General features: G+C 42.6%; 4 protein-coding genes across 8 annotated transcripts; 1 reads left to right on the top strand and 3 right to left on the bottom strand.

The window, feature by feature from the left end:
- Positions 1 to 43,875: 43,875 nt before the first annotated feature.
- Positions 43,876 to 44,538, bottom strand: LOC137303912 (neurogenin-3-like). Its single transcript, XM_067972325.1, has one exon. It carries the CDS (start codon positions 44,536 to 44,538, stop codon positions 43,876 to 43,878), a length of 663 nt encoding a protein of 220 aa, XP_067828426.1.
- Positions 44,539 to 66,669: 22,131 nt separating this feature from the next.
- abcg2c (ATP-binding cassette, sub-family G (WHITE), member 2c) lies at positions 66,670 to 95,294 on the top strand. The gene is made up of 17 exons (XM_067972324.1): positions 66,670 to 66,731; positions 69,499 to 69,681; positions 74,815 to 74,874; positions 74,974 to 75,091; positions 80,683 to 80,838; positions 82,342 to 82,499; positions 83,470 to 83,621; positions 84,916 to 85,055; positions 85,423 to 85,522; positions 86,615 to 86,799; positions 87,853 to 88,004; positions 88,617 to 88,706; positions 89,767 to 89,891; positions 92,021 to 92,175; positions 92,264 to 92,353; positions 93,134 to 93,186; positions 95,147 to 95,294. Exons 1-17 carry the CDS (start codon positions 66,670 to 66,672, stop codon positions 95,292 to 95,294), a joined length of 2,127 nt encoding a protein of 708 aa, XP_067828425.1.
- A 5,360-nt stretch (positions 95,295 to 100,654) lies between these two features.
- Positions 100,655 to 224,851, bottom strand: usp54a (ubiquitin specific peptidase 54a). Of its 5 annotated transcripts, none has more exons than XM_067972392.1 (22): positions 224,747 to 224,851; positions 183,456 to 184,485; positions 178,643 to 178,735; positions 151,704 to 151,838; positions 149,372 to 149,485; positions 145,141 to 145,223; positions 144,322 to 144,427; positions 140,737 to 140,883; positions 136,049 to 136,198; positions 135,069 to 135,234; positions 126,475 to 126,645; positions 123,792 to 123,947; positions 122,939 to 123,623; positions 122,033 to 122,166; positions 116,917 to 117,090; positions 113,522 to 113,641; positions 112,421 to 112,586; positions 110,196 to 111,727; positions 106,678 to 106,811; positions 105,544 to 105,684; positions 105,143 to 105,338; positions 100,655 to 103,422 (listed from the first exon to the last, which is right to left on the bottom strand). In XM_067972392.1, exons 2-22 carry the CDS (start codon positions 183,597 to 183,599, stop codon positions 102,674 to 102,676), a joined length of 5,496 nt encoding a protein of 1,831 aa, XP_067828493.1. In that variant the 5' UTR covers positions 183,600 to 184,485; positions 224,747 to 224,851; the 3' UTR covers positions 100,655 to 102,673. The 5 variants fall into 5 exon arrangements, with proteins under 5 accessions (XP_067828493.1, XP_067828495.1, XP_067828494.1 ...); XM_067972394.1 differs by having other exon boundaries at positions 123,792 to 123,899; XM_067972393.1 differs by lacking the exon at positions 224,747 to 224,851 and adding an exon at positions 184,748 to 184,776.
- A 19,483-nt stretch (positions 224,852 to 244,334) lies between these two features.
- LOC137304002 (myozenin-1-like) lies at positions 244,335 to 266,606 on the bottom strand. The gene is made up of 6 exons (XM_067972391.1): positions 266,430 to 266,606; positions 265,784 to 265,887; positions 264,888 to 265,060; positions 252,011 to 252,272; positions 249,884 to 250,067; positions 244,335 to 244,744 (listed from the first exon to the last, which is right to left on the bottom strand). The coding sequence occupies exons 2-6, from the start codon at positions 265,857 to 265,859 to the stop codon at positions 244,513 to 244,515; spliced, it is 927 nt and encodes a 308-aa protein (XP_067828492.1). The 5' UTR covers positions 265,860 to 265,887; positions 266,430 to 266,606; the 3' UTR covers positions 244,335 to 244,512.
- Positions 266,607 to 270,294: the final 3,688 nt, after the last annotated feature.

Below are 270,294 nucleotides of genomic sequence, written 5' to 3'. Positions count from 1 at the left end.
GATTCAGCTACGTTCAACCGGCAGAATAATGTCCAATCTCCCGTTTCCGAAAGGAGCATCTCTGAAGAAAATTAAATCTACCCCGCATTTTAAAGGGACTGCCTCCTCTCAGGGTGGGGGGAGTGTGATGGCAGTGACAGCTTAGGAAAGGCCTAAGCAGTTGCCTTGGTGACCCAGCATCCTCGTCCTGCAATTAAACTTCACGTATTGATCAAACATTAAAGATGAAAGCGGACACAAGTTTTCTTTTGTGATTAAAGATATTTCCGAGGTCGGGGAATTCCGATCGTTTGATCTTTCCATCAATGCGTTTGTAGAGGTGGGTAATCAGTACTCCATATTCCCCGGGGGACGTTCTAGATCTGAGCTGAGTCAGATAGAGGAGGCGGTTAGCAGAGGGAGTTTACTCTGCCCCCAGGGAGGTACGTGAATCGCCCCCCCTCATCCCATTTTGTTCGGGGTATTTCCTGTTGGATGGTTCCAGAGAAGCAATTACAGAGGTCTTTGAAATAGATCAATGCCCATCCTTCCAATAGAACAATAATTTAAAAGGAGAAAAGTAAGTAGCTTTTAGCAACACAGTAAACCTTTTTGCATGAGGCCGAATATTAATAAAAAATGTAAAAGTAGATATACATTCCCTCTTTCTCTCTGGTACAGTTGACCTGGGAGTTGGCAACTCTGATTGGATGTATGCCCGGAGGTTTCATCACATGACCTCCCAAACTCCCGCCATTGGTCGCCCGACACGTCCATCCTCGCTGTGCCCCACCTTCCCATGGCCAATCAGAAAGCAAACAGTCTCTTCCTTACCCGATTGGAGGATTCTTGACTTGTCGGTCGAACAGCCTTTTTCCCCCATCTCCAATATTTTTACAACTAATAAACGAAAGTGTTCAAAGAAAATGAAAAAAACACACTTTTTTTAATGCCCCTATGATTTTTCTCCTGAGTTTGCTTACGGCAGTGTCCAGGAGATTAACTCCTGGAGATTCCAGGACAATCCTGGAGGGTTGGAAACCCTAAACTGACCCCTTTCTCTGAACACTACAGTCCTGATTTCAATGTCACCGAGTTTTGTGAGCAGAAGCTGCAAAGAAATTGATCCTTGTCAGTGAGAACTCGCTGAGGACAGAACTTCTGATAAGTTTCCAAAGCAAACTTCTGAAGGAAAGTAAGTAATTCTCGGTAACAGAAGGTTTGCCTCATTCACTGACATACTTACTTCCAAGCTCAGTTTCTCACTTATTCTCCAAACTCTGCTTTAATTGTTTGTCTGAGACAAATAGATATATAATCTCATTGCAATTAAGTTTTCCCCAACACTGCTTGAACAAATTTACAAATGAACAAATACTCATAAGAAAAGATACATTGTTTTAAATTAATGTGTTAAAATAAGGCATGAAATCATCCCTCTCCCCCCCCCCCCCCCCCAACCCCCATCTTGGGATTGATTCCTTTGTGTCACTTGCACAGTTTGTAAACCTGAAATTCTGTTGATAGTTTTAAATTAAAGAAGTTCATTCAACAACAACAACAACAACAACAACAACAATAATTTGCATTTATATAGCGCCTTTAACATAGTAAAATGTCCCAAGGCGCATCACAGGAGCGATTATCAAACAAAATTTGACACTGAGCCACGTAAGGAGATATTAGGACAGGTGATCAAAAGCTTGGTCAAAAGTAGGTTTTAAGGAGTGACTTAAAGGAGGAGAGAGAGGCGGAGAGGTTTAGGGAGGGAATTCCAGAGCTTAGGGCCTAGGCAGCTAAAGGCACGGCCACCAATGGTGGAGCGATGAAAATCGGGGATGCGCAAGAGGTAAGAATGGAGGAGCACAGAGATCTCAGAGGGTTGTAGGTCTGGAGGAGGTTACAGAGATAGGGAAGGGGATGAGGCCATGGAGGGATTTGAAAACAGGGATGAGAATTTTAAAATCAAGGCGGGAGTCCCATGTATCTTCCTCAAGCAGATGACCCCTCACCATGTCCAGAAATCCACAGCCTTCTCTCTTGAGAAGGGGATGAAAGCAGGTCTGTGGTCTGTGGCCTGTGGCCATCATTTAAAAAGGGGACATCTTCTGATGGGAGATTGCAGGCACTGACATCATCAGTGTCGAGATCTCAGTTTCCACTTCCCTTTGAAATCTTCAAAATGTCAGTCATGGTTCAGTGGGTATCACTCTCGCCCCTGAGTCAGCGGATTGTGGGTTCAAAGTCCCACTCCAGAGACTTGTTCAAATAATCTAGGCTGGCACTTCAGTGCAGTACTGAGAGAGTGCCACACTGTCAGAGGTGCTGTCTTTCGGATGAGACATTAATCTGAAGCCTTTTCTGCCCTTTCAGGTGGATGTAAAAGATCCCACGGCATTATTTGAAGAAGAGCAGGGGAGTTGTCCTGGCCAGTATTTAATCCTCAACCAACATCGCTAGTCATGTATTTCATTGCTGTTTGAGGGACCTTGCTGTGTGCAAATTGGCTGCAGCATTTCCCACATTACAACAGTGACCAAACTTCAAAAGTACTTTGTTGGTTGTGGAGCACTTTGGGATGACCTGAGGTCATGATAGAAGTGATTTAATTGCAAATTCTTTCTCTTCTAAACCCTTTCAAAAAGTGTAGATGACTGGTTGGAGGGCAAGCCTGTGGACCTACTGAAAATAAGGATGAATATTATCTTTAGTAATAGAGGTGAGCCAGCGTATCTCACCAGAAATATGTACAAGATTTCAGTTAGCAACAGAGACTGAAGCAGGTAGTAACAGATTGGGACACATTCTGAGAAAGAAGAGGTCAGTCAATTCACAAAACTAGTTCGCAACCAGAGTCAACAAACTACAACCCAAGTGTTCCGTAAGAGTCTTGTTAGATATTTTTTTGATGTGTTAAAGGAAAATGTTATGGACAAAATTAGACAAACATAAATTTTATTTTTAAAAAAAGTGAGCTTAGAATAATTTGAGAAAAATATATATCCTTTATATTTGGGTTTGCCCAAAATGGCTGTTGTCCTGACAGAACCCAAAGACACAGTTATCTTTTAGTTGATGTGTAGTCAGAATTCTAATTGTTATCTGTATCAAACCTGTTAGCCAGGTCGAGGTATTCAGTGTTGAATCTGGTCACTCACACAAGTAAATGGAGTTAACCAGACAACTGGTGCAATGAGGAACAATATCTGCCCATGGTCCCTGTCCCCACTTCTCCCCCTCCACCAACGACCACCCCCCTCTCCCCATCCCATACTGCACCAAGAGCGGAGGCATCCATTTGAAGTTACGGAATATTTCCGCAACAAAACAAAATCTTCAGTTGCGCACTTCTGACTTTGAAATGAGGATCATTGATTATTAGCATACAAACACTGATTGGATTCATAAATAATTCCCTGATCTGCTATTTTAATGGAGGTGCTCACCCATTTAAAGTGAATGGGTTAACGCCTGTTAAAATAGCAACACAAAGGAATTTCATGCAAATGTGTCAAGCGCTAATATTTGAAGGCTCTGGATTTCGAGGTATCTGCTCTGTACCTGAGCCTTAATGTTCTGATACCCATTGGTGTTGGGTAAGCTCTTCACTCCACTCAACAAAATGACTTCCATCTGAATCGGAGAATGTCCCATTGTCCAGCTGCAATTTGTCAACAATTAGTTAGGTATAAAGATGGTAATCAAGGAAGTGTTCTTTCTGAGACAACCTCCTCCACCCCCACTACCCCCCCCCCCCAACAAGTGTGGGAGGCCGACTTGAATCAGTGGCAGAATTTTCTTGCTCTATTAAGACTGTGGAAATGCAGTTGTTTCATGAAAGGAACCATATTCAAATGGCTAAAGATTGACCCTCTTCTCCTCTCTGTTATAAACAGTCAGCGGTCTCGGCAAAGACAAAACACCCTTGTGCTTGGCACCACCATGTGAGCAACTGTCTCGTTTAACTGCACCCGGTCTCTGCTGATGATTGGCAGAGCATTGCTTCCATTCTTTGACCTTTCCCTGCCCTCTGGAGAACGGATCATCCATCATACGGTGGCTTGAAAGCAAAGCCGATACATTCAGAACAGAGGCAGCTCAATTAGTTCAGTCGTCTGTCAGCTGAAAAGACAAAACAATAATTCATAATGTTTGTGATCACCCTGTCCTTGACTCCTGTGAAGTACTGATTTGCTCGCCATAGGGATAGGCAAACAAATGCAAATTTACCTGTAAAAGTTTTTTTAGGGGGTAGAGTTTGGCAGTGGATGGCTCGGTGAACAAGCTGAATAGTTCCGAAAAAGGCCTAATTAGTGTGAGAGAGGATAATAGATTCAGCTGCAGTCTCCCTCCCAACTCCTCCCCTTCCCTCCAGGGTGGTTCACTATTCCTAAAATACCCCCTGGCTTTGTCTCGGAGCCTGACTCTTGTTCAAGCTTTTGTTCACACAATTGGACAGAAAAGGAGAATGGGCTGACTATGGAAACCGTAGTTTGCTCTTCCAGTGCGGAATAACACAACTCTCTCAACCAGCTCTACCTTTTCTAGATCAAAAAGGAACATATATAAAGCAAACAGTGGTAGGTATAGTATGCACAAGGCAATTGAAACCTCGAAGCAAATTCCTTCATTACATTTGCAAAGCCTTTTTTTAAACAATTGGTGTCTCATTCCTATGCTTTTCCAAATTTTGACTTTGCTTGTCACCGAATCTGTGCTGTGACATACCTTGGCTTTATAATTTTCTATAAGATTCAGATTCTATGGGTGTTTGGGTTTTTGGTTTAGGGTGTTAGGGTTAGGGGGCTAGGGTTAGGGTGTTAGAGGTATGGTTAGAGTTTAGGGTTAGGGTTAGGGTTTAGGGGGTAGGGCTAGGGTTTAATGGTTAGGGGGTTAGGGTTAGGGGGTTAGGGGGTTAGGGTTAAGGTCCTTTACTTCAATCCAACTTTTCTCTTTGCCACTTCTTCATTGCAGAATGAATTTTAAAAATGAGATTTCATGTTCCAACATTCAAAGATTCTGATATCATAACTTAACTGTTTCACTAAATTAGCTACATGCTCCAAAACAATTGGGTATAATGTACAAACCCATCAAGTCCGGTAAGATGCTCCTTTGGTTGTCCTGTTGGAGGAGAATCCGAAGATGCATGATTCTTATCTGAGTGACACCACTTTTCCGAGAAAGAATCCCACAAACACTGTAATGTGTTGGAACATTTTGTGCCCGCAAGTTCACTCTTAAACAGTCAAAGCATTATGGTTAATGCAGTTTTAATGGAGTAACAGCACAAACACAGAGTTGAAAGGTCCCGTTGTATTTGCATGTTTAAGGAGCTGTAACAAAACCAGAGCTGTGGGAGATGGAAGCTTTCTGCACTGTGCCCGTAACTAATGCAGGCTCATTAACTAATGCAGCAGCACAATCATTTGTTTCAAATCAATGAAATTATTGATTTAAACACGAAAATCTTTGGGCTTGGCCAAGGAGTCAGAGGCCATTCGAAAGTGCTCTGTAATCTCTGGAGGCTTTACAGGTGCGAATATACAGCTGATTATTACATAGAATTTACAGCGCACAGAAACAAGCCAATTGGCTCAACTGGTCTGTGCTGGTACTTGGCACTTAATTTTATGAAAATTAACAATGATTATAGACTTTGAAGATAGATCAAGCCCTTGGAGATATAAACTACAGCCATCACAATCCTGGAACAACCGACTTGTTCCCAATGAGTCGGAAAGGGCAGACACCGAGAGGTTATTGTAAGACACTCTCTAGCCACAAAAATCAATCCTGTGAATGGGGAACAGGCTGAGGCGGCCTCAATGTAGAACCTTTCACCTTTTGCCCCCAACTGCCCGCACGACCTCTACAGAGGTTGCACATTAGAATGCATTGTGGGACTGGGGTCAATAGAATAACAACAACAACTTGCATTTATATAGCGGCTTTAACGTAGTAAAACATCCCAAGGCGCTTCATCGGAGTGATTATCAAACAAAATTTGACACCGAGCCACATAAGGAGATATTAGCACCGGTGACCAAAAGCTCGGTCAAAGAGGTAGGTTCTAAGATGCATCTTAAAGGAAGAGAGCACGGTAAAGAGGCGGAGAGGTTTAGGGAAGGAATTCCAGAGCTTAGGGCCTGAAGGATTGTATGTATAACTGGTACCATTTCCTGGAGATGCAGTGAGTGAAGAAACTGTATATAATCATAATAAGGATGTGGACTCCATTTAAATGTATGGTTTACCTGACCAAGAATTACCCAGTAAGCCTTGTGGATAGACAGTGGAACTATTGCAGCTAACAAAGAGAAAAGCTCGTCCTTGACTGCTTTAGCAGATGATTCTATCTCATACTCCTCTTTGTGATAAGTGCCAAGGAACCACAAAGACCTTTTCAATTCATAGACTCTTCGATAAGACAGCTATGGAACTCCAAAGTGTCCTTGATTCTGTCTCTTACATTTAATCACTGCTGTTGATTGAGTTTGCTAACACTGAATCCAGTGGGTATGTGCTGGACCTTGAGACAAGAGCAGAACATCATGTTGAGATTTGGTCAAAACTGTACTCGCAAGGAACCCGGGGGTGGGGGGGCAAGACGGCCGGTACGGCATGACGCACCAAGGGTGGACGAATAGGAAGACATCACGTAAAGGACAGATGGATATCAACCCGGTCATATGACTGACCCAGGGGTTATGAAGGACTGTGAGACTAAGTAGCTGCACTGCAGTCGGGTGGGCTGATTCTCCACACAAAGACCTACAAGAGCTCAACTGAACTAATCAATCGTTTGGAAGTGTACCAAGGAAGTGTACCATGGAAGTGTACCATGGAAGTGTACAAAGGAAGTGTACCATGGAAGTGTATGTATTGTTTGCTTACTGGTAACTAATCAAGTAAAATATTTGAACTAAGACTACCTGTTGTTGTGTCTTTCTTACGGGTCAACCCTGAAGCTTCTCAGTTGAAGAAGCAGAATCTTACAGGCCTGGGCAGCTGAAGGCACGGCTACCAATGGTGGAGTGATGAAAATTGGAGAGTAGAAGGCAATGGGGACAAAGCAGGGAAATAAGATTTGTGTAGCTGGGCTCTGAGCTAGCACAGGCACAATGGGCTGAATGGCCTGCTTGTACGCTGAAATTCCTATGAAGTGTTCAGCTGAAGTTGTGCCATTATTAGTAGAAAATGAAATGCATATAAAAAAGGGCCTCTGACGATTGGTTTAGCCGGGAGTAATCCAGTTGTGGGCCTTCAATGAGTTCCGCTACTGACTTTCAGATTTTCTAACCGTGACCACCCCATGACCCCATACTGACATCAATCACTCCTATAATATCCAACAAAATTTACTGACCAACATCGCATCACAAGGCAAGTTAGGGAAGGATTATTACACAGTTCTGTTGTTAGCCGAGAACTTTTTATTGTAAGTATATAACATGTGATCTTCTCAAACTTGCCTGATGGTTCAGTGGGAGGTCATTGTAACCTGGTGTGGTCACTGAACCACACAGAAGGTTCTAGGTTCACTCTCGGGTCTGTGTTGAATTAGTTGACCAGGCAAGGATGGAGGGAGCAGCAGGCAGGATTCCAGCTTCTGATCACCAATCAGTGACCCTCTCCACCAACCAACCCTCCCCTGCCCCCCCCCCCACCAATAAAAATTGCACATCTGTGAATATTGGCTGAGAAATGGATTAGGTGCTGCTGTGATGGCTTACACAGTCAAATAGTCTGCCAACGACCTTCACAGGCTCGCGCATGAAGGATGGTCATTTGGGCATGGTACTGAGGGCCTCCAGTAGTTGAATAGATACCTTCACCTGAGTCACTGCCTTCAGGCGAGGAGAGAAACTGACCTTAAGTGACAGGGTACAGGTGTTCTACTAGAAATGTATTGACTTTGTCTGAGTTACGATACTCTCGTATAAAGCACAGGGCAAAAGACAGTGAGGAATGTTTTGCAACGAAATGGCCAGGAGTGGTTTGAAGACAATCTATTTCAGAGGCTTCCCACTCTGAGCAGAACCCTGAAATAAGACGACAGCCTTGAAGTGACTCCCTTGCTGCCATCATTTTATAACTCTCTATATTGTGAGTTTATGCAGCTGTTTTAACTTCCTTCTCATAGTGTTTCCTTTAGCAACATCTGCAGCCTATCCACAGAGATGGATCACTGCAGATTTACAAAGTGACACTGCAGGTGGGCGGCTCAGGAGCGGGTCGGTTTATATTAAGACGACCCGTGGGATATGATTTATATCCCACTTATGGTTCTGACCATAACTTCATCGGATTTTGAGCTGACTACCTCATGGGATATAAATCAAACCTAATTAACCTTCAAAATGTACTCTGTTTATATCATGCATTAAAAATCAATCTGCTAGAGAATTAGATAATGTTCATTTTGTAAACACACTGTGCTGCACTGTATTCTGTAATAGTTTAATTACTATACACATGAAGACATACGTAGAAATACATAGAGGTTACAACACAGATACAGGCCATTCGGCCCAACCAGTCCATGTCGGCATTTAATCTCCACACAAGCAAATAGTTCGAATCACATTTATCCCCCCTGTTCCCATATCCATTCAACCCTTTTACCTTCATCCACCTCTCCAATTTAATCTTGAATGTTGACGCAGTTTCTGCCACAACCAGTAACCCTGGAATGAATTCCACTAACCTCACAACTCTGTGTGAAGAAGTTTCTCCTGCTTTCTGTTCTAAATCTCTTACATTTCAAAACCAACTAGTTTTGTGCATGAGTATAAATTAATGCATTGTAATGTTCTATATAACAGCGTGACTACTGATTTGTCTTACTGTTGCATAGTGCAGGCTTGGAAATTTTATACAAAGAAAGAACTTGCATTTATATAGCGCCTTTCACAACCTCAGAACATCCCAAAGTGCTTTACAGCCAATGAAGTACTTTTGAAGTGTAGTCAATGATGCAGGCTGACACTCCAGTGCCGTGCTGAGGGAGTGCTGCACTGTCGGAGGTGCTGTCTTTTGGGTGAAATGTTAAACCGAGGCCCCGTCTGCCCCCTCAGGTGGACGTAAAAGATCCAATGGCATTTTCCAAAGAAAAGCAGGGGAGTTCTCCCCAGTGTTCTGGCCAACATTTATCCTGCAACAAACATCACGAAAAACAGAATATCTGCTCATTACCTCTTTACTGTTTCTAAGACCTTGCTGCGCACAAATTGGGACATCCTGAGGTCATGAAAGGAGCTATATCAATGAAAGTTCATTCTTTCTTTCTCATAACTCAATTCTCTGATACTATGGATCTGTCTTGTCTCTCCACCTCAGGGGGTTTACAAAATATCCTGGGAGTGTCACGCGGCTTAAAAGTGAGACTATTCGAGTTAACATCTAAAATAGCTGATCCAGTTTAGCAGGTTATGTGTCACAAGCAATTAAACCCTCCTGTAGAGAGATAGAGAGAAGGTCATCGTTCCTTATATTATAAAATCATAGAAAGTTACTGCACAGAAGGAGGCCATTCGGCCCATCGTGTCTGTGCTGGCCGAAAAAGAGCTATCCAAATTAATCCCACTTTTCAGCACTTGGTCCGTAGCCCTGTAGGTTACGGCACTTCAAGTGCACATCCAAGTACTTTTTAAGTGAGTTGAGGGTTTCTGCCTCTACCACCCTTTCAGACAGCGAGTTCCAGACTCCCACCACCCATCACCACTGATTCTTTTTTCTTAACATGCTTAATCGATATAATATAGCGGAAACACTATTCCACCCGATGTGGTCTCTTATCAAAATCTGAAATAGGATGATTTGAGCGTCCGATGATTTCCCCATCACCCGCCTAACAGGAGTGTTGAGTTATACTCTGCTCTGAGCATTTGCAGACAAGGTTCCTGGGAGGCCAATCAGCTCCAGCAGATCACATGTTTGGCTGTGATCCAGTGGCTGTCTCCTCAGCCAATGAAAGCCCGAGGTGGCAATATTGCTCGTTTGCCTCCAGTCTGTGCTTCAGGTTTGCGTTTTATGAACAGAAGCCCCTGTGATACGAATTCAGCCCTAATTATTCCTCAGGTGCCCAGTCTTGATCCCACTTAGCGCTAATGACCTGGCCTTGTACAAGTGACGCAAGTGTATTATTTCCTGTTTCTGTACCAATGCCAGAGACTGAGGTAGTACATTGTGAGCCCCTTGGCAAGTCTTTGAAAGGAAATGTCAAGCCTATTATCTACATAAGTACAAGGAAAGACTGGAGAGGTCTCAGATATAACAAATAGGACCAATCCTCATTCATGTCCATGTTTTTCAACATCCAGTTTAATTGCACCTTGAGGGGAGAACTCTGGAAACAAATCTTTGTGCGTTAAACACCTAAATGTTTGTAAATAATTTCTTAATCCTCTCGCACTTTACTCACACGGTTAATTGGGTGGAACCCGAACGCAGTGAACCGCTGAATATCCAGCAGATGGGATTGAAAAGGCTGCTTTTAAAATTCGCAGCATCGCTCAGATAAATCTGATTTATTTTTCCTCGGCTGTCTTTAATTCCTGCACGGCGTTGGCAGGAAACGGTCTTGTGGAGCTATTAAATCCTCATTGTTCAAAGATTTGCTGAAAAGCTTTAGTCAGAGGAACGGTTCTGTGGTCTGTTCCGTACGGAAGTTATCCAAGGGTATGTTCACTGCAGAAAGATAAGCAGAGGTCATGTGGAAAACTTAGGAGTAAGTTCAAAAATATTGCTGCACATCTTTGAAATTCAATTATGAAGGCTCCTGTCACTGCCTGGAGACATATAGACGGGATCAGTGGCTCATTCAGGTATCAGACAAAGCTCCTGCTCGCACCGATAGGAATCCCAGGTTCAGAAGGGGAAGATTTCATCCTGGTGGGGGTATTTGGGGGAGGGAAGGGGCAGAGATTCACAATGATAAGTTTCTGCGGTAGGGGTCGAAATGGTTTCATTCCAGAATAAACTTGTCAGATTAAATAGGTTAAAACAGTGAGGCACTGTTACAGATTTAAATGTTTTTGTGTGTTGATCCAAGGTGCATTTAAAATCTGGTGAAGTATTAGGGCGATTTCTGTATTACTATTGCCCCTTCCCTCCCCCTTTGCCCCGCCCCCCTCGGAAGCAAAATAGGATTTTTAGAAACTTCCCAGTGTTGGTGCGTTGAGCAAACGGTGGTCGAAGTTCCAGCTTTGAGAGATATTTTTGAATCTGTTGTTTGAGTTGAGTGTGTTCTCAGGTTGGCCCATCTTTTCGCCCGGCTAAATTTGATTAATGTCTCATTGCTACACTCCATGTTTCCTTTGCTGTTTTTTTTGCAGCTTCCTCATCACTACTTGTTTAAGTCACAAGGATCAAGTGACTGGATGAGCTTGTTGAGTGTTTTTGAAATCAGGAGCACAGCTTCGCTCTGGGGATTGGATGTCACTAACCTGATGCCCCTTCCTGCTACTCACTGGCTTTTAGAATTGATCAAATTATTGCAGATGAAATTCATAGAATCATAGAAAGGTTACAGCACGGAAGGAGGCCATTCAGCCCATCGAGTCCATGCGGGCTCTATGCAAGAGCAATCCAGCTAGTCCCACTCCCCCACCTTTCCCCGTAGCCCTGCAATTTTTTTCCTTTCAAGTACTTATCCAGTTCCCTTTTGAAGGCCATGATTGAATCTGCCTCCACCACCCCCTCAGGCAGTGCATTCCAGATCCTAACCACTCGCTGTGTAAAAAAGTTTTTCCTCATGTCACCTTTGGTTCTTTTGCCAATCACCTTAAATGTCTTCTGGTTCTTGACCCTTCCGCCAATGGGAACAGTTTCTCTCTATCTATTCTGTCTAGACCCTTCATGGTTTTGAACACCTCTATCAAATCTCCTCTGTTCCACGGAGAACAACCCCAGTTTCTCCAGTCTACCCATGTAACTAAAGTCCCTCATTCCTGGATTCAATCTAGTAAATTTTTTCTGCACCCTCTCTAAGGCCTTCACATTTTTCCTAAAGTGCGGTGCCCAGAACTGGACACAATACTCCAGTTGTGGTCGAATCAGTGTTTTATAAAGGTACATCATGACTTCCTTGCTTTTGTACTCTATGCCTCTATTTATAAAACCAGTTACCTCCCTGTCTCCAACTTAGTTACCAGCAATATTATCAATAGGAGCATGCATCGGACTTAAAACTGTATGAGATCAAACCTAACTAGAAACCAACAGAACCAGGGGAAAAAATCGGAATAAAATCAGAGTTAATTCAATTATGACTGCATTTTAATGTAAATAGGTAAGAATGTGTACAGTATGTAGCTGGGCTACCAGAAATAAGAATTCTCCCGAGCCTGCAAAGGGTGCGAGAGGTGGAAAGAGAGGGAATGAATAGGACCTACTGAATTTTTTTTTGTTGTTTTTCCTGTTCATTCTTCGATGAAAGAGAAAATACATTTAAAAAGAAGCAATTTGTCTCAAATTCACAAGTTTAATAAATTGAAAATAACTTTTTTTAACACGTTTTAATTAATGCAATGACGATGGTCCATGGAGAATATTATTAAACGAGGTCACAGCCTAAACCAAGATGAACTCACAGGAGATGAAATTTTGAATGGCGTTTGATCAATACGCTTGTGTCGCAACAGATGGTTGGACGGCAGCCAGGTGGAGGCTGTGTTTAGGTCAGTATTTGGTTTAAGGAAATTTTAACACACAGCCATTAGCGACTGTGGAGTGCCATCTGCTACTAGTCCTCTGACATATTTACAAACCTGTATGTTAGTTGGTTAAATCATTAACAATTTACAAGGTCAGCCCTTAAGCCTGCACCAAGATGAACCTGGCTGTTGCCGGTGTTTCTAACCAACATTCAGGTACCCGCACTGATTAATAATTCCTAATTAAAAGAGCCTGACCCAAAAAAAAGGGCCTAAGACCTTTTGTGACCTAATATGATTCGTAAACAGCGAGCTCGAACTCTACGCAGACCCACTACAGATGGCAGGTGCAAAGAGGCAATGCAGCAAATTATTGTTTACAACCTTTAATTTGTGTCATGAAAGACCAGTTGATCTCTTTTTAATGAATATATATTGCATTGTTTCCAGGTAGAACTTTGATAACATGGCCAGACTGAAAACAGTTGTTGACATTGATAGCAAATGGGCAATTTACAAACGCGTACCGTAATCACTATTATTGCCCTCATAGTTTCAATAAAGAGACATTCTTCCGGCACCATTCATCAAAACTATATAAAAAAAAGACCTTTGTTTTCATTTTTATTTGCACCCAAAGAGCATTTATTACAAAACTGCTCAAATGGTTACATTTATATCTTGGAAACTTCTATATTTAAATAATCAGAGCAACGGTGGAGTTAAAACATGTTTTGTAATGTAAATTGCAAAAGAGATTTTTGAACATCACCTGGACGCTGAGGCTTTTGCTGATAATTTACTCCAAAGTATTTGTCAAGACAGGTAGTTGTACTTGAAACCTGCGAGAATTCTGTAAAATTCGCCACACCTCTGGAGTCTGATAGCGATTACAGATGTCCCGCATCCCGATCTTGTCCATGAAGGGGAAACTCTTACAGCAATTAGAATAAAAATAGATTAGAACGCGAATTGTAATGACGAAATTAACAAGGTTGACGAAGTAAAATATTTGCCCAGTAGGATTTTAAATGCCGGCATATTCTCTTTTCTAACTCACTTTAACCAGCAAATAGGTTTACTGTACTGACCATAACTGCAAATTAACTTCTTTATTGGAGTCCCCACTCTCTTAATTAAATGGTCTACTCTGGGTCCTGGGAAAGTTGTGGAGAACGAACCAATTAGTTGCTCTAAATACACCTTTTTAGCCCAAACTATTTTACCTTCTCCTCAACAGGCATTTTCCTGATACCCATTTTCACCTCTCTGGACTATAAAAGAGGATTATTAATCACTACCAATCGTCTCACAAATCTCCTGCCATTAAGGAAAAGATAAGCTCGATTTTCCTCCCAGTGACTACAGAGAATGGAAAATCAGCCCATGGTTCTGAAATTTGTTGTTGCTATTTTAAATCAATTCGGCATTTTCAGCACCATGAACAGGGACTGCTCCCATTGTTACTCCACTGAATGGAAAGTGGATCGTGTCTGTTTAAATAACCACAAGGATTACTTGCTGTCTGCCCAAAATTAAAGAATCTCCCACAACTTGAGTGAAATTGGAAAATTGTGAAGAAGTAGCACCAGAGCCTGGCCCGGTTTCAGAGCCTCTGAACACAGAGCACTGACTGAGTGGAACTCGACATTTAAGGTAGCAAAAATAAAATCAGCATTCTGAATGCACAACAGCAATTGTTGACGCCTTAAATAGACCAATGAAACTTAACTGTGTTTCAAAACTTAACAAAGATCAAATTTTATATGACTGTAAAATCAATAACCAAGTTCATTAATGACCATAAACATCTATATTAAAATATGTTCCATCTATTCCATTTGGTTATTAGATCTAATTAATTTACCTCACAAAGTGCATTTGCCACTTTGTTTCTTGATTCTATTAATGGTCAATGTCCAACGAGAACTAATGACCAGAACGTTCCACAAGCAATGGCCCTGGAATTTCCTGGATCGCACTACTGCCGAAATTTACCCCGGTTTCTGTGATGATCTCGCCAATGGAAACTTACGCCTAAATTTCCTGAGAATCCACATTAGCAGATGCCAGACTGTTAAATGTAAGGAGTCGCACAACTACAGGTTATAGTCCAAGCTTTCGGAGCTTGTGATTTCAAATAAAACTGTTGGTCTATAACCTGGTGTTGTGCGACTCCTTACATTTGTCCACCCCAGTCCATCACCGGCATCTCCACATCAGACTGTTAAAAACCGGTGTAAAACAAGCGGAAAGCAACGTAAACAACCGGGGTCTGAGGGAAAGTACGAGATACCTGCCATCTTCCTTCTTTAAGGCCCTCTATATCTTTTTATGTAAATCAAAGTCTGATGACATCAAAACATTATTTATCCACTTTAAGCGCAGCATGTTTGAGAAAATGCAATTGTGAAAAGTTTTTCTCTTTTTAATGTGACAGATTCTGATGCCATAAAAACATTCAAAGATAATAGAAAATACAGTGTAGGTCTCAGTAAGGGAAAATAAAAAATATGCTAAAAAAATTGTTATAAAATGCTGGAAATGGTGACTTCAAGTCCTATTGTGCTTAAAATTTTCAGCATAAATGTATGCCCGTTCAGAACTGGTGTAAATGCAGGAAATTTGCATTCTCTGGTCTTTTCCATGCGAGCGGAGCTGATGAATGAGTCAGGTGGAGTTTCAGCAGATGTAACTCAGAGGCAAATGATCAAGGAAATTCACACGCTGCGATGTTTTGGCATAAAACCAGTGTAAATCAGTTACACGTGAATTTCCTTTGAGAAAAAAGGACGCAATTCCGCTCTTATACCAAGATAACAAATTCCAGGAAATTCCAGGCCAATGTGTGTAATGGAACCTTTCAGGACCCCAATAAGCAGTATCTGATATCATCGTTACTTCTATCAAAAGACATCCTGAGCATCCAATCAGATAGATTCTACAGGTAAATGGACCCAAACATCCTGCAGGCAAGATGCACAATTATTTTCTTATTCTTTAAAAGATTCAAACAATTTGAATTGTTTCAGTTTATTCCTTTATTAGAAAAGTGACTTCTGTGCACAACAGCCTTTGAAGTAAAACAAACTCTTGTCCAATCTCTCACAGCTGCTCAACATCCATTACAAAATGGTTCAGAACACTGACCTCTGTCAGTTCACAATGGTGATCAAGTCTTTGAACCAATTCTGGTCAGGGTTGATGTACCATGGATGGACATCTTAGTTCATACTACAGCCCGATAGCTCACGGGGCTAGATTAGTTTGTCCAGGGATAGAGCTGTATTTTTCTCCTGCCTGCAAGGATATCTGTACAAAATTTAAATTCGCCCTTTAGTAGGCTAATATGTCCCTGTCAAGTTGAATACCAATAGGGGTTGGATTTGCCAGTTGTGATTGGGTTGGGTGCAGGACACACTTGACAGCAATGCGTGTGTCTGTCTTTGTGCGTGTGTCTGTCGGTCTGTGTGTCTGTCTGTGCGTGTGTGTGTATGCACTGATTAGTGAGTGCCAAAAAGTTGCTGGAAACTTTAGGACTAAACTGGAAGTAGCTTTCCCAAAATGAATATTTCAATTAAGTTTAAAAATGTCATTGAAATAAGAACCCCTTAAAGAAGTTCAGGAAATCTGCAAAATCAGATTTAATACAAAATGTAAATTTCAAACAATCGCTTTGATTTCTTCTCCTTGTGACTACAAGTTTCTGGTAATCTTTATACCAGCCCATTATTGTTTGTGCATTAGGGGAGCGATCAATTTATAAACTGTGATCGGGATAAATTGCAAACACACCCTTGCTTTATTTTATATTCATGTTGCAGAGTATTGGATAAAGGCATCTAGAATCATAGAATCATAGAAGTTACAACATGGAAACAGGCCCTTCGGCCCAACATGTCCATGTCGCCCAGTTTATACCACCAAGCTAGTCCCAATTGCCTGCACTTGGCCCATATCCCTCTATACCCATCTTACCCATGTAACTGTCCAAATGCTTTTTAAAAGACAAAATTGTACCCGCCTCTACTACTGCCTCTGGCAGCTCGTTCCAGACACTCACCACCCTTTGAGTGAAAAAATTGCCCCTCTGGACCCTTTTGTATCTCTCCCCTCTCACCTTAAATCTATGCCCCCTCGTTATAGACTCCCCTACCTTTGGGAAAAGATTTTGACTATCGACCTTATCTATGCCCCTCATTATTTTATAGACTTCTATAAGATCACCCCTAAACCTCCTACTCTCCAGGGAAAAAAGTCCCAGTCTGTCTAACCTCTCCCTGTAAGTCAAACCATCAAGTCCCGGTAGCATCCTAGTAAATCTTTTCTGCACTCTTTCTAGTTTAATAATATCCTTTCTATAATAGGGTGACCAGAACTGTACACAGTATTCCAAGTGTGGCCTCACCAATGCCCTGTACAACTTCAACAAGACATCCCAACTCCTGCATTCAATGTTCTGACCAATGAAACCAAGCATGCTGAATGCCTTCTTCACCACCCTATCCACCTGTGACTCCACTTTCAAGGAGCTATGATACAAATTCATGATTTCAAGTTTGGCCAGATGAGCGGTGTTTTCAAAATTTGAGTGCCATTTGTTTGGTACGACCATTTCCTACGACACAAATTATTTTCTGGCTTGGGGTGAATTTCTTCTGCTGAATCTTATAAAGTAAGATACACAAGAAGTGCCTGATTTTGCCCAGAGTTAAGGGGAGGTGTTAAAGGAGTCCTTTGATGATGCTCTTTCACACCTCCTAGTGGCCAGTTACAGAGTAGCATTGACAAAGGCCTGGGAACATTTATTGCACACTCAGCGGAGGGATGATCCATAGCATCATAGAATGATACAGCACAGATTGAGGCCATTCAGCCCATTGTGCCTGTGCAGCCTGGGTGCACTTTAAGAGCAGAGATTTAAAATAATGAAGTAGAAATATAGGTGTGTGCACTTAGTATTTTATTAGATTTTGATAAGAATATTTTATAGATTTTTATCCTCACAGAATGTTAAATGAGCCAAAAAGGAGGTCCATAAGACCATAAGAGATAGGAGCAGGAGTAGGCCATTCGACCCCTCGAGCCTGCTCCGCCATTTAATGAGATCATGGCTGATCTGATTTTTACCTCAACTCCACTTTCCTGCCCTTTCCCCATATCGGTCAAAGGCAGATAAGATACACCAGACAGATCCACAATCTGTCACTATAAAATATTTAATACATAAGAACATAAGGCATCGGGCGCCTTAACCCAACGTTCGGTTCATCCCGCGGTGCCAGTTCTGCTCACCAAAAGTGGCCCACTAGGCACTCACATTCCATGCCCGGCTCCAAGCCAGCGAGCCGGCCTCTTACCCATTTAAAGTTTGAGAATAGGTTGAGATCATTTCGGCCCCAAGTCCTCTAATTTCTTTCTCTTATTTCAATCTTTCTCTGAATAATATGCCAAATTAATCACAAATCCATACACAGTTTATTCACAGCCGTGCCTTCAGCTGCCTAGGCCCTAAGCTCTGGAGTTCCCTCTCTACCTCTCTACCTCTCTCTCCTCCTTTAAGATGCTCCTTTAAAACCTAACTTTTTGGCCAAGTTTTTGGTCACCTGTCCTAATATCTCTCTATGTGGCTCATTGTCAAATTTTGTTTGATAATCGCTCCTGTGAAGCGCCTTGGGATGTTTTACTATGTTAAAGGTGCTATATAAATGCAAGCTGTTGTTGTTAAAAGCTGTGAATGTCTCCACATCACACAAGATATTCGTAGCCATTTGCAAAACAGTTTCAAAAAGGGGGAATAAAAACTGGATTTGGCCAAATGCTCGTTCACAGTGGCCTCCTATACTAAGGTAATCATATTATAAAACTAACAAGAAAAATAAAATCAATATATAAAATGATATGGATTAAAAGATAATTGCACAAACATAAAGGTATCTCCCATAAGAAAGTAACTGGATATGACAGTAATACATAGGCCAAGCGCATTTCATGTATAAAATGTTTGCCTGGTGAGTTTTAGGATTTTCAACATTCAACTAAATTAAGGAGAGGAGTGACACACTGTAAACGATAGGGTAGAAATTACTGTGAGCCGCTATTGGACTTCTCTATTAGACTAGCGGAGAAAGAGAGTCGGTACGAATGTACTCACCAGTAATTCCTACCCCAGTGTCACCATAAACAGTGCAACTCACTTCACGGAGTAGTTTTTAAAGTAAAATTAGCCCCAAGTCAGCAGACTTTTCCCTTCACGCAACAGTTACAAAACACATGAACTTTACAACAACTTACAAATCTGTCCTGTTTCAGGACTTTTGATTGTACTTTTTTTTCTTCACAGAGAGGATTTTGGAAATAATTATGTTTAATGTTTGTGTTTTGAAACAAAGTGAATTAGCACAGGTTTAAATATCACCGAGACTGCAGCACTGAGACAGAGAGGGTTTGGATATGTTAAAGTGTCAGCTATCCTTATCATTGCCGATGACTGGGGGTGTTAAGCAATTTGTTGGCCAAGATTTTGCAGGCAAAATAATGGTGATATTAATGACGTTCGTCGTTATTTATACGCAAATCGCACAGCAACTTCAGGCGAGGAGCAGATGTGCAGTTGAACGTGGAAATCCAAAAGTTGCTGTTCGAAATGCGCTGTTCCACCGTTAGCTTCGCGAAAGTGGCATCTCGCTGTGTGCCTCACCATTTTGGAATAAATTATGTTTAACGTTTGTGTTTTGAAACAAAGTGAATTGGCACGGGTTTAAAAACCAACGAGACTGCAGCATTGAATGTTGAAGTTCCTGTATTTGCCCGGTAGATACGAACTAAACTCGCCACCGAAAGTTAAGTCTTGTCATTTCAAGTCTAACTACCCTTTTAATGACTCGATAAGTATTAATTACTGCCAATCAACCTCTGGCATTGAAAATTAACTATTACAAGTGTGGAGTCTCATTCCTTCAGGTATTAATTGTTGTTGGAGATTTTTGTTTTAAAATGTTAAATTAATTTTTTTTTGTATTTTTCCTTTCTGTCTCTTTTTCTCTCTCTCTCTTAATCCAATCTTTATTTCTCTTTCTGTATTTGACATTGAATTTACCCACACTGATATACACTTCCTACTCAGTCCTCGCGCTGTTTATTTCTCAATCCTTCAATCTGATTAGTTACGAAGATACAAAGTTACTTGCACTGCTCACTCAGATCCCAGGTGCCCTGTTTCTCTCGCTGTGACGTTATCAGCTCGCACTTTCAGCAACTTGCAGCGCAAACTATCATGGTGATTAAATGAGCAAGGCCAAGTCTAACTTACGACAGGCACCGTTCGTTGCCCTGCTACAGCAAATTCTGGGCCATGTTCTCATCTCCGATGCCCTATCCTGTAGCTGACAGGAGACTAGAATCAGCAATTTATACCACTCCCTTGGAAATTCTGCTGGCCTCCCACCAAAGTTACAAAGGATGAATCTCCAGGGAATCTCAGGGCATTGAGCTTCATTTTCTATGTGCAATGCAATGGGAGGTTGGCTAGTCTGGGGATAGAAATTACTGTTGGTGATTGGGTTAACATGAATGTATCCAATTCCTCTCTCTGCTATTCAAACAGAGACAGTAATCCCAGGTTAAACGGCAAAAAGGAAAATTTAACACAAGCACGTTTACCATTCTTATAAAATAATCGACAGTGGTAAGTTTGACTCAGTTCCTTCCGCCTGGTAGATCTAGGGGTAGCTAAGAGTGTGACTGCTAGATCATTGGTTGTGCCTGCGGTAACCCCTTGCCATTATAAACCTGAAGAATTTACAATTAGCTTCTGTTTAGTCCACAGAATTGTCATTCGCTGTATTGTTGTTCTTGGAATTCAAGAGGCAGGTAATAAGTCCAAAGACACACTGGGAAAACCTTAACAATATTCATTGCATCAAATTGTCCCTCTCTTCATTGGTTTGCAAAAAAAGCTTCCTTTCCTCCTGGCTGGGACCAAATGACACAATTTTCAGTGCTGCCTTTTACCAATCCCCAGAGACTGGACAAAACCCTTTGAGTGACCTTTGCTGCCTGAGATAACTGGCAAATAGGAAATGCAAATCTCTTCATGTCCTATGGGAATGTTCCAAATGCTCCCTTAGTACTGATTTAGTATTCCAGAGCCTCCGGTCAGAAATCTCTTTAATTCTCTGTTCTGGGGACTACCCGTGTCCAAATGATACTGTTCATAATGAAAGATTATATTAGGGGGGATTCTTATCGGTCACAAAAGAATTAGTGTCCCTCAGATGCTCCCTAACTTAATTAATACACTCGTATATAATCCCCAGAAACAAAATTAGTGCTCAGATTAGCTTTTATTGGACAGGTGTCATCGCAGTGAATGAGTAATTAATACTGGCAGCTCTGGAAATGTTTTGATAAAATATACAAAATACATGAAAAAGGTTAATACGCTTGTATAACGGTCTTTAAAGTGTAATGTTTGTTTTCTAAGCAGCGCAAGGAAAGGAATAGAACTGAGGAATTGAGAGGGTTCCACTAAATACTGCAGAGTCTGATTACAGGTTCAGGGGAGACCCTCGAGATCCCACATTTACACTGCCAGTTAACTCTGCTTATTAATGCTGCAAAGAAAGTAATTTATATCGAAAGAAAGCCCTTGAATTTATATAATGCCTTTTACCCGTCCCAAAGTGCTTTAAAGACACAAGATACTTTTTGAAGTGTAGTCACTGCTGTAATGTAGGAAACACAGCAGCCTATTTGTGTACAGAATGTAATCAATGAACAGTTTTAGCTGTTGGTTGAGGGATAAATGTTGACACAGAGGTAAACTCACTTGCTCTTCTTTGAATAGCTATGGGGATCTTTTACGTCCACCTGAGAGGGCAGACAGGGCCTCGGTTTAACATTTTATCCGAAAGATGGCACCCTCCGTACCCTGCACTGGGAGTGTCAGCCTGGATTTTGTGCTCAAGTCTCTGGAGTGGGACTTGAACCCACGACCTTCTGACTCAGAGGCGAGAGTGCTGCCCACTGAGCCACGGCTGACACCTGCTCCTCAGCACTTCTCTCTGAAATGTTTCAGCGTGCCACATGTATAATAAATTACTTGGCCGTTCAGTGATTGCCGTTATGTCGGCAAAATGTATCAGCCACTTTCTCACACCAAGATCCTGCAAACAGTAATGAGGTGAACAAGTTAATTTGTTATTGCTCGTGTTAGTTGAATGGGAATACTGGCCAGGACATTGGGAGAATTCCCCACATTTCTTTGATAGCATCATGCAATCCTGAATATCTATTTGAAATAAAGCGCCTTTCATGACTACAGGACGTCCCGAAGAGCTTTACAGCCAATTAAGTACTTTTGATGTGTAATCACTGTTAGAATGTAGGAAAGCAACGAAACAAACAGGTGGAACCTCAGTTTAGTGTTTCATCTTAAAAGTGACTCCTCCGACAGTGCAGCACTCCCTCAGTACTGCCTACCTGGAGTGAGACTTGAACCCACGACCTTGTGACTCAGAGAGTGCTACCACTGAGCCACAGCTGACACTGTGATTACATCCTTGAATGAAAGTGCTCCAGCCAAGCCGAGCTATAACCTTATATCAATTGACCCCCTACATTCGAGAGAAACAATTAGGATTTCGGTTTAAGTAGAGACAATAACATTACTGAGCAATCGTTTGACAAATCCGTATTAACAACTGGTGCGTTCCTGAATTCTGCACACCCGTTGACGTGAGACACTATAAAAGAAATTAAACAACAACTTTTCAGAAATTTCACATTTAAAAAAAACATAAACATAAAAAATTCCAAAAGTTATAACATTGGGGAAGAAAACTGAATGTGAATATGGTGCAGTGATTGGGAGGATAATGGTGTAAATACAACAACAGACAAGATCACAATTATTTTGAAATCAGAGGGGAATTTAAAATCAATTGAACTAGAGACGAGATGAGGAGAATTTGTTTTACGCAGCGAGTTGTGATGATCTGGAATGCGCTGCCTGAAAGGGCGGTGGAAGCAAATTCAATAATAACTTTCAAAAGGGAATTGGACAAATACTTGAAAAGGAAAAATTTGCAGGGTATGAGGAAAGAGCAGGGGGGAGTGGGACTAATTGGATAGCTCTTTCAAAGAGCCGGCACAGGCACGAGGGGCTGAATGGCCTCCTTCTGTGTGTAAGATTCTATAACTCTATGAAATTCTGTAGAGCCTTGTGATAGATGCAGGTGGAAATAATCAAAGCTCCATTAGAACTTTGTGTATTGGTTGTAATTGGTCCAGTAAATGCCTAGGAACTAAAGGCATTATCTTGTCTCTAAGAGAAGGTTTGCATTAAGTGACCAGAGGGATTATACCACAGTTTATGAGACAATAAGCTACACTTTTCGTTAAACACCCATCCCATAAAAGTATTTCTAATCTGTTACACTGTTATTTATGTATTATTATGATGTTAGCACTTTTCCTCCTCCCAACCTTTTACAAAAAGCACCTTATACAAAATGAAACATGAAATTCAAAGAGGAACTTATGACTTCAGATAGAATATTTTCAACACAATGTCACAGAGCAAAGATAAAATTTGAGCTGCATGATTTGATTTATCAAGACACTGGTTTGAAATTATAAAAAAATCAAATATCCAGCTAGGACATTGTAGGAACTGCAGTGTATAATTACATCTAGAACTGGAACAGTAATGATCAGCTTTAATTGCTTACAGTAGATAGAATCTGATTGCTAAAAGTATTACTGCTGCATTGGTGTCAACCATGGCTCAGTGGTAGCACTCTCTCCTCTGAGTCAGAAGCTTGTGGGTTTAAGTCCCACTTCAGGGACGTGAGCACAAAATCCAGGCTGACACGCCCAGCACAGTACTGAGGGAGTGCTGCACTGTCTTTCAGATGAGACGTTAAACCGAGGCCCGTTTGCCCTCTCAGATGGACATAAAAGATCCCATGGTACCATTCAAAGAAGAGCAGGAGAGTTCTCCCCGGTGTCCTGGCCAATATTAATCCCTCAACCAACATCGTTAAAAAAACGAATGATCTGGTCATTTATCACATTGCTGTTTGTGGGATCTTGCTGTGCACAAATTGGCTGCCGCATTTCATACATTACAACAGTGAATACACTTCAAAAGTACTTCATTGGCTGTAAAGCACTTTGGGAAGTCCTGAGATCATGAAAGGCGCTTTATAAATGAAAGTTTTGTTTTAGGTGACATAACTGGGAGATCATATAGCAAATTCTCCTCCAAAATCCCACTCAAAGTCGGAAGGCATCACAGGGGAGAACGATGAGAATGCAGATAGTGATTCCTACTGTTATCTCACCACTTAAATGGGACGAGCTTGCCAAGAGCTCAAAGAGTTGGAGAAATGTTATCAAAGTACCACAGGGAAGGTGGCGGATTTCTGCTGGCCCTTACTGCATTAATCAGGAACTCTGCTTCATCCAATGGTGGCTAACCCTGCCTTTGACCTTCTGGGGGACGGTTCACCGATAATGGGTAAAGCTTCACTCCTGCAAATCTGATTCAAAATATCAAGGTTCATGAAAGTGCCTCTCGTTCTCCGGCATGACCACCCAGCACCTTGATGAACACAGAAATTGCCAAGAAGATTAAAATTCATTATTTTGTAGCTAGCTGCAATAATGATTATTACAAGTGCACAAGTGCTTTAATGCTCTTGAGGAGAGAATGTGACCCTGTTGAGAGCCAAGGGCACAAGTCTAGTTTATGGCCTTTGAAAATACTTTGAGTCCCTGAGGTTGAAACCATTAAAAAAAAATCAATGCTTGTCCCCACTGACTGTCCTTTTAAAGTACCAATATCTGCAGCTCAATATCTGATGTTACTGAGAATGAGCAGAAACCCTAATGTAAAAGGTTCCTATAAACATTTTAAAAGTCTCTAATTGAGAGTTTATTAAATGTGTGCATTGAAATTTCTTATTAATTTAATGCTGGTTTTAGTAGTCTGCCTTTTTTGATCGTGATGCTTATTTGATTTAACGAGTATCTTTATTTGATTCTCATGGTTCTCCTTTTCTGTATCATGGATTTCCTGAGCAATAATGTTCAAGCGCTGACAAAATAATTTAATCATTTAACACACACAGTGCACCAGTAATAAATCTATATACAACTTAAATAGATTCAAAATCTATTTATGGACGTTTTTCCAATCCCAGTTCTCCCCCCTTCACTTCATGACACTCTAATCCATTTTAATGCAAGCCTCTTTATGCCAATTCTGAATATACACAAGTGTCTCCTGATGGACACAGCTGGAGCCCAACCCTTAACAGGACAAGGCTGGAGCTCGGTGTTCAAACACCATTTGCTGTTGGGGGGAACCAGGAAAAAAATTAACTCTTTGCAGGCCGGGTCCCATTGCTGCTCTGATAGACTCTCCACATTGCCAATGGTGGCTGCTAAACATAGATTCACATCACCAGACACCACCGATTGAACATTCGAAGCCAACTCTTACTGCTAGGAGCTGAGCATCTCAAATGGTTATGGTAAACTGCTACGCATCATCCAAAGCAAACTCCAGGCAATGATCATTCATCTATCAGTGTGCACATCAATACATCATTAGCAAAAATACAGTTATGTGGAGAGACTAGAGGAGCTGGGCTCATTCTCCTTAGAGCAGAGCCGGTTAAGAGGAGATTTGATAGAGGCGTTAAAAATTATGAAGGGGTTTGAAACCTTCATAATTTGTTTCCACTGGCAGGAGGGTCGGTAACCAGAGGACACAGATTGAAGATAATTGGCAAAAGAACCAGAGGGGAGATGAGGAGAATTTTATTAACGCAGCGAGTTGTTATGATCTGGAATGCACTGCCTGAAAGGGAGGTGGAAGCAGATTTAATAATAACTTTCAAAAAGGAATTGGATAAATACTTGAAAAGGAAAGATTTGCAGGGCTGTGGGGAGAGAGCAGCGGAGTGGGATTAATTGGATAGCTCTTTCAAAGAGCTGGCACAGGCCTCCTTCTGTCCTGTAAGATTCTATGATTCTAGAGGCGAAATGAACTAAATAAAATCACCCAGTGAAATTCATAGCATTTATTACAAAAAAAAAAGCTAGTTTTGTAAAAGTGTGGGATCACATCTCAGGGTTTAGATGTCCATTATAAACTGTCCTGCTTGCAATTTATGATGTCAGATTATTGTGTTGTAATCACTCTCAGGTTTCTGTTATTTCTTCTATCAGTGTAATGGATATTTTTTTCAAGTTTCACGGAGATAGGCGTTTGTTTTGTTATTAATGAAAATCTGAAAAGTTTCTTGCTGTGACAATGACACCAGCAGCCTTCCTTCACCTGGCCCACTCCCTCACACAGGCAAATCAAAAAGCTGCTGCCTAGCCGTTTAAAGGGCACATGTGTTTGCTTACATTAACAGCTGAATTAGTTGTGACTGGGTATTAAATATTTATGTGAGGTTTGGTTCTGTGGATTTTAAATTGGATTGGTTTAATTTATTTCTCTCACAGAAGGAGCCTATTGAGCTGATACTCTGAAATTTGATATTCTAACAAGCTAAACCAACTCTGAAAATAACATCTAGACAAAGCATGAGTTCGCAAATTGTTGTGACCCGATTATTTATCCGGTTTTCCTGTTATTCAGGGGTTGTTACAACCAGTGAGCTAGCATAGGTACTGTCAAAAGATAGAATATTTGTAGTTATGAACTTACCAATTGGAAAACAAGTGCTAATCTGGACACTCGAGCTACAGAAGGTAACTCAATATTTCCTCAGGAAGCTTAAGGGAATATTGAATGAACAGAGAAATCATTAGCATGTTGAGATGTTTTTTCTGTTAAAGATGCCATATAAATGCAAGTGGTTATTGTTACTGTACTCGACATGAGTTGGAAAAGTGTTTTGATCCATGGTGTAATAGGGTTGAGTATTCTGGCCAACAAACAATGGAAAGATACAGAAATTGGGTTGAATATGTTGGTGGGTTAGTTATACTGACAGAAACTGTTAGATTGTTTTTTATGTTTCCTACAATCCTAAATTTAATTGTCTATTTTGACCTTGCTGTGTGCAAACATTGGCTGTTGCGTTTCTTACATCACAACAGTGACTACACTTCAAAATTACATCATTGGCTGTAAAGCACTTTGGGACGTCCTGTGGTCATGCAAGGCGCTAGAGGAATGCAATTCTTTTCTTTCTTTCATTCTTTCTTTCCAGATGCTGATTGGCCTGCTGTGTACTTCCAGCATTCACTGATTTTGTTTAAGATTTCCACCAATGACTGTCCCCTCTCTTTTTTTTTAGAAATGCGGTGTATTGTTGTATTATTTATGCACCAATTATATTTTACATGCAAATATTTTAGGAGCTGTTGGGAATCTTTAGGAGAGCAGCAGGATCTGTTCTTGGGGGCTACAAAAAATCTTCACAGCTAAAAATAAGGATGGTTGGGTTGTAAATGTGTTGTGCTACAGAACACAGAACTTACCAACTTTTAAGGAATTCGCCTGTTCACTATTTTATCAAAAGTTTTAACCCATTTATTTTAAAGCTTCATTAAAATAGCGGCAGGGGAACTTCATTCAAACCTTTGTTCCTAATGTTTCACACCTCAGTTTCAATGCCATTGTAACATAATTGGAAAGATAGACTTACAGACAAGGCTTGTAATTAGAGGCTGCACCATCTGCTATATGGGCAACTGAGGGCTGCAGATTATAGGTGCCGAACACTCACTATCGAACAAACCAGGGGGGGGAGATGAGGAGAATTTTATTTGCGCAGCGAGTTGTTGTGATCTGGAATGTGCTGCCTGAAAGGGCGGTGGAAGCAGATTCAATAATAACTTTCAAAAGGGAATTGGATAAATACTTGAAAAGGAAACATTCGCAGGGCAATGGGGAAAGCGCGGGGAGAGTGGGACTAATTGGATAGCTCTTTCAAAGAGCCAACACGGGCACAAAGGGCCAAATGGCCTCCTTCAGTGTTGTAAGATTCTATGATTCTAATAGGTATTGAATTAATCTCGTGACAATGAAGTGTTATGAGTGGAGTCACATGTGCTCCTGTGCAGGGGGTCCCAGGAAGCCGAACACATGTCCTAGCGCACGGCCTGTCTGTAGCACGACTGTTTTTAGGGTATTGCATAAAATTGCAGCTTTCCTGGGAAATGTATTACCCATTATAACCTGAACTCTAACTAATAAATAACCCAGGTCAGCACCGAGAGCAATGGATATCTTGTTTTCAGATTTTAATTTGCAAGGATGGTTACTACAATTCAGACTGATCAGTTAATTTTCATTCCCTGCCCTGAGCAGGTGTCTGTCAAAGTTAATTTGTGATAATTTGTTTTAATTTACAGCTGTGACAGTTATGTTGTTGCTCATAATTTGAGTTTCCTTATATCCTCGACGTTCCTTTTCATTGTTATGCTAATTTAATTAATACGATTGCTTTGCTTAAATTAATCAGTTTTTGCATTGATGAGCTACCATGCCTCTGTTCTATGTTGTTCCTTTAATGCGGTTTCTGTTCATTAGACTGTCAACCATATTTAAAAGATGTTTTTCTTTGACGTTGAATGTTTCAGAATTGCCGAATACTATTCCAGTATCAATATTCCAACTTCCCCCTCCATGTCACTATTTCACTCCCACAAATTATTTGAACTCTACTATAGTAAGGCCGGGGTTTAGAAACTTTAATTGAGGGTAGTTCCCACACCTTAAAATCAGTACAGAAACCACGGATATTGGTAGTTTAAACCATACTAACTTTTCCAAACATCTGTGTAATGCAGCAAACTGGTAAGAGAGTAACAAACTGGTACAAAAGTTCTCTTGACAATAAGCTACTAGATACAAATTACTGTGCTGGCAAGGCCCTTTACTGCTTCTAAACTGCTCAGTCCCTTTACACCCTGTGTGTACAAGGCTGGTTATTGGTATGATTCCTGGTTTGACTGTCCGATTGTAAAAGTAGATTTCCTTTGTGCAAAGTTGCTTGGAACTGAATCGGTCGTCATCCAGAAGATTAAACTTCCTGTACAGCCACCTTTTATCGAAATTGCATTTGATGTCATCACATGCAAGACAACAATAACTTGCATTTATGCAGCACCTTTAACGTAGTAAAACGTCCCAAGGCGCTTCACAGGAGCGATTAACAAACAACATTTGAGACTGAGCCACGTAAGGAGATATTGGGACAGGTGACCAAAAGTTTGATCAAAGAGGTAGGTTTTAAGGAGCGTTTTAGAGGAGGGGAGAGAGCTAGAGAGGCGAAGAGGTTTAGGGGAGGAATTCCAGAGCTTAGGGCCTCGATGGTTGAAGGCACGGCCGCCAATGGTGGGACGAAGGAAATCGAGGATGCGCATTGAGAAACGCAGTGATCTCGGAGGGTTTTAGGGCTGGAGAAGGTTACAGAGATAGGGAGGGGGTGAGGCCCTAGAGGGATTTGAAAACAAGGAGGGGAATTTTAAATTCGAGACATTGCGGTACCGGGAGCCAATGTAGGTCAGCGAGCACAGGGATGATGGGTGTGTCAAAACCATCAAAAAAGCCTATTTCCAACAGAGGAAAATTAATGACAACTACACTTTGCCAGCAGGGTAACCCCATCACACTGACCAAGCTAAGATTTATTCCTGAAATCAGAAAAACTTGCAGATAAATGTTGCAAATAATTAACTGGAAAACTGGGGAATCCGTCAGTCTGTATGTAGCAACATCGCAAACACATTCAAAAAAAGAGGCCTTGAGATTACGCCATCGAATACTGGCGTACAAAATTTAATGTGTTCAATTGAAATTTCTCTTTCTACTATTTTAGCAGAGGAATTAACCCTTTAAACAAATTAGGTAGAAAGTTCAATCGCGACAATTGGTGAACTCGCACTTAACGTGCTGCATTCTGACACATGGGCACTAGCCCATTCATTGTAAACAGTTGGACCTGGAATTTCCTATGGGGGGGAGGGTGCAACCTGGAAATTGCACCAAAATTACGCTCATTCCCATGCCCATTCTGCCGATGTCAAGTTATGCTCAATTTTCCTGGCAATCTCATTAGCAAACGCCTGACCGTAAAAATGGGCGGAAATTAGCGTAAACAATCCGGGCTCAAGGAAAGTGCTGAACTGACACCATATACTTCTCTTCTTTAAGTGTTTCAATTCATTTAACCATCATTCGTACACATCAGGCACGGGGTGTTTAAGAACCTGCAATCGGGGAAGCTTTTCAATTCTCTGATGCTATAAAAATGAATTAAAAGAAACAGAAAATACAGAGCAGGTTTCAATGAGGATACGTTTTTTTTTAAAACGCTCAAAAGATGGCAAGAAAACATCAGAAAAATGATTGTATTTCCTTCTGCACCTGAAAACCTGGTCGTAATTTGAAGATAGACTTCGAGCAATTGCAGGAAACTTGCGTGTAAAGCTGTGTAACCCGGGAGTGGGGCCATTATTTGGGGTGGAGATGCATCGGTAGATGACTGCAGGGAGGGAGGGGGCTCATGTGAAGCATAAACACAGGCATGGACCTGTTGGGCCGAATGGCCTGTTTCTGTGCTGTATGTTCTATGTAATTCTATGTAAAAGATCGAGGAGATTTGGGCGTATTCTACTGACTCGTAACTCACTTACGCCCAAATTTCCTTGATCTTTTAAGGCCACGCATTTCACTTGGATGCTGAGGTCTTGACAATTTCTCCACAGTCACCTGAGCAATTCCTTCCCTCACTGAGCTGTATCACCGAAAGTGACGGCAATTTGCAGCGGCCAGCGGGACGGGCGTGGGTTTCGGTTATAGTTGTGATCCTGGGCCCTGCTGGGACCCGGTCAGTTGTTTTAAGCCCCTCCACACTCCCCCAGCAAGGGCTCATTTCTCCTCCTTGTTTTAAATACAGCTGAGCTGGCGCTAATGGCACTGGAACATTGTGGCACTGGGACGGGAGGGATTTGGCTGCTGAACAGCTTCATTCTGTTGGACTTAAACAGCAGCCTCATTAATGCAAACATCCAGCGGGAACAGGCCGTGTCTTGATTCTTTAATTCCTATTTTAGATTTAATTACTCCCCTTCTGCAATAACCGGAGACGAATCACTCATTGAGGAGCTGTGCGACGGGAATGAATCTCCCCAACCCCCAACCACCCCTCCCCTCCCCAAATGGGGTCAAGTGACCCAGCAGGTGCAACATGTTTTCATCCAGTCTGCGAGCTGGGGGATGTCAGGGTTTGTTCCAAACTCCTATCGGTGCTTTTGTAGGGCAAGAATACGAGTTACAGCGCAGTAATCCCAGTAATAAAATCAAAATCACTAATTCCCGCACTAATATCAATAGTGCCTTTATTCCAGCCAAATCCATATGCAAAAACCGTCGATGGAGGACTCAAATCCACTGCTATTCTTTCCCAAAGCAGAAATAATTGACCCCATTTCTTTGACAGCTGCTGACGTTGGGACTTATTAGATTGGTTGCCTAGGGGGCGTGTAAGGAATAGAATACATAATGCTAAAGTTAAATAAACAGCACAGGCAGATTTTATTCTGTTCCTCCATAAAACTCTTCAGGCTGTTGAACAGTCACGTGGATTTGAGTGTAAATGCACATTCTCAGTTTGGAGCTGAATGTCCCATTGTCCTAGAGCCCTGTTACGTCTCGAAAATCCTTCAGAAAATCAACATTCAATTGTCGCTTTTTGGAAGCTGCTTTCAAACAATGTATTTAACTCTTTCCCCACTAGCTACTAAGAGTGCAGTTACACTCCGACTATTCCCACTGATGCAAAGTGGTTTCGGGTGCTTATCAATGTGAAAGTGGCAGTAAATAACTCAGGAGACCGAGAGCACCAACAACAACTTGCATTTATATGGTGCCTTTAACGTGGTAAAACGTCCCAAGGTGCTTCACAGGAGCGATTATCAAACAAAACTTGACACCAAGCCACATAAGGAGATATTAGGACAGGTGACCAAAAGCTTGGTCAAAGAGGTAGGTTTTAGGAGTGTCTGAAAGGAGGAGAGAGAGGCGGAGAGGTTTAGGGAGGGAATTCCAGAGCTGAAGGCCGAGGCAGCTGAAGGCACGACCGCCAATGGTGGAGGGATGAAAATCAGGCTTGTGCAAAAGGCCAGAATTGAAGGGCTGTAGGGCTGGAGGAGGTTACAGAGATAGGGAGGGGCGAGGCCATGGAGGGATTTGAAAACAAGGATGAGAATTTTAAAATCGAGGCGTTCCCGGACCGGGAGCCAATGTAGGTCAGTGAGCACAGTGGGTGATGGGTGAACGGGACTTGGTGCGAGTTAGGATACGGGCAGCAGAGTTTTGGATGAATTCAATTTTATGGAGGGTGGAAGGTGGGAGACCGGCCAGAAGATCATTGGAATAGTCGAGCCTCGAGGTAACAAAGGCATGGATGAGAGTTTCAGCAGCAGATGAGCTGAGGCAGGAGCGGAGACGGGCGATGTCATGGAGGTGAAAGTAGGTGGTCATAGAAAATAAAGAAAGATTTGCATTTCTATATCACCTTTCACGACCTCAGGACATCCCAAATTGCTTTACAGCCAATGAAGTACTTTTTGAAATGCAGTCGCTGTTGTAATGTGGGAAATTATGGGATGTGCGACCTCCCCCTCCCCCTCCCCCGCAATCTGTCTCACCTATTTAAGTTTGTACAGTGCACTGTATATAACTCCCAGTCTCACCCTTCCCCTTTATTTCTCCCAAGAATCAAAGACCCCAATTTTTTGTTGCTCGTTCCTAATTGAGTTTTAAAACCACAACCAACTTGGAACCGTGGAGCAGACAGCTGAGGGGGCAGGTGGCTTTTACAGATTTGAAACATGGATAAAAAAAAAGAAGAGAATGCTTTGACCCAAAAATAAAATGTGTGGATTTTTTTTTTGTTTAGTTTCTCCCAAGACTGACATCAAGGCTGTGTCCACACTTATTATTAATTGGACGTTAAACACCGATTCTGTGCTGGGTTCAGGCACCCTCATCAGAATGTGGTTGCAATCACAATACTGAATAAACTATACAGTCAATAGGCAGTGCAGGCCACTTCTTTACATCTATTATTAGCAGGGCCACTGAGTAGATTCAATTCCCTTTTTATTACAAGGATTCCGGGATCTTTACCAATGTTTCTGGGGTTCCCATTCTGCAACTTCATCCATTTCACCAGTAAAAGTGCAAATCTTGAATTGTTAATTGCTGAGCTGATGTACTTTATTGCATCCTGTAACTACATGACGAGATTTACTTCTTTACCAAAGAGTGGTAAGAATGTGGAACTCACTGCCAGATGGAGTAGTTGACGCAAATAGCATAAATGCCTTTAAGGTGAAGCTAAATAAGCATGTCAGGGAGAAAGGAATTGAAGGATATGTTGATAGGGTGAGATGAAGAAAGGTGGGAGGAGGCTCGTGTGGAGCATAAACACCGACATTAACCAGTTGGGCCGAACGGCCTGTTTCTGTGCTGTGTAAATTCAATGTAAATAATGCCACCAAAATAATGGGGGGGAATGGAAGGAGCTGGTCTTGTTTCAGGAATTACAAGCAAGGGATCAGCGTTTGACCTTTAGAGGACATGGAGCAATGGAGTGCGAATAAGGGCAAACACATTGCATAATGAAAAGGGAAAAAGAGAGACTGCAATTCCCCAGTGTGTGCAGGCTGCGTGGAGGGGAAAACAAAGCCTCATAAAATTTACCCTGTAGCACACAGAGGAAATTTCCCCCATCGCTCTGCGTATTATTGACTTACTAATATGGGTTGTCAACTCTGGTTAGACATATCCCTGGAGGTTTCATCACATGACTTCTTGCCTCCAACTGGTCAAACAGCCTTTTATCCTAATCAATATTTTTATAACTGACAAACGAAAGTGTTCAAAGAAAAAAACATGCCATTTTCTTTAATGCCCCTATGATTTTTCTCCTGGGTTGCTCACAGCAGTATCCAAGAGATTTATTACATAGAATTACATAGAATCTACAGCACAGAAACAGGCCATTTGGCCCAACTGGTCTATGCTGGCATTTATGCTCCACATGAGCCTCCTCCTACCCCTCTTCATGTCATCCTGTCAGAATATCCTTCTTTTCCTTTCTCCTACATGGAGTTTTGGACCTCCATCACCAACCGTTCAAAACACTCAAACCTCAATTAAATATATTCGCCTAGATTTTCCTGTTTAGCGAAACGGGGGCATTTCTTCAACAGGCCAGGACTTCCAACAACCGCAAAGTGCGGTTAGTTTAGATTAATATTAGTCTAGTGTGCTGAGTGTGCTATATTTCTGTTTCATAACTAATGGGTGATAGTATCATTGGATAACAATCTTTAGACCCCATCATTGGTGTAGCATCCTAAATCCCATTAAAGGAGAGTCCTTTGAAAAACTTGAGCCTAATCCATGATACATCCTTCATATCAAGAGAATTATCAAAATGCTGCTCCTTATAGTGATCATTGGCGGCCGTGCCTTCAGTTGTCTAGGCCGTGAGCTTTGGAATTCCCTCCCTAAACCGCTCCGCCTCTCTCTCCTCCTTTAAGACGCTCCTTAAAACCTATCTCTTTGACCAAGCTTACCTTCCAAATACCTCATGATGTGACTCGGTGTCAATTTTTTTCTGATAACGCTCCTATGAAGCGCCTTGGGATATTTTACTACGTTAAAGATGCTATATAAATGCAAGTTGTTGAAAGCTGTTCACCAAATCTACCAGACTCAACTTCTCATGTTGGTGACTCAGTGACACCAGCAATGTGCTCCCTGCATCCGTCAGTGGCTGATTGGCTCTGTTAATTGGGTGGCTTTTTCAAACAGCCTGCATGATGGGCCGAATGACTTCCTTCTGTGCTGTATGATCCTATGATCATTCATGCTGGAGACCGGTTGGTGCTTCTCCTTGGGGAAAGGTCAGGTTGTCTCAGAATCAGAAAAGTCAAAGGGTTTCTTTCTCTTTTTGTACACTTTACGATTGTTGAGTTTTGGTTTGTTGGTGCTTTATACAAAGTGACAGGCCTGGATTATAATGGATGCTCTTAAAACTTTTATGTAATTAGATGATTGACTGCTTTCCACTGGATGCAATGGTGAAGGAAAGTTTAGCTTTGAGTAAATATTTGCATTTACCTTTGGATCGTGAAGCTTCAAAAATCAATAAAGTGAACTGAGAAACACAGACCACTCCCTATAAAATAGAGTGTCCATGTAGTTATTAACATCAAGGAGGGATTGATAATTACACTGGCGATTTAAGGGATTAAGGTAACTATGGAAAGGGCACTTACTGGATAACTGCAAATAATCAAACAGAACTCAGCGCTCAAATAATGTTAATGTGAGTTGAGGGCACCAATTTACAATCTGATGTGCAGCCAGGATAGAAGACCTTACTGGGATGAGAAATGAACTGATCCAACATGGCAATGAGATACAGGCTGGACAGGGAATAGTTAACAAACTCCAAGACCGTGCCAGGTTCCTATGAAACAGCATCGGATAGTTTCCTGGAAGGGGATAGAAAAGGTGGCAATCAGAAGAGCAAGTAACACTGAGTACTTATGACCAAATAAAGTGATAAATAAGGAAGGTGGATGAAGAAATCCCACTATTACATCTATTGGAAACACGTTAACAGATCAAAATTCGACTAAGCCATATATCTATGTGGACTTGTTATGAAATCCAGTTTTTTGGAAAATACTGGAAGTAGACAGCAGGTCAGTCAGCATGTGTAAAGAGAAAAGTCAGATTAAGCTGTTTCTGCTGTGAGACTTTTCCTTGGTTCTGATGAAGGGACACATGCCTGAAACATAAAACCCTGTCTTTTCTCTTTACAGATGTTGACAGACAGGCTGCCTATTTCCAGCAGTTTGTTTTTATTTCAGATTTCCTGCATTTTTTCTCTTTATTTTACTGTTTTTTGGTGTTTTATAGTTTAGGATGTCACACCATCAGTACAGCTATTTAAAAAAGATCTGCTGAGCCTTACCATGATTTTCTTATTTTATAGATTTCTTTGAATATTTTTGCTAAAATATTGTGTTGATAAGCTCACTATTGAAGTTATCTTGGAGAAGTTAGACAGCGTGACACTGTGAATTATTAAATGTGAAAATATAGTCGTATTTAGACAATGCCTTATCGCATCTCTCAGAAAAAATTTCACAATGAATTACTTTGGAGTGAAATGACTGTTGTTATGGAGGCGATTGTGGCAGCCATTTTGTGCACAGCAAGATCCCACAAAGCGCAATGAGATGAATCGCAGTGAATCTATTTTTGGTAGTGTTGGTGAGGGAGAAATGTTGGACAGAACACTGGGACAATCCCCTGCTCCCCCTCGAGTAGTGCCATGAGATTTATGTTATCCACCTGAACAGACAAATGGGGTTCAGGTTCATATTTCAGTTTAATGGAGGAAGGAGAAACCCTGACAGAGATCAAGCAATAAAAGGGGTGGGGCGTGGCTTGGAGTTTGGAAGGACAATTGGAGGAAAGTGGGAAGAGAGGGGATCAGAGTCTTAGGGATAGGGTCAGAAGACGCATGGGGCAATTGAAACGTACAGTCGTCCAATATTTTTCCTAAGTCCGAGAAGGAAAGAACTTACATTTATATTTACATTCATGACCTCAGAATATCCCAAACGCTTTACAGCCAATGAGGTATTTTTGAAGAGTAGTCACTGGAAACTGAAATATTGCCTTCTATTTTATTGTGCTCCCTGGGAAACAGACATCGCGGGTGATTCACATTTTAACTCTGAGACTTTTCCAAAGAGTGTCAATGATGTAAAATCTGTTATAATTCTCTTCAGTAAAATAGTGACCTTAGAACCTGCATGATAGAACAGGACATCATGGGATATAGGCCATTCTGACTTTTTTTTATATATATATTTGCGATTCACTATGTACAATATATCATGGAGGAAACAGTAACTTTTACTAATCAGACATCAGCAGCGAAATTGAAAGTGGATTCTTGCCCCATCCCATTGTCACAGCATCGATTCCGCATGAGGAACAGTGGGAGTGACACTGGGGGAGTGGTGACACGCACACTTGCAATGGTCGGGTCGATTGCATAGAAAATACAAACGAATGAAAGTGATCTTTATGCTTGAAGGGAACTGCATAATTGCTGCATCCTTAAAAGCCTAGCAGGACCTCTTTGCATTTCCTACAGCTACCAAAGGCACTTTTCAATCTCGTCCATGCGAGAGGGGCAGGGAGGTATTTCCAAGACCATTGAGATGATGTTCTTTACGCAACTAACCCTCTTCCACTTGTACAATAATCAAGAAATCAGAGTATTTATTTTTAGATATGATTGCAATGTCCATTGTCTGTACATTCACAGTGGTATGTGGATTATCAGATTGCGACTGCCTGTGTTCATGGTATTTAATGTGGATCTTTTAATGAACTCCGATCCATAATCTCTGGTTTTAATGCACTGACCCCGTTGCCTGCAAAAAAAAAGCAGTTGTCAGTTTTCACCGAGAGGATATAAAGAGACCCACAGTATTAATGGGCCAAATGGGAATGAAAAGGGGGCGTTAGGGACCCAATTATCCAATGGCCATATATTAAAGATAACCATGGCAACCTTTCAGCCTTTAACTTTTAACATTTCTGCAGATACCTAACTGCAGACCCCTGTGTGAGGACCCCCTCACACTCAGACACCACACACTACCATCACAGGAGCGTTATTAGTCTGCAAAAGTTAAAACACATGAGGCGCTTCATCAGATTAGAGTCAGAAGATGTTTAATAAGTATTTGAAGTATAAAAGACTCTGTAAAAGTCATGGTAATTCAAAACCACTGTAGATCCTCCCAGAAATCTACGTTCCTCCAATTCTGGTCTCTTGTGCAGTCTCCACTTCCGGAATCTCATCTCTCTACCTCTCTCTCCCCCTTTAAGACGCTTCTTAAAACCTATCTCTTTGACCAAGCTTTTGGTCACCTGTCCTAATATCTCCTTATGTGGCTCGCTGTCAAATTTTGTCTGATTACACTCCTGTGAAGCGCCTTGGGACATTTTATTATATTAAAGGCGCTATATAAATGCAAGTTGTTGTTGTTGATAAGCATCTATCCAATTATTTTCCATTTTCACCCTTCTGCACCTTCTCCTTTCCTCGGGTTACTTCTTACTTGTGCTGACCCACCATCAGCCCTCCAGTACCTCTTCAGGCGAATGTAAAAGACAGTGCTGACATTGGGTGGCCCGGCTCGCCGGCAGTGTGAGCCTCTTCATTCCGCCTCTTTCCTGGGCACTTGCCCGCAACGCCTCTCAAGCCCTGCGCATTTATCTCGGCCCCGATCACAATGAAGAATTGTCCTTGTGGGAGATTACTGTCCCTGGCAATTCAGCCCAGATCTCCTTTAGTCACCTCGGCCGCGGAGAATCTTCGATCTACCACTTTCCCCTTGGATCGAACTTTCTTGATGTTTAATGCCAGGGTGACGGGCGCTCTAATTCAATATCTCTGGCCCACAGGGAATGATCTGTCTGCCTAACTCCTTCAAACTGTCCATAATTCTGATTGGCACTTTTTTTTCTAGGTTTATGTGAGAAATCCCACTCTCAAACATTGCCACCCCGTGCAGTTTGAGTAATTATCATTTCTCCAAAGCACAAATTGGAAAATATCCCGACACTTCCTACATCAATATAAATTAACACTTTCCCCGTAACAGTGTTTTGCATCGATAGGGTCCAGAGCAGACTGATATTCCTCGATTTATCATCCGCTTCAAAGCTACACACACGACGAATTCAGACAAAGGCAAAAACGAATCATTGTTTTACAAACGAATTTAATTTTTTTTTAAGTTTTGTTCTGATCCAATCCCATTTTTTTCATATTTCTGAGTTAATCTCTCGCTCTCCCTCCCGTCAGTGCGACGGTTTTATTCAGTTTTCTTTGTTCTACAGACTTGAGATACGAATCCTCACCTTGCAAAAATAATGTGGAGATGCCGGTGATGGACTGGGGTTGACAATTGTAAACAATTTTACAACACCAAGTTATAGTCCAGCAATTTTATTTTAAATTCACAAGCTTTCGGAGGCTTCCTCCTTCGTCAGGTGAATGCAGTGAATTTAAAATAAAATTGCTGAACTTGGTGTTGTAAAATTGTTTACAATTGCAAAAATAAATATAGGGTTTCTTGAAAATGAATGTATTTCCCCAATCGCGGTTGGAAAAAGTGACTTATAAAATCAGGTGTTGTTTAACCCTTTGTGTAAACAGAGCGAATCTGGACTATTCTGGGTGCAGTGAAACTCACTGTGTGTCCAACGGATAGGCTGATTAATTTAGTTATTATTTTGGGCAGTTTTATTAATTTAATGGACTAGAGACATGTTTCTAAGACCCTGATCTTGCTACATCTGTGCTTGTAGAACCCTGGGATGTAACGATTACTGTAGTGATATGAGGAAGTTATTTGAGTCACATTTTGTCTTGTTGATATGTGCGAGTTAACACCGCAGGAGTCTGCAGGCAATGAGCTGCTCTGTGTCTTCCTAAAGCAAAGTCCTTTAAAGTCTGAGTTCACTGAAGCAGGAGCCCAGGAACAGCGAGAGAGGCTCAGTATCACTGCAGCTTGCGTGAGTTATTTTAAATTAAGTTTGGGACAAGTAAAGAGGTTCCTGGTGAGATTCCTATTTGCAGGCGTGTGAATTACAAAAAATGTAAGTTTGAAACAAATTCGTCGAATCATCGAAACGAAAGTTTCCAGATACGTTTGAAATTCTTAAAACGAGAACAGTGCGACTGACAATATTTAACCTCACACTTCTCGATGCTTCCTTTCTACTCTCAAAACTGTCCCCAGTGTATTTTTAAAGAAAGATCTCGCATTTTAATAGAGCCTGATCAAATCTTCCACAAATGATCGATAAGCTTCACAGAAACTAACCCTAACCCCAGTGCAGTGTAAAGACGTTTTATGTTGAAAATAAATGCACGAAATGTTCATTGAAAAGTATCCTATTTATGGAAACCACATAGTGTATAACTCCAGGGCACTGTGTGGAGATGTCATATTTTTGAAGAATTTCTACCAATCTTTCCTCATCCTTCACTCTTTAAATCATTCCAATATGGTCATAGTATATGTTCAAAAATGCATCTGTTTGAAATGTAGCTAGCACGTGTTTCAGCAGCTCATTATTACTTGGTTTTATAACACACACACCTATATATAAATAATATTATTACAAATCTTGGGTATAATTTGCACTTCTTGTAAGCAAAACAAGTTGGTTGTCACACTTCTGGCTTCATACTTTAGTACTGCTCTCACTCTGGACAATTCCACTGGAATCTCCGTGTGTGTGTTAGTAAATTGTCCCTGGTTTTGCCCATCAGTTGATGAATGTAAGTTTATTTATATACACAGGATGGTAAACCTATTGGAAGAGACTTCAGAAACTCACTCCACAGAGCCACCTATTGAGCAGGACCTGCAACTACACTGTGACAGTTGACATATCAAAAATGCACGGGAAACGTTGCCATAAAAATTGACAATGGGAAATGTTGACACAAAAGCCTGGCCAAAAATTGTGATGAAAGGAAGTACCTTTCTCTCTTTTCTCTTACCTGTCCAATCGTAGCCAAAGTATCTCCAGCAATGGCTTCTCTTCCTGCTCCTTCACCACTTCCACAATCCCCAAGATCTATCCTTGTCACCTTTTTCTTCCTCATCTACATGTTGCCCCTTGGCAACATCACAGGGTCAACCTCTACATGTACACGTGACACGGAGCTCTATCCCACCATAACCCCACCCCTCCCCCAGCCAAAAGCTTGGTCAAAGAGGTAGGTTTTAGGAGTGTCTTAAAGGAGGAGACAGAGGGAGAGAGGTTTTGGCAGGGAGTTCCAGAGCTTACCACATAGGCAGCTGAAGGCAGGGCCGCCAATGGTGGAGCGATTAAAATCAGGGACACGCAGGAGGCCAGAATTGGAGGAGGGCAGAGATCTCGGAGGGTTGTAGGGCTGGAGGAGGTTACAGAGGTAGACACTAACTAATTTGAAAATATTTGTCCACATTACTTCCCAAACACACTTTACTGATTGAATTTTTTTTTTGTATCTTGGGTTTGTTAAAAAGTACCTTGAAACGCTGGTCGGTGTATTGTGGGCAGGTGGATTACACCGGCTGAGACCCATCCCCAGTTACACTGAGGGAGCGGTGGGTCCTCTCGGTGAAGCGGTGCAGCCAAGTGATGAAGGGACTCCTACGATGGGTTAGGTTGGGGATTCCAGGATATTGATCCAGTTTGCGTGGATTACAACGGAGGCACGCGCTCTTTCTCTGTTTGTTCGTGGATTCATTTGCTTGGTTTTCATTTCCAACAAGACTGTAAAAATTAGTTTAAAAAACTCAACGAGTCGTGTTTAAAGTGGATGTTCACAGTCCGGCGGGATCACTGACTGCGCCGTTCAGTCTGTTAACGGACCTTAAATTATTAATTAACGGCGAAAACGGGCCGGAGGAGCGAATCAAATGAGCAAAAGTGATGAGACCACGATGCGCATTTGGTTGAGTTATAATTGAATCTATTCTCGTCAAATGAGCAGAGTTTGAGAATATTCCGACTCTACTCGCGCTGTGTGGTAATTACGCATAACTCCAGAAGCGATTCCTGTAACCAGGGGCCCCGAGAGGTCCCAGCGTGACCGCGGCCCCTCGGCTCATTCCCCAGTGAGTGATCGGAATAAGAGCAGCCCGTATTCCCCACATGTGCAACGGCATCCGCCTCTCTCTCTGTTTCTCGATCTCTCGCTATTCTCTCTTTTCTCACTATTAATCTTTCTTTCGATCGCTCTATTTTTCTCTCACTCTCGCTATTTCTCTCCATTTATCTCTTTCTTTCTATCTCTCCTCTCACACGCACATTTGTAAAGAGGGATCTCTGTGTAGACTGAAGTTAGACTCCTGCTAACGCTAGGACTGCACCGTTTCTGCCTTGGTTAAACCTCCCCTGAACTTTATTTGAATATATGTGTGTAAGTCTCTCCAGGTCCAGCTCAGAGTTTTACCAAGTAGATGCGGCCAACCCTGCACCTCCGATCACTCCCCATGATCCATTTTATTTGTAAATATATTGCTATAACCCTGGAAACATCAGAATATTTTTGTTCCGTTAAAATGAGATTTGACAACATTCCGCTCTAAAGCAGTGACTCCAGTAAACCTCCACCTATCCGGGCCAAAAATTAAACTTCAAACACACTGGATCTCAGCAAGTCCTCCAGACTTGGTTGGTCTGCGCTTCATTCTTTAGCCCCGCTCCAGTCGGTCATTGAGCGCATATATTAGAAAATCAACTTATTATGAAATGACTGATTCCCCTTCGCCCCTGAATTCAGCAGTTTGAATGAAGTTAACATTACAATCAGCTTCCTCCTCAGAACCGCCTTTGTTCCACAGGGAATGGGTTAAGGAGCCTCCTCTAACTGAGCATCTCAGTCTAACGTGAACTTTCACTCAGGAGCCGCGCCGGCCAGCTCCCCCTTTTCCCTTATAACTTTTTTTTTTAAAATCAAATATCGGGAACCTTTCACAGGAGCTGGGTTTGGAGAAAAACCCTTTCATCCTCTTATCCCAACGTATCTTCGCGGCTCAAATTCAGAAGTTGTTTCTGAACCTTTCAATGATGTTAGACCAAAAATTGTGTTAGTTTGTGTGTTCTGGGAGTTCTGGGGAATTTGTGTAACTCGCTCAGGGATGGATTATTAAATAGTGTTAAATATGTATGTGATCTGTGTATGGATTGGGAAATCTCACCCTCACTTGTAGGGTTATTCCCCCAACCCCCCCGTGAGTAACGACCCCACCTCTCCCCCTCCTGCAGCCCAGGGTGAGGTGTAGCTGTTAACGTGTGTGGTTCGGGTTTGCTGACCATGTGACCCGCAATTTACCGAAAGTGGCACCGACTCCGCTTCGGACACGGACCAGCAAAGCGCAAGAAATTCGGGGGGAGGGCAGTTTACATAGAATTTACAGCACAAAAACAGGCCCTTCGGCCAGACTGGCCTGTGCCTTTGTTTATGCTTCACATGATCCTCCTCCCACCCCTCTTCACCTCACCCTGTCAGCATATCCTTCTATTCCTTCCCCCCTTATCTCGCTTCCCCTTAAATGCATCAATCTTATGCCTTCCTCGAATATTCACTCAATCCAATTAAAACCGTGTGCGGAGCTCCTCGATTCCATATTTCCAGGAGTTATAAATTCCTCCTCACTCTTTCATTCCGCCCAATTCGCTCTGTTAGTGCCCCCTGTATGTGTGACCCTCAAACCACACTCTGCACTATCGCCATATACCGCCATCCGCTGGCGATATCGCAATGCGCACACACAACTCTGGATTTATACTTAACACATTTCTTGCACGATGACACGTTGTAAAAATCACTGTTCAAAGCGATGGTGAATTGGTTTGTGTATTTCAGTATTTGGTGGGTGTTAATCACGGGCAAAGTTTGCTGTGTTTTATATCCTCCGGGACCCGATTCTCTATCAGGGAGGGAACTGCAAACGGCTCAGAATAAAGTAAATCTTTTTATTACAACGTAAAAAAAATTACTGCCAATAGCAGGCCGTGTTTGTACAATCATTCAACTCGCGATCGAATAATCTCTTATATACAAAATATATATTTAGTAGGAATTTTTTTATCAATAAATATAAAAATGCACGCGATATAATTTACCATTTCGAATTACAAAAATTAGCCGGAGATAAAAGCGCGATTTTTTTTTTAGTGTTTGTGGAAAAGGCAAATGTTTGGTGCCGTTTCTGTGCCCAGACATTCGGCAGAAAATCCCTCGGTTCCTGATCATGGACATCAGGAACAGCCTCCAGATTTCACAATCGGGTTTTTCTAATCTAGTTCCGATGGGAGAGATGGTTTTTTTTTGTTCTTTGCACGGTCCTCTCCTCAACACACTTACACACAATCTAAAATCAACTTCGTTTTTACAGCATCAAAAAAAGTGCAATATTAGGGAGTCCAGATGCTCCGGAGCAATAAGGCAAAGATTGAAGAGGGAGCACCGGCGCTAGAAGGGGAGGGGAGATTATAAAAATACTCTTTCTACAATCGGTGCAGCAAACACACACACACACGGTGCAGAAACTACCGGGAAAATCAGCCCGGTTAAAGTCAGACAAAGCCAGTGAAGGGCGGACTGTGCAGGACGCTGATGCGCTTCGGCTGCAGGGAGAGGAAGATCTCGTCGGCCGAGTGCTGGGAGCTCAGGGAGTCCGGGGAGTGCGAGGAATCCCAGTCCGAGGAGGAGGAGAGGCTCAGGGGGCTGTCCGACCCGTACAGGCGCCCCTTGCCGCCTTCCTCGGTGTCCGGGCGCCCCTGATCCGCCATCCTCAGAGTTTCCGTTAATGCCCAGATGTAATTGTGGGCAAAGCGCAGGGTCTCGATCTTGGTCAACTTGGCATCGTCCGGGAATGTGGGCAGCACTCCCCGCAGGGCATCCAGCGCATCGTTCAGGTTGTGCATGCGGTTCCGCTCCCGGTCGTTCGCCTTCGTTCTCCGGTTCTTCCTCTGCTTGGTCGCCGTGGCTTCGGTCTTGACCCTCGGGCGGCTCCTCGCCTTCCGCTTCTTGGGCTCGGCGGCCTTTCGGGAGCGCAATCCGCCCGCTTCCTCCCCGGAGTCGAAACGGTGGGTCGGGTGGTCGGGGGTCGGGGCGCTGTCCGGCGACAGGAGCAGCCTGCGGGAATCGAAGGAGGCGCTTTCATCCTCGGAGAGAGTGAAGTATTGCTCCCCCTCACTGCTGAACGACACGGGCGAGCAGTCGGTTTTAGGCGGCATCCTGAGAGAGGGAGAGAGGAGAACAAGTGTTAGCACCGCGACCGTGCACACAACAAGCGCAGAGCCTGAATCCACTTCATCTTCTCCACAATAAACGCATGCAAAACAATCACAAATGGGAAATTATTAATGCAAAAAGCCGAGACCAAGAAACGTGGCGTTAAAGCAAAATGCATTGTTTTGCAATAAGTTAGGATTAGGTGCAAATACAAAGTGCAATAAAGTACCACATCCCAGCGTTTAACTTTCAAAAAAGGCAGAATGCAGCACACTTGAGGCAAATACGGAATATTGCAACAAAATTACAGCAAATACGGAATATTGTAACAAAATTACAGCAAATACGGAATTTTGGAACAGAATTACAGCAAATGCGGAATATTGCAACAGAATTACAGCAAATGCGGAATATTGCAACAAAATTACAGCAAATACGGAATATTGCAAAGCCAGCAGTCGGGACCCACCTGGGCAGTGGTGCAGGAGTGAGTGGAAGGTGACTGGGGAGGGGAGGGGAGCTTGTCTGCGGGCGGAGGGTGTCCCGGGTGGCGGCACGCGCCTGTCCTTGTCCCGGGGCCTCTGGGATCAGCCGAGCTGTGAAGTGGGGTCTGGTGATGCTGCGTGTCTGGCACACGACTGCGGAGGGGTGGATTTATATAGCGTGCGGGACAATGCATGGACTCCGGTGGGACTGAGGCGGGGGGGGGGGGGGGTGGGGTGCATGGGATGGGGTGGAATGCAAGCATGTGGGGGGTGGGGTGGGGAGAGAGGGGGGGAGGGGGGTTGCATGCATTGAATAAGAGGCACCTTTTTTTTTAACGAGGCGTGTGTGCGGCTGGCGGGGTCCCCGGGGGGAAGGGGGCGGGCAGCGCGCGCCGGGAACGTGCCCTGAATTAATGAGGCGCGAGGCGCACGGCGAGGGGGCCACGCGAGCCCCGCACTCTCCCTCCTTTCAGCCTCATTACTCCCCGGGGCTGCAGAACAAAAGGAGGGTCAGTGACTCATTCTGAACCATCACACGCCAGCCACTGCTTTCCACAACAGCAAAAAAAAAAGATCCCCAGCAACAACAGCGGGGTCACAACCAATCATTTCTGTCTGCAGTCAGTTTGCATGCACACACAAAAAAAAGCGAAATTATATACAATTAAACATTTAAACCTTGACGCAAGCAACTAGCGCCTTTTTGAATTAGGTCACTAAAATGCAACAAGTGCAAATGTTTGCAAATTCCCTTTAAATTGCAAATTCCAGCACTGGTGAGCCTCGGCATTTAAACAAGAACAGTTTAATCAACCGGAGGGACTTCTTCTGAAAGCAAATTTTGCTTCATAGAAAACGGATGAAACTGACATGCAATTGCACTTTTATTCAAAAAAAGGCGCCGACCCGATTAAATATCAAAGGATCAGCGCAGACGCGCAGTGTGACCAGGATACAGGAATTATTGCGCGTCTGCACTTGTTAGAACCGGGGGACTTTGCAAATGGCATTTATTTTATTTTTTTAGGTGACGATTTGTGCATTTGAAATAGTCGCTGATTGTTTGGAAGAGCCGAGGGTTCCGGGACAGAGTTACAGACAGGTGCATGCAACACCTCAACACAAACGAAGGGCTAAAGTTGCATTTTGGATAAGCGAAGGCTTGCAGTGGTTGGATGAGCATTTAAAACCCGGGGTTCTCTCTCACATGGGGATTAGAGACCGAAACAGAAAGTCCGTAACCGGTGTAAAAACGAATGAAGAATCACAAACCAGCCCAGTCCCAACCACTGAACCCGGATCCGTCTCCACTCTGGGCCCAGAGACGGGCAGCGCATGCGTCACCAAGGGCGCACGATTCAAAGGGGAAAGGATGAGGTTTAAAGACGCAGCTCATGCTGCTTTGGGTCAGCGATTAAAAGCTAGTCCGTCGCAAATTTTCTAAAGCTTAGCATTTTTTATTGTTCACCTAAATGTGAACTCCCCCCTCCCCCCTTTGCTTCCTGCATTATTTACTGAATAGCAGTCTGACAGTTTTTAACACAACGAATAGGCAGGAAAAAAATCTGGTAAGCGAGTTTCGAAGCTCAGATTGCCCACTCCAAACGTCCTTCAAACAAAAGCTAAAGGCGAAAATAAAGCCCCACCTGGTACTACTGTTTGCTAAAATAATAATAAATAGATTTCGTTTAATAAATAATTACAAGAGATTGTAAAGTGTAGTGTTTTGGGATGCATTAATCACGGCGCTTAGGGCAGGTATCACCTGCTCTGGTACAAGGCAAGTTTATTGTTAAATCACCTTCAGACTAACACTTTCTGATAACTCCACCATTCCCACAGCAACTGCTCGCCTGTGTTTACTCTCACTTAACATAACAAGCACAATATTCCATACAAACCTGATAAAATCAAGGAAAAAAGTAATGGGTTTAAACTTACACCTGCTTGGATAGCCCATATATAGATTTGGTATTTAATGGCCTATTCAGAGCCGGTGATATTTAGTTTACATTGGATTATTTAATGCTTTTTATAACAGGCAAACTGCAATTCCTATCTCCCTGCCCTATTTGTCTTTTTTATTGAAACCATATGGTGTCCAGATGATTTCTCGATTCCATATTTAGTTTGCCAATTGATGTAATGGGAAGGGTTTTGCAATAACGTGAAAAGGGCACAACGAGGACAAATGTCACAGTTTGTAGCGCCGAGTACTTTAGATAACATTAACACCCCTTCCCCAACAACCTGAATAAGCAATGAAAAGGCTTTTGTGTGTGTGTGTTGTGTTAAAAATGGATGCGTTATTGTGGCCTTTGGATAGGTAGGAGAGGCTAACAGCTGCCTGGTGGTGTTGGGGAGCATACAGTTCAGCAAAAAAATTGGAGAGGCAAAGAAGAAATTTTTGTTTAACGTGGGAAAAGGGTCATTTGTTACATCTTTTAGCAAAAAAAACCCTCCTTTTGTAAGGAATGCACAGATTGTCAGATCTGACACACACAAAACAAGGTGAATTACGCACGCCACGCGACACCTGTTCCCGGAGATAGCTTGTCTCAGGCGCGCTGCTCGTTCCAAACAAATGTGTACATTATTAGGAAGATACAGTGATTTGTAGCGACATATGTTTAGCGAATATATGAATACCCTTCAAATGGAGCAGCTGCCCATTCTTACCTTCAGATAATATAATACCTGAGTCTAGAATCGCGCCAGACCCCCCCTTTAGACCCGGCGCCTTATTATCTTGCGGACATCGCTGTATTTCATACATTTAGTGTCGCCTTAAACAGATGCACATTGTTGCAAAATACACGCAATTACACAAAATATTACTCAAGGTACAAATGGGCCCATATGCTCGACGCAAGATCCGCATATGCGCCTTTTCTGTGGGGTTTTGTCTCCGAAAGAGACGCACCGAGACAAGCAGCCAAAGCAAACAAACATTTTTGAATGAAATGTGCAAATTGGGCAATTCTGACAATGCCCCACCGATATATCTTGCCCGGATTCTCTTGTCGCGTTGGCGAGTATCCACAGTAAGGCTCAGTCTTCAGCAGTGTGCTGAATTCTGGTTCTCCAGTGTGCACCAGAAGGCTCTCCCTCCCGGTGAACTCGAAGCGTGAGCATTAACCAACATATATTTACGTAGGAGTGACTTTAACATTTATAAATAAAATATAATTTGTGCAACCTAACCCCCAAAACAGCACTCATTTTAATTTTCAGGGTCAATAGATTTGTAAATAAAGACACGGAATGGGTGTTGGAGTTGGAGTTTATAGATTCTATGGTCAAATGGAACTTGCGCCGGAATTTTCTCTATTTTGCGGGAAATTTGAGCGTGGTATTTATTACGATGATTTGCTATTGGAAATTCAAAACTTAAACAATATAATGACATTAAAACCCAATGATCGGCATTATCAAACAAACAACTATCTTCTGATCCCGCAGAATCGAAACATTATAAAATATCCGAGAATTTCTCGTGTGCTTTGAGTGGTATTTTCAAAATCTACAGGATGTTTTACAAACGGGACACGGGACGGGTTACCTGCAGAATCAAATCATAATTCACAAAACGGTTCACGGTTTTCCTATCAGTTCTTAAGTCTGCGACAGACTCAGTTACCCAAAGTCAGGGGCTTTTGCTGTTTAAAGTCTGGATCTGCTCTCTTTGACTTGATGCTGTATTAAACCCAACGACCGGAGGAATCTATTCCATTAGACACAAAATCTCCAGATAAATCATGGGCAGTACGGATTAGGACTCGTTCTGTGAATACAGCAGGGAGGGGGTCTCAGAGTTTGGGTGCAGGACCCCCAAACAGGTTCACTGGGCAGCACAGGGCAGGAATTGGTAAATTGTTTGAGGCAGATTGAAATCCCACCGCCTTCTCTGGGGCCCTTTGTTTAATGGGGGAAACTCTTTCGTCAGATCGCTTTGCTTTCTTCTCCTTGTGACTACAAGTTTCTGGTAATCTTTATACCAGCCCATTATTGTTTGTGCATTAGGGGAGCGATCAATTTATAAACTGTGATCGGGATAAATTGCAAACACACCCTTGCTTTATTTTATATTCATGTTGCAGAGTATTGGATAAAGGCATCTAGAATCATAGAATCATAGAAGTTACAACATGGAAACAGGCCCTTCGGCCCAACATGTCCATGTCGCCCAGTTTATACCACTAAGCTAGTCCCAATTGCCTGCACTTGGCCCATATCCCTCTATACCCATCTTACCCATGTAACTGTCCAAATGCTTTTTAAAAGACAAAATTGTACCCGCCTCTACTACTGCCTCTGGCAGCTCGTTCCAGACACTCACCATCCTTTGAGCGAAAAAATTGCCCCTCTGGACCCTTTTGTATCTCTCCCCTCTCACCTTAAATTTATGCCCCCTCGTTATAGACTCCCCTACCTTTGGGGAAAGATTTTGACTATCTACTGTAATAGCATTTTATGAACTTATAATCGTGGTCTCTTTTCAATGGATATATGAGCAGAAATATCGATCGAAAGATGCCTCATCTCGTTGCATTTATGCCCAAAAGCCTGAATCTTTATTTTTTTACAGTTCTGATATTTACAATGTGCCAGATATATCGCGACCTGAAACAGCAAGTGTTTGTTGAGACAATGTTCGTTTGATGTGTATATTATGTTGTGTAGAAATAGTTTGGCTACCTGGTTAAATGTCAGTTTCTCTGTATTTTTAATGTTCTAAAGTAACATCTCGTGAGCGAACAGTTGCGCCATGTACTGGAACAAAGTTGCATTTCGGGCGATTGATCTGTCAGTTTTGTAACTAAAACGTTTTGTAAGTTGTGACATTCATTGTTTACAACAGCAGGAACAGAATCTTTGAATGATTTTCCGTCATAGAAAGTTCGAAGATTCAAAACCTGCTGGGGAAATCCTTGAACTGAAAGAGTAAATGCGCCATAAAATATTTAATCTCAGAGTTTTCTCAAAGCTCGATTCATGTTTCTGCACGGATATTTTCAATGTTAATCCGCAGTCAGACAGCCGGGCAGTCGGTTGCAGGTTCCGCGTCTTGCTGCTGTACAGGTGTTGTACAATAAAACTCTTCACATTGCAAACTACCGACCTCCATCAGGAAGTGTACAATGTCATAAATCGTAGTGCCGCTCGCATCCCACGCACAAAGCAGCAGTCCCGAGATCCAAAACATGTTGGAACAACACAGGGATCAGACTGAAGCCGGGAGTCTGTGCAACCTTCACTCACTCAAAACTGTCTCTGTGACAATCTCTGCCTTTCCGCCGCGATGTGTCGAGGGATTGGAGGGAATGGAATAACAAGTTGTAACTCACTGAAGGGGTTCATTGCACATCATCGAATTAAGCAGAATTTACTGCGCAGAAACAGGCCATTGAGCCCAACTGGTCAATGACAGTGTTCATGCTCCACATAGTTTCTCCTGAATTCCCGATTGGATTTATTAGTCACTACCTTATATTTATGGCCCCTAGTTTTGGTACTACAAGAGTGGGGTTTGAGCCCTAAACCTGGAAATCATTCCAAGAAATCTGTTATCTTTTAAATATTAACGATAAACTTTTGGGTCCGGTATTTTGAATGGGTGGGTGCCCTATAGGTTAATGCTCCTCTTGTCTTCGATATCCAATGCTGTTTACATAAGAAATAGGAGCAGGAGTAGGCCATGCTGCCCCTCGAGCCTGCTCCGTCATTCAATAAGATCATGGCTGATCTTCAACCTCAACTCCACTTTCCCGCCCGATTCCCATAACCCTTGATTCTCTTAGAGTCCAAAACTCTATCGATCTCAGCCTTGAATATCTGGGGTAGAGAATTCCAAAGATTCACAGGTCTCTGGGCGTGAAGAAATTCCTCCTTATCTCAGTCTTGAATGGCCGAGCCCGTATCCTGCGATTATGTCCCCTAGTTCTAGACTCTCTAGCCAGGGGAAACAATCAGCATCTATCCTAACAAGCCCCCTCATAATCTTCTATGGTTGAATGAGATCACCTCTCATTCTTCTAAACTCCAGAGAGTATGGGCCCAGTTTACTTTACGTTGAATGATTGAAGAATAAATAATTTGGAGAATAAGTTTGCAGTTAATTACCAGGAACTAATTCTCCATGTAATTGCAAAGACTAGTGGATCCATGAGAATCATACAAGGAAATCATTAAATCAGAGGGGACTGGTGGAGAACATAAAGCAGGAGGCAGAAACAACCATGGTTTGTAACTGTCACCTGATCCTTGGATTTAAGTTGAAGTCACCCAGTGATACTGTACCTATCATGTTCTTAAACGCTAGTTAACTCTCAGCATATTCCATGTAAAGTGCGTGTTCCCTGTCATTCGTTATGTGATGATTTTGTGGGGTTCTGTCCAAAAAATTGTAGAGAAGAAAATGACCAATTATTAGGAAATTCTATGGCCGGAATATATAATAACATCAACACCCCACTGAGTATTGCACTCAAGTCACTTTCTCCAAACTGTGAAATCGAGCAGATTCCATAGTAACTTTCAAAGGAGAATTATATATACTTGAAAAGGAAACATTTACATGGCTATGGGAAAGGAGCAGGGGAGTGGGACTAATTGTACAGCTCTTTCTAATATCCGGCACAGGCGCAATGGGCCGAATGGCCTCCTACAGTGCTGTATCATTCTTTGATTCTATTCTATATCTCGAAGATTTGCAGATAGTGACTGGAATGAATGGAATGATATGGGTAAAAACCAAAATATTTAATAATACTTTACTAATAGCCAATGTCTTGGAGAGCTGTGAGAACATGACCACAGAGCAAAGGATCATGTCTTCAAAACACTGTCTGAAAATGCGCCATGAATCCCAACTGATTCAATAAGAACATTTGGAAGTTCGTTAAATAGGCTCCACCTGCTCGTTCTCGAAGACGCAAACGATGCTGGAAGAATAAAAAGATGTGGATTATAAAACGAACACTAACAACAATCATTTACTCAGAGGATCCTGAGCCAAGGAGGAACTTTGACACAGTGTAAGGGATTCACATTCGAGAGGAGACACTGCATTCGTTAAACCAGCTCACATGCTGCACATTTACTGAGTGACAGCAGCAAATCTGCGTGTCATCACTTGAGCTGTCCCCTTATTCAATTGCTGACCACCTAGCTTCCTTTCCTGGCCCCCGTGCTAGTTGACGTTGTAAACAGTTCCCCCTCCTCAGGTACTGTCCTGTTTCATTCAAAACAGCCATCATCATCTGCCTCCTCAAAGCTCACCCTTGACCCCTTAATCCTTGCAAACTACCGCCCCATTTCCAATTTCCCTTTCCTCTCCAAAGCCCTTGAACAGGTTGTCATCGCCCAAATTCCTGCCCACCTTTCCCATGACTCCATGTTTCAATCTCTCCAATCAGGTTTCCATCCCTGCCACAGCACTGAAATGGCCCCAGGTAAGGTCACAAGTGAATCCTCTGAGATTGTGACTGTGGTGCATTCTCCCTCCTCATCCTCATCGACCTCTCTGCACCATTGATTCAGTCAACCACACCATCCTCCTCCAATCCTCTTCTCCATTGTTCAGCTCCGTGGGACTGCCCTCACTTGATTCAACTCTTACTTGTCCAATCGTAGTCAGAAAATCTCTTGCAATGGCTTCTCGACAGAGGTCTTCACACAGTTATCTCTGGAGTCCCCTAAGATCTATCCTTGTCTCCCTCTCCTTCCTCATCTACATGCTGCCCCTTAGCGACATCATCGGCAGACATCAGATCAGATATGTTGACAACACCCAACTCTACCTCGCCACCACCTCTCTTGACGCCTCCACTTGCCTCCGTGCTGTCAGATTGCTTGCCTGACATCTAGTCTTGGATGGGCCACAATTTACTCCAGTTAAACATTGGGAAGAATAAAGCCATTGTCTTCAGCCCCCGCCAAAAACCCTGTTTCCTTGCCTCTGATTCAATTCCCCTCCCTGGCTGAACCAGAGTATTTGCAACCTTGGAGCTCAATTCAATCACAAGCTGAGCTTCTGACTCCACCAATTACTGCCACCTTTGTAACATCGCCCATCTTTGCCCCTGCCTCTATTGCTGAAACCCTCATCCATGCCTCTGTCACCACCAGACTCGACTATTCCAATTCTATCCTGGCCGGCCTCTTATCCTCCTCCTTCCATAAACTTCATCTCATACAAAATTCTGCTGTCCATTTCTTATCTCACACCAAGTCCTGCTCACCTATCACCTCAATCCATGCTGACCTTGATTGGCTCCTGGTCCCTCAACACTTCCAATTTAAAATTCTCACCCTTGTGTTTAAATTCTTCCATGGCCTCGCTTCTCCCCATCTCTGTAATTTCCTCCAACTCCACAACCCTCTTAAGAACTCTGTGTTCCTCTGATTCTGGCCTTTTCTGCACCCAATCTCCCTTCGCCCCACTCTTGGCAGCCGAGCCTTCAGATACCTAGGCTCTTTGCTCTGGAATTCTCTGTCTAATCCTTTCTACCTCTCCAGCTCCCTTTCCTCCTTTGAGACCCTCCTGCAAACTAATCTCTTTGACCAAACTTTTGGTCATGCCTCCTAAAATCTCTTTCTTTGGCTCAGTGGTCATTTATGTCTGATGATACATCTGTGAAGTACCTTAGGTAAATTTTTATACCTTAAAGGCGCTATATAAATGCAACTTATATTTTTTCCCTTTGTTAAAATAGCACAGGAATTTCTTGTGATTATATTAACAGAGCAATTTCAACCCAAACTACAATGTAAAGGCAGAAACTCTCTTATGATGCAAATAAAAACATGACAACAACTTGAATTTATAAAGCACCTTTAACGTAGTAAAACGTCCCAAGGCACGTCACAGGAGTGATTTTAAAACAAAATTTGACACTGAGGTATTAGGAGGTATACCAAGGAGGTATTAGGACAGGTGACCAAAAACCTGATCAAACAAGTAGGTTTTAAGGAGCGTCTTAAAGGAGAGACTGGTAGAGAGAGACGGAGAGGTTTAGGGAACGAATTCCAGAGCTTAGGGTCTAAGCAGCTGGAGGCACGGCCGCCAATGGTAGAGCGATTAAAATCAAGGATGCACGAGAGGCTAGCTTTGGAGAAGCACAGAGATCTCGGAGGGTTATAGGGCTGGTGGAGGTTACAGAGATAGGGAGAGGGCGAGGCCATGGAGGGATTTGAAAACAAGGATGAGAATTTTAAAACGGAAGTGTTGCCAGACCGGGAGCCGATATAGATCAGCGAGCACAGGGTGATAGGTGAATGGGATTTGCTACTACTCAGCACTTCGGCTGTCATGTATAATCTCCCTGTCATCCCAATTTAGAAGATTTTGTGGTTTTATTAATCTTACCAAGTGTCGAAGTCAAGACCGACCAATGTTATATAAGTGGCAGGAGATTAAAGCAACAAAATAAAGTAGCACTGTTCAGTTAATTACTCGTTTCCTCAGGACTACAATTTACACAGGGAGTAATTGCTCTTCAAAAGGGAAAGTGGGAACTTTCCTGCTCAGTCTCTGACCTGGTGCCACTTCTCACTTGCCTCTATCCTCCCATTTCCCCAATTGCAACTGTTTCTGATGACATAAACGGACATACCTTTGACTCCAGGCACATGCAGTGGTTTTAATGTAACAGCATCCCAATCCAGAGGTGGACTGTGACCCACCACTGGAAGATTCCTGCATTAGGCTGTGAGAAACCTGTGTTAATACCACTGTGCAGTTTTTCCAAGTTTCCCTCTTGTCCAGGGCCAAATTCACGAGACACCTGTCACTTGGTGCAGTTGTCCCCTTCAATTGTCTTCTTGGATGATGCACAGAGGAAACTCTTACTCATTGCTGAAGGAATGATGTAGGGAGATGGGATTCATTGACATATAGAGAATAATTCACATGTGATTGGAGCAATGCTATTTATTCAGTACCACACTCACAGTCCTCAAAGACCAATCATTATTTTACCTCATGATGCCTTCTGCTACCAATTCCCACGGCAAAAGGAGTAATCTCATTTTGGCCCATACTTCCAGCTTTTAATATCTTGTAGCCACCAAAACGCAAGGGTAAGTAGACTAAAACTTACTAGTGGCTGGTTAACAAATCCTCCCTTGCTATAATGGTGAGTGAGAGCCGGATTGGTTTCATTATGAGGTCATCATAATCCCACATTCGGGGTCAGATTATTTTAATTTTTAAAAAAACGGGAATGTGAGCAGAATATTGCCTGTTTCTACAATTAACATAACTAGTTTACTACAGGTTCAAATTGACAGGCAATGTCTCTGGGGGCAGGAACAGCTAAACATTCTCTTTATGGTTAACTAAGAGGTGGAAAAGTATCTCAGAATAACTGAGCAAATTCAGAGAGGAGAACTGAGTGAAAGTTAGCTGTGGATGTTCACATGTCTAAAATTCACTGAGTAATACAATCCCATCAGACTTCTTCCTCATCATTAAAGGAAGGAATGAATTTCATCAGTATTTGGATCATTGGGACTCAATCTCATTTTATTCTAAAAAGAATAATATATTAACACAGTGTTATCAACCTCAGGATTGACACTTCCAATAAACAAAATGAATCCCCCAGATACTGAGAGCTTGTTTGAACTTTCCTTTGTTCCCTAAGGAACTCTGATGGAAGTAAGAAACAGTAGGAAGTGACAGGTGGAATTTTAAAAAATATTTTGGTACTTCTGATCCCGACCAGTTCTCCTCTTGTACAAAACATGTTATAAGTGATAATTGTCCATGAAGCATTTTTCTCATTAATATGTTTGAAAGCAGCGATACACTGCTGTATTCCAAGAATAGACCTGCTCTTTTATTCATTCTCGGGATGCGACCAATTATTGCCCTTGAGAAGGTGGTGGTGAGCCGCCTTCTTGAACCGCTGCAGTCCGTGTGGTGAAGGTTCTCCCACAGTGCTGTTAGGAAGGGAGTTCCAGGATTTTGACCCAGCGACGATGAAGGAACGGCGATATATTTCCAAGTCGGGATGGTGTGTGACTTGGAGGGGAACGTGCAGGTGGTGTTGTTCCCATGTGCCTGCTGCCCTTGTCCTTCTAGGTGGTAGAGGTCGCGGGTTTGGGAGGTGCTGTCGGAGAAGCCTTGGCGAGTTGCTGCAGTGCATCCTGTGGATGGTACACACTGCAGCCACAGTGCGCCGGTGGTGAAGGGAGTGAATGTTTAGGGTGGTGGATGGGGTGCCAATCAAGTGGGTTGCTTTTTCCTGGACGGTGTCGAGTTTCTTGAGTGTTGTTGGAGCTGCACTCCTCCAGGCAAGTGGAGAGTATTCCATCACACTCCTGACTTGTGCCTTGTAGATGGTGGAAAGGCTTTGGGGAGTCAGCAGGTGAGTCACTTGCTGCAGAATACCCAGCCTCTGACCTGCTCTCGTAGCCACAGCATTTATGTGGCTGGTCCAGTCAAGTTTCTGACCAATGAAGCATTTTTCTCATTAATATGTTTGAAAGCAGGGATACACTGCTGTATTCCAAGAATAGACCTGTTCTTTTATTAATTCTCGGGATGCGACCAATTATTGTCCCCCAGGATGTTGACGGTGGGGGATTCGGTGATGGTAATTCCACTGAATGTCAAGGGGATAAGGTTAGACTCTCTCTTGTTGGAGATGGTCATTGCCTGGCGCTTGTCTGGCGTGAATGTTACTTGCCACTTATCAGCCCAAGCCTGGATGTTGTCCAGGTCTTGCCGCATGCGGGCTCAGACTGCTTCATTATCTGAGTAACTGCGAATGGAACTGAACACTGTGCAATCATCAGTGAACATCCCCACTTCTGACCTTATGATGGAGGGAAGGTCATTGATGAAGCAGCTGAAGATAATTGGGCCTAGGACACTGCCCTGAGGAACTCCTGCAGCGATGTCCTGGGGCTGAGATGATTGGCCTCCAACAATCACTACCATCTTCCTTTGTACTTGGTATTCAGCCACAGGAGAGCTTTCCCCCTGACCTCTGTAAAAAAAGAAAGACTTGCATTTATATATCTATTTTCTACCTCTCGGCCATTCCTAGGACTTTGTCAGCACCACTCCTGGTCCAGACACATAAACTGCGGTGTTTCTCCCTCCTTCTCTGTTGGGAAACGCCAGCTCATGACATAGGAACTCAGTGTGTGGAGAAACACTTCATATCACAGTACACTGTCACTCTGCAGCACCATTATAAGGAAGACTTGCATTTATATCGTGTGTTTCACAATGTCCCAAAGCACTTTACAGCCAATGAAGTGCTTTTGAAGTGTAGTTACTGTTATCATGTAGGGAACATGGCAGCCAATTTGCCCACAGCAAACTCCCACAACAGCAACGTGATAATGACCAGATAATCTGTTTTTGGGTGTTGGTTGAGGGATAAATATTGGCCAGGACACTGTGGAGAACTCCCCTGCTCTTCTTCAAATAATGGTCATGGGATCTTTTACACCCACCTCTCATCCCAAAGACGGCACCTACCGACAGTGCAGCACTCCCTCAGTACTGAACTGGGGGTGTCAGCCTAGATTATGTGCTCATGTCTCTGGAGTGAGACTTGAACCCATGACCTTCTGACTCAGAGGCAAGAGTGTTCCCCACTGAATCATGGCTGATTTCAGTTTTACCAGGGCTCCTGGATTTCAAAATATTAATCATGGCCAGACACATGGTCAGTCTGGATCAGATGGGTTTAATCCTGTAGAGACAATTTATAGATAATCTCTGATGATTTTAAAAAACAATAATTTTAACTATACCAATGCTCTGGCTTTCTTTGTTACTCCCAGTGACGTATCATTTCCTGCTTACAGCAGTGGCAAAGTTTGGGTGATTTGCAACTAATTGCATATTAATGATAATCTTCCATCTGCATAGCAGGCGACTGGTAGAAGCTCCCACTCATTGGGCATGAAATTCAAAACACTGCTGCAGATACTTAAAGGGCTGCAGCAGCCATTTAAAGGACCTGGACAAAAAGGAAGGGAATTAAAGCGTCACATTATTTCCATCCAATGGGTGGTTCTAGGTGGCATACGTTCCAGATACCACTTCCAGATGGTGTGTTTGAGGGGCTGCTTCAGGCAGTGAGGCAGAGAAGGGTTTCTCTGATACTGAAGGCTGGTCTCCCCTGAGACAATTCATTCAAAATGCCGGGCAAGAGATGGTTGATAAAATGCCCAACGTCCAGTGGGTCTGGCTCCACTTGTGGAGCAAAGATGCCAAGGTGATGTTACCCAGCAGATTCCTACAACAAGCACCTCTCCAAAATGCAGCAAGAACAGTATACCTGCAAAACCTGTTACTTTTTTATTGCTGCCTCTCAAAAGCTTTAATGCACCCTTGTAATTTATTGATTGACTGCTGTAGATCTTATATCTGAAACTCAAATTTCTATTCTGAGCTAGGCCATTGGTTTGTGCTGTTGCTCAGTAGCGCTGTGGCCTACATTGCAACAGTGCTGTAGAAATTGCCTTCAACTGTTCACTAGATTGATTCCTGTGCGGAGAGGGTTGTTCTATGAGGAAAGAGAATTGAGTAGAATGGGCCTATAATCTCTGGAGTTTAGAAGAGTGAGAGGTGATCTCATTGAAACATATAAGATTCTGAAGGGGGCTTGACAGGGTAGATGCTGAGAGGTTCTTTCCCCTGGCTGGAGAGTCTAGAACCAGGGGGCATAGTCTCAGGATAAGGGGTTGGACATTTAAGACTGAGATGAGGAGGGATTTCTTCACTCAGATGGTTGTAAATATTTGGAATTCTTTACCCCAGAGGGCTGTGGATGCTGAGTCATTGAATATATTGAAGACTGAGCTCGATAGATTTTTGGACTCTGAGGGAATCAAGGGATATGGGGATCGGGCGGGAAAGTGGAGTTGAGGTCGAAGATCAGCCATGATCTGATTGAATGGCGGAGCAGGCTCGAGGCCTACTCCTGCTCATATTTCTTACGTTCATATGACTGAAATTGAGAGAGAAAAGGAAACAGAAACTTCAAGAGATAGAGTGACAGAGTAGTAAAATAAAATGCTGGAAACACTCAGCAGGTCAGGCAGCATCTCTGGAGAGAGAGAAACAGAGTTAATATTTCAGGTCGATGACCTTTCATCAGATGGAAGATGTTAAGAGATCTAACAGTTTTTAAGCAAGTACAGAGCCAGGGAAAGGAGGGGAGGCAAGAACAAAAGGGAAGGTCTGTGATAGGGTGGAGGGCAGGAGTGATTAAATGATAAAAGGGATGATGATGCACGGCAAGGAGGGTGGGAATGGGAGAAATAAAGAAACAAAAGATGGGTCTAGAGGAGCTGTAAATGGCAACATAGAAACATAGAAAATAGGAGCAGGAGTAGGCCATTTGGCCCTTCGAGCCTGCTCCACCATTCAATATGATCATGGCTGATCCTCTAGCTCAATACCATATTCCCGCTCTCTCCCCATACCCCTTGATGTGTCTATCTAGCTCCTTCTTAAATATATTCAGTGACTTGGCCTCCACAGCCTCCTGTGGTAGAGAATTCCACAGGTTCACCACCCTCCAAGTGAAGAAATTTCTCCTCATCTCAGTCCTAATTGTCCGACCCCGTATCCTGAGACTGTGACCCCTCGTTCTGGAAACCCCAGCCAGGGGAAACATCCTCCCTGCATCCAGTCTGTCCAGCCCTGTCAGAATTTTATATGTTTCAATGAGATCCCCTCTCAATCTTCTAAACTCGAGTGAATACAGGCCGAGTCGACCCAATCTCTCCTCATTCGACAGTCCTGCCATCCCAGGAATCAGTCTGGTGAACCTTCGCTGCACTCCCTCTATGGCAAGTATATCCTTTCTTAGGTAAGGAGACCAAAACTGCACACAATACTCCAGATGTGGTCTCACCAAGGCCCTGTATAACTGGCAGAACCATTACCAGCACTTGCTGTCTGAAAAAATGGGAACAGTGATTATGATCTGAAGTTATTGAAATCAATATTGAGTCCGGAAGGTTGTAAAGTGTGAACGAATATTGGAAGCACTGGTGTGGGAGGTGACCTCGCCGGAACAGATGCGACTGAGAGGGAGAAACCGGGAGAATGGACTACAGGAAAGTGGGGTGCGAGCTTTAATAAAATGAAGTAATGTCTAATTCCATTACTTTTATAGTGGGAGGAACTCTCACTTTTGGAGAGCTGGTCACAAGACTCCTCATCGGCATTCGAGAGTTTTTAAGAGCTAAAGTTCGGTCGTCTCAATTCACAAAAAGGGAGAGAGACTCGGCCCACCAATGCCTTCAGTTGTTTTTTTTATATAAATCATCTTGTGAGGGAAGCCGTGCGCCTGTCCCAGATACTAAATGTTGCAGCTCGCCAACCCGGCGGTGCCTCTTGCAATGTCAGGTCAGTTGCTAAGCGATTAACTCCACAGCCGCTAATATGAAGGTTTCAGTCAGGAGAAACCGGAATGATTTATAAAGAAAAAAAAGAAACACTAAAACCCAAAATAAAGAGATAGTAATTTAAAGCATGAAAAATGAGAAGACAGAAAATCCCCTAACAGAGATTCTAAACAGTTGGAGAAAACATTTTTTAAAAACCCTAATCTGTGGTTTCTGTTATTAAAACCTGTGAATAATAAACCGCAGTGTTTTATCAAATCTCTGACACGGTCCCTGGAGTCATATTTATGAGACTTCGAAAACTGAATAGAGCAAATTTACTGCCATTGAATTAATTACCGTCCCAAACAAAACTCTACAATTTGCTTCTGAATTAATTCCCAGAAGTTTACCATCGGTCTTCGACAAAACCAGTGTGGGAGGAGGGCAAATGGGAGGGGTGAGTCCCCCCTTCTCTGACCCCTCTTTTCCCCACTCCAAAATCCCGGGATTGTCCACTCGAAGTGTTTATATCCTGGCAGTGTAACTCCCGTTATATTGTGCAGTGCTGCTCATTTCCTCAATCTCCTGCAGCCTGTTTTACTTTGTGTTAATTTTGATGAAAATGATATGAATATATTTGTCTCCCTCCACTGTATTGGTGAGGTGTGGAGTATAGTCAACAGCACGGTGCCTAAAGGGTTAAGTTCACTGTTTTATTGAATTTTATAAATTTTCGAACATTTTCTGCCTCTCAGCCTTTGTCAAACACATTCCCATTCCAGACACACGGACTGGGATGATTGTCCTTCCTTCCCTGTGGGAAACACCGGCTGAAGCAGCGCCCACCACATTGGGAACTAACGGTGTGCAGGAATATTTCAAACCACACTGCACCAGCGTTATGAGGAAGGAAGGAAAAACTGCATTTATATAGCGCCTATCCCGACCTCAGGACGTCCCAAAGTCGTTTACAGCCAATGAAGAATTTCTGAACTGTAGTCACTGTTGTAATGTAGGAAACGCAGCAGCCAATTTGTGCACAGCAAGATCCCACAAACAGCAATATGATAGTGACCAGATAATCTCTTTTTTAGTGATGTTGGTTGAGGGATAGATATTGGCCAGGACACCGGGGAGAACTCCCCTCCTCTTTTTCACATAGTGCCATGGGATCTTTTATATCCACCTGAGAGGGCAGATGGGACCTCATTTTAACGTATCATCTGAAAGACGGCACCTCCAACAGTGCAGCACTCCCTCAGTACTGCACTGGGAGTGTCAGCCTGGATTATGTGCTCAAATCTCTGGCATGGGACATATCCCAATGTTACCACAACCAGGGGCATTATTACTTGATAGGATTCATTCGCCAACCCTGCACTCCCAGTGGTGAGCTGTGCTTGAAGGGTTGGTGACAGGGCTACAATGCTGTAGCACTTATTCTCAGACCTGCACTCCCTTCAAGCAGTTTCCCTGTCAGCTTGGCTCAGTGGGTAGCACTCTTGCTCCTGAGTCAGAGGTCGTGGGTTCAAGTCCCAATCTATGAGGCTTGAGCACAAAATCCAGGCTGACACTTTGGTGCAGTACTGAGGGAGTGCTGCACTGTCAAAGGTGCCGTCTTTCAGATGAGATATTAAACCGAGGCCCCATCTGTCCTCTCGGGTGAATGTAAAAGATCCCATGGCACAATTTCTAAGAAGAGCAGGAGAGTTCTCCTTGGTGCCCTGGCCCAATATTTATCTCTCAACTGACACCTAAAACGGATGATCTGGTCATTTATCCCATTGCTGTTTGTGGGAGCTTGCTGTTCACAAATTAGCTGCGGCTCTGTTTCTGCAAAGTTACACACATCTGTGGACTTCCACTCCCAGGTGTTGTTTGTTTTACGAACATACGAATTAAGAGCAGGAGTAGGCCATTCGGCCCCTCGAGCCTGCTCTACCATTTGATAAGATCATGGCTGATCTGATTGTGACCTCAACCCTACTTTCCCGTCTACCTCCTATAACCTTTGACTCCCTTGTTACTCAGGAATCTATCTAATTGGGCACTCCCACTCTCTTTTGAGAACCCCTGTTTCAGTTGATCGAGTGCCCACAAGCTCCAACAGTTGCCCTGGGCACCTCCTAACCCAGCTTGGCACCTCACTGGAGTTACTCCCCCTGTGGTGACAAATCCCAAATGCTGTGAGATGGCCTCTCGAGGGGATCCCGTACACTGCATTCCAGAGTGAGACATGGAGCATGAATCTGCAGTTATACTGTCGCAGCCACAAAATGGAAACTACTTCAGTGATGCAAAAATTGATGGTATATCTGCATCTTATGGATATTTCAACTGTAGGAAGATACACTGGGTGTAAAAATATTACTTACAAACGTCAAGAGTGCGACAGTAATGAACACTTTCCTGCCTCTTTGGTGCTGAACAGGCCGTCTGTGTTACTTACAGTCACAGGTGCAAGACTGATCAACACCGGTTATTCATGTTTGTTTTACATTCATATAAACAGAACATTACACAATAAATAGTGTAATCTAGATACCATTTCATTCATGAGAAAACCACTCGTGAAATCAAATTCTTATTTAAACAGTTCAGATGTACTGCCCTATGTGTATCAGCATGAACCCGTGATAGGAAGCTTTATTTTATAGATGCTGAATGCTAAACAATCGCTGATAATGAGGTCCAGTGAAAATGGTACTTTGTGCACAGTGACTGAAAGTTCACTGAAACTAAGCCTGGCTACTGAGTGATCCACGGGCGCCACATTGTGGAGCTCTGTGGTAGTGCAGGGTATTTTTGTGGCGTCATGGTTAAATCAGGATTGTCCAAATTGTTTATCTTCATGAGTCCTGGAGCCTTATACATTTATTACAAGAAATTTAAACTATCAACGATAAATAGAAAACATATAAAAAATTAAACTTCTTTTGCAGTTCTCAAAATATAAACCCTGTTCAACAACAACTTTCATTTATATAGCGCCTTTAACGTAATAAAACATCCCAAGGTGCTTCACATATTAGGACAGGTCGGAGAGGTAGTTTTTAAGGAGTGTCTTAAAGGAGGAAAGCAAGGTACAACATTTAATTTAACAATTTGTAAGACCAGACGATGTAAACCTTTTTACAATTGTACAAAAACTGTCTTAAACTTTAACATTTGAACATGAACAAGAGTGTAAACATTTTCCAGGACCTGTTAGTTCTGTTCCAGTTACCTTTCGATTACCCTCATTAATTCATGGATGATTTTACGTTCGGGTTTACGTTAATAAGTTTGGCAGAAACTTGGGTGCAATTTCACCTCAGCCAGATGGGCGCATTTTGGGCAAATCTCCAGGCCATAAAGTTTAAATCCATGCTCCAATTAATTTGCATATTTCTGAAGTTGCTGACGCCAACAGATCCTGGCGTTCTGATTGGGGAATTCATCCACTAATAAGGCAACAGTACTTAGAGCCAGTGAGGGGTTCAGGGGGTCAGAGGGCCATGACCTCTCAATCATTGTGAAGTCGGCTAATGTGTCTTTGGAGGAACTGCCTCCGTATCACTCCCCGGACCCTCTGTCGCCCGTCTTCGCTCTCCAGGTTCGGCCTTTGGTCAGGATCAGTCGGAATTCCCCGGTTTCCAGCTCAGTCCCCTTCCTGGCAAGTCACCATGTCTCGAGTCCAATTCCCCCCCCCCACTCCCCCACCAGAGCTTTGAAAACATTTATATGAAACTATGAAACCTCCTGGCCCACAAAATTCAAACAAGACAAACCAGCGACTAAGAATGATTTAAGAATAACTTAAGAATGTCATAAGAATGATTTACGAATAATCTAAGAATGATGAATGAATCAAGTGCAAATACATGTGACCTCCGAGCCTGGGCTGGATATTTGACTCTAATTCTCTGAAATAGTCCTTAGCCTGTGAGAGAGGATTGTTCTGTAACTAGTTCTATACGTCGGCTACGTGACTTATTGCTCAGGAAGGAACATTTCTCCTGCCTCTGGGATTCTTTATGTCAAACGGTGGTAATTGAGCAGCAAGTCTCACCTGACACGGTGAGTATAGAAGTTCACTCGATATCAACCATTTACCGTAATTATATGTACATTAATGTTGAAAATGAAATACAATCAAAATCTGTGGTTTAAAAAAATTATGTGACTGGGATGGCAGTTAATATAACATTAAAATCATAGAATCATACATCACAAAAGGAGGCCATTCAGCCCATCGTGCCTGTGCCGGCTTTTTGAAAGAGCTATTATTCCCACTCCCCTGCTCTATCCCCAGATATATATGACTAAAGATTCATAAATATAATATTGATAGAGAACCTGTTCAATCTTCACTGCAAAATCCACCTCATCCCCCAAATCGGCAGTGGGCACCCAACTCTCCAAATCCTGGCCGGCCACTGGCGAAAGGGCATTGAAATAAATTTGTAAGAGATTGTCCACGGTGATTGGAGACTCAGGAATCATGTCGCTGTGGATTCTGGACAGTTCTCGGAGAGGAAACGTTCTCACAGGGTGAATAATGAATATTAGGGTGTTAATGAATAGGCAGGGTGGATAAAGGGGAACCAATGGATGCAGTATATTTGGATTTCCAAAAGGCAATAAATAAGGTGCCACATAAAAGGTTACTGCACAAGATAAGAGTGGTGTTGGGGGTAATATACTGGCATGGATAGAGGATTGGCTAACTAACAGAAAACAAAGAGTTATTTTCAAAGTGGCAATCTGTAACAAGTGGGGTGCCGCAGGGCTCAGTGCTGGGGCCTCAACTATTTACAATATATATCAATGACTTGGATGAAGGAACAGAGGGCGCTAAATTGGGCCGTGTAGCGCCAAAACAACGGGCGCTACACGGCCTCTCCAACATCCAAGATGGCGTCTTGGATGCACACGCACGTTTCCTGCGTGATGTGCGCCAGACGCCATCTTGGTATAGGAGTTAGCGCAGGCGCAGATAACGAAAGCTGGAATCATGTAAATTAGGGAGAAAATGGCTTCAATCAGTGTACAACGCTGACTTAAAGTGATAGACACCATTTTCGGACTTAACGCTCAACTCAACGCACAGTCTTAACCCCGACCATCTGAACGTGTCTTAAAGTGCCTGGAGGACCCCCCACCAGCGCTATTTAAAGGGACCATGCAGGATTTACAGGTTAGTGGCTGGATTATTGCCTCTGGCTGCTGGGACATTTGTAACTGTTTTTTGAAGGTCTCCTAGACTTCAGTACTAGGACACGGGGACATGGCCCAACATTTAGAGCCAGGACGTGCAGGAGTGAAGTTAGGAAATGCTTCTACACGCAAAGGGTGGGAGACATTTGGAACGCTCTTCTGCAGACGGCAGTTGATGCTCGGTCACTTGTGAATGTTAAATCAGAGATTGATCGATTTCTTTGAACCAAGGTTATTAAGGGATATGGGGCTGAGACGGGTATATGGAGTTAGGTCACAGATCCACCATGATCTCACTGAATGGTGGAACAGGCTCGAGGGGCTAAATGCCACGGCCACTTGCTGCCTCCTGATATGCGCCACCTTCTCCTGCAAAAAAGCGAGGCGTGTGCCTAGGTGATGTGCCTGTCATGGTTGAATAGCTGCCAGTGTGTGTGGCCTGTGAGTTGTGGATGGGCGGCTTGAAACAGTGGTAATGTGTAAGGATGGGAGGAAGCATCTGATTGGAAGAGTTGAGTACTGATGGAAAGAGTTTATTGGTGTGTGGGTGATGGGGGTGTCGTGCGTGGAGCAGTTGGTCGGAGACACCACTTGACAGTTGACCTCACTCACCTTGACCACTCATGTCAAAGCACGGAACTTCTTCCTGCACTGCATCCATGTTCATGATGCTGTGCACCTGGCATTGACTTCATCCCCCGCTGCCTCCCACTGCCTTTTGAGTATATGTCTGGAGGGCCTCTTGTCCCCACTGCAGTTATAGGATGTCCCTCCTTCTGGCCACCTTTTGCACCCAAGGTGTATCAGCAGAGAACCTTGGTGCATGCATTCTCGCAGACCTGGTACAAACTCAGATCGGCAGATTGGTGATGTGGGATTTAGTAGTGTGCAACCTTTATTCAGTGTTTTAACATAACTCATCAGTGTGTAAACATAGGGATGGGACCTGCATCTGTGTTTTATGTGTGTGATGTCTGATCTCTGTTCAGACTCCATGCAGACAGTAGACTGTTATTTTCAGCAAATAAGAGGTACCGGCTACCTTTAAGAGATTTCTAAGAAACATCTTCCCTTTAAGAGATGGCGCCCCCTGGTGGTGGAAAGTGTGAATTGCCAGGCCCGGATATGAGAGCTGGTTACAGGTAAGTGCTCCCTTGGGACCAAACTTGCGTCTTGCCTGCCTGGGGTCCATCGGGCGTGCGGTGTTAGCGCATCATCGCCCAGAATGGACCCTTATCCAATTTTTCCCCCAGAGTGTCTTGTGGCCAAATTTGCTGATGATACAAAGATAGGTGGAAAAGCAAGTTGCGAGGAGGACACAAAGTGTCTGCAAAGGGATATTGACAGGTTAAGCGAATGGGCAAAAAATTGGCAGATGGAATATCATGTGGGAAAATGTGAAGTCATCCACTTTGGGAGGAAAAATAAAAAAGCAAAATATTATTTGAATGGAGAAATACTACAAAATGCTGCGGTACAGAGGGATCTGGGTTTTTTTTTATTCGTTCACGGGATGTGGGCGTCGCTGGCGAGGCTGGCATTTATTGCCCATCCCTAATTGCCCTCGAGAAGGTGGTGGTGAGCCGCCTTCTTGAACCGCTGCAGTCCGTGTGGTGACGGTTCTCCCACAGTGCTGTTAGGAAGGGAGTTCCAGGATTTTGACCCAGCGACGATGAAGGAACGGCGATATATTTCCAAGTCGGGATGGTGTGTGACTTGGAGGGGAACGTGCAGGTGGTGTTGTTCCCATGTGCCTGCTGCTCTTGTCCTTCTAGGTGGTAGAGGTCGCGGGTTTGGGAGGTGCTGTCGAAGAAGCCTTGGCAAGTTGCTGCAGTGCATCCTGTGGATGGTGCACACTGCAGCCACAGTGCGCCGGTGGTGAAGGGAGTGAATGTTTAGGGTGGTGGATGGGGTGCCAATCAAGCGGGCTGCTTTATCTTGGATGGTGTCGAGCTTCTTGAGTGTTGTTGGAGCTGCACTCATCCAGGCAAGTGGAGAGTATTCCATCACACTCCTGACTTGTGCCTTGTAGATGGTGGAAAGGCTTTGGGGAGTCAGGAGGTGAGTCACTCGCCGCAGAATACCCAGCCTCTGACCTGCTCTCGTAGCCACAGTATTTATATGGCTGGTCCAGTTAAGTTTCTGGTCAATGGTGACCCCCAGGATGTTGATGGTGGGGGATTAGGCGATGGTAATGCCGTTGAATGTCAAGGGGAGGTGGTTAGACTCTCTCTTGTTGGAGATGGTCATTGCCTGGCACTTATCTGGCGCGAATGTTACTTGCCACTTATGAGCCCAAGCCTGGATGTTGTCCAGGTCTTGCTGCATGCAGGCTCAGACTGCTTCATTATCTGAGGGGTTGCGAATGGAACTGAACACTGTGCAGTCATCAGCGAACATCCCCATTTCTGACCTTATGATGGAGGGAAGGTCATTGATGAAGCAGCTGAAGATGGTTGGGACTAGGACACTGCCCTGAGGAACTCCTGCAGCAATGCCCTGGGGCTGAGATGCTTGGCCTCCAACAACCACTACCATCTTCCTATGTGCTAGGTATGACTCCAGCCACTGGAGAGTTTTCCCCCTGATTCCCATTGACTTCAATTTTACTCGGGCTCCTTGGTGCCACACTCGGTCAAATGCTGCCTTGATGTCAAGGGCAGTCACTCTCACCTCACCTCTGGAATTCAGCTCTTTTGTCCATGTTTGGACCAAGGCTGTAATGAGGTCTGACAAAAAGTCAACATACAGGTGAAGCAGGTAATCCGGAAGGCAAACGGAATATTGGCCTTTATTTCCAGGGGGATGGAGTATAAAAGCAGGGAAGTCAAGCTGCAACTGTACAGGGTGCTGGTGAGACCACACCTGGAGTACTGCGTACAGTTCAGGTGCCCTTATTTAAGGAAGGACATATTTGCATTGGAGGCAGTTCAGAGAAGGTTCACTAGGTTGATTCCGGGTATGGAAGGATTGTCTTATGAGGAAAGATTGAACAGGTTGGGTCTGTACTCAATGGAGTTTAGAAGAATGAGAGGAGATCTCATTGAAACATACAAGATTCTGAGGGGACTCGATAGGGTAGATGCTGAGAGGATGTTACCCTTCATGGGGGAATCTAAAACTAGGGGACATAGTCTCAGAATAAGAGGTCACCCATTTAAGACGGAAATTAGGAGGAATTTCTTCTCCCAGAGGGTCGTGAATCTTTGGAATTCTTTACCCCAAAAAGCTGTGGAGGCTGAGTCATTGAATACATTCAAGGCTGAGTTAGACACATTTTTGATCAGCAAGGGAGTCAAAGGATATGGGGAAAGGGCGGGAAAGTGGAGTTGAGGTAAAAATCAGATCAGCCATGATCTCATTGAAAGGCGGAGCAGGCTCGAGGGGCCGAATGGCCTACTCCTGCTCCTATCTCTTATGGTCTTATGGTTAAATATATCATCCAGTCTAACAACTGCACAGTGCTTCTGCAGTCAGATATTCTACTTTGCATAACTGTATAATAAAAAATAATTGAGATAAATAAAGACACCATACTGTTACACCCAACACTCTAACTTAAATCAACTCATTTAGATCTGTTGTGAGGAGATTACCAGACCTAAGCTCAGTCAGCAAACAAGTATTTCAAATTCATTCACATTTCCATCCTAATTCTTATCACACAAAATAATGGCGATGTCAAGGGATTAAAACATTATTTGGAAAAAGAGCTTATAACAAGCAGGGATTCTGACACATTACACAACTATTAATGGCTGATTACGAAACTTACTGTTTATTGAAAAGACTCCTGTAAATTGCTACATAGCAATGGCACATTGTACTTTACTATCAGTAATGCATCTGGTAATCTGTGATAACGTGTTTCACTGTGTAATACAAGATAAGAACTTCACCTTTGGTCAGTTTGACTGTTAATGGGAATGCAGATCTCAACATGGAAACATCAACAGACAGCAGGAATGAGCAGATTTCCAATTTTCAATCTCCTGGTCCGATTCTGACTTTTAACAACATCAGATATGTGGTGAATGTAAAAAGAGTTTTCTGCGCCAAAGGAGAAGAGAAAGAAATCCTTTGTGGTGTGAGGTAAAACTCTCAGCTCTGGTTTTCTTGATTCGATTACACTGACAATTCGATCCGTGGTGTAACCAGTGATTTGCTGTCTTTGTACTCACAGCCTGGCTGGTGTTGGTGTATTGTCAGCATTAATATTAACTGTTATGGATTTAGGTCTGCCACAGATACCTTCTCAACCATCAGTCACCCCCCCAAAGTGATCTGTGCATCTTCCTTTCACGGGATTTGACTCCTATATCTTGTACGGTGGCAGGATCGGGGGTTGTAACGATGAACCTGAACAGAATATGCTTGTCTTTTGCATGTGTCTCTTTAATCACTGCAAAGACGGGTTGAGTTTACATTGGCTGAGGTGAAGTTTGGTTTGAATTGTTAAACTTCTTTATTCCATTAAGGTGATACACGAGCAAATCACTAAAAGTAGCGACGCAGGTTAATAAGGCCATAAAAAAGGCAAACCAAGCACTGCGGTTCATATCTAGAGGGATAGAAGTTATGTTAAACTTGTATAGAACCTTGGTTGGACCACACTTGGAGTACTGGGCACAGTTCTGGTCTCCACACTGTAGAAAGGATATAGAGGCATTGGAGAAGGTGCAAAAAGGATTCACAAGGATGATACCAGAACTGAGAGGATAAACTTATCAGGAAAGACTGAACAGGCTGGGACTCTTTTCTCTAGAAAAGAGAAGGCTCAGAGGTGACCTAATAGAGGTCTTTAAAATTATGAAGGTGGTTCGATATGATAAATGTAGAGAAAATGTTTATACTTGTGGGGGAGACCAGAACTAGGGGTCATAAATATAAGATAGTCAATAATAAATAGTAGAGAGTGAGGAGGACATAAAAAACCTACAAGGGGATATGGACAGGCTGGGTGAGTGGGCGGAGATTTGGCAGATGCAATACAATATTGGAAAATGTGAGGTTATGCACTTTGACAGGAAAAATCAGAGAGCAAGTTATTATCTTAATGGCGAGAAACTGGAAAGTACTGCAGTACAAAGGGATCTGGGGGTCCGAGTGCAAGAAAATCAAAAGGTTAGTATGCAGGTGCAGCAGGTGATCAAGAAGGCCAATGGAATGTTGGCTTTTATTGCTAGGGGGATAGAATATAAAAACAGGGAGGTATTGCTGCAGTTATATAAGGTATTGGTGAGACCGCACCTGGAATACTGCATACAGTTTTGGTCTCCATACTTAAGAAAAGACATACTTGCTCTCGAGGCAGTACAAAGAAGGTTCACTCGGTTAATCCCGGGGATGAGGGGGCGGACATATGAGGAGAGGTTGAGTGGATTGGGACTCTACTCATTGGAGTTCAGAAGAATGAGAGGCGATCTTATTGAAACATATAAGATTGTGAAGGGGCTTGATTGGGTGGATGCGGTAAGGATGTTCCCAAGGATGGGTGAAACTGGAACTAGGGGGCATAATCTTAGAATAAGGGGCTGCTCTTTCAAAACTGAGATGAGGAGAAACATCTTCACTCAGAGGTCTGTGGAATTTGCTGCCCCAGGAAGCTGTGGAAGCTACATCATTAAATAAATTTAAAACAGAAATAGACAGTTTCCGAGAAGTAAAGGGAATTAGGGGTTACGGGGAGCGGGCAGGAAATTGGACATAAATTTAGATTTGAGGTTAGGATCAGATCAGCCATGATCTTATTGAATGGCGGAGCAGGCTCGAGGGGCCGATTGGCCGACTCCTGCTCCTATTTCTTATGTTCTTATGTTCTAAATTCAATAGGGAATTCAGGAGAAACTTTTTTACCCAGAGAGTGGTGGGAATGTGGAACTCGCTATCACAGGGAGTAGTTGAGGCGAATAACAGATGGATTTAAGGGGAAGCTGGATAAACACATGAGGGGGAAAGGAACAGAAGGATATAGTGATAGGGGTGAGATGAAGTAGGAGAGGGAGGAGGATATTGAGCATAAACTCCAGCATAGACTAGTTGGGCCGAATGGCCTGTTTCTATGCTGTAAACTCGATGTAACTCGATGTAAATAATCTTAATCTCATTTATCCCCCCTGTTCCCATATCCCTACAACCCTTTTTCCTTCATCCACCTCTCCAATCCACTCTTGAATCTTGACGCAGTTTCTGCCTCAGCCGCTGACCCTGGAAGTGAATCCCATGGCCTCCCAACTCTCTGTGAAGACGTTTCTCCTCCCCTCTGTTCTAAATATCTTGCATTTAATCTTTTATCTAAGATCCCTCCTTCTAGACCCTCAGCTAATGGAACCAGTCTGATTCTATCTACTCTGCCCCATCCTTCCTGAGTTTGAAACACCTCTCTCATATCATCCTGTAATCTGCGTTGTTCAAAGTTATTATATTTGTATTTCCTCATACTGGGCAGCATCGTCGTCAATCTGTATTATTCGCCCTCTAAAGCTTCAATCTCCTTCCAATAGTGTGGAGCCCAGGACTGCACAAAGTGCTCTCACTGAGGTCTTACTAAGGTTTTATTGAGGTTCATCATTACCGCTTGGTTTTCATATTCTAACCTCTCGTGATAAAACCTAGAATTCCATTAGCTTTCTTTACAGCCGTATCAACCTGATAATATCTTTCCTGTCCTGTGAACCTGTCCCCCCAAATCCCTCTGCTCTCCCAAACGACCGAACATACTTCCACCCCCAGTATAATTGGTTAGTTAGTTTTTTTTTACAAAAGTGCATCACCTCACACTTACTGGCATTAAATTCTATCTGCCACTTTTTAGCCCATTCCCCACCTTATTAATATCCCTTTGCAGTTTCCTTTGGTCTTCTGAAGAATTAACTATACCTCCTATTGTTGTATCCTCTACAAATTTCGACCCCACTTCCTCTAGCCCTGTATCCAAATCATTGATGTACACAGTGAACAGAAATGGTCCCAGAACTGAACCCTGTGGGACACCACTCACCTCCAACCACTCGGAGAAACTGCCCTTAACTCTGAGTTTCTGTTTTCTCCCTGCTAACAAATTTTTAATCCAGTTTGCTCTCGTCCCCCGAATTCCATGTCCCTTAATCTTCCTTGTAACGTCCCATGTGATACCTTGTCAAAGACTTTCCTATAGTCCATGTACACTACATCCACTGCATTTCCCTCATCTACCATTTCTGTTATCTCCTTAAAGAATGATGCTGGGGATAAAAGGGTTAAATTATGAGGACAGGTTGCATAGACTAGGCTTGTATTCCCTTGAATATAGAAGATTAAGGGGTGATCTAATTGAGGTGTTTAAGATGATGAAAGAATTTGATAGGGAAGATAGAGAGAAAGGGCATAATTTTAGCCTGGAGCCGGGAAGGGGGCGGGGGAGGGGAATCGAATCGTGACCAGGAAACTCGGAATACGGGTCTCCCAGACGTGCTTTATTTTTAATGTTTGGCATCTGACAGGCCGGCCTGATTGACAGGCTGGTCTCACTTGGACAGTGTACAGGTAAGTCTTAGATTGTATGGATGGGATGGGGGGAATGGGGAGGCATGGGGGCATCGGAGGGAGTTAGTCATCGGGGGTCAGACGTCGGGAGTCAGTCATTTGGGGGGGATTGGGGGTCATGGGGGGGTCAGTCATCACGGGTCATTGGGGGGGATCGGGGGGGGGGGATTGGATGTCAGTCACCGAGGGGCGGGGGGCGGGATTGGGGGTCATCGTGGGGGTCGTGATTGTTGGGGGGCCGCAATCGTTTGGGGGGGTGGGGGTTACTGCAGGTAGGCTTGTTGGGCCTGGGAGAAGCAATCCTGCTCCTCCGGGCCCACAAACTGTGCTATAAAGGCACTCACCTGTTGATCTGGGCCTTCTCGCCTCCTCTCACACGATGTGAAGGAGAAGGCCCAGGAATCCCGGCCCCCGGGGTTAAAAACATATAATCTGTATAAATGGAGGCCCGCAGCCTCCTTGGAAAGTTTTAGTGACCGACCCGCCTCCTGAGAGCAGGCTGGTCGCCCGGCCCCTCGCCCGGCCCCTCGCCCGGCCCCTCGCCCCACCTCCGTGAAATGGGTGGGTTGGAGGCGGGTCTGAAATTGTTGCAATTTTCAGTGCCCCCCCAGACCCCAACCCACCCACTTTTCCCATTTAAAATCCTGCCCAAACTCTTTCCTCTGGTGGTGGGGGGAGTCCAAAGCAAGGGGACATAACCTTAAAATAAGAGCGAGGCCGTTCAGGGGTGATGTCAGGAAGCATTTCATCACGCACAGGGGAGTGGAAATCTGGAACTCTCTCCCCCAGAAAAGCTGTTGAGGCTGGGGGTCAATTGAAAAATTCAAAACTGAGATTGATAGATTTTTGTTGGGTGAGGGGATTAAGGGTTACAGAACCAAGGGGGTAAATGGAGTTAAGATACAGACCAGCCATGATCTAATTGAATGGAGGAACAGGCTCGAGGGGCTGAATGGCCTCCTCCTGTTCCTGTGTTTCTATAAAAAATTGAGGTTTATCAGGCACAATCATCCCTTCAGCAATCCAGGCCCTCGACTTCTTACTTTTTTCCTCATTATCTAAATAAGTGGTACTTTATCCTTGATTAGAGATTCTAAAATTTTCCCTGTCACAGACGATAAACTAACTGGCCTGTAATTCCTGACCTTTCAGGAAGTGTATTTATTTACACACTTTATGTTTGACTGCCACTCATCTGCTCTCTGGATTCCTTCCTTACGCATGAGTTTGGAGGATTGATGCCTGTTCTGAACATCACTGAGCCCCAGGCTGTTGTCTCCATTGCATCAGGTCCAGGACAAGCTTCCTGAGTCTAGTCTTCCCGTTCTTTCGAAACTGGTTTCATTTCTAATCAACTCTCGCAGCAGAATCACCTCATGGTGGATTATACACAACTCCCTCATTAGATGTGACTTTTATAGTTGCATAATGACTGGGTGTTTTCATTTATCTCTGGAATAAGGTTACAATTCTGTTGTTAAGAATGTGCAGCACTATTGGCTGGAATCAGGTGAACCATCTGAGGTGCGTTAATAACCGTGGAACTGAAAATAGGTCCAAACGTCATCAATTGATATTTACTTTATCTTTAGTTGGGGTTGTAAAGATTTGACTTTCGGATATGAGAGTGTCTGAGAAAGGGATGGGGACTGTGAATTGCTGGACGCAGCTGCAGTCGTTCACCGTGCATCCCTTTTTCAGTGGGAAGATGAAACCAGGCATGAACGCAATCCTTGGACCAACGGGAAGTGGCAAAACATCGTGAGTCATAAAAGATCCACCATTAAGTATCACAATTGCTAATAACAACCAGAATATTTCTTCTTGATATTGTTTAAAGATTGTGTCTCATTATTGTAGGCTTCTCGATGTGATAGCAAGCCGGAAGGACCCAAAACGGTTCAAATCAGGCCAGGTCCTAATGAATGGCCAACTCATAAACTCGAACTTTAATCTACAATCTGCTTACGTGGTGCAGGTGAGAGTTAATGTCCAGAGTGGTGTGAGGTGAGAGTTAGTGTCCAGTGTGGTGTGAGGTGAGAGTTAGTGTCCAGTGTGGTGTGAGGTGAGAGTTACTGTCCAGTGTGGTGTGAGGTGAGAGTTAGTGTCCAGACTGGTGTGAGGTGAGAGTTAATGTCCAGTGTGGTGTGAGGTGAGAGTTACTGTCCAGTGTGGTGTGAGGTGAGAGTTACTGTCCAGAGTGGTGTGAGGTGAGAGTTACTGTCCAGTGTGGTGTGAGGTGAGAGTTAGTGTCCAGAGTGGTGTGAGGTGAGAGTTAGTGTCCAGTGTGGTGTGAGGTGAGAGTTAATGTCCAGAGTGGTGTGAAGTGAGAGTTACTGTCCAGAGTGGTGTGAGGTGAGAGTTACTGTCCAGTGTGGTGTGAGGTGAGAGTTAGTGTCCAGAGTGGTGTGAGGTGAGAGTTAGTGTCCAGTGTGGTGTGAGGTGAGAGTTAGTGTCCAGTGTGGTGTGAGGTGAGAGTTACTGTCCAGTGTGGTGTGAGGTGAGAGTTAGTGTCCAGACTGGTGTGAGGTGAGAGTTAATGTCCAGTGTGGTGTGAGGTGAGAGTTACTGTCCAGTGTGGTGTGAGGTGAGAGTTACTGTCCAGAGTGGTGTGAGGTGAGAGTTACTGTCCAGAGTGGTGTGAGGTGAGAGTTAATGTCCAGTGTGGTGTGAGGTAAGAGTTAGTGTCCAGTGTGGTGTGAGGTGAGAGTTACTGTCCAGTGTGGTGTGAGGTGAGAGTTACTGTCCAGTGTGGTGTGAGGTGAGAGTTAGTGTCCAGTGTGGTGTGAGGTGAGAGTTAGTGTCCAGTGTGGTGTGAGGTGAGAGTTAGTGTCCAGAGTGGTGTGAGGTGAGAGTTACTGTCCAGAGTGGTGTGAGGTGAGAGTTAATGTCCAGTGTGGTGTGAGGTGAGAGTTAATGTCCAGTGTGGTGTGAGGTAAGAGTTAGTGTCCAGTGTGGTGTGAGGTGAGAGTTACTGTCCAGTGTGGTGTGAGGTGAGAGTTAGTGTCCAGTGTGGTGTGAGGTGAGAGTTAGTGTCCAGTGTGGTGTGAGGTGAGAGTTAATGTCCAGTGTGGTGTGAGGTGAGAGTTACTGTCCAGAGTGGTGTGAGGTGAGAGTTACTGTCCAGTGTGGTGTGAGGTGAGAGTTAATGTCCAGTGTGGTGTGAGGTGAGAGTTACTGTCCAGAGTGGTGTGAGGTGAGAGTTACTGTCCAGAGTGGTGTGAGGTGAGAGTTACTGTCCAGTGTGGTGTGAGGTGAGAGTTACTGTCCAGTGTGGTGTGAGGTGAGAGTTACTGTCCAGAGTGGTGTGAGGTGAGAGTTACTGTCCAGAGTGGTGTGAGGTGAGAGTTAATGTCCAGTGTGGTGTGAGGTGAGAGTTAGTGTCCAGTGTGGTGTGAGGTGAGAGTTAGTGTCCAGTGTGGTGTGAGGTGAGAGTTAGTGTCCAGTGTGGTGTGAGGTGAGAGTTAGTGTCCAGTGTGGTGTGAGGTGAGAGTTAATGTCCAGTGTGGTGTGAGGTGAGAGTTACTGTCCAGAGTGGTGTGAGGTGAGAGTTACTGTCCAGTGTGGTGTGAGGTGAGAGTTAATGTCCAGTGTGGTGTGAGGTGAGAGTTACTGTCCAGAGTGGTGTGAGGTGAGAGTTACTGTCCAGAGTGGTGTGAGGTGAGAGTTAATGTCCAGTGTGGTGTGAGGTAAGAGTTACTGTCCAGTGTGGTGTGAGGTGAGAGTTACTGTCCAGTGTGGTGTGAGGTGAGAGTTACTGTCCAGTGTGGTGTGAGGTGAGAGTTAGTGTCCAGTGTGGTGTGAGGTGAGAGTTAATGTCCAGACTGGTGTGAGATGTGAGTTACTGTCCAGTGTGGTGTGAGATGTGAGTTACTGTCCAGTGTGGTGTGAGGTGAGAGTTACTGTCCAGAGTGGTGTGAGGTGAGAGTTACTGTCCAGAGTGGTGTGAGGTGAGAGTTACTGTCCAGAGTGGTGTGAGGTGAGAGTTACTGTCCAGAGTGGTGTGAGGTGAGAGTTAGTGTCCAGTGTGGTGTGAGGTGAGAGTTAGTGTCCGGAGTGGTGTTAGGTGAGAGTTACTGTCCGGAGTGGTGTTAGGTGAGAGTTACTGTCCAGTGTGGTGTGAGGTGAGAGTTAGTGTCCGGAGTGGTGTGAGGTGAGAGTTAGTGTCCGGAGTGGTGTGAGGTGAGAGTTAGTGTCCGGAGTGGTGTGAGGTGAGAGTTAGTGTCCGGAGTGGTGTGAGGTGAGAGTTAGTGTCCGGAGTGGTGTGAGGTGAGAGTTAGTGTCCGGAGTGGTGTGAGGTGAGAGTTACTGTCCAGACTGGTGTGAGATGTGAGTTAGTGTCCAGGGTGGTGTGAGGTGAGAGTTACTGTCCAGTGTGGTGTGAGGTGAGAGTTAGTGTCCGGAGTGGTGTGAGGTGAGAGTTAGTGTCCAGTGTGGTGTGAGCTGAGAGTTAGTGTTACTACAGTCAGTTTCACTGATGAATCTTCTGCCATTGTTGAAATACCACGAGAAGTTCCACACTTGAATAGGAATCTGGTCCAGTCTTGTTCAATGTACTTTCCCTAATTTGAAAATCAAGGATTGCATATTGAGATGAGCAATCATCACAAGCTTAGTTTGGATGAAGGAAACCCTTTAGCCCATTTAATCTGAACCTTCCAAAACAATAACCCTGTCATCTTCCCATTATAGTGTCTAGCTGTTTCTTAAAATGGGTGCAGTGTCCTGGCCTCGACCAACATTCCTTTCAATGGCTGATTCATGTGGACACTAATGGCCTTTTAACCCATCTAGCTCACCTTGTTACCGAGGTCCCACCTCAGAACCCAGGACACTTTTATATTGCGGCAATCCTCCTGCCCCTACAGTGAGTGAGAGGCTGGCAGTTTGGGAACAAGGGCAATGACCTGCACACCTGTCTCATGACTCCTACGTTCGGGCAGCTGAACTGTGCTACCGTCAGATCCATGGGTCAACGCGAGCCCAGGCAGACTATCAGAGCCTTTAACATCCGAAGCCTGGAGCAGTCTAGTGGCCCCCTCCAATACGGCCCACAAAGAGTGTCCCGCACGATTGTGATTTGCTGTATGATGCATAACTTTGCTCTGCAACTGGGACAACACGTGGAGTTGCCATTGGAGGAGGACTTTCAACATGACAGAGGATGTTGGTGAGGAATTGGGAGGAGGGTCCAACAGTTACCTGTGGACAGAGGTCTCCGGCAGCAGCTCACTGAAGACTGCTTCAGCTAAACAATTCCTGCTCCTCTGCATTAACAGTCATGCCCAATAACTCTCCCAGTACGTCCACTCCCAAATGAACTGCATCTTCCCAAAGACCAACATTGTGGTTCATGTCAACTAATATTTCAGGGCCACCGGTGACTACAGGGACAGTCTGTACGCACAAAGAGTTCAAAATGCATTGTTACTTTTAACACAGATGCCTAACGCTAATTATCACCCCCGTGTGACTCTCTAGTACCTGTCTGAAGTGCTCTCTTACCTGCTCGAGGTGCTACCTATGAGGTGCTCGCCACAGTGGCTGTAGCATGGGAGGTGGGAGGTTGCTGTGGCTCAGTCAAGGGCTCTTGAGATGCTCATGGTCAGTGACCTGTAGGAGCTCGGGCCTGGCTGCAGGCTCCAGCTGACACCTGGGGGCTTATTATATCTTTCGCCATTTATTACTGTGATTAAACTGCAATACCCCCTCATTTGACGATGTGTTTCTGTAGCAGCTCTGGACTGGGCCCAGCTCAGGTGGTCTGTGTATGAACAGTGGCCAGTGGGGTGGCAGTTCGTTATCAGAGAGTAGATGGATTGGTTCAACTGGTAAAATCAACCTTATTACATAAAAAGAGAGACAAGCAAAGAAACTATGCTGTGATATTATCGTAAAGTGTTTCTCTATCAAATTCCCCTCTCTGTTATTTTAACAAGAAGCATTAACCCATTTATTTTAAATAGATTAATGCTTCCATTAAAATAGCAAAGAGAGGAATTTCTCTGCTAAAGATTTAAGTGAGGTAACAGGAGAGCAGAGGCTGACAGTGAAACGACAGGAAGTGTAAGAGGACGGAACGATGAAAGATAAACACTTCCTCATTAAAGACAAACAATCTGAGGAAGAATTAGAAGCAAAATAGTAAGAGGATGTCAGTAAATTTTGAATTGAAACCCAGAACAAAACACAAGACACATGAAACGTTTTGCTTTAAAGCAAAGAACTTTTATTTAGATCTTTAAATTCTACTTGTCATGGTAATTACTGTGGAATAAACTTTTTTTTAATTCAACTACTCAGGTTCAAAAACTCATCCTTACCTATAAGAAAGAAATTACCTGCATTTATATAGTACCTTTCACATCATTAACAATGTCCCAAAATGTTTCACAGCCAATGAATTACTTTTGAAGTGCACTCACTGTTATATCGACAAATGTGACGACCAATCTTCACACAGCGAGGTCCCACAAATAGCACTGACATCAATGAGTTAATCAAATTAACTAATTGGTTTTGCTGGTTGGTTGAAAGGTGAATGTTGGCCAGGACACGAGGAGAACTCCCCTGCTCATCTTCAAATTATGTTATGGGCCTTTAGCATCCTGGGCCTTGATTTCGCATCCCACCCTAAAGAGAGCAGCTCCAACAATGGAACTCTCCCTTAGTCCTACATTGAAGTGTCAGCCTCGATTATGTGCTATAGTCCAGGAGTGGGACTTGAACACACAACCTCCTGGCTCAGAGGTAAGAATGCAACCACTGAGCTCGGTTGACACCGATAACTTCAGCCAATGTTGTCCAATGTTGGACAAGGGGGTTCATAGGAACATCGTAAATGGAAGAAACCATTCAGCCCCTTGGGCCTGCTCTACCATTCATTTAGATCATGGCTGATCTGTATCTTAACTCCTTTTACCCACCTTGGTTCCATATGCCTTGATTCCCTTACCCAACAGAAATCTATTGATCTCAGTCTTGAAAGCTCCAATTGTCCCCCAGAGTCCACAGCCTTTTGGGGGGGAGAGTTCCGAATTTCTACTACCCTTTGTGTGAAAAAGTGCTTCCTGATTTCACTCCTGAACGGCCTGGCTCTAATATTAAGATTATGTCCCCTTGTTCTTGATTTCCCCACCAGAGGAAATAGTTTCTCTCTATCAACCCTATTGAATCCTTTTAACATTTTAAACGCCTCCATCAGATCACCCCTCAATCTCCCATACCCAAGATTATGCAACATGTCCTCATAATTTAAGCGTCTAAGCCATTCTGAATTCACTCAGGTTCAAACTAGCGAAGGACAAATTTAGGACTGACATCAGGAAGTTTGTCTTCACGCAGAGTAATCGATACATGGAATGGATACGTGTAGGGTAGAGGAGGCAAAGCCCTGGAATTATTTAAGAACTACTTGGGGGAATGTAGGGTTCAGTCTGGATGGAAGAGTCGAGAATGGCCTTGCTCATCTGTGACTTTCTTGTGAATTGAAAGGATATTTTGATTTTAAAATGTACGATGTGTACAACTTTTAAACAGCAAATAAATGACAACTTTCTTTAATAACAGGATGATATTCTGATGGAAACATTAACTGTGAGGGAAAATCTGGAGTTTTCTGCTAATCTTCGGCTATCCAAAAAAATATATACTTCTGAGGAGAAGCAACAGAAGGTGAACAGAGTCATCGATGAACTTGGATTACAGGAGTGCGCCAACACCAAGGTACATTTACATTGAATTCCATAGAATGCACAGCACAGAAACAGGCCATTCAGCACAATTGGTCTATGTCGGTGTTTATGCTCCACACGCGTCTCCTCCCACCTTACTTCATAGTAGATACAGCACAGGAGGAGGCCATTCGGCCCATCGTGCCCGTGCCGGCTCTTTGAAAGAAGTATCCAATTAGTCCCATTCCCCTGCTCTTTCCCCATAGCCCTGCAAATACTCTCCCTTCAATTACTTATCCAATTCCCTTTTAAAAGTTACTATTGAATCTGCTTCCACCGCCCTTTCAGGCAGCGCGTTAATAATATAAACGTGCAGGAATTTCGTAAGAAGCAAAACACTCCCTTCCTGCAATGTGATGAGCATCTCACCCTATCAGCATATCCTTCTATTCCTTTCTTCTCGTGTTTATCTAGCTTTCCCTTAAATACATCTATGCTATCTGCCTCAACCACTCCTTGTGTTAGCAAGTTCCACATTCTCACCACTCTCTGGGTACTTCTGGAATAAGCTACTGGTTTTGGAAATCTGGATTCTGCCCCTCTACGCTCCTCGTTTTCTGTTGACTGGCATCGAAATCCAGAATCATTTACTTTTTGTTGACGGACAGATGCCTTTTTGTTTCAATTCTATAACCCACTCCCAGGCTTCTACCAATGCATTGATGTGAGGCCAGTCACTGTGGTTAGCCCAGGGTGATGCTCCCTCTGCTTGTGACTGTGTGACAGATGACCACATTCTTTATATAACATATAATAAATGTGGTCTATTTTACAGAAGCATAACACTCATATTATATTATATAATAATACCCTGTATTTCACAGAGTTCTAACATGTCTCTGTGTTATATAACATGCTTTGTGTTAAATCAGTGTACTGTTCTGATACAATTTATGTAATAAGACACCCTGTTTTACCGAGGTGTTACACTTTGAAGTATATATTCGAATGCTATTTACTATTCTCTGTCTTATTTTATTTCACCCTTTATGAACCATATTTCTCATATGTTTATATTACATAGTTCAAGGGTCGAGTTGGATGGGGAAGTGGTTGGGTCTGTAAGGAGAGCATTGGAAAGTTGTAAGATAAGAGAGTGTGGATTAGAATTGCAGAGCGGAACGAAGGTGTAGGGTGGAGGCAGGTGAAGGGAGATGGTCTTGGTGTTGGATTGGATGTGGGGAGTAAAGTTTGCCCAAAGTTGAGCTCTGCACTAAGGCTATTCACCTTTATGTTTAGCCTGAGGTGACAGACAAAGGGAAAGATGGAATCAAGGCTGCAAGTGATAGCGGGAGTGAAATGTTTGGCTTCACTTTCGCCAACATTAAGCTGGAGGACATTTTTGGTTCATCCAGGTCCTAATGTACAGGTGGAGATATTGGTAACAGGGGAAGAGGTGGAAAGATAGAGCTGAGTGTCGTCAGTGCGCGTGGAAGCTGGCCCTGTGCATTTGTATTATTTATTCTGAGCTAACAATCTATTCTTGTAATGACAGATTGGCACAGAACTCAGTCGTGGGGTTTCTGGTGGAGAACGGAAACGTTGCAGTATTGGAATGGAATTAATCACATCGCCCTCCCTCCTCTTCTTAGACGAACCCACCACTGGACTTGATTCAAACACAGCAAGTTCCATCATGCACCTGCTTCACATGTAAGTCGTCATTTCCTAAAATAGTACAAACCAATCAAAACTCACATTTCTCTTGCATTATCATTCCATAATTAATTCCATCCCTCTTTTGTATAGCGTGTCAAGTGACCAAAAGTTTAAACATATTTATTGCTGTTTGTTTTAGTTTGCAAGGATTTGTCAAAGTGAGACTTTCAAACCTCTTCAACAAATTCTATTCACTCTTTGTTTTGTGATCCAGCTTTTCAGTGGGTTCTTAAACTGGAGCCACTTTAAAATAGAATAAAGCTGGATTCCTGTTATTGTCACGTTGAGTGCACCAACCAAAGTAAAACGTGACAATCTCGATTAGACTAAGTCCGTCTCTTAACATTTGCCCGAACCACTTCACGGTGATGTCACGAACATAAGTCGGCCTCTTCATCACAGTATAGGCTGTTGGATGGATTTTGGAGGACTTTATACAGAATGAGTCCACATCAGCGGGCTTATCTGATACCTATCCTATATCCTGGATCCCAGTAATACTATATTATAACATCCAATGTGTTTCACTAACCAAACCTTCACTATTGTGCCCAACTGCCCCTGACATAATACTGTCTATGTTTCTTAATGGAAATGAGGAGGGAGAGTACTGTGAGTATGTATAATATATAATAAAATGTATAACAAAATAATATTGCCTCATTGTCCCTGATTGGCACAAGCAATGGTCAGCACCTCAAGATGTCTCCAATTACGTTTCAACCAGCCCATATTCCATGTGCATATAAATGATGGGATCTATTGATATTGTTCTTTCCTTTTGACTACCTGGTCTTTATCGTTACATCAAAAATGCAACGATGCTCATTAAGACATGTAGGTGACAAGTGTCGATGATTAGCTCCCACTGTCGTGATTCACTCACTATTCAATGTTCTTGTCTTCCAAATCAACCAAACTGTTATATGGCTGAGATGAATAGAAACTGATTTTGTAATTTTAGATTGTCCAGAAATGGGAGGACCATAATATTCTCAATCCACCAGCCTCGGTATTCAATCTATAGATTGTTTGATTATATTACATTAATGAGCAAAGGAGAGGTCATATATCAAGGCCCAGGTGGAGAAACCATCGACTACTTTAAAGGCCTCGGTAAGGAAGTTACATTTAATGCCTTTTGTAACAAGTTGTTGCTTGAAGCGCTCCCAGAGTGAGACTTTCAGAATATAAAACTTCCTATCCATGTTGATCCAATAGTGTATTTTTCCCTATTTTCCTACATTTACCCCTTCGTAGCATGAATGGTGAATTAGTGGCAGCCGACACCCAGTTCAAGACATTTCTGTGCAGCATCATTATGACCATTTTCTCTTTTCAGGGTTGTCAGAGCACAAGGGCATGATCTGCCAAACATGAGCCATGTAAATGAAGAATGAGCAGTGGTTGTGCATTGGCCAGACTGGATCCAGTCTACTCCAGATCTTTTCTTGACTGGTTTTAATTCATTCATGAATCTTGGAATATGGAGTAAAATTAATCCTAGTGACTAATTTGCCCAGAAGTCCAAATGATCAGTGCAACCCACCGATTATAATAACCAATTCCCCAGTGCTAACCGGTCATTTACAGATCAGACCTGAGCAGTTTCACTCAGGGGATTAGGTGAATCTGTGATACTAAATGAATTTCACGAAATGAGGGGAGAGAATGACGGGAGAGAATGAGGGGAGGGGGAGAGGGGAGAGAATGAGGGGAGAGGGGAGAGGGGCAGTAATTGATTAATCAGCTATTGAAAGTGGTCAAGTATAGCCCTGCCGATTATCAAATTCTGAGTTAGAACCAATGGACGACCAACACAAAGTACAAATCGTTTCTCATAAGGAGGATTTGAGCCTTACACCTGTAAAATCACTAGCGGTCGATACGACTGTAATCCCAATTTTCTTGATTCTCATGAGGTACACATGGGATGATGTTGAATAGATATTACCATCTAATTGAGGGCCAAGCATGTAACACTTTTCCACAATCAATCCCTAAAGTCAAAATTGGTGTTGTCAGCCAATTCCCATCTATACCAGATTCTGCAAACCTCTCTCACAGGTCTTTGCACTGGATGGAACTTGGTCATAACTGTTAAGATCACTCGAGGGTTGGTTTTCAGTGTTAGGAGCTGAAAAGAAGATTTCATGAAACGGAAAGAATAGGAGGTGTAGAACACAAAAGCAATGTTGAATTTGTACAAGACCTTAGTAAGGCAGCATAGTTTTGGATACTCAATTAAAGAAGGGATACCCAGGCAATTTTGAAATTCACCGATTTATTGAACAAACCTTCACATTGCAGAACTACCATTGAGACTCAGCCAATTTGTTAACAGACAAGTGCTTTATGCAAATATCCGTACTCCTGATAGTATTAATGATTGTAAATTGTTCAATTGTAGGGTACGAATGTGAGCCTTACAACAACCCCTCAGATTTCTTCTTGGATGTCATTAATGGAGCAGTTCCATCTTGCCATGAAAAGTCCAATCCAGGTATTATTGATGACCATAATTTATTGGCGATTATCTTTCAGTTGCATGTATCTAACGCAGCATCTAATTTAACAATAATGTATGGAACGAAGACAGAGAGAAGAAAAATAACAATGAGAGAGGGGAGAATGATCTAATTTATACTCACCCTCAACAGAAAAGGTTAACCCTGAGTTACTATTTCAAGTTAAACTACACTGCAGGAAAGAGGCAGAAGTACAAACAGGTAAAAAGACAAGTTCCGGACAGTTGTCTGGAAGCATTTTGTCATACATAGAGTGACTGGTGCCTGGAATGGCTTCCGAATAAATTTAGTGCAGGCGAAAACTTAAGTCATTCACAAGGCCTTTGACCTTCCATTCGCCATGATATTTCTGCAACTGTCAATTTGCTGAACCTCTCTCACACCCTTAGATTCCCTTGTCCCTAGAAAACCTTTCCTCCATCGCATCCCCCTGGGATGGCCCCAACCTCACTCCTTCAAGCTCAAAAGGCACAGACCTAGGGGTATCTGGTACATAACTGGTTTAGCCACCGTCAACAGATCTGGCTGGACCACATTGACCATGATCCTTTGCCAAAACTGCTCCTGGAGAGCAAACAAAACCTCGGCTTTTTTTATTTATCACCAACCCTCTCCTTAAATCCCTCTCTCCTCCGCCATCCACCCTCGCCGCCAATAAACTGCATGGAGCCCACAAACTTCTTTGTCACTAAGATTGAGACCATTCGCTCAGCTGCCTCTGCTGCTTTCCCCTTTCATGCTCACTACCACCCCCAGGTTCCCTGTACCTTCGCCCTGAACTCGCATCGTTCTCTAGTTTCACTCCCATCTCCCCTTATATCTTCTCTGAGCTCATCTTGTCCTTGAGATCCACCTCCTGCTCCCTTAACACCATTCCTATTAAGATGGTGACCACCCAAACCTCCCTTCCTGTTTATGTTAGCTGGCGTTGTAAACGGTTCCCTCTCCTCAAGCACTGTCCTCTCCCTTTTAAAACTGCCATCATCACCCCCCTCCTCAGAAAACTCTGCTGCCCATTTCCTATCCCACACCAAGTCCCATTCACCCATCACCCCTGTTCCCGCTGACCTACACTGGCTCCCGGTCCACCAACGTCTCCAATTTAAAATTCTCATCCTTGTGTTCAGATCAGTTCATGACCTCACCCTTCCCTATCTCTGTAACCTCCTCCAGCCCCACAATCCACCCACCCACCCCCCTCCCGAACTCTCATACTCCAGCCTCTTGTGCACTCCCCCAACCCCGACCCCACTCCCCCAACCCCCCCCCCCTTCACCCCATTATTAGTGACAGTGCCTTCAGTTGTCTTGGCCCCACCCTCTGGAATTCCCTGCCTAAACCCCTCCACCTCTCCACCTGCCTTTCTTCCTCTCAGACCCTCCTTAAAACCCATCTCTTTGATCAAGCTTCCGGTCATCCCTCTGAATATCGCCATCGTTGTCTGTGATGCGCCTTGGGGTGTTTTTCTACATTAAAGGCAGTAGATAGGTACAAGTTGTTGTTGATTTAATGTGAGCAATGCCTCTGGAGGTCAGTCAGTGTAGTCTATGAATATGGAAACTTGTTTTTTCTTTATTAAAGCACTCGTGATCACTTCGCACATGACCATGGATTCCAGTGATGAAAAGAGCCTCCTGGCCCATCATTTTCAACAGTCCACGTACTATTACCAAATCAACAATGAACTGAAGACCTTGCCTGTACCAGATGTCCCAACGTTTTCAATCAAAACAAAATCTTCCTATGCCACTCCTTTCTGGTATCAGGTACATACAATTGTCTTGTGTTTTTTCATGTTAGATGTAATATTAAATGCAACAGGTAATATTGTGATGAATTTAATTTTACCTATGTTGCTTGAGCTGAATATTTTAAGTTACAATGTTTATGTGATGTTAGATTCAGCCTATAGGTGATTAATTTCCAAGGTGGCACACAGCATTTCATCTCTGTCATAAGCCAGCAGTCTGAAATTAGAGTCACCAATAATGACTAATACAAGTGACTACATTTCAAAAGTACTTCATTGGCTGTAAAGCGCTTTGGGATGGCCCGAGGTCATGAAAGGTGCTACAGAATGGAAGTTCTTGTTTTCTTTCTTTGAAGTATGAATCAGCTATTTAATGAGAGAATTGTTATGTACAATCTCATACATTTCATGCCACTGAGAGAAGATTTGTGACATCTGAACAGGTGCTGTTCTGTTCCATTTCATTTGTTCAGCCAAGTGCTTCGCTAAGACTGAGACCTGGGAGCTTCCTGCTCACACATTGACTGGTAGGAGCAACTAGATGTCTCTGTCACTCACTCTCTATCTTTCTCAGACATAGAGGGTGAGCTGTGTTCTCACGACAGCAGCACGGAGCTGTCGATTATGTTTTAATAGACTAGGCCGGTGGGGAGGTGAGTCAACATTCAAGGACTTAGTAAGTTGTGTTTTTATTGTTTGTCATAACCAAAGAGCGCAGGAAATCAATTGCTGTCACTGTTCATTCATATATTTCATGTAAAATAAACCAGTTGTTGATCTTGATGGAATGCTTTTCAGTCCACCTTCTGTAAAGCCGGTATATGGAGTAAGGATTCTCTGTTACAATCTATGGGTTATGCTATCATTTAACTGGATACTATGCAAAAAAAAGTGCACTCCAGATTGTAGGGGATGAGAGGTCCACTTATGGGAGTGACCAATGTACTGAACACAGGAGAATATTAAATGCAAAAGCAGCAAGTTGTGACACGCTGGGTCATTGTTTCCACAGTGCATTTCTTTACTGAGCTTTTCCCGAAACATTCATCATCCCTTCTTGTACTTTCAGCTGTACATAGTGTGCGGTCGCACCATTAAGAACTTCCGGAGAAACCCACAGACCTCATTGGCTCAAGTGTTCATGATGGTATTCTTTGGTATATTGAATGGACTTATATATTATCAAATACCATACACGATGCCAGAGGCTTTGCAGAACAGGTAGGAGAAATACAAGAACAGCTGAATCCACACACTACTCCATTTCTTTCAATACTATAAACTACGGCATTTCTGATCAATCTCAGGTTATATTTTAAGTATTTTATTTCCCTATTTACCTTTATTAGGACTCCATACTCTATACACCTAAACCTAACTCAATAGATTGAGCAGATAAACTATCCCCAGGCATCAGTTGGTGACTCCCCCTAAACGCCCATTTGGAGATGTGTGATTCACTATTTTGTTTTCCCCCTTGACTTTGGGGAACTGGGTGCTCGCTTCTCAGAGTCTCCTCCTGATAAGGTAGAGATCAGGAACTCAGCAGGTGGTGAATTGCAAGTCAAAGCAATACCATTGAGGGGCGGGGAGATGGCCTACTCCAAAGGTTCTGCTGATCACACCTGTGACTCACCTAACAAACCTTTCCCTCCTTTTGCCTCCACTTGCAAACTCCCCTGACACAAACCCAACCAAGCCCAGAAGCTACAGATGTAAAACTGCGTGTTGTAATAGTCTGTGAGATTGAGACCAGGAGTCCTCACTTCCAGTATGATTTCTATCGAACATTTATTTTACTATTAAATCTCAAGTGTTTATTTATGATTTCAGGATAGGTGCATTCTTCTTCTTGATAATCAATCAGGTTTTTGGCAACCTTTCCGCTGTGGAAATCTTTCTCCAAGAGAAAGCTCTCTTCATGTACGCAGATAAGTAAACTGTTTATGAGCATTTAGTGAACAAAGAACTCTTTTTAATGGCAGATTGGTACAAATTAATCAAAATGAGGGAGTCACGCTCTCTTCCTGCTCGGCAGGGAACATGATCCTTTTTGCACTTTAAAAAAAATCAAACCAATGCCGAAACCAAACTGACCCCAAAAGCATGGCTTGCAGGTAGGATCAGGAAGAGGCCATTCAGCTCCTTGAGCCTTTTCCGTCATTCAATTAGATCATCGCTGATCTGTATCTTTACTCCGTCTACCTACCTTGGTTCCATATCCCTTAATACCCTTCCCGAACAAAAATCTATCGATCTCAGTTTTGAAATTTTCAATTGACGCTAGGCCTCAACAGCTTTTTGGGGGAGAGAGTTCCAGATTTCCACTCCCCTTTGTGTGAAGAAGTGGTTCCTCACATCACTCCTGAATGGCCCAGATGAACTGATTCATGATACCAACTAGCACTGCAAGCAAGTAACATGTTGCTCCCCAGTGACCGGTGTGTGGTGATTACAGGACCATCACTGAGACTAGCACTCCTTAGAAATTCAGCATAAAAAACATTCCATGGTGACTGTTTTTAACATTTTTTAACCGATATTTTGCTGATAATATTGGAAATATTTCTGAATAGAGGTGACTTTATCCCAGTGGTCCTTTTCACTGGGGGCAATTTTAACCCAACTCACCCGACAGGATCTGATGGGCCATTCCATTTTTACACCCTGCCTGATTTTACTTGCCATTGAAGTCAGTTTCCTGTTGGGCGGGTTGGGTTAAAATTGCCCCTGTGCTGAGTATCCAAAGGAAAGCAGTGAAATCACTGGAGATTTTTTTATTATTAGATAGCAATGCAAAAATAACGTGCTGCTGAGTTAACCAATATGGACACCTGATGACAGATCGGAGGACCCTCTCGGGTCCATGGGAACCTGATTTGAAAACCTATTAACTGTTTTGACATTCACATCCCACCTTGTTATTCCTCGCAATCTGAGGCATTGGTGATGGCGGAGATTTTAATTCTAATTCTTTTACCAGACATGAAAAGGCGAGCGGTTATTACCGCACTTCAGCATACTTTCTATCCAAGGTCTTGGCTGACCTGATACCCAATCGCATCGTGCCAGTCCTTACTCTTTCGGCTATATCCTACTTTATGATGGGTGAGTGTCTTAGTCCCTTTCACACAAAGCAATTTGAACACTTCTCATCATCAAAATAAGTTATAATTAATAACTGCACAACAGTGCTCCAATATAACCAGACTTTACCTGTAGGCATGCAAGCTTCAAAACACAAAGGAAAAGTATGAAACCAATTAGTCTGATTCCTTACCATTATTGGTATATAATAACTGATACTTGTTCAATTATAGATAATAATGGAAGAATATTTTGATGTCCTATTTGTTCAATAATGGATATTTGGGGATAAATATAATGGAGTCTTCCAATCAAGGGCCTGAGATTGGATAAGGCTCTTACTGGAATGTTTCTGACAGACCAAGCTCTAACACAGAGGTTGAAGAAAGCATTTATATAGCACCTTATCATCTGTTAAGATATCTTAAAGCATTTTACAACCAATTAATTGCTTCTGAAGTGCAGTCAATAATATTATGTAAACAAACATGGTGGCCATTTTGCACACAGGATCCCACAAACAGAAAATTAATGAATGACCAGATAGTGTGTTTTTGGTAGTTTTGGTTAATCTGATGACCTTTTACATACTCAGTGCCAAACTGTCACTAATTCCAGTCCAGTCTTGGAGCTAATTGGCTTGAATCTTTCCCAGTTCTCTACCCTCTCCTCTGCTCCACTGTCTCAATGGAGTAATTATTGGTGAGATGAATCATAGCTTCTAAGTTAATGGGCAAATGTTATTGCTGCCATGTCACCTGATATTAATCATAAAAATTATAACTTTGACCGTTAACCACTCACACACTTGGAATAATTCCTCAAAGTTGCATGAATTTGAAGTATGAAACATTTGGGCATGCTCTATTTGCATTCTCTTTCCACGTAGTGCACACATATGGAGCTGTTGTTGTACATTTTTTTTATTAGATTTGCTGCTTCTGGTTTCAGATTTTATGGAGGTGAAATTGGTCTCGGATTGTCGTGCAAAATGGGCTTCAATGGATCAGAAGATTGGCCGGACTGTAAACAGGGCTGCCAATCCACTAAGACCCGTTTTGCACTACCGTTTAAAACTAATTTCACCCACTGTATTTTTAATTTTGCTTCTCCTCGTTATCCAACTTTGGGAAAAATCATCCCTCCCCCTTCTCCCCAGTTAATTTTCCTCTAGCTCAACTACCACATTCTGGTATCCTTCCTACCATCTTACACACTTCTGTCCTTCTCTCACTCTCCTTTACCCTCTCTGCAGTTATCTCCATCTCCTTTGCTATTTCTCATTCCGTCTCACTCCTCTTACAATTTTTAGTTCTCTCTCATTCTGCTTTGCCATCTTTGCCGTTCTGTCCTGTTCTGTTTCTCCTTATGTTTCCTTAGTAATCTAGTCTCTCTGTCTGTCTGTCTCTCTCTCTACTTTGCAGCCTCTGTAACCTTTCCCTCCCTCCTCTGTGCCTCACTGACCACCAGACACACAACACATTGCATAAAAATATTAGGCTTTAAAACACAAATTATATTGGTCACTCATAAAAGCTTAGAAAAAGGTGCTTAGGACACAGGTGTGACTCTTATTGCTTTACAACTCAACAATCTCTCAATTTTTCCCCAAAACTTATGACTTTTTAATGATTGTTTCATGACTTTTGCACACTGGAGGTTGGCAGGACTGATATTTACTGTACATGTTAAATTATACTTTTCACACTACCATGATGGGTACTATCATAATATAAAGAGCGTGCAGGGGTTCACTAATGTAATCTGGCACGTTTACACTGTCACTGGTCTTTTGCTCATTGAGATTGTCTCGGCCAAGCTTGACTAGTGTTAATTTCAAATTCTGGGATGGTGTTTTTAACAGTGTGTTGGGAATGATTGAGAATTGTAGTGGCAACTGATAACTTTCTGGATCTTCATGTTCCAGTTGTTGTAAGCCCTCTAGTCAATTACTATAATCAACCAACCCCTATTATCTAACTTCACTGAAATCAGCCTGTAATACTGATAGCAAACACTTCTCTATAATTCCTTCGATTGCTGTTTTAACAAAACTATTAGCTCTCCTATTTGAAATATTTATTAAAATAGTTCATTACTAACATGGCACAATGGATTTTCAACCCCGAAGTGTAATGTTTTGACTGCAGGGCTGAAATCAGACGCTGCGTCTTTTTTCCTTTTCTGCTTGACTCTCAGCCTCACCAGTTTGGCGGCAGTGAGTTTGGCATTCCTCGTGAGCGCTAGTTCCAGCACCTTTGCGATAGCCAATGCCATGATCGCCATCCCATTTGTCTTCATGATGGTAAGAACCTGTTATTGATCCATTTTCCGAAACCTTCCAATGGTTACGTTTTCAGCAGCACTAAACAACAATCCACTTGTGTTTGTAGGTTTTTGGAGGTTTTCTGGTGAACTTAAATGGAATGTTGGAGTGGCTTTCATGGCTGAAGTGGATCAGTATATTCCGTTATGGGTTAAACGTAAGAAACTTTTTAAAAAACTATTCTAAAAAGTTAAAAAAAAATAAGGTGACTGTGCGTTCCTGGATCAAGACTTTATAAAAACATTACAGTGGGTGGTGGCACTGTTTGCTGGAACCCCATTGTTGGCTGGTAAGATGACACTGCTGCCCTGATCCTCCCCAGCAAGTTACCAATCTGAGCTGTGCCACTTTGGGAAAGCACCAAGCAGAGGCCAAACATTTCTGTAGAAGTATTGTGAGTGAGTTGGCAAAAGCCCTGTGAGCAGATCACCTTGAAATCAAGGTCAAAACAAGGGATGCTTGTTCAGAGGGGGAAAGGGGGTTTTCTGAAGCCCACTCAGCGATCAGGAGGGGTGGATTCTGGGCCACGGCCGGAGACCCACAAAAGTATTGGAAATGCAAATGGAGGCCAAGTTGTTGGTGAAAACTCAGAAGCACATTGATGGGATCAGGGGGGCAGAGGCATAAAGTGAGGTTGGGATTGGAGATAGAAAATAATATCTCCTCATGCTTCTATTACATTTGCTATTGAATGAAAACCATTGGTCACATACTGCCTGTGATGTACCACTTAGGGATTACAGGTAATATAACCCCATGATCCTTGGGTTTTAATTAGGGAAAGTAAAAACAGACAATGGTGTCCACTCACTATTAATTTGGAAAGAGTAATAAGACATACAAAGGTTTAAAACCTTAATCAAAGTATCTTCATCCATCAAAACAGTATAGGTTTGGATAAACATTAATATTTCATTTTCTCCCCATCTTTCCACAGGCACTACTAATCAACGAACTAAAAGGACAAATATTTTATATGAATTCAACACTGTGAGTACACTCTTTTAAACGATTGAAGCAATGTTTTTAAATTTTAATAATAATCACTGTGTTGTCCAATACATTAGCCACATGTGGCTAATTGGGAATCACGATGTGGTCAGTTGCATTTCTGATTAGTGAATAAAAAGAGTAACAGACGCCATTGTTGGGTGTGTAATCTCAATACTCGTACTCGCACGGCCTATGCGTATGAACTTTAACCTTTTTGTGCATTTGTTGGTAAAATGGAGAGGGGAAAATTAGCGTGAGAGTGTTTTTGATCGTTGAGTGCTTTACTTCCTTAGTTACTGAATGGTGGTGGATGTTTAAGTAAATGTTCATTTACCTGTATTATGTGTAAGGCGTTTTCTACTAAAATTAGAGCAGGTGGCTAAAATGGTGTTGCCATAGCAACAGCTGTGGCTAGTCAGCAGTTTCTATTGGACAACACTGGACTATATGGTTTCAAACCCTCTGCTGTTACAAATATTCAGCTCCCTTATACCCAAACCTTTAAAGACACGGTTAACCAAGTCTTGTTGCATCAGGATTAGTGAAGATTGAATTTATGGGAAACCCACTGGTTTCTCCCAGTGCAAACATCTCCCAGTCTTTCTGTACTCCCAGCAGCAGCCAGCATTAATTCCATGAGCCATCTGCCCTGGTTCTTTCCAGCTACACACTGCTGTTTTGCCACTTATTGTGTTCAACAAAATCTAGGCTGACACTCCCAGTGCAGATGTGAGGGAACGCTGGACTGTTGGAGGTGCTATCTTTTAGATGAGATGTTAAACCGAGACCCCGTCTGTCCACTTGGGGTGGACGTAAAAAAATCCCATATCACCATTTCAAAGAGTAGGAGGGGAGTTCTCCCCGGTGTCCTGGCCAATATTTATCCCTCAACAAACATATTAAACGAGATTATCTGGTCATTATCATATTGCTGTTTGTGGGAGCTTGCTGTGCGCAAATTGGCTGCCGCATTTCCTACATTACAGCAGTGACTATACTTCAGAAAGAACTTAATGGGCTGTAAAGCACTTTGGGACATCTTGAAAGATGCGCTATTAATAAGAGTTCTTTTCTACTGATTCAATGTAATTGTTTTCCCTCCACAACCACATCCTGAGGTTGTGAAAAACACTATAAATGCGAGTCTTTCTTATGAAACAAAGAGTTTGTTAAAAACAAAAAGGAAATGGAAAATTACGATTAGTTCAGGCTCAATTTTGTTAGTAATGGCAGCTTTTTATCCCTTCAATCTCAATTCTCTGCCCTTTTTCCATATCCCCATACTTCTCTTTTGATCATCTCAATCACATTGGAGATGGCGGATTTTACATTCTTCCAATCCTTTGTGTGAACAATTTTTTCTAGATTCACTTTGAATTGGCTTTCTTAAATTTTATTACCTCATATTCTGGACTCCCCCACAAAAGGGAAGAAATCATTCTCTTTCAACTCCATTCATTAGTTTAAACATCTCAATCAGATCACATCTCATACACTCAACTCTAGGAAATGACTCAATTACCCAGTCTTTCAGCTCAGCCTCTTGCTCCCATCCTGGTGAATTGTTGCTACGTTTCACCAGTATATCTTTGCTAATATGGGCATCAATTCCCATTTAACAAAGCATTGACTTGCAAAGTGTGCTATACTTAAAATTCAAGACATTTGGCAGAGAAAAGGGACTTAGGTTATATTCCTTTGAGATGGGATCAAGGGATTTGATCTGATTAGGTGCATAAAACAATGAATAAAATTGATAGTTAACTGGGAATTAATCCAAAACAAGAGATAATCTTAAAATTCAAAAATATATTGAGGGAGGGAACTTAATTCACGTGGCAGCAGCCTGGGTGTTAAATATTGCCCTTGGAGATATTTACTGTTTTGATTTCTTGCACGTCAGACTAATATCTGATTGGCGTGCCCCATTCCTCCTACTATGTTCTGTATTTTGCAGGGTCAATGGAGAGCTCTACATGATTGAGCAAGGTATCGATTACAGCACCTGGGGCTTCTGGCAAAATGAAGTTGCACTTCTATGTATGATGACAATATTTTTGTTCTTGGCATTTATACAGCTTGTAAGAATTAACAAGTGGAAGTAGAACAATTGTTAATTTTGTTTGAAGAGTACTTGGTTGTATAACTGTTGTACTTTGAAAACTCTATTCTGAGAAACTGCATTATTGCAGCTCTAACTTACCAACTAAAAAGTAATTTATGGGTCAATGATAGTCCAGTCCCCACCGCTTATAGTGGGTGCGTTCATGCAAACATGATTTGTCCGCTATACGTGGTAGCGCTATATAGCAAGAATGCTGTCGTCGCTAATCAGCATCTGCAGCTCCCTGAACCACGACCTGCAAGAACCTCCTAACTGCCGGATCCTGGGCCTGACCAAGGACTCCAAGCTCCACAGCGCCCACCTCATCCAGGCCACAGGCATCAGGAAACTGGAGGAGCATGGACCTGTCATTCAGAAACAAGCCATTACTAGGTAGAGCATCGCAGCAAGGTCCAGAGAGGAGAGAAAAAACACACCACTCTCAACTTATTCACCCAACAACCATTTAAACAACCCAAATACTTAATTAGGATGTGCGTGCTTTTCTGCATGGTTGCATTTTTCTTCTCAATTTGGTACTGAATTCCTGTTATGGAGGAAGTGTTTCTCTCTTAGCCATGCACCCAATCGTGTAAGCTCATTAATGTTTCCTTTAAAAAAAGTAATAAACTGTCATGTTTCTGTTTTTACAGTAATAGACCAAGCAGATTATTTCTAAATTACAGCTCACTGTTTTCATGGAATCTTACAGCACAGAAGGCCGCTGGGCCCATGGTGCCTGTGCCAGCTCTTTGTACGATTATTGATATTTGTAGGAAAGCCACGGAGGGCCGAGAGCTCAGTCACAATTCCTGATATACAGCTTGTCAAGATTCTTATTCTGGAATAATGGTCATCAAATAGATCCCTAAATAACTGCATCGATCAAAAAGCATAATGACAACCCCTTGAAAGTGAATCTGGCAGCATTCGTCTACTGCCCTAGAGTGGATAACTTGAATCTCTGTAGTTTATAAAATTAAGTTTCATCAGCATAAGTCCCTTAGTCAGAAGACCACGTTCTCAATAAGATAGCAATCATGCTTTAGAAGGTTTGAGCTGACATTTGCACCTCGAGGCAGAGCTTCTGGAACTGCACCAGCACCTGTTCACACAAAGACCTCTGGACATAGAGTACAATACCTTGCTCAGCATCAAGCTTACTGAAGAGCTGCAATTAAAAATTAAACTGATCAGCTGATTCTAACAAAAGGAAAGGCTGGGACTCTTTCTGGTGCAGAGCAAAAGTGAGATGCTGCTCCTTATGACTAGAACTAATGGAGCATTCCATGCTGAAGCTGGGATACAGAGCAGAATTGGGGAGAGGTGAGGCGAGGGGAGGGGAGGGGAAGTTCACATGCCTTTCAAAAGGGTTCTGTATGCAAAAAGCTCAAATAAAATTAAAACCCTGCTGTATTTGGAAAGCTCCAAAATACAAGTTAAATTAGAATCTCTATTGCAATAGTTAAACCCTGCGTAGAATTAAAAACTATCAATTTTAAGATGTAATAATCCTGCATTGAACTGCACGTGAGATCAGCATGAGATAAATGGTATATTTCAACACTTACTTCACATCACTGACAGATTCCATTTAGTTTATCAACATTACACAATGCACATTTGTTTTCCTTTAACTAATCAGGTCTGACTGAAGTATTTTCTTTCTCCTCACAAAAAGCAGTAGAAAAGACTTTTTATTTTAATTAATTCATGGGATGTGGGCATCGCTGGCAAGGCCAGCATTTATTGCCCATCTCCAGTTGCCCTCGAGAAGGCTAGCCACCTTCTTGAACCGCTGCAGTCTGTGTGGTGAAGGTTCTCCCACAGTGCTGTTAGGAAGGGAGTTCCAGGATTTTGACCCAACGACGATGAAGGAACGGCAATATATTTCCAAGGCAGGATGCTGTGTGAGTTGGTACCATTGTGCAGTGGTGGTGTCCCCAAGCGCTTGCTATCCTATGGTAAGGTAATGGATATAAAGTAATCCGTTCCAGGGTATATTTCTCTTCCTGGAGTAATGAGGCGCACAGAAGATCAGCTACTCAAATATTAACCATTTTTTTCCACAAATTTGATCGTGGAGACTGATGGGTAACCTCACATTTCCAAAATGCCGCTGTCCAGTCATCCGTCAGACTACCAGTCTCTTCACTTCAGCTACTGCCCCAACATCAGCCATCATGAATGCCGCTCCTTTTGTTGCCCCACAGTGCTAGAGTAGACTGTTGGACTGGACTAATCAAACTTCAGTAAAAGTGAACAGAGTATGTTTCCTTCACTTCTCTAGTGGATGATGTGGAGATGCCGGTGATGGACTGGGGTTGACAATTGTAAACAATTTTACAACCAAGTTATAGTCCAACAATTTTATTTGAAATTCACAAGCTTTCGGAGGCTTCCTCCTTCCTCAGGTGAATGTTGTGGAAATGAAATCCTCGAACCCTTTGCATTTATAAATCACAGAACAATGCCTGGTGATTACAGATCTGCCTCTCTCTTTTTTGTTTGGTGGTTTGTATATTCAGTGGCCTTTTAGGTAACACCTCTCTGTCTGCACACTGTGATTGCCTTGGCAACGGGCAGTTGGAAAGACTATCTGTAATCACCAGGTATTGTTCTGTGATTTATAAATGTGAAGGGTTCGAGGATTTCATTTCCACAACATTCACCTGAGGAAGGAGGAAGCCTCCGAAAGCTTGTGAATTTCAAATAAAATTGTTGGACTATAACTTGGTGTTGTAAAATTGTTTACAATTCTCTAGTGGAGGCATAGAGTACAAAGGCAAGGAAGTTATGCTAAATCTTTATAAATCACTGGTTAGGCTTCAGCTGGAGTATTGTGGCCAATTCTGGGCGTCACACTTTAGGAAGGATGTCAAGGCCTTGGAGAGGGTGCAGAGGAGATTTACCAGAATGATACCAGGGATGAGGGACTTCAGTTATGTGGAGAGACTGGAGAAGCTGGGGCTGTTCTCCTTGGTAACTCTCAAAGGGAATTTGATATATACTCAAAAAGGAAAAATTTGTAGAGTTATGGGGAAAGAGTAGGGGAGTGGGACTAATTGGATAAACCTTTCAAAGAGCCGGCACAGGCATGATGGGCCGAATGACCTCCTTGTGTGCTGTATGATTCTGATAATGCTAGAATAGTTATATCACCTTAGAGGCCATTGATATTGTTCTTTTACTGATATAGGAAAGCAGCAGAAACAATAAGAAGAAATACACAAAGCAGGGAGATCAGAAGGAGGTTGAAGACCAAGATATGGCAGAGGGGGTGGTGGAGGAGGAGGAGTGGGTGCATCTGTCCTGGCACTCAACAAGGGTTCATAAGTTAATTCACAAAGTAGACTTTTCCATTGCTCCCCAGCTGTACTCTAGCCTGCTTGAGCAAGTATGAATCAGAAGATAATTCAACCAAAATGCACAAGAATGTCCTACCCACTACCCTCCTACTGAAGAGGTCAGTGTGGTTGTGGAGGGGGAAAAAAATCAAATTGAATCAATAGAAAAGAACTCTCATTTATCTTGTGCCTTTCAGGACATCCCAAAGCGCTTTACAGCCAATGTAGTACTTCTGAAGTGTATAATGTGGAGATGCTGGTGATGGACTGGGGTTGACAATTGTAAACAATTTTACAACACCAAGTTATAGTCCAACAATTTTATTTGAAATCGACAAAGCTTGTAGATTTCAAATAAAATCATTGGACTATAACTTGGTGTTGTAAAATTGTTTACAATTCTGAAGTGTAGTCACTGTTGTATTGTAGAGAAACATGCCACCCTATTTGTGCACAGCAAGCTCCCACAAACAGCAATGAGATAATGACTCGATATAATCTGTTTTAGTGATGTTGGTTGAAGGATTAATGCTGACCAGGACACCAGGGAGAGCTCCCCTGCTCTTCTTCGAATAGTGCCATAGGATCCTTTACATTCACCTGAGGGAAGAGACAGGGCCTCGGATTAACATCTCATCTGAAAGACGGCACCTCTGACAGTGCAGCACTCCCTCAGTATTGCACTGGAGTGTCGTGCCTAGGTTTTGTGTTCAGGTCTCTGGAGTGGGACTTGAACCCATAATCTTCTGACTCAGAGGCGAGCGTGCTACTACGGAGTCATGGCTGACATCATAGCTGCTCATCACACCTACGGCTTCATTTTTCCTCAATACCTTATTTATAAACAGATATGAAGTACAGTTTATGAGGTCAAAGTTTGAAGAAAAACTGTTGCAGTTGTATTTATTATTTTGATAGCCCAGTAAACATAGGTTATAAATGTAGATAACAAGTTAGTGAACTCTTCATGGTTACCTTTGACTTTCTCTCATTGTCCTAATGGTTGCTGCAATATCTAATTGCTTCCCAAGGGGAAAAAAAGCGAGGCAGTTGTGCCAAATACCAATCAATTAAACATCAGTCCAGGTGTTATTGTGGCTTATCTGGTCAAGCACATTTTGAATGTTTTTTGTGCATCCCTTTCCAGCCTCCTGGATCCAGCACAGCAATTACCAGCTTTGCTAGAACTTCTCGCAAATCAGTTACTAGGAAGCAAACTTGTGTGCCAAATCACTCCACCTAATACTTGAGTACTCTGATTGTAACTGTGATGGCAATCCTGAAACTCTGACCTGTGACCCAAGCATTGAGTGACCACAGTCCCACTGCAGTGTGAGACCCACATCTGCTTTTTAAAAAAATGATGAGAGAGTAAATTCATCTCACCTGGCAAATGATTTAACAATGCATTTAACTGAACTTCAATGTTGCTTACAGGTAAAATTTGGTCTGATTACCAGCATCGTGCTAATTTGTAACCTTGGCCAATTTTCCCTCCTGAACTCGGATGTCAATTATAGCCCCTTTATTATTAGTGATCAATCCTGTGGCCTTCCGAACACTTCAGTGCAGTACTAAGGGAGTGCTGCATTGTCGGAGGTGCTGTCTTTCAGATGAGACGTGGCACTATTCGAAGAACAGGGGGGTTCTCCCAATGTCCTGGCCAACATTTATACTTCAACACCGAAAAGAGATTAACTAGTCGCTTACCTTTTGCTGATGGTGGAACTTTGCTGTTCGCAAATTGGTTGCTGTGTTGCCCTGCAAAACAACAGTGACTACAATTCAAAAGTAATTCATTGGCTGTGAAGAACTTCGGAGCATCATGAAGACATGAAAAGTGCTTTGTAAATGCAAGACCTTTCTTTGATCTGTGTGGCACAGTTACTAAATAAACCTCCTGTCAGTACAAACTGCTTGCAATTCATATTGTCTCAATTCACAAAAAGAGAAATGTCGCTTCTCGTCTTAAACTTTTTGCTCATCATCAGGGTCAGACCAAAGACAGACCCAATTATCAGCACATTTGGATACTTTATTGCAAAAATATGAGTCGCATTTCCTAGCACTGCAATTAAATACCAATAGGTACAGAAATTTTCCAATTCACATATCATCGGCTGTAAAAGCTGTACACATTTTAACAGTAATACATTAGCAAGAATATCAAGCTTTACTAAGCGGACAAGTATGAAATTACAGTAAAAATCTGTAAACTGTTTTCTACAATAAAATCTCAACCCCACGACTGTACACCTATAACTTTTATTATCTGGTAATCTTACAGGATATACACAAGTGTGTGAATGGCCCAGTACTCACTGCAGAAAAGAACCTTGCAATGCCCTTTCACCAGTGGCACGATCAACGTCATGATGTCTGCAGACATCACAACAGCTTGCAACAAGCATTTGCTGGCGACACTTCACATGCATCTTCAGCGGTTCTTACTGGCGAGTCACTACGAACTTTACAAACTTCCACAAATAAAAATCAGAATCGTACACATTATAAAAATAACAGATGAGTAGGAGGAAATTAAAGGCAATCAGAGTCAAAGCTGTTGTGGGTCAGCAGCTGAAGCCTTACTCTGATGGGCGAAGTCCTTTAAATATGACCGTCTTACTGCCTTGTAACTTCCTTCTAGCTATCCAATCTTCATAAATCAAAATTAATTTTCCCAATTTGTCACACCATCGTACTCGTGTCCAGTGATCGGGTACATGTGTACTTCTTCAATAATTACAGTTTAACCTGCATCCTTCATTTATTTTTACATCAGCTTCTCATCTCTCGTGGCCCTCAGTGAAATGGGCTGTCTCTCACATCAGACCGACAATCAAGTACAATTTCAATTATATACATATATGTGGTACAGTGAATAAAGTGTCAAGGTGTCTTTCATGTGGGCAGTTCATAACAGATAAGTTTTAGCTCCTTCACGTGTGTTGTAGAAAAACAAGTTGTTCACAAATGGTAAGTACAAGCATTACCTCAGCCTGCAACCAAACAGAGCTACAATTGTATTAAACCTACACAGTAAGCTGAATTATTGTGTGAATTTGTTTGTCTTTTAACCCCTTCAAGCCCAGGAATTGACAGAACAAAGTCTGAACAAGCTGACAATCATTTGCCATGCAGTCACTCCACTTCATTAAAAAATTAATAGTGTTCAGAGACATAACAACCGAGACTGCACCATGAGATACTAGTCTACAGAAGCTTAATGGATTTATCCAATTGCTCTCTCCACTATTTTGGTGCCAGTGGGAACCTGATTACATTAAAAGGGTGAACACCTCTGCTAAAATAGCAGAGAGGGCAATTTCAGATGAACATGTTAAACATCCATGTTTACGTGGGGATCTTGCTGCATAATTTTACGGTCATCTTTATTAAGTTTTGAGATGTCGTAACCACCAAGTCCTAAACTGAATTTAAGGTTTTGGTTAAAATACAATGCTAAAATGGCCTTCCGCTGTTCATTTTCATACATAACATTTCATCTTGATAGATTTGGAATGAGTTAAATGGGTTATTAAATTGTCTTCACTACTTACATCAGAAATGCCTGTTGCAACTAGACAACATGTAAACCACAAAAGGTAATTTAGATCATTATACTGTATAACAGAATGCTGCACATTTTATATCAGTGTAAAGATCCAAGTTGGGAGAGTTGCTAGTACTGTGATACAGCAAAAAATAATTCTGTATATCCATAGGAGAGCAGTGCAGTTGTTACATCCAGCATCAGAACTCTAAACACAATTCCTAAATATAACTGAAAAAATTTTAATTTTAGGTTTTACAATTTAAATACATTCAATCTTTAGCCTTCATCATTTTTTATTTATACCAACCATTAAATGCGCACTTTCGATTTTCAACATCACAGTTGGCAAGTGATCAGTTAGTGTTACCTATACATTCAGTTAGTGGCAGTACCAGTGTTTAGTCCAAGCATTAGCCTACTTTAAGATGAATTGCTTCTAAGACAGTCATTGGTTTTGGCTAACCTCGATCAGAAGGGTCAGTGTCGTGGCTTAAACCGGGCCATGTACACACTGCAGTTCCGGCAGTAGACCTCGGCAGCATCTATGAACACCTGCTGGCATAGAGCGCACTGGCGACCCCTGGTGGCTGGCTGTGACGTAGTCTGTTCAGTCGTTAGTCGGCCAGCAGATGGCCACCTCATAGACACACCAGTACCACTGGTCCTTGCAGTAGTACAAGGCGCCAAATGCTTTCTCTCACTGGGCTGAGGCTGGCTATAAGTTGCCTTCCTCCAATCCTCATCTGGAGGAACATCAAGGCGGACTGGGCCTGGAGTATTACAGCGTGAAGACTTGTTATAAGGGGATCTTTGAGGGTCCACGGTATTTGCCATGTTGTTGTTATTTGGAAATTTGTTCTGTCCCGTGCTGTGCACAGGTCTGTAACGCACAGGAAAACTGTCAGCGCAACCATAACAATCAGGCACCTCAGTCCTAGTCTGGTGTGGAGGCCTACTCAATGTTGTTATGCTGAATGGATCTCTGCGAAGTTGCTCCACTTTGTTCTTGTCTGGCAGAATTGCTCGGTTGCCTTGAGTCAGTCTCTGCTTGATGACATTCTTATTCTCAACATGCATCTGGTCTTTTCTGACGGGTCTCTGTCCTTTGGTCAAATTCTTCTGAGAACGTGGTAGTGTGCCATAGTTCACTGCAACATTCTGGTAGTTCTCATGGCTGAAAGCTTCACCCCGGTCAAGCACAGCCAGAAATTTTTCAATGTTCTTGTCTGCATTCGCAAGAAATAGAAAAAAATAAGCTCATAAAATTAAGAAAAATTTTGATTAGGGACAAAATGCATTAATTACACATTCAAAGATCTAGGATAAGCACTTCCTCAGGGGCTCCTCAATCGCCCACTGTAACTTTGGTAGAAGACCCATCAGAAACCTTGGAGAAACGGCTGTTTCCACCGATGTTCTGCCGAAATTACGGCAGATCATAAGAATCCCCACAGAAATTTCAGGCCATAGTCTTCAGCTACACATCCAATAGCTGGACAGTGAGTGAACAAGAGGATACCATTTTGTACACATACATGTCATGAAAATATACTTATAAAGTCACTTTTTTTCCCACAAGTTCAGTTTCTCAAACAATTATTTGTACTAATTCATAACGTATTCTAGCAGGCATTTAATCACCAAATAAATCACTGACTTTTCATTTTAAAATGAAAATGTAAATCTGTCTTAAAGGGCTCGGTACCAAGTTGCCTCAGTTACAGATGCTGCATGGTGTCCATTATTGCGTTAGATATGGGCACAATATTTCACCTGCATTCTTAGAATTTGCCAACATTAGACCGAATAAGAACAAGGTACCATTCAAGTCCTTCACTTTCACAAGATGCTTTTTAAATGACATTAATGGCTCTGTAGATCAGCAACATTCATCACTAGTCCACAGCACAGGAGGTGGCTTTTCCGCCCATTGTGCCTATACTGGCACTCAAACAGCTGTCCACTTAGTTGCAGTGTCCTGCCCTTTCCCTGTACTCTTTTAAATTTGTCATTTTCAAATATTTATTCACTTCCTTGTTAGTCAATATGAATTCTCTGTTTCCACCACTGTTTCGAGTAGGGCATTTCATGTTGTAACAACCCTGCATTTAAAAAAAAAAATCTCCTAACCGTCCCCTTCGATCTTTTGATGATCTTAAATTTATGACTTCTAGTTACTGACTCATTGAGTAATGGAAATAGTTTTCCCTTATTTATTTCTCACAATTTTGAACACCTTCATCAGATCTCCTCTTAGCTTCTCTGTTCTAGCAAAGAGAGTCCCAGTTTCTTTAGTCTCAACTCAAAGATTCACATCTCTGGTACCATCTTAGTGAATCTCTTCTGTACCCTCTCCATGGCCTTTACATCCTTTTCAAAGTATTTTTAAAATTGCTTCACAAGATCCCTATGGTAACAATTTCAAAGTAGACACACAATTCTGATGCACTGTGAATGGATGCAACCTTATAGCATACAGGAGTTCATCAGATTTAACCCTTTGCAAATCTGCTACATTTTGTTCATTGTTAGTCTATAATTTTAAATTATATTACTACAGTACAAGAACAACAAATGCAATGAACCTGTCAGAAACTTTAATGCATTAACATTTTGCAAAATACCATATGCTGAATCTAGAGGTTATAATTATAAACCTTCACTGCCTAGTCAAACCAATGCTACCTCTTGCACTTAATGCCAGTAAACAGTCTTATATTGCAAACTACAGTTGCCATGTAAAGTAATCTCTGCCAATAACTTCAATACCATGTTGGTAATTTCCTATTTGAAGACCAGCTCAGAAGTACATGATAACAATACACCGTGGAAGGGACACTAGCTGGACAAGGATACACACGGTCAAGCAACCTTAGACACTATGGAAAAACATGCACAAAAGGGGATGCAAATGCAAGTACTTTGTGTTAGAGAAGCCAAGTTTACCTGATGCTCTGTTTGCCTCACCAGCCTTGCTGGGCTGCAGTGGATCAGACGAAAGGTGCTGCGATAGGTAGGGATGGTGCTGAGGGAAAGAGGTTAACAAAAGAGGATCGTGGGGGGGAGCTTGGGACGTGGTCAAGGAAGAGGAACTGACCGATCTTTTTCGAGGCTCCACATGTTTCCTCAGGGTTGTTGTTTCCTTGCAAAATAAAAGGGACACGACAGTTATATGCAGAGACTGCTCATAAAGAAAGAAAGTAAATTAATCGCCTCAAATTTATTACCCTAAACCTCTTCCACAATATTACCCAATTCACTAGGGGTTCATTAAGGTGATAACACTTAAGTAAACAAAACATGTTCTAACAGTTACAGGTCTACGTTGCTGCAGGAAATTTACTTACGAGACTCTGAGAAGTAACCACAGTATTATCCCGGTTAGCGAGGATTGTCCCACTCAAGCTGCGAGCAATACGCCGGAAGTTCTCGGCACTGTAGTCGTCATTTTCCACATTTTCTCTTGGAGCAAATTCATTGAAGTGTACCTTAAAAGGTTAGAGGATAGAAACAAATATTTAAGACCAATTAACCCGCATGACTGGCACAAGGCAAAATACATGACCTTCCAAGTACAGGGACTCAGAATAAATCCAGCAAAAGGCTAAAGGGTGGAGGTCTCTCCAGAAATTCTTGCCTTTTGATATTAGTCATAAATGGATGTAACAGTAAACTACACTAAATATGGCACAGCATACAGTGAAAGGAAGCATCCAAGTAGTGGCTACTTGGAGAGCAGTTCAGAAGGCTAAAGTCTAGGGAGAGCTTTGAGATTTAGATCATGCATCAACTAACCTGACTGCTTAAAGCAGTAACTGTGTGTAAACCTTGGTAGCATATAAAATAATGCAACAGGGTAACAAACTCCTAACCTTGACTTCTCTACCTTCAATAGTTATGGCTGGTTCTTGACCAGCCTTTAAATGGATTGCTTCAGTTCTGTAGGATACCCATGAAAAGACTGGTGCTACCCATTAAAACATAGCTTCCATTGCCCAATCGAGCGACAGCTAGCCATGGTTTTCCCATGGTCAGGCAGCTCCCATGCTGATCCAAAGTCATTACCTCCATTGCAATGATGGGACAACACTGCTGGTGCATATCTCCACTGACGAAAAAAATAAGTTTTAAAAAATCTCAAGCCCATTTTCTTTTTTAAAAAAAACAAGATATATTTTTCAAATTGGCAATGGGGGAGTACTTTGAATTAAAAAGGACTCCACAAAACTTGCCTTTTACTTTAACTTCAATTTAGAAGAGTACCCTTTTCCCCCAATGCACCATTATAACATTTCCAAATCCAACACCATCCATACTGATAGCCTAAGAAAGACCGCCAATTTAAAGCAAATTAATACATGCTAGGCAGCATCATATTTTATTATGAATTAGGGTAGAAACGACAAATTTTCTATTCACTTCTGGATAAAATTTGTAAAGGAAAAGAGACAATAAGTATATTTTCCTAAGTTTTCAAGTACCTTTGTACTGGCCGGTACAGGTGCCCTATAGGATACTGCCCCGTAAGCACTGCGCTCAATCTCCGCGGTTGGTGTCTTTGATCGACCTCTTTCAGGCAGAGGGAAGAGTTTTCTTGTAACTGTATTTGCAGAAACTAGAGGCAGCACAAAAATGGAACAGACATTAACACTTCCTTTACTGAAAGAGCTGAATAAATAATTAGGTTAGTTGTTCTTAATTAGCCCAGTCTTCAAAGGTGACACTTCATTCTACAATAGCAAACAATTTTATTCCTTAATTACAATATTCCCAAAAATTACATGAGAAGCAAGACATTCCATTAAAAACCTCACTATACATTGTTTAGAAAAGGTTCTGAAAATTTTATTTACAGAAAGATTAAAATCAGAATAGATCAGTTTTTAAAAATATTTTCAACATCTGTTTTGTATACTCTAAGTGGACCTGGATATCTCGTCACAATGGTGCTTTTTCAGTACCTACCAGAGCCTTAAAATCAACTGATGGTGCACCACTCTAGGTCACAGATTTTCAAAATGAGGTCCGGTGGGGGGGGGGGTCAACAGATATCTGTCCGTTTGGGCCCAGGCATACTGGTTGTGAAATGTCTCAAATGCTGCATTTTTCTGTATTTGTTGACTCACTAACAGATTGTTCTGTTGCTATATTCTGATTGAAAAATAGTCCGCTGCAATGATGCCACTTTTTTCCCCCCCCTTTGGGAGTGTCTATTGGAAGTTAAAACAAGAGATCTCTTGCAGCACGCTAATATTCTTGATTCCCCAGCATTGTAAAGTTCTAAAAACGTTGCTCCAATTTCACTAAGCCTAACTTTACTTGACCCATAACTAATCGTGAGCAGGCTGCTAACATATTTTGATTCTAAGTGGAACCCTTCAGAACATTCTTCCATTGCTTTTGCGCAGGAGGTATGCAGACCTGAATGTGTGGTTCAAATTCTACCTCCGCTTACACATTGTAGTCTTGAGACACACTGTCTACAGGAAGAATGGATTACTTCACCTTGCAAACCTGCCAGGTCAATCTGGTTTGGTACTTATTTTCAGCTTCCAAATAGAGGAATTTCTCCAAAGAGGAACACACTAGACTATTGCTGCCAATTTTACACTGTAATCTCAACACTACTGTAAACTCACTCCAGTTTACTTTATTTATCTTCAAAATAATGTCTGAAATTAAAATTTAATTCCATGTTTAAAATCTATTAAACATGGGCTGTTTCCTGAAGGAAAGACCTCTTTTAATTTAAAGAACCCTTTATAAAAATTATGACCAATATGACTCAACCAAAGAAAGGGATGCACTTTCCTCATTCTTTAAATGGGATTTTCCTTACCTGGTGGGGGTTCCATTCAGATTATGCTGATGCTGTTTATCCCAATCAAGGTGGATTGGACCATCTGATCTAATATTACCATCTTCAGCAATTCAGACAGAAGATTGAAATTCTCACTGGTGCCCGTGTCAAGAACACCCACAGCTAATTCCTGCAACAATTTGCTAACGTTATCCATATTGCATTGGGTTAAACTCCTGCTGACTGGAGAAGTTTGATCTGTAGATACACTGATCTGGGTAGTCTGTTTATTCGTAAACTTTACTTAATACCTTTGACAGGCAGCTAGACAAGTCTAGAGTTTCTCCCCAAGGCCCTACCCTATGAACCTAAACATCACGAATCTCTGAGGAGGTAAGGGACATCTTATCTTGGATGGAGATTTGGCACATTCTGTCTGTGCCTGAATACACAAATATTTCCCTATGAAGTCACCAAAATCCTGGGGTTTTGTTGCCACTGAAGTAACCAGGACCAAAGTTTCCTGAATAACCTTCATAGCAGCCCACACAGTAGGAGGTTGAAACCAAGATAGATATGACAAGTTGTCACATCTACCAGATACATAATAGAAAGTCTGTCGGCTGTTTGGATATCCAACCAGATTAGTACTGCATTCTTCAAAAAGGAAGAGAAAATGCCAGTTTGCTGCAAACAAGCCGTCCGAGCTCACTGGTACCAAAAACGACATGCTCCTCGGCTTCCTCATTTTCACCTTTCGAGAGAATGGGATTGAGAACCTGGCAGATCAGGCAAAAACCAACAGCTTCACATGCACCAACTTGAGGCATGAAGCAACCTGGAGCTGCAACAGCCACTTCTTTATACATCCAGGACTCGAACCATCTTTATTAAGCTGTGGAAATCTGGCTTAGAAATTGTTATACTCAAGCATTTCACTGAAAGAGATGGTCATTTCAAGCCCTCTTACCAAGACTGCTGTAATCTTTAAAAAGCACATAAACGTATTGATCATCGATCACTGGTAAAGGTGTATGACATTCAAATCTTAAATCTAGGTGCTGGCACCAACTGGAAAGAAAGGAGAACTCAACTGAAATCAAATAGATGCTGGTCCAGGGTGCCAAAGATTGCAAAGGGTACTAAGCAAAGTAGAGGGGGAAAAAAAGTTTTGAAAATATTGTCATTTTACCAAAATAAGACTACGGTGTCGTTATCATACATGTGGAAACTGAGCCCATGTCCATGGATGATGTCATCATGGGGTAGCATGTAGGTGAGGAAGAGAAAAGGGCTAAAGATAGATCCTTTGGGGACTCGAGGTAATGGTTGGGAGGCAGGAAGAGAAGCCATCGTTGCGAGGTGCTTTAGCTATGGTCAACTGGTAAGAGTGGAACCAAGCGAAGGCAATCCTGCCAAATTGGACAATGGAGGAGAGACATTGGAAGAGGATGGTGTAATTGACCATATCAGAGCCTGCAGAGGTTGAGGATGAAGAGGGATAATTCATCATGGTCCTAGTCAGAGAATGGCACCTGTGACTTGTTTAGGGCCGTTTCAATGCTGTGGCAATGGCAGAAACCTGATTGGAGAGGGACTGGCATGAAAGATGGTTATGGATTTGGGCGGCAACAACACATTCAAGGACTTGAGAGGAAAAAGAGGTTGGAAATGAGACAGTAGTTTTTAAGGACAAAGAGGTGGTTTTATTTTGAAGGATGGGATGATGACAACAGTTTTGAAAGGGAGGAGTTACAGCACCTGAGGAGAGGGAATCATTTACAATGTCAACTAACGTGGGGTTCAAGAAGGGGAACTTGGTGGTCAATCTGTACACGGATCAATCAAGGATCTTTAGCTTAGTCTATTTTAGTTTAAACATCCACAGATAACTTGGAATTAATGAGCCAGACAGCATGAGGACACAGAGTTATGAGTAGATATGATTAACCCAAGATGTCTTATCTAACATGGTAACTGATCTTCCTTGTACTGTCAAACTGGGGTACACCTCCCCAGAAACTCCCTTGGTTCCACCTAAATCTCACTGCTTAAACAATATATTCAATAACTGAACAATTTGTTCTTAATTACTGAACACTATAAATAATATTGAAATTTCAGAACATTTAGGTACACTTTCCAAAAAAAAATTGGAAGTGCTATTGCTTGCTTATCATGCGTGTGGAGTCCTCTCACCTGGTTTAGCGCTGCTTTGTCTGGTGGTGTTCTCAGCCAACCGTCTCCCTGGTGAATATCTGCTACTCTCGGAAGCCTGCAGACTTGCTTGATACAGGGATTCCAGCTCTGAAAACTCCAGCTCTGTGTCCTGATCTTTACTATTAAATGGTTGCATTTGTCGTTGTTGTCCATGACTGTGTGTGTTACTTTCTTGACTGGGAAGATTACTATGCAGGTGTTGCTGTTCACTGTTTTTGTAATCTGGCTGAAACATGTAATGTTTTCTAACATCGTCAATCCATCGGTCTACAGGCACAGAAGCAGTACTAACAGAAAGCTCATTTTGCTGTCTCACTGGTTCACAGGTGTTGTTAGAACAGGTTTCTCTGAAAAATGATTGGACCGCATTTTGGTACCTTTGTCCGTATGTCTCATCTGTCTGAGGGTCATGTGGAAAATCTGATCCTCTGGAATGACTGTTTATATCTCTTGCAACAGCATCAGACTTTGCTCTGTAAGTAGAAGCAGTTGGAGAAGCAGGCACCTCAGCTTTGCAATACAAAGATCTATCTGAAACCTGGAGAGAATACAAGCTGTCAGAAGACCACTTTGCACTGCCCAACTGATCCTTGCCTTGGAGGAACCCCATCTTTTGATTCAAAGCCAGAGGTAGCTGGGATACCTCCTGGTCAAATTTCTTTGGTGAAAAATTTGAACACGCACTTTTATAATTATCTTCATGATTTCCCTGGCCCAATTTGACATTTAGTCTTTGAAACTGTGCTGTCATTGCCTTTACATTAACCCTGTCAACTGCTGTCTTGGACCTAGGTGAATTGGCACAGTCAAACTCTGCTGAGTTGAACTCCAACTTCAACTCACTTTTATGTGACTGATAAGTAGCAGATTGTGCAGGGGACCAGTTCAAGCCTGTGGAAGACACAGTTGTACATGGAGAGATTTTGGTATCTGTTGTGTTAAACTGCTTTGAATTGCAATATACAGAAGAATGAGGATTGTTGTTTGAATAGACATCTATTTCATCCTTTTGTGTTAACACCTGTGTGTGGGGAGATGGTGATGGAAACGTGTGACTCATGTCTCCGTATTCAGCCGTATTAAGCAATGGCAAGGAGCCATGTTTGTTCATTTTCTGTTTATAGTGGAGTGCTGAACAGTCTGACTCCTCCTCCTCTTCCACTGGTTCATCAATATTCTTCACCTGACGTTTGGCCATTGCACCAGTTACACATTTCTCCTCCACCTTCTCCCCAGCGAGAAAAGCTGGAACCCGATTGCAGTTGCGGGGAGATGGAAGCTCGGTGGTATATCTAGCAGGTTGATTTAGTTTCAGTTCAGAAGCCAATGAGGCGGAAGCTTGGCCATGCGACTCTGAATGAGGGTCATGTAACCTGGATGCATGTCGGGCATGTAGTTGGTGATGGGAAGCTGACAGGACTGGGGAAGAGTTGGGCCTGTGGTCTGGTTCGCTGATGGGTTCCATTATTCTCTCTGATGCTAACAGTACTTGGACCTGGCTAGCCTGCACACTGAAATAAAAAAATGCGTGTGTTATTTCTAAAGTTTAACAGTGGAAACAATTCAATGCCAGAACAAAACATACTGCATGCTCCTCTCTACCAATTAATATGACTTTTAATTAAACACATTTAAAATCTTACATCAGCATTTCATTATTTATTTCAGAAAGTATAATTTTGTATTCTACTTACTGTCCCACTTAAGGAATTGCTGGGGGGAGGAGGGGTGGTGGAAAAGCTGGGGATCAACTCATGGTTAGAATTCATGAAAAATTAAGATCGTGTACAGCTGCTTTGCAGTAGAATCTGCATGCATATTTCTAAATACATCATGGAAAATGTTGTGCTCATGGGGTTGAAAATTAAAACAAATCTCAAAAGGAGTTGCCAACACCACACAGACCTCTGCCCAAGACATTCAAATTTATGGAAGTATAACTAATACTAATATTTGCTCCATTACAATTTTGATCCAAAGAACAGTCTCATTTAATTCCACGTTAGTGACATAGTAATCAATTATTTCATAGCAGTTCTGCACATTTCTTTTTAAAAAAGTCACCTTGAGAAAGTTCTCAAAATAATTTATATGGTTACTGAACATTTTGCCCAACTATGACGAGCTAATTTTCTATAAAACAAATCCTTATTTTCAAATGGCTTCTATCTGATGTTTTGTCCCTCTTTATCCTAAGATACTACCTTTTGCATTCAGTCACGGGGTCCCCCGGTGGAGGGGAGTGGATGGATTGTTGCATGCGCTCCTGCAGACTTCGAACCTTCTTCATGCAAATATGCAGCTTCTTATCAGCAAGGGCTCTGCTGTGTGTGATGGCACTGCCTTCATGCATAGCAAGTCTTAGTTTAGCTAAAATGCAAAACAGCAGAAAAAAATGCACACGCAGGCCCAAACAATAACATGCAGTTGTAAAACAGAAGTATGAGAAACTCACAAAATGTTCTGATGAAATGTTAGCAGTGATTTGTAACAGCAGTGTTATACAGCTTTAATTACAAAAAGGTGTTCTGCACACAGAGGCTTACCAAATGTCACATCAAATGCTTATTGAATCACATATCCTACTAAGAATATGCATAACCACATAGTTAAGCAAATGTCAAAATAAAGTGAATGAGTGGCACAATCACTACTCTGCCCCTCAATGACATTAAGAGTGCTCAAAGGCGTGAAAGAAATATTGAATCAAAAGCAATTTGTGTTTATCTAGTTCGCTGCACTGAGAATCTGCATTCTCAAGCAAAATCTAACAGTATAAGTTTTTAAAATTACCAGTTAGATTCATTACTGTAAACGTAATTTAAGAAAACTGCAGTTTTTGTACATATTTGGCTAAAAACAAATGAAAAATTAAAATAATGCACAATTTTGTAAAGGTTTTGCTTGAAAAGAGCATTTTAGAATAGACATATAAAAATTATTAATAGTTCTGAACATATTAAAAATAACAAGAACCTTTAGAAATGAGAAGGACCTGATCAGGACCTTAAAATTTTTTTGGTCCAAATATTATTTCAAATTTGAAAATCCAGACATTCATTAATTAGGTTTACAAAGGAAAAACTCTCCATAAAACATTCCAATGAAATGATTTCAAGACAATTTTTGATGCTTGAAGAATTTCCAAATGGGAACATGACATGCGTATAAAGAAGAAACGGGTAACTGGCAGGTTTTGCTTCAGTTTCTAGCCAAATGAAGAACAGGTTTTAGTGGGCAACTTATCATAACTGGTTAGCAGAGCATTTAGTCTGTGAGCAGCACAGGCAGTTAGGGTTACTTACACACAGCTTCATTGCAGAGATTGAGTGCTGCAGCCAAGTCATCCTTTTGTTCAAGACGGAAAGACTGTTCTAATAGAGAGTCTACCTCCTGCAATGATCTCTCAAACTTGTCAGTCTTCCCTGCAGAAGCAACATCAAGTTTTTTCACATGCACTTGATTAAATATTTACCACAAGGTAATATAAACACTTAGCAATGGTAGAAATTTACTACACAAGGACAAATTCTTTCAAATCAAAAATTTTGTATACTACATTGATAAAAGTTAGCTATATAAAAGTTTTGAGTATTCTCAAAACAATTAAGTTTTTTTTAACAAAATGACAGTATTTTCAGGTTGCTGTTTTCACCTGGAGCCAGAAACTTACAAATATCTTCCCAAAAAGCAATTAAACTCAACCACCTCAAGCTGTCTGTACTTAAATGAATTGTACGTTGTGGCCTTAAAGGGACAGGCAACCTTAAACACAGCTCCAGTTTAGCAGCAAATACACTGTTATGTGATTCAACTCTCCTGTCATTATAAAATACTTACTGTGAGCCGTACAATAAGATCTGCAAGGCACCAGGAGTGCTGGGCTCCCCAGTGTAGCAGAAACCTAGTTGTAATTAGAGTACGAACAAGGGGACCAACTCTGCCCATTTACTTTACGAGAACTAGCCACCTTAACCACACAGTAGATTCCTAGACCAACATTGTTGTAGATCTGCAACATTTCTGGTGCTAAGTAGGATGGGTCATTTATACTAAGGAATGCAGCAGCTGCAAATCTGCAATGTAAATACATCTTTCGATGATTCAGTAGGCTGTGACATTAAACAGTTTTACTAAAAAATAAATCTATTGAAACTATCAAATGCATTACCACAGAGATAGTAACCAAAGACAAGGAGAAGAAAGCCAGATATATTGTGCGGAGGTCAAACTAACAAGGAAGGTTGTGGAAATATTGCAAAATATGAGAGAAAAAAATTAATAGACTTAACTTAAAAGGTCAGCCCATTTACATGTTATTTCCTCTAGCTGGCTATTCATAAGAACATGGATAGTCACACAATAAAATAATAGACAGAAAGCAAGGTGGTTAGCTGGGTCTGCATGCTAACCTTAATGTAACTGTAAACCAGCTAAGCTTACATAACCTTGAAAACGGAGGAAATTATGCAAATCCCTAAAACAAATTTCAAATGCTTCCAATTGCACCCCTTATAAACACCAAAAAACCACATGGGCCTGTGAAGCTGTTCGGCTTTACTGATGCTCCTTTACATAGATGGCAGTATTCTTTTATCAACAGTAGTTATTGTATAACAAACTTTTAAAGGGAACATACAAATGAGAACATGAAAAATAGTTTCCCCAGTAAATTTCCTAGCAGTGATATTGGAGGTTCACATTTCCCAAGCTGGGCATTCCTATTTCACATTAAATTGGGAAGTTACTGATCTGCCTTCGTATATTAAAAAATGCAGGTTTTTCAAGGTATAGCTGCAGACACCGGAGTGCTGCGCTCTGTGTGAGAAGACGTGCACCTCTCTGGGCCGACTGGACAGTATTCCCTATTTTGTGGATCATGCTAAAGTCAAGTGCTTCTGGGCTTTTCTCCTGCCTAAACTCAAAATATGCAATTCTAGATATTCCTTCTCCTTACATTCTCGCCATAATCAAGAGTCATCAACTCCATCTTAGTCTAGCTTGTACTAAATACTATGGAGTCCTTCACCTCCCCTCAGTATTTCCTTCCTCCCACTGTCTTCAGGCCTTAAAGATCTAAATTTGGTATCGCCCAAATCACAACTTCTTGATTTACCCAGTCTTCCCCTATACGCTAGTCAAGTGTTTCACCTTTGTACATCTCAACTTCTTTCTCCCTCTGTATTGTGTGGCCAGACTTTGGTTTGCAAAGCAAGTTTCTTTCTTCAACTGCTTGCTCCAGAGTCCTGCAAAGTGAAAGTAGGCCATGTCTCAGGAGGGTGGGTAAAATAAAAGGCATTGGACATGTCACCCCAAACACCTGAGTACACATCAGAGACACAGGTGCAGGCTGTTTGCTTGCCATCTCTCTCAGGAAATTATACCAAATGCAAGAGAAAAAAAGATTGTTGGAAATTGTTATGCTGGACACCAGCTCAGCTTCCAACACAGATGAAACAAATTTCTAGCATCTCCAATTGAAAATATTTAAATTAGGGATAGATATTAAGAAGTAAATGTCGATCATACTTTGGATTTATATTCTGACTGCTAACTGAACTCATTAAAAACTAGTGTTCTGTGGTAAAATATCTTCCAACCAACAAATGTTGTTACCATATTTCAGTTAGTTCCTTTCTTTCTGAAGGAACTATTCCAGTGGATGATGAGTTTCAATTTACAAGATTAGGAAAAGTGTCCTTTACACAGAATGCACAGCACAAAAACAGGCCATTCGGCCCAACAGGTCCATGCCGGTGTTCATGCTCCACATGAGCCTCCTCACTCCTTCATCTCACCCTATCAGCATATCCTTCTATTCCTTTCTCCTTAGTGTGTTTATCTAGCCTCCCCTTAAAAGCATCTATGCTAGTCACCTCAACTACTCCTTGTGGTAGCGAGAAGATTCCACAACAAACTGCTGGAGATATCTACTTGAGATGAAAACTAATTTCCTCAACTTCAGCAACACTCAATAACAGAATTAAAAAATAAAAATGTGCTCCCTATTAATTGTGAAAGGGCACTACATAGTGTGGTACTGAACATATAGGTCCCAGGTTTGTTTCCTAACTTAACTGAACTCAATGAAGATAATAGGGGCCTCAAAATCTGAGGCAAGAGATAGATCAGCTGGCTTTCCATTTATGATCATTACCCAGTGATTGTGGCTGGAAAGCACACGTGTATGGATGCTGTTTAAAGACCAGAGTGAGCTCTACTATGACACATCCTCAACATCAAACTCCCTTTTTATTACATGAAATTTTCCAGAATTTTACATTTTACAACCAGTCCAGTTTTCATTGAAATCCACAAACCAGTGGCCTTAGTTGCAAGTCACTTGCAAGAATACACAACATACTAGGAATTCCTGCAGGAACTTCTATAATGACGAGTGCTAACAATGGCAGGAGTGCAGAATTCTCCACATCAATGTCACTCTCTAAAATGAAACAGGCAAACTCCAATGGCACGTGGGACCTAACAGCCAGGTTGGAATTCCTCCAACAGTGGAGTGGAGTCACACAGGCAGTACAAATTTGAAAGCAATGCCTGAAGGTTGCAGGTCTCTGTTTGAGACAGTTTATTAGAACCCCAGCAGAGTAATACAAGCGCCTTTAATTAGTTTCCCTTAATGTGGACCTGAAACAAATGCTGTATTTACAGGCTGGAGACCAGACAGGAGCCAAACACTCACCCTGATTCTGTAGCTCATCCAGGTCCATGAATTTGCTAGGTCGGGGGTTGAACACCATAGCAGCTTCCTTCTCCCGCAGTTTCTTTCTCCTCAGTTCCTCTTCTTTAGTTCTCCTTTTAATCTCCTCTTCCAGCTCATCTAACTCACTCCGCATGGGATGATTGTAATTTTCATCTATTATGAAGCAGATTTGTTTTTGCATAAAATTTTCAGTTCAAATACAGTACTTTTCAGTAATTGTGATGTACAATTTTTTTTAAAACTGTAAAAAAAATAGAAAAAAGATTTGTTGAAAGGCCACAAATAAGGAGCCAGCCATTTATTCTAAGGAGTAATTACAAGCCAATAATCTGACTGGGCAGTTCAGAGGCTCAGACAATGTCAAACAGTGCTTGATATCATAGTATGGTACAGCACAGGAGGAGGCCATTCAGCCCATCCTGCCTGTGCCGGCTCTTTGAGAAAGAAAAAAACAGCATGGCGTGAACATCTTCGCAAAATTAGACGATTTTAGCTGTTTAAATTATCAGTTAAATAACCAAAGGAATGATTACCATCTCTTCAAAATCCTTTATTCGGTCTGGAGACAACAGCAAGTCACTGATTAATAGGACCCATCTACAGGCATGGTGTTGGGTTCTGGTATAAAATGCTGGGTGAAGGAACGGACTTGTTTCCTTATCAATTATACCGACCAATTGTCAGAGGCAGCTGCATGCTCTTCCAGGAAAATTAACAACCACCAGGGACTGCTGGCCAACATATCCACCATGCAGGAACATGGAAAGCTTCCCAAAGTATCTACACAGTACGAAACAGTACCTCAACATCCAGTGAGCTCATCCTAGCAAATTTAGAATGATAGTTCTATTTCTAGTCTGAATACAGTACATTTTCCAAATATAATTTAACACAATTTCAGGCAAGTCTGAATCTATTCGTTCATCGACAAAATTAAATCAAATTACTTTGTTGAAGTTTTGTATAAAACTGAAAGTGTGTGAACAATATAGAAGAGTTGCAACGTAGAGCACATTTTGCTCAATACCATCCTTAGCTGTTGGTCACCAACTTCTGAGGATAACGGACACGGTCAATGACCATTTGGGGGCGCGGGGATGAAGGAGGCAAGAGCATAAACAGACAACGTTCCAGAGCCAGAATGCTGCAGTATTACCAACGCGGCATTTTGTCCTCGGCATGTCCTGTTGGATGGTACCAACAGCAACTTGCATTTATATAGTGGCTTTAACGTAGTAAAATGTCCCAAGGTGCTTCACTGAGCCACCTATGGAGATATTAGGACATGTGACCAAAAACCTAGTCATAGAGGTAGGTTTTAATGAGTGTCTTAAAGGAGGAGAGTGACGTAATGTTCTCCAGCAGCTGTTGCCCCAAGTCAGAGTTTGATCGTCAGCTGTATGATGGACATCCACTTTCATTGTGATGGAAGGAACTATAGAGGACAGCTGACAACATACTAGCCACTGATGTTCTAGATGTCTACAGTCCAGTACCAGGCTTATTCATCACCAACTGCTTAATCTAGGCCCTCAAGTGAGGGACTTTCACAAACATATGAATCCCTACTGCTTTCTCCCTCTTTGGTGCTCAGTGGCTGAAATGTGGGCTGAATGAGGAAGAAGCACCTGCCATAGTAATTTAACACCAGTAGATGGTGCACCTGCCTTTTACTGTGAATTATCTACCAAGAGTGCCACTTTTATGGCTGTGGATAACTGTCTGGCAAATACAACTTAAGTAACACACAGGTTAAACGCCAACTATCACACCATCCAGGGGACTGGGCAAAGGTGGATGACTTAGCAAAATAGCCATGTTACGAGATATACTCTACTTATGCTCTGGGGCCAGATGTGGCGTACCAGGAGGATTAACTGTAACTGATGTAGCTGCAGCTCATCCTGCATACAAGTATCATAGTATGGTATGACAAATGTAAGGAATCTTACAACACAGGTTATAGTCCAACTGTTTTATTTGAAAATGACAAGCTTTCGGAGGCTTTCTCCTTCGTCAGGTGATACTCACCTGACGAAGGAGAAAGCCTCCGAAAGCTTGTGATTTTCAAATAAAACAGTTGGACTATAACCTGTGTTGTAAGATTCCTTACATTTGTCAACCCCAGTCCATCACCGGCATCTCCACATCATAGTATGGTATAGCACAGGAGGAGGCCATTCGGCCCATTGTGCCTGTGCTGGTTCTTTGAAAGAGCTATCCAATTAGTCCCACTCCCCTGTTCTTTCTCCAGAGCCCTGCAATTTTTTTTCCTTCAAGTATTTATCCAATTCCCTTTTGAAAGTTACTATTGAATCTGCTTCCACCGCCCTTTCAGGCAGTGTAAGAGTGGAGAATGCAAAACACAAAGAGAATTGTCAAGTCTAAATTTCAGCACCAGGGGGAATAAATGTCTAATTCAAGTATAACTGCTCTCAATTTTCATTTGTTACATTGGAGAGCTACATTCCGGCTGGTACAGAGACACAAGTGGAGGATAAGAAGTGTATTTTTCAGCAACTTGGAATCCCAGTAGAATTTTTATTCCAATTTCCTATCCTGTACGTGCGCATAGGGAGTAGCAACAGTGTCGGGTGGATCAGTTGCAGCCATAGTGTGTCGGTGCAGCCACACCGCAACTGATTGTTCTGTTGATCCAATGCACGGGGGCTCAATTTAAATATCTTTCCTGTTAATTTGGCAGTCAATTTAAAGTTAAAAATGTGAGTTGGGGCCAAAATAAGTGGTCAACGTCCTGACAACAGGATGGTTAAGTTTGTATACATAAAAACAGGACTTCAGAAAGCACTCGACTGGGTGGGGTGATCAACACGTACACTTTAACCGTGCTCCACTCCAAACTGAAAACCATATGGGTTTAGATTTTGACAGATAAGCTGTGAACAGTTAGCTGCTTAAATAAAATGCTCAGCAACGGCAACAGCTAGTGTTCACATCATTAATGGCTGGTTTGTTTCAGCTGGCACATCTCGGTGGACCAGTTGACAATGTCATTAAACAAGAGAGTTTGTGGCACTCAATGTACCACTGAAATTTGAGAATTTGTGGTTCTGTGGAATTCTTCATTTAAAAAAAAATCAGGGACATAATAAACTAGAAGCGATCTGTGAAATTCTTCTAACACATTTTGGGGGGTAAAAACACAATCAGAGTAACTGCTATGCCAGAAGAGTAATTTTATCAGCTCCATCAAGGTGAACAGGCCTTAAAGACCCAATTACAAAATGTGCAAGATGCTTACTGAACTCAATCCACAGGGGTGTTGCCTGGCAGATATTGGTCATGAGTATGTACAGTTTTAACAAGTCCACTGCAAGACTGTTACAAAAATACCTCCTCAAAGTCACTTAAAGCAACAAATAAATCACAAGAACATTTGCTAACTGCCAGAATCTTCTTCCCTCTCAATACTAAATGAAATGACTTTGGGTCATCTCAATCCAATTCCTAATAAACAAGGGTAGCAGCACAAAACAGCCCATAATTGGACAACCTAACCAGGAATGCTTGCTGTGGGAATGAGGAAATGTTGCACTGGTTCAGAAAGAGCACTCTTCCAAAGTTCAGGTTAAAGTACACTACATTTACCAAGACAGCACATTGCTCTGGACTTTACCAATAATGTACCAGACTCAGGAGTGCCCAATGCTGACAGTGAATACAAAGAACAGATAATCCACTCCCGGGGATATCTCCACATACCTCACCACTTCTAAACACCAATCAGGAGACAGAGCATTACAGTTTGATCTGGTTTCATCTACGGAGTAACCAGGTTAAATTTTAATAATTTTATCAGGTTTCATTTAACAAGAACGAAGCATCGCTGAGTTGTCAGTAGCCCACGGGAGCAGTTGCTAATTAATATAAATTGCATTGTCACCAGGAGTTCAAGAGTTAAATGTACACTTACCATTCCCGAGGACAGTCTTTTATTTGCAAAGGTGACTTCAACACAACAGAATAAATCTCCCTTCATTAGCTCCAGTTGGGTAAAATGGTAAACAAATACTGAGCCCATCACATCTGACACTGCAACATGCTAGTTCAATTTGAAACTGGGCAGATTATGCAGCTAAGCTCAGTACAAATTAGCAGCCTGAGTAAAGCTACTATGAATTGTTTAAAAGTTTAAAAAAATGGGTAGATAAGTGTTAGAATCATAACAATTCTACCACCAACACCCAAGTAATATGCAAGTTAATTGAAATGGAGTACAACTCTCTTACTTACATTAATGTAGAAAAAGCATACTTTATAAAGTTAGTTTTAAAAAAAAATTTGCAACAAGTTCTGCAACAAACATTTAAAACAAAACAAAACTCCGCTTCTCTATTTCTAAGGATTTGGAACTCAGACAGACTTTCTCTTGGATCAATGCATTTTAGTGCTGGTGCTAAAATCAATTTTGCTCTTCTAGCCCATGTATTTGGAGGTCATCTAAGGTGAGCTTCAGAGGTGACTGAGATACAATCACCTCTGGCATTGACCAACCCCTACCAGTCAATGTATTATTACAACAGGCTGGTGTCACAGTCAGAGGGTCTTAGAATACAAAGTGCGTGAAAGTCAATTAGGGAAGAAAATGCATTTTTTTAAAACGCAAAATTTTAATACAAGTTACTAAAAGTTGCTGAACTGATAAGTGGTAACTCTGGGCAAATGTGTCAGTCAGTCCGTTGCTGAAAATATCACACCACCCAGGGCAATCACCTATTTCTCATACTTTTCTTTAAATTATGAAAATAAATAGGTTGATGAAAGGCTAATACATTTAAATACAAAACTCTCAAGCAGAAGTTATTTCACCAATAAAATCATGCCCAAGACCATCAGGACAAGTTTCAACATCTTGTTGCAAGAATTTTCAAAATGATAAATGAAATACTTTTTTAAACAAGCACTTTGATAAAAACTGTTCAGCAAACCTTTAAGTGGGAAGAGAGAAAAAGCAGCAAGTCATTTTGTCATGACATCACATGCATGTGAGACATGCCACAATTTCAATACAATTACCGTCCATCAGAAAAGAAACATTCAGCACTAAGATATAAAAGGCGACAAGTTTTCTTACTGAAACTCTGCTGCAAATTCACCCAGCTCTTGGAGGCTGTCGACGATTCCTGTTGTAAGGCACTGCTGCTCTTGGACTTGGGAACTGTTTTCCAGGAAGGACCAGAACTGATGGGTTTCTTAACATTGGTTTCCCTTTAAATCGAACAGAACACACATAGAGCCTCAGAGAAATCGACAGTTACCGTAAGGCATGAGCGTGCTCACTGAGACTGACAGGTTATATAATTTCCTACAGGTATATTAGAGGAGAGTGAAAAGGGAAATAAATTGAGGCTACAGGTAAACAGAGATGTAGCCTTGCAATGGAGGACGGATTGCAGGCATAAAGGGGAGACTGCAGTATTTTATGACACTTCCTGTTGTGTCTCTATCATTTATTTAATTTGCATATTTGAAGCAATGGTTATAATTTATGATATCAAATGGACTAAATGGTGCACACACACGAAGCCCTGTTGCTAGCCAAAATTCATTCTTTTTGCCAATATATTTATTTATTACAGAAAATAAAAAAATAAATTGTACTTCAACCCTAACTCCCAGTCAAAGAAAAAATTGTCTGTTAGTACAATAAGAATCCCATGGTGCTATTGACTGAAAACAAGGTGGAAGTTACTGCATTTTTTCTGCGACTACTGAATATACAGCCCACATTAAATATGTCTGACACTAGGTGGTACACGAGGTCAGCTCATTGGATTTTATTTTTGTTTCCCCCTTAAAAACATGACATTGGAAAAAATATATATACTAGAAATTCTGAAAGTTACTCGAAGCTTTGTACAAATGGAGGCAATTCCTGAGCGTCCATGTTTCTGATATAAAATATAAAGAAAAATGAAAGTTACGATCCCATGCTCCAAACAGCAAGTAAAAACGTTAAGTTAACGGACCACTGATTTACCTGAAAGGATTGGCACTGGAGTTGTGCATTCCCCCTGGCATCCCATCAGCAACCGAAGTATCCAAACTCACTGGACTGTTGCTGTTACGCTCACTGCTCTCGTAACCAGACTCCATTCTCTGAATAAAACGTTCATTTTCACCCAGACTGTGGATCCCTGTTTGTTGCATACTTTTACCAGGATACCCAGCCTTCTCGTATCTGTCATTACTTATCTGTACGCCTTTTCCTTCGTTCTTTGTATTGTCTAGTGTGAAAGGAACACCCCCAACTCCTAATGAACTTTCAGTCTTATTGTGGTTAGAATCTTTAATGCCATCCTCTGATGCCGTATTCAGCTGTGTGTAACATGCAATTCTCCTCTTTTCTTTTGTGAAAATACTGTCAATATTGAGGACCTCCCGTTTGGGTTTCCACAAGTAGGTCTTTGACCTGCTCGATGAGCTTGATTTGGATTCACTGCTGGTGCTTTCTATTTCCCAATCTCTTGACCGTCCACTTGGCATGCGGAAACTGCCATTATCGACAGCGTCCACCGCTGGAATGGGTTTGTTGTTACTCGGGTCTTGGTTATGCAAAGGTCGGTTATGAATAATATTGCTCACAGTTTCTCTGAAGTCCTTTAATCGACTTGTAGCAGGCTTTGGTCCAGTTCTTGGGGCTTGTTTTTCTTTCAACGTTTCACCTACAATTTCGAACATGAAAGACATAATGGCTAAAGTATACACAAGAGCAGCAACTCCACTATTCATGAGCACCCACCACCCTTTTCACAGCAGCACCTGTACCAACCTGCACTTCCAAGTTCATGGTACTTTTGCAATAGGGGTTCTAGATAGATTCCTTTCCTCACCTTCACTATGATAACCACAGGACGGAACTTCATCCGATTTCTCTGGTTTTCCTCGATTATCAGGGCGCCTAGGTCGGCTGGAACTCCGCCTTCGATCCACAGAAATCCCTTTTTTGAAAGGAGGTCGTTGGTTAGATTCACTGTCTGTATGATGTCCTGGGACAAAATATCAATTTCTTAAGATACAATGAATAATTTTATAAAGAAAAAAATGGCACAGCCAACTAAATGGGGCACACGAAGTCTCAGAATATTCAAAAAGACAGTAGGTTGCCGTAAATATATTTCTTTAAAAAAATAAAAGATCCATTATAGAATGTTCACTTCTACTCGCAGGTCTTGTATCAGATTTACACTGGGCAGCTGAAATAGACTCTTTGCTGTAAGTCCCGCCCACCTCCAACTCATTGGGTGATACAGCAGTATCAATACTCACAGCGATAATATTGCCTGTCATTTGTGGTATTAACATTCATCATTATCAAACAATGGTTTGAATCTTTCACTGTAATTATACTGTAGTTAGTGATCTCAAACCTGCATCAAGTTTTCCTCCGTACTGGTAAATTTGGTTTTGAGAGCATGACAGCGTCCACACACACAAACCATTTCAAAAGCTCAAACAGTTTCTAACTCCCTTTCATATCTTGGCTATTATCTTTCATCTGCCCTCTCACCAACCAGTGGAAACAATATTATTTACATCATAACCCCTCCATCAGGTCACTGCTTAACTTTCCAGCTCCAACAAAAAAATCCCAAGCTTCTCAAGTCATACTGCTTTTATGCACGAAATGCTAGTGCATGGGCAATTTCTTTCTTAACAAAAAAAAGTCCTGAAAGTACCAGCATAATTTTTTGTAAAAAGTCAGCTGTACATTCAATATGCAATGAAACCTATCTCGATGGTCGAGAGGGTCCAACCCAACCCAAGCTACAGAGAAATCCACAGTTCAAATTTCCAAAACCCATGCCCATCTCCACTGCAAGTTCCTGCCTGAATCTCTCCAATCAGGTTTCCGCCCCAACCACAGTACCAAAACTGCTCGAACCAATCACGAACAGACATTGTCCCACCTTGCCCTTTCGAAAGTCTTTGACGCACATCCACTATCCTTTCTTCCTCTGATGCTTCACCTCGGTTGTCCAAGCTCTGTGGAATTGCCCTCACTTTGTTCCACTCTTACGCGATTGTAGCCAAAACGTCTCCAGCAATGGTTTCTCTTCCTGCCCTGCACCGTGACCCCCAGAATCCAAGGATCTATTCTTGAGCTCCTCTTATTCCTCGCCTACATGCTAACCCTTGGGAACATCATCTGCAAACACGGGATCAGCTTCCACATGTACGCCGATGACACCCAGTTCTACCTCTTCATCACCTTGATCAACCTTTCCATGACTTGTTGTCAGACTGCTTGCCCAATATTCAGTCTTGGATGAGCCACAATTTCCTCCAGTTAAACACTGGGAAGACGGAAAACATTATCAGCTCCCACCACAAACTCTACACCTTTGCCAATGATTGCATCCCCCTCTCCGGCTGAACCAGGCCATCACAACCTCGTTGTCCTATTCAATCCTGAGCTGAACTTCCGGCCCAATTTCCTCGCCATCACAAAGACCGCCTGCTTCCGCCTCCAGAATTCCCCCTCCAACCCCCTCGATCTCCCTTTTCTCGTCTAAGACCCTCCCTAAAATACAATTCTTGAACAAAGCTTTTGGTTGCTCTTCCTAATATCTACTACTTCGGCTAGGGGCCCATTTTTTTGTTCATGCCTCAATATGCATTGGACGTTTTTCTACATTGAAGGAGTTATATAAATGCAAGTAATTGTTTTGAGAAATCCACAGATAGGGTTTCGGTTTGCCCATTTTGAACGCATACTCTCTCCTCACAGTGACACATGTGACTTACTTAAACCAAGGCTCACGGACCTCCAAGTGTGTGCAAAGGCACTGTTGCAATTCAGTTAAAGCTATGCAGCTTACCAATACAAAGCACTAGCAAGTTTTCCATTGCTTGTCCAGCCAGGGCCACCACATCAATCGGGGCATTAGCATGCTGGGTTACCTGGAGCCTCATTAGAAGAATCCCACCTCCCAGTGATAAGTCTACCCCTCCCAGTCCCTTTGACCGGCCAGGCCAGCTGGTTGCAAAGCAGGTATGGTAAACACATGTCAAAGTGATCAGGTCACTGATATCCAAGGACTTCTCCAGGAACCATGTAAATTATTTTGGGTGATTTGACTATTTTAATTCCAGAAGGCAGATCAATGTATTAGATAAAGGAGCATTCCTATTCCGTGCTACAAAACATTAAAAGCCTGTATTAGCTAATGTATCTGAACTTATGTATCACACGTTTAAAAAATGAAAGTACAACATTTAATTCCTTCGACAGGACTTGTACTCAAAATAAGTCAACAAAATATTACTTAGCTTTATTTTCCAAGAGTCTAACAAAACACGAACTCTTAAAGGCTCATGCATTGGATTGAAAATTTATGAGAATTGAATCAATTTCTTTTTCAGATTTTATTACATTTCAATTCACTGTAAAATTTTCTTTCCTAAAATGAAAATCTTTTATTATCTTAATTTAATATATTTTGCCAGGATCTCGACTGGCAGAGATTAATTTTCTATTCTTGGAGTTACACATCATTTCTGAATTGATAATACCTGTGTCTCTGCTGCTTTGAGAGGCTGTATCAGTCTCCATGTTGTAAATCACTGTACCCTGGGAGTCAGAGGAGAAATGGCTGACCACAGACTCGTGATGACTGTGTTTATAATGGTAGCTCTCATTAGAAGAATCTGTCCTGCTGTCACTGGATATAGATGGCTCTCTTCCTGCAAAAAGACAAGCCATAAAAACATGAGTCTGTAAGACTATCCAGAGCACACGATGTATTCCAGACGGTTCTACCTGCCATTTATACTGGTTTTGCTGCGCACCAGTTTGGGCGAACACTTTTACACTAAGGGAGTGCAATCCGGCAGAGGATAAAAAAGCTTTTTCATTTTAGAACAGTCAGGCTCCCATGAATCAATTCTTAATCTACGCATAAGCCTTTCACACTCAGCAACTTTCGAGGGAAATAGTTTCAAAAACCTTTTCATCAGTTAATTTAAGAAAAACAGGAAACCCAAGTATTGTGCTGAGCAAGTAAACACTCCATACAGAATTTCCCCAAACTTCAGTTTACATCATATCTAAAGAATCTTAATAAGTGCGTCATTATCAGCATCCTTTTCTAAGATGAAATAATAAATGCTACAAATAATTATGCTTTGGTTGTGAATATATTTGCTTGAATTGAGATTGTAGATGACATCTGCAGGGGAACTAATGAGCAGAAGTTGGAGCTAGCAACTAAATAACTCCTCCCCTATATTCTCACCTCTTTCGCCCCTACAGCCCCAAAAGTCCAACACTCACTCAGGTGCCATTCCAGAGGCATCAGCTGCCCTCTGGTACCTCAGCATAAGTATCACTTCTCAGCCTGGACAGTCAGTGTCGCAATCAATCACGGGTACGGTAGCATAGTGGTTATGTTACTGGACTAGTAATCCAGAGACCTGGACTAAAATCCAGAGTCATGAGTTCAAATCCCGCCACGGCAGCTGGCGAATTTAAATTCAATTAATTAATTAAATTCAATTAATTAAATAAAAATCTGGAATTAAAATACTAGTATCAGTAATGATGGCCATGAAACTACCGGATTGTCGTAAAAACCCATCTGGTTCACTAATGCCCTTGAGGGAAGGAAACCTGCCGTCCTTACCCGGTCTGGCCAATATGTGACTCCAGACCCACAGCAATGTGGTTGATTCTTAATTGCCCTCTGAAATGGCCGAGCAAGCCACTCAGTTGTAAAATCTCGCTACGAAAAGTCATAATAAGAATAAAACCGGACGGACCACCCAGCATCGGACCACTAGGCACCGGACACGACAACGGCAAAACACCAAGCCCAGTCGACCCTGCAAGGTCCTCCTTACTAACATCTGGGGACTTGTGCCAAAATTGGGAGAGCTGTCCCACAGACGAGTCAAGCAACAGCCTGACATAGCCATACTCACAGAAGCATATCTTTCAGCCAACGTCCCAGACTCTTCCATCACCATCCCTGGGTCTGTCCTGTCCCACCGGCAGGACAGACCCACCAGAGGTGGCGGTACAGTGATATACAGTCAGGAGGGAGTGGCCCTGGGAGTCCTCAACATTGACTCTGGACCCCATGAAATCTCATGGCATCAGGTCAAACATGGGCAAGGAAACCTCCTGCTGATTACCACCTACCGTCCTCCCTCAGCTGATGAATCAGTCCTCCTCCATGTTGAGCACCACTTGGAGGAAGCAGTGAGGGTAGCAAGGGCACAAAATGTACTCTGGGTGGGGGACTTCAATGTCCATCACCAAGAGTGGCTCGGTAGCACCACTACTGACCGAGCTGGCCGAGTCCTGAAGGACATAGCTGCTAGACTGGGCCTGCGGCAGGTGGTGAGCAAACCAACAAGAGGGAAAAACTTACTTGACCTCGTCCTCACCAATCTACCTGTCGCAAATGCATCTGTCCATGACAGTATTGGTAGCAGTGACCACCGCACAGTTCTCATGGAGATGAAGTCCCGTCTTCGCACTGAGGACAACATCCAACGTGTTGTGTGGCACTACCACCGTGCTAAATGGGATAGATTCAGAACAGATCTAGCAGCTCAAAACTGGGCATCCATGAGGCGCTGTGGGCCATCAGCAGCAGCAGAATTGTATTCCAGCACAATCTGTAACCTCATGGCCCGGCATATTCCTCACTCTACCATTACCAACAAGCCAGGGGATCAACCCTGGTTCAATGAGGAGTGTAGAAGAGCATGCCAGGAGCAGCACCAGGCGTACCTAAAAATGAGGTGCCAACCTGGTGAAGCTACAACTCAGGACTACATGCATGCTAAACAGCGGAAGCAACATGCTATAAACAGAGCTAAGCGATTCCACAACCAACGGATCAGATCAAAGCTCTGCAGTCCTGCCACATCCAGTCGTGAATGGTGGTGGACAATTAAACAACTAACGGGAGGAGGAGGCTCTGCAAACATCCCCATCCTCAATGATGGCGGAGTCCAGCACGTGAGTGCAAAAGACAAGGCTGAAGCATTTGCAACCATCTTCAGCCAGAAGTGCGGAGTGGATGATCCATCTCGGCCTCCTCCCGATATCCCCACCATCACGGAAGCTAGTCTTCGGCCAATTCGATTCACTCCACGTGATATCAAGAAACGGCTGAGAGCACTGGATACAGCAAAGGCTATGGGCCCCGACCACATCCCAGCTGTAGTGCTGAAGACTTGTGCTCCAGAACTAGCTGCGCCTCAAGCCAAGCTGTTCCAGTACAGCTACAACACTGGTATCTACCCGACAATGTGGAAAATTGCCCAGGTATGTCCTGTCCACAAAAAGCAGGACAAATCCAATCCGGCCAATTACCGCCCCATCAGTCTACTCTCGATCATCAGCAAAGTGATGGAAGGTGTCGTCGACAGTGCTATCAAGCGGCACTTACTCACCAATAACCTGCTCACCGATGCTCAGTTTGGGTTCCGCCAGGACCACTCGGCTCCAGACCTCATTACAGCCCTGGTCCAAACATGGACAAAAGAGCTGAATTCCAGAAGTGAGGTGAGAGTGACTGCCCTTGACATCAAGGCAGCATTTGACCGAGTGTGGCACCAAGGAGCCCTAGTAAAATTGAAGTCCATGGGAATCAGGGGGAAAACTCTCCAGTGGCTAGAGTCATACCTAGCACAAAGGAAGATGGTAGTGGTTGTTGGAGGCCAATCATCTCAGCCCCAGGACAATGCTGCAGGAGTTCCTCAGGGCAGTGTCCTAGGCCCAACCATCTTCAGCTGCTCAATCAATGACCTTCCCTCCATCATAAGGTCAGAAATGGGGATGTTCGCTGATCACTGCACAGTGTTCAGTTCCATTCGCAACCCCTCAAATAATGAAGCAGTCCGAGCCCGCATGCAGCAAGACCTGGACAACATCCAGGCTTGGGCTCATAAGTGGCAAGTAACATTCGCGCCAAACAAGTGCCAGGCAATGACCATCTCCAACAAGAGAGAGTCTAACCACCTCCCCTTGACATTCAACGGCATTACCATTGTTGAATCCCCCACCATCAACATCCTGGGGGTCACCATTGACCAGAAACTTAACTGGACCAGCCATATAAATACTGTGGCTACAAGAGCAGGTCAGAGGCTGGGTATTCTGCGGCGAGTGACTCACCTCCTGACTCCCCAAAGCCTTTCCACCATCTACAAGGCACAAGTCAGGAGTGTGATGGAATACTCTCCACTTGCCTGGATGAGTGCAGCTCCAACAACACTCAAGAAGCTCGACACCATCCAAGATAAAGCAGCCCGCTTGATTGGCACCCCATCCACCACCCTAAACATTCACTCCCTTCACCACCGGCGCACTGTGGCTGCAGTGTGCACCATCCACAGAATGCACTGCAGCAACTCGCCAAGGCTTCTTCGACAGCACCTCCCAAACCCGCGATCTCTACCACCGAGAAGGACAAGAGCAGCAGGTACATGGGAACAACACCACCTGCACGTTCCCCTCCAAGTCACACACAATCCCGACTTGGAAATATATCGCCGTTCCTTCATTGTCGCTGGGTCAAAATCCTGGAACTCCCTTCTTAACAGCACTGTGGGAGAACCGTCACCACACGAACTGCAGCGGTTCAAGAAGGCGGCTCACCACCACCTTCTCAAGGGCAATTAGGGATGGGCAATAAATGCTGGCCTCGCCAGCGACGCCCACATCCCGTGAACGAATATAAAAAATTTTTTTTAAAAAATCAAGCCTGGTTCTATCGACACCTAATGTTCACTTGCGCACAGCGGCATTACTGGATCACTGCAGGAAGCCTAGCCAAGAGTGCGAAGGGCAACTGGAGCATCCATCCGCTCTGGCGGCACAGATTGGGGGTCAAATTATGGGATCATCCTCTTCTGTGCATCTCTAACACACTGGGCAGTGCATTTTCCAACGTTGCAATTCTAATGTTATCTTTTGATGGCATTTTTTTTGTGGGTATTTTCTAACCCTTTCACTTTTCTGACCATAAACCAGCAGATAATCATCTCCTATGACCCCAATGACTGAACAACCTTCAAAAAATGAGAAAGTCCGGGAACATCTCTATGAAAGGAGTAGGCAATACTGCCCCTCGAGCCTGCTCTGCCATTCAATCAGATCATAGCTGATCTTCGACCTCAACTCCACTTTCCCGCCTGATCCCCATATTCCTTGATTCCCTTAGAGTCCAAAAAGCTCTCTCTCTCAGCCTTGAACACACAACGACTCGGCATCCACAGCCCTCTGGGGTAGAGAATTCCAAAGATTCACCACCCTCAGTAAAGAAACCCCTCCTCATCTCAGTCTTAAATGGCCGACCCCTTATCCTGAGACTATGCCCCCTAGTTCTAAACTCTCCAGCCAGGGGAAACAACCTCTCAGCATCGACTGTCAAACCCCCACAGAATCTTATATGTTTAGATTAGATCACCTCTCATTCTTCTAAACTGCAGAGAATATAGGCCCATTCTCCTCAACCTCTCCTCAGAGCAACCCTCTCATCCTAGGAATCAATCCAGTGAACCTTTGCTGCACCACTTCAAAGACAAGTATATCCTTCCTTAGATAAGGAAACCAAAACTGTACACAGCACTCCAGTTGAGTCTCACCAAAGCCCTGTACAATTGTAGTAAGACTGCCTTACTCTTGTACTCCAACCCCCTTGCAATAAAGGCCAACATGCCATTTGCCTTCCGAATTGCTTGCTGTACCTGCATGCTAACTTTGTGTTTCTTGTAGGAAGACACCCAAATCTCTCTGAACACCAACATTTAATAGCTGCTCATCATTTAAAAAATATTCCGCTTTTCTGATCTTCGTGCCAAAGTGAATAACCACACATTTCCTCACGCTATACTCCATCTACCACCTTCTTGCCCACTCACTTAACCTGTCTGTATCCCTTTGCAGACTCTGTCCTCCTCATAGCTTACTTTCTCAACTAGCTTTGTATCATCAGCAAACTTAGAAGGGACAGAGTGTAACATATCCAAGTCATTAATATAGATTGTAAGTGGCTGAGGCCCAAGCACCGATCCTTGCGGCAATCCATTAGTTGCAGCCTGCCAACCTGAAAATGACCAGTGTTAATTGTTTCCATGTAATTTCTATCAATTAGCCTTAATTGTTTTCAGGTGGTGCATATCAATTGGGAACACACTTGCATCCATTTATAAGAGCTGATCTAGGGTGTGGTGTGGGTGTAATGAAGAGCTCTGTAAATAAAGGCTTGGAAGCAACTGAAGACTAGACTCTAATATTCTATCCATCACCACCTGGCTTTCCAGTTTATAACAACCCGTTTATCCCTACTCTCTTTTCTGTCCATTAACCAATCCTCTATCCATGCCAATATATTACCCCCAGCCCCATGGGCCCTTATCTTGCGTAAAAACCTTTTACGTGGCATCTTATCGCATGCCTTTTGAAAATCAACACGCTACATCCACTGGTTCCCCTTTATCCCCTCTGCTAGTTACATCCTCAAAAAACTAATACATTTGTCAAACACCATTTCCCTTTCATAAAACCATGGTGACTCTGCCTGATATATGATGATTTTCTAAGTGCTCTGTTACAACTTCCTTAATAATGGATTCCAGCATTTACCCGATGATTGATGTCAGGCTAACTGGCCTGTAATTCACTGTTTTCTCTCTCCTTCCTTTCTTGAATAGTGGGGTTACATTTGCTACCTTCCAATCCGCTCTGGCCGTTCTAGAATCTAGAAAATTTTGCAAGATCATAACCAATGTATCCACTATCTCCACAGCCACCCCTTTTAGAATCCTCGGATGCAGGCCATCAGGTCCAGGTGAGTTATCGGCTTTTAGTCCCATTAGTTTCTCCAGTACTTTTTCTCTACTGATATTAATTACTTTAAGTCCTCCTCTCATTTGCCCCTTGGTTCCCCACTATTTCTGATATGCTTTTTGTGTCTTCTACTGTGAAGACAGATACAAAATATTTGTTTAACGTCTCTGCCATTTCCTTATTCCCCATTATAATTTCTCCTGTCCCTGCCTTTAAAGGGACCAACCTTTACTTTTGCTGCTCTCTTCCTTTTTACATACTTGTAAAGCTCTTGCAATCTGTTTTTATATTTCTTGCTAGCTTACTCTCATATTCTATTTTCTCCCTTATCATCAATATTTTCGTCATCCTTTGCTGGTTTCTAAAACTCCCCCAATCCTTAGGCTTACTACTCTTCTTCTGTTAATCTAATACTATCCTTAACTTCTTTAGTTAGCCATAGATGAATCACTTATCCCGTGGAGGTTTTATTTCTCAATAGAATGTATATTCGTTGAGAATATTTAAATATTTCTTTAAATGTTGGCCATTGCTTATCTAGTGTCATACCTTTTAATCTAATTTCCCAATCTACCTTAGCCAACTTGCCCCTTGTACCGATCTAATTGGCTTTATTTAAATTGAAGACTCTGAAGGCATAAGCAACAGTCTCGACACACAGTTGGTGAATATTTGGAAAAACTGGCCATTTCCACAAGAGATGTAAATCAATTTCGAAACACAGCAGCTGCATGAATACTTCAGTTTTTAAAAATTAATTCATAGGACATGGGCGGCGCTGGCAATGCTGGCATTTATTGCCCATCCCTACTTGTTGAGGTGGTGGTGGTGGTGGGCCTTCCAGCCCCTGACCTGCTCTAGTAGCCTTGGCATTTATGTGGCTGGTCCAATTGAGTTTCTGGTCAATGGTGACCCACAGGATGTTGAAAGTGGGGAACTCGCCAATGGTGATGCCATTACATGTCAAGGGAAGGCTCTCTCTTGTTGGAGATGGTCGTTGCTTGACGTTTATGTGGCGCAAATGTTACTTACCAATTATGAACCCAAGCCTGGATGTTGTCCAGGTCTTGCTGCATGCAGGCATGAACTGTTTCATTATCTGAGGAATTGCGAATGGAGCTGAGCACTGCAATCATCAGCGAATATCCCCACTTCTGACCTTGTGATGGAGGGAAGGCCATTGATGAAGCAGCTGAAAATAGTTGGGCCTATGACGCTGCCTCAAGGAACTCCTGCAGTGATGTCTTAGAGCTGAGTTGATTGGCCTCCAATGACCATAACCATCTGCCTTTGTGCCAGGTATGACTCCAGTAACTGGAGAGTTTTCTCCCTGATCCCCATTGACTTCCATCACTTTGCTGATGATTGGGAGTAGGCTGATGGGATGGTAATTGGATAGGTCCTTCCTTTTGTGGACAGGACATACCGAGGCAATTTTCCACATTGTTGGATAGATGCCAGTGTTGTAGATGTACTGGAACAGCTTAGCTCGGGGCGCTGCTCGTTCTGGGGCCAACAGCCTTTGCTGTGCAAAATGCACTCAGCCACTACTTAATGTCATGTGAATTGAATGGAATTGGCTGAAGACTGGCATCTGTGAAGTGGGGAGGCAGAGAAGGATCATCCACTCGGCACTTGTGGCTGCAATCACTTCAACCTTATCTTTTACACTCACACGCTGGACTCTGCCACCACTTAAGATGGTGATGCTCATGGAGCTTCCTTCGCTAATTAGTTGGTTAATTGTCCATCACCATTTATGACTTGATGTGGCAAGACGGCTGTACCTTGACCTGATTAAGATATGTGGATGCTTTTATAATGGAGCCTTTATAATGTAACATTTTGCCTCAAGAAATTAATTGGGTAAGGATCTAAAATTTTAAAGCAAAGAAGTAGAACATGCAAGACATGACTTTCATTCTGCAATTCCCCCACAGAGCAGATTTCCAACCTCATCCTAAATGTTGCAGGAGACAAGTGACAGTAGCATCCTCACAAAAGGAAGAACTCGCAATCACTTCTAATTGCTCTTTCAAAGTTCCCAAACACAATCATCTCATCGGAAATACTGGCAGAGACCTGACAGCCTGTGAGGAACACTGCATGGTACTGGCATTGGTGGGGAAGAATGCAAAAAAGGAGGGAAGAAAGTTTAATTCAGAAAAAAAAACAACTTGTGCAGTTCTTCTCGAGTAAAAGAAGACACTCATACAGTGCTGTTCCTCAATCTGTCCATGAAGAATCAAATGCAACTGGAGAGATCTTAATCACCCATGAACAATAAAACTGTCGTAATTACCTGAATCTTCACTGTCATAACAGGTTCGGCTGTACTGATGGGCATCTGCTAGCGGCAGATCCTGTACAGACACAGGAGTGCCTCTTGGATCTGCATACAAAAGTAGTAAAGGCTGATAGTGGCTTTTAATGCATCTAGTCACTACATCCTTCCACTTGGGTCCAATCTAAATCAAAAATATGAAGAGTTGCAACACTAGTTATTACTGTACAACTTTAACTGCCTCATCAGCACTGAGTTTCAATTTTTTTTAAAATTAGCATTCATAATCCAAATCCTATGCATGAAATAAGCCTAAGAACATAGCCTTCATAAAACATAAATTGTACTCAGTTTTGTTCTATGCATACTTCTTTGTAGCCGTGTGGTAAGGAAACTGGAGCTATTTCCTCCTTCCAACAGTGGCAAATATAGTGGGTTAATTTGTTTACAGTGAGATCTGCGGGGGGGAGGGCGCCAGCGCGTGAGAGGCGGAGAGAGAATTTGAAGAGAAGCAAAGGTGAAATAGAGAGCGAGGGTCACCAATACACCACAAGGTTGCATTGACACAGGTATACTTAGATAACATCACATATCAACATTTCTTCTAACATTGATGTTGCTTTGTATTAAATGTTGCTGCTCGCGGTCGTAATTAGATGAAGAACTGTTCTGACCTTTGCACACTTGAAAACGGTGTCCTTTTACTGAGAAGCAGCTTCAGAGTGTCGGGGACACTGCCTCCCAGCAGGATTCATTCAGACATCACTGTCCGAATGTACAGTTCAAAACACCATTCTGAACCATGTGCGGGGGAAGCAAAGACATAAGCTAAGCGCGAGACAGCTGAAGAAAAGGCTACCACAGTTAATTTATTCATGTATTGTGGTTATTGCCCAACCCGAGGTGATCAGCCACTTAAAAGGCCAGTAATAATCATGACTCTCGGACTAAATTACACCAATGACAAAAATGCAGCATTTTTGGTAAAGAACTCCTACCTCTTTCACATGGGCATCATCAAAATACATCCATTTGCGAATTTTTGTTTGGAAAAAGAAGGTAGAATAGTGTTTACCATAGTAACACACCATCCCCACCAAATACAGCTCTGTGTGTTTAGCTTTGTCATCTGTCACCCGATAGAATAGCTGTAAAATACAAAGGATATCCATAGAAGCTTGATAAAAATTCTGACGGGCTAAATCTAAATCAACCTCAGTTTACCACTGAGAGACGTCTACGTCAATCCTTGCCTCAGTTAATATTCTAGCCTTTTAGAAAACAAAATGACATGCGTTTTAGTCTCATCAGCAAATGCACAAGGTACAGACATTGACTAAACTACTCGGAATCAAACAATTCGCCATTTTTATACCCAAGTCAAAGGGCACTGTATTTGCTCAAGGAGTGACCGTGTTGGAAACAACACTGTGTTGCAGGCAACAAGACTCCTAAATGTTCTGCAAGCTACCCAATGGGGTTGACAGATCATCGTCCATTAATGAGAGGGATTGTAAAATAAGGAGTATACATAGAGCTGTAAAAATAAAGTCTGAGGAACATATAAGCAAGTTCTGTGGTTAATATTAGGTTTCCGCATTCCTTGGTATACTCTTTCCATCTCACTGTAGACTGGCCCAAGAGTGCATTGTGATGTTCTCAAAACATGAAAGTAACTTCTCCCATTTTAAATTAAAATCAGCTTTTCCATTAATATCAATTATGATTCCCATGGTTTTGTCTTCAGTGTTGCTAACGTATGTTGGATCTTTGTCAAATACAGTAAAACTGTAATATGAGTGATGGAGGTCCAAGACAGTGGACTGAGCCTGTATTTACACTACAACCATAGTGCTGGTGAGAAGTGATTTGGCTTCACACTGATGATTTCAGACTACAACTTCTTAGCAAGAGCACAAGGGTCACTTGGGGCCTAGAACAATACAACTATGATTCATTTTTAAATTCAGGAAGAGTTTCATTTCTTTGCTGTTTCCACAGCGCTGACCGAATACCTCATAGCCAACTGTGGAATGTGGAAAATATACTCAAATAGACAAGACAACAACTAAAAAGGAACTCACAGTAACCATAACAAGTGACTGGCAAGTTATTCAGTCAGTTCATCATTGAATTTATTTCTGCATTTCAGACCAGAGAGCCACCATTTAGAGAAAAGTGCACAGTTTAATTAATGGATATCCCCAGACTTTCTTCAAGCTTCAGATGTATACACTAGTTCAATGTCAAATGTTTTCATTAGGTACAATGGCATAAAAAATAGCTTCAAGCCTATGTGCTGCGAGGGTAACCAGCAAATAAAGTTATTCCCATCTTCCAAACACAGAATTGAAGTACGGCACAATAGTGGAAACCAGCTTTTTTTGCAAAATCTACACCATATAAAGTTCAAATGAATCCATAGGCTGATCAGAAGCAGGGGACATCAATATACTGTGTGCTTGCACAATAGCTATATGTTTTTTTACCTTTAGCAGCACCTAATGCAAAAGCTGTGAGCCACATCGGTGCACAACATTTTACAGCAGTGGTGCAGTAAATGCTGTCAAATGGCTAAAGGAACAAATTTATTCAATACTTTTCCCAATGATCAAAGCCATCAAAGAAACTAGCCTGTAACCCTGTGTTGCCAAAAACTTCTGTACCTTATAGTGAGATACAAAAGACAATATACAAGTCATAATATTAAGTAGGTTGCTGGTCAGTAACCTAGAAGACGATCTCTACCATAAACACGTTGTTGTCTTACATGTATATACCAAAGTGAGAACTCTTAAACTGCGAGCACACCCCAGCCTCTCATCTCTATTAACTCCCAATATTCTACTAATTCTATGGGTTTAACAAGGTTAATAAACTTTTACATTTAATAAAAGGATAATTCTCTACAAACCAGCTTACAAAACTATAAACCAATTGACCTTCATTTAAAATGATGAGTGGCGAAAGAAGCAGGACTAAGTGCAAATTAAATATACTGCATTAAAACTAAGCTTACTGCAAATGGATCATTTGGAATCAAATGGGGATAATTGACCTACACAAAAATTTGCATTTAAAATTCAATTTAAATGAGTGCAACTATTAACACAATTTTTAATACCCCAAAAAAATTCAGAGATGAGGCTTTAACCTTTAAAAAGCTTGAATGTCTATAAAACGAAAATATTAAACTAATCTACAACAGGATAAAGTGTCATGGTCATGGCTCTGGTTATCAAAAACACTAAAATATAGGAACAGGAGTAGGTGTTAATTGTATGATTTACATCAATTAGTATTAATTGTATTCAGGTGGTGGGTATCAACTGGGGACTCTCTTGTATCCTTTTTGTCGGCAAGCTCAGCTTGAGTATGGTGCGTGTGTGCAAGGGGAATCTGTAAATAAAGGCTTGGAAAGCAATGAAAGACCAGGCTGTAGTATTCTATCCTTCACCACGTGGCTATGTAATTTTAACTGAAGGCGATTCAGTCCCTCAAGCCTGTTCGACTATTCAATCAAATCATGGCTCATCTGTACCTCAACTCTATTTACCTGCCTTTGATCCCTATCCCTTGATACCCTGACCTAACAAAAACCTATCGCTCTCAGTCTTGAAAATTTCAATTGTCCGACCATCCACAGACTTTTGGGGGAGTGTTCCAGGTTTCCACTACCTTTTGTGTGAACAAGTACTTCCTGATTTCACTCCTAAATGGGCTAGTTAAAATTTTATTATGCCCCCTTGTTCCAGATTCCCCCACCAGAGGAAATAGTTTCTCTGTATCAACTCTATCGAATCCCTTACTCATTTTAAAGACTTTAAAGACCCCTCGACCTTCTAAACTCGAAGGAATACATAAAAACTTAAGAAAAAGGAACAGGAGTAGGCCATATGGCCCCTCAAGCCTGCTCTGCCATTCAGTAAGGTCATGGTTAATCTTCGGCCTCAACTACACTTTCCCGCCTGATCCCCGTATTCCTTATTCCCTTAATATTCAAAAATCTATCGATCTCAGTCCTGAATATACTCAACCACTGAGCATCCACAGCCCTCTGAGGTGGAGAATTATAAAAATTCACAACCCAAGAAGTGAAGAAATTCCTCCTCATCTCAGTCCTAAATGCCCGGCCCCTTATCCTGAGACTATGTCCCCCAGTTCTAGACTCTCCAGCCAGGGGAAACAACCTCTCAGCATCTACCACGTCAAGCCCCCTCAGAATCTAGTATGTTTCAATGATATCACCTCTCATTCTTCTAAACTCCAGAGAATATAGGCCCATTCCACTCAACCTCTCCTCATAGGACAACCCTCTCATCCCAGGAATCAATCTAGTGAACCTTCGTTGCATCGCCTCTAAGGCAAGTATATCCTTCCTCAGGCAGGGAGACCAAAACTGCACACAGTACCATGTTTATGCAACCTATCCTCATAATTTGATCTTTTATGCCCTAATATCATTCTGGTGAATAGGCATTGTACCCCCTCCAAGGCCAATATATTTTTCTGGAGGTTCAGTGCCAAAAACTAACACAATATGCCAGATGGGGTCTGACCAAGACTCTGCACAACCTGAACTTTACGTCCTCACTTTTGTATTCCAACCCCCTTGGAGATAAAGGCCAACATTCCATTAGCCTTTCTGATTACCCGTGCACTAGCTTTTAGTGATTTGTGTACATGGACAGCCAAATCCATTTGCTCCTCCATTGATTATAGTCTCTCCCCATTAAAAAAAAAGTCCAATCTGTCTTTCTCAGATCCAAAGTGGATGACCTCACATTCCACCACATTGAACTCCATCTGCCATAGTTTTGCTCACTTAGCCTTTGTCCCTTTGGAACTTCCTGTGCCTCCTAACTTAGTGTCATCTGCAAAGTTGGATCTACAACTCTATTCCTTCATCCAAGTCATTGATATATATGGTGAAAAGCTGAGGCCCCAGGACAGATTCCTGGGGAACACCACTTGTCACATCCCATCAATCAGAGAATATTCCTTTTATCCCAAATCGCTTTCGTACCTCCCAACCAATTATCAACCCACATCACAAGGTTACCTCCAATTTGGTGTGCTTTCATTTTTGCTAATAACCTCCTGTGCGGAATCTTATCAAATGCCATCTGGAAGTCCACATAGACAACATCCATAGGCACTCTCCTATCCACTATGCTACTGGCCTCCTCAAGAAGCTCAAAAACATTAGTCAGACATAGCCTACCTGTCACAAATCCATGCTGACTCTCTGATCAGTTCATACATATCCAAGTGCTCAGTCACTTTGTCTGATAATAGATTCCAGTAACTTCCCTACAACTGATGTTAAACTGATGAATCTGTAGTTACTTCATTTCTCCCTCCTTAAATAATGGAGCGACATTCCTGAATCAAGAGAGTTTTGGAAATTATGACGGAACTAATCTAAAATTTCCTCGCCCATTTGTTTTTTAATACTCGAGGGTGGAAACCATCAGGTCCTGGAGATTTGTCGAAGTTGTCCCGTTATTTTCTCCATTACCATTTCTTTACTTATGTTAAATCCACTAAGTTCCTCCCTTTAAGGTTCCTTGTTCTGCTGGTATCTTGTCCTCACCCTCCATTGTGAAAATGGATACAAAGTACTCATTTCACAAGTCTGTCATTTCCTTATTGTTCATGTAATAGACATTGATAATAATCTTACATCTCCTAGTTTGAGGCATGTTCCGAGGCTATGGATGACATCTTCAGCAAGATCAGAATGATCAGAGTCCCAGACCAGACCAATAGTAATTATCTCGGGGGAGTTCATCAACACTTTGCGGATTCTGATCTTCTCACCACAGTTGCTCTGTAAAGGAAATCAAAAGTCTTCAAAAAAATATACAGTTCCCTTCAAAACCAAAACAAACAAGCACAGCAGTGAGTTTATGCAGTGTAGTGTTAACTGAAAGCTCAATGTGAAGTCCTATACATAGAAGAAAGCTCGTTTATACAACATGCAGTGCAGGACAGCACACTACTCCTACATGTGATCAGTTGCAGGTTTACTCCAACAATATGGCAAGTTCCCAATCTCATGCATTTCATCCATCAATGAGGCATCAGGTGTAAACCAGGCATTTCCCAAAACACAGGTAGAGAAAGAAAAGATGACAAAGAGGAGGCAGAAAAGGGGAGTAGAGGAAGGAGAGAGCAAGTCACTCCAGGTCATTCCTCTGCACGATCAGGTTTAGTTCAAGTCAACTAAAAAAAGTTACCATGGTGACACTATTCAAACAACTGCAATATATATTATAAATACATTCTCTTCTCTTCACTGGGTCACAGAAGTTCCACAAGAAAAAATGAAGTTCCCCAACAGCTCAGTGAGTTTAATCCAGTGAGCAGCTGAGACACAAAGACCAGGAAGGTGCCAGGTTCAACATTCAGCCTCGGCCAAGTCAACTGAGCACAGTAATTCGGGCTTAGTGCCCAACTTGGAGGGGCAGAGTCAGCCAGTCTCACTTCCAATTCCCATCCAGAAACCCCGCTGGTGATTTGTTGTGAGGGTTGAAGAAGAATCAATCGGATTACAAATTTTAATTAACTTTAAAAAATGTCTGCAGTGACTTAGATTAATAAAAGATTAGTATTCTGAAAGTTGTGTGTGCAATTAGAATAGTGCAACCTAACATTTCAGATTTAATAGAAAACTTGAAAAACATAACTGCAAAATTGAAAAATAAATTCTTATGGTGACAACATGTTGAAATGGTCAGACTGCATATTGAAGTTACGTATTGGTAAATATGCTTTGCTATCTGTATCTCATACCTTCCTGGATTTATGGAAGGAGGTCATAAAAATCATTAAAATGTCATTGGGCAATCTCAGGGCTTTTGTTTGGTGGTAATTCCAGCATTGTGCAACAGCCCAAAACTTTATTCATCTAATAATTTCTAAATCCCAATTAAGTCATTGTATTTCATGTATTTTATATATTAAATCTATTTCTGAAAGAATATGCACAATGGTTTACAATTCTGAATATAAAACCGTTAATAGCTGAACTGTGCAATTTCTGCTGAGTTGGTTACAGTGATCAATAAAAGGTGATTACTCATTGTGATGTACTACAAGCATCTTCAAAAGGCAATGGATTCAGATGCCATGTCTTTTAAAAGAGTCTTTCCAGTTTCTAATTAACTACTGCCAATGATCGATTACCAGTCGGTAGCAATAATATGCTCAGCATCAGTGCAATACACTCTAAACATAAACTTCAGGATTTACCCTCCATGTGGGTAATTTGATGAATTCATTCACCCATTTTGGAATAACGTACTGTAGTAGATATTTAAGTGATCCAATGTCCAAAGGTCTATTCAACCAATATTGACATCACATGGCTACCAATATTTTCAGGAGTTTAACCTGAAAATGTTCTTAGAGCTGCAACATACCACTGTCCCTGGGATGTTACCGCCTTTCCTCTCCTTCCCAACCCCCATAAAACGAGCTGTCTGTGGCAATCATTCACGATTAACAGGCAGAATCTAGAGGTTTCTACTAATCAGAAAGTTATAGCAATCTAAAACTGAATGGAGTAAAGACATTTTTTTTTTCTTTTAAATAAAGAGAAAAACATTTACTATACCATAAGTACAATCTTTGACAAACATGAAAACAATTTTACAATTAATGCCAAAGAGACAATATGGGAAACCTTCAGCCATAATCAATTCAAAAAAACACTGCTTCTCAGCATTATTTGCTGCAACACACTGGCTTGTTGCTAGGGAGAACAGCATTACACAAAACACAGTATTAAAACTCAACTCAAGCTGAGTGAGACCAATAGTTGTGCTCTTGCACTAGAGACAAACATGGGAGCAGACCTAGCACTGATCTATATTTAAGTCTTTCGTGTATATTATATTAGTAGGGCAGCTAGGTGAAGCTACAGCAATGGCCCATTCCATGTGCATTTAAGTGCAATTAGTACCAAATTGATCAACAGGCGAGTGCTGACCTTTTTTGGGGGGGGAGGGGGGGCGGGGGGAAGGAGGAGGAGAGAAAGAAAGTTGTGGTGAGAAAAAAAGGAAAGCAAGATGCATCAAATATGAAGGAACACTTTCAAGTACATTTTTTAAAAATGGCTTGGGAAACTTATTACAGAAAGATGACATTTCATTTTATACCTTCCAAAAATAAATAGTTTTAAGCAAATACATTCTTTTTTTAAAAAAAGTCAAATGTCCAGTTATATATGTTAACTTAAAATTGGGTAGAATATCCAAAGAAAAACGCTACATTTTGCAAATGGTTGAAGCAAATAAAATTGGACTCCAAATGCTTTAACTGTATTTATATCATGAAACCACTTCAGTGCTTTGAATAAAATTAAGAATAGTTGACATTCCACAGTCACATTTGTTTTACTACCACTCTTATTCTGTAGTCCAGTCAGGAGACAGAAACTACTTACAGCTGTTGAACTTTTCACATTCAACAATGAACTGCTGTCATTGAGATTCCAGTTACATTCTCAAAGCATCTTCCAGTGGAAGCAAAAATTACCACTGAGCTGGCCATTTTCAGCACAAAGGAATACCAACAAGTCATGAAATCGGCTCTGAACAGGTTTCATAGTAGTACAGTAATAAAGCAAAAATATTGCAGTGGAGAAAAGAAACTCATCACATTGTCAACAAGGCCAAGGCTCACTTGAAAATTAAATTAATATGCTGGGCATACTTTTATTTTTGAACAATTTTCTATTGTCCTATTTGTTTCAATAATAATCTTTAAATCAGTTTTTTCTTGTACCTTTGCCTCACAACTTGCAAATAAACACTAAACTCAAACACTAAACATCGCCAGCTAGTCTGCTGGCAGCTGGTATGCATTGAAAAATTGCCGCACTGGATATCCCACGGCCAGGAATGCAGTATCCCGATCACTGCCCTGAGCAGATCTTCACCAGCCAATGGACAAGGACCAAGCAGCCAAAAATCAAGTGGCAATTTTCAAACAATTATATACGAGCAAACTAGCACCTATGCAGTGATCTGACTGTTGTCGTGGTACTTTTAAACCTGTACTCTACAGCATTAGAAACAATAATCCATTACATAAGTACTTTGCATTGAAGTAGTTCATAATATAAATGCATTATTAGATTAGTGAATTTAAAATGTTTACTGTCTTCATCTCTTAAGGTACAAGGTACACAATTCAAGTACAGTAATGCTTTTGTATTGAAACCTTCACAAATACTGAAAAATAGGAGTGAATAGACACGTACTGGACAGTTCCTAAGATCACCCATTGTGCTTGCATTCTGCAGAAGCTCCCCAAACATGTCAGGCGTCGGTTTCTCACGTCTTTCCATCATACGTATTGCTTGATTACTATACAAAAGGCACAAAACAGAAAGGAATTGGTTCCCATGAAAACCAACAAAGCCCTCACTCTGCAGGGCATCCACAGCAGAAACACTGACAACTATACCAATATGTTTCCTGAATTAAAAGGATTGCTGTTGTGTCATGTACCAGACATTGCTATGTTACTTGAATTCGATTAAGCACCTAAACAATTTCCCATGTAACTAATTATGCACAGCCCATCTTGACCATAATTAAGCTGGACTGTCATATTATCCTATGGCATCTTACAGATTCGAAGACACTCCCTGTCCAGAGATTCTGAGACAGACTGCCAGAACATACCAGATATACAGCAACATTTATAATTAGATAAGATTTTTCTTCATCAGCAAGAAGCTTCCTCTAGCAACTGCAGCACTTCAAACCGTTTATGATTAGAATTTGACGAGTATAGTCTTGTTTCATGAAAAGTAGACTAGACTATAATTGAAACCCTTAAGTTTCTAATCCCATATATAAATCTGTTTAAAGTCAATGTTTGTGGTTTCAGTATTTAAAATTGTAAAAGAAAACAGACAGATTTCCCAGTATGTCAACAGGGAACACTGTGCACTGCTCAGCAAGCCTTTTTTTTTCATTTTTCACATCAACCCATTTCTGTTAGCAACTTTCTCACACAAGAAGATTCGAAGTAAAGTTCAAGCTTAGTGCAATTGTTTTTAGCAATGCCTTACCACAATGCAGTAGTAGAAATGTAGTTCACCATTTGGATAAAAGGCAGTGGATCAGATGTTGCCCCACAGCTGGTACAAACACACTGGAAGAAATAATTGTTCCACAAGTCCATCAAAAAGGACAAACTCGTTAGTAAGTTTCCAAGCTTTCTGATTAGCTTTCACTGGTCACTACACTAGTCATAAAAGCAAAACATACTTGCTGAGTAAGACACTCGTTGCCGGACAATTGGTTGGAGCTGAAACAATGATACTTAGCATCAACACTGAAACCCTTGGTATTACTAATACGATTGAAAGGACTTGTTAGAAGTTCATGGAGGCAACTACATCCAATACTAAGTTGAAGAGAAAGCCTCATAGGAACAGGAATAGGCCATTCAGCCCCTCGAGCCCGCTCCGCCATTTGATAATATCATGGCTGATGTGTGATCTAACTCCATATACCCGCCTTTGGCCAATATCCCTTATTACCTTTAGTTGGCAAAAAACTATCTCTCAGATTTAAAATTAGCAATTGAGCTAGCATCAATTGCCTTTTGCAGAAGGGAGTTCCAAACTTCTACCACCCTTTGTGTGAAGTGTTTCCTAATCTCACTCCTGAAAGGTCTGGCTCTAATTTTTAGACTGTGCCCCCTACTCCTAGAATCCCCAACCAGCAGAAATAGTTTCTCTCTATCCACCCTATCCGTTCCCCTTAATATCTTATAAACTTCGATCAAATCACCCCTTAACCGTCAAAACTCGAGAGAATACAACCCCAATTTGTGTAATCTCTCCTCGTAACTTAACCCTTGAAGTCCGGGTATCATTCTAGTAAACCTACGCTGCACTCCCTCCAAGGCCAATATGTCCTTCCAAAGGTGCGGTGCCCAGAACTGCTCACAGTACTCCAGGTACGGTCTAACCAGGGTTTTGTATAGCTGCAGCATAACTTCTGCCCCCTTGTACTCTCGTCCTCCAGATATAAACGGCCAGCATTCCATTAGCCTTATTGATTATTTTCTGCACCTGTTCATGACACTTCAATGATCTATGTACCTGAACCCCTAAGTCCCTTTGAACATCCACTGTTTTTAAACTTTTTACCATTTAGAAAATACCCTATTCTATCCTTTTTTGATCCAAAGAGGATGACCTCATACTTGCCTACATTGAATTCCATTTGCCAGTTTTGTCCATTCACCTAATCTATCAATATCCCTTTGTAATTTTATGTTTTCATCTACACTACTTACAATGCCACCAATCTTTGTGTCATCGGCAAACTTAGATATGAGACTTTCTATGCCTTCATGTAAGTCGTTAATAAATAGTGAATAATTGAGGCCCCATTATCCCTACTCTCTGTTGCCATTCGCTCAGCCAACTTCCTAACTAAGTCTGTACTTTTCCCTCAATTCCATGGGCTTCTTTCTTAGCTAACAGTCTCTTATGTGAGACTTTATCAAATGCCTTCTGGAAGTCCACATAAATAACATCCATTGACATGCCCCTGTCCACGACTTTAGTCACCTCTTCAAAAAATTCAATCAGGTTTGTCAGGCACGACCTACCTTTCACAAATTCATGCTGGCTCTCTCTGGTTAACTGAAAATTCGAGGTGTTCAGTCACTCTATCCTTAATTATAGACTCCAGCATTTTCCCCACAACAGATGTTAGGCTAACTGGTCTATAATTCCCTGGTTTCCCTCTCTCTCCTTTCTTAAAAAACTTCATTTTGTACTTAAGATTGATTCCACCACACCACACACAAATAAATGTGTTACTGTATTGTCATGAAAATCCACTTATGTTATTGCAGTTTCTGCATGTGGATCACTGCAGTCCAAATCCAAAGCTTGTTGGAAATCCTGTCATCCAACATGCTGCACTTATGATTTTTTTGGGGGCGGGGGTGGAGGGGGAGAAAATCAAGCTAGTTACACAACCAAAAAGGAGTTGCTGCAAAACATTCACCAGGCATCTGAAGGAATGAGAGTCTTTATAATTTGCCACTGTTCGGTAAGGTGTCCTACGTGGGACCTTTTTAATTAAGTGCCCTAGTCTATGCTGTGTCAGTCTCCTGTAAGCACAGCAGGAGGAAGAATACACAGTAAAAATTTCTGAATACCAAGCATGCTTAAATACACCAAATGTGATACCTTGGGAGGCAAATCTTAAAGGGCAGGGCACCAATGTTCCCCAGTTCACTCTGCACCAAATTGTCATGGAAGGCATAAAAGCACAGAAGGTTTCGAAGATGGATCATGTTGATTGTTAGCGATGTATTGTTTAGTCCTGTTGCCACTAGTTTTAGTTTACCTTGGTGATTTATATTATCAAATCTCTGGATACTCAGTGATGACTATCGCAGTTTTAAAAGAAATACTGGGTCAAGCTTCTCGGCCCCAGCTCAGCAGTGGAAGGACATGGTTTGGCAACAGGACTAAACAGTACATCACTAACAATCAACCTGCTCCATCTGTGAAATTTTCTGTGCTTTTGTATCTATGACAATTTGGTGCAGGGTGAACTGGGGAACGTTGGAGCCCTGTCTTTAAAGGTTTGCCTCCCAAGGTATGTGAAATTTTCTGTTTAAATGGTCTAGTCAGGACATAATATATTATAATTCTACCAAGCATGACAGAGGTTATTAAGGTTAACCTTGGTCTGCTGCACTCTAAAATTAAGTACCACTTTGGTCAAGGGTTTTCTGACTCCTCACGACAGGTATGTTTGCACCAAGACAAGTAGCTGCAGCTCAGATTTCAGCCACAGAGTACCGTATCCACATCAACCGGGTTCCTGCCAGGCAGCAGCCAAATTGTTCTGCCCAGGAAAGCCCTCTCCCAACAATTAAAAATTTAAATGTTCTGAAAAGATGGAGGAAAGTCTCAGCACTTAAATTAAGATCAGGTAGACTTTTCCTTAATTATTCATTCTTGGGACTCTGGCATCGCTGGCAAGGCTGGTATTTATTGCCCATCCTGAGCTGCCCTGAATAGGTGGTGGTGGACGACTGCCTTCTTGAACCACTGTAGTCTAGCAGTTTCGATATAATTGAGTGGCTTTGCTCGGTCACTTCAGAAAGCAGTTAAGAGTCAACGACATTGGTGCGGGACTACAGGTCAGACCAGGTAAGGAAGTCAGTTTTCCTTCCTCATCATCCTTACAATGATTAAATGACTTGATAGGGAAGAGAGAGAGAAACTATTTCCTCTGGTGGGGGAGTCCAGAACAAGGGGGCATCATCTTAAAATTAGAGCTAGGCCGTTCAGGGACGATGTCAGGTAGCACTTCTTGACACAAAGGGTAGTGGAAATCTGGAACTCGCTCCTTCAAAAAGGTGTTGAGGCCGAGGGTTAATTGAAAATTTCAAAACTGAGGTTGATACATTTTTGCTAGGCAAGGGTATTAAGGGATATGAAGCAACGGCGGGTAAATGGAGTTGAGATACAGATCAGCCATGATCTAATTGAATGGCAGAACAGGCTCAAGGGACTGAACAGCCTATTCCTAGTCCTAAGAATTTATTATAGCCATGACAAAAAATTTGCACAAGCTGGTCTCCCAAGAAGCAAGCTGTGAACAATTTGGTAATGTTTGACATTTTTGGTCATTCATATTTCACGATGCAGTCTTTGGACATTCTTCTTGCCCAAATGCAAATAGAACCTGGTACCTTTTCCATTCAGACTGAAAGCATCATCCTAAAATCTTGGGATGATCAAACTGTCCGAATATCTGCATTTGGCTGCCTTTTTAATTCAGCTGCTCCGACTTCAGTCATTTTCTTGCAATACATGCAGCATACATAATATCACAGTGGCACTCAATAGATCTGAACTCCATTTCATAAATAACACTTTCTTCTTTTTTATTCGTTCATAGGATGTGGGCGTCGCTGGCGAGGCCAGCATTTATTGCCCATCCCTGTTTTAAGCACTATGGTAATGTAGCATTTTTAAGCTATTTTCAAAAAAGCAAAAATTACCAACTTGCATTTTTCACTAGCACTCATTGTAATACTTCGATGCACACTTTCAAATACTCAGTGGTTAATATTTCTTTTAGAAAAAAGGTGTTGAGGAAATTTAACATGCAAAGGAATAACCCTCAAACTTCAACATATAAACACAGCTGAGATAAGCTTTTTTTTAAAAAAAAAAATTGAATAATACAAAATGAAAGTATGGTAGAAGAGCTTTAAAATCCATCCTTAATACTGGGATCATGAACACCTCCTACCTGTTCAAACAAAGTCATTGCAAATTTCTGGTGAGGAATGCAGTGTTTTGCCGTGCAAATGTCCTCTTTCGTTTCATCAGCAATATGAAAGTGTATTCGCATGAGAATATTTTCCTGTGAAGAATATAAACGGTTATTTATTGCATATAAGCTTCTCCATAATTGAACATCAACAGTAATGTCTCACAGTGATTGTCTTAATCAGAGGTTTTTACTTGATTATTAATGGGCGACATCAGTTTTGTCCAATACATTAGCCACTAGCCACATGCGGCTAATTGGGAATCCAGATGTGACTAATTCCATTTTTGATTAGTAAATAAAAAATGAGTAACACGCACCATTGTTGAGTAGGTGATCTCAATACTCATTTGCACGCATGTGCACTTCAACCTTTTTGTGCCTTTGTTGATAAAATAAAAAGCAGAGTGTGCAAGGTGCTTTTTGATAGTCATGTGTGCTTTATTTCCTTGGTTAATGCTAACTGGTTATCTGTTAAAATGGCTTGCGAAACGGGTGAAAATGTCGGATTTCAGCATGGTGGAAACACCAGCAACATCGTATGGAGAGTGGAGCTGTAAGCATAGTCAGCTTGACCAATCCAGGACAGCAGAAGAAAAAGTCCAACCAATAATGAGCAGCTCCAACAGGGCACAACATGACAAAGGGCAAGCAGCATCCAACCGCGTTCTGGATGGAGAGCAGGGGCGGGTCTGGTGCATCTCAAGTGAATAAACATACTCAGCAATCACTCTGATGAAGTCAAAGTACCTCTCGCAACTGCTGGAACGAAAAAAACCTAGAAGCTGCACCAAGATGTGCTCTGTCTGATAAGTTTGGAACTCTGGCATGAATTTAATACTTCAGTCCCTTATCACAAGATGAATATACCTCTCTCTCTGCTACAATAAACATACTAGCCAGCTCCTATTACCATGTATCTTTAAATTTTCATAGATAGCTTTAATAGAGTTGGGACTGTGTGTAAAAACAATGCAGTGCATCTTGTAGCTTTTAAATGAAGCAATAAATTGGTCAACAAAATAGCCTGTTGTTTCTAAACCAAAATCTGTAAATACTCAGCCTTTAGCAAACTCAACTCACCAGCCATGTTACATATGTTGACTTAGCTTCTTTAACTGCTTCAATCTAAACTAGTCCAGATAAGGAAATTTGCCGAAGCAGATAATGGGAGTCAGTAAAGGGGAAAAGGAAACATGATTTAGAAATGCTACTATTACCATAGACTGAATTTGAAGCCACTTTGTTGAATATGACTGACCAAAACAACTAGATCAAAATACTGTTTTTTTTAAATGAAGGATTTAAATTGAAGTCACTAACAATGTAAACATCAGGAGGTGCAATAATTACTTTTGTTTGGTGGGCCTGTTGCAAGTTAAATACCCACATAAACAGTCTAAGCATGAAAGGGACTTCATGGAAAAGGCATTCTCCAGATTCAAGTTTAACTACATACCATCCATTTTCACTAAAATGCCCTGCAACATCAAAAAGTAAACCTAGATATCATCCATCCAGAAGAATGTTGATAGATTTGATTGCAATCAAATCTAACATCCTATTGTTATAGGATTGGAAAAAGCTGCAGCGACAGTCACTATTCCAGTTCTGGTTGCATTCCCAATGATGCAGAATTATTTGACTGTTGTAGTTTAATAATGCTTCTCCTGTGGGGCTTAGGTGAGAAAGGAGAGAAGGAAAAGGACTTCTCTGAAGAAACGTCAAGGTTTCAGGTCTTCCACAGCGTTTTAAAAAAAAATCTTATCTGTGCCACAGAAAATAAAAGCGTAGTTGAGCAATTTCAACTGGTCTGGTCACACTTTGCTTAGTTATAAGAAAACGTGGCAGGTTTAGTTATGGAATCAACTGAAGGGGAAAAAAATAACCATAGTTTCCTTCCTATACAAACTTAAAAACAAAGCACCAGATCAGTGTCTAGTTTTACAAACAATTAAGGGACAAGGAGCATTCATAAGCAGCTCTTTCATACTGGCCTTGCTGCCCACCATCTGTACGAATCCTGGCTACTGCCGATCAAAATATTGGGGGGAAAATTCCCATTTGAAAGTCTAATTTAGGGGGGTTTTTTGGTCACTAGTTTTCAGTACTTTTAACAGTCGAGGAATACTTTTTCTTAAAATGTGTGAAGAAAATAATTAAATGAGGGAGATGTGCAGCGTTCTTTTCCTCACCTATGCAATAACTTGCACTTGCCCACTGTTTAAGTGTTCCCAAAACGTATTACGTCCCCTACTGTGAAGTGTGCATCTATCAAAAAAGTGAACCAGGTAGCTCTCATTTCACTTACAAAACATTCTGCTGCATCATCCATGATCCCCATCTGGAAGCGCTGTTCATCTTGGAAGGCTTTGGCAAGAGCACTACGCAAGGCATCAGATGGCAGCACCTTTTCTTTGCTGTATTGGAACTGCGTGAAGATTCCCTACAGGAAACAAATTACAAATTACAGTCAGTGCATTTCAAAATCTATCCCCAAAAATGTCTTAAAATGAAAGGTTGGTTAACATTAGTTTTTCTTCAAAGTAACCCATTTTTTTTTAATAGAAAGAACATCAATTCGAATTCTCCTGAGGCTAATACTCTCTCATATGAAAAGAGGCAGTTCTTTTAACAAGTATTTTCCTTAAAATGGAAACAAAAAATGATGGCAATGCTCGACCATTTCAGAGGGCAGTTAAGAGACAAACACATTGGCGTGGGACTGGAGTTTCATATAGGCCAAACCAGGTAAGGATGGCAGGTTTCCTTCCCGAAAGGACACTGGTGAACCAGTTAGGTTTTTATGACAATCTGACAGCTTCATGGTCTCACTTACTGATACCAGCTTTTTATTTTAAGATGATTTTTTTAAACTAAATTCAAATTCTCAAGCTGCCATAGTGGGATTTGAACTCTCTCGATTCTGGATTACTAGTCCAGTAACATAACCATTACACTATACAATACTGTATCTTCAATAAAATGCAATTGTGCAAGTAAACAGTTTCCAAATTTTGCTTTTCACTTAGAAAATTGGATGATGTGCTACAGCTGATATATTTCAGTCTTCTTCGATTTTTTTTGAATATAATGAGTTACCTCAATTTCCAAGGAAGGAAGCATATTTTTGAGTCTGTAGTGAAGGTATTTTGAGGTCATGATTAACCAATTTGAGGTGCTGCAAATCTGCAGCTCCTTTAACCTCACGGTCATTCAACGACTGACCACTCAACTTCTGTTCCCCATGCGAGCTGACTTCGTAAATGGTTCTGTACCAGTCCACTCCCTTTTAAAACCACCATTATCACCTCCCTCCTCAAAAACCTACCATCTACCTTGCAAACTACTATACACATCTCCAAACTATTTCCTCTCCAAAGTACTTGAACCCACTGTCGCATCCAAATCCGGGCCCGAGCAAACAATCCGACCAAATATCCTCTCCATCACAAAGGTAGTCTACTTCCGCCTCAGTAACATCACCCACCTCAGTCCATTTCCTGCTGAAACCCTCGTCCACACCTTTGTCACCTCCAGACTCTACTATTCTAATGCTCTCCTGGCCGGCCTCCCATCCTTCACCCTCTATAAACTTCGGCTTTTCTAAAACTCTTGCCCATATCAAGTCCTGCATCACGTCCTGCTCACCCCTGCGCTCGCTGACCTATGTTTGCTCCCAGCTACCCAACGCCTCAACTTGAAAATTTTCATCCCTGCGTTTAAATCCCTTCATGGCTTCACGCATCCTTACTTCTGTAACATCCTGCAGCCTTGTAACCCTTAGAGAGATCTGCGGTCCTCTGACTCTGGCCTCTGCAGCTTCTCCCACTCTCTTCGTCTCACCTCTGGAGGCCTGCCTTCAGCCATCTAGGCCTTGCACCCTGTAATTGCCTTCCTAAATCTGCTTCTCCATCTCCCTCTTCTCCTTCATGACCCTCCTTAAAAGCCACCTCTTTCAACAAGCTCTTAGTTACACCTCCCAATTATCTCCCCCTTTGGCTCTTGCCCATATCAAGTCCTGCTTTCACCTCTGAAGTGCCTTGGGGCATTTTCCTAAGTTATATAAATGCAAGATGTTGTTCTTTGGATATTTATACATTTACAGCCAAAGCAGTGAGAACTGTTGCAGGGAAACAACCATTGCCAGAACAGGAATTAAGACTTGAAACAAAAGCTCGATACCAGACTTGAATGACATCAATGGCATTTTTAAAGCTAACAACGCCTCAAAGGACTACAGCACTGTAACTGGCCTAGTTTGTCACAATAAGGCTTCCAATGAGAAGATCATACCTTGGAATTTCTGGCTCGAATCCTTTTAAGTCACCAAAGTTCAGAAAAACTTTGTTTTACAATATTATCTGTAACTAAACGATCAATGACACAAGTTTACGTAAGTGTATGCCTTTGCTGCAACTTTTAAATTTCAAAATAAAAATGTTAATCAAACTGCTGTATTTCAAGGTCACTAACAATTAGTACAGCATCTGCTGCCAACATAGGCTGGAAATTTCATTTGTGGAAATGGCAAACAGCTCATTTGCAATTGTGTGGCTTGGAAAATATTATGATTGCCATTCTCAAATAGAGCAGAAATTTGCAAAGTTAGTTTGAGGAAAAAAAAACTGATTTTCAGAAGTCTTAAGGCAGATTTGGAAGTATTGCATTTAATCATTTAGTGTTTAAAATCTTGCATTCACTTGCAAGTTACAGGATTCTTCTCGTACCCAACGTGGCCCTATCACCCCGAGTAAACCTACTGCATTATCATCTGTACTACATCTATCATTTACAAATTGCACGTTGAACACTAAAGATCAAATAACAAAATTGATCTTAAGTAAAAGCTTCAACAGTGATTAATATAAAACTCTATTCTCAGCTCAGTTTGCTATGTGCAGTGCGGTACCACTTTCCTGTAAAATTAACAAAACTCATGAATGTTCTTTGTGGTGAAACCCAAGTTTTCTTCAAGGAAAATAATCAGCAGTCCTTGCACACTGGGTCATTTGCACCAAAGTTTTGAGATGTGACAGCAACTCAAAAAATGGTTCAAAAGCTTTTTATTTATAAATGGAAACAGTCGATCGTTTTCAGATTGTATAATTTTTCGCACTCAAATGGTCCAAATTAACCTCGAAATTATTATTGATTTTAGTGGGAAAATGCTCAACACATTCGTGACATTCCTCTGTCCACTAATTTAACAGGACTTAACGCATTTTAAGGTTAATGCCTCCTCTAAAAAATGGGCAATGAATGGTATACAAACATAGAATCATAGAATGATACAATACAGTAGGCGGCCATTCGGTCCATCGTGCCTGTGTCAGCTCTTCGAAGGAGCTATACAACATATTGTAAACAATTTTACAACACCAAGTTATAGTCCAGCAATTTTATTTTAAATTCACAAGCTTTCGGAGGCTACCGCCTTCCTCAGGTGAACGATGTAGCCTCCAAAAGCTTGTGAATTTAAAATAAAATTGCTGGACTATAACTTGGTGTTGTAAAATTGTTTACAATTGTCAACCCCAGTCCATCACCGGCATCTCCACATCTATACAACATAGTAAGCATTCATCGGCTAATATTGCACACAGTACATTCTAAGCTATTAATCTTTCCATGAACTTTAATCTTCCCACCTTGCAAATGAGCTTGAGGGAATGCACAGCACATTGGAAAATTTGTTACGTAATCACACTCTACAACAAAGAAATCTCTGCTCCTCCTCAATTTCCCATCGAGCACTAATGTTACTTCCACCAATTATCCATGAACAAAGCTTAAAGGTGCTGTCATTTTCAATGGTGTTTCAGTGAAGTCAGTTGTCAAACTTAACAACTTCCTTGAGTGCTAGCCATGGCTAAGACATAGCTCTCTCGCCTCTGATCCAGAAAGTTGCGGGTTCAAGTCCCCCTCCAGAGACTTGAACGCAAAATCTAAGCTGATTTTTCAGTGCAGTACTGAGGGAGTGCACATTTATCTCTCAACCAACATCTAAAACAGACGATCTGGTCATTTATCTCATTGCTGTTTGTGGGGAGCTAACTGTGCACAAATCTCCCACTGAATGAAGCCAGTGCCAGTTGCTTAAATGATACCAATTTCTATCAGACTACCTGAAAATCCAGCATACTATTTGGTTCAAAGGTGAAAGTATAACAATTTTTAACCAAGACATTGTACAAAAACAATAACTTATGTCTCAAAAATAAATGATCCTGCACCTTGATTAAACAGCTCAATCTACAGAACAGAAATCCACCATCAGCACAAAAGCTATTTTTGGGCTTGTGCACTCCTGAGAAATGGATAACATACATAGCTTGCTAAACTCAGATCATCCCAGCACATTTAATAAACATCCTCTATTTAAAAGTCAAAGCTTGTCGCTTTTCCGGTCATTTCAGTGAAAATCTTAGCTGTGACAACTGTAAATAGCACAAGAAAGAACTCCGTATAAATATTAGACTACAAGGTTGGGAAAAGCAACTGATGCAGAAGCGGGCGGGGGGGTTGGAATAATAGGTTCACAGTCATTAATACTATGCTTCATTTCACAGAATATACAGCAAGAACATTTAACCATTTTAATCCCAAGATTCTGTCAACTATTCATTTCAAGCCTTTTGCAGGGGAAGGGGCGAGGAAGAGAAGAAATTTATCTTTCCTTCATTCTATACAAGGTCCCTTTAAACTAGGAGGGAAACAGTACACCAAAATGCTAGTCAAACACTCTATAGTAATACAGTAAAGGCTATGGGCCCCGACATCATCCCGGCTGTAGTACTGAAGACTTGTGCTCCAGAACTAGCCACACCTCTAGCCAAGCTGTTCTAGGAAACTGCCCAAGTATGTCCTGTCCACAAAAAGTAGGTCAATCCAATCCGGCCAATTACTGCCCCATCAGTCTACTCAATCATCAGCAGAATGATGGAAGGTGTTGTCGACAGTGCTATCAAGCAGCACTTACTCACCAATAACCTGCTCACCGATGCTCAGTTTGGGTTCCACCAGCACCACACGGCTCCAGACCTCGTTACAGCCTTGGTCCAAACATGGACAAAAGAGCTGAATTCCTGAGGTGAGGTGAGAGTGACTTCCCTTGACCGAATGTGGCATCAAAGTGCCCTAGTAAATTTGAAGTCAATGGGAATCAGGGGGAAAACTCTCCAGTTGCTGGAGTCATGCCTAACACAAAGGAAGATGGTAGTGGTTGTTGGAGGCCAATTATCTCAACCAAAGGACATCGCTCCAAGAGTTTCTCAGGGCAGTGTCCTAGGCTCAGCCATCTTCAGTTGCTTCATCATTGACCTTCCCACCATAAGATCAGAAGTGGGGATATTCGCTGACGATTGCACTGTGCTCAGTTGCATTCGCAACCCCTCAGGTAACGAAGCAGTCCGTGCCTGCATGCAGCAAGACCTGGACAACATCCAAGCTTGGCAAGTAACATTCGCCCCAGACAATGACCATCTCCAACAAGAGAGTCTCACCACCACCCCTTGACATTCAATGGCATTACCATCACCGAATCCCCCGCCATCAACATCCTGGGGGTCACCATCGACCAGAAACTTAACTGGACCAGCCAAATAAATACTGTGGCGACAAGAGCAGGTCAGAGGTTGGGTATTCTGCAGCGAGTGACTCACCCCCCGACTCCCCAAAGCCTTTCCACCATCTACAAGGCTCAAGTCAGGAGTGTGATGGAATACTCTCCACTTGCCTGGATGAGTGCAGCTCCAACAACACTCAAAAAGCTCGACACCATACAGGACAAAGCAGCCCGCTTGATTGGCATGCCATCCACCACCTTAAGCATTCACTCCCTCCACCACCAGCACACGTGGCTGCAGTGTACACATCAACTCACCAAAGCTTCTTCGACAGAACCTCCAAAACCCGCGACCTCTACCACCTAGAGGGACGAGGGCAGCTGGCGCATGGGAACACTATCACTTGCATGTTCCCTTCCAAGTCATGCACCATCCTGACATGGAAATATATCGGCATTCCTTTATCATCGTTGGGTCAAAATCCTGAAACTCTCTATCTAACAGCACTGTGTGAGTACCTTCAGCAGTTCAAGGCGGCAGCTCACCACCACCTTCTCAAGGGCAATTAGGGATGAGCAATCAATGCTGGCCTTGCCAGCGACACACACATCCCAAGAATGAATAAAAAAATTAGGCTATTAGAATTGAACACAATAATCTGAATGTGCACACAAGTTTGTTGTGATTAAAAATGGATTTCTACATAATTACACTGTCATGTAACAAGGACTGATTGACAAGGGATTGAGCTTACTGTAACAAATGCACCATTAGCCATAAAGACAGTGCATTACAGAGCTTCTTACTGAGCCCCTGAATGTAAAAATCAGGACAAATTCAATCCGGCCAATTACTGCCCCATCAGTCCACTCTCAATCATCAGCAAAGTGATGGAAGGTGTCGTCGTCAGTGCTATCAAGCGGCACTTACTCACCAATAACCTGCTCACCGATGCTCAGTTTGGGTTCCGCCAGGACCACTCAGCTCCAGACCTCATTACAGCCTTGGTCCAAACATGGACAAAAGAGCTGAATTCCAGAGGTGAGGTGAGAGTGACTGCCCTTGACATTAAGGCAGCATTTGACCGAGTGTGGCACCAAGGAGCCCTAGTAAAATTGAAGTCAATGGGAATCAGGGGGAAAACTCTCCAGTGGCTGGAGTCATACCTAGCACAAAGGAAGATGGTAGTGGTTGTTGGAGGCCAATCATCTCAGCCCCAGGACAATGCTGCAGGAGTTCCTCAGGGCAGTGTCCCAGGCCCAACAATCTTCAGCTGCTTCATCAATGACCTTCCCTCCATCATAAGGTCAGAAATGGGGATGTTCGCTGATGATTGCAGTGTTCAGTTCCATTCGCAACCCCTCAGATAATGAAGCAGTCCGTGCCCGCATGCAGCAAGACCTGGACAACATCCAGGCTTGGGCTCATAAGTGGCAAGTAACATTAGCGCCAGACAAGTGCCAGGCAATGACCATCCCCAACAAGAGAGAGTCTAACCACTTCCACCATGACATTCAACGGCATTACCATCGCCGAATCCCCCATCAACATCCTGAGGGTTACCATTGACCAGAAACTTAACTGCACCAGCCATATAAATACTGTGGCTACGAGAGCAGGTCAGAGGCTGGGTATTCTGCGGCGAGTGACTCACCTCCTGACTCCCCAAAGCCTTCCCACCATCTACAAGGCACAAGTCAGGAGTGTGATGGAATACTCTCCACTTGCCTGGATGAGTGCAGCTCCAACAACACTCAAGAAGCTCGACACCATCCAGGACAAAGCAGCCCGCTTGATTGGCACTCCATCCACCACCCTAAACATTCACTCCCTTCACCACCAGTGCACAGTGGCTGCAGCGTGTACCATCCACAGGATGCACTGCAGCAACTCGCCAAGACTGCTTCGACAGCACCTACCAAACCCGCGACCTCTACCACCTAGAAGGACAAGGGCAGCAGGTACATGGGAACACCACCACCTGCACGTTTCCCTCCAAGAGACATACCATCCCGACTTGGAAATATATCACCATTCCTTCATCGTCACTGGGTCAAAATCCTGGAACTCCCTTCCCAACAGCACTGTGGGAGAACCTTCACCACACGGACTGCAGTGGTTCAAGAAGACTGCTCACCACCACCTTCTCAAGGGCAATTAGGGATGGGCAATAAATACTGGCCTCGCCAGCGACGCCCACATCCCATAACGAATAAAAAAAGATTCACTTTTCTAACATTTATTATGTCATAAATGCATATGTTTGTTAGTTACTGTTGACCAATACAATGTGAAAAACAAGCATATTTTAATGTGGAATGTAGCAGACCATTTATGAAATAATTAAGAGATTACTATTGCAAAAGCATACTATTTTGTCCTTGCACATGACCTTGGTCAGGCCTCAGTTGGAATACTATGTCCAGATTTGGTCTCCTCACATGGTGGATGATACTGAGGCTTTGGAAAGGGTGCAGAGGAGGTCCACTAGACTAATTACCAGTTTAAATCATCTTAATCAAGATAGGCTGAGCTGGGACTCTCCACTTCAGAAAAGTGTAAACTTAGGGGTGATCTGATCACGGTTTATAAGATGATGATGGGAATAGATTGTGTTTGCATTGACAGCGTGTTCCAATTAAATAGGTTAGGGAGGACCAGGGGTCACAATTTTAAGTTGTATTAGGCTAGATCGAGGTTAGATGTCAGGAGGTGATTCTTTTCCCAGAGAATAGTGGACCTCTGGAACAGGCTGCCGGCTCGTGTGGTGAACGCCAATTCGCTGAATTCCTTTACGCGAGAGCTGGACCTGTTTCTGGCTGGGCCAGAGATCACCTCTTAGCAAAGGGCGGGGCTGCAAGGAATCATCACGGCCAGATTTCCTGGAATAGTTTTGATCGCCTAAGATGGGGTTGGGGGGGGTGGCGGTCAGAGAGAAATTAACCAGATTTCCCCCCCCAAATTGGTCTTTGGGGAGGTGGGGGGGGGGGGGGGGGGGTGGAGTCTGGTTTTTCGTTTCTCCCAGGAGATCACATGTTTTTGGTTGGGGTGAGGACTGAATATATTGTGATACACAAGGTATCAAGTGTGGGACTGGCTGGAGATGGACCAGAGGGCCTTTTCCTGTCTGCAATTGTTCGTAGATTACCATATCATGTAAAATTATTCATCACACAGAGCTTTTGTATTTCAATAGTTCTGTAATCTGACCACGACTGGCTCACAGGATAAAATTCTAAGTTAGCTCATTTTTAAAAAGCTTATTTCTTCTCGCCAAATTTCCCTCCTCCCTTCTCTTAAGGTGTTGATTCCTTGCTGGACTATCTTCTCCAGATACCAATCAACCTCTGGTACCTTGCCTAAGCGATCATGATTGTTAATATGTGATGCTCAATAGTGAGTGGCAGCAGACTATTTGATTGCCAGAGGCATCATGTCTTCACCTGAGTTCCATATAATCACACTTTTAGCATTGGTCGCTGGGGAGCCATCAGCAGCAGGAATTCTGGCCGAGTTTGTCCCACCTCTCTAAATTAGAACTGAAGCCAATTACAATGCTCCAACCACTGCTCTGCTGCGATCATATGAATACAGACCTTTCTAGTCCGTATTGTTTAACTGCTCATTAGATCAACTAGCAATCAGCAGAGCACCAAAATTTGTTTTTTTAAAAAACTTACAAACTAAAATTGGCAACAGTTTATAAACCACAAAAAATGATTTTTGAAAGTCGCAATTAAGGCAAGACTAGCTTGATGGTGGAAGGAACTTTTTAGATGTTAACTATGCTTTTCTGATCACTTCAACAGTTGACAATCAAACCACTGAGCATGAAGTGTCAGTTTGGCTCAAGTGGCAGCATTCTTGTTCAAGTTAGTAAGTTTTCAGTTCAAGCCCCACTCCAGGACTTGACATAATCTAGGCTGATACTCCATTGCGATACCGAGGGAGAGGCAGAGGCCCCGTCTTTTGGATGAGACATTAAACTAAGATTTAGTTAGATTAGGTGGATGCAACAAATCCCATAGCACTATTCAAAGAGGAGCGGGAAGTTTTCCTGGTGTCCTGTCCAACATTCCTCCTTCAACCAACACTGATGAGGAGAGGTTACCTGGCCAGTCATTCATTTGCTGTTTGTGAAAACTCTGAGCAATTTGGCTGCTACATTTACTGGCAAAACAGCAAATGCATCTCAGAAATAATTCATTAACTGTGAAGCAATTTGCAGACACGCAAGGCAGTATATAGAAGGGAAAGTTCTTTCTTTCAGTCTCTCTTTAAAATGAGCCAATCCTCAGATGGGTATCAAGGCAATATTCTCATGGGGAGCAAGAACAATTTATCTGTCTCTCCATGCATACGTCCCACTAGCTGATAGAAAGAAAAATTTCACAATCTTTGAGAGTCAACAGCAGTAATGAAAAATATAGGAATCATCTTTAACAAAAAAAAAAGTCAAGAAAATAGCTAATGACGTGTTGCTACTTCAGCTGTGAAGTACTTGGGTACATTGTGACATACAATAGAAACACGTGTCTCTGTTTGGGGCTAAAAGTGGGTGGGGGAAGCTGTGACTTACACTTGCTTCATATCCGCCCCCAGGTTCATAGTCAGTTGGTTTTGCTTCTAGCACAATTTCTCTCAACAGTGAACCCCATAGCAGCACCATAACTATGTAAGTCCATTCCTATCGGATGTTACTCACTGCACTGCGACAGCACTAATGATTAAATGGCAACTTGTCCTTCCAACTTCAGTCCAAGCGCCCAATGCCAATTTAAAAATCGCAAGCAGCCCAGCAGGATAGATACAGGAAGACCAAATTTCAAATTAGTAACCAGAAGCCAAGTCAGGAGAGAGAATCATCATTTAAATATCACAGCGCTGGATAAGCAAAGCAACAGCTGGTATGAACGTACTGACTGAAATAAGAAGAAATTTATTTGTGGGAACCAGCTGACATGAACATTTTGGTGGACTGAAGGTTTATAATGTTAACTTTGACCTTATAGGACAGTTTCCAGCACTTGGTCCGTAGCCCTGTAGGTTACGGCACTTCAAGTGCGCATCCAAGTACTTTTTAAATGAGCTGAGGGTTTCTGCCTCTACCATCCTTTCAGGCAGTGAGTTCCAGTCCCCCACCACCCTTTTCTGGGTGGAATTCTATGGAGGGTTTATATGTATGGGCCACCTTATATGCAAACATTTGTTGCCAACATCAGCAGAATCACTGGTGAGGCATAAAGAACACAAAGCTTATTCTGTTTACAGTAACAATTCTTCATCTCTTAATCAAACAAGTTGGCACGAGTTTGAAAATTCCTGTTAAGCCAGTGGAAATTCTTAATCCTATTCCTGTAAAGTTGGCATGTGCACAGGCAGAAAGGATCAACCACAATCGTAGAAAGTTACGGCACAGAAGGAGGCCATTCGGCCCAGCCTGTTTATGCCGGCCGAAAGAGCTATCCAGCTTAATCCCACTTTCCAGCACTTGGTCCGTAGCCCTGTAGGTTACAGCACTTCATGTGCCCATCCAAGTACTTTTTAAATGAGCTGAGGGTTTCTGCCTCTACCACACTTTCAGGCCGAGTTCTAGACCTCCACCACCCTCTGGGTGAAAACATTTCTCCTCAGCTCCCCTCTAATCCATCTACCAATCACTTTAAATCTATGCTCCCTGGTCACTGACCCATCTGATAAGGGAAATAGGTCCTCCCTATCCCCTCTACCTCGTCCAGTCATAATTTTATATTTCTCAATTAAATCTCCCCTCAGCCTCCTTTGTTCCAAAGAAAACAACCCCAGCCTATCCAATCTTTTCTCATAGCTAAAATTCTCCAGCCCTGGCAACATCCTCGTAAATCTCCTCTGTACCCTCTCTAGTGCAATCACATCTTTCCTGTAATATGGTGACCAGAACTGTACACAGTACTCAAGCTGTGGCCTAACCAATGTTTTATACAGTTCGAGCATAACCTCCCTGCTCTTATAGTGCATGCCTTGGCTAATGAAGGAAAGTATCCTGTATGTCTTTTCAACCACCGTATCTACCTGTCGTGCTACCTTCAGGGATCTGTGAACATGCACTCCAAGGTCCCTTTGTTCCTCTACACCTCTCAGTATCCTCCCATTTATTGTGTACTCCCTCGCCTTGTTTGCACTCCCAAATGCATTACCTCACACTTCTCTGGATTGAATTCCATTTGCCACTTCTCTGCCCACCTGACCAGTCCATAGCTTTCCTCCTCACTATCAACCACACGGCCAATCTTTGTATCATCTGCAAACTTCTTGATCAAGCCCCCCACGTTCAAGTCCAAATCCATAATGTATACCACAAAAAGCAAGGGACCTTCCAGTCGCAAAAACACCTATCAACCATTACCCTTTGCTTCTTGCCACTGAGCCACTGGGCTTTTACTTTTTTGAGCAGTCTGCCATGTGGGATCTTGTCAAAAGCCTTGCTAAAATCCATGTACACTACAACAAATGCGTTACCCTCATCGACCCTCCTTGTTAGCTGCTCAAAAAATTCAAATCAAGTTGATCAGACACGACCTTCCCTTAACAAATCCATGCCGACTGTCCTCGATTAACCCGTGCTTTTCTAAATGACGATTTATGCTGTCCCTCAGAATCAATTCCAATAATTTGCCTACCACCACCACCACCGAGGTTAGACTGACTGGCCTATAATTACTCAGTCTATCCCTTTCTCCCTTTTTAAACAACAGTACAATGTTAGCAGTCCAATCCTCCGGCACCACGCCTATAGCCAGGGAGGATTGGAAAATGATGGTCAGAGCCTCTGCTATTTCCTCCCTTGCTTCTCTTAGCAGCCTGGGATACATTTCATCTGGGCCTGACGATTTAATCCACTTTCAAAGATGCTAAACCTCTTCATACTTCCTCTCTCACTATGTTGATCCCATCCAATATTTCACAATCAGTTGGGATAACCCCAGCCAAGCTGAATGCAATCGACGGTGCTGCAGAATTAAGCATTTTGAGGTCCATACATCGAATGGAGAGCAGCTTTGCATCCAAACTCTCAAGTGTAGTTTACATCAGTTGATCTGATGGCATTTCTCCACAAAAAAAAACCCAAATTGAAAATGATAATCAACACAGTTAATTTTGTGCCATACCATTAAACCCAGAGCTCCGCACAATTTACAACTTTAACAGGTAATTGAAACCATACTGGACTGTGCCCAAACCCTATTCATGCCAGTAAAAAGCAAACTGAACGCATAAGACAATAGATTCCCCTCCAAGTCACACACCATCCTGACTTGGAAATATATCGTCGTTCCTTCATCGTCGCTGGGTCAAAATCCTGGAACTCCCTTCCTAACAGCACTGTGGGAGAACCTTCACCACACGGACTGCAGCGGTTCAAGAAGGCGGCTCACCACCACCTTCTCAAGGGCAATTAGGGATGGGCAATAAATGCCAGCCTCGCCAGCAACGCACTCATCCCATGAACGAATAAAAAATAATACCGAAAGCTGAGGATTTGATTAGGTACAACACTTCAATGTCATTGCCAAGTATTTGTAGAAAAAGGGCTTAAATCAGAATTTTGTATTTGCTCCTCGAAGAAATTCTGCACTTTGTTTAAAAAAAAGGACTGTTCAGTAAAAACAAATCTGACAACTGCCCACAGGTTGTCTACCAGGACAAGAAAATATACTAAAATCAACAATTAAAATTATCAGGATTGCACAATTTTCTAAACAGTTATGTGTGGCTATTAGTTGTTCAAAATTATAATGGGCTGGATTTTGGTGTGAAAATAATGGCAAGGCTAACAGCGCACACACACGTCCAGCAACTTCTGGCGAGCGTGCCTGTGCAGTTAAACGCAGAAATCCGGAAGTTGCCGCACGAAATGCGACCCTCCTCCGTAAATTCCATGAAAATGGCATCTCGCCCGCCTGGCTCCCAGTTCAAATGAATGGAACAGCGTGAAGTTCCTGCAATGACATTGTAGATACGGACTGATCTCGCCAGAAAAAGTTAGGGCTTATCCATTCTGATGCAAGTACCCTTTTAACAGCGTGATAAGTCTTAATGACTGCCAAGCGACCTCTCTGGCACTGAAAACTAACTAACAAGTGTGGAGTCTCATTCATTCAGATTTTAATTATTGTTGGACATTTAACTTTTACTTTGTCTCAATTCAATGCATCTTACCCTCTCTTTCACTTTCTGTACCTGATTTGACATTGAATTCACTATTCTAACTTACACTTCCTGGTTCAGTCTCTGCCTGGTTTGTTAACGATGCTTCAATCTGATTGGCTAAGGAGATACCCAGTTCGCACAGGTCCCAGATGCCCTGTAGAGGGCACCACGCTCTTTGGCTCTAATTTAGAGAAAGTTGCTGTGCAAAAGCTCATAGGAAGTCTATGGGCAAGTCTAATGCACGACTCATAGCAAAATCCAGCCTAATATATATATTCTCACACACACACACTTAATTAACTAAATACCTCATAGTTCAGCTACACAGCTACGTCAAAGTGAAGCGGTCAATCAACACAAACTATGTCATTTGGGCGTTAAGTACTCCAAAGTACATTTAGGTAAAGAGTGTGAGACCACTTCAGAGAGGTAGCGTGACCCGCTGAGGCTTCACACCCCCTGCACCATAGCTGTTTTAAATCATTTGCAGCTTGGAAACTTATTAAAAACAAATTCTGATGCTACAGAATTTAACCTGCGTTCAGATGCTGACGAGAAAAAGTTTTGCATGTGTCCTTGCACAGTGATGTCGCCCTGGAAGAGTGTGCCAAGTACCAGTGGTAGAACTTGGGTCCACCACATTGCTGATTACATGTACCAGTACCCACAGAATAGCTGGCGCCCAACACAGGAGATTAAAAGCAAGGTCTTCACATCAGCAATTGATTTGCAATATTTGTTTGGTGTTCCAAGCCACTTTGGGTATGTTTCCAAAAAGGTGAAATTGGTACATTTGCTTTGCCTTGACTTTGCACATTTTGGTTCAGTCAATAGGATAAGGATTTTGTAGTAAGAGTCTGGTCAGTTTTTTTTTAAATGAAACCAAGTCCTGAAATTCACAATATGAAATGACCAGTTTAGCCTCTGTTGCTTAACTTCCAAGTGGCACAACCATGGCAACAGCCAAGTAAAGACTTGCCTGCCTTGCCTCCCCACCCTTAATGTCACAACTCTATCAAGTTTACCAATGTTTGTTTACAACTGGATTAAAGCTAGTCTAATTCACCACTAAACAGCTTGAAGTGGAGCTTTTATACATTCAAGTCAGCTTACTCAAATGCATTACATAAAAAACATTTCACAGCTTTAAAGCAAAGCTTGAGATGCATGTTGAAGTTTCTTGAATTACAAAAACAATGTGAGCACTGTGCTTCAGAACAAACTCAATGACTGGATTAAATGGGTGTGCAATGCACCAAGCCCAATTAATTTTCTGTTGAATACATGAAATTGGCACAACCCTAAACTAGCCACACCTTTTTAAAAAGTCCATATCTGGTCATGTCACTTTCACCATTTTTAAAATGGCAGAAATGATCAGCTCACGTACAAAACAAATTTCCATTAAGACAGTAACAAAGGTAAACAAAGCTTCACTTGTTCAACAATTTTGATGCCTGTAGGGATCGATACACCAGAACTTGCTGCAGTTCCCAAATCTGAACTCTGTTTACATCAGCGAATTTTTAATTATTCAAAGATTTCAGTAGGACTGATCCAGGTCCCAATTCCATAGCAACAGTCTCATTTCGTTGTTGATTAATTTTTTTTGTGGCTGTGGTAGAAACCAAACTTCATGGGAGTTGTTTCAAAGTTATGATTTAGAATCACAAAGAAGTGTGAGATAATGCATTTGAGGAGGGCAAACAAGGCAAAGGAGTACAGAATAATGGGAGAATAATGAGAGGTGTAGAGGAACAAAGGGACCTTGAAGTGCATGTCCACAGATTCCTGAAGATAGCACAACAGGTAGGTAAGGTGGTTAAAAAGGCATACGGGATATTTTCCTTTATTAGCCAAGGTACTGAATATAAGAGCAAGGAGGTTATGCTAGAACTGTATAAAACATTGGCTAGGCCACAGCGCGAGTACTGCGTACAGTTCTGGTCACCACATTACAGGAAAGATGTGATTGCACTAGAGAGGATGCAGGGGAGATTTACGGGGATGTTGTCGGGGCTGGAAAATTTTAGCTATGAGAAATGATTGGATAGGCTGGATTTCTTTGGAAGAGGAGGCTGAGGGGAGATTTAATTGAGAAATATAAAATTATGACTAGACTAGATAGTGTGGATAGGGAGGACCTATTTCTCTTAGCAGAGGGGTCAGCGACCAGGGAGCATATATTTCAATTAAATGGTGGAAGGAATTATTACCTTCTACCAATTACTACCAGAAGAGCTGAGGAGAAATCTTTTCACCCAGAGGGTGGTGGGGGTCTGGAACTCATTGCCTGAAAGGGTGGTGGAGGCAGAAACCCTCAACTCATTTAAAAAGTACTCGGATGTGCACTTAAAGTGCTGTAACGTGGGATTAAACTGGAAAGCTCCATCAGCCAGCACCTATACGATGGGCCAAATGGCCTCTTTCTGTGCCGTAACTTTCTATGATTCCATATCTCCCCCAAAGACTTCTTTACTGACTTATATAGGCACTTCGGCTGCTGCCACCCAAAAAACAATCACCTCCAATGCAAGTCCAATTCAGTTTTTGTTTTGTTTGACATGGTGTTACCTCCAGAGGCACCCCAGAAGCAACCTTTTTTTTTTAAAAAGGATGCGTACAGCCTCCAGAAGCAGCATGAAGTTACAGTCCCTTATCACCCCTACCCTCAGCAACCTGCATTAGCTTCCTTACTCCAACGCATCCATTTCAAAATGCTTTTCCTTTTCTACAAGTTCCTCCGAGGCCTCAATCCTCCCTATCTCTGTGATCACCTTCAGCCTTAAGTTGCTGTACATCCTCTTTGCTCTTCCAACCCTGACATTCTTTGCACCTTCCCGCTTTCGACTCCATATTTGGTCACTGAGCTTTCAGCCATCTCAGCCCCACACTCAAATAATCTCCCTGAAACCCTCCACATTGGCAACACTCTCTCCATACCTCCTCAAAACCTACCTCTTTGATCTTTCTTGTGGTTGCCATATCCAATCTTCCCTGAGAATTACCAAGTTATTGTTGTTCTCACTTTGTTTAGACTGCTAGTTTGGCAGTGACAGCAAGTAAATGAGAATATAAAAGTGAGGTTTTTTTTTAAAAAAGGGAGATAGAATGGAGGGAAATGTTGCTAATCAGTTCGTGATGTGACTGGTCAGCAAGAAAGCTCAGTTTACAAAACAAGTGGCCATGCAATCATTAACTATGGCAGTCTACTGCCATTTTTAATAAAACAAAAAGGAAAATCTGCAAATGCTGGAAGTCTGGATTTAAAACAGTAAATGCTGGAAATACACAGCTCAACCAGTATCTATCAAGAAATAAGCTTTGATGAAGTACTCAACTAAAATGTCACAATTTACCTTCTCTTTACAGATCATGATTAAATTTGTGTGTTTTGACAAAGTCTTCAAAAAAGAATGAAATTGACTTTAAACCCAAGAGCATCTTTGTAATAAAAGTGGAGACCAATCAGCATCTTTGGTTTTACTATGCTGATGCCTCACTACTGATAAATCTGTAACTATAACAAACAACCTAACTTGGCACTAAATTGTATGATAATCTAGCATAAGTATCTACATGTTATCACTAACCCAACTGTCAGCCATTAAGAATCTGGGAATGAGGCTTATGAATGCCAGGTTAAACAGTTGTAGCTGCTGTTATAATGGATTTAGTGGGCCCAGTTCCCAATACACTGGCCTTGCACAGCTGGGTGCGCCAAGACCAGTCAGTGGGAACGCCCAGTTAAAAATTGGTCTTCCCTGATCCCATCCTCATCAAACCTTGCAAGTTAACTCTTGGATTGCCACCAGTTGAATTAAATGCAATATAATGGCAGCTATGGGATATAACATTGTGCTCTTCACTGGCATTCACCCATGTGGATACAGCACCTAGCTTCGAATCTCTATTCGTTCACAGGAAAATACCAATGGGAACAAAACTTCAATTTAATCAGTGCACTTTTGTCCTTCCTGCCAAAAAACATTCTTGTATTGTACGTGCAATAACTTTCACTAAAAACAGATCTCTGCATTAAAACAAACGTCACTCTAAGCCGTAGGCTGGAATCCAGATGAGAGGTTCAGTAGCAAACTCTCACGAAATGAAATAACGGCAACTAAACACAGAAGCAATTTCTGAAGTTTTTCCTAGCGCCAAATCTCAAACAAACCAAATCTTCAATAGATAAATCCCACATGAATTGATGGGGAACTTTTACTGTACTAACTGGTGCCAAGATTTTGTTGGCATAGTTGTATAATCTGCACTTCGCTAAATAGCAGTAATTGCTGCAGCATCCATAACAAGAACATGAAGTACCCAGCTTCCAGATTTAGCCAACGGTACTCTAGACTAGTCTGACAGCAAGTTGGGTTTTCTGAAAATTACTTCAACTCTATTAAGTTACTTTCCCCTCTTTCTCGCCCACTCTCAAGCTCCAATTCAAAATTATTCTTGAAAATACTTGCACTGCTGTTTTACAAGTGGAAAAATAATTGCCATTATATTTATCAACATTACACCAAGAAATGTTGTTCTTTTTTCACACGAATTCTACTGTTATGGAGAACAGAAAATAATAATTCAGATAATGTATATTTTCAAAAGGAAATTAGTTAGATTAAATCAGAGACATTTTGTAGATCCATGGGCTTGAAGAGCAGAACTCAAATGCAAAGTGTAGTTGTAATTATTTTGGAGTTTCTGCAGAAACTACCTTTGAGAATTTATGTTGGCTTTCTCCATGTGAATTGTACAGGTAACTGAAGTATTTGGTCAGCATGTGCAAAACAACATCCTGCATGTTTGTTTTTGTCGATTGTTTCTTTATTGGAAAAGTCTCAACAGTTTGTTCTAATAAATAATATTTGAAAACAGGAAGAGGCAACGCACGATCCCACAATCTGCACTGCATCACAGATCAAAGTTAGGGCATATCCAAATTTGTTAACTCGGTTACAGAAAATCTAATGCAAATGCAGTGCCTACATTACAAGATTAACCTACAAAAGGAACCAATGAATGACCTCAGATTGCACTGAAATCACACACTCAACATTTATCAAATACATTGAACCAATACACAGAACATTAAAGTTTTCCCAAAGAACCAGTGTGCAAGTATTTCAAAGTTATAACATTTGCTACTCATTTGTGATTGCACTCTCTTATTTTCCCCCTTCTCTTCCAATGGTACCAACTTTTTCAGGATTACAGTTCCAAGAAGAGCAGTGACACTATTATTTCACCCCAAGTAGCTATTCTTCATGTACGAGCATGTTGTTTGTGGGACTTTCCTGTGTGCAAATTGGCTGCCGTGTTTGCCTATATTCAACAGTAATTACACTTCATAAAGACTTCAATGGCTGTGAAGCGCATTGGAATGTTCGGAGGATGAGAAAAGCGCTATATAAATGCCAGTTTGTTCTTTCTATGATTGGCCTCAGCATTCCTGGGCTAGAATTGTGAATATAAACAACCAAAATAGTCAGAGATCCCATTCATGAATGCTTTTTATTAATTCCTGTTGGAAAGTGGACATGTGTCAATGTCAGATGAGGACAGAATTGGGTTCAGTTGTGATTCTCTGCTATCACTAGCAACTTTCTGACTCAGGCAAGAGTGCTGTCACTGAGCCAAGGCTGACAACATTTTGATCTGTGTCCTGGCTGAGTTCAGCTAATTCTCCCCATTGTTTCCAGCAGGGCATTTGTCCACTAATTGGGGAGTGCCCGTGCAAGAATCTGGTCACAGACAAGGGATTAAAATGGGAGGTTCTCGCAATTGGTCTCCTTCCAGAATCAGTATACTCAAGAGTTAATAATCTTAGATGATCAACAGAAAATAAGCTTATTTCATACTTGCAAAGGTTGATTTAACTTCAGTTTGCATATATTGGGGGGGGAAAAAATGGCGCTCATTTCTGTTGTCATATATAAACTGAATATAAAAACCATCATGACTGGTGATTTAGGATTAACTGGAGCACAACGCCACAGGAGTACAAAACCAATACCAATCCGAGGTCACCAGACCTCAGTACGGCTTGTTCATTTCTGTAGCCTTTCAAGTTTGGAATTAAAACCTGGAATCCTGCCCATTATATAACACAATTTTGTACCACAAGTCATTAATGAGAAACCATTTATAACGCACAAGTGCTTGGGTCATTCCTGCACAGACAAGCTCTAATGGCTGCAATATGGAAAAATATTAAACTGAGGCATCTGAAATATCAATCATTAAAGACAAACCATTTATAATTCACAAAAGGTTTCATTATTCTTACAGATAAACTCTACATTCTCATGTAGCATAGGTAGTATGAGGATTGCAAAAACATGAAAGGTTTATTATCGTCGAAAAATACAGAAGTGGCTACACTTTGAGCTATAAACTATTACCTCAAGCCACTAATTATTGCATCTTCAGTACAGAAAAAAAGTCTCATGGCATTTCAGTGGAAGAAGAGATGTAGCATCTTAGTGGAGAAGTTACAAAGTGACCTGAAGGGTTGGTTGAAGAAATGTGTCTTGAGATTTTCTTTTAAAAGAGAAATGAAGGGACCAATGGGGTTTAGAGAGGAAATTCAAGTGATTGAAGGAACTACGAGTGTGCAATGGCAGCTTTGTGTATTTCAGCTTTCCTTCTCACATCTGTCAGCTGCAAGTCACTTGCTCTCTGCAATAACCTTCAAATAAAATCTGCAGTGTTTACATGTAATTACACAGACCTCTAATGACGTCTCTGGCCTTCATTGCATTACTGAAGTGCAATTACTTCAGTACATTATGGTCTTGAGCTTTGATCAGTTGCAACAAAATTTAACAGGCAAATTCGTACCAATCTCCAATTCTATTTAATTACTTTCTTGAGAGTGTAGAATTAATCCCCTGATGGGCAGTGAGGCTTAACTGGTCTCATGGAGTGCTTATTTTAAGTTTCTCCAAGTTTAAAGTTCATTGCAGCATTACTTTGATGTCTGGCAAGTTTAATATTACAGGTCTCAGTCACTTTGTCGATACAAATAGCTGGTTCATAACCCAAGAATTTTTTTTTAAATACACAATTTCTTCAAGATTGTGGCTTTATTTTTCTGGTCTTCAATGCACTCTACAAGTGGATTTAATTGAGAGTCCAAGATCTTGGATCATTGAGAGCAGCACTTTACTTGGATACAAGCAATACTGCTCGTAAATGATCTGCCCGCAGCCTAAAACTAAAATCTATTAGCAGCTGATGGAAATGGTATGGTAATCCAAAATTTTACACACAAACTCAATCTGCAAGCAACCAGGACAGCTAAGTGTGGGCCTGTCTGAACAATTCTATTCATTGGCAAACCAAGATAAAATCAGCATTTAAAGCGACAGTGCTTTTTTTGCACGTATTTTTTTCCTGATTGTTATGCAACTGTTCAGTTATTTTGAAAGTATTTTCTTATGAAACTTATCTCAAACTTGTGCACAAGACTTTGAAGATAGTCTCACATCAATTACAGAGACCGATCATTCCATGAAACAGACAGCAAGCACAGAAGCAAATGTACAGAGGTCAAGGGCAGCACTCCAATTCCACTTCCTGCTTTCTGCAAATAAATACTGAAATATTTTTAAGATACTTCGTTAGATTTGAAAAAATAATTGTCTTGGTTGATTGCAAGAGGTTTCAATTTTAAGTTTTTTTTTTAAAAAAGACAGTTTCATCAACATCAAAAATAAAGGACAAAGACTCAATAATTGCTCATCTCAGAGTTGCACTCAGCCTCTCATCAAATATTTACAGATGACTCTGAAGACTTATGGGTACCATTAAGTTGTGGTACATACAGTCAACCTCAAGGAAATATAAACTGTAAACACTGATGATCCAGATGGTTATTTTGTTGTAGCACTTTCTTACAGTACGAACTCTTGAGCACTTATAGAGTGGCATCCAACTACTACAAAACCTTGTATACAAGTTCACCCTTAATGCTTCTTTTAAAGTTCTGTAGAAACCTGTACAGCAATAAGAACTGCAGTCGTTACCAAAATGGCAACATTAAAATGGGGATCAGCTTCTACGTGTTTTACATTAAGGACAATATGGCAAGTTCCATTGCCCATCTAGAATTACAAGTGGTGTATGATTTGTGAACAAGCATTTAATTCAGACAATACCTACAGATCTCCTGTTCGAGGGAATCATTCATAAGTACTATTAAGCAACTGTTGGCATTTGAGAATCATTGTCCATGGCTTCTGCTCCCGATAGTTATCCAGTAACTCTGCTGCCTAGTGTAATTGTGTGGACATCAGGTGAAAGCAGGATAGAAATGTCTAGGGTCACACAAGAAAAATGGCCACTTGGAGGAGATGCCAGAGATGCACACACCTACAGACGTATCCCCCAGCTCGTGTCGGTAGCTTAAGAGGGTGGGTGCAGAAAGACAAAGGATGGAGAAAATTGCCCAACACAGATGCCTGTAAGCATTCCAGCAGCAATTAGTCAGTTCCACAGTGAACGCCGCTGAAATACCAAGAAGTTTGGAAAGGCATCACTAAGGATATGTGAAATACCGTCCAGGTAAGTACAAAAAAATTTTTAAAACCAAGCAGTTTCTCTAAACCTGTATTCAGCAACTTAGTAGTGAAGCAGAGACTAAGAATGTGGCACAAAACTGTACCGATGGATCAAGAGGAGGAGCCAAAAGGAGGGCGGGACAACGATGAAGCCAACATTGGCTTTTCTGGAATGTTTAAAGGATTCTTTGCAATTCAGACAGTCTATCATTCCTTGAAAATGTGTTTTCATGGCTCAGACTTTGGGACAGTCCCCAATCTGTTGGGATAAAAGCCTCCACCCAATAACATTTATATGATGTCTTAAACATAGAAACCATCCCACAGTGCTTGACAGGGGAATAGATAAACGAACAGACACTGAACCACTTGAGGACGAGATGAGGAGTGACCAAAAGCTTGGTTGAAAAGATGCGTTTTGATAAGGGTTTAAAGGTGGAGAGAGTTGAGGAGAGGCAGGAGTGCTTAGGGAGGAAATACTGAAGAGTAGGGCCAAGATGGCTAACTGGTCTGCCACTAATCGCACAACAGCCTCCCATCACAGTTGCTGTCAGACAATTCAAAGCCTTGAACTTCAGAAGGCAGACTCTGATGAAAGACAAAGAAAAGAGTCAGGAGATTTGATGTCTGAAGTTTTGAAAGCTGAATACTGAATTTTTGGTACATTCATCGTTGGAATTGTGCAAATTATACTTCAGCTTTCATCATTATTCCAGGGATAACATGTGGACTTCATAATAGTCACAGAAACGAAATAAAGGGGTTAATCTTATGTCATTAATGATTATAAAACAGTGTTAAGCATTCCTGTAGATGAATAATAGTTGAAAAACTAATCAGATCATAGTCTTTCCCAAGTTTTAGGGCAATGGGTCCACAGCTATGTCAATATTTGCTGGGGGGCCCTCAGAGTTTGAAAATCATTAATCTACAGTGCCCAAAAAGTAAAATACTGCAGATGCTAGAAATCAAATAAAAACAGAAAATGCTGAATTACTCAGCAAGTCTGGCAGCATCCATGGAGAGAAAAACAGAGTTAACGTTTCAGGTCGATGACCTTTTGTCAGAACTGGAAGAAGTTGAAGATTAAACAGTTTTTAAGCAAGTACAGGGCCAGGGAAGGTTGGGGGTGGGGGGGGGGGGGGGGGAAGAGGAAAGAACAAAAAGGAAGGTCTGTAATAGGGTGGAGGGCAGGAGTGATTAAATGACAAAAGGGATGATGATGCACGGCAAGGAGGGTGGGAATGGGACAAGTAAAGAAATAAAAGATGGGTCTAGAGGAGGTGTAAATGGCAACATCAGAACCCATGACCAGCACCTTCTGTCCGCAAAAAATGGGAGCAGTGGTTATGATCTGAAGTTATTGAAATCAATGTTGAGTCCAGAAGGTTGTAAAGTGACTCATCGAAAGATGAGGTGCTGTTCCTCGAGCTTCCGTTGAGCTTCATTGGAACAGTGTAAGAGGCCGAGAACAGAGAGGTCAGAGTGGGAGTGGGACGGGGAATTAAAATGGCAAGCGACCGGGTCAGGGTCACACTTGCGGACTAAATGGAGGTGTTCAGCAAAGCAATCACCCAATCTGCATTTGGTCTCCCCGATGTAGAGGAGGCCGCATTGTGAGAGGCGAACACAGTATGTTAAATTGAAAGAAATACAAATAAATCGCTGTTTCATCTAGGGAAGGTAGGAGGTGAAAGGATAGGTGTTGCATCTCCTGCACGGAAGGTGCCATGGGAAGAAGAGCGGGCGTTGGAGGTGATGGAAGAGTGGACCAGGGTGCCACGGAGGGAATGATACCTTCGGAATGCTGAAAGGGATGGGGAGGAGAATGTGTGTTTGGTGGTGGCATCACGCTGGAGGTTGCGGAAATGGCAGAGGATGATCTGTTGAACATGGAGGCTGGTGGGCTGGAAGGTGAGGATAAGGGGGACCCTATCCTGGTTCTGGGAGGGAGAGGAAGGGGCGAGGGCAGAAGTGCGGGAAATGAGACGGACACAGTTGAGGGCCCTGTCAACTACAGTGGAGGGGAATCCTTGGTTGAGGAAAAAAGACATATCGGAAGCACTGGTGAGGAAGGTGGCATCGTCAGAACATATACGCCGGAGACGGAGGAACTGAGAGAAGGGAATAGAGTCCTTAAGGGAAGCGGGATGGCAGCAAGTGTAATTCCGGTAGCTGCGGGAGTCGGTGGGCTTATAGAAGATATTGGTTGACAGTCTATCTTCAGAAATGGAGATAGAGAAGTTGAGGAAGGGAAGGGAAGAGTTGGAGATAAAGCATGTGAAGGCGAGGGAAGGGTGGAAATTGGAAGCAAAGTTGATTAAATTTTCCAGTTCGGGGCGAGAGCAAGAAACAGCACCAATACAATCATCGATGTATCGGAAAAGGGGTGAGATAGGGGACCCGAGCAGAACTGGAACAAGGAATGTTCCACGTAGCCCACAAAAAGGCAAGCATAGCTTGGACCCATACAGGTTACTATACCGACACATTTTAATTGGAGGAAGCGAGTAGAGTCAATGGAGAAGTTGTTCAACATAACATGTTCAGCCAGGCGAAGGAGGGTGGTGATGGATGGGGGCTGGTTGTGCCTCCGTTCAAGGAGGAAGCGAAGGGCCTGCAAGCCATCCTGGTGCAGAGGGACTGGACATCCATGGTGAAAAGGAGACGGCTCGGGCCGGAGAACTGGAAACTGTTAAAGTAGCGGAGGGCATCAGAACAGTCGACAAAGGTCGGAAAAGACTGAACAAGGAGAAAAAGTCAAGATAGAAAGAAATAAGTTCTGTGGGGCAAGAACCGGCTGAAACGATGAGTCTACCGGAGCAGTCCTGTTTGTGGATCTTGGAAAGGAGGTAGAAGTGGGCTGAGCAGGGTTGGAGGACTATGGAGGTTGGAGGCCGTTGCAGGGGTGGGGGCGGAGGAAATCTCCAGAGGAGATGCGGTCAGTGAAGGGTATGAGAAACTAGGCTTGATGTTCAGCAGTGGGGTCATGATCCAGGGGGAGGTAGGAGATGGTGTCGGAGAGTTGGCACTCAGCCTCCGCAAGGTAGAGGTCTGTTCGCCACACAACAACAGCGTCGCCCTTGCCAGCAGGTTTAATGACAATGTCAGGGTTGGACCTAAGAGAACAGGTACTGGAAGTTCAGAGGGAGCGAGGTTAGAGTGAGTGAGGGGAGTAGAGAAATTGAGATGGCCGGTCACGCCGGCAGTTCCCAATGAAAAGATCAAGAGAGGGTAAGAGGCCAGAGGGAGGGGTCCAGGTGGAACAAGAATTCTAAAGGCAGGAGAAAGGGTCTGCTGTGCAAGGGGGAGAGGGGGATGAAGCCGAGGCCTTTGCTGAGGACTGATCATTCGGGGTCAGAGAGGGAATAGTGAAAAACACAACATAGGGTGAGATTGGAGGGATGGATGGGGTCAGCGGAAAGTGAAAGGGAAGAAGGATCAGGAGGGTCGTTGGTACCTAAGAGTTGTTGAAGCTTATGGTCCATGACACCTGAAAGGAAGAGAAAAAGTTTTTTCTTAAAGTGCCAGATGAGGTTAAGGATAAAATGGAACTGCAGACCAGGACAACTCTGAAGTCGAGTGAGTTGGTGTTGCTGGAGAGAGGTCGAGAGCGTACGTGTGGTGGCACGAAGCGTTGAGCGTGGATCTCAGGAAGCGGCGAGACCCAGTGGTTCGAGGAATGCTGAATATCATGACACTATCTGTAATCATGGGTGGATCCAAAACATGAAGGGTGGAATTTAAGTTGGAACCCACATAGAATAAGTTGGAGCTCCCGGAGGCAGTTGCTGAGGAAAGAGATGTGGCTGTGAAAGCAAATTTTAGTAGAAACCTGATCAAACATGAGAGGGGAAACAGAAAGCAATAGTGCCCACCTGGTAAGAAGGCACAGCAATCTTTGCATACTGAATGTGAATAATTATTGAGCAAACACAGGTTCTTGCTGGAAAATGCCAGAGGCAATGCAACACTTCACAGCTATGGCATCACCAGCTTATGCAACAACCTGCTACTAGAATACAAGAATGATATTTTTTTTTAAAGTTAGTAAACTGGTTGAACACAAATGATGCAAAACAAAGAAATGCACCATCTTTCAGTTTGAGGACATCTCAAAAATACACAAGTCAACAGTCTTTAAATTAATACAGCAAGAGTAAATGTAGCCCAAACTAGAACAAATTTATTATAATAAACTGATGGTCAAATAATTTGTTGTATACAATGTTTAGTATTAAGCAGTAAAATTATAGCACATCAAATCACATCTTGAAAATTAAGTGACACCATGTGCAAAACATGAAACATTATTGGTCATTGCAGTAGTGTTTATCATCATGCAATGTTCTAATGGATTGTTTGTTTAAGACACCCAATATAAATTTTTATCAGTCAAATCTTTCATTTCATCAGCAACCACAAAGGAAATCCAATCTAGTCGTTAATAACTGAAACTACTCATTGTAAGCAAGGCCAAGTCAGTTCTGTGGTCACCATTCTGAAATATTTTATCAGAGGGAAGCTTTCAAGGTTTTAAAAAGGTCAGAGATTACAGTCCAAGCTTTATGTGAAGAAATGCTGGCTGGTTCTCAAATGTGTAATATACAGTGATGTGGCACCAAGACCAAAGACAACAAGGTCACAGGTTTGATCCCTGGTCCGTGCTGAATTAGCCAATCTCAGCTGGTCTGTTTGCCTCAGCTACTTGCTGCCTTAACCCACTAGTGAGGCAGCAAACTGCTCTAAAAGCCAGTTTGGGTCGTCAACTATAAAGAACAATTTTTTAAGCAATTCACACAACTTTTTAAAATCATGGATGTAAACCAAATAGCAACAATTAAAAATGTTAAATTAAATGTTAAAGATTACTGAAACAAATTTTGGATTACAATAAAAACAGCACAGTTCAAAGCTCCTACCTTCAGAGCACAGAAGATGCAGGAATCTCCCATACATTTGTGAGTGGTCAGCTGTCTGAAACTCCTTCGAAAAATATCAAGGTGCCAAAGGACCTTGGGAGGAAAGTTTATGGAAATTGTCATTTAAACTCTTCAAATGATATATCTAAAACATTTTCATTATTTAACTTAAGAAAACATGTATAAACTCAATAGCTTTAATTGAAAGGAGACGGTTAGTGTGTGTGTGTGGGGGGTGCGGTTTGATTCAATTGAAATACTTTCTCCGAACTCTAGTCTAGTTAGGAAAGTCAGGCTGTTCGCAGGCCAGGTCCTGTTTCCACATTAATATGCTGAAGGGGTAGTTGGTCTTCATGAAAAGTTCTTGTGTTCTAGTTGAGAAAAAAAAACAGGAAACTTCAGAAGAAAGCGCTATTGGGCTCAACAAACTCATCCCCAATTTCCTTTCACCTTGAATTCTTTATTTTTCAAAATACATGTAGTAATCCATTAAACTCATTTATGCTAGTGATACTACTTGCTTCAATAAACTTCTTAGTTAACATTTCTAATGTCTGAACTTGTGTAAAAATAGCTAACTAAAATGCCTTATTTATTCTTAACTTCTACAACATGCAACTTAGTTTTTGAATCCTGTCAGTTAATACAAATGTGCATGGATCAGATTTATCAAATCCCCTCGACAACTTCGACTGTTACCATCAATAGGAAAAACAAAAAGGTTCAGCTCGTTTCCCTTCTGAGAACACCTATTTCCATTGTCCACATTAAGCACTTTCCTACAATTCAAGTAGATAGAACATGAAAATCTGACTTCAGTGAAATCCTCAAAACATTTGAATCTATCTGGTGTAAAACAGGTTGTAATAGCAGCAGCATTGGCTCGAGCTATTAAGCATCTGGTATATTTCAGGGGTAGGGAAAGTGAGAAAATGAGGGAAAGGGTTCCTCTCACATTTGGTACTCATTTCAGTTTGGCTGTTGCATTCACCATATAAATGGATTTGTATACTTAAGAAGTGTTGAATTTCATTACCAAAACAGTTCAGTTAGATCACTAGAAACACAATACCGTGCTTTTTTTTAAAAAAAACTGACGCACCCGGAATAAAATCCATGCTTTTTTTTTTAATACATAAACAGTGCTATCCTCAAAGCACATTTTGGAAAACAAGACAGCTGTTTTATTAATTAATTGTAGAATAAAAGGAAGAGTGGCAGTGTTTGAGACTTACAGTTCAATGCCGTGGCTACTGGAGGTCAGAAGCTGGGTATTCCGCCAGTGGCTCACCTCCTGATTCCCCAAAGCCTCTCCACAACAAAAGGCACAAGTCAGGATTTGATGGAATACTCTCCACTTGTCTGGATGGGCGCAGCTGCAACACTCAGGAAGCTTGACGCCATCCAGGACAAATAGTCCGCTTGATTGGCATCGCAACCACTAGCCTAAATATCCACCACCGGGCCTGCAGTGTGTACTATGTACAAGAAGCACTGCTGCATCTCCCAAACCTGCAACCAACAAGGGTAGCAGGTGCACAGCAGCACCATCTCATCCAAGTTCCCCCCTCACCCTGCCCAAGTCACACAATTGGGATTACATTATTTAGATGTTTACCACCAACATGCATTTATACAGCATCTTTAAAGCAGATGTTCCAAGATGCTAAGGAGAAAAGAAACAGATGCTGATCATCAACAGTAGGATTAGAAAAGATGACCAAAAGCATGGTCAAAATCATCAATTTGTATGGAAACCCGAACACGAAAAGAGGCCATTTTTGTCAATACTGCCTGTACCATTTGCTTGCTCCACACTACAGCTCTCCACTCAAGTCCCATTTTCCTGCCCTTTCCAGTACCCTTCAATATTTTTCTACTTCAAGTGTTTGTCAAACTCCCTCTTGAAATTAGTTCAGTTTTTAACAGCCACTTGTAGTATTATATTCCAGAGTGTAATGAAAAAAAAATCCACTAGCCTCTACCCTTCATGCTTCCAGCACTAACGTTAATTTTTTGCACCTTTGCTAACAACTCACCATTCATAATTTTGAACACTTCTACTACAAGCCCGCTTAACAGTCTCAGCTCTAGCGAATAAAGCCCTGGTTTTTCACGTTTCTAATCGTAATATACTCTTCACCCCTGATATCATCCAAGTGAATATAACTTGAACCTTTTTAATGAGGCTTTTAAACTTCTTATGTTGCTGCTTTGGTTGCTCTGATGTTTTTGGTAGCATGACTACCATCTCAAAAGAATTTCTCCTCCACCCATGCCACTGCACAGCCAGATCAGCATAAATGGCTATTGGCAGCCAACCATATAGGACCCAAATGCTATTTCCATATTTCTGGCTGTACAAATTATCTGCAGCCAGTGGAGAAGGTGTAATGGCAAAATCGCAATACCTTGACCTCAAACATTCCAATCAATGAAGCAATTTTAAAATCTTGTAATTTTTCATAACCAAGTTATTATTTCATCATCTAATAACATTCATTGCCTCACTATCTCCTCTAGGCTCAAGAGGAACTCTCATACCACCTCCACTGTTAATGCCCGACATACATACACCAAAGATTTTTATGTAATGGAGTTAACCAATTTAGCAACAGGGCACTCACAGATTCGTACAGAACTCAACTGCAGCAATCCTCAATATAAAAAGAGATCTGAAGTTATTGTTACATTCGCCTTATGCTTCAGCAAGATTATCCATTAAGGTTTTTGACATGGTGCCACATCAAAGACTACTACACAAAATAAGAGCACATGATGTAGGGGTAACATATTAGCATGGATAAAGGATTGGTTAGATAACAGGAAACAGAGAATAGGATAAATGGGTAATTTTCAGGTTGGCAAGATGTACCGAGTGGAGTGCCACAGGGATCAATGCTTGGGCCTCAACTATTTACAATCTGTATCGATGACTTGGATGAAGGGACCGAATGCCTGGTTGCTAAATTTGCTGATGACACAAAGGTAGGTAGGAAATTAAGTTGTGAAGAGTCTGCAAAGGGATATAGATAGGTTAAGTGAATGGGCAAAAGTTTGGCAGATGGAGCATAATATAGGAAAACATGAACTTGTCCACTTTGGCAGGAGGAATAGAAAAGCAGTATGTTATTTAAATGGAGAGAGATTGCAGAACAGAGGGATCTGGGTGTCCTTGTACATGAATCACAAAAAGTTAGTATGCAGGTACAGCAAGTGATTAGGAAGGCAAATGGAATGTTATCATTTATTGCAAGAGGAATGGAATATAAAAGTCGAGATGTTTTGCTGCAGTTGTACAGGGCATTGGTGAGACCACGTCTAGAATACTGTGTGCAGTTTTGGTCTCCTTATTTAAGAAAGGACATAATTGCTTTGGAGGTGGTTCAGAGAAGGTTCATTCGACTGATTCTTGGGATGAGGACGTTATCTTAGGAGGAAAGGTTGGACAAGTTGGGCCTGTATACACTGGAGTTTAGAAGAATGAGAGGTGATCTTATTGAAACATACAAGATCCTGAGGGGACTAGGAGGGGTCGATGCTGAGAGGATATTGCTCCTTGTGGGAGAGACCAGAACTAGGGGCCACAGTTTAAAAATAAGGGGTCTCCAATTTAAGGAGGTGAGGAGAATTTTTTTCTCTGAGGGCCGTGAGTCTGTGGAACTCCCTTCCCCAGAGAGCGGTGGAGGCAGGGTCATTGAATATTTTTAAGGCTGAGTTAGATAGATTCCTGATTAACAAGGGAGTCAAAGGTTATATTAAGTAGATGGAAAAGTCGGGTTGAGGTCACAATCAGATCAGCCATGATCTTATCAAATGGCAGAGCGGGCTTGAGGGGCTGAATGGCCTACTCCGGCTCTTAATTCGTATGTTCATATGTAAGTAGCTGAGCCACTGGTATCAGGAGGATGCCAGGTATGCCAGGGAAGTGTGGATCCCAAACAGAACACACAAAATGCCAGATTATTTCACCTTGTATGTCACATTAGCAAAATAGCTGAACTGCAATCTAGAAGAATAAAGAGCTTACTTTCTAGAATCCAGCTCTTCAGTTATTGTTAATCCCTGCATACTACTTTAGCACAAGTCTAGCATTTCATAAGTGCACTGTTGGGGATCCTTGTTGTGGTAAAGTTTTAACTGTGTACAAACACTGCTGAACCACACCTGCAGTTGTTCAGAGGGGCTCTCGATCTCAGTAAGGCTACGAGGGAGTAGCACACACGTTACCCACGGAGGAAAGAAACTGGAGGCTAATCAATAGCACAGGAGCAATACTGAAAGAGGCCTGGGGCAGGTTGTCTGCTACTTATCAGCCTGGGAAACCTGAGGCTAAGGGGAAAAAAGGTTTATCTTTCAGTTTTAAATAAATTCATTTTAACTAGCATGTAGGATTCAAATCAAAATCAGTGGACCAAACTTTAGAATATTTTACTTGAAGACACATTGTGATACAAATTCGATGTGTTTTTAATTCTAGAGTAATGATCAGTTTTTGCATCTTTAGTACCTTCTCACAGCATTTAAGTAAATATTCAGATTAAATACTAAATAAACCTTCCATTAATCAAACATACACTGAAGTAAAATACAATTTATTAGAATAGCTAGACGGTGAGGTATAGAACACAATAATGGTCTCTCAGGAGCAGGTTATCCTTGGTTTTTTTTTTAAGTTGCAAGCAGTTACAATAGTGATAAAATAATCATTCTCCTGGTATATCAACTTCTTAAAATTAAAACCAGATAGCTAAACTCGTAACTCAGTGTTTACATCCTGCAGCACCATGCATCATTGGGGAGAGCTACTCACCTGCAACGCACTGTTGAGAAAGCAGCTGTTCTGCCCAGGCTCATTGATCAGTCCCTTACTTGCCGCAATAGAAGTTGTGCTGCGTGGCATAAACATACCCTGCAGATTACTGTTCGGTGTGAAATAATTCTTCCTCCAGGACATCTTGATTGAAGTCTTGGTAGACGCTGAGAGTAAATCTTCTATAGCAGAATTGTTGTCTTTGTTGACATTTAACCAAAAGGGCAAAACATCTCACATCAGATCACAAAAAAACAAATTTAATGTTGATCAGGCTGTCCCACAAGTGGCCATTAAAAATCACAGCAGGGAACAGACAGTGAGCAGTCACTCCTCGAAATTCCATTATGAGACTATTGCTCAAAACTGATGGCCAAGCCACTGCTTCCTTTTGTTACAGCAAAAGTCTTAAAATAGTGTCTCACGAAGCTTCAATCTGTCTGGGAGTAATTTATGACAACTCTGTGCAGTATTGTACAAGGAGTTGCTTTAAGTCTTGAATCCAGCCGCAGTGCTTCACAGAACAGGAATCCAACTTTCACAATACCAGAAGCAGATGATCTTTACTCGCGCTCTTTAAGCAGATATTCCCATCACTTGGCAATAATTGAAAGCCCATAGAAAGTCATAATTATAGCGAACTCAGATTTCAGGAGAGTTCTTTAAATTTAGTAAAGCCATCACCAGCACGCAGATCTTTTAAAAACTCAAACACGTCAGCTTCTGCCAGAGCACTTCGTGAAATCAAGTGTTGCGTCATGTATTCCTTATTTGTTCAGTGCTCTGCCAAACATTATGGCTCGTCTTTGATTAAGTTTCCTTGATAAGATGGCTATGAACTCATTGTTTTGAACCTGCAGCCACAAGCTCCAGAGCATATCTTAATCCTTTTCTAGATCATTAAATTAATCAAGTATTTGAAGCTTACATGAGCCATGTCAGCACACCGACCAGATTCTCCTCTTACCCAGTAGAGTCTGCTCGTCTGCTAAAAATTGTTCAGATCAGCTGCTATTCATCTGACAAAGATCTGTGAACAAAAAGAAAAAAACAAAGATTGTTTCATATTAGACACGTTCATAGCTCAGTGCTGGTAAAGTGATTTACTTCAACTTCAACAGTTTGTACAGTGTAGTAAATATACTAATCACACTGCATACATTCATTAACATTATGCTGTAGTTTCCATGGTATGTTATGCCATTACAAACACAAAATCCATTTAAAACACAGAACCCATTGAATTGATTACTGTGACAAAGGAAAAGAAAAAAGCTCACTGTATTGCTCACATTTCCTTAACAGCATGTCAGCCTCCACTGCAAACATTTAAACCTTCAAAAACGGATGACTCAAACACCAGCCAACAGACAGCAAGTCACACCACAATGAGGTCAGTTATCATATTTGACTGCACTAGCTGTACTACAAATGGAAATACATGTTAGTTATACTGTAAATATGAACATATGCCTGTGAATGCTTGTCTAAAGCATTGAAGATACTCAGCAGCATCACATGAAACTTGCAGAGGGAAGGGAACACCATTTAAAAATAAAGGCACTTAAAAAAACTGTCAATTTAAATATTTTGGTGAGCATTAACGACACACAGAATCGACTGCAAGGAGTTAGAAGCTGACAGTGCGAGGGAATTCAACAAGGATAGTCATTAATCTCCATATTGCAGCAACTACGTCATTTTAACCACGTATGTCAGTTCAGCTTCCTTACATTGTCAGCTCAGTAACTTCTCCCAGCCACTTTCCCTGATGCTTCTAGACTAGCACTTGAACATAAACAATATTTTTTTGAAAACGTAACAAAAATAGGGACAGGCAGGCTAATTCTAAGCACAGTCTACTCCTGATAAATTCGGTCTTTGTTGCTCTGAAAAAAATTTAAGTTAACTAATAACTTGAATTAAGCAATGTAAATGACACAGCAAAGTGGGAATTTAGTGCTTAAAAACTGACATCACATAATTTGAATGATGCAACTATGAATTAAGATCACACTGTACCTTGTGGTTTATTTTTCACTGAGGTTGGCAATACAAAACCTTTGATTACTGTTGCAAAAATTGTATGAACACATATTGTATTTTAGTCCTGAAAGCAGTCATAGGCACTTGTAACTGAATCTAAGTGCAAGTTAAAAACAATTCTCTAATGTTCTTTTTCAAATCATGTACCACAGGATCAGACTCCAACACATTGATAAGAACTTTACTCAATCTGCTCATCATTTTTCATTGACTCAAGCAAAGTGATTTTAAAATTAATATTTTCACCATGTACCCATTTTTGTAGCAGTGGTGGGAGAATGTGGTGTAGTCCTTTCCATTTGCCAGGTCAGGAGTGCACACTATGTTCTGTTACTGTACAATATCATTGTTCAGGTTCTTAGCAATTTCTCTCCAATGCCTCTAAAGTAGATATCTAACTCCCTCTTCGTAAAAGCTGAAATTACTCCTCTGAAACTAGGTTTAGTAGACTTAAAGCCTGTTCTGTTTTAACTATCTGCTTCTGCAGACGTGAAAGCAATTAGCTGGGAGAGACAGTATTGGCAAACAGGATGTAATTCCCCCCAGGAAGTTTGTCAGCAAAGAAGGAATTCATCTTTACATACAAAAAGTATATAAAAAAAGAGACTGCTCTTTTGTTTACACAGTAGATTTTAAAATTCACCATATTTCAACTTTACTTTATGGCTAACATTAATACAATGCTTTCAACCTGGTCATTTACTGCAGTAGGGGGAACATAGGAACAGCAGTCGGCCATCCAGAACCTCGAGCCTGTTCCACTATTCAACAAAACAAGGCTGATCTGTACCTCAACTCCATTTGCCTGCTTTTTCTCCATATTGTCGTTTTTGTTTTATTTAGCTGGAATTGTATTCTTGAATAAACTTTATTACAAATGTTGAAGTTATTAAATAATTGTCCTTCCCTCCCCTTGTCCCGAGGAACCATTTTCTTTCCCTTTCGGAAGATGATGAACTCCATTATCTGTTGTAGTGAGTATCTGTTGTGAGAAGAAAAGGAAATCACAAGAATGTGGGCGAGACAAACAGACACAAGCATCCATTTATATCTTTTCATGTCGTCAGGATGTACCAAAGCACCTCACAGCCAGTGAATTAGTTTTGGAGTGTAGTTACCATTTTGTAAGCAAATATGGCAGCCAATTTGGCCACAGCCTGATCCCACAAACAGCAAATGACCAGTTAATCAGTTTTTAAAAGCAAAATATTGTAGATGCTGGAAATCAAACAAAAACAATCCTGGAAACACTCAGCCGGTAATTGTGGAGAAAACAGAGGAGTTGGAGATGCAGACCCTTTGTCAGAACAGTTTATCTGTTTCATCGATATTGATTGAGAAAAGAATGTTGGCCAGGATACTGGTAGCTCTCCTGCAGTCCTACAAGTCGTGCCACAGGATCTTGCACATCCACCTCCAAAAGACTACCGCTCTAACAACTGCAGCAATCCCTCAGCACTGCACTTAATTACATATTCTTAGCTGACACTTAAGTCCTGGAGTACATGATCAAGCCCCAACCTTCTGATTCAGGCAAGAATCATACCACTGAACGAAGCTAACAACTTAATGGTGAAATAAAAGAACAAAAAGAATCAGCATGGGAATGGTAGTGAAGAATGAGGAACCATTACAGGCAGAATTTTTTTTTGCCTGCGAGCAATGCCACAGGAGATCAACGAGTAAAGTACAGGAAAGCAACTAGACAAGTATTAAAAATAAATGTTTCTTTAAAAATCAGCTACCCAAGACCCCAAATCCACTGACATTATATTTTCTTTAAAAGGGATAGATTTAATTTGTAGTGTTACAAAACATGGCAGAAAACCCCATGAGCAGAATTTTTTAAAATGCGGTGATTTGCAGCTCCAAGTCCAATATCCTGCACAGCTGCAGTAAGATTACAGTCGACAACCCAAAGCTCTTCAAGATTCTAGCAGCAAATTGCACAAATCATGTAAGCTCTACAGAGCCAAAATTACAATTTCAAACGCCATTTTAAATTGTTAATATTTAATAAAATAAAGCACTGGAGTCTGAGGTCATAGATAAGAAAGCTTAAATGCAAATTAATGCTGTGGTCATACTTCAGTTACCAGATGGAGAGTGCAGTTAGTAAGCAGCAGTGAGTTATACTGCTCTGCTCACAATTCAGTGCTTTTGCAAAGCAGAGCTCTGCACACCCTCCTCACTGCTGTCTGAAGGTTAGCTGAAGTTTTAATGCTAGTTATGAGGCAATTCTCCTGTCATCACTGTGCGAACAAGAGAAACCTAAAGCTAGTACTGTACAAGCATTCTGAACTTTCCGTACCAGTCACAGTTGCGCTGAACTTTTTGCTAAGATGAAATCACCCTGACACTTCTGATAAATCAATTTTCATTCAGACTGGATGCCTTAAACTGTAGTTGTACTACAAATTTTGTATTGAAGCGATGCCAAAACCATGCTAAATCAGTCACCTACAGTTAAATGACCCCTGAAATTCACTCACTTCATGGATCCGTTTTGCTGGTTTTCAGACCGGCCACAACAGCAGCTGAAGCACATGCATGCTTAAAGATGAGGACTCAAAATTGTTTCTTCTAAAAAGTCAGGGAAAGCAATCCCCAGCCCGCGTTAGGGTTTTGACCACATTCATCCCTCACCAACATCAGTGGGAGCAGATTGCTCAACTGGTCATACATCTCACCGATGTTTGTGGGATCTTGCTTTGTGCAAAATGTTTGCCATTTTCATCTACATAGTAACAGTGACTACCTTTCAAAGTATCTATCGCATATGATGCCCTTTGAGACTTCCTGCAAATGATAAGGTACCGTATAAGCATACGTACGTTCGTTCTTCCATGATGCTTTCTGAACCTTTATTCAGATTACCGTTTGGCAGTCACTCAGATATCTACAGTTTTATAAAGGTAATAAAATACTCAATTTATATAAAATTGAACTTGTAAAGTTTACAAAATGTCTTAGCTTGGATGTTATGGGATAAACAGTGTTTACCCACATAACAGTAACTGCACTTAAAACTAATTCATTGTATTCAGTGTCAAATTTGTTTGATTATGCTCCTGTGAAGCGCCTTGAGATATTTTACTAAAGGCGCTATATAAATGCAAGTTCTTGTTGTATAAAGCGGCTCTTTTGACCAGACATGCAGATGCTGGCATCTGAAAGCTAAACAGGACATTTAATTTTATTTAAAGACTGGCAGGCCAAATGGCCTGTTTTTAATTAGGTCTTTGACTGCTGCTCGTCTTCCTACGGCTAACAAACAGACTGTTCCAGTGGCAGCTACGCATTTACTGGTTGTGACACTATGTACATGCAGAGTGATTCCCAACTGTGGCACAACGACATGAATTTCCACAAACATTATTGTGTTTCAGAATGGTGCACTGGCCAAATTGTCACAGCTAATCTGCACACGCATGAAATGGCAAAACCCACAGGTGTGGCTTGTTTACAAGATCAGTTGGCTGCACAGTCTACAACTAAATGCAGGAGCTCATACATTTAAGCTGCACTTCCATGACCCAGATTGCAATCTAATTGCAGTTTACAAAGAACTCGAAGTTTAAGACATAATAGGGTGCTACAGAAATGCAAGGTCATTATTTTCTTCCAGTTGACATCACTGGATACAGATTAGGAGCAAGAACACTGGCTTAGTTCTTCTCTTTAACCTGAATTCATCAAAGCCAATTCGAGTACTCCAGCTGAAATCAACTTACCAAAAACCAGACCAAGAGTGTAAACTAAGCCCTTTGTGCTATGTACAGCTCAGTATCATTTCACAATTTGTTTACCAAATGGTGAGCGGGATTTCTCCAGTTCTATCTTACAATATTCCAAATTGAAAAATGCACAGGAGTGTTTTTACCTCAGATGGATGTGCATATTAGACAACAACTTGCATTTACATAGCAACTTCAATGTAAAAAAAGTGTCCCAAAACACTTCAGAGGCACAGTCAAAATTGACTGAAAATTTGCTCAAAGAAGTGGGTTTAAAGGAGTGTCTAAAAAGAAGGAAAGCGAGGGAGAGACAGAGGAGTTTATGCAGAAAATTCCTTAACATGGAATCATGGCACCTATTTTTTTGCCCCTCAACGAGCACAACTATGTAAAGAAAGAGATTATCTGGCCATTTATCTCATTCTTGTTTGTGGGACTTTGGAGTGTGTCTGGCTGCCGTATCTCCCTATATTAAAAGGGAATTGGGCAAATACTTGAAGGGGAAAAATTTGCAGGGCTATGGGGAAAGAGCAGGGGAGTGGGACTAATTGGATAGCTCTTTCGAACAGCCAGCACTGGCACGTTAGGCCCAATGGTCATCTTCTGTGCTGTATGATTCTATGATTACAACATTACATATGTTGCAGCTGAGTTTTGTTCTTATGAAAGTGGTTCACACTTAACACTATCCTAAAACAATGCAAACAGTATACCTTTTCTTGCTTTTTGTTCTTCCCCAATGCCAGACTCTATTGGCAGCATATGGCTTCATGGATGTCTGTTGTTGTCAGGTACCTCATCCAAGTGGCTATTCATGCTTGAGCCTCGACAGTGAGTGATGACAGGATATTCGATTGTGGGAAGGGCACTGTGACAGAATCTCATACTGTCCTCACTACATGTCCACAAAGCAGACAGTTTCCTTCAGCACTCACTGAACAGTTATGATGTTCAGGAACTTTGGCCGATTTGCCCTTCCCTAGTCCGGGAGGGCCAGGCCAACTGTAACAAGCAAAAATAACCAACTGAACTCTGCTAACTGTACAGAAACCAGGGGCCAAACCTACAACCTTATGGCTCAATTGTACACGGTCTTACCAATATCAAGGGACCTGTTCTACTTTTCAATATTTGAACAGGGATTTATCTTTTTTTTTGTCTCTGGGGGAAAATGACTGCTATTTAAAGTATTAGCAGGTGCCGTATTAACATTTCTGAGAAGTAAAATTTACCATTACACTGATGATTTTAGTCCATCAGCTTAATATCTCAAGGGCTAAAACAATCAAATAAGCAATCTGGACAAATCCCCGATGAGTAATTATTAGTCACTAGCCCTAGATTTTATCCATCTCATTGGCACACATACTACCTGATAGAAGGTAAATATGATTTAATACAGTAAGCCACATTTTGAAATGCAATTTAATAAGATGCATTTTTAATTGAAGTACAGTACAAATTTGGACAGACTTGTAAAACAAAGCCTGTATTCCCATTCCATTAATCAATCAAGTTCTTCATCGTTCCAGTTCAAACACAAATTTTACTCTTACATATCACAATGTTAAGCCTTTTCATTGGATAGCACTTCTTCCTTAATCTGGAATTACAAAATGAATTAAAAACTCTAAGCCACTCTTCTGCAACAGAAGGCACCAGCTTGGAGTACTTAAATCTGAATACAACATGGAGAATAATAGGCAAGAAGGTAATATATTTGTCTGCAAGCTAACTTTAAAACTCTTCCAAAGTAACAGCAGCTGTTCAACTCTAATATATTTAAGTTTGTGTCATACTTTACTATGAATATTAATGGAACATAACATAAAAAACAGCAGTTTAAATGCATTTCTCCCATCTCCAGTCTGCCTGATCCACATTACAATAAAAAATAATTTTTCCCAATTCAGTACATCTAGTCCGCTGTAGCTTCAGTTCAAGCCTTTTTAGACAAATATTTACAACACACACCCTGGGCACACCAACTTATGTTATTGCACAGGCTGTATGAACGCTACGCCTGAGGGAATACACTAACCAAGATTTCTACCAAATGACTGACTATGCCTCTGCACAACACTAGCAGTTACCATAGAAACAAACCTGCAAAGCCAAAGCATGTGATTACAGAAGGGACTTGTCCCCGACACCTATCATGCAACACCTCTCAAAGAATGAAGGTTATCCAGATAGAACAGCTCAAACACCAGATAAACAGCACAAAGCTCTGGGGGGGGGGGGGGGGGGGGGTGGTGTAGGAGGGAAATGAAGAGGTTTATTGGAAAAGAGCATTTTAATACATTTCAAGAGTTTACGGCTAATGCAAGACAGAAAGAAAGTTAGTTAATCACAAAATAAAATTTCTGGTGCAATCAGCAACCAAAGAAAATATATATTGTGCTCAGTTTATTAATTTGAGTAATGACATGCAATATCGGTTTTAGAAACTTCACAACCTACCTGTAGCTACAATCAATCGAGACCTTTAGTGATATTGGAATGCAATTAACACAAAAATACTCGGCTCCATTACTGCTGAAAACGTTACTCATGGGGCAGCAGTGGAAACCCCCATCAGTTCCATTCAATAAAGTTCCAACTTATTTCATTATTTTCAGTCAAAAATTTTGATCACTACAAATGCAGTTGTTTATTAGCTAGATACACAGCCCCATTTCTGAAGATTCAGTACAAAGTTTCCTGGAGTAATAAAATTGCTATGTCCCATCCAATGTGACAACTCATTAACCTGTGATAAATTAACAAAATCTAGATATTTGCAATCAAGATATACAACATGCATCATTGCTACTGAACAAGTAGAACACAAGATTGGTGGCATTGTGGACAGTGAAGAAGGTTATCTAGGATTGCAACGGGATCTTGATAAATTGGGCCAGTGGGCCGATGAATGGCAGATGGAGTTCAATTTAGATAAATGTGAGGTGATGCATTTTGGTAGATCGAATCGGGCCAGGACCTACTCCGTTAATGGTAGGGCGTTGGGGAGAGTTATAGAACAAAGAGATCTGGGAGTACAGATTCATAGCTCCTTGAAAGTGGAGTCACAGGTGGATAGGGTGGTGAAGAAGGCATTCAGCATGCTTGGTTTCATTGGTCAGAACATTGAATGCAGGAGTTGGGATGTCTTGTTGAAGTTGTACAGGGCATTGGTGAGGCCACACTTGGAGTACTGTGTACAGTTCTGGTCACCCTATTATAGAAAGGATATTATTAAACTAGAAAGAGTGCAGAAAAGATTTACTAGGATGCTACCGGGACTTGATGGTTTGACTTACAGGGAGAGGTTAGACAGACTGGGACTTTTTTCCCTGGAGAGCAGGAGGTTAAGGGGTGATCTTATCGAAGTCTATAAAATAATGAGGGGCATAGATAAGGTCGATAGTCAAAATCTTTTCCCAAAGGTAGGGGAGTCTATAACGAGGGGGCATAGATTTAAGGTGAGAGGGGAGAGATACAAAAGGGTCCACTCAAAGGGTGGTGAGTGTCTGGAACGAGCTGCCAGAGGCAGTAGTAGAGGCGGGTACAATTTTGTCTTTTAAAAAGCATTTGGACAGTTACATGGGTAAGATGGGTATAGAGGGATATGGGCCAAGTGCAGGCAATTGGGACTAGCTTAGTGGTATAAACTGGGCGACATGGACATGTTGGGCCGAAGGGCCTGTTTCCATGTTGTAACTTCTATGATTCTATGATTCTATAATTTGTTGGAGCAAATGTACACAAAACGAAAGGAAACTTTAGTTCAGAAGACCCTTAATGAGCTGTTGATATGGGTTACTCCTCTTTTCATCCCTGCATATCCTCCATTTAGCTGGGTAACCAGCATCGATAACATTCGTCATGGGAACCCATTTGCAGCATTTTGCCTATTTTTGTTTCTTTACTGTGGATATTTGCTAAAACATAATAAATATTCCACAGATATCGATTTTTTGGGGGGTATTATTCACTATTGATAAAACAGACGAATCACAATGTAAAGTGAACTTATTCAGTGTAAACTCCTTGGCTAACATAACCCTGGCATCTCCACTTTAGTAGCTGAAATTAATGATCAACCGTCTCAGAGGACGACAAAATACTTGGAAAAACAAACTGGTCCAAAAACACAAATGAGGGTCTCACAAGGGGTTGAAATAGTGTAGTGGTTATGTTGCTGGATTAGTAATCCAGAGACATGGACTAACAATCCAGAGAATGAGTTCAAATCCCACCATGACAGTTTGAGAAATTGAATTCCATTTAAAACAGACATCATTAAAAGTGACTATGAAGTTGCTGGATTGTTGCAAACACCCAACTGGCTCACTAATGCCTTTTAGGGAAGGAAACCTGCCGTTCTTGGTCTGGCCCATATGTGACTCCAGTCCCACACCATCATGGTTGACTCTTAACTGCCTACTCAGTTGTATCAAATCACCACAATGCAACAGCTCATCACTTCCTTCAGGGCAACTAGCAATGGGCAATAAATGCCGGCTTTGCCTGCGATGCCCACGTCCCGAGAATGAAAAAAAAATCAGTCATAACACTTAACCTCAATTCCTTTTTTAAGCCCATTATTTCAGAACGGCAATTAACCTGTTGTGCAAGAAGAAATTTTTCTCATTTCAACATGAGTCACATGGGAGAAGGATGACAAACCATTTTGGTACCTTACATGAATTTTAAATAAATATCACCTATGTTTTATCTGTTACAAAAGGCTGAAACTACCAAATTGAATACCAAAAGTTTAGTTACTCAAATTACATGGAGAAATTTTCCAGCCTATTTTTGCTTAATATTCAAGTAATTTGAAAGCATTTTAGACAGCAAGAGACAAAATGGACATGGCTAGCTCAGTGTGGAGTTAAAATGGACATGGCTAGCTCAGTGTGGAGTCAAAATGGACATGGCTAGCTCAGTGTGGAGTCAAAATGGACATGGCTAGCTCAGTGTGGAGTCATTTTGTGTTTGAACAGACATGAAGAAAGGTCTCTGTCAGTTAAACATCCTCAGTGAGTTTGGCCAATTTTCAGTGGGTATGCTTCCACAACACAACTTGGCAATAATTAACACAGATTCAGCAATCTTGCACAAAAAGAGCACAAAGGGAGCGTCTCCAGCAAAAAAAATCTCCTGGTGTAGTCGCATGCACTCATTAGATTGGCACATACACTGTCGAGGTAATACAGGGAGAAACACTCCGCAGCATCTGGCCTATGCCATACTCACCCCGAGAGTGTTAACACAGCCAGTCACTGGACCCAAAGTGACCACGTTACCATTCAACTTAAAGCACACAAGCAGGGAAAATACACAACCACTTCAACATGCATTATCAGCTTTTAAGGAAACTTCAAGCTGACCATTTTCAATTACATACTGAACACAGCAACGTGATAAATTGTGGTGCCCACAAAATCATTCATTTCCAGTTATTTTTAATACAGTGTTAGAATAGAAGAAAATATTAAATATTCCTAAAACAGTCAAAATAATCTATGCCCTCATCCTTGGTCATGTGATAACATCCCATTGAGGGTGCTGAAATTACAATAGCTGCAGAAGATCTGAAAGCAAACCGCTGAAATGGAACATTATAAATAGCTCAGTGGACAAGAGCTCGATAAACTTGATTCACCTCTATTTAGAAAAAAAACAAGTACTGTGCTTTCGAATTGTAAAGTCATCCAAGTCTTAAACTGTATTACACTCCTGAAGTGTACCATTCAAATCAACTACTGCTGTACAAGTTGACAGTGCTATACTATAGTAGTGTATCCATAAACAAATGGGAAAATCCTATTACGGGTTGCTGACTATGTTAACAGATGGTGATGGTGGAACTACACCAAGCCAAATTAATCAGAAAAACTCAGTTCTGCTGGATTTCGTTGCCTTGTTTTACTATAAACTGTTGCCAGAGTCTACAAGCAGACCCAAGTGCTCTTTTTAAAATGATCTCCACTTCCCACTCACTTCGAGTCTACATTACAGACTTGGTAGTGCAGTATTCAGCACAAAAAAGGTACACTCCAAGCACCTGGAATATGATCTAGGCATGCAATGGTCTGATGCAACTTTAAGCATCTTAAAAGGCCACTCCTTCAAAAGAAATGTTTGGTTCAAGTACAGATAATTATCTTCTAATTCCTAGTTCTGCTTCGAAAATATGCACCCTTTTGCGAATTCACAGCTATAGGTTGAAAGTCTGTTTGATAGAAAGTCAAAACTGGAATTAAAGAAAGTCACAAACCTTTTTTTACACAGTGAGTTGTTATGATCTGAAATGCACTTCCTGGAAAGGTGATGGAAGCAGATTCAATAGTAACTTTCAAAAGAGAACTGGACATACACTTGAAAAATAAAAATTTGCAGGGCTACAGGGAAAGAGCAGGGGTGTGGGACTAAATGGCTAGCTCTTTCAAGAGCCGGCTCAGATACGAATGGCCTTCTTCTGCAGCCTTTTAAAAAATTCATTCTTGGTACATGGGCGTCACTAGCAAGGCCAGCATTTATTGCTCATCACTTGTTACTCGAGAAGGTGGTGATGAGCCGCCACCTTGAACCGCTGCAGTCAGAGTGGTGAAAGTACTCCCACAGTGCTCTTTGATAGTGAGTTCCAGGAATTTGACCCAGTAACGATGAAGGAACAGGGATGTATGTCAGTCAGGATGGTGTGTGACTTGGGAGGGAAAGTTGGAGGTGATAGTATGATTCTATGAAACATTTCCAAAATTGGGCCCTATGCTATCGATGTACAAGGATGCTCACACCAAAAGACTGAAACCATAACTCGACAGTTACTGAGAGGCAACCTACAACTCTCTTGACTAGTATTTATTACACACACTTAACATACAAAGTAATCCAGTAACTTAATTTCATCAGCTTGGCTCAATGCTAGCACACTGGCCTGTACCAGAAGTTCTGGGTCAAAATCCATTCCAGGACGCGAGTACATCATGTAGGCTGACACTTCAATGCAGTACTGCGGGAGTGCTGCATTGTTCCAGGTGCCATCTTTCAGATGAGATATTAAACAGAAGCCACTCCACCAAAAACAAACCAACCAGTAATCTGACCAACTGTTTGAGACCAGGCTGTGCACACACTGACTGCCACGTGTGCCTGTGTGACAGTAACTACACTTAAAAAGGTAATTGATGTGAAAGGCTCTCACATATTTCACACTAACAAATTGCACAAAGAATTGTACTGGAGGTCAAACAGTGGTCAACACCTGCACGAGCCAGTCTTGAGGTGGGATGGGGAATTCCCAGCAAAAAAAAAGTAAGAGTCTTATCTATCATACAGTGCCCAGTTCAAAAATAAACTTAGCTTATATAGCAAATTTAGAAGCAAACTGTATCCAAATTAAATGAAGATATGGGTTCACGCACACAGCTTTCAGGCAATTTAATTTATTTGGCTACAAACCAGGAAAACGTGTTTTGATGAGCTAAGTCGGCAAAATAATTCAGTCCTCACTCCAGCATATCATTGGTTTAGGTTATGAGATTTGATAAGAACATAATAATGTAAGAAATCGAAGCAGGAGTAGGCCATAAGGCCCCTCGAGCCTGCTCCGCCATTCAATAAGATCATGGCTGATCTTCGACCACAACTTCACTTTCCCACCCTATCTCTATATTCCTTGATTCCCTCAGAGTCCAAAAATCTATCGAGCTCAGTCTTGAATATACTCAACGACTCAGCATCCACAGCCCTCTGGGGTACAGAACTCCAAAGATTCACAACCCTCAGGTGAAGAAATTTCTCCTTGGCTCGGTTCTAAATGGCTGACCCCTTATCCTGAGACTATGTCCCCTAGTTCTAAACTCTCCAGCCAAGGGAAACAACCTCTCAGCATCTACCCTGTCAAGCCCCCTCAGAATCTTATATGTTTCAACAAGATCATCTCTCATTCTTCTAAACTCCAGAGTACAGGCCCATTCTACTCAATCTCTCCAAATAGAACAACCCTCTCATCCCAGGAATCAATCTAGTTGCACCACCTCTAAGGCAAGTATACCCTTCCTTAGATAAGGAGACCAAAACTATGCATAATTTGGACTCACCAAAGCCCTGTTCAGTTGCAGCAAGACTTCCTTACTTTTGCACTCCAACTCCCTTGCAATAAAGGTCAGCATATCATTTGCCTTCCTAATTGCTTGCTGTACCTGCATATTAACTTTGTGTTCCGTGTCCAAGAACACCAAATCCCTCTGTACACCAACATTCAATAGTTTCTCACCATTTAAAAAATATTCTGTTTTTCTATTCTTCCTACAAAAGTGGATAACCTCACACTTCCCCACATTATACTCCATCTGCCACCTTCTTGCCCACTTAACCTGTCTACGTCCCTTCGCAGACTCCGTGTCCTCCTCACAGCTTACTTTCCCACCCAGCTTTGTATAGTCAACAAACTTCGATATATTACACTCGGTCCTTTCATCTAAGTCATGAATATAGATTGTAAATAGCTGAGGCCCCAGCACTGATCCTTGCGGCACCCCACTAGTTACAGCCTGCCAACCTGAGAACGACCCGTTTATCCATACTCTCTCTTTTCTGTCCGTTAACCAATCCTCTAACCATGCTAATATATTACCCCCAACCCCATGAGCCCTTACCTTGTATAACAACCTTTTATGTGGCACCTTATCGAATACCTTTTGAAAATCCAAATATGCTATATCCACTGATTCCCCTTTATCTACCCTGCTAGTTACATCCTTAAAAAAACTAATAAATCTGTCAAACACGATTTCCCTTCCATAAAACCACGTTGACTCTGCCTAATCATATTATGATTTTTTAAGTGCTCTGCTACCACGTCCTTAATAATGGATTCCAGCATTTTCCCGACGACTGATGTCAGGCGAACTGGCCTGTGGTTCCCTGTTTTCTCTCTCCCTCCTTTCTTGAATAGCAGGGTTACATTTGCTACCTTCCAATCCACTGGGACCATTCCAGAATCGAGAGAATTTTGGAAGATCACAACCAATGCATCCACTATCTCGACAGCCAACTCTTTTAGAACCCTTGGATGTAGGCCATCAGGTCCAGGGGATTTGTCTGCTTTTAATACCATTAATTTCTCCAGTACTTTTTCTTTACTAATATTAATTACTTTAAGTTCCTCACTCTCATTAGAACCTACGTTCCCCACTATTTCTGGTATGCATTGTGTATCTTCTACTGTGAAGACAGATACAAATTATTTGTTTAACGTCTCTGCCATTTCCTTATTCCCCATTATAATTTCTTCTGCCTGATTAAAAAGTTCAGGTAATTCAGTCATCATTACTGTCATGGTCATTGACATGGACAGCGCATTCCAAATACAGGCCAAGGAAATTTCACCTGTCAGCTATGGAAACAGATTCCTCACTTGTTGCAAAGTGTTTATCACTTATTTTGCAATGAGACTAAGGCTTCATTTTCTATTGACAGCTTTCAAAGCACAAAATGCTGCCACGGCAGATGTTCCACTGCAAGGAGGAAATCTTCACCAGCCTGAACATCGAAATTTTAATGATGAGTCTTCTTCCTCCCTCCCATCCATCCATCTCATTATAAAAAGTTATTCATGTAAACCTCCACCATACATTGGTTTTGGTTATATACACCTACTATGATCACCAACACATTGGTTGTATATACATATTACGTCTACCAACATATTTCCTATTTCAGTCTAAATACTGGGATACAAAATCAAAGCTGCAGTTATAAATAAACTTAAAGTAGGACTGCTTCCAATAGTACCCCTTGCTTCATCAATAAGTATTCCCCGACAACACACCTTCCATCTTGCATTCAGGTTTCTCACCAGCAGGGCATGAGAATGCACCTCCCTCTCTTGCAGAAACCCGAACCAGGTCTGTACAATGCAGATCTCATGACTCCATTGGATCATCGAGCCAACACCATCGGCTAGCACTGAAAAATTTAAATTTTCCAGATGTTATTGGAACCAAACTTTAATATTAAGGAAGAAAGATTCCTTGTCCAACATATAAAGAAAGAACAAACTTGCACTTATATAGCTCCTTTTACAACCTTGGGATGTTCCAAGGCGTTTTATAGCCAATTAAGTACTTTTTGAAGTCTATGCGCTGTTGTAATGTAGGAAACGCAGCAGCCAACTTGCATACAGCAAGGTCCCAAACAAACAGCCTGGTGACAATGACCAGACAATCTAAATATTTGCCGGCACTCCAGGGAGAACTCCCCTGCTCTTCCTCAAATAGTGCCATGGCATCTTTTATGTCCCCATGAAATGGCAGACGCGCCTCGGTTTAACATCGCATCCAAAAGACGGTTCCACCAACAGTGCAGCGCTCCCTTAGTACTGCAATGAAATGTCAGCCTGGATTATGTGCTGAAGTCTCTGGAGTGGGGCTTGAATCCACAATCTTCTGACTCAGAGACAAGAGCACTACCAGGCACTAATAAAGGCAACTCTTTGCTAAATTTACTGATGACTCAAAGGTAGGTAGGAAAGTAAGTTGCGAAGAGGGCATAAGGAGTCTGCAAAGGAATATAAATAACTTAAGGTGAGTGGGCAAAAAATTTGGCAGATGGAGTATAATGTGGGAAATGTGAACTTGTCCACTTTGGCAGGAGGAATAGAAAAGCAGTATGTTATTTAAAGAGAGAGAGATTGCAGAATGTTGAGGTACAGAGGGATCTGGGTGTCCTAGTACATGAATCACAAAAAGTTAGTATGCAAGTGATTGGGAAGGCACATGGAATGTTGTCATTTATTGCAAGGGGAATGGAATATAAATGTAGAGATGTTTTGCTACAGTTGTACAGGGCATTGGTGAGACCACGTCTAGAATACTGTGTGCAGTTTTGGTCTCCTTATTTAAGAAAGGACGTAAGTACTTTGGAGGCGGTTCAGAGAAGGTTCACTCGACTGATTCCTGGGATGAAGGGGTTATCTTAGGATGAAAGGTTGGACAAGTTGGGCCTGTATACACTGGAGTTTAGAAGAACGAGAGGTGATCTTATTGAAACATAAGGTCCTGAGGGGACTAGAAGGGGTGGATGGTTCCCCTTGTGGGAGAGACTCGAACTGGGGGAAACAGTTTAAAAATAAGGGGTCTCCCATTTAAGACGGAGATAAGGAAAATTTTTTTCTCAGAGGGTCGTGAGTCCATGGAACTCCCTTCCCCAGAGAGCGGTGGAGGCAGGGTCATTGAACATTTTTTAAGGCTGAGTTAGATAGATTCCTGATTAACAAGGGAGTCAAAGGTTATACTAAGTAGACGGAAAAGTAGGGTTGAGGTCACAATCAGATCAGCCATGATCTTACCAAATGGCAGAGCAGGCTCGAGGGGCCGAATGGCCTACTCCTGCTCTTAATTCGTATGTTTGTATGTTTGCTCAATCCATTGAATGGAGTGTTTATTTCAGTTCCCAAGTTCTGTGATTTTGATAGACCCCTTTACATGGCCACTGGTGAAGTTTGGTGCATCCCTCCTTTTCTGTTTATAAAAATCTAGTAAAGTTCTTGTAAAATCTGCCAACCAATCTCTGTTCCAATATAAAATTCATTTGCAAATCTTTGCAAATGAAATCACTGTGCTTTATCAATCACGTGTGCAAAGATATACAAAAGGTCATCCAAGTTCTGTAATTAAATTACCAATTATTCTTCATGACTGACTGTTTCCTTAGGCTAAACTATAATAATAATCTCAGCTACTGAAATCATTATGGCACACTTCATCAAATGATGTGACGAGAATGACCCTGAAAGTTGGATTTGAAAATTAGAAACCCAAGATGTCTTTAAACCGCATACTGGAGTACAAACTTCGCAGTCCAGTGATAACTAAGGTTTTCTTAAATTGAAATTTCAAATCTATATCTGGGCAGCCCAACAACACAGTTGGTGCAGCACTTGACTCCTGACTGCACAGTCAGCATCTGCTTTCACAGTGTGCAAGACTGGCAAATGTAAAACTGTGCAAATAAATATTAAAAAAAACAGCAGCCAGGAGGAGCAAGTCTTCCTGGTCACCAGATGTAGCAAGTCCCAGCATATACCAGCCACTTTTAAATCGGTGTCTTTTAAATCAGATTCTGGGAGCCAGCATCTACGAGACGTCGCCAATGCTGCTAAATGCTGTTTTCGCAGACCACGTAATCTCGGTCTAAACATCTGCTGCCAGTAAATGGAAATTGGATTTAACAGTGGCACCCAGACATGTTTTAAACATCCAGCTTAAGACGAATATAAAAAGGACCTTTACCAGCTGGTTTGTAGCCAGTTACACAAGACCTGTACCTCCAAGAACAGTAGCACACATTTCGCACAACATAAAAACAGCCAAAACTTTCAGCTCCAAGGGCTGTCAACATGCGGCAGTTGGATAAATTTATTAGTACTTCACCAGAACAAATGAAGGAAGGAAAAACTGATGTTAACTGGATTGTCTTGCATGAATCACATCTCCAATAAACTTTAGGTTTTCCTGTTTTTGGGTTAAACTGATAAAATTCAACAATGACCTCCACCTCCTCCTCTCCCTCACATCCCCCATCCAATTCGGAATAGAAAAATGTTGATATCAACGTTAAACACTAAAAAGAAAACCAAAATGTATTCTTTATATTAATTTCATAATTTGTAATATTTTAATTTTGGTAAAGTTCATGAAACTTCTAAGTTTTGTCTAAAGTGACAGATGGAAAAAAAAAATCAGTGCACAGGATCGTTAGCTGCACAATTGAAGACTGCCTGTGCTAATGTGTTTCAACTGAATGTTGTTTAGTGCGGCGAGTAAAATTTAAATATTCATCCCTAGTTTACTTATTTTTGGAGAAAAAAAGCGATCAAATAGATTTCAAAAATGCTAATGCTGAAAAAAAGTGAAAAGATTCTAAAATCAGAAAGGCCAAGTATAAACTAGACTGACAGCAACAGCCTTGGGCACCCAAGCTCCCCACCTACGAGCTGCAGCAAAAGGCCAATTTCTTTTTTTAAAAATTAATTACAGTAGAACAAAAGTGCACAAATAACATCCAAATCCAAAATCCGTCTTCCAAGATTTCAACAGTGTCTCATTCCCAACAATCTTTCGTGTGTATAATTAGTTGCTCTGGAAACAAACAAAAGTGATTGCATCATACTTCTATCTTTTGCAAACAATGACCAGAACAGACAAAGGGAAATTTGCCATGTTTAAGTATTTCATGAAGCATGCACCAAAAATGCATTGAGTCAATCATAATGAGAACTAACCTGAGGTTAGATAGCCTACCTTAGAGTTATAATTTGTTTTGAATGAAAGCATCCTTCTACTTGCTCCTGGTTGACAACAAGTGGAAGGGAGAGCAAAAGGGAAGAAAACTCATTGACATTTGTTCCATTAAGCTGCTATGTCAGTTATATTGAACTTTCCTTTGGTTCCTTTCCAGAGCAAGTAAGTATGTGGATCAGCAACAATCCAATAAAGTGTACTAACTCAGAAACTGAACTGCATAGTTAGATGAGATACTGGTTTGTGCAGAACGTCTCTATATTAAGCACAAGGTGGGCAATCATACTTTCACTTCAACATCTTTCACATACTTGAGTCTGACTTTGATTCTGTCAGTTATTTCAAAACTTGATTCTACCATTCAATTATTTTTGACACTTAGGAGCGCAGACTGGTACAGATAACTCTCTCGCCTACCTAAAAAAACACAAAATTCCACATAAAGGGAAAAGCCATTGAAATACCCAACCAACTGAGAGAAGGAACAATTAGATCAACCCAAGAAAGCTGGCATAATAAGTTGCAGGGAGCGAACGTCTCTCGAGCTACACTGCAATCTACAAATGTCAAAAGATCAAAATAATACCAGCAGTGTAGGATGTAGAATTTAAGTTTCCACCTTGCTATGGTATTCCCAGCTAGCAAATCAATGAATCGGTTGCATAATTCTGTGTACAAGTAACATTTTTTTTAAATTGGAGAATTTCTCATCAGTCACTTGCTAGCTCTTCCCCTTAAAAAGGAGTCAAACAGGTACCTGTGGAAGCAGAACAGGGCATCACTAATCCTTTAAGTGATTTGAAGAACAAGCTACCTCTGTTTGTTACTAGTCCAGGACGAAGCACAAATTTTTACTCCAGATTTGCAATTATGTACCAATTTCTTAAACTGAGAATATCTCTTTCCTTATATTGATAATTTAAACCAGTCTATTTCCTGCTTGATTCTTCTTGCCCTTTAACTCAATGCTTATTAAACTTATTTGCAACTTTTAGAAAAAATAAATTCCATTCCCCATATTGTCTAGTGACCTGGATCTTAAAGTATTAGGTCTCAGACCTTGAATCAAGAGAAAAACGCTGTTAAATATTCCACATCAAATAAATCAACATAGAAGTGCAAATGAACCAAAAATTGCTTTGGAATGCTGTATATTTTATCATTCAGTTGTAATATTCTAAAGGAAATCTTAATAAAACAAGCTTCCATCACAATTTGGAGCTTTCCCTTTATATTTTTTTTTAAACTTTCACTGAGTTCCTACCAACCAAACGATGGCAACACCCAAGGATAGCTAGAAGTTTTGCATCTATTTAATACATTTTAAAAAAGATTGAGTGAATAATTAGTACAGAATACTTGGGTTTCAAAAATGGGAAAAATTTGACCTGATTTTTTCAACTGACCAAACTGATCCCAATTTAAAATTGCCATTCTCTACAATCACGAAGGAACTTGCCAGCTTTAGGACCCTCCTTTAACTCAAGATTCCAACCTTGCCAGCAACCACTTTTCACCCAATGATAAATATTCTCATCAATTTACAGCTATAAATCTCAGTACGTTTCCAAGTAGCTTTCTTTTCTTGGGTTCCTCCACACTCCAATCCACATAAACTGACCATTGAGGCAAGGATATTTGTATTAAGGTAATCTCTTTGCAAACTGGTCAGTAATTAAAATTTAAAGGGCAACAACGGACAAGCATGCATTTGCTGAGCCAATGCAACTTTATGCTGTGTTCACTAGTCTTTCACTGATAAAATTATCTGTTGATCTGAGTTCCTGATTTGTTATACTACTGCCTCTACTGACATTCAGTGAATCATTCAGTAGTATTGATTTTTACCCAATTTTAGCTTCACTTGTTATTGTGATTTAACACAAACAGAAATGAAGATCTATTTTTGTTACTGCAAGAGGCAGCCATGCAGAAAAACTTTAAAAATCATTAAGCTGAGTTTTATTAAGACTTCCAAGCAGAAATAAATATAGAAACGCACAAATAACCCAAGGTCTGCAGTAACATTTTCACCATACTCTTCTGTAGGATAGAAGAATTACAATAATTCTCAGCTCTGAAAATACGAAGGCAGCACTCCATAACCCTTCAGGATTTTAAGTGAATTTAAGATTGAAGCAAGATCTATTGGCACATGACATGAGAATACGACAAACCAATATCGAAGGTTTGAGAAGATTTGCCCTGCCAGAACTTACCGTTGAAGTTGACAGCACACGAGGACATTTGCCCAGTCACGTCTGTGCCAGTTCTTTGCACGAGTAATCCAAAATTAATCCTACTAGCGCTGCTCTATCCCAATAGCACTATATCATCTTCTGCTTCAAATACTGATTTCCCCTTCCCTTAAAAAGATGCAACGGTCTCTGCCTCAACTGCTCACTGTGGCAAAGCATTCCGTGCTCTGATAGTGTGTTAAGAATTTTAAATCGATAGCCCCCCCCACTCGCTGACTCCTCAACCAGAGGAAATAGTCTTTTCACATTTACCCTACCAAAATCCTCCATAGTTTCAAAAAAAAAACTCAATCAAATCTTAAAATTATTTCTACTGGAGTAGAAAAAGCAGAAGTATATCAAGTTTCTCCTCATAACCATAGGTTCTCCTCCTCAATATCATCCATGACAATTTTCATTCTATGCTCGCTATGACTTTAATGTCCTTTCGACAGCAGGATTCCCAAAATTGCACAGTTCGGTGGCCCAACCATTGTCCCATATAAATTTATCATAGCCTTTCTGCTCTTGTATTTAATGCCCCATTTGTAAAACCCACAAAGATATTTGCTTTTTTTAATGCCTTCATCTACCTGCACATAACACTTCCAAAGAATTATGTATTTGGACCCACAGATCTCACTGTTCTAACCCTTTGTTTCTTGGCCATCAACTAACTTTCTATTCATGCTGCAACATTTTCTCTCATACGATACACATGAATTTTTGAAATGTGCCACCTAATCAAGCACCTTCTGAAAATCCACATATGACTCCCTTCATCTATACAGTCACTTTCATGAAACTGATTTGTCAAACGTGCCTTGCATTCAATAAATCTGTGCCGGCGATTCTCAATTATCACAGGCATTTCTAAATGCTCATTAACTATTTCAAATTATCACTTTTAACTTATCTGGCAAAGAGAAATAGACAGGTTAAGTGAGTGGACAAGAAGGTGGCACATGGACTATAATGTGGTAGGAAGCATAGAAAAGCAGAATTTTTTTCAAAAAAGTGAGAGACTGATAAAAGGATTTAGGTACAGCAAGCAATAAAGACAAATAGTATGTTAGCCTTTATTGGAAGGGGGTTGGAGTATAAAAGTAATGAGGTCTTGATGCAATTATATAGGGCTCTGTTGAGACCACACCTAGAATGACGTATACAGTTATGGGTTTCCTTACCTAAGGAAGGATATACTTGCCTTAGAGGGGGTGCAATGAAGATTCACTAGATTGATTCCTGGGATGAGAGTGTTGTCTGAGGAGAGATTGAGTAGAATGGGCCGATATTCTCTGGAGTTTAGAAGAATGAGAGGTGATCGCATTGAAACGTATAAAATTCTTAGAGGGCTTGACAGGGTAGATGCCGAGAGGCTGCCCCCACTGGCTAGAGAGTCCAGAACTCGGGGGCATAGTCTCAGGATAAGGGGCCGGCCATTTCGGACTGAGACGAGGAAAAATTTCTTCACTCAGAGGGTGGTGAATCTTTGGAATTCTCTACCTCAGAGGGCTGTGGATGCTCAGTTGTTGAATATATTCAAGACTGCGATTGATAGATTTTTGGATACCATGGGAATCAGGGGATATGGGGATCGGGCGGGAAAGTGGATTTGAAGTAGATGATCAGCCATGATCTTATTGAATGGCGCAGCAAGCTCAAGCAGCCATATGGCCTACTCCTATTTCTTATGTTCTTATATCTTTATCCACAATTTGGTCTAGTAAAACAACAGAGGCTTTTTTATTTCTTCCAAAACCAATCTTACAAAGGGTAGCTGACTCTTTATGGACTGCATTGTATAAGTTAAGATATATTGTATTTGCGGAACTTCTATGCTTCATATTTCCATTTTTGTGATTAAATCTGTTAGCTTCTTTAGGCTATAAAGCCTGATTTATAATTAACTTCACCAGTCTGGAATGAGATGGGTGGTTTAGCACGAGACCTTTTTAAATCCAGTAACCAGATTACAAGTACGGTAATTATTAATCCTCAAGCATAGATCTCGCACGGCAGATTAAAAACATGATATTGTTTTTAAACTACAGGGTCTGGATTGTAGGGAACAAAAAGTGCTCAAGTGAACTGCAGTTGAACAATTGAGAGAAAAGTCTATTCAATAAAAACTCAAAACTGTGACAATCAATTATTTAGATCTCTGGTCTAAATACATAAAATAAAAGGAAGGAAACATATCCAGTAGGTATATGAAATAAGTCATTCCACAAAGACAGTAAAAAAAATCATGAGCGAAAACCACAAAACCAATACGTCCGCTTCACACACCACACAGGAACTACCACCATAGAACATTAACAAGCCAGTACAATATACAATGCACAATTAACAAAAGCATTTTTCATCACAACACTGTGTGTACTCAATTTCCCCTGCCATTATATGGGTTGTATTTACAATAAAATCTAGTCCATTCTTTTCAGGCAATTGCCCATTTAGTCAAATCTTTATAGTACACACCAAGAATGTTCACTTACTGAAACAGGAATGAACATTTATCTGTGTACATACTCTGCAGAATTCAAAGCAATATAACACTGATACAATGTAAGCAACAGCTTGCTAACCATCTCCACATGTGAAGCACACAATGTCCACTGAAGGCAACCTACTGTACAATGGGAAGCTGCTTATCTAAACACCATTTATCCAAACCAGCTGCACCTCTCAGCATGCCTCCTCCACTTAATTGTTTCATCACAATGTGCATCAGTTCTCATGCTAAATTAATTTTGTTTTATGCTCCATTTATTCTGAAAAACTGCTTCCCGAAAGGGTTTCTCTTGTTCTAGCTTTCATTTCCACTCCTCGAGAAACTTGCTTTCAAAGGACACCCATGTGCAATGATCTTCGAATTGTTGACTGTGGCCATCATTTTGTTTTGAGAGTATAACCTATTTGTCTGCCTGTGGAAAGGCATGCAGCAAGGAGTGCTTCAGGTTAAAACTCAACAAATGTGCCATCAGTTCTCAAACCCTTCATTCATCACCTTACTTCAAGTGGTTTTGCACTAGAGAATGCAGCCAACTTTTGACAAAGCTCTCCCTTCTTTGGCTGAACTCCATTTTGCAAACAAGTCAAGGTTCAAGTAACCATAGTTCAACTGAACTGTAGCTCCAGAATTCTGTAATTGTTCTCTGTGGTGTTCTGTCGAAAAGTGGAGTGTAGCGTGCCTAAACAAACCAAGTCTAAATGTAAAAGTGGAAGAATGGAACCTGTATCACTCTCCTGCAACTGGATGCGGCACAATTGCAAGTGTGGAAACACCTTCAACTTCCTTCTGCATCAGCCCCTGGAAAAAACATTAAGTCACTTACAACTGCACTCTCAAACTCCCAACTGCCCAGCCTTCAGCCCTTCATTCACCACGATATCTCTGCAGCTGTTGATGTGCTCAATCATTCCCTCACCTCCGATGCCTTTATCCCCAGCAACACCGTGACCATCCCTTCCAAGTCGAACCTCTTGGTTTGCCCATCTTCACTACCTCATGTCCAAGGGCATAAACTGCAGCATACCTGGTGTACAACTGGCTTCCCAATCCATTGTCAGATCTGTCTTGACCACATCAAGCTCTATTGAGGCTTGCTCTCCTCAGCCAAAACTACCCACTACTCTAGAATCATCCTGGAAGGCAAAAATAACCGGAGGCTCCTTTTCTCCACTACCGACCACTGACTTAAACCCCATTCCCCTGCCCCCTTCACTCACCTCCAACGATGAGTGAGAGTTCATGGATTTCTTCATCACCAGGTAGAAGCAATTCATTAAGCTGCCCCTGCCGCTCCCCCTTCCCACCAAGCCAAACCTTCTCTAGTTCCCTTGTACAGTAGCCATGAACCGTTGTCTCTCTCCAGTTTCTCCTGCCTTCTACCCCGTATCCACTACAAGCTCATTTCATTCAGGAGACCGACATCGCGATCCCTCAACCCCATTCCCACTAAACTCCTGACCATCAACTTCTCTTCCTGGTCGCTATGCTAGCTGACATTGTAAATGGTTCCCTCTCCTCAGACCATAGCCACCTCTCTACAAAACCACCGTCATCACATCCCACCTCAAATCAACCTGCAACCCCACTGTCCATCTCCAACCTCTCAAAAATCCATGTCGTGCACAAATCTCCCACAATTCCCAGTTTGAATCCCTTGAATCAAGTTTCCACCCCTCCAACACCTTTCTCCACGACTTGCTGAGTATTTCCAGGATTTTCTGTTTTTATTTCAGATTTCCAGCATCGGTGGTATTTTGCTTTTGAATTAGAGTAATCAAAGATGGAAGTGACAATGGTATGAGCAACAGAGTATGAGATACGGTCAGAGGAAATTGGGTTTACAGCTCAGCTACCAAGATTGTGAACAGTCTGGTCCATGAAGTACTAAGTCCAACACCTAATGAATGCTGATGCAATTAATTGAAGTGGGTTTTCCCTGGACCTTCTGCAATCTGGTCTCATCCATCCATTCCTCATGAACAAAATACAGCCCGTTACATCTGGATTACACCACAGGCCTTCAATGCTGCTGATATACATGTCACAATAGCTCAACCACCTTAAGAAACACTCATATCAGCAAGATTCCTCAGCAGTTTTCGATGCACCATTCCTGTCATTGCCAAATGCAAGACCCTCAGATACATGGCAGATGGGAGGAGATATCAGTTCCTCGGTTAAACTTTGTATCCAGGAGGCCCAACATACGTTTCCTTGCACTCAGGTCGTGCAGGCACAAAAACAAAATCTGCAGTCTGATTCATCAAAAAGCATGGTTAACCTTAGTCCTTTGAAATACCACCCACAACTTCTTTTAAACTGCTGCAAATACATTATACAAATTAACATTCCCAAGTCATGCCACTTTAAATTCCTTGCTTGGAATCTACAGAGACCACTGGTGGCCATAACACAAACAGTAGGACTGCTTTCACTTGATCATTCGGGCCAACAATTATTTCACTCAAACAGCTTTCATAGTCCAAGAAGGCAGGTACCTTCTATTTTTTAAACCTCTGTTACAAGACATATTGTGTATATATTGCAGAAAATAGAGGTGAAGAGATGGCTGATGGCTGTTACTGAGGGGAGTTTGGGGGGGCGGGGCGCAGAGACAGTGAAGGGAGAAAGACAGCTCCAGCTTCGGGCCACTGGACCTCTGCAATCTTTCCAGTCCCTTTGGTCCTCGAGCTCCTGATCACTGTTCAACAATTCCTACTGGAAGTATGCATAACTGGACGCTGGCCAAAGATAAGTACAGGCTCAGTGTGGTGCTCCACATGATTTGATAGCCTGCCAAAACTCACTATCAAGGCTTGCACACAAATTATTGCCAGTTAGGTGATGTGCCGGAGGGCAACAAGTGGCAACTGAACTGTAACCAGCAAAGCGTCATCATCTTCAGAAGAGAAAATTGGCAAAAGAAAAAACACATACCTGTCCTTGAAATAGGTACCAGTAAATAGCCACTTGACAAAAATGAAATTTTACATGGTGCTAGGTACACAGAGTTTTCTCAATTCACAACCAAGATTAAGTCCTTTATGGTGTGATCTTCAATCGAAGAAGAAAACAAATCTGAGGTACTTGTCTGCCAAGAAGCCAACACTCAAACTGCATTTGGTTCTCAATTTGAACATTCGTTTCAGTTCAGCTGGATAATGCACTTGCAATTTACTGTTAACAAGACAATTTCACTTAAATATGCACAATAAGGGACACGCAGGAAGCCAGTTCAGGGTTCTGTGAACTGCTCTTCATGCAAAATAAAACTTAAATGTTGTGAGCAGCAGAAGTTGTGTTTTAAATTATATCCCAAAATCTATACGCAATTAAAATACTTTTGCAGCTAAAGGGCTCATTTTGAAAAGATGTCCACTTGGTCAGTTTTCCTAATATTCTTTAAAGAAAACTGCATTGAATTATCTTACAATTATTTATAAATATTGAAATAAACCAGATGTTGGATTTCACTCAAATCTGCACTAAGATAATTGGATCACACCAGCATGAACTTTTTATAGATTAAGTGTGTTTAACAAACACAAACAACTGACTATAGAGATTGACCTGGCCATACGCCATGTGTTAATACTGGCTTTAGTTGCTGAAAAAATATTTTTATATAGCCATTTGCTGATAAGTAGCAGTATCTCCCAGCCTTACCAGGTTTAATGAGCTAACTAAATTCTTTCTAATCTGGTTAAAATATTTTTGATTTGTTAATTTAATTTGAAGACCAGCAACGAAAGGTACCAGTTCTCTGCTAACAAGGAACAAAGGAACATAGGAATATAGGAACAGTAGTAGGCCATTCAGCCCCTCGAGCCTGCTCCGCCATTTGATAAGATCATGGCTGATCTGTGATCTAACTCCATATACCTGCCTTTGGCCCATATCCCTTAATACTTTTGGTTGCCAAAAAGCTATCTAGAAGACTACAACGTCAGTTATTTTGACTGTACAATAAGGCAACCCTTAACATTTATTTCAATGCCATTATGGAGCAAAAACAATCTTGAGAAAATCAAGAGGGAAGCAGTATAATACTTGTAGAAATGCCGATACAACAGAACACACAGCAAGACATAGCTTTAATTTACCAAACAGTCCAACCTCAGTTCAAAAATGGGGAGTGAAAATATTTCACCCCCCACACCCCGCCACAAAAACTTCTCAGTGAGCAGCTGAGTCACACAGACCAGGAAGGTCCATGGTTCCAATCCTGGTCCATCCAGCCTGCTTATTCAAGCAGCATTGGCAACAGCAAAAAATAGCCAAGAAGCCCAGTCCTAATCACTATGCCTGATTTGTGATGCCTCCTGTGATCAGTCTCCCACCATTCACTGTCAATAATAAATAATGGTCATTTGGGCACCTATGAAAACAGAATCCAAGTGAAAGGAACAAGAGGAAAAATTAACTGCAAAAAAAGCATAACCACTGAATCTTATAGCAGCAAACAAAAATACTGATCAAAAAAACCAAACTGCTAGAAAGTGGCTGTCAGCATCTGTAAATAGGTTTACATCCAAAACACATGTTTTCAAATGCTGAGACGTGTATTTCCAAGATTATGGGCACGATTTTAACACTGACGAACAGGTGGGTTGGGGGCAGGGGGCATTGAAAATTGCACCCATTTCAGCCCCACCCCAACCCGCCCATTTCCGGTTTTCACCAGGGCGGGATGAGGGGCGGGCAACCAACCGCTCCCAGGAGGCGGGTTGGTGACTCAAAGCTTTTAAAGAGACTGTGAGCCTCTATTTTTTTATTATTATTAGAGATCTTGCAATTTTAACCCCCAAGGGCCAGGATTCCCGGGCCTTCTCCTTCACACCACGTGAGAGGATGCAAGGCGGCCCGAAACTGCAGGTAAATGCCTTTCTGGCATAGCTTGTGGGCCCGGAGGAGCAGGAGTGCTTCCCCAGGTCCAACAAGCCGACCTGCAGAAACCCCCATAACGATCGCAGACCCCAGCGATAAACCCCTCCCCTCCCAACAATCGTGATGACCCCCGATCCCAACACCCCCTCCACCCGTGACTGACACCCCCTCAACTCCCCTGACCATTGGTGCCCCTATGCCACCCATGCCTCCCTCTCCACCCACCCCCACCATCCATATAATCAAAGACATAACCCAAGACCGAGCTCTTCACGTCATCTCCCTGACTGATCGCCCATCCAACCGAGGCCAGCCTGTCAGTCAGGACGGCTGCTCGGACAGTAAGCCGACAAAAAAAAAGACGTCCTCACATCAGAATTGTAAGGACATCTGGGAAACCTGTACTTCCGGGTTTCCAGTCCGCAATTTGACCCTCCCGCCTCGGGGTCAAAATCATGCCCTGTTTTTGTTTGGCACTGAACATTCTTCACTTCTGTATAATCCATTTCAAATTTCTCCACAAGGATTCAAAGAAATCATTTACAATTTCAACAGTTTTCAGTGAGGAAACATATTCCATTGCAGTTCATGTAATATTTAAAAGCTGTATGCACAATACAGTCCATCAATTTTTAAAATAAATTTAAATAAAAAAAATGAAACATCTTAAAATGGCTGCCCAAATGTCTCGGGAAATTTAGCCAGTGAATATCTGAACCACACAAAGCAGGAAGGCCGTGGGTTCAATCCCTTGTATGACGGTACGGTAGCATAATGGTTATGTTACTGGACTAGTAATCCACAGGCCTGGAGTATTAATCCAGAGTCACGAGTTCAAATCCCGCCACGGCAGCTGGGGAATTTAAATTCAATTAATTAAATAAAAAGTCTGGAATTAAAATACTAGTATCAGTAATGGTGGCCATGAAACTACCGGATTGTCGTAAAAACCCATCTGGTTCACTAATGTCCTTACCCAATCTGGCCTATGTGTGACTCCAGACCCACAGCAATGTGGTTGATTCTTAATTGCCCTGTGAAATGGCCCAGCAAGCCACTCAGTTGTACAATCTCGCTACGAAAAGTCATAATAAGAATAAAACCGGACGGACCACGAGGCACCAGACACGACAACACCAAACCAAGCCCAGTCAACCCTGCAAAGTCTTCCTCACTAACATCTGGGGACTTGTGCCAAAATTGGGAGAGCTGTCCCACAGACTGGTCAAGCAACAGCCTGACATAGCCATACTCACAGAATCATACCTTTCAGCCAACGTCCCAGACTCTTCCATCACCATCCCTGGGTATGTCCTGTCCCACCGGCAGGACAGACCAGAGGTGGCGGTACAGTGATATACAGTCAGGAGGGAGTGGCCCTGGGAGTCCTCAACATTGACTCTGGACCCCATGAAATCTCATGGCATCAGGTCAAACATGGGCAAGGAAACCTCCTGCTGATTACCACCTACCGTCCTCCCTCAGCTGATGAATCAGTCCTCCTCCATGTTGAGCACCACTTGGAGGAAGCACTGAGGGTAGCAAGGGCACAAAATGTACTCTGGGTGGGGGACTTCAATGTCCATCACCAAGAGTGGCGCGGTAGCACCACTGCTGACCGAGCTGGCCGAGTCCTGAAGGACACAGCTGCCAGACTAGGCCTGCGGCAGGTGGTGAGCGAACCAACAAGAGGGAAAAACTTACTTGACCTCGTCTTCACCAATCTACCTGTCGCAAATGCATCTGTCCATGACAGTATTGGTAGAAGTGACCACCGCACAGTCCTCGTGGAGATGAAGTCCCGTCTTCGCACTGAGGACAACATCCAACGTGTTGTGTGGCACTACCACCGTGCTAAATGGGATAGATTCAGAACAGATCTAGCAGCTCAAAACTGGGCATCCATGAGGCGCTGTGGGCCATCAGCAGCAGCAGAATTGTATTCCAGCACAATCTGTAACCTCATGGCCCGGCATATTCCTCACTCTACCATTACCAACAAGCCAGGGGATCAACCCTGGTTCAATGAGGAGTGTAAAAGAGCATGCCAGGAGCAGCACCAGGCATACCTAAACATGAGGTGCCAACCTGGTGAAGCTACAACTCAGGACTACATGCATGCTAAACAGCAGAAGCAACATGCTATAGACAGAGCTAAGCGATTCCACAACCAACGGATCAGATCAAAGCTCTGCAGTCCTGCCACATCCAGTCGTGAATGGTGGTGGACAATTAAACTAACTGGAGGAGGAGGCTCTGCAAACATCCCCATCCTCAATAATGGCGGAGTCCAGCACGTGAGTGCAAAAGACAAGGCTGAAACGTTTGCAACCATCTTCAGCCAGAAGTGCCGAGTGGATGATCCATCTCGGCCTCCTCCCGACATCACAGAAGCCAGTCTTCAGCCAATTCGATTCACTCCACGTGATATCAAGAAACGGCTGAGTGCACTGGATACAGCAAAGGCTATGGGCCCCAACAACATCCCAGCTGTAGTGCTGAAGACTTGTGCTCCAGAACTAGCTGCGCCTCTAGCCAAGCTGTTCCAGTACAGCTACAACACTGGCATCTACCCGACAATGTGGAGAATTGCCCAGGTATGTCCTGTCCACAAAAAGCAGGACAAATCCAATCCGGCCATTTACCGCCCCATCAGTCTACTCTCAATCATCAGCAAAGTGATGGAAGGTGTTGTCGACAGTGCTTTCAAGCGGCACTTACTCACCAATAACCTGCTCACCGATGCTCAGTTTGGGTTCCGCCAGGACCACTCTGCTCCAGATCTCATTATAGCCTTGGTCCAAACATGGACAAAAGAGCTGAATTCCAGAGGTGAGGTGAGAGTGACTGCCCTTGACATTAAGGCAGCATTTGACCGAGTGTGGCACCATGGAGCCCTAGTAAAATTGAAGTCAATGGGAATCAGGGGGAAAACTCTCCAGTGGCTGGAGTCATACCTCGCACAAAGGAAGATGGTAGTGGTTGTTGGAGGCCAATCATCTCAGCCCCAGGACATTGCTGCAGGAGTTCCTCAGGGCAGTGTCCTTGGCCCAACCATCTTCAGCTGCTTCATCAATGACCTTCCCTCCATCATAAGGTCAGAAATGGGGATGTTCGCTGATGATGCACGGTGTTCAGTTCCATTCGCAACCCCTCAAATAATGAAGCAGTCCGAGCCCGCATGCAGCAAGACCTGGACAACATCCAGGCTTGGGCTCACAAGTGGCAAGTAACATTAGCGCCAGATAAGTGCCAGGCAATGACCATCTCCAACAAGAGAGAGTCTAACCACCTCCCCTTGACGTTCAATGGCATTACCATCACCAAATCCCCCACCATCAACATCCTGGGGGGTCACCATTGACCAGAAACTTAACTGGACCAGCCACAAATACTGTGGCTACGAGAGCAGGTCAGAGGCTGGGTATTCTGCGGCGAGTGACTCCCCTCCTGACTCCCCAAAGCCTTTCCACCATCTACAAGGCACAAGTCAGGAGTGTGATGGAATACTCTGCACTTGCTTGGATGAGTGTAGCTCCAACAACACTCAAGAAGCTCGACACCATCCAAGATAAAGCAGCCCGCTTGATTGGCACCCCATCCACCACCCTAAACATTCACTCCCTTCACCACCGGCGCACAGTGGCTGCTGTGTGCACCATCCACAGGATGCACTGCAGCAACACGCCAAGGCTTCTTCGACAGCTCCTCCCAAACCAGCGACCTCTACCACCTGGAAGGACAAGAGCAGCAGGCACATGGGAACAACACCACCTGCACGTTCCCCTCCAAGTCACACACCATCCCGACTTGGAAATATATCGCTGTTCCTTCATCGTCGCTGGGTCAAAATCCTGGAACTCCCTCCCTAACAGCATTGTGGGAGAAATGTCACCACACGGACTGCAGCGGTTCAAGGCGGCGGCTCACCACCACCTTCTCAAGGGCAATTAGGGATGGGCAATAAATGCCAGCCTCGCCAGCGACGCCCAAATCCCATGAACTAATAATTTTTAAAAATTGGTCTCCATCAATCTAGCGACAATTGATGTCAGCACCCATGAATGAAGGAAGCAACATCACTGGAACAGTAGATGTGCAACAACAGGAGAGGACAGGGTCAGGTTCAACTGTGACACCTTTGTCGTCAAATAGCCAATGCCACCGACAGGGGCTATATGTGAATAATCATTACTAGTTTGAGGTATCACAGGGAGAACCTCTGCAAGGAGCCTAACCCTTCAGCAGAGAAGAGAAGAACAGAAAATTGATAGGAAAAAGAAAGGGACAAGAAATTTTGAAGATTAATTAAGACGCCTCCTGATTTTCCTTTCCTGGGGAACCCCACCAACAGCGTAAACATCATCAGGAACTCACTATGTGGAACTCTCTGGCCCATTGTATTAGATAAACTTACTTGCTTATCTAATACAACACAGAAGAACTGATTTCAAAATTCTAAAATCAATCACCTCAAAACAAAGTTATTTGAACTCTGTTCTCCTGAAATAAGCATCACAAGGGCAATCATGGAATTGAAGGATGGAAACAGGGACAATTATTTACATACTGTGTATGGTATGCACTGGACGGGCGTGACTTACCCATGCACATTTGTGACTCATGTTATAACAATTCAATGAAAACCACCCAAGCTCTATTGTTTGTATAAATATTTTTGCAAGAACCTCCTGATATCAATCATACAATTATCATCCAGTTTGAACCCATATCCCTGGCCCTACTCTTTTTATTTTAATTAGTATTCCGAATTAACCTTTTCCGTACCATTTACGATCATCTCTCAGACACCTCCTTGCCAAGCTGAAAAGCCCAAGTCTCTCCAGTCTTTCACAACAGCCCTGTCAAGAGAAATGGTGCAAAAGCAGGTAAATAGGGTAGAGATACAAATCATCGAAGATCTAATTCAATGGTTGAATAAACTCGAGAGGCCGAATGGCCTACTTCTGTTCCTGTATGTCCAACGCCTCTATTTTAAAATTAACATCCTGTGTTTAAATCCTTCCATGGTCTCAACCCTCCCTATCTCTGTATACTCCTCCAGCTCTACAACCCACCGAGAACTGTGCATTCCTCCAACTCTGGCCTCGTGTAACCCCATTTCCTTCACCCCACCATTGCTGACCGTGCATTCAGCCGTCAAGACCCAAAGCTCTGAAATTCCCACCCAAAGCCTCTCCGCCTCTCTCAACTCCTTTAAGATGCTCCTTAAAACCTACCTCCTGACCCTGTTCTAATGTCTACTTCTTTGGCTCAGTGTCAATTTTTTGTCTGATTACGCTCCTGTGAAGCGCCTTTGGACATTTTATAACATTAAATGCACTATATAAAAGTTGCTTATATTCCCTAACACTAGGGATAAGCCTTCTGGCTCTTCTCTGTGCTGACTCCTACATTTAAATATCTCCCTTGTTTCTTGGTGAACAGAACTGGACACAGCACAGAAGGTGTGGGCTGATCAGAGCACTGTACAGTTTGCTAGTGACTTCCTCTGACTTAATTCAACTGTTGTCACTGCGCAGTTCAACATTCTATTGGCTTTGTTTATTGCTGCTCTTGACTGGCTGTACATATTCAGCACTGTCATCTAAAGGCTCTAGGTCTCTTCCAACAAATGAATGTGTTAAGATAACAAAACTGACCAAGATATTATTCACTCGCCTCCTTGAATTGGAAACTAAAAGGAGTCTACAGTCGTAAAAGACTCGCAGAGAAAAAAAATTGCACGTGGATCAGAGACTTCATTTATGTGAAACATGTTGATTTCACCTTGAAGAATTTTTTTTTTTAAAACTGCTCAGTCCAATTGTGGAACATCCAAATTGCTAGTTAGAAGATCTCTTCACAGAAACTTTGTTATGCAATATTTCACAATTTCTTCTGCATAGAGCAACCGTAAAATACTAACTATTCACACTATGTATAATGTAACATACATACAAAGTTATTTCATACGTTCTCCAAGGCGGCCTTCGAGACACACGACAACGCAAAATCGTCGAGCAGAAATTGATAGCCAAGTTCCACACCCATGAGGAAGACCTCAATCTGGATCTTGGGTTCATGTCACGCTACACGTAACCTCACCAGCGAATAAAAGTTATCTGTTTTTAATACAACGGGTCATTCTCTGTCTTTCTCTTCCTTTCGGATGTTTCTCCCTCTCTCTCTCTCTCTCTCTCTCTCTCTGTCTGTCTGTCTTGTGTTCTGGCCGTTTGTATATTCGGTGGTCCTGTAGGTAACTCTCTGTCTGAACACTTTGATTGCCTTGATAACGGGCAGTTGGAAAGATTATCTGTAATCACCAGGTATTGCTCTCTGAATATAAATGCGAAACGTTCAAGGATTCCCACATTCACCTGACGATGGAAAAAGCCTCCGAAAGCTTGTGATTTTCAAATAAAATTGTTGGACTATAACCTGGTGTTGTAAGATTCTTTACATTTGTCAACCCCAGTCCATCACCGGCATCTCCACATCAAAGTTATTTCATACCAAGATGTGCTTCCAGCATTTCTGGGAATTTTTTCTAGTGTACAAAGAATTAAATCACCCCTGAAATGTTCTGATTAATTTAACTGAATGACTCATTACAATGCGTTCAGCTAATAGACACTTGTGCACTGTAAGAAACAATACAAGGACACGCAAGAGTTGAGCCAATCTTTTAACACAACAATCCTGCCTTCATTTAGTATGCATACCAATACTGCGACTTATTCCAGACAAGTTCAATAAACACTAGAACCAACAGAAGTGTTGAATTAGCTCAAACAAGTGCCACCCTTCATTCGACATTCAGGGTATGTTTACACTATGTTTGGAGCCCATTTATAGCACATTTGCATTGCTGAATTGCTGCTAACAGCACTCTACAATCAGCGGCAAACTGGTGATTTAAACAAGGTGATGCTCATGCCACCAAAGACAATGCGCACCACCAAGGTTTCACCCTTTGCCCGCTAACTTACAAAGCAGCTTGCAGACAGACACTTTTTTGGCTATTGGTGGGCTAAGAAGCTTTAGTACTCATTCCCGTCCCCTAGAGGCCAACAAGATGGGCCTGCATGGCCTATGGTGATCCTCTCCAGTCATTATGGAAAGTATGACGCCCAGGAAAATAGCCATGTATTGCAATTTTAAAACAATTGTGCCGTGTCCATTTTTACCTGATAACTCTGCTGTCAAGCACCTTGGGATGTTTTTCTATGTTAAAGGTGCTACAACATTTGCAAGTTGTTGTTACTCTGGTCCTCCAGCACTGTGACACTTAACTGTAAGCTCCCCCTCTCCACTTCAATCCCGACTCCTGATTTTAGTAAGGGTGACCAAAAGCTTGGTCAAAAAATTGGATTATTAGAAGGGCCTTAATGTGAGAGCAGTGGAGAGTCAGAGGGATTTATGGAGAGAATTCTAGTGCATGACACCTAAGCAACTGAAGGCACCGCCACAGATTGTGGATATTGTGGAGAGGGAGAGGGAGAGGGAGAGGGGGGGGGGGGGGGGAGTCAAAGGAGACGGTGAAGGGGTAGAGTTGGGTGTCATCAGCATACATGTGGAAGCTGACCCCACGTCTGTAGATGATGTCGCTAAGGGCAGCATGTGGACGAGGAAGAGGAGGGAGACACTGAAATCTCTGGAGTCTCCAAGGAACTAACAGCATGAGGGCAGGAACAGAAGCTATTGCTGGAGATGCCCTGGCTACTGCTGGATAGATAACAGTGGAGCCATGCGAGGGCATGGAGTGGTGACACATTGGAGGAGGATGGTATGGTTGACTGTGTGAAATGCTGCAGAGGTAAAGGGTGTCATTCGTGACTTAGATTAGTGCTGATTCAGTGCTGTGGCAGAAATGTGACTGGACAGATTCAAGCATGGAGTTACAGAAAAGATAAGCATGGATTTGGAAGCACTACCTCCCTCGAACTCTCCTTTGTCTCTATACTGCAAGAGTGATCCCCAATTTCCTGCAGTTAGAAATTGCGAAGAGCGAAGCCATCATCTTTGGCCCGTCACAAACTCCATACCTTTGCCACTGATTCACAACCTCTTTGTCCTATTCAATCCCTAGCTGAGCTTCCAATCCCATATCCTCTCCATCACAAAGACCGCCTAATTCCAACTATTAGGAACTTAAAGCGTAAAACAAGAACAAAGAGAAAACATATTTGTGGACAACAGCCAACACAAATGGAGAATTGTGGTGGATTGGAATTTTGTAATACTAATCATCCTCTTATACAATGGGGTGGATTTTTTTTTGCAAGGGGATCAAACTATAAATGGGTCAGTTTATATACAAGTATACATCCAGTAAATAAACCTGGTCAGTTTCTATATTTTACTTTAAATGCAGTTTCACCCAACTAAAGCTACCATTTACACTGAAAACATCCAACTCTACTGTATTTAATTGTCAACTTCAAAAGATCCAATAGCACAGCAGCTCATTGCAACTACATGTGGAAGCTGACCCCACGTCTGTGGATGATGTCGCTGAGGGCAGCATGTCGATGAGGAAGAGGAGGGAGCCACTGATAGTTCCTTGGAGACTCCAGGGAAAACAGTGTGAGGGCAGGAACAGAAACTATTGCTGGAGATGCCCTGGCTACTGCTGGATAGACAACAGTGGAGCCATGTGAGTGAATGCTTTACAAATGTAAGCTGTGCAGTAGCAGAAAACTCTTGACTGTTCAGGTTCACATTTATTGTTAGAGCCATAAATTTAATAAAAGCCACTCTTGCAACTCCCTCCCATTTTTGTTTAAATAAGCAGCTATGTTTACTGTCACCTCCACCTGTCACTTGAGTCAATTCTACCTGTTTACATAAAAGTCTGTGCACTTCAAACTTCATTGTGAACAGTTTGAAATAGTTTAAAGTACTCGATTTTAATTGCAAATATTTTTTACATTTCATTATTTAAAAACATTAAGGTGAACTGATCCCATTTATTAGAAAAGGTCAAAAAGCATGAATTTTTTAAATCTTTACATCAGAACAAGCTCTTTGATGGCTGCAATTACATACACCCTCCAGCTTCGCACCATGGTGTGATTCTGTCACATTTACCGTTTCCTCCCTGTCTTATTTTCAAGTTCTACTGAAAAACTAGATTACCACCTGCTGACTCAGCTTCAGGGTGTAATACTTTTTTTTGTCGATGATATGCAGAACACATTTCCTTAAGCGAGTTACATGAAGTGAAAGAGGAAAAGAGGTTGTTTGGTTGCTGTACCATCCCTACCTTCTTATAGTTAACGTTAGCTGCAGTTAAACTAACAGCAGATGGCTTGCAACTTCACAGAATAATTGATAAACTTAGGGCAAACAGCCTGCACCAATTTTTTCAGCACCATCTTTTATCATTGATGATCATGACCAGCTGCAATATTCTACTCTGGGTCAAAGTTATGGGCTTGAGCCCAACACCCACATTTCAGCACATAATCTTGACAGATGAAGTACTGAGGAATGCTGTATTGTTGACGGTGCCATCCATTCAACTAAAGCATTGAGCCACAGTCCCTTCTGATTGTCTAGAAGGGTGTTACAGAACCCCTAGCACTGCAAGCATCAGCAATGAGTTCTCCTGACATCCTGCCCAATCAATAGGACAAAAAAAAGCAAGTTAACTGGTGCTAAATTTCAGTGCTGTTTGTGGGACCTTACTGGCGTAGAATGGCTGTTGCATTTATCCATATGACAAGTCAAAAAACAGTTAATTGCTTTGAGATCTTGATAAGTAAAGTGCTGTACAAGGGAAACGTTTAAGTCAAATGACTGAATACAGCATGTACTACACATAAATTATTCAATTACCCGACTACTTTTCATAAATTTAGAATCAACCAGTTGGTATCTTAGTTTAATATGCAGGATATCAAATATTGACTACCTAACAAAGCTTTTTTAAAAATAACTTAATCAAAACAGATTATATAAAGACGTAATACTCTTTGGAAATCATAAAGCAGCGATATCCAGGAAAAAGAGCAGTACTGATTTAGTAAATGCAACTAGGTGACAAACATTTGGTTTATTTAAGTCTCATTGCTACTCAAAATCCTTTAGACATGCTGTGAACTATGTACAATTAACAATTCAAAGTGTGAGACATCTGTCACAAGAAAATAGTGCCAAAAAAATTACGGCACTAGCATATAAAGTTATTTCAAATATTTGCAAGTCTTCCCAATGCATTTGGCAGCTCAATAAAAAATGTAACCCTACTTTATTTTTATTTCTTAACCCATCAATGCTTTAAGGAATGACTATGACAATCAGAGGGAGCCCATGTTCATTTTCAGAACTCCATGACAACCCAAAATGTGGGAGTACACAGAGTCCTGCACTGGCTGTAAATAAATGCGAAAATTGTCGTACTCGTGGTCAATTCCTATAAAAGAACTGTAAACAATTTTACAACACCAAGTTATAGTCCAGCAATTTTATTTTAAATTCACAAGCTTTCGGAGGCTACCTCCTTCGTCAGGTGAACGATGTGAAAATGAAATCCTCGAGATGAAATCGCATTTATAATTCACAGAACAATGCTTGGTGAGTACAGAATTTAAAATAAAATTGCTGGACTATAACTTGGTGTTGTAAAATTGTTTATAAAAGAACTGATCTCCAATAGGTTGCATAATCCACATAATGTATTAGAAATCTTGCATCTCCCTACGCACAATTCCGGTCATCACATTTTCATCAAAGTTGTGTGCCAACTTAGTGGCATTGTAATGTTTCAGTTTTGCGTCTCCTAGCTCCTCAGCCTGCACTGCAAAGCAACTTCTATGCTGCAACCAACTTTACTTCATTGCTTCCCAAATTACCCTAAATTCAGGTATTTAACTCTAAATATAAAATCAAAGCATTATAAAAATAACAAAATGTCTGACTGAAGTGTGGGCTGGGTTACATCAGTGCACCCTGTTTCAATTATCCCCTACCCTCCAACCCAACTTCACCTGAAGACTACACTTGGTCTTCACTCCCCAAGTGCACTGCCACAAGAGATCAACTAGTCTTCAACAGAATCTTATTTCCATTTTCTTGAACAATAAGAACATGGAGAATATCAACAAATTTAGACTCCATGCCCATTACTCCCAAACCTTACATCACATCACTTTCTGGAGCCAAGGTGCACCAGAAATGAACACATGAACTGTCCGATGACCATTCCATGATACGCAAGAGTCACTGGTGGATTAATACATCAAATAAAACTGAATAGATAACTTTAAAATAGACAGATACACAAATAATGCTCACAAATTTGAATTGTTTTACTCTTCTCTTAAACAGAAAGAGCACTGTAGCCTCATTAGCATCACTGGAACAGAATTTCATGTCACATCTGGGAGTTGTGCACAAAAAGTTTGTTCGCTGGTTGCCTCTAACCCAATTGTTTTGAAAACACAAAACTGAAGACATCAAGTGCACAAATATCTCTCTTAGAACGATGAAATAGATTGAACTACGACTCCCATTTCAACCAACTTGACTGCCTCACAATCAAAAACAGACCCAAAGTGCTGTGTGCCATCAGTGAAACAAGCAATCAAACCGTGAACACAGGTCAAAATGTAAAGCAAAACTCAACTAAACTTGAAAGAAGTCGGACCAGTCTAATGTACAGTGCAAATTCAGTTGCTAACATTGGATTGTGTATTAATGCTATATTCTGGCCTCCAACACGACGGCCAAGATCAATATTACCAAAAGGGAGCTCAGAAGTGATCCGTACGTTTTGCTAAAAGTAGGGAGATGACTAAATTTGCAGGAGACCGGATGAGCACTGGTGTTGGTGTGGGTACGCGTAAGTACAAAAAAACACTTTTATCACTTCCATTCACCATATGGCGCATCTTTGGCTAAATCCTGCAGCAATACCGCACCGAACGACACAGTAAACCTGAGCTTAACTCTGGGAAGGACTTTAAAATATTCCGACCATTGGCGGAGCGGGGGAAAAAGGCATTTAACAAAATAAAGCGAAAACTTCCTCCTAATCCGTGCGGATTAAGCGGCGCGCACTGGTCCCTTGGTCAGTGGCGGTGATGCCGGACCGGTGCCAGCTACAGGAGCAGAAACCTCCCGGCGCATCGCTCCAGGCGGTGTCGGACCGACCGGGACCGGGACCGGGACCGTGGCGCGGGACCGGGACCCTGGCGCGGGACCGGCCCCTCCCCCCCCCCCCCCGGGGTCAGGGGTCAGGCGCTGGGGCGCGAGGGTCGGAGCCGTTAAACCGTCACCTGAGCTCTAGCCGGCGATACCCGGGCCCGGGCCCCCCCGAGAGAGGCTCGACACCCCCCTCACCCCGGGCTCGGGCCCCCCCGAGAGAGGCTCGACACCCCCCTCACCCCGGGCCCCCCCGAGAGAGGCTCGACACCCCGGGCCCGAACCCCCCGAGAGAGGCTCATCCCGGGCCCGGGGTCTCGCGGACTCAGCTCCGCCGCACTTTGCCAGTCGTTTTGCCTTTTTAAAAAGATTCAACGATAAAATTCAACCCGGTTCCCACGGCGGCCGCTGCCGGTACCTGACGCCGCCCGGCCCGCTCCCGGTGCCGCTCCTCCGCCCGGTGTTTTGCAGCGAGAGGAAAATAAACCCGCCGCCTCTGGGGGACCGCGAGCTCCGGTCAAACATCGCGAGACCTCGCACCTGCTCCACCCGCAGCCGCCAGCTTCTCGCGAGAGGTGTGGAGCAGAGAGGGGCACAGCAAGAGGCCAGGAAAGAGGCACAGCAAGAGGCCAGGAAAGTGGCACAGCAAGAGGCCAGGAAAGGGGCACAGCAAGAGGCCAGGAAAGGGGCACAGCAAGAGGCCAGGAAAGAGGCACAGCAAGAGGCCAGGAGAGGGGCACAGCAAGAGGCCAGGAAAGAGGCACAGCAAGAGGCCAGGAGAGGGGCACAGCAAGAGGCCAGGAAAGGGGCACAGCAAGAGGCCAGGAAAGGGGCACAGCAAGAGGCCAGGAGAGGGGCACAGCAAGAGGCCAGGAAAGGGGCACAGCAAGAGGCCAGGAAAGGGGCACAGCAAGAGGCCAGGAGAGGGGCACAGCAAGAGGCCAGGAAAGGGGCACAGCATGGGCTCGATGGGCCGAATGGCCTCCTTCTGTGCTGTAACCATTCTGTGATTCTATAAAAGGGCACAGCAAGAGGCAAGGAAGGGTTCAGGTATTGGAAGATGATAAGACCTGTTGTTTAAACAGTAACCCAAGTTCCCCTGATGGTTCAGTACATAAATGAATCACTTGGTGTAGATACAGATCAGGAAGTCCTAGGTTTGGTACCAGATCTCCATTGAGATAGTTGATCTCAACTAGGGCTGGGCTGTGATGCTGCTCATGACTGAATATTCTGCCAACACTCGCTCTCTGCGCTAACACATAAAGAATAGCTTCTGTCTGTGACTGACCCAGAATTATGCCCCGGTATATCAGGGGAGGATAGGAGAAAGTTAGCAAAATAACACAGGAATAAGGGAGAACTGAGCAGGACCAATAACAGTTATACTGACATCTCTCTCTGATACACATTGTATTCCCTTCCCCTTTGAGCTTAATAATGAAAGCAATAAGACTTTGCATTTTCTAAAGAACAACTTGAAATAGATTTGTCAAAACCAAAACTGCAGTGTTGTTTTTGCAGTTTCTTATGGACTATTTCAAACTATCGAAGCAGAGATTTGAGGCTATGCATCTTTTGTCCTGTAGCAAATGAGCAACTTTTTAAAAATGCAGCCATTACCTTCCCTTCCTCTTTTACATATTTAGTGTCCCCATGTTACACATTGAACCCTTGCTGCTCAATGACCAGTCACTAGGGGGTGTGCAAGATCACCCTCAAGTGATTCACCCATCATTTTTCCCCCGCTTTTGTTCAGTTCTTTCCCCTCAGTACGTTCCCCTAATTACACCGTTTCGGTTAGGCGCTCATTCCCCATTAGAAATTGTGCTGCTAATTGCTATTCAACAATCATTTTAAATTTCTTCGTATTACCTTCGCTAATCCTAACCCTAACCTGTATGATATTTGCAGGAAATGACACAAATAGTAGTCTCATGCATCATCTGCATTGATGTCCCATAATTTAAATCTGAATAAAGTGAACACTTGATTTGCATGCTGTAACAAAGTTGTGCAAGCCCACTGAATGTTTACTTTTTATTGCAACATTATGAAGGTGCACGATGAAAACAAGCTGCACATTTGCACTATCTTCAATCAAAATTAGGCCCTTAGGTACAAAATGGTTACACTAAGACCTTAAGAATAGTTACAAATATCCTCTTTTGTTCATCTATCTATCGACATAGATATTTTCAGAATCTCTTACACACATCAGGCATCGCACGCCAAAGTATCAAATGTGTAAGAAATAGAAAAAGGGAAGTAGTTTTTTCTGACCGACAGCTGAAATTTACAAGCACTTACAATCTTAAAGATACATTTTAAATAATCCCATTGCTGTGTCACTACACTTTATTGTGACAATAATAACAGGTTCTAAACCTTCTGGTTCATAGATATAAAGTAACAGTTCTTTAACTGATTTCTGAATTCCATTCACTGCCGGTACATCATGATAGGTTCTATTGAATAAAGACGCAGAAACATAGACATTATGCCCGTGCTAGCACTTTGATCGGAGCTATCTACTCAACTCCATTTGCCCTGCCCTTTCCACATATTCTTCCTTTTCAATTCCCTTTTAAACAATCCGATAGTCTCTATCTCTGCCACTGTGGGAAAAGCGTTCCACGTTCCTGCAGGTTTCTGTGTGAAAAAACTTCTAACTTCTCCCTTCGTTCTTCTGCTAAAAGTTCTGAGTCTATGCTCTCTTGTTATCAATTCACTGAGCACTATTTCACGATTCACCCTCTCAAAATCTTTCATATTTTTGAAATTGTTAGATTGCTTTTAACCTGTTTCAGTAAATAAGGTCAAAGTTTTGAACCTTTAACCTTTCACTCTTGGTCCATTCAGAATACGCTATTCTGGGCTCCACTATCCTTCCTAATAACACAGTGTGCAGAACGCACACAATGCCCCAGTTCCAGAGATGAATGAATAAATCCTGACCACGTTGATGCCCGATCTGTGTTCGTTGATTAACCACAATGGATGGTTGCCACTGTAAATATGGTCTGTGGAAGTCATGAGAAAAGAACAGAAAGATTTTCATTTATATAGTGCCTTTCATGATCTCAGAATGTCCCAAAGTGCTTTACAGCCGATTAAATGCTTTTTAATTGTAGTCACTGTTGCAACATAGGAAACGCAGCAGCCAACTTGCACACAGCAAGCTCCTACAAACAGCAATGAAATAAATGACCAGATAATCTGTTTTAGTGATGTTGATTGAAGGATAAATGCACACTGGGGAGAACTCCGCTGCTCTTTTTCAAATAGTGCTGTGGGATCTTTTACGTCCACCTGCGAGGGCAGACTGGGCCCGAATTTAACATCTCATCCGTAAGACGGCACATCCGACAGTGCAGCACTCCCTCGCTACTGCATTGGAAGTGTTAGCCGAGATTTTGTGCTCAAATCTCTGGAACGGGACTGTGAACCCACAACTTCTGACTCAGAGGTGAGAGCACAACCACAGACCCACGGCTGAGGTGAGATATCACCAGCTGACAGGTCTCAGTGAAGATTTCTTGGGCAATTCATGTTGCCACATGACAGTTAATGATTTAATGACTACTCTTGTTATGTGACACACCCTCTCCACAGACCGCACACATTTTAATCCCCGCCTGATAACCTTACACCTAATCCTTACTCATTGCCACACTCATCGGCTGAAGAGCCAAAGCAACATAAAAAGAAAAATTCATGGCCCCAAGCCAACATATTCCAAAACTACATAAATTTTGTATAAATATTTGAATCATCGCCACAGAAGTCAATAAATCTGACCATCTGCCACAATTTTGATAAAGATATAAGTCACTACACCCAGACTTGTTGCAGTGAGGGAATATTAAAAAGTCAAGTGGATGATATGTAAAGAGAAAAATCCAAACTTTTAAAAAAGAAGTATGTACCCACTTTTTAAATTGAAGATATTTCACAGACATCCAACCAAGTAAAGCAAATCGACAAAGAACCTAACCATTTATGATGCAGATTTCTGTGTTTTTTACTTATGAAAATAATTTCTCAGCAATTTTCAGGGTTTGTTTTAATCTTTTCAAAATCGGATAAAAGTCGAAAGTTTGGTGGAAGTTGGAAGGGGAGAAATTGTTTTTACGCAGAGTGCTGAGTGCTCTTTCTCAGTGTCTTCTCTCAATGTGCGAGTTTGTGAAAGACAAAGTATCACAAACTCCTCGACTTAAATGCAGGGCAGGAAGAGAAAGTGGAAAGTTTCTGGGATGCCAGGTGCAGTTAAATTCTGGGTAAAATCAGTGGAAAAACAGGAGCATTAATAAAGGATGAAGGAACGGGAAAAAAAATTAAAAACATAATGACGCTGAAGGGAAAAAAGCAGGAATTTTTCAGTAAAGGATCAGTGAACACTTAAAATGCAGAACCCTAATATATAAAAGAAATATAAAGTGAACACAGTGGAAAAATCAGTGGCACTGTGACCCATAAACCAACAGGACCAAAAATCAAATCATACAAGAATCCAAAGTAACACAAGATAAAAGGGATCCAAAATTACACATCTCCCACACAGTCAGAAAATCTAATTCAATGAAACAAAAACATGGCAGTGTTATCTTGCACAGATTATGAGGTCAAGGTCATTTGTGGAATATTTTCATTATCCTGCAACAATTGGGCATCTTATGATTTATAGCAAAAAAGTATCTGGACCAGGCATTTTCAGCTGTGCCAGGATTAAGAAGTTTTCGCTGCTGTGTTAGGCACTAGGAAAAGGTTAATTTCAGCAGTATCTGAGGTATGTCAGTCTCTGCAAAAGGCAGTACCAGCCCCAGCCAGCACTTGAGAACACTGAGCACAGTTATAAAAACTGCTTTTTCTTGTTGCTAAAAGCAGCAGAGATAAAACAGTTGGAAACCAGATTGTATTTCCATTGAAATTGAGTTAGAAATTGGTCCCGTCACATTTCTGGGGGAAAGCACAGAGCGCATGCATACAAATATCACACTCACAGAAAGCACACACACAGAGAGCGCACACACATCACATACACAGAGCGCACCAGAAGCTGGAGGCCAGAGAATTTCCTTGAAACTCGGCCTCGGTCCTGATTTTTATGACCTAAGCAAGTTGCCGATGCCTGTTGCGCCTCCAGAGTCAGTTTGCCAGTTGCCATGGAAGCGGTTCGGGCTGCCTGCCTCACTAGCAGCCGCCAGATCAGTTCTGTGAGGAGGGGAGAAGAACAGGAGGAGGGAGGGGGCACTCCTGCTCCTCCCCATCCCAGCTCCACATGAAGGTAAGTATAGAAAAAAAACATACATTTTTGTTGGAGGCTGGTCCCACTAAGGACCACTGGTTAGGCCGCACATAGAGCCCATAATCCTGAGCAGAGCTCCAGGCGGGCGAGTTTCCAGCAGGGATCCTCAAACAATTGTTAGGCCCCTGATTTGCATATGCAAATCCTACAAATCTCCTACAAGTGCTGACACTTGTTGGTGTCCAATTCTGTGATGACCATCAACCCTCCAGTCTCTCACCCAAGTGACCATTCTTCATGTGCAAACCCAGAAAGTGAGTGTCAGCAAGACAGCTGGTCATGGAGTGAACCACAATCACGTTCCCCTCCGACATCCCAATACACCCATCGTCCAGAGGGGGTCATCAGTTAACATTCAAGTTCGGAACCAAGCTGGATTATTTCCCATTCCCTCGTCCAAGGGCACTAAGGCCAATTATTACACCCCAATTGTCACCCCGAATGAGATTGGCTAACGACACAGACTGGGGATCAAATCTGCAATCCTCCTGGTCTGTATCACCTGGGGTCTCGGCACTAAGCGATCTGGAACATTTTGATATGTAATGTATGAAACTAAAGAACTGTGGAGCATCCTGTTTTATTTGAACACAATGCAATGTTTACTTACACTCCCCTGATTAATGTAAGGGGCTACACTCTGCCACCAAAGCAAAGCAAAATCCAAGTTCATAATTTTATTGTTCAAATGTCATACAATCCATACTGCAAAGTATATTTAGTACTAATTCACCACTCAACAAACACTTCTAATAGTGCTGCACTTGCTACAGATTCCTCCACGTGCATCCTGTAGTTATGTGGTCTAATGTACAAAACTGGATATTAAAAGCTGAATCACGGGGGCAGTGAGGTCCCAGTAGATAAAGGAGCTTGTGGCCGGTGATGAATTGAAATGAAGAAAGAATAAAAGAATGTTACTGGGGAGACCAGCTTGAAAAACAGAGTCTAGACTGTAACTCTGTGTTTGATATCTTGGTGATTTGTAGATCTTCCTGTTTGGGACTGAATTTTCTTTGCACAACAAGATTTTTTATGAATGTAAATCAATTGTTAAATAACATAGAATCTCCTAATGCTGGATTTAGGATAGGATTCTTCTGATGCTGTGGTAAGATCAAGATTATAGCCAGAAATGACTATTGGTAATATTAATATACAAAGCTTAATGTTTTCTCATGCAATCTGCTATTTTTGCAAAGATGTTAGTTAACCTGTTTAAACCAATATGACAAACAGTAATTTTAGGACTCATATTTTTCAAACTTCCCCCACCACTCTATATAATTATTCCATCTGTGTGGTGTTATGTTGGGAGCTGCAATTTATAATTCTTCTCCAGCTCCAACCTTATCAACGTTCAGCCGTGCAGAGCAAAGACACTGGAAGCTGTCGGACTCGAGGGGAAAATAAATAGTTACGTTATAACATCTACTTTCAACAACAGCAACAAAATTGCTCCTGGCACTGAATCACACTTCTTGTCATTTGGCATTAATTAATATCACCTGACAAGGCCAAGATGGAAAATCCAACTCTAAGTACGTTGTTAGCAATTAAACGTCAATGAAATTCTGGTGACTCAGCTGTATCTCACCAAACACGCTGGGCTGTTCTTATATTTAACTTGGCACTGTCACAAACCACATTCTGTGTCTGGTACGAATGAAGTTCCGCGATGAAACAAACTGTTCTGTGATTTCGAGGGTGTGATCGGAGATACAGGAAGTCATCTGGGTTCTGGTTGTAGGCCACATTTCAGAAACAAGCAGACCAGACCACAAGTGATAAAATTGCGAGCTGTTTGCGTCCGGTGGAGGTCACAAGTCGCTTAATGTGGTATTACACTGGGACTTAGCCAGTACACTACACCAACAACGGCAACACAATATTAGGGAGTGTTCTAAGTTTTAAATCTATTTGTTTAAATGTACTAGCGCATCTCCCACGGCAATGTTTTGGGTAAGTTGAACGATTTGGCATTGTATTTGCACAGGAGTGTTATACCATGTTGCGCACCATGTATTACTCTGTTGCTAAGTTAGACTTGTGTCCCACTAAGCCAGCAAAGACTAAAGCCCTGATTTTAAACCACCGCCCCCCCCCCCCCGACTGAGAATGGAGCGTGCAGTGGGGTGGGGGTGGGGAGGAGAGGTTAAATTTCTCGCAGCGGCCCACTCCCCTGATCATCACTGGCCTCGCGTCGCGGCCATTTTAACATTCGGGATCTGGCCACCCAGCGAGGGCCTCATTTAAATACAACAGGCGGGGTCTGATGATGTCGTTCAGACCCCGACGATATTTTAATTCTCAGCAACCGCGTTGTGCGCCCGTTGCCAGCCTCACCACGAGCGCCGGGCGGGAAGGAGCAGCGGGACGAGGACAGAGTTCCTTTAGGGCCACGAGGAGCAGGAGTGTTCCTCAGGGCCCCACGAGGGAATCTAGGGCCCCTGGGCTTCCCTCCCACGCACAATTGCGATAACTTTCCTTCCTCTTTACAGATGCTGTGTATCTCCAGCATTCTCTGCTTTTATTTCATATTTCCAGCATTTGTAGTTGTTATTTATGAATACATTTATCCAGTAATTAGCTATTCCCCAGCCTTCATTGCACTGAATATTGAAATTTCAGTATGTACACTTATTATGTCCCACTTCAGTGAACGAATAATTGATTATCTTTCAATAAACTTGCAGTAATTACAACACGATCATTATTCTTTGATTGAGGATGTCATCCTGGTTCTCAGTGTCTGCCGTGAACCACCAGAGAAATAAAAGAAAATGGATTTAAGTTGATGAAATTTTAACATTGTGTAACTCAAGCTGCAGCGCTGTGGTTTAATTCCTGGGAAATTAACTCCATCTGATTTGTCAATGATCTTGTGTTACTGAACAACCAGGAGACCTCATGATTTATGACATGCACGCTCAATAAGATTATTCCTTGCAATCAGTCCCATTATTCAATGTAAAATATACACTGCCTATCGTTTTATGCAGGAATCAACTAATCTTTATGATAACCTGGCAGTCATTATGTCACATTAGGATTTCAAGGTGAATGTTATCACGCCAATTACACAGAGCGTATCTGTCCCGATACTGCCAGTGAACAAACAGAGGCCCAAACTGAGTATAAAACCACTGCCACAGATTTTAGAATATATCTTATGCACAATACAACACAGAGGCTGGGTGTATTACAAGGCTTTACAAGAAAAAATTTACGTTTATACAGTACCTTATTGCAGGATGTCCAAAAGTGCTTCACATTCAACAAATTACTTTTGAAGTGCAGTCACTTGTATTATGTGGGCAAATGTGACATCAAATATGTGGACAGCAAGATCTCACAAACAGCAATGAGATGAATGGCCTGACAACCTGTTTTTGATGGTGTTGGTTGATGGAGGAATGTTGGCTGGAACTCTCGACAATTTTTGGAATGGCACCAGGGAATCTTTTGCACCATCCAAAACCATAGGAACAGGCATCCAGGGCCAGGGTTTAATGTCACCCACAGAGGATGGTACCCCTTAAAATACAGACTGTTCGCAGCCGTGGTGCCCTATCAGACCCCAGGCTGAGCTTCTGACCCCATATCCACTCCATCACAAAGACTGCCTACCTCTGTAACATCGTCCGTCTCCACCCCTGCCTCAGCTCATCTGCTTCTGAAACCCTCATCCGTGCTTTTGTTACCTCCAGACTCGACTATTCTAATGCTCTCCTGGCCGCCTCCCATCCTCCATAAACTTCGGCTCATCCAAAACTCTATTGCCTGTATCCTAACTCGCACCAAGTCCCGTTCATCTGTCACCCCTGTGCTCACTGACCTATATTGGCTCCCGGAATGCCTTGATTTTAAAATTCTCATCCTTGTGTTCAAATCCCTCCATGGCCTCGCCCCCTCCCTATCTCTGTAACCTCCTCCAGCCCCTACATCCCTCTGAGATCTCTCTGTTTCTCTGACTCTGGCCTTTTGTGCATCCCCCATTCCCTGTGCCCCACCATTAGCGGCCATGCCTTCAGCTGTCCAGGCCCCACATTCTGGAATTCTCTCCCTAAACCTCTTCACCTTCCCACCTCTCTCTCCTTTTTAAGACCCACCTCTTTGACCAAGCTTTTCGTCATCTTTCCGAATATCTCCTCCTTTGGCTTGGCATCCATTTTTGTCTGATTACACCTGTATGAAGCACCTTGCAATGTTTCTCTACGTTAAAGACGCTCTATAAATATATAAATGCAAATCATCATTGTTGACTTACTACCCCAGAGGTCATGAGAAATTAAATTCAATAAATGGGGCAATTTGAGAGCTGGCATTAAAAAATAGACCATGAGAACTACCAGAATATCATAAAAACCCAACTGTTGCACTAATGTGCCTCAGGGAAGGGGAGCTCCCATCTGTACATATAACTCCAGTCCTGTATTATGTCGTTAACTCTTAATGTCCTCAGGGCAACCAGGGATGGGCAATAAATACTGTCTTGCCAGTCTTGCTCACATCCCAAGAATCAATTAAGAAACAAATATGGCCTAGAAATTCGGGCATGCCCATTTTTGGGCACGTGGGGGTGGGGGTGGGGGGTTGGGGTTGGGCCAGAGTCAATCCCTGCGCCTGAATGGTGAGGCCCGAGGTGTACCCAATCTTGAAATGAGGCCTCACACAGGCTTTAAGCCCCTTATTTGCATCTGCAAAGGGCCCAATGCCTGATTCAGGCGCTGGCACTGCACGCTGAGGATTTAGCCATTACCAATATGGCGGACACGCTCGTAATCAGTGTGCGCTTCCTGCCCGCCATATTGAAGGCCTAGGAGGTCATTGAGTGCCTGAATTTCTAGGCATATATGTCTGTACTCTGTATAATTTAGGAGGCATGGTTAGTAAGTTTGCAGATGACACCAAGATTGGTGGCATTGTGGACAGTGAAGAAGGTTATCTGGGATTGCAACGGGATCTTGATCAATTGGGCCAGTGGGCCGATGAATGGCAGATGGAGTTTAATTTAGATAAATGTGAGGTGATGCATTTTGGTAGATCGAATCGGGCCAGGACCTACTCCGTTAATGGTAGGGCGTTGGGGAGAGTTATAGAACAAAGAGATCTAGGAGTACAGATTCATAGCTCCTTGAAAGTGGAGTCACAGGTGGATAGGGTGGTGAAGAAGGCATTCGGCATGCTTGGTTTCATTGGTCAGAACATTGAATGCAGGAGTTGGGATGTCTTGTTGAAGTTGTACAGGGCATTGGTGAGGCCACACTTGGAGTACTGTGTACAGTTCTGGTCACCCTATTATAGAAAGGATATTATTAAACTAGAAAGAGTGCAGAAAAGATTTACTAGGATGCTACCGGGACTTGATGGTTTGACTTACAGGGAGAGGTTAGACAGACTGGGACTTTTTTCCCTGGAGAGTAGGAGGTTAAGGGGTGATCTTATAGAAGTCTATAAAATAATGAGGGGCATAGATAAGGTCGATAGTCAAAATCTTTTCCCAAAGGTAGGGGAGTCTATAACGAGGGGGCATAGATTTAAGGTGAGAGGGGAGAGATACAAAAGGATCCAGAGGGGCAATTTTTTCACTCAAAGGGTGGTGAATGTCTGGAACGAGCTGCCAGAGGCAGTAGTAGAGGCGGGTACAATTTTGTCTTTTAAAAAGCATTTGGACAGTTACATGGGTAAGATGGGTATAGAGGGATATGGGCCAAGTGCAGGCAATTGGGACTAGCTTGGTGGTATAAACTGGGCGACATGGACATGTTGGGCCGAAGGGCCTGTTTCCATGTTGTAACTTCTATGATTCTATGATTCTATGATAACCACAGATTCCTTTCTTTAATAAACCAATAACATAGTGAATTACAAATACATTGAGAAAGCGTTTTCTTGCCTGTGATTTTTGGAGGGCGGATTGCTGTCATTAGCACAACAATTCTCTGGTCGTGAAGAGAAACTCATCCTTCACTATGAGCTGGAGTTCTTCACTACGAGTAACCACAGAGAAATGGCACTGCAGCACTTTCAGTGCTCAAAGAATTCAGACCCAAAACTCGACAAAGCAGCAGATCCCCAGGCTGATGCAGGCTGTTTATCGATTTATTTTTCTGCTTCTTTTTAAAAGCTATCGACTCCTCACTTTAGGTTCATTCAGGTGCAACCAGTCTCTTTGCAGTGAGGGAAGAGGTCCAGAGTTAGGACTCCCCCTGCTGCTCCAGGCAAACAAGAACTGCAAAAGCAAATGCCCATCCCATCACCCCAACCTACAGTATCAACGCATTGTTCAGAAAGTTCAACGAGAGATTCAAGAACACTGTATTGGTTTTATCCAACATGCTGACTTGACAGAATCCTTCAAGAACATTGCTGCACTGGTGTGTAAATCAGTCCTTGTAATGTTTATGCACGAGTACAGTTAGATCCTTTTCTCCCTCCCCCCTATCTGAGGGTGCTGACTCTTGCTGTGATACTGTTCCACATGTGCTGGTATCCCTCTGATAACTCACACACATAGCAATCCTTTGTGTTGGAGTCTTGACAGTGAATGTCGGTGAGCCTAGTTGTTGATGGAGAGGCATCGCATTGTAGTCAGCTCCTATTCTCACTCGATATGGACACTTCTGGACTTTTGATGAGGAGTGGGAACCCTGGCAGATTTCCCCTTCCTGAGCCCGAAAGACCTACAGTGGGAATGTACTTTCACCCCAGTAAATGTCAGCTAACTAGGCACAGTGTGGGAATCGAACTTGGGACCGTCTGGTGTATACAACTTTATCAACTGATCAGGATCTAATCAGGTTCACATACACAAATCTTTGAAGGTGGCAGGACAAGTTGCTAAAGGTGTTAAAAAGGCATATGGGATCCTGAGCTTCATTAATAGAGGCATAGAGTACAAAAGCAAGGAAGTTATGCTAAATCACTGGTTAGGCTCCAGCTGCAGTATTGTGTTCAATTCTGGAAGGATGTGAAGGCCTTAGAGAGGGTGCAGAGGAGATTTACTTGAATGGTGCCAGGGTTGAGGGACTTCAGTGATGTGGAGAGATTGGAGAAGCTGGGGTTGTTCTCTTTAGAGCAGAGAAGGTTAAGGGGAGATTTAATAGAGGTATTCAAAATGATGAAGGGTTTTGATGGAGTAAATAAGGAGGAACTGTTTCCAGTGGCTGAAGGGTCGGTAACCAGAGGACACAGATTTAAGGAAATTGGCAAAAGATCCAGAGAAGGATGAGGAGAATTTTTTTTACGCAGTGAGTTGTTATGATCTGGAATTCAATACCTGAAAGGGCGGTGGAAGCAAATTCAATTGTAAATTTCAAAAGGGAATTGGATAAATTCTTGAAAAGGTAAAAGTTGCAGGTCTATGGGGAAAGAGCAGGGTAGTGGGACCAATAGGAAGGGGGAGGGGGAGGGGGGTGGAGGGAGGAGGTGGTGGGGAGGGAGAGGAAGGGAGGGAATGGTGGAGGGGAAGGGATGGGGGAGATGGAGGTGAGGGGGAGGTGGAGCGGAGGGGGAGGGAAGGGGAGGAGGGGAGGTGGAGGGGAGGAAGGGGTAGGGGAGAGGAGGGGAGGGAGAGGAAGGGAGAGAATGGTGAAGGGGAAGGGGTAGGGGAGGTGGAGGGGAGTGGGAGGTGGAGGGGAGGAAGGGGAGGGGAGGAGAGCAGGCAGAGGAGGGGAGGGGCTGGGGAGGGGGGAGGTGGAGGGGGGAGATGGAGGGGAGGGAGGAAGGGTTTAGTCAGGATGCTCCGGCCATCGTGGTGTGGGGCAGTGTTGATGGACCCGCTGGTCTTTTCCTGCCCGTCAATTTCGTATGTTCGTAAAATGTTCATGAAATAGAGTCTGGGACTGGAAATGTCTCACCAATGCTCCTCTGAGATTGGGATTAACAAATATTGTTGTAACTCCCTTGTTTCCTTTATTTGAAGGGGTTGCTATTACATTTTCACTCTATTTTGATGGGGAACAAGTTGTAGGACCTCCTGGTAGGTGTGTTCCTGGGTTTAGCCAATGGCAGGATGTGTAGAACCAACAGGCAGAATAACTCTGATACCCTGTGGGACCCAAACAGCTGGGCTTCAGTCACGTGAGTGTCAAGCTGAAGAAACTAGTGGCTCATCCAGGACCTGGTGTCAGAAAAGCAGCTGGACAGCACAGTGACACTCAGGAATCGAGGGTGGAGGCAACGAGCCAGTCTCTGGGGCTTTCAAGATTGCCAATGAAACACCAACAGAAGCTGCAGGACATGATGAGAGGTTATGGCTCCAGAGAGACTCACCGGCCACAATTAACACAGAACCGATTGCAAAAGGTTCCAGGCAGGTTTTATGGTGCAACCTGCTGATCAGCCGTGGCTCAGTGAGTCGCACTCTTACCTCTGAGTCATAAAGGTCATGGGTTCAAGTCCCACCCTAAGGAATTGAGCAACAGTTGTCACTCCAATGCCAGTACTGAAGGAGCATTGCACTGTTGGATGTGCAGTCTCTCAGATAAGGCATGAAACCGAGGCCCTGTCTGCTTTCTCAAATAAAAGATCCCATGATACTATATGAAGAAATGCCGGTGATGGACTGGGGTTGACAATTGTAAACAATTTTACAACACCAAGTTATAGTCCAGCAATTGCTGGACTATAACTTGGTGTTGTAAAATTGTTTACAAATATGAAGAAAAGCAGGGCTGGTGTCCTGGAGCCAATATTTATCCCTCAACCAACATCACTAAATCAGATTATCTGATGATTATCTCACCAAGTTATAGTCCAGCAATTTTATTTTAAATTCACAAGCTTTCGGAGGCTTTCTCCTTCGAAGGAGGAAGCCTCTGAAAGCTTGTGAAATTAAAATAAAATTGCTGGACTATAACTTGGTGTTGTAAAATTGTTTACAATTGTCAACCCCAGTCCATCACCGGCATCTCCACATGATGATTATCTCATTACTGTTTGTGGGATCTTGCTGTACACAAATTGGCTGCCACATTTCCTACATTACAACAGCGACTACACTTCAAAAAGTATTTCATCGACTGTGAAATGCTTTGGGACATTCTGAGGTTGTGAAAAGTGTTACACAAACATGAGTCTTTCTTTCTTTAAGAGATTATTCCCTTTCAATTTAAAGATTGATTCTTGCTCTGTTGTCCTGATCCCAACAATTAACTACTCAAACCAGAGCTTAATTCTGCAGTATTACATCTCCTGACTATACGTGCTGTAAGAGAGCAGTGACTGCAGGGACTGTAACACTATCTAACTAACGGGGCCTGGGATTATATTCACTGCCCTCAGTACAGCAACATTACACTTGCAAGTTATGATGTTTTTGCTTCTGACTCAGAGGAAAAAAATTTGATGAAACATGCAGGATTTTCCTGCTCATTCCCAACTCAAGTTGTTGCAGAGTAGTCCAGGCAATGTTGCAAACAGTCGGATGTAATAACACGACGTACACGAGGGAGTCCTGGGCCACAAGTGTTTTATCTGCTATTATGTTTTTGATGTCGGGTCAGATTATTCTTGTGATCTATTTTACTTGCGTTTTACTGCATTCCCCTTCATTCAGTGACGTCAGGCTCCATCATAACTCACATTTAAAGGAATATTCCAGGATAAGGCAGAATGTGGACACGACATATTGGGGGTAATTTTAACAATGAGTGATGGTATAAAATGGGCGATATCCAATTGGTTGTCTGTTATTCGCCCCAACTGACTTCAATGGAGAGGAAAATCAGGTGTAATGTATAATGGGCGGGGTGAATAATGGGCGGGGTGTATAACGGGGTGTATAACGGGCAGGGTGTATAACAGGCGGGGTGAATAACGGGCGGGTGTATAACGGGCAGGGTGTATAACGGGCAGGGTGTATAACGGGCGAGTGTATAAGGGTGGGTGTATAACGGGCGGGTGTATAAGGGTGGGTGTATAAGGGTGGGTGTATAACAGTGGGTGTATAACAGGTGGGTGTATAACGGGCGGGGTGAATAGTGGGCAGGGTGTATAACAGGCGGGTGTATAACAGGCGGGTGTATAACAGTGGGTGTATAACGGGTGGGTGTATAATGGGCGGGTGTATAACGGTGGGTGTATAACGGTGGGTGTATAACGGTGGGTGTATAATGGGAGGGTGTATAACGGGCGGGTGTATAACGGTGGGTGTATAACAGTGGGTGTATAATGGGAGGGTGTATAACGGGCGGGTGTATAACGGTGGGTGTATAACGGTGGGTGTATAACGGTGGGTGTATAACAGTGGGTGTATAACAGTGGGTGTATAATGGGAGGGTGTATAACGGGAGGGTGTATAACGGGTGGGTGTATAACGGCGGGTGTATAACGGGTGGGTGTATAACGGGTGGGTGTATAACGGGCGGGTGTATAACTGGCGGGTGTATAACGGTGGGTGTATAATGGGCGGGTGTATAACGGTGGGTGTATAACGGTGGGTGTATAACGGTGGGTGTATAATGGGAGGGTGTATAACGGTGGGTGTATAATGGGCGGGTGTATAACGGTGGGTGTATAATGGGCGGGTGTATAACGGTGGGTGTATAACGGTGGGTGTATAATGGGCGGGTGTATAATGGGCGGGTGTATAACGGTGGGTGTATAACGGGCGGGTGTATGACGGCGGGTGTATAACGGGCGGGTGTATAACGGTGGGTGTATAACGGGCGGGTGTATAACGGTGGGTGTATAACGGTGGGTATATAACGGTGGGTGTATAACGGTGGGTGTATAATGGGCGGGTGTATAATGGTGGGTGTGTAACGGGTGGGTGTATAATGGTGGGTGTATAATGGGCGGGTGTATAACTGTGGGTGTATAACTGGCGGGTGTATAACGGTGGGTGTATAACGGCCGGGTGTATAACGGCCGGTTGTATAACGGGTGGGTATATAACGGCCGGGTGTATAACGGTGGGTGTATAACGGCCGGGTGTATAACGGTGGGTGTATAATGGTGGGTGTATAATGGGCGGGTGTATAATGGTGGGTGTGTAACGGGTGGGTGTATAACGGTGGGTGTATAATGGGCGGGTGTATAACGGTGGGTGTATAACTGGCGGGTGTATAACGGTGGGTGTATAATGGGCGGGTGTATAACGGTGGGTGTATAACTGGCGGGTGTATAACGGCCGGGTGTATAACGGTGGGTGTATAACGGGCGGGTGTATAACGGTGGGTGTATAACGGGCAGGTGTATAACGGTGGGTGTATAACGGTGGGTGTATAACGGTGGGTGTATAACAGTGGGTGTATAACAGTGGGTGTATAATGGGAGGGTGTATAACGGGAGGGTGTATAACGGGTGGGTGTATAACGGCGGGTGTATAACGGGTGGGTGTATAACGGGTGGGTGTATAACGGGCGGGTGTATAACTGGCGGGTGTATAACGGTGGGTGTATAATGGGCGGGTGTATAACGGTGGGTGTATAACGGTGGGTGTATAACGGTGGGTGTATAATGGGAGGGTGTATAACGGTGGGTGTATAATGGGCGGGTGTATAACGGTGGGTGTATAATGGGCGGGTGTATAACGGTGGGTGTATAACGGTGGGTGTATAATGGGCGGGTGTATAATGGGCGGGTGTATAACGGTGGGTGTATAACGGGCGGGTGTATGACGGCGGGTGTATAACGGGCGGGTGTATAACGGTGGGTGTATAACGGGCGGGTGTATAACGGTGGGTGTATAACGGTGGGTATATAACGGTGGGTGTATAACGGTGGGTGTATAATGGGCGGGTGTATAATGGTGGGTGTGTAACGGGTGGGTGTATAACAGTGGGTGTATAATGGGAGGGTGTATAACGGGAGGGTGTATAACGGGTGGGTGTATAACGGCGGGTGTATAACGGGTGGGTGTATAACGGGTGGGTGTATAACGGGCGGGTGTATAACTGGCGGGTGTATAACGGTGGGTGTATAATGGGCGGGTGTATAACGGTGGGTGTATAACGGTGGGTGTATAACGGTGGGTGTATAATGGGAGGGTGTATAACGGTGGGTGTATAATGGGCGGGTGTATAACGGTGGGTGTATAATGGGCGGGTGTATAACGGTGGGTGTATAACGGTGGGTGTATAATGGGCGGGTGTATAATGGGCGGGTGTATAACGGTGGGTGTATAACGGGCGGGTGTATGACGGCGGGTGTATAACGGGCGGGTGTATAACGGTGGGTGTATAACGGGCGGGTGTATAACGGTGGGTGTATAACGGTGGGTATATAACGGTGGGTGTATAACGGTGGGTGTATAATGGGCGGGTGTATAATGGTGGGTGTGTAACGGGTGGGTGTATAATGGTGGGTGTATAATGGGCGGGTGTATAACTGTGGGTGTATAACTGGCGGGTGTATAACGGTGGGTGTATAACGGCCGGGTGTATAACGGCCGGTTGTATAACGGGTGGGTATATAACGGCCGGGTGTATAACGGTGGGTGTATAACGGCCGGGTGTATAACGGTGGGTGTATAATGGTGGGTGTATAATGGGCGGGTGTATAATGGTGGGTGTGTAACGGGTGGGTGTATAACGGTGGGTGTATAATGGGCGGGTGTATAACGGTGGGTGTATAACTGGCGGGTGTATAACGGTGGGTGTATAATGGGCGGGTGTATAACGGTGGGTGTATAACTGGCGGGTGTATAACGGCCGGGTGTATAACGGTGGGTGTATAACGGGCGGGTGTATAACGGTGGGTGTATAACGGGCAGGTGTATAACGGTGGGTGTATAACGGTGGGTGTATAACGGTGGGTGTATAACAGTGGGTGTATAACAGTGGGTGTATAATGGGAGGGTGTATAACGGGAGGGTGTATAACGGGTGGGTGTATAACGGCGGGTGTATAACGGGTGGGTGTATAACGGGTGGGTGTATAACGGGCGGGTGTATAACTGGCGGGTGTATAACGGTGGGTGTATAATGGGCGGGTGTATAACGGTGGGTGTATAACGGTGGGTGTATAACGGTGGGTGTATAATGGGAGGGTGTATAACGGTGGGTGTATAATGGGCGGGTGTATAACGGTGGGTGTATAATGGGCGGGTGTATAACGGTGGGTGTATAACGGTGGGTGTATAATGGGCGGGTGTATAATGGGCGGGTGTATAACGGTGGGTGTATAACGGGCGGGTGTATGACGGCGGGTGTATAACGGGCGGGTGTATAACGGTGGGTGTATAACGGGCGGGTGTATAACGGTGGGTGTATAACGGTGGGTATATAACGGTGGGTGTATAACGGTGGGTGTATAATGGGCGGGTGTATAATGGTGGGTGTGTAACGGGTGGGTGTATAATGGTGGGTGTATAATGGGCGGGTGTATAACTGTGGGTGTATAACTGGCGGGTGTATAACGGTGGGTGTATAACGGCCGGGTGTATAACGGCCGGTTGTATAACGGGTGGGTATATAACGGCCGGGTGTATAACGGTGGGTGTATAACGGCCGGGTGTATAACGGTGGGTGTATAATGGTGGGTGTATAATGGGCGGGTGTATAATGGTGGGTGTGTAACGGGTGGGTGTATAACGGTGGGTGTATAATGGGCGGGTGTATAACGGTGGGTGTATAACTGGCGGGTGTATAACGGTGGGTGTATAATGGGCGGGTGTATAACGGTGGGTGTATAACTGGCGGGTGTATAACGGCCGGGTGTATAACGGTGGGTGTATAACGGGCGGGTGTATAACGGTGGGTGTATAACGGGCAGGTGTATAACGGTAGGAGTATAACGGTGGGTGTATAACAGGCGGGTGTATAACTGTGGGTGTATAACTGGCGGGTGTATAACGGTGGGTGTATAACGGGCGGGTGTATAACGGTGGGAGTATAACGGTGGGTGTATAACAGGCGGGTGTATAACTGTGGGTGTATAACTGGCGGGTGTATAACGGTGGGTGTATAACGGGCGGGTGTTTAACTGGCGGATAATCCAATGTCGCCCGTTTTACACCGTCGCCCAAAGTTAAAATGACCGCCGTAGTGCATTAACGCAAAGCCATGAAACCCAGAGTAAGACTCACTCAAACTATTTTAATTGTAGTCAGGGGTAGAATCAGAGGACGGGCAATGGCCAATTTGATTTTCCATCTTAAATTCGGGTGGTGAAGAGGATATTTTTGTTGATTAATCTCTTGTTTGCCAGTGTGAAAAAAATACAAGTTCCAACCATTCTGTGTTGCAACAATGTCACAGTGAGGCATCTTAGCAAATTCCTGGAACACAACGCAAGTCTCAGACTAGTGATCAAGGCACATTTTTGGGAACGATTTACTAATGCTTGAGGTTAAGTAAACAGAATGGGTGAATACAATAAAAAAAAGTGAAATGTGTTTCTGAAGAGCTTCTGTGTATCGTTTTGAGATCACAGAGGACTGAAATTCAGTATCTGAACCCATGGACCCCATTTATGTATCATTGAATGGACACCAAATACAGATATCTGAACATTGTTCATCAACTGGGCATTTTTATGCTAAAGAACAAAATATAGTCAATATTTTTTCGTTAACTTTTTATTTCGTTTAGAAAATAGTTGCCTGACAACATTACTGTCTTAGAGATATTCAAGGCAAAAATGCATATCCATCATATTTTGTTTTGTTTATGCTTATTTAAACCAAATAAACTGCAGCTGTCTCAGGAACCTGAAACCTGTTCTAGATCAGTATTCAGTAACAAAATGTGTCAGTAATGGAGGAGGGAGGAGGTTTTGAGAAGCCATCAGCTTTTAAAGAATACACATTTTATACACTGATGATTACAGCCAAATGCCACTTCTAATACAATGTTTTCAAAGTGTTCCTGAGCAAAGGGCAAACAAGGTGCTCGAAACAGATGACTTTAGGCCACTCGTGCAAGCTTTCTACAGGTCATCAGTTTCAGCGTTGTACTCCAGATCTACTCCAAGGTTAACCAAAGAATCCGTGCTCATTGGAGTCCAGCCCAGAGGGGTCCTGTTAAAGTTTGGCCGGCAACTGATGTCTTGGTGAAACACGACCACAGGCTCGGGTTCTGGCGGGGCCGTATCAAATTCCGGGAGCTGGAAAGTCATCAGTTTGGCTGCCTTTTCAAACCCTCCGTATGGCATAGCAGTTCTGAAAAGGATTTTAAAACACATTTGTTTGATTTTTTGATTATTATATTGGACAAAGGCACTCATGTCCTTCCTTTAACCCTTTTTGGAATTGCACTGTCATTCTCCTTTCGAAATGAAGAAACAAGCAGGCACCTCTCCCAATGAGTTTATTCAAGGATCATTAGCCGAGGAAATTATGTGTCTTTGCATGTATTTAACTGAACTGTGTCATATTAAAGATTAAAAATTATAATAGAACATGGGAACAGGAGGAGGCCATTCAGCCCCTCGAGCCAGTTTCGCCATTCAATTAGATCATCGCTGATTTGTATCTTAACTCCATTTATCCGCCTTGGTTCCGTAACCCTTAATACCCTTAGCCAACAAAAATCTATCAATCTCAGTTTTTAAATTTTCAATTGATATGCCAATAGGGTGAGATAAAGTAGGGAGGGAGGAGGCTCGAGTGGAGCATAAACACTGGCGTAGACCAGTTGGGCTGAATGGCCCGTTTCTGGGCTGTAGACTCTGTGTAATTCTATGTAATGTACAGTTGTTATTGAAAACATACACATTTTAAAAACTGCAATGGGAATTAAATATTTAAAGAACCTGTGCCCCCAACTTTTCAAAATGGTGTCATTTGTGAAGTTTTTTTTGTTTAATCTGAAATGCGGCTCAGATTTATTTTCAAGTATTTTATTCTCCAAGGAGACTGCCACTCTTTAAGAAGTCAGGTCCAGCTGGAAAAACGTAGGCAGAGATTTCAAAGCTAAAGCTGTGATATCTTGTGACACGGCAGAGTATCAAGTCACTGAGCAACAGTCTAATTTAAGAATACTAATCGGGTCACGTACAGTTACCAGAGACTTTGGGAAGTCGAGTGTTGAAACACTAAGCGTCTTTTGGGCTGTTACAAGCAAAACTGGCCCTTTGTGACTGTGTTATTTTAAAAGATTTATTGGAATTTGTAATATTTCCACACTGGTCACTCTGAGACTGCGCTCTTTAATCACAAGACACCGTCCAGTCAAATGCCCTGGCTGGCCAATGGTCAGCTTGTCTCTATAACAGAACAGCTGTTGTGAACTTTATGCAACTGTTTGAAAACCGATAAACAACAAAAGTTGTGACATAAGCATTTTCCAATCGACAGCAAACATTAACAAACGACACAAAATAGGCTCCCCTCAATTCCATCAGTTACACCCTACGTTTAAAAGTGTTTTTCTGACATCCCCTCCTCTCCCTCCAGCCACACACACACACCCCCATTTACAGAGTTACAGTGGAACATATTATATTTTTAAATAGGGAGTGGAAGGAAAAGGAACATTCAGCTCATTTGATGACTTGGTCCTCGATTGAACTCTTTGTTTTGCTTTCCTCCTCAGTTTCTCTTGTGAAAGTGCAGACTCCCCCTTGAGGTACCATTACGTAGTCACCATTTACCGCCCCATACTTTTCCCAAGTGACCATTACTGATGTGTGAGGCTTGACAGTGAATGCAGGTTACTTGAATGTGGAGGAAGTTGCAACGCAGTCTCAATTAACATCCAAACAAGTCCAAATACCCAGTGGGAGTCACAATACGGTTGTACTAATTCAACATCGATTGAGGATCATAGCTTGAAGCTTTGCTGGTCTGCATGGCTCAGCAATTGATACTTTACGCCTCATCCATTGGTCTCAATAAAAACAAAGAAAGATATATTCACCTGGACAATATCCCTGTAACTCTTATCCTGTAATGGGACTGCTTTGTATTTTTATGCTCGAATAGAAGAAAGGGCTGGTGCCCTGCAACAGGCTTATGGCCTACAACTCTTCAAATGGATTATTAAGCTTTCCTCAACAATATTTCCCACAGCTAACCGAATGATTAAGTAATACTCACCAACATTTGCCACCAGACAAAGTCAAGCACATGACAACCGAATTGTGCTAAATCCTAGATAAATTTGCACCTCCGAGGTCATCATTACTGTTAAGCTATGAATATGTGCTCTTGGGTTTGTTTATTAATAATATTTTTATGTTTATTTTTCATTCCTATGATTATCTTTGCTCTACAGCTGCTTCTCTGTGCTGGAACAATGAAGCTCGCAGTGTGAGGGAACAAAGGATTTATTATGGGATTTACAATGGCTGTCAGCATCAATCTGGAACCATCCTTCTCACTTTTCTTGATCTGGTATTTGCTGGAGATGAGGAACGGGCAACAGTTCAAAGGTCCTTCTCAGGGAACATTTCTGTCTCACGGGTTATTCCTGCCAGTTTATATTTTATTTGAAGCATGTGTCCGTGTTGTGTGATGGAACAGTTACACATACTCCAAGTAAAATTGACTAAAAAATACAAACCAGCAGGAAGAGAGGGAGGAGAGAGAGAAAAAAATAAAGGAGGAGAAAGAGGCAGAGTGAAGGAGAGAGAAAGAAAGAGAAATGAATGAGAAGTGAAAGAGGAGAGGTGGCAATATACAAAAATGAAGGAGGAGAAAGACACACAGAAGAGGAGAAAGGCTGGAGTGATGGAGGAGAAAGGAGAGGAGATAGAGACAGAAGTTAAGGGAGATAAATCAACTTAGGGCACATTTACAATACAACTTTAGCTTTGGGACAAGGCAGCTTCCACTTCACATCCACATTTAGTGTAAATGCACGTGGGATCAGGCATGGCCCATTCACGAGATGGATCATGGGGATCGGTCCCACTGTTCCAAATGGCCAGGTATCCCTACATGAGGTGTAGTGAACAGTAAAAGCATTCGCTGGAAATATTTACAATTTGGTAATTTGGTAAACTTAGTACAAGGAGTAAATCTTCCCCTGTTACTATTCAGAATTTAACAGTTATCAAAAAAAAACCTCGTCATGTGTTTTCTGGCGAGCCAGTAATTGACACCATGTTTATCGCCTGACCAAGTCCAGGTGTTGAAATGGGACACGTCCTTCATTAACCCAGACTCCCCCCACCCCCTTCCAACTGCTCAGTGCTGTCAGTGGAGGGAGAGACAGAGAAGGTTTGAATTCATCACATCCTCCGCACTTACCATTGAAAATGCAGCTAAAAATGATCAGGTAATGCAACTGGAAACTTCTTTCTCAATTTTTTAGTTTCTAAATAGTTTGGGGGGGTTTAGTCAGACAGAGTGCTGTCTTTCTCTGACCTAAACGTGAAGATTCGTGAGCTCATCTTCATGTATGCTGCTGGGGATTTTATTGTTAAGAACATCACTGTGATTCTCCACAGATTGCCTGTTGAAAAATGAACAAATGTCTTTGGGGGATTTCTCTTGTCTGTGGTTATCGCACCTTTTGAATCTTCCATTTTGTTCACTCATTTTCCTCCCTCTGTTGAAGTTGAAGACCTTGGTTATGCACTGGTCTATAACATACTTCAAGTGGGGTAAGCACAGAAACAGGCCATTCGGCCCAACTGGTCTGTGCTGGTGTTTATGCTCCACACGAGCCTCCTCAATCCCCTCTTCATCTAACCCCACCAGCATAACCATCTATCCCTTTCTCCCTCATGTGTTTATCGAGCTCCCCCTTAAATACATCTCCTCCCTTCCCCGCTTTCCACCCCATTCCTGCCCTACAGGCAACAAGCTAACCTTGAAGGAATTTCCTAATTTCCATAACAATTCCATTTGGTGCCTGGAAAAGTTCTGATAGAACTCAGGAATATCCAAGTGATTCAAACCCAGAATCCGAGAGAAAACAAATGCTTCATTGTTTCCGCTAACAGCAGCAGAATGTTAATTTATTCTGAAGCATATTTATTTTGAGAACCATTCAATAACAGCACAAGGTGACAAGAAAAATGTCTAATCATTGTAATGTGACTTTAATTCGATTTGTGTACGGTCACTGAGCATTGACTTGATTTGCTCCAATGTGGTGAAAATTGCTTCAATTGTTTCCTTTGTGCTGAAATGTCAGACTTCATGTCCAACAATGTTAACTTCACTGAGTGGCTGCGATGCTCCTTAATTTGTGTTTCCCGGGAGCTGGGTGCTGAAGACTTGAATTGTGGTTGAACGTTTCTCAGAGGGTTTCATCTAAAGGACAACTTTTCCAAGTTTGCACCATTGGTTGAGAAATCGGGGATCGCCCGCCCATTGTTTTCTATGGGCAGGGTTGGGTTGGGTTGGTGGGCCGGGCTGGTTGGTGAGAGGGCGGGTGGGTGGGTTGATTGGGTTGGTGGGTGGGTTGATGGGTGTGTTGGGTTGGGTTGGATTGGTGGGTTGGTGGGTGGGTTGGGTCGGATTGGTGGGTTGGTGGGTGGGTTGGTGGGTGGGTTGGTGGGTGGGTTGGTGGGTGGGTTGGGTTGGGTCGGATTGGTGGGTTGGTGGGTGGGTTGGTGGGTGGGTTGGTGGGTGGGTTGGGTTGGGTTGGATTGGTGGGTTGGTGGGTGGGTTGGTGGGTGGGTTGGTGGGTGGGTTGGTGGGTGGGTTGGGTTGGGTCGGATTGGTGGGTCGGGACTTTCTCCCCCCCGCACACCTCCCCCCTCCTCCACAGCACCAGCTCTGAGGTCGGACTTTAAACATAAATATTCTTGTCTCTTGTACCACAAATGAGATTCACACTGAGGTCATTTTAACATTTGCCAGTAGTGTTGATCGGGTGAGATTGGATTGGACGCCCGTCACACACAATACGCCCCATTTTCTTTTACAGACCTCAATGGAAACGAGTATTTGGAGAAGTGTGTAACAGGCGTCCGATCCGATGTTACCTGATCTACCCTATCGCCCAGAGTTGAAATGACCCCCAGTGTGTCTCTGCACAAAACATAATCAGTCTGAGCATCTTCTCGGTGCTGCTTTAGCTGAGGTGTAATAAATGGGTCAGCACCTCAACTAAAATCACGGACCGAGTGACTTTATAAAACCGTGTCAGGCATTTGTGTGGAATTATTGTGCAATGGGGGTAATTTTCACCTCGGTCCCCGGGGCAATGCCCTGGCGGAGTGGATCACTTGTCCGATGTAAAACCCGCCCCGTTCCCATTCCATTGATTTCAATATTGAGAACCAGCAAACAATCCGTTAACAGATAATCGACCAGGGAGTGCAGGGGAAAATGACCCCCGATGTCATTTACAGGGCTGTGGAATTCAAACTCATTCCATTAACTTGGTGTCAGGGACCTCACCTGTTGAAAGACTTATAGAAACGCAGTTTAGCTGCAGCACTGGGAGATTCCATATGTGAACTCATGGTTGACTTCAGTTCAGCATCGTTGCCCATGGCCTGTTCCCACGGTGATATGTAGGTTCTGATGATTGACACGTGTTTTTTCTCACTTTCTCCGGTTCCTTTCCCACCATCAGCTCCACCTGTGAACAAGCAAATAGCAAAGCAGAAAGTGAGATGCTGAACGATCGCAAAGACATTTTTACATTACAACTCGTTTTGTTCTGATCATTGAAGAAGAGCGTTGAAAGGTTAATGATATTGATTTTTGGGTTTATACAGACACACAGCACAATCACATTTACCTCTTTCTGTGTATTTATGGATCAGCACCTCTTTATTTCCCACATTAATACCTTTTATTATTGAGCTTCCCATCTCAAATGTGCCTTGATCTCACTTCCCAACTATTTGTTGTATCCTGTTCTGCCTCTCTTATAATTGGCGCTGCTCTTGTCCATTGGTCAGTGATGGAGGGGCAACTCTTTTAAATTCAAGGTCTGTATGCTTCTTACTAAATTAGTTTTATTCCACTGCTCTCAAGTTCGGGAGCATTGTGTAAGAGCAGTAATCAAATGGGAATCTTAATTTTCTTGTATTTTCTGTTTTCTCCTCTTTTTCTCCTCTCTTGAAGGTGTTCACTTGTCCCAAGCTGCAGTTCCATTGGAAACACATAAAGAGCCATTCTTCAAGAGTCAGCCTACACAGTGAGGCTAATCGACTGTGGGAGGCCTCACAGCTGAGTCCAATCATGTCCGTACACAGTAGGCGTCACTGGATAGCGATTGGGAGTAGGGACCCATGCTGAAATTCCTCTCCCTATCCCAGGGACACGGAAGGAAATTGCCAAACACAAAAGTTGATGAGAAGCATTTCCATGAATCTGTGGGAGGACCATCACCATGTGGACTGCAGCAGTTCAAGGAGAACCATCTTCTCAATCAACGAGGGATGGGCAATAAATGCCGGCCTTGCCAGCGATGCCCATGCCCCGGGAACAAATATTTTAAAAATCTGCATGTTTGTTATTAATTTGTTCCAAGCTTAGAATTTGTTCACTTCTCTCCACATTTCTTGCAAGTAACAAATTGTGGGAAAATCCTGACAAAAAAAATATAATGCAGTTCTGAAAAAATTATGAACCTGTTCAATCTCTCGCCAAGATCCACCTGTTATTGTCTAATTTTACACACAAAGCAAGGAAGTTATGCTAAACCTTGAGAAAACACTGAGTGGGCGTCAGCTGGAGCATTGTGGCCAATTCTGGGCACCACACTTTTGGAAGGATGTCAAGGCCTTAGAGAGAGGGTGCAGAGGAGATTTACCAGAATGAAACCAGGGATGCGAGACCAGAGAAGCTGGGATTGTTCTCCTTAGAGCAGAGAAGGTTAAGGGGAGATTTAATTGAGGTGTTCAAAATTATGAGGGATTTTGATAGATTAAATAAGGAGAATCTGTTTCACTGGCAGGAGGGTCGGTAACCAGTGGACTCAGATTTAAGATAATTGGCAAAAGAACCAGAGGGGAGATGAGAAGAAATGTTTTTACGCAGCGAGTTGTTACGATCTGGAATGCGCTGCCTGAAAGGGAGGTGGAAGCAGATTCAATAATAACTTTTAAAAGGGAAATGGATAAATACTTGAAAAGGAAAAAAATTACAGGGCTATGGGGAAAGAGCAGGGGAGTGGGACTAATTGGATGCCTCTTTCAACGAGCTGGCACAGGCACGATGGGCTGAAAGGCCTCCTTCTGTGCTGTGTGATTGTACGAAATTTGACTTCTTCCAGTTTCTCACCCTTGAACAGGATACACGTTTAATCAGCTCTGTACTCAAGCCTCACTGTACTCTGCCAAATTTACCTTAGATAATGTATCATTGGAAAAAATTCTATCTGTTAGAAAAATCTGTAGCTGTAGTTTCCTTGATGCATAAAGTTCAAGAAAAATTATTTTACCAAACTGTCATTATAAAGCTCTCCATTTCAGCTAAAAATAGTTCTTGACACACACAATGAAATATGCCTCCGTTTTTTACATGACGGAAGCACTTCGGTATTCGAAGGGTTAACCTCGTTCACATACTTACCATGAACCCCGCTGCCCTCAGTGCCTCCAACCCCTCCACTCCCTCCGCCACTGTGACCACTTCCATGTTTCCCAATGATGCCAGAGGCAGCGGCGAGATGCTGGGGTTTGGGGTGAGGGGCTGGTGCTGTGCCCTTTGAATGCATTTCGTGATGACTGAACCCACTTCTGACTCCAGAGCCCATCTCTCCAATCACGTGGATACCTCCTGACCCACTCTTCAGCACAACACCGGAGTTCGGTAGGAACTTCTGAAAGTTGTCCTAGGAAATTAAGATTTAGAAGGAAAAAAAAACAAAAAAAAACTGATCAAAGTTCGGTGTCCACAAAGTTCAGAGGTGAGGAGATGTGATTTTGATTGGTTTTATTTGAATTTGGATCGGTGTAGGATTAGTGTTTTGTGTTTCCACCCCTACAGTTTGAAGCTCTTTACCAATTTCCTCATGAGAGCTTCAGCCTAAGCTGTCGAAGATTTAGTAATGTTTAGGTGTGAGGAGGTGTTAAAAAGCATCAGCTCCCAATCATCGAAGGGATGTGATATAAATATCATGTAATTCGCATTTACAATTAGGAGTACAGGACAAGGGGACGTAATCTTCAAATTAAAATGAAGACAGCGAACAGCGAATTCAAGGGGGAAAGAACTCTTCATAGAAAGGATTGTCAGAATGTGGATTTTATTACCACAGAAAGCAATAGATGCAAAATCAGTTGCGATGTTTAATCTGAGGTAGATACTTACTGCAGAACTAAAAGCGGCCATCAGGAAAGACTGAACAGACTGGGGCTCTTTTCTCTAGAAAAGAGAAGGCTGAGGGGTGACCTGATCGAGGTCTTTAAGATATTGAAGGGGTTCGATAGGGTAGACGTAGAGAAGATGTTTCCACTTGTGGGGGAGTCCAAAACTAGAGGTCATAAATATAAGATAGTCACTGACAAATCTAATAGGGAATTCAGGAGAAACGTCTTTACCCAGAGAGCGGTGGGAATGTGAGAGTGGCAACCGCAACGAGTAGATGAGAAGAATAGCAGAGATGCCTTTATGGGGCAGATAGATAAGCACATGAGGGAGAAAGGAATAGAAGGATATGTTGATAGAGTGAGATGAAGTAGGGTGGGAGGAGGGTGGAACATAAATACCAGCATAGACCAGGTGGGCCGAATGGCCTGTTTCTGTGCTGTAAATTCTAAGTAATTCTATGTCGTTATGGGATATAGGGGTAGAATGGGTGGATAATCAAACCAGGGAGAAAGGGCAGGAATTGGAATTAAAAAGATGGTGGGCTGCTATGACCCATAAAATGGAGGAGGACCAGGCTCGGGGGCCTCCTGGTCCTGTATCCATGGAACAGTTTACAAAGTATGGTAATGCTATCAATCGCCAGAGCAACTGTATTAGATGGTGTCTTCCCTTCTTCATTTAAATAACATACCCAAACAAAATGTTAAAATCAAGTCCTTTGGCGGCCTAATTAGGACATTTGACAATATCTGAACCTATTTGTTCTGTAAATTTAATCAGTTTTGTAAAACCAGCAGCAGTTTGTTCCACTGAAATCAACAGAAGTGAGACATTGAGGCAGAAATCAGTAAATGTTCTGATCTGAACTATGCTTAAACCCCTCTGAATTGCTTCAAGCATCTGTCTGTTTCAGTCTTTCCTCTCAGTCCTTCACCCAGCTTGGCACCTTCTCTTGTTTCGCTCTCCACCTATCCTGTTGTGATTTTGTCCAAATAAACATCTGGCTCTCCTCTTGCTCCTTCATCTATCCAGGAATTTTCTCCCATACTGACACTGTTTACCCGAGCCAGCACAATGTCATTGCCCCATGGCTCTCCTCTTGCTCCTCTGTTGTGTCTTGATGTATTCTCCTTCAGCCTGTCAAATTTACATAGAGTGTGAAACAGGAAGCAGGCTATTTTAGTCGGCCTGATCAAGATGCATTTCCTCACAAGGCACCCAGTCTAATCCCACTCTCCTGTTCACTCCCCATACCCTTTAATATCCCACCCAGTCTAATCCCACTCTCCTGCTCACTCCCCGTACCCTTTAATATCCCACCCAGTCTAATCCCACTCTCCTGTTCACTCCCCATACCCTTTAATATCCCACCCAGTTTAATCCCACTCCCCCCTCACTCCCCATACCCTTTAATATCCCACCCAGTCTAATCCCACTCTCCTGCTCACTCCCTGTACCCTTTAATATCCCACCCAGTCTAATCCCACTCTCCTGCTCACTCCCTGTACCCTTTAATATCCCACCCAGTCTAATCCCACTCTCCTGCTCACTCCCTGTACCCTTTAATATCCCACCCAGTTTAATCCCACTCCCCCCTCACTCCCCATACCCTTTAATATCCCACCCAGTCTAATCCCACTCTCCTGCTCACTCCCCATACCCTTTAATATCCCACCCAGTCTAATCCCACTCCCCCCTCACTCCCTGTACCCTTTAATATCCCACCCAGTCTAATCCCACTCTCCTGCTCACTCCCTGTACCCTTTAATATCCCACCCAGTCTAATCCCACTCTCCTGCTCACACCCCATTCCCTTTAATATCCCACCCAGTCTAATCCCACTCTCCTGCTCACACCCCATTCCCTTTAATATCCCACCCAGTCTAATCCCACTCTCCTGCTCACACCCCATTCCCTTTAATATCCCACCCAGTCTAATCCCACTCTCCTGCTCACACCCCATACCCTTTAATATCCCACCCAGTCTAATCCCGCTCTCCTGCTCACTCCCTGTACCCTTTAATATCCCACCCAGTCTAATCCCCCTCTCTTGCTCACACCCCATACCCTTTAATATCCCACCCAGTCTAATCCCACTCTCCTGCTCACACCCCATTCCCTTTAATATCCCACCCAGTCTAATCCCACTCTCCTGCTCACTCCCTGTACCCTTTAATATCCCACCCAGTCTAATCCCCCTCTCTTGCTCACACCCCATACCCTTTAATATCCCACCCAGTCTAATCCCACTCTCCTGCTCACATCCCATACCCTTTAATATCCCACCCAGTCTAATCCCACTCCCCCCTCACTCCCTGTTCCCTTTAATATCCCACCCAGGCTAATCCCACTCTCCTGCTCACATCCCATACCCTTTAATATCCCACCCAGTCTAATCCCACTCCCCCCTCACTCCCTGTTCCCTTTAATATCCCACCCAGGCTAATCCCACTCTCCTGCTCACACCCCATTCCCTTTAATATCCCACCCAGTCTAATCCCACTCTCCTGCTCACCCCCCATACCCTTTAATATCCCACCCAGTCTAATCCCGCTCTCCTGCTCACTCCCTGTACCCTTTAATATCCCACCCAGTCTAATCCCACTCCCCCCTCACTCCCTGTTCCCTTTAATATCCCACCCAGTCTAATCCCACTCCCCCCTCACTCCCCGTACCCTTTAATATCCCACTCAGTCTAATCTCCTTCTCCTGCTCACACCCCATACCCTTTAATATCCCACCCAGTCTAATCCCACTCTCCTGCTCACACCCCATACCCTTTAATATCCCACCCAGTCTAATCCCGCTCTCCTGCTCACTCCCTGTACCCTTTAATATCCCACCCAGTCTAATCCCACTCCCCCCTCACTCCCTGTTCCCTTTAATATCCCACCCAGTCTAATCCCACTCTCCTGCTCACTCTCTGTACCCTTTAATATCCCACCCAGTCTAATCCCACTCCCCCCTCACTCCCCATACCCTTTAATATCCCACTCAGTCTAATCCCCCTCTCCTGCTCACACCCCATTCCCTTTAATATCCCACCCAGTCTAATCCCACTCCCCCCTCACTCCCCATACCCTTTAATATCCCACTCAGTCTAATCCCCCTCTCCTGCTCACACCCCATACCCTTTAATATCCCACCCAGTCTAATCCCACTCCCCTGCTCACACCCCATACCTTTTAATATCCCACCCAGTCTAATCCCACTCTCCTGCTCACATCCCATTCTCTTTACTATCCCACCCAGTCTAATCCCGCTCTCCTGCTCACTCTCTGTACCCTTTAATATCCCACCCAGTCTAATCCCACTCCCCCCTCACTCCCTGTTCCCTTTAATATCCCACCCAGTCTAATCCCACTCTCCTGCTCACTCCCTGTACCCTTTAATATCCCACCCAGTCTAATCCCACTCCCCCCTCACTCCCTGTTCCCTTTAATATCCCACCCAGTCTAATCCCACTGTCCTGCTCACACCCCATACCCTTTAATATCCCACCGTCTAATCCCACTCTCCTGCTCACCCCCCATGCCCTTTAATATCCCACCCAGTCTAATCCCACTCCCCCCTCACTTCCCACACCCTTTAATATCCCATCCAGTCTAATCCCCTCTCCTGCTCACCCCCCTTTAATATCCCACCCAGTCTAATCCCACTCTCCTGCTCACCCCCCATACCCTTTAATATCCCACCCAGTCGAATCCCACTCTCCTGCTCACACCCCATACCCTTTAATATCCCACCCAGTATAATCCCACTCTCCCCCTCACTCCCCGTACCCTTTAAATTTCTCTTTTTAAGCAGCTATCTCATTCCCTTTTCAAAGAACGTATGGACTCTGCTTCAACAACAGTGTGTGCAGGGAATTCTACATTGTAACTGCCCTCCATGTAAAGAAATTCTTTGTAACCTCCTATTTAATTCTTTTGGAGAATATCTTGAATGTTTGCCCTCTCGCGACTGTCTCCCTGACTAGTGGAAACAATTGCTCACTATTCACCCTGTCAGAACGCTCCGCAATCATCTCTCAACCTTCTCAGCTCCAGAGACAAAGCCCTAAAATCTCATCTCTCTCATCACTCAATCCTGGTGACATCCAAGTCGATCCATTGATTTTCTATCCTTCCTTTACGGGGTGACCAAAACTGTACCCGGTACTTCAACTGTGACCGAACTAGCCTCTTGTACAAGTTCAACTTTGCCTCCGAACTTCAGTATGCTCTGCCTCTAGATACAAACCCAATGATTCTGTTTCCCTTTTTATGGCCTTGTGTACTTGTGCTGCCACCTATAATGACCTGTATATCTGCATATTAAGGACCCTCCTACTCTACTGTTTTAAAATGTTAACATTTAAGGTGCACTTCCTATCCCTATTCGTACTTCCAAAATTTATCTCTTTGCATTGAGTACACCAGCCACCTACCTGCCCATCCTGCTAGCCTATCCATGTCACAGTCTTTGTCACAATTACACCCCGAGGTTAACATCTCAGGGGTGTGCCCTGCAGCAGGACTTGGTTTGTATCTCTAGTGTTCAGTTAGAAGGCGTTTTCCTTCAAGTTATGCTTCTGTTGTGCAGGGGTTGCCTAAGGTCTCTGCGTTTAAAGTAAGAACATTCACTTGCGACAGGTTCAAAAGTATCTAAGAAATGTAGGTCAATGGTTCCAATTTAATGACTCCCGACTGTTCTTATTAGAGGGGATCTCATTGTGTACAGTAACACCTGATGAGAGGAAGATTGGTTGTATTGATGGTTAATTATATGGTAATTAGAAATAAACACATCTTAATGGGCGATAACTAAATGGGGCCAATTTAACACGGCAGGACGTTAATTGCAGCAGGAGGGAGGACATGACACAGACTCACCTGAAAATACAACAGTACATAAAGTGATATGTTGTCCAGTATTTCATACGATTGAGCCAATCAGATTTCATGCAAACTTTGTGACCTATAGAATCGGGGGGTAAGGTCAATTCAAAGGGCCTAACTATAACCTTTGACCTTTAGCGACACGTTTGCTTACCTCAAACTTTTTGTTCCAAAGATTTTTTTTTTGTCTTTTCAGCTGAAGGACTGGCATTTCTGACGAGCCTCATTGTGTCTCGTCCAGAAAAGCCTCAAAGTGCTTTGCATTGTAATTACTTTTGGATTATAGTTGCAGTGACTGTTGGCCTTCACACGAACAGCAATGAAATGAATGACCGGCTAACCTGTGCTTTTTAGAGTGTTGGTTGGGTGAAGGATGTCGGCCAGGACACCAGGAGAATGTTCTGTTCCTCCATGGCCTGCCAATGGTCGTCAGCATCACCTGAACAGCCATTGGCCGCTGATGACCTTTTTGACAGGTGAGGCACAGCTAACCAAGCCAGCGTGTTACCATGGCAACGGTCCCTTCCAGTGGAGTTTTAATTCAAAACTATTTTTTGTTCGCAATTTATTTTATTATCAATTTATTCCCCTCTTGCAGTTTCCCCACTTTTCTTGGCCGGGGAGTTGGGTTGCAACCTGCCTTCAGTCCTCTCCCAGTCTCACTGTTTAATCAGGAACTCGGATATCTGCAAAAGTGGCACAGGACTGAAAGACATGAGAACTCTCCAGCAGTTTTATTTCACCCCAGGTGTTACATTTTAATATTAAACAGAATTTTCTTTAGCAATATATTGCTATACCATATGCAGTGCGGTTTTAATAATATCTGCTAAGGGAGGCATAAATTAACTTGGCATTTGCTACAGGTTGAAAGTACATAGCATGATTAGCATTTAGAGCTGTGCCATTGGCCATAAACCAATCTGGATTTAACTGGATAGCACTGACCCAGCACCAACACCGAGAGAGCCGTTCGTCTGCCAGCCCCATACCTGCTAATTATAGAGAAGGATCACAGCTGGACTGGATTTGCTTTTATTTCCATTTCAAACTAATTCAATATTCTCGATTTTTGTGATTCTACTTCCATTTTATTTTTTTATTTATTTTCCTTTCACTGAATTTGAAGTTTTGATTTTGTTGGTCTGCTGCTGTTCTGTTCCTTTTCAGTATCATTGGGCCTGAAATTGGAGATCATCGTATCAATGCTTCATGTTTGACCTACAATTCCTCTTGCCCATTTATTTTAAACGTGTTAGCTTCACCACTAAACAGCAAAGGAATTTCAGATCAATGCATTAAGCATCTGTAGCCATGGTCCCATTTCAAGGCCACACAGTATCATAGCATCATAGTATCAGTGTGGCCCAGCACAGATGGAGGCCATTCGGCCTATCATGCCTGTGCTGGCCCTTTGAAAGAGTCCCACTCCCCTGCTCTTTCCCCAGAGCTTTAAGAAAATAAGAATGTCAAAACAAGGAAAGACGTCATTCATTTAGATCCTAAGACAGGATTTGAACAATCCATTTCCAAACTCCCTCCCGCCCAGATCTATATCCTTCCGCTCTCTACTGCATCAGTTCTCAATCTATCCCATCTCCTTTTTGAATGTTTCATCTTAGTTAGCCCAGACTGCTCCAGGTTACAGTTTCTTGCGTTAGTTCACACCTTCAAGTGTGGAGAACTGCTTAAGCTGAATTAGCTCCCACCTGTTTTTCGCACCAATCACTTTCTCTGGTTCTCCTTTCCTGGTTTTTCTTTTTTTTTTAAATGGATCAGAGCTCCCTATCTCTTAATCTAATTTTTCAGATGCGATCAGACTTAATTTAAATTACAGCAGAATCATCTCAAATTTGGAATCAACTTTGCAGTTGTTGTTTTCTGAATCCTCTCACCGTCTTTAAATTATGTGAGAACAGGGATTACAGATCACTGCTCACTCCAGGTCTTACACATCACACAATTCAGGGCACTCTGCTTGGATTAATATTCGACAAATTTGCTCGCCTAACAAACAAAATATGGGGCTGAAATTGATCCGCACCACTGACTTAAATGGAAATGAAAATCGGGTGGGGTGTAAGTTGGGCGGGGTGTAAATTGGGTGGGGGGGCAAGTTGGGCGGGGTGTAAGTTGGGCGTGGTGTAGGTTGGGCGGGGTGTAAGTTGGGCGGGGGGGTAAGTTGGGCGGGGGGGTAAGTTGGGGGGGGGGGTAAGTTGGGGGGGGGGGTAAGTTGGGCGGGGGGGTAAGTTGGGCGCGGTGTAAGTTGGGCGGGGTGTAAGTTGGGCGGGGTGTAAATTGGGTGGGGGGGCAAGTTGGGCGGGGTGTAGGTTGGGCGGGGTGTAGGTTGGGCGGGGTGTAAGTTGGGCGGGGTGTAAATTGGGCGGGGTTTAAATTGGGCGGAGTGTAGGTTGGGCGGGGTGTAAATTGGGCGGGGTTTAAATTGGGCACGGTGTAAATTGGGCGGGGTTTAAATTGGGCACGGTGTAAATTGGGCGGGGTTTAAATTGGGCGGGGTATAGGTTGGGTGGGGTGTAGGTTGGGCGGGGTGTAAGTTGGGCGGGGTGTAAATTGGGTGGTGTGTAGGTTGGGCGGGGTGTAAGTTGGGTGGGGTGTAAATTGGGCGGGGTGTAAGTTGGGCGGGGTTTAAATTGGGCACGGTGTAAATTGGGCGGGATGTAGGTTGGGCGGGGTGTAGGTTGGGCGGGGTGTAAATTGGGTGGGGGGTAAGTTGGGCGGGGTGTAGGTTGGGGGGGGTGTAGGTTGGGCGGGGTGTAGGTTGGGTGGGGTGTAAATTGGGCGGGGTGTAGGTTGGGCGGGGTGTAAGTTGGGCGGGGTGTAAATTGGGTGGGGGGTAAGTTGGGCGGGGTGTAGGTTGGGCGGGGTGTAAATTGGGCACGGTGTAAATTGGGCGGGATGTAAGTTGGGTGGGGTGTAAATTGGGTGGGGGGGTAAGTTGGGCGGGGTGTAGGTTGGGGGGGGGGTAAGTTGGGCGGGGTGTAGGCTGGGCGGGGTGTAGGTTGGGCGGGGTGTAAGTTGGGCGGGGTGTAAATTGGGTGGGGGGGTAAGTTGGGTGGGGTGTAGGTTGGGCGGGGTGTAGGTTGGGCGGGGTGTAGGTTGGGCGGGGTGTAAATTGGGTGGGGTGTAAATTGGGTGGGGTGTAAATTGGGTGGGGTGTAAATTGGTTGGGGGTGTAAATTGGGTGGGGGGGTAAGTTGGGCAGGGTGTAAATTGGGTGGGGTGTAAATTGGGTGGGGTGTAAATTGGGTGGGGTGTAAATTGGGTGGGGTGTAAATTGGGTGGGGGTGTAAATTGGGTGGGGGGGTAAGTTGGGTGGGGGGTAAGTTGGGCGGGGTGTAGGTTGGGCGGGGTGTAGGTTGGGTGGGGTGTAGTTTGGGCGGGGTGTAGGTTGGGCGGGGTGTAGGTTGGGTGGGGGGTAAGTTGGGCGGGGTGTAGGTTGGGCGGGGTGTAGGTTGGGCGGGGTGTAGTTTGGGCGGGGTGTAAGTTGGGCGGGGTGTAGGTTGGGTGGGGGGTAAGTTGGGCGGGGTGTAGGTTGGGCGGGGTGTAGGTTGGGTGGGGGGTAAGTTGGGCGGGGTGTAGGTTGGGCGGGGTGTAGGTTGGGTGGGGGGTAAGTTGGGCGGGGTGTAGGTTGGGTGGGGGGTAAGTTGGGCGGGGTGTAGGTTGGGCGGGGTGTAGTTTGGGCGGGGTGTAAGTTGGGCGGGGTGTAGGTTGGGCGGGGTGTAGGTTGGGCGGGGTGTAGGTTGGGCGGGGTGTACGTTGGGCGGGGTGTAAGTTGGGCGGGGTGTAGGTTGGGCGGGGTGTAAGTTGGGCGGGGTGTAAATTGGGCAGCCAATTCGCTGTCGCTTGTTTCGTGCTCCTGATGAAGACCAATTGCAGCCCTTATCTGCCCTGGGATATGTTTCTATGTTAAATGTGCTGTATAAGTCAAGCTGCTGTTATCAGATGATTGTGTGAGCACAGTCCGACACTGTGATAACACCGTCAATGTTTGGCCCACTGTTTCGCACAGACTTCCTTTTCTTTCTATTTCTACTAATTCCTGTTCCTTTCCTTTTTGGGTTTTGCCATTTTTGATTTTTTTGACGCTGCCCCAGGAAGATTCATCAAATCAATTAAAAAGGAACAGTTTCTATCTGATCTGTGACATTTGGATGGGATATGTCAGTCTGATGGTATAATAGTCGCTTGGTGACATCACTTAATCATCATGTGACACCAAGTAATTAGCATCTAATTTTGAAGAGCGTTTTATTAAACTTTCCAAACTTGATTTTAAAGTACCAGCAAATTACAAATTGCAAAATCCTCTGCATGCAAGGGGAGTTTTCAAAAATATTTTGATTTTATGTTAATTTTATTTTGATACTTCATTATCTGAAGGGGAGATGAGTCTGACTGAAAACCTGACTATGGAAATTGCAATTCATTTGAAAAAATTCATTAGAATTTTTCTTTGAATTGTGAGGAAAATATTCCTTTGATCCCCTACCCCAAACAAAACACATTTAAACACATCTTTTTTTAGACAATGTAATAAAAATATATTACCCAAGAACACAATGCAAAGTGATGATGCATCAACTGAATGGTAACATTACGTAGTGAGCTGGGAGAGGTGACAAGTGTTGAATGTTGAAGAGTTCTGAACACTAATGACAGTCCTATTAATAAACTTGACTTTTCTTAGTTTTGAACATTGGGGAGAACACAAGAGAAGCCAAGATTAGTAATGGTACTTTGAGCTGGAAGGCCAAATGAAGAGCTGGAGGGCAAGTAAGATAATAGCCAGATATGGTCGATGGAGGACGGGAGGGAGAATTTGCCAAGAGGAGTGTGAGAAGATCCAATAGGCAATTAGCTCTGGTGAGAAAGTATGAATGGAATCCATTTGAAAGAACATTCCAGGATAGATGAAGGACTGAGAGAAGAGTCAGAGGTTAAATTAGATAAAGTTATGACAGGATTGGTAGAGAGCTAAACAAGAGAAGGTGCCAAGCTGGATGAAGGACTGAGAGGAAAGATTGAGACCGAGAGATACTTGGAGCAATTCAAAGGGGTTTAAGCATAGTTCAAATCAGAACATTTACTGATTTCTCCCTCAATGTCTCAATTCTGTTGATTTCAATGGAACAAACTGCTGCTGGTTTTACAAAACTGAATAAATGTACAGAAGGAATAGATTCAGAAATTGTCAAATATTATAATTAGGCCGTCAAAATACTTAATTTTAATATTTTGTTCAGGGATTTGATTTAAATGAAGAATGCAACACACTGTGTAATACCATTGCTCTGGAAATAAACAGCATAATGATGTATATTATCATTATTTATTTCTGGTGTCGATGGCCAATAGTTGGAAAATCTAGCTTTATAGTTCTTAATACTCTTGATTCCCAATTAAGTATCTATTTCCATTTTCAACACCTGAATTGACTTTGCATCTATGGCCTTCTGTGGCAGTACAATCATAATCCCACAATCCTTTCTGTGATTTTTTTTCCCTCGATTTGCCTTTAACTGGATTGGGGTTGAATAGAACATTACGGTTGTGAACAGTCTGGTTTAACCTGAGTTAATGGCCAGGGAAAGGAGGGGGTTGGAATCGGTGGCAAGCATGCAGAGTTTGCGGCAGGGGCCAAAGATAATGGCTTTGGTCTTCCCAAGGTTTAGTTGGACGAAATTGGAGCTCATCCAACACTGGATGTTAGACAGTCTGATACCACAAAGGCAGTGGAGGGGTCGAAAGAGGCAGTGGAGAGGCATAGCTGGGTGTCATCAGCGTCCATGTGGAAAGTGACCCCATGTTTGCTGATGACACCACCAAGGGACAGCATATGGATGAAGAAAAGGAGGAGGGCAAGAATGGACCCTTGGGGTTCTTCAGGGGTGATGGTGCAGGGGCGGAAGGATAAGCCATTACTGGAGATGCTTTGGCTTCGATCAGAGAGTTAAGAGTTGAACTAAGCAAGAGCAATCCCAATGAGATGGACAGTGGTGAAGAGGCGTTGGAGGAGGATGATGGCCGACCATGACAAAGGTACAGAGTGGTCAAAGGAAGATGAGGAGGGATAATGTCCCATGGTCACAGTCATGGAGAATGTCATCCATGTCTTTGGTTAAGGTCATTTTGGTGCTAGGGGAGGGACAGAAACCTGACTGGAGAGATTCAAATAGGGAGTTGCAGAAGAACTGGCACAAATTTGGGACACAACAACATTCAAGGACTTTGGAGATAAAGGGAGGTTAAAGCTGGGACAGTAGTTTTCAAGAAGCAGGGATTGCAGTTTTTGTGAGCTAGAGGGTGATAATGGTGGTTTAGAAATGGAGAGGGTCAGTGCCTGAGGAGAGGGAACCATCTATCATAACAGCTAGCATGAGCATCTGGAAGGCAAGTTGGATGGTCAACAGTTTAGTGGGAATGGGGTCAAGAGAGCAGATGGGGGTCTCATGGATGACATGACATTTAATGGGGCATGGGGGAGATGGAAGAGAAACTGGAAAGAGAACAGGGTTCAGGGCTGGGGGAAGGAAACTTGGAGAGAGATTCTGCTTGTGAACAAGGAGAATGGGGGAAAACAGCAGAGGCCGCTGAATGGATGGTATCTATCTTGGTGACAAAGAAGTCCATGAGGTCCTCACTCTTCTTGTTGGAAGTGAGGGTGGCGGGGCCAGGGATTTGAGGAGGTCCTTAATGGTGGAGGAAAGAAACCAGGGTTTTTTTCTTCTCTCCAAGGTGATCAATTTTGGCAGAGGAGGCTGAGGCCCAACAGTGATTGATGTGGCCAAGCCAGATCTGGAGATGGATGGTTAAGCCAGTTGCACATGAGATACACCCAAGTCTGTGTTCCTTGGACCTGAGGGAGTGACGATGGGGTCATGTCATGGGACAATGACTGGGATGGGAGGTGGTAATGTTGGTGAGGTGATCGGCTGCCAACTCCCCACATCTGAACATTACCACGTGTTCAGTGGTTTTCCTTAAGCTTTAGTGCTGATGAAATTGGCAATGACATAAAACCTTTCATGTGCAGCTGTTGTGAAGCTGTTCAGGGTGAAACAGAAGGAATTTTATTTTAAATGGCATAAAGTTGCAATCTCCAAAAGTTCTTCTGAAGCAGAATCACAGAGGTGATCCTACGGGTGACAAATATATGAAAATGGGCCTGTAAATGGATCTGAATTTATCAGCACTGAATTTAAGATGGATTATATCTTTAAGGAAGAAATGCATACCATTGAATCTGGGTTAAAGACGTCGGGATTTGACTCATGGATGAATCTTTCGACTCTGAGCTTCCTCTCTTTAAACATCTGGGATCCTTTGTTCTTCAGCAGTGACAGTTCCTCCAACATCACATCCCTTGGGATGCTGATTTTCTTCCCAAAGTTAATCTCCGTTCCGGCCGCTGCAGAGAACGGGAAACAAAAGACATGTGAAATTCGCACTTCTGGCCCTGTGTCTGGATTGGACCGAGGTCTCACCGACAGGTATCGCTTTTTAAGGTTGGAGTTCGAAGCGAGTGCGGCGAATATTAGAGACTGGAGTCAATAAATCAATCACACATCTTCAGCTGTTCGCATTCCCTGTCGTCAGCTCTGTGAATTACAGTGCTCTCCTGTCAACTGAGGAGACACACCTGGTTCTGCACAAGTTTGATAAAATTACTGGAGACATGGACTGAAAGAAAATCCACAGAACGAATGCATTCGAACAGAGTCGCTGTTTCGTGTTTGTAATAAGTGGATTAATTAATGACTGCTTAAAGAGCTCATAGTATTATCGAGGTATTTATAAATGGGCTGCAGGCTGCACAACTCTGCTCTTAAAGAGATAAGATTTCCATTATTATAAACGTAACAGAGCAGATATTTCGTGAGGTGTGTGGGGAAATAGTTTGTTTATTTTAAGAATCTTCATTCCCAGCACACAGTGCACAGTGCCATTTCTCAGAAAGGCCTTCATTTCACATTTGACCTCGCTACAAAGTGGAAGCAAATGTAATATTTCCACCAAGCTCAGTGAGACTGTAATCTGAGTAACCGCTTCAGTTAGCTGGGAGAACTCTCTGTCTTTATAGGGAAAGCTATATCTGTTAGCGGTGAGTGGATGTTATAAATGGAAAACTTACCATCCTTCATGGTTTTGGTAATGATTCTGGATGTCTTTTTCCTCTTGGCAGGTGCGGGGGTTCCAGCGAGTGGCATGGTCGTTGGGCTTTGTCCTTCCTTCTAACTGCACAGTGAGAAAGAAAACACATATTGATCGTGACACTGTCGGCATCGCGTGAACCAAGAGGTTACTCAGTGCAGTACCTTCGAGACTCTGGAGAAGGGAATCAAACGTTTGCCACTGGAATCAGTTTAAGTGCAGTTTAATTCCCACGACAACTGCGAAATTGCTCGCTTTTAGGCACAACATAACAGAAAGGGCACGTTATGAACTCGGTGCATTGGTGACACCTCTCAAACATGTCAAACCAGCAGATCGACTCTCCGAGGAGATCGAAGAAACAAATAAATACTTCATTCTCATTCCTATTTGCAACAGAGTAATCATTACTATAACACTGATAGACTTCTGCTGGAGCAAACCGAGCGAATGGTTCGCCTGAAATAAGAAAACTCTATCAAGCACTGAATCTGTGATCTATTGCTTGTTATAACATGTGTCCAGAGAGACAGTCACAATCAAATTATTCTCTACTGCTTTTAAAAGCAACCCCCAGACTTGGTTGACATTTTATCACAGATATGCAGTTATTTACCATAACTTACCTTTAAAAATTTCTTGTTGGAATATCTGGCTGCTAGTTGCAGTCTCAGGTTCAAAATTTGCCAAATCAAAGTGTTCCCAAATCTACATGAGATAAGATGAAGTATTGTGAAGAAAGGAGGGAACAGGACTTATGTCCGCACAGCACTAAGTGCTGATGCAAACTGCAGTGAATTTGATTCCAAATGTTTTTTTGCATGTGCATCATTGAGATATATATAGTATAGAACGGAGGGGCTCAGATAGCAGTGTGACAAGATAAAACCATGTATGTAAGCAATCTTCAAACTTCAGATGGCAAGATAGAGACAAACTGCTCTTAGAAAAATGGAAAGAAGCTGTGAAGATTAATGAGGAAATGTAATCTTCACGTAATCACATAACACCAAAATGTAGTCAGTCATCTTTAGGGATCCCAATATTTGTGTTGGTTTTTATTCAATTTACAAAACAAAGTTTTGGTGTTCCCCTGACCAGGGAATGAAGCATGGAACTTTACAAGTTTGATCTGTGATCTGTGCGAAGTCAACAGGTCCTGCCCAGGGAGGCAAGGGAGCTATTGCATTTGGTCCGATTGTCCCCAGTTAAGGGAAGGGTTAAATTGGACAGGATTCCTGTCGCTGGTTGATGTTCAGTATCCCCTGGTGTAAGTGGGTGGATTTGGATGTGGAGTGAGGTTGCATCAGGCACTACTGAATCGCGGTGAACAATTTGACACGACTCACCGATGAGCTTAAAACGTGAAGAATGGATGAGGTATCAGAGGACCACAGTCACGCCACAAACTATAGGGGTCATTCTGCAACCCAGTGCTCGCACAATTTAGGAGACAAGGTTTAACTTTCCTCATCCCTCACCACCGACTCCATCCCTCTCTCTGTCCACTGCCTCAGGCTGAACCAAACTGCTCACAATCTCGGCATCTTATTTGATCCTGAGCTGAACTTTTGACCCCATATTCTCTCTATCACAAAGACTGCCTACTTCTACCTCTGTAATATCGTCCATCTCCACCCCAGCCTCAGCTCATCTGCTGCTGCGACCCTCATTCCATACTTTTGCTACGTCCAGACTTGACCATTCCAATCATAGAATCATAGAAAGTTGCAGCACAGAAGGAGGCCATTCGGCCCATCATGTCTGTGCCGGCCGAAAAAGAGCTATCCAGCTTAATGCTCTCCTGGCTGGCCTCCCACCTTCTACCTCCACCAAGTCCCAGTCTCCCATCACCCCTGTGCTCGCTGACCTACATTGGCTCCTGGTCCGGCAAAGCCTTGAATTTAAAATCCCTCCATGGCCTCACCCCTCCCTATCTCTGTGACCTCCTTCAGACCTACAACCCTCCGAGAGCTCTGCGTTCCTCCAACTCAATTTTTGTCTTCGGTCCTGTGAAATGCCTTTGGGCTTTTTCCTACATTAAAGGCGCTATATAAATGCAAGTTGTTGTTGTTAGCATAAAACAGGCGCTAGCACATCGGCAGTAATTAACTTTCCAGGGAAAAGACAATCAGGGGGTATAAAATGGACGGACGATTCACTATCAGCCAATACAAATTTCACCCTCACTAAGTTCCTTCTTCTACCTCTCTGAAAATATCAAGCAGTGCTGTTAATTTCTCTGGAACCTTCAATCTTATTCTCAACAGACACTGATCCAGTTCCTTTCTAAAGCTGTCAATTGGCCCCGAATCAAATCCCTTTTCTGGCTGTCTGTCCAGTCTAAAATAAAAGGGCTACAGCGGTGTTAAAATAGCACGATTGTAAGTTCATTACCGGAGAAATTATAACTCACTATTATTTCCTGTATTGGTTGAAAAAAAAACATTGTTTTATGTTACAGAAAGTTTCGTGACTTAAGGAAAGAAAGAAAAGCACACATCCAAAAAATGAAGCTGATTTGCAAATCACTCATCAGATTTACAAATACTGTAAATGAGGAAATTCTCGCTGTTAACTAAATTTAGGGACATTGGCACAAGACCAGGTCCCTATAACTGATATGATTATTTTTTGCAGCTGCTGTGGCTTTTAGCAGAGTGCTCGGTTTCTCACTGACCGTGTCTCCTTTGGGAAACTGCAGTGGAATTTCCTTGTTGGTGTTCCTCGTTGCCCTCAGACATACTTGGGCAGGACAGCACTCGAAGCAGAGAGAGAGGCTCTTCAGCTCCTTGTAAACTGATTTCCTGCCATGTCAGTGCTGCCCACTGCCAATGCATTGGCAAAATAGACAACTTCCTGGCTCATGAATCTGGTGAGTTAATTTTCGGGGAGCTCCTGCCAATGGGACCCTCAGTTCAGGAATATCAGCATCATCAGAGCAAGAGTCCCATCGAAAAGCAACTCTCGTTTTACTCTGTCTGAATTCACCTGATCGCTGCAGAATTGCCCATTTGTTTTGCCAGCGGTTGTTGTGTTTATGATGGTGATACTGGCTCCAGCTGTTTGGATCACCCTGTGCTGCCTCACAATTGCTTTTGTTACTGTGTTTGTGCTTCTCTGTGGGAAGTTTACCCTTGTTGAGGACTGTTAACCAGCACAGTGTTCAATGGTTAAACACCAATAGTTACCCCTGTACCTGAGCCTGGGCTCTGACAACCCGCACATAAGCTTTTTGGACTGATGTAAGTGGGGTGTGTCCATATCAGACAGAGAGTCTCTCTGTGTGGATCAAGGTAAGTGGGCTGTGTCCCTATAGGAAGAGAGTGTGCACTCTGTGTTGGTCAAAGATGGATTCCACAAGTAGATTCCTCAGTAGTTTGTTTCAGAGACTCTTAAACCCGACCATAGTTTCTGGCGAACCAGAAAAGCAATAAATCCATTCCCCCCGCCCCCGTCACCCACCTCATTGGGTAAATTATGAGCAGTTCTGTGCTGTAAACTCACACCAACTAGGAAGCGGGTGAGATTGTCCCATGCTCATTTCACTTACAGCCATCGGAGAGAGAGCAGCCTAGTTATCCGGGCTGGATTTGAGGGCTGAACAATGAATCTGTAATTGACTTCCAGAGGTGCCTCTTTACAACAATTAGACTTGGCGACCTTAAAGGAATGCACCCGTTGCACGCAACTTCAACTGAGCAACACAATAATACTTTAATGCTGTAATGCTCCTATCCTTATGGACTATTGTAGCCTCCAACTTACCAAGAGCAATGCCACAGGAGATCTCTAGCCACACATATAAGCACAGGAGCACAGACAAGGTGACACTGGCTGGATTCCATTTGCGTTGCTGGGGTTGATTGTTCTTCTGTCTGTCCGTTGTGCTCTGCCCCCAGAACAGGTCCTCAGCTGGAGTATTGTGTCCAACTCTGGGCACCACACTTTTCAAAGGATGTCAAGGCCTTGGAGAGGGTGCAGAAAAGATTTAACAGAATGATACCAGGGATGAGGGACTTCAATTACGGAGAGACTAAAGAAGCTGGGATGGTATTCCTTAGAGCAGAGAAGGTCAAGGGGAGATTAAGGAGAGGTGCTCAAAATTATGAACAGATTTAATAGAATAAATAAGGAGAAACAGTTTCCAGTGACAGATGAATCAATAACCAGAGGATACAGATTTAAGATGATCAGCAAAAGAACCAGAGGGGAGAAGAGGAGCAATTTTTTTAATGCAGCGAGTTATGATGATTTGGAATTCACTACCTGAAAGGAAGCAGATTCAATAGTAACTTTCAAAATGGAATTGGATAAATACTTGAAAAGGAAAAATTTGCAGAGCTATGCGGAAAGAGCAACGGAGTGGGACTAATTGGATAGCTCTTTCAAAGAGCCAGCACAGGCACAATGGGCTGAATGGGCTCTTTCTTTGCTGTATGATTCTATGTTTAAGTCCTACACATGAGATTCTTGAGCCACTTACTTGGG

The sequence above is a fragment of the Heptranchias perlo genome, chromosome 36 (assembly GCF_035084215.1).
Source record: "Heptranchias perlo isolate sHepPer1 chromosome 36, sHepPer1.hap1, whole genome shotgun sequence".
In the NCBI taxonomy this organism is placed as follows: Eukaryota; Metazoa; Chordata; class Chondrichthyes; order Hexanchiformes; family Hexanchidae; genus Heptranchias; species Heptranchias perlo.
Note: the sequence above shows the minus strand (reverse complement) of the source record. Positions and strands in the feature narration are given on the sequence as shown.

What these genes read in the sequence shown, in the direction of transcription:
- LOC137303912 (XM_067972325.1), bottom strand. Translation starts at nt 44,538, where the DNA reads ATGCCGCCTAAAACCGACTGCTCGCCCGTGTCGTTCAGCAGTGAGGGG.
- abcg2c (XM_067972324.1), top strand. Translation starts at nt 66,670, where the DNA reads ATGGCGCCCCCTGGTGGTGGAAAGTGTGAATTGCCAGGCCCGGATATG. An exon ending in CAAGAGAAAGCTCTCTTCAT is followed by an intron (nt 88,707 to 89,766) that starts GTACGCAGATAA and finishes TTCTTTTACCAG; the next exon opens with ACATGAAAAGGCGAGCGGTT. An exon ending in TATTCCGTTATGGGTTAAAC is followed by an intron (nt 92,354 to 93,133) that starts GTAAGAAACTTT and finishes ATCTTTCCACAG; the next exon opens with GCACTACTAATCAACGAACT.
- usp54a (XM_067972392.1), bottom strand. Translation starts at nt 183,599, where the DNA reads ATGTCCTGGAGGAAGAATTATTTCACACCGAACAGTAATCTGCAGGGT. An exon ending in CTGTGGTTATCATAGTGAAG is followed by an intron (nt 123,624 to 123,791) that starts GTGAGGAAAGGA and finishes TCGAAATTGTAG; the next exon opens with GTGAAACGTTGAAAGAAAAA. An exon ending in TCTCTGCAATGAAGCTGTGT is followed by an intron (nt 112,587 to 113,521) that starts GTAAGTAACCCT and finishes TTTGCATTTTAG; the next exon opens with CTAAACTAAGACTTGCTATG.
- LOC137304002 (XM_067972391.1), bottom strand. Translation starts at nt 265,859, where the DNA reads ATGCCACTCGCTGGAACCCCCGCACCTGCCAAGAGGAAAAAGACATCC. An exon ending in TGAGGGCAGCGGGGTTCATG is followed by an intron (nt 250,068 to 252,010) that starts GTAAGTATGTGA and finishes GCTTGTTCACAG; the next exon opens with GTGGAGCTGATGGTGGGAAA. An exon ending in TTCTATAAGTCTTTCAACAG is followed by an intron (nt 244,745 to 249,883) that starts GTGAGGTCCCTG and finishes AATCCTTTTCAG; the next exon opens with AACTGCTATGCCATACGGAG.